We start from the raw sequence: 272,105 nt of genomic DNA, 5'->3' as shown, positions 1-272,105 counted from the left end.
ATGTTGATGCAGGGAATCCATCATTGTCGACCAGCCATATAAGACTATATTTAAAAGCACGAATGATTGGACGAAGGGTGAGCCTCAACTCAAAAGAGCCACATTAAATTGCCCCTTAGCTCGGATATAATCGTTTTTCAAGTTGAAATTCTTACTATAAACTTCTGCACCGTTTTGAACTTAGAAAGGGACAGAAAGTTGTATCGATAAACATTTTCACGGACACATGTGAAACCTCACTGGTCACAGAATGTATCACCACCTGAGAGAACTCGCCAGGGGCAATGAAATTACTCTATGGTGGGTTCCAGGTCACAAAGATATTGAGGGTAATGAAAAGGCGAAAAAGTTGATTAAAAAGGCAGCGAGCACGCTCTATATTGAACCCCAACCCGGCTGTGACTACAAAAGAGCCACTTAACACAATTAATAGATGGAAGGCCTCAAAGGTAGCCTTAACCTGGAAATAGCTTCCAATCTCTCCCCGTTTACTTGTGCATTCATGTTTTCATTTTTTCCCCTTTCTTTGTACACATAATCTTTATTTTCGTTAATTTTTTGTTGTAGTTCATTTTTCACACCTTCTATCAGTGTTATAACGTCTGTATATACTAGATCGAAGGTCTGCCTGCCAGGTTTAAACACCGGCGCTGCTTGTTCCTCATCCAATTTATCTTCTGCTTCTTGTCTTACAATTAGACGTTTGTTCTTGCATATTTTAGAGCGACTGACGAAACCCATATCCTTTTTCCAACTTATCTGTACCTTCCTTTATTTGTTCTAGTTTGCTATATTGTCTACTCCTACTGCCATTTCATTTCTCATTGCCTTTAGAAGAAGTAGAACAAGCCCTCTTCTACTTCTTCTATTTTTAAGCAAAAGTGATTGCGGACTTTAACATCATTTCAATAGCTGAATGATGACTACTACGTGTGTGTGGAAGTGTTGTCTAAGGCTAGGAAATTGATACTAATAAATGAGTATTATTTAAAGTTGAGAATAAACCTGGAAACCCGCCAACTTTCCTGGTGGGAGGTAGGACTAGATACAACTTCAAAAGGGTAAATTGCAATGGGTTAAAAACTGGGATGGCAAATCAGGGTAATTGCGAATTCTAGAGTGATCAACTCTAGAAGAAACAAGCTGAGGTTAGAGGATTAAGACGGTTTGGGTGGATAAGATACTCCATTTTGATCTTTAATGTTCGTTATCTGTTTTCTATGCCTTCATTTTATTTTGGTTGATTCCTTTCCGGAATTTCTCTTGATGCATATATCTATAATAATTCTAGAATTGATAATGATGGATGATTAGAAATTAGCAGCATTATGGCTTAAACGGTAAATAAATTAATGTATGGAATACCAGAAGATTACTGTTCACTTCGAGTATCCTGCAGACTATGTAAAAATGTGAGTAAATTAAGAAACCTTTTAATTTGTCAAGTTGAGGTGGGGATAAGTCTTTGTTCCACCTGGAGATCTCTATTTCCATTAAATCTTCTTAAAATATTGTGCTATAATAGGCTAGGTACGAAAATCATTGCGTTCTTCTTTATGCCTGAACCTGCGAGGGCTAACTGAAACAGAACAAGAAAAATCGATTTAAAGCATAACTACAAAATTCTAAATTTTCCTATTACCTTATATAATATTAATACCTAAAACGCAATAAAAATCATTTGAATCGTATTAATATTTCCTGATGATAACGAAAGCTTATACTAGCTTTCAGAAACTTGTATAAATTCGGTTTGTTTCTGGGTGACTTACGACTCTGGAGCATCGGTTCCATACGGTTTCGGGAGTAACGCAATTAAAACGTTCTCAAGGGACTACATTCTCGACGGTTTCCCCCGACCCGAACGAACCGAGGGAATCGACGTCGTGTCGCCGGGCTCTCATAGTACCCGAGAGGCCTCGTCGGCTAATTGTATTAGAGGACCGAGAGTTAGATCCCTTGAGGAACACCACCGTCAGGCGAGCCGTTTAGTTCCGGCTATTCTCACGGTCCCGCCTACAGGATAAACGGCCTGGTCCCTATCAAACCCACTGGACCACTTCCTACCGACTCCCACATCCCCTAATTTCTCCATTGGTACTAGAATACCCCTTTCTATCTTCCCATTCAAACAATATATCATACATATATTGATACATACCAAATATAAGGTCGGTCGTTTATAAAATTATACCAGGTGTTTATTAAGTATAGTACTTGTCGGATCAACATAAAATTTGAAAAGTGAATTAATAGTATATTAAAAAACTAGTTTCGTAAGACACGCTTGAAATAATATGTTAAATTTTACTAAGTATAAATTCCAATTCAAATTGTGAACTTTGAACTGGTTCCATAAAATGTTACTAAAATCTCATTACAGCATCGGATGCTGTAAGGAGTGTCATTACAGCACCCGTTTGAGTACTGCAATAGTACTGCATTACCGTCGTGAATTATAAAATAGTTATTTACGTAACCAGTTGTGAAAAGACTAATTTTGTTTGACGAACGTAATATTTTCGTAATTATTTTAGCAAATTACGTGAGTTAAACAGAATTAGCCGCTTCATAACGTGTTAAGTACAACATTTTATCCAATTCCATTGAAAAAAAAATTTTTGTTTAAATCTTGACTTATTCTATTAGTGACAGATGTCAATTTGTAGTTAGGTAATGAAATTCATTACATCATTAGTGATGTAAGGAAATCATTATATCACTAGTTATAAAAAGTGACGTTACATAACGTCAGAAAGACATGTAAAATTTAATTTTCATAATGGAATTAGGTAATAGTATATTAAAAAACAAGTTTCGTAAGACACGCTTGAAATGCACGAATTCAAGTTGAAAAACGAGTGGCGAAACCACGAGTTTTTTAATGAATGAGTGCTTTAAGTCTTATGAAACGTGTTTTTTATGCTATTTTTGGTAATTGGCGGTTCTTTCCTTTTTTTTAACAAAAATAAAATAAATTTTAACAATGTAGAGCAATAGGTATATGGCAGTTGGTAACACTTGAAAATAGAAATTTGAATTGACAATTAGAAATTGTCAAAACACAAAATGTACTCACCTGAAAAAAATTTTTCATGTACACCTCCCAAAATAAGAGAAATTGCTCAGAATTCAATGTCCTCATCATTGTGGACCTTGTATTCGATGCTAAGAACGTGTTTAAACATCCATAGACAAAAATTATCACATTGACAACTAGAAAAATTAATGACCCAATGCCACCAACTTATACTGGTTCCATAAAATGTTACTAAAATCTCATTACAGCATCGGATGGTGTAAGGAGTCTCATTACAGCACCCGTTTGAGTACTGTAATAACTTTCATTACCGTCGCGAATTACAAAAAAAAATTACACTCTCGAATGCAGAATGAAATGATCTTTCGAATAATGTCAATTTTGACCAGTGGAGCTACTTTAACAAAATCATACTTCAAATTTCATGTTGATCCGACAAGTACGATTGGAGATATTAAGCCAGGAGGTATAATAATAACCTGGTATAATACAAGTGGATCATGGATTTAATAACTTTTTCGAGTATCTATTATAACTTTGTTTTGCCTAAAAAATTAAACACCATTAAATAATATTCATAACGACATCCTTGCGGAGATTATGACTAGTATATCGATTGTGAAAGTTTCGTTTTTTTTTTCATGGTCAGGGGGGATTTTTCACGGCATGTCGATGGGCGGCGTTTCCATGACGACTCCGTTTTTCCCCCCGAATCCCCGCCTACTATTTTGTACCACACCCAGCCATGTTTTCACCACCGCCGCTTCGTAAACTTACACTCTTTTCCCCTTTTCTGTTTTCCACGGTTTAATTTTTCCTGTTTTTTATTGTGAAGTAAGATTTTCATGTATAGAAAGCTTCTTCTTTAAAAGGAAGCAACGCGTTTTCTTTTTTCAATTTAAATTAAAATTTTCTTTTTCATTTCGGATCAGTTTTCATCCTAAGATTATTTTTAAATTAATACAGACGAATATAAAGCAAAAATATGATGTTTTAAGAAACGATTCATTAATTAAATAAAAAGATAAAGATCCTATTCTGTGTTAATACAAAAATTTTTATTTAAAATTTGTTTTATCAATTCCACATCAGTTTTATTACTTCCTACGATCAGTACAGCGTCCACATATAATAATAGGTACATAAAGTTTGTTATTATTATTACATCTACTAAACTATGTCTTAAGCCATACATTGATTTATTTAATTTACATACAAAATTACTAGTTTGTTCTTTCTTTCCTGGCAAAGACATGTATACCTCTTCTTCTAAATCTCCATACAAAAATGTATTTCTCCATTTATCCACGTTTATTTGTTGTACAAGTACCTTTAGTTTTTGACTAATTCCCAACAAAACACAAAAGTTGTAAAACTACTATTTTAGTTTTACTTCTCTCAAAAAACGTAACATAACCCTATTTTGGATTTTGAATCCCTCTTCTTTGAACTTGACTTCCAGTATTTTCACTAAAAAATATTTTATGCAAGATTTATTTCAATATGATGTGCTCAATTTTTCATAAATAGATTTTATTTGACCGTCAGTTTAATAATTATAGAGTTAAGTTTTTTTATGTAAATATTTTTAACCTATATGTAGATTCGGCTGAGGATGACTGTTTAGTCGAAACCGGTACCGAGGAAATTTAATATAAAAAAAGCAAGAAAGAAGTTATTGTCTTTTATTTCTTAATTATTTAAAAATCTTGCAACATGGATTCTATCACATTCAAATTTATTACTTGTTCCTGAGTGTTGCTATTTTCCAGTTTATCTTTACTAAGTTCAATTGGTATATAAACTACATTCCTGTGTATTTCCACATTTTTGTTACTGGGAACATTATAACCTATAAATATTCTTTTCTCATCCTTTGAATCTAACTTTCTTCTCCTTTCTTTTGGTATATGGACAGACACAACAGACCCATACCCTTTTAACATTTTTATATCGTAGTTTCTGCCCGTCCATGTTTTGTATGGCGTTTCATCAAGGACATTAACTACATTGCCATTCTTGATACCTAAATTCCTAAGGTTTCTGGCATTATGCAATATAGCAGAGTTAGTATGCTGAAATTAGAATGCTATAAAAACTTATTTCGCAAATTTATTGTGTTGGACACAAATGTACTTTGGAGCAGTAAGCAAAGTAATAGAAGTTGTTGCGTTGTAAGCAAGGGAACTTACATATCATAATAATATTCCGTGCTATAGCTCTTCCAGATACAGAGGAATTCTTGAAAATTGTTAGAAAGGGGCAAGCAATAAGTTTCATTTTCTTTCTTGTTTTCCTTTACGTCCAGAAGTTTCTCCATTATTCGTTCAACAAAACCAATAGTAATTTTTGAAAATTTAGTTAATAGCATTTTTATGACAACAGCAAGAAACGCCTCAAATCACCCGGGTTTTGTCAAAACCTTGTTCGTAAGTAGGTATTTGGCGTTGCAGTTTATTTATAAAATTGATATGGACGGATTTTAGATTCGCCATTTTTTGATCCAGTCGAGTATGGCGTTGGCTGTCTGTAGTTTCTCAATAGATAACTCCTAATCTTTTTCCACTGCAAGTAACTTCCTGCATAACTGTAGTATGTCACTAGTATATAACAGATACAGGTTACGATCCAGTACACTGCCTTTTGTTTAGCTCTGAATAGTATACCGAAATGAACGATGTTAGTATCTCTACGTATAGCTTTGGATGTATTTTGGGTAATTTGTGTCAATCAAGCCTTCATGCCACAATTTGTGGTAATGATGAAATCGATTAAGTTGTCTTGTCTTTTGCTTTCTTTGGATTCAGGTTAGTTCTTAGCTCATCTGCTACTTCTTTAAGAGTAACTGGTGTGATACTTCTTTGGTTTTCAATTCTAATCGTGTTCCTTAACAGCGTTATTTTTATAGCTGTACACCAGCGTCCATTGGTGATTCTAATAGGAGGAACAAACTAACAGGTCTCTTGCTCTTCTTGATTGCCTTCTATTGTGAACAATCTCTCTTCATATGTTAAGATGTTTTCATATGCTGACTGTTGTTCTAGTACCTCCTGGATGTTGTTAAGCAATAGCATTTTTTTGAGCATCGCTACTGATTAATACTGTATGTATTAACTAACACCACACTTGTATTACGTTAAATCTTGTATTAAGATGACCCCTTGCTCCTACAAAGGTGGTTACACTTCTTTTATTGCTATCAAATCATCCCAGCTATCCACTCATCTAACATCTTTCCTTTGTATTCCTTTGAGACCTATTCATCAAAATTGCTTTTTATGGAGGTATCAAAAAAAGGAATTACCTTCTTTTTTCATTTAAAAATGCTTTTTAATGTGTTTCCATATATACATCATATCATTTCCTTGTTCTGTGAATTTCACCGTTAAGGTCGCCACAAAAGCTTTTTAAATGTACAATTCTTAATCTTATGGTCTGCTTTGTTGCTCTGTCTAATTTGCACTATTTATACTCATAAGTCGAGGTCAAAATGGATAGCGATGCGATTATAAGAGGCAGATTCTGTTAATCTCTCCTTAGCCTCTCCTACTTAATTCTCACTCTCACCTCCAAGTTGGTGAACCCTGGAAATCTGAGCATCTCTACGGAAAACAGTGTTATTATTAATAAGAGCATTAATAAGACCATAATAACGAATAGTCAGTAATATCGAAGTAAAAACCACTGGACCTAGGTTCCAAGGAAGATATGCTGACAAAGTATATGGCTGGAATAACTGCTATCCAAGAAGATAAATAGACCGAGCGGGACACAGAAGAATGATTGCTACGTTTTCTATAACTGCCTTGACAGCAGGCATGAGTTCCTATCTGTCTTCTTCATAAGCAAACGCCATAACTAAAAACTAATTTGTTTCGAACCAGAATGTGCAGTCTAAGAATTAAAGAGAAGTTCTTTAATATTAGCATTATTAATATGGGGAGCAGGAGGAGTGTGGTAGTGGTGGGCATCCTATTTGAAATAAAAGACATACATGGGGCTATCTGGGTATCCTCCGATAGATACTTCCAAACAAATAGACCATCTACTAATCGACGCTCGTTAGCAAAAATTGACGGACCATTTCAAAATTGGACAAATATAGGACAGCTTGTTAACAACCGGCATACTGGCCCACGAATACAATGGAAAACAGCGCTTATAACAAAATAACTAACAAAATAAATACAAATATATAAATAATAAATAGTAAATAACAACAAAATAATCCAGAAAAAATGTTGGGAAATGTCGAAGAATACAGAGAGGCGAGAAAGCAGTATAAACGGATTCACAAAACGAAAAAATGAAAGGACGAAAGCAGACAGATGGAAAGGCTGGAATATTTTTAGCAAACAAAACAAGAATATTCTACAGGGGATTAAATGAAAAAGGATTCATCTAGCACCACATTTTGCAAGGATTAAGATGTGAATCTTATGTCGGATCCCAACTTAATATTAAAGAGATAGAACCAGTATTTTGATCAGCTGCTGAATGCGAACGAATACGCTAAAATAGCCGTAGAGAATCGGAAGCGAATAAATATGGAGAAACAAGAAGCACCAACCCTAGCAGAGATAGAAAAAACCCTTCATAAGCTAAAAAATAATAAATTACCTGGTAACGTTCAAATCCTTGCGGAATTTCTCAAACAGGCTCCACTGACCTACCAGGCCATCATAGAAGCCAAAGTATATGATGTCATATATAGCCTCAACATCCCAAGAGAACTGGTAGACCTGGTAAAAATGACAATGAGCAACGTTAGATGCTGCATAACACTACACAATAACATCTCATACAGTTTAGTACTAAGTAACGGACTACGTCGGGTGTGCTGGTGTGTCTCTTGTTCATCATATGCCGGGAAAAGACATGAGGCACGATAACAATCATGACATGATAAAAAAACAAACTACAAGATAGTCCTAAACACAGGTGAGAGGACGGGATAACAGACGACGCGGCCAAGGTTGGATTTAAAGGCTGAAGCTCATCCCACCTCGGGTACTTTTTTCTTTCCAAATTTACAGTTCAATTGTTAATTTGGAAACTATATCCAAGACTTCTCTTATTGTGAGAATGAAATTTTTGATCTCTTGTTTTTATTATAAATAAACAAATTTTAAGGCTTTTTTATACTTACTGGAGGATGCAGTGTTAGTGTAATATTATTTATTTTCTTTTCTTCCGTTTCTATTATTATTACAAATTCTGGCAATATTTTCATTTTTTCAATCTTGTTTTCCATTATATCCTTCCTAAATTTAGAATCCATTCCTTCTTTCTTATTTGACGCATCGTCATCAAAAGATGTGCTGAAAAAGCTAGCATTCACTGTACCCTCGGTGCATCCTCTCCATTAAAGACCTCCCCTACCTTATCTTCCGAGGGCCCAGCCCCTAGTTTACCAATTCCGGAAAACACGGGCCACATCAACAGTATCAATGCATGCCTAAATAACCCATCCGAATCTTCAGCATTCCCCACTTTGTTTCTCACGTATCAGTTGTACATATTGACATTCATTTGTACATACACATACATTAATTTCGGTGTCGATTAGATTTTAGTAATAAAAACGTTTTGCTGACTATTTTATATCCCCTTACTTCCTTAGGGAGCCATGGAAACAAATTAATGATAGTGTTAAATAAGAACGTAGTTTTTAGTTTGAGGAGAGTTAGTTAACGAAGTGTTCTCGTCATTGTGATAGGCGTCCGTTACAACATTCAATCCATAATATCGATAACTTATTATGACCATTGTTGGCATCATGATGACAAATTTGGAGCCTTTCAATATATGACATATTTGAAGTGAATATCTTATTTAGTCAATTCCCATAATTCTATCCCAGTTTGAGCTTTTTTTCTTCAGTGTCTCGTCATTAATACTGCTATTGGTATAGTTGCTACTATGGTTATGACATCTTCCTGGTAACACTCGCCTAATTCGTCTAATTTCAACTTTCTTGTGTTGAATTACTTGTTTATCTTTGATAGTTATAGGTTGATGATTTTTAATTTCAATTTTCCATAAACTCTACTTCTAAAATAAAACGACTACTTCTTTTCTTTAATTGCTATAAAACCAATTTTACCAATTAAATTACACGCACTACACTCGAGTCACATCCGTATATTTAATAAACAACAGATAAATCAAACAGCGGGATGTCCCCTTTTCGTCCAAAAACATTACACGCAGGGGGGCTGAATTACTATTGCACAGTACTGCAGTGCCCCCGTTGCGATTGAATGCGTGAAAAAAATAAAAAACGAGTCAAACAATCGACACAGCACCTACAACCATAAATATTAATCCAGACTAAAAGTTTTTTATACAGATATTACATGCAGCAATGTTTGCGACTTTGTTTGACACAATCCCTTATTTAGGGTGGAACAAAATTGACCCTTGTTTGACTAGAAGGGCTACAAGAAATATTTCTTTTGCGAATGTTTAAAAACAATTTTTTTGTAACGTTGTATACACAATTTGTTTACATAAGCCATTTCTTGATTCTTTATTGTTTACGTAAAAACGCACGTGGCCGTTTGTAATTAGCTGACGTCTACCTCGAGGTATCTATTAAAATACATATTATAATGAGATCGAATAGAAAAACTACTTAAGTTATGTTGTATTCATAGTCTTGTTTGTTGTTATCTAAATCTGTCCTTGAAATAATTCTTTCATGTTATTACCTCTTTTACTCATTTGTTGTAAAAAAAATTTCAAATTAATATATAATATCAATTCATATTAAGATTTAAAATTTAAAATTCTTTTCTTTTTTAAGATCAAAGCATAGAGAAATCTCGTGGTACATAAACTATTCAAAATTGGGCAAATGAGAAAAGGGAAATATTTATGGGCGAGCACCCTCTTAATTCAATTGGTGCCGGATCTGTTCGCCGCCGTCGGTTTTTCGAAGAGAGGAGATGAAGAAGGGAACTCGGAAGAGGAGGAGATGTTTGACTGCTGGGGGAATTAGCAAACAGAGAGAGGAGTGAGCACCGAAAAGAAGGCCCAAAAGGGGAATCGGGCACGCGTCCGACGAGTTTAATAATTAAAAATTAGGGCGCTCTGGGCGACGGTTTTTCATATTAACCGGAGCCCCTCCGGGTTCGTCCGGAGTTTCACGGTGCGTTTGCGGTTCGACCGCCACACCACCAATTGAGCAAATATACTGCTCCCGTTGTAATTGCCTGAGAGGTTTGCGTATAATTAAGTGAAACCGATTTATTGTTTTATAAAAACTGTTTTCGAATCATCTCAATTTATATTTTATGTTAACATTTATTTGATTTAAGCATTTTTAATACAATTAATCTCAATTATTATCAACCACGCAAAGTCGTAACAACAAAGCTTATGGAAACTAAAAAACTCTTTATGATGTAATAAATCTAGATTAAATTTGTCTTCAAAACACTCTTTATCTCATCGTAATATCTCATTTCGAGCTTGAGATACTTTTCAAAATAGCCTCCAGAAGTATCAAATATAATAATAATAATAATAAACTTTATTGTGCTCCCAAATTATAATGTATACATACGTAAAACAAAACAAAAAAAAGAGAGTATTGGTCACAAACGGCGGGTTCCAGACTTTAGTCTGTTTCAACCAACCTTTTAAATAATATAATAATAATAATAATTCACTTTATTGCCCAACAAAGATCAATGCAGGATCAATACAGGACAATATTACAAGAAAAAGAAAATAAGAAATAACACATGCCATAAAACAAATATAATTCACATAAACACTCTTACACTATTATTGATTGTTAGTTAGTTTACACATTCATTGCATTGGATCTGCAATTCCTCAAATAAAACTGATTTGTACTACGTGTTGTATGCGTAGGCACCGCGAAAATGATCCGCGACAACAACCAACCACAATCCAATTCACCTTGCACTAACTTCAGCAAAAACTTGATGCACTGGTCATCTCTTCTTACGTCTAGTGCAGAAAAGTTGTGACGCCGCAGCAGGGATGCGTAATCCATTCCACGATCCAGGTATGATCCGTCCAGGCGTAGAGACAAATATTTAAGAAATCTCCTCTGAATTCTCTCCAATATAAGTCTATGACACACATAATGTGGCGACCAAATTACAGAGCCATATTCCAATTTGGACAATACAAAGGTCGAAAATAGAAACGAAACCAAGCATCCTCGCTGGAGAAGATGCAATATTTTTGATGTGAGGTACAAAAGACAATTTGCGGTCAAAAGTTACTCCCAGATCCTTGATTGTAGATAGTTTCTCAAGAAGAACACCTTCTATATAATAAGAAGATGGAAGAGGAGACAGCTTGCGTGTAAAACTAACCGCACCGCACTTATTGGCATTAATCTTTAGCTGATAACGGTTACACCCTTCCACCAAGACGTCCAAATCCGACTGAAGACTGACAACATCACAGTCCGCAAAAATAGGTCGGAATAGTTTCAGATCATCCGCATAAGCTAGTACGCTTGATGAAAATTTGTCTAGAAGGTCATTCAAGAAGATAACAAATAGTAGGGGGCCTAGATTTGCGCCCTGAGGAACACCAGACCTAGCCGTAAACTCCATAGACGCATAACCGTTGTAGTACACATAATTTATACGACCCGATAAGTAAGAGGCAAATAGTTTCATAAACTTAGGAGATAAGCCAAAAGCACTAAGTTTATACAAGAGGACGTCATGATGAATCATGTCGAATGCTTTAGAAAAATCAGTGTATACCACATCTACCTGACCGCCCCTATCCAAAGATTCACAAATTACCTCAGTAACCACCGCGAGGTTGGTAATGGTCGAACGACGCTTGATAAACCCATGTTGATATGGTGACACAAATGACTGAACCTGTGGATAAATCATCTTGTAAATAATCTGTTCAAATACCTTAGCGAAATTGGACAATAACGATATTGGTCGATAATCAGTAATGTTGGTACGTTCGCCATGCTTGAATAAAGGAACAATGCGTGAGCGCTTCCAAAGTTTAGGAAACGAGCAAGTGCTTAAGGATAGGTTAATTATTAAATGAAGCGGAACTGCAAAAACTGCACGGCAATCACGAATGAAAAATGCAGGAAGATCATCATCATCAGCAGTAAATTTATTAGGTAACCTTTTTAGGAAATAAAGAACCTCTTCTTCGGTGATATCGGCAACAAATACTGGAGGATACGTAGAGTGTACATCAACCATGTTATAAGCAGAGACACCAGAATATACTCCAGAGTATTGATCTGCAAAAGCATTAACTATTTTTTCAGGATCAGTGTAGGTGGACTTATCACGCATCATTTTTCCAGGAAGTCCAGAGGTCGTTGTTTTCTGTCTTATATAATTCCAAAAGTTACGGGGATCACAACTAAGCGATTGTTCAGCACTAATAGTAAAGGAAGTATACGCATCAGAGATTTTCTGTTTAGTCAAACATCTCAGTCTTTTATATTCCGCTGAATAGAAAGCACTATTGCTTCTCCTCCACTTCCTCCTATAATACTCTTTCAACTTTAATAGCCGCTTAATTTCTAGGGTGTACCAAATAGGGTATGAGGATCCACGACTCAATCTCTTAGGAACAAATAAATCTAAAATCTCATACAACTTTTTATAAAAAGCATATCCGCATTAACCTCCACACTTAGAAAAGACCAATCCGTGTAAAGTAGTTTATCATACATGCCAGGAAAGTTGGAAAGTTTAGAGAAATTAAAATAAAGTAAAATAATATAAAAATAAATAGATAATAATCATAAAGAAAAATAATAATAACAATGAAGGAAAAAGAAAACTTCGAGAAATAAATCGAGAATAATCGAGAAAATGGACGAAAGAAAAAGTTTTAAAAAAAAGTAAATATCATACATGGGCAAGATATGTATATATAGTGAAATTCCCCTAACTCGAACTTCTATACCTCGAATTATCCTCTAAGGATCGTTACTACCATCTTCTGGTTAAGCTATCTAAGGGATTATTACCACGGTGACGGCTATTTTACGCGCTCTGATTGGCTAGTAGATGGGTTTGTCTATAAGATAAATTTAACTAAAAGATGGTAGTAATGGACCTAAGTCGAATAAGTTTTGTAAGCTCAAGCGTTTGACTAGGTTTCAAATGTTTTATCTCTCTAAGTCGAAATTCCCTAACTCGAATTTCTCTGTAACTCGAACTGAATTACTATGGAATTTCTGCAACTTTTACTTCTAGAAGTCGAATTTACCAAAGAATAAAATATTCTAATCCGCTCTGTAAGTAATTTTAAGTACAGAATCAAACCACATAGACTCTGGCTCAGAAACTACAGACTCTTGAACCAAAACAAACATAATGTTCTTATTGTTTCAGAATCAGATGAGGGTGATGATAATCTTGAAAATGAAATACTTATCGCTATGCCTACATTTGATGAAGCTTATTCCTCTCTTAGAAAGCTTGAAACCTTTGTATTATCAAAAGAGAATGTTCCAGACATGTAACACGTTGTTATTTGGTCATTGCATTAAATTACATGATTGACTTTTTTGCGAAAAATTTATAAATTAGGAATTTAGTCACGTTCTTATTTGGTAAGATGTTTTAAATAAGAATTAACCTCAAAATTAATTTGTAACGCTTGTTTTTCATTGTTTTTAGTCTTGAGAATGAGCCCATTTTGGCTTGAAAGCTTGACACAACTTGAATAAAGACTTTTTGAATGAAACACTAGTCAACTTTGTTTCCCTAATTTGGAGTAATTCACCCGTCCCGAATTAGCAGACTACGTTGTAACTCCGTTACTTCTTACTCTCGTTCCAGATAATATTCATAATTCTTTACATTTAATAGAAGATTTTTTCGACAAAGAGCGGTTGTCCACTTTAAGCAAAAAGAAAATTACGGATTACTTTAAAAAACTTGATTAATTTTCTACTTACAATAGTATTAAGGTTTCTGTTTTAAATATACGTACTTATTAAAAAAGTACATTTCTATTTTTTTTCTTTAGAGCTAAAATTCTACTAATTTTTCTCTAACTCGAATTCTCCATAACTCGAAGTTTTCTTCCGCTCAAAAATGTGGAAAATCGTAAATTAAAAAACATAGTAACGGTTCATGCTCAGCATGTTTTTTATTTTACATAGTGTGCTTCTGTAGCTATATGGACATCTCCGTTATTTTGCTACAGCCTAAAACAACTCAACAAAATCAAATTTTTTTTGCATTTTTCCCATTTTTTTCAATTAATCGCACCGTAACAGAAAAGAATAATATACAGTGATACAATAAAGTCTACATACAGCCCGGAAAATGATAATATCTTAGCTCCCGAAATGTAATTCAATGACATTTTTTAACAAAACATGTAAGAAGATCATATTATTTCCATATTTTACATAAAAACAATATGTTATTATTAATCAAGGGAAACACAAAACATAATCATATCTTTAACTCAAAAAAGTCTACATACAGTCCTAAAAAAAAGTCTATCAGTGTCCGTTGTAGCTCAATAAAAATATACAACTATTACTAGACCCAGAATTAAAAACATTCCGTTTAGCCATGCGTCTCTTAAAACGGCTAAACCTGAATGTTTCTACTTTTAAGTGTAATGTTAGTTCTAGAGACAGTAGGTAAGTAGTGTCGTTAGCATAAGATATCATTACGTTACATATGTTTATTGAACTAAAACTAGAACTAACAGTAGACCTAGAACTAGATACTTTCTAGAACTAGAAAGTATCTAGTTCTAGGTCTAGTGTTAGTTCTAGTTTTACACTAGCACTATCACTAGAATTAACACAAGACCTAGAACTAGAAGAATTCGGGTTTAGCAGTCTTGAAAGACGTGCGGCTAAATCCGAATGTTTCTAGTTCTAGATCTAGTGTTAGTTCTAGTTTTGCACTATCACTAGAACTAACACAGGACCTAGAACTAGAATAATTCGGATTTAGCAGTCTTGAGAGACGTGCGACTAACAATAAGTCTACTGCTGTAGCCTTCACTTCGTAGCACAAGTCGAATTGTTTCGACTTTGTATTAAAACAATATAGACTTCTAATATCCTTCGTTTAAAAAATTCATTGAATTATATTTCAGGAACGGAGATATTATCATTTTCTGGGGTGTATGTAGACTTTATTGTATCACTGTATGTACAAAAAAGTTAGCTATTCTATCCTGTAGAACAGTTGATTCTCTAAATATCGAAGCATTGGACACCATGGTAGAACGTATTTTCCCGGAGATATCGTTAATTTACGAGAATCGTGCAAAATTTCATTTTTTGCTATTTTCACTGTATTGTTGAAACATTATTACGAACAATTTTTTTAATAAAGAGGTATTTTAACTGTTCCAGGCATTAAGTATAAACATTAAATTCACTGAAATCAATATTATTTTACCTGTTCTAAATGTTAAACATTAAGCATATCAAGTAATTAAAATTTATTGGCAGTCGTTGCTAGATAACATTTCTCCACTGTCACTTTTACTCTTATAAATTTTTTTTACTCTTTTACTGGATTGTATTCATTGGTCAGGAGCATTTGGTTTTGGCAGAGTTTCACTATGCGCACTCGGGTTTTTGGCTGATCTTACAAACGATACCAAACTTTTCTTTGTCTCTTTATTTATATTGTCTAGGTTTATATTACAAATGATATTACAGAACTTTTATAGAATTAAATTTTATGTTTAATATATACTACTTTACTTATTGTTAGTATAGTGCGGGATATGATTACTTTTCGACAATTTTTTGCATGTCTTTGGGTCGATTTCTCTGATAACACTCCAGAGATAATCTCCCATCATCCCTGCGTCCCAGTAACTTTGATAACGTCTTTCCAATGTCATTAAGTCTTGATGGAACCACTCGCCTTGCTCCTCACCTTCCACTCCAAGATTGCTCGGAAAAAAATCTAAGTTCGAATGGAGAAAATGGATTTAGCGTACGATAGATGTGGAAACAGCTGGGTGAGATATTTTAATGGTGGGCCTTCTGGATTCAACGTTTTCACAAAGTTTTTCATCAAACCCAGTTTTATGTGTAGTGGAGGCAATATTACAGATGCTGGTCTCACCAGAGGCTTATTTAAGACATTGAAAGCACCAGTATCGTAATGTTCTCTAGAAGGCCAGTCTTTGCGCATATAATGATGCTCTCTCGCTCGGCTATCCCACAACCAAAGAAAACAGCAATATTTTGTAAAACCGCCTTGTAAGCCAGTAACCACAGCAATTACATGAAAATCATAAAAATGTAAGTCAATACTTAAAAAGTAGAAGTTAGTAAATTTCTTTACTGTGGCAATTACCTTTAAATCTGCACAAACTTTTCATTCAAATGCGTTATACTGAATTAGAGTCAAAACCTCTGATATGCGCACATATGTTTCGTTAACATTGACGGCATGACCAAGTGGAATAGTTGGTAGTGTGTTATGATCTATTTTCAATTCATCAAACAGTCTCTGCACGTTATTACAGTAACAAATACCTTGATATTTCGTAAAAAAATGTACATATGCTTCGCCTCTGTTTCGATAAACAGTTACACGGGTTGTAGGGTGTAAATAATTCCATTGCTGTAAGCGGGATGCCAATACCTCACTATCAATTTTCGACAACTTCAGATGCATAGCTAAATCACTTAGTTCTTTCTGTGACAGTTTATGGTTTATTTTGGCATCATAGTCGCTGCACTTTCACTGGATTGCATTAATCGGTCAGGAGGAATTGGTCTTGGTAAAGTTTCGCTGTGCGGAATCGGCTTTTTGGCTGATCTTACATTAGGATAAACCAAACTTTTCTTTGTTTTTTTGTTTATGCCGTCTAGGTTTATGTTACAGAATGTTGTATGTTATCGGAATGATCTGATATCTGTGACCATAACATTGGAATACCAAACTGTAAATGAGATGTAGATTCACCCGCCATCCATCTATTCAAAGTTATACCGCAATTACGAAGCTGGGTGTCCAGGGCTTGTCTAAATTCGTCAAAGCAAACCCAAAATAATGAGAATACGCCTGTTTTATAACAGTTGTAATTGGTCGTCCCGTCGCGTCGTCCCAATAATGTATTGTCCGCAAATAAAATAGAACAAATCAGGATTGTTCTTGCATTCAAAACTTCTGCTGCTGCTAGCCAATATCAACAAAACTTTTACATCACTTTGCTATTTTCTTAAACGATCCTTTTATACCAAAAAATATTTCAAAAAAAGACTGTTTAGCAGAACAAGGTTCTAATATATAAAGAAATGGAGTTATTAAAAAACAATTTTTCACAGAAAGTGATTGTTTTTTAACAATGAGAATTTCTTTTGCCAAAAAAGGTCTAACAGGTAAACGCGCGAGTTCCCAAAAACTTTTTCCAAGAATGTTATAGTTTGTTGTATTTAAAAAATAGTAATATTTATTTCAATGAATTTAATGTTTATACTTAGCGGCTGGAAGAGTTAAAAAACCACTTTATTAAAAAAAAATTGTTCGTAATAATGTTTCAATAACACTGTTTTTGGGGAATAAATCCACTTTTTAGTTTCTGCTGTATTTTAATATATTCAAGTATAAACGATTAAATCTTTACATGCCATGACCGTTAACTCGCGTCTTCGCCATGACACCCGCTTCGTGTTGTGTGCAATGTGCACCGTTTTCAATACTACCAACCCAACAGTACTCAAAACTTAAAAATATTAATGTTACTAACTCAACATACCGCCGCCGTTGAAAGTACTAACTTTCAAGATAAAAATAGGTAAGTATAACGAAAATCTAAATATTACATGTTATAGTTTTTTAGGTACTTCAACGTCTATAGGAAGAACGCACACCTTTTAAACAGCCCGCTTCACAACACCACTGGTTGTTTTTACACTAATAACTCGCACAATATTATCACTGCCAGGATGAACTTCAAGAATTCTTCCCAGTCGCCATTTCAACGGTGGAGTGTTGTCTTCCTTGAGTAATATTAGCTGTCCAATCTTAACGTTTTCTCCAACAGCTTGAGACCATCTGCCTCTTTGTTGTAGGATGTTGATGTATTCCATAGACCATCTTCGCCAGAAATGTTGATACATTTGTTGAAGTTTGTTGAATTGATTCAGTCTGTTGAAGGGGATATCCATAACGTCTCGCTGAGGAATCGTATTAAGAGGTTCTCCAATGAGAAAATGTCCCGGGGTAAGAGCCAAGAAATCATCAGGATGTGTGGATAAAGGAGTAAGTGGTCTAGAATTTAGTATTGCTTCGATTTGAGTAAAAATTGTTGTTAACTCTTCAAAGGTTAAAACGTTACAGCCAATAATTCGTATAAAATGCGATTTAGCCGATTTGATAGCAGACTCCCATAAACCTCCAAAATGCGGAGAACGTGCCGGAATAAATTGCCAATCTATGTTATTTCTCAAGCAAAATCTTTCAAGTTTATCGTTGTTATAGTCGATTACTTTTTTCAACTCGTTGAGATAATTCTTAGCGCCAACGAAGTTAGTTGCATTATCCGTGTAAACTCGTTTACATAAACCTCGTCGAGATACGAATCTCTTGAATGCGTTTAAAAATGAATCGGTGCTTAGGTCTGATACCACCTCAATATGTACTGCTTTGGTTGCAAAACACACAAATAAACACACATATGATTTAATGATAGTTCTGTTTCTTAATTTCCCATCTTTGCTGTTGAATGGGCCAGCAAAATCTATACCCACTACATAAAATGGTCTTATAGCCGATGTGCGATCTCTAGGTAAATCACCCATCAAATAACTGGGACTTACTGGTTTAGTTCTAAAACATACAATACATCTCCCAATCACCCCCTTCACGACAGTTAAACCGCCAACAGGCCAAAATCTTTGTCTGATGCAAGATAAAAGTCCCTGTGGGCCAAGGTGCAAATTTCTCAAATGTTCCTCACGTATAATTAAATTAGTCAAAGGATGTCCTTTAGCCAATATGATTGGATGTTTGATGTCGTAGTCATATTCTGAATTACGCAATCTACCACCAACTCTTAACAATCCATCTTCGTACATTGGATTCAAAGACAATAATTTACTACTTTTAGGCAAATTCTTTTTAGCCATCAATAAATCAATCTCAGTTTTGAATTCCTGTCTTTGCATGACTTTCAAAAGTCGCATAAACGCGCTTTCTAACTCTAGTGTAGTTAATTTTGCCTTTATTTTATTTTCATTAGGTTCTCTCAAATTATTGTAGAAGCGCATGCAATACGCAACAACTCTTTTTAATTTATTTAATGATGAATATTTATCAAAAATGTCGCATGTAATTGTACAATGGAAAGTTAGTTTATTTTTTTTCTTTTCTGGTAACTCCTTAGGAAAGTTCATGTCAATATCAGGATAAGTTTTACTCTTTAACCATTTCGGCCCCTCCCACCAAAGGTTAGACTTTATTAATTGAGAAGTCTCGATACCTCTAGAAATCAAATCTGCAGGGTTCTCTGCACTGGTTACGTGCTTCCATTGTGCATGTGCTGTTAGTTCTTGTATTTGCGATACGCGGTTTGCAACAAATGTTTGCCATCTCGAAGGATCCGCATGTATCCAAGCAAGCGCTATGGTGGAATCAGTCCAGAGATAAACCTTAGTAATTTCTGTGTTTAATGAATCAAGCACTTTTTTCACTAGTTCTGCCAACAATAAACAACCATTGAGTTCCAATCTCGGCAATGAAATTTTCCGTAAAGGTGCTACTCTCGATTTGGCGCACAATAAACGAATCTTTGTTTTAGTTTGGTTTATGGTTTTAATGTAAATACATGCTCCGTAAGCCATTTCAGAAGCATCGCTGAAACCATGCATTTCTACCATTGCAAAATCTGTTAGCAAAATGTGTCGATCAATTTGTAGTTTTGCCAAATATTGCATTTCCTCATAAAGCCTCTTGAATGATGTGTAAAGTTCGATAGGTACAGCTTCATCCCACGTGATTCCCAGCTGCCACAAACGCTGTAAAACTACCTTTGCTTTGATCGTAGAAGGAGATACAATACCAAGTGGGTCAAATATCTGAGCAATAATTGACAGAATAATACGTTTCGTTAATTTCCCATATTCAACTATAGGTTTAATTGAATACTTAAGTGTATCGTCTTGTGAGCACCATAAAATTCCCAGCGTTTTTACATCCTTAGAGTCACCTATTAGATAATCCACGCTTGTTTCATCGCTTCCTTGCAGAATTTCTTGTGAATTCGAATTCCATTTCCGCAATTCAAATCCGCAACCATTTAAGATCTCACTTAAGTCATTTTTTAATTTCAATGCTTCTTCCAAAGTCTTTGAACCTGTAATAAGGTCATCAACATAGAAATCGTCGATTATAACTTTAGCTATGTTAGGATGTTTATTTTGAATATTTATGCCAACTTGATGCAGACTGCGAATTGCCAAAAATGATGCTGATGCGGTGCCGTACGTTACCGTGTTTAATTGAAAATGCTCCAAATCATGTTCAGGACTTTGTCGCCATACAATACGTTGTAAATTTCTCTGACTAGGTATGATGTTTACCTGTCTATACATCTTTGCAATGTCACCGGTTAATACGTAATTATGTTCTCTAAACCTACAGAGAATGGAAAATAATTCCTGTTGTATCGTAGGTCCAATCATTAGAGTATCATTCAGCGAAATGCCAGTACTTGTTTTTGTCGAAGCGTCAAATACTACTCTGAGCCTCGTAGTGCTGCTTGTATCTTTAATTACTGCGTGATGAGGTAAATAATACGCATATGTATCGTCGCGATTTACTCTTGTCATGTGTCCTAATTCTTGATATTCACTCATGAATTCAGAGTATTGTTTCCATAATTCTTGATTCTTGAATAACTTTCGTTCCAAATTTACAAATCTTGCTTCAGCAGTTTCAAACGATGTTCCTAATTCGCTAATATTATCTTTCGTTGGCAGTTGTACCACAAAATGTCCATTGTTGTCCCTTGTGGTCGTCTGTTGATACAGATTCTCACAATATTTTTCCTCCGCAGAAAAAACCATTTGTGCCGTACACTCTTCAACCTTCCAAAATTTTTCCAAGGCCCTTTGAATCTCGCTGTTATTTATACATACGTTGCTGCGCACCTTTTGTCTTAAATTTGTACTCATAGGCCCGGATACGATCCATCCCAGTGTTGATTTCTGTAGAACAGGTAAACCAATTCCGAGTTTAATTTGACCCATAGACAACAATTCAGCGAATAAGCCAGCGCCTATTAAAATATCTATTTCTCCTGGTTGATGGAATTTCGGATCAGCTAACCTAATGTGTCGCGGTATTTCTAATTCTTTGATGTTTAGTGGAACATTTGGCAAGTTATCAGTTATATCTCTTATAACCAAAAATGATAAATCAATGGTGTATGAGTTATATATAGACTTAATCTTGGAATTCGTTCCATACTTAACATTAAGGTTGCATTGACTAATACCTGTTACCGGTACGTTTAAATTGTAAGTATGTAATTGCAGTTTTTCTACAAGCTTCATTGTCATAAAATTCGACTGCGAGCCAGAATCTAAAAGTGCCCTAGCCTCACACCATTTTCCAGTCGCATCTTTGATGTGAACCTGCGCGGTTGCTAAAATTATCGAAGTATTCTCCAATGCTTTCATGGTATGTGCGGTTGTAACACGTTTTTCAGTTGTGTGTGTATTTGTTTGTGTATCATAATGCAAAAGCGTGTTATGTTTTTGCTTACAAGCCTTACATGTGGACAAAGATTTGCAATCCATCGAGAAATGTCCCGAACGAAGGCAATTTAAGCAAAGCCTGAGTTTTTTAACTTCCTCAACTCTTTTGCTTGTAGTTAATGCTTTGAATTTATTACAACCGTAAATGAAATGATCGCCCGATTCACAAAAAACGCATGTTTTGTTGTTCGTAGCTAAATTTGTAATAGTACGCTCATTCTTCTTTTGTCCTATATGTTTATTCGTTTTATTATTACCTTCTATGGTTTCCAGAATACTGCATCTATTTGTAAGAAAATCTATCATACTTTTTATGTTTGGTACATCATTATTAAATGTCTGCCCCGCGTGCTCCTCCCATTTCATTTTAGAAGCGTCATCCAATTTCTTAAAAATCAAATGTGTAAGCAACGTGCTCCAGTGCTCTACTGGTTCACCTAAGGCCTTTAAAGAACGAGTGTGCCTGTTATAACTATCAATTAAACGTCTTAAGTTTTGATGAGCTTCTTTTGTAACCATCGGTAATTCAAACAAAGCCTTAACGTGTGTTTTTACTATAACCGCCTTATTTTCGTATCTTTGACGCAACATATCCCAAGCAATTTTGTAATTTTCCTTTGTGATTTCAAGAGATTGAATGATATTCGCTGCTTCACCTATTAAGCAACTAAATAAATAATGAAATTTATTGATGTCATCTACATAGTTGTCATTGTCAACGAGCGATTTAAAAGTATCGTGAAAATATATCCATTGATCATAATCTCCGTAAAATTTAGGCAAATCCAACGTAGGAAGTTTAACATTTTTATGAAAATAACCGTCGCTCGGTGCATAAGCCGTCGCAGCCCCCGCCGAACCGGTCGTTTCATCGTTTATAGCGCTTTTACATACGGTGTCATTATCTCGCTCTTGAATAAATGTTGTCGCCTCTGCTATTAATTCATAATATTTTGTTTCAAATATTTCGTATTCGTCATTATACTCGTCGTCTTTGTTTAGTAAATCGATCGCGTTTTGTATTTTGTTAAACTCATGCAAAATCTCTTTAATGTTTTGTAATCTGATTTTCAATTCGTTTAATTTTTCCGTTGTAATTTTTTCGAGAAACGTCCCGAAACGCGTTAATTGTGCCTTGAGCAGTTTCTTTTTTGCCAACAGAGGTTTGAGTTCCTCCATTTTGTGAAGCAATACTCACGAAAAAGGATAAAAATAAAAAAGGACTTAGTTTACGTTTTGTGTTTTCTTTCAGGAACCCACCAGTGACCGCCGCCGATGAGTTGACCTCGTGTCGTTGTCGAAGAGAAGAACCAAGTTCCGATCGCCGGACCCCAGCCAAGATGATGCAATTCACGAATTTTTTTTTTATTTTTAATGTCTTCACTGTTACTAATCCATGCTCGAAGGACCAATGTTTTTGGGGAATAAATCCACTTTTTAGTTTCTGCTGTATTTTAATATATTCAAGTATAAACGATTAAATCTTTACATGCCATGACCGTTAACTCGCGTCTTCGCCATGACACCCGCTTCGTGTTGTGTGCAATGTGCACCGTTTTCAATACTACCAACCCAACAGTACTCAAAACTTAAAAATATTAATGTTACTAACTCAACAAACACAGTGAAAATGGCAAAAAATTAAATTTTGCACGATTGTCGTAAATTAACGATATCTCCGGTAAAATACATTCGACCATGGTGTCCAATGCTTCGAAATTTGGAAAATTAAATGTTCTATAGGATAGAATAGCTAACTTTTTTGTTCATATATAATTCTTTTTCGTTACGGTGCGATTAAGTGATAAAAAATGGGAAAAATGCCAAAAAATTTGATTTTTTTGAGTTGTTTTAGGCTGCAGCAACATAACGGAGAGTCCGATTTATGCCATCAATACCTCAAAATGTTCATCTGGATCTCTACTTTCATGTCTACATAGCTACAGAAGGACACTATGCAAAATAAAAAATATACTGAACATGAACCGTTACTATGTTTTTTAATTTACGATTTTCCACATTTTTGGGTATATCTCGAAAACTGGACGTGATGGAGAAAAACTAAAGACAGTTTCAGAATCAGCACAAAAAAAATATCGTAGTCTTCGAGGGAAAGATTGATTAAAATTATTAAACCGCTGAAACAATGATGTTCTATATTTAGGTGGTATGATTGTAAGACAAAACTTGGTTGGATATCTTCCGTCATTTGACGTAAATGTAATTTTGTCATAGAGGTATCGTGGGATCCGTGTCGTGATTATTTTGTGAAACAATAACAAAGTAAGCAGTTCACGTCTAGAATTCATTTTTAACCAGTTCACGCCCTTTAGCCTGTGCGATACTCGGTCGCAAATCGGTGCCATATAATTAAATTGTGACAAGACGTAAGTATCATATAATTGTTTTTTGATATTATATGACAAATAAGCTCTATGAGAATATAATTGCCTAAGATAGAAATAAGCTCTCTTTATATAATCATTAATCTTCCCACGATATCTGAAGCTATTATCAAGTGTTAGACCCACGCACTTCACATTATCCACACGCTGCAAAGGTATATTTCCCAATTTTAGATCAATATTAACCTAAACACTCTCTACAGAACTCCCAAAGCATATCCACATATTTTTTCACAGGGTTAATCTTCAATTGATGGAAATTAGCAATCTTATGGATAATTTGTAAATCTCTATTTAAATTTGTCTCCACATCATGACTCTCGCCACGACGAAATGATTGGTATATTTGAATATCATCAACATACATATTAATATTAGAAGAGGACAAGTTGGCAGCGAAACTAGAAGTATAGAGTGATAAGAGAAGCGGTCCCAGGACGGAACCCTGGGCAACACCTGAACCAACAATAACTTCTTCCGATTCCCGATCACCAACTCTTACCTTTTGTGTTCTACCTGTTAAGTAGTTTTGTATTAGTGCCACAGCACCACGACCCAGTCCCAACAACTCCATTATACGACAGTGCAATATATGACCAATGGTGTCAAATGCCTAAAACATCATCAGTGAGTCTTAGCATAGCTGTAGTGCAACTATGATCAGCACGAAAACCAGATTGCTGAACTGGTAATAAGTTGTTCTGTTCAATAATAAGGAATTCATTGATTTTTCATTACTTTTTCCAAGATTTTAGACATAGTTGACAAAATACTGATCGGACGCAAGTCCCCATCATCAATTGGATTCTTTTTCTTTGGTAACGGAAGCACAATAGCCCGTTTCCATTGATCAGGAAAAATATTTTCAACTAAACAAGAATTTAATCTTGTTTAAACTTGTTCTAACAAGAATCCTATTGAAGAAGAGCTTATCACTGAAACAACTTCCATAACCTCAGACGTGGTAACCGTACGAATTGAGAATACATTGGAAGTGAAAGCTGCAAACTCTTTATAGCAATCATCAGTCTTGCTCAACGTAATATTGTCAAGGATATCTTGACCGCTATGAACAAAAAAACGATTTATGCCATCAGGATTCTGCAACTGTATGGGTAATTGACCGTTATTATGAGTCATAGAATTAATTTGCAAATGTTTCAAACCAAGAAATGTATTTGAAATAAGCTCTCTTTTCATTTTACTAACGCTATTTAGTAGTAAAGTTTCGCAAGTCCTTGTAATAGTTCCAATGTGAGGCATTGCCTGTCCTTCTGAATTTTGACTTTGCTCTATCTCTTAGGCGCATCATAAAGTTAATATTATCCGTTAGCCAAGGACTACTAAGCTTTGTAAACTTGCATAAACGTCAAAAATATTAATTATTTGTTGAGTAAAAAAGCAAACTTTGTCATTTATATCCTGCATACAAAATATGTTTTTGAAGGCTATATTACTTAAGTCAGATTTGAACGATAATTGATCAATATACATTAGTGATCTGACCAGTTTATATGCAGGCTCTGTCATTGGGTTGCTCAGCTTACAGTCACAGTACACTACATCGTGATCAGAAAAACCACAAGGCAAACGTAAAAATAAGATTTCAAAGTGTGGGCGTATTCATTGTGACTCTGGTAGGAACATTAATCAGCTGAAAGCCACCCAAAGAGTCAAAAAAAGACAAAATATAATCTGTATCTTTACTCTGAGAATTTAGCAGATCAATATTAAAATCTCCACAGCACAATATTCTGTCTGTCGACATCAACATGCCTGACAATTTTCCAATTCATTCAAGAAATTTTTATAATGCTCAGAAGGGGGTTTATACGCACAACCCAGGCATATAATAATAGAACGTCTCTTACTCTAAATTTAACCTAGTTGATTTATTTGTATTGCTTATTTTATCCAAATCAGCGGCACTTTTTATTTGGAGAATTGACCTACCGTCTCTGCTCCAAGCCTTCCTTCTCCCCACGATTTTACCCGCTGGCTTGAGTAAGGCATATTTTACTTGAGTTAAATCATCTTCTACAACAATTTTTGTACCTTTAAGATTTTTTCATGCTTTACACACTAAGCCCCGAGATTTGTAACTCACAAACTTGACGATTATTGCTCGCGGATTTTTGTTTTTGTTGTTAAACGATTCCACTCGATCACAACGTTCAATTTGATCAGCGGTAACAGCAACCCCAAGTTTATCACTAAACATCGATATTATTTCAGATGCAACATCTTGCTGTTTAGCTTCGTGTACCCCGAAAACACGTACACTGTTTCGCGGAGTATACTGCTCCAAGTCATCTTGTTTTTCCAAAATCAACTTGTTATATGAGCTATATGAGTAGAGTGCGATTATAAAAATCGTAACAAGTTATGGACTCTAAAATACACTATAACAAGATTCGAGAAAAAAAATGTACTTCAATATCCAGCAAGATCCGAGTTATGAATTAAAAAGCTACAATCGTTAAAATCTTCATAAAATATTCAAATGTATGTATATTGTGCCAACAAATCATCCATACAAAGAGGGATTCTATTTAAAAAAATGTTACGGCCCCTGCACACGACGGTTTTTTCGCGCGCCGTTGACGCGAGTTAAACGCAACAAAAACGCGCTGCAAATAGCAAGTTACGCAGATAGGGACGCAAACAATGTGTTTCTTTTAAATTTTACAGAGCTGTTGATGCACGTTCCTCTTAACGAACGTCGACTGTTTTGTGTTTTTAATAAAAATAACATCAGTTAAACAATTTACAACACTAGTTTACTTATAACTTGGCGTCACACAGAGTTACCAACTTAAAAACTATTACATTCAACACCCTCTCTCAAATTACAATATCTTTTTTTTTGTTAACAAAGATTTAATACAACACGAAAATTGTTAAATTTATCTGTACAAAGTGATTTTGTCAAAATACTTGAACTTGTTTATTTGCAATAACGTCCTTAATAAAATGCCATTTAATATCGATGTGATTTGATCTTCTTGTATTTTCATGATTCTTAATCATGGTCACTTTGATTGTCCATACAATACCATCTTTGTTTCCGAAGTCTTTAGCCAGCCCACTTATATACAGAATTTCCGTACAACATATTCCAGCTGCTACGTATTCAGATTCGGCTGTTGATAATGCAAGCTTTGTTATTTCTTTGACCATGATACCAAATTTCCATGGTAGTATATTGCCATACCACTTACGATCAGTTGAATCCTTTCCCCAATCAGAATCAGAGTATGCTTCGATTTTTCTGTTCAAATCATGTCTTCTATATGTTAAACAGAGACTCTTCGTATTTTTGACATATTTTAACGTTCTCTTTGCTACCTTCCATGTACTCATGGTTAGTCTATCCAAAAATCTTCTTAAAAAGGATGTTGCAAATGATATATCTTGTCTAAATATTGTTGTCAAATAATTCAAACATTCAATTAATTCCCTGTATGGAACGTTTATTATATTGTTGTTCTTGTTGACTTGATATCCAACTTCCATAGGAGCCTTATTTAATTTATGTTCCATGTTGAATTTCTTTGCAATTTTATCTATAAGTCTTTATTGGAGAATTTTATTTTTGCCTCCCTCAAATATTTAGTATTAAATTCTTTAGTTAAGTTCTCGTAGATTGTTGTTCTAAGGCTTTTTTCTTCTCCAGTGATAATGATATCATCGACGAAAACTACCATCCATACATTCTTTTCAAATTGTTCCTTTGTGTGAACTTATTAAATGTATCGTTCCAACATTTTGGTGATTCTCGTAAATCTTAAATTGCTCTATTTAATTTCTATGCATAATTCCTATTTGAATCCTTCTGGTATTTTCAAACAAATTTCTGAATTCAGATAACCGTTTAGAAAGACACTTGGTATATCAAGTTGATGTACTTTGTATTATCGACAACATTTTCCTGATAGCCTTTTGCTACTAATCTCGCCTTCTTTACACCATCGTGTTTTATTTTAAATACCCATCTTGTATCAATTAATTTTGTATCATCAGGTTTTCTTATTATTGAGATGTATTAAATTTCATTCAATGAATTTAATTCGTTTTCTACGGGGTGATTCTCAACCTATACGCATAAACTTGGGGATTTATTCCTCTTGACAAATAATGAGAAAAAAATTGTAGTAAAAGATTTTTAGTTTCATAGATATCCGATATATGCGGCGATATCTAGATAAGGTGCTTCCCGGAAGATGGTCAGGTCGAGGTAGTCCATTGGCCTCGCCATCTCGATCGCCAACCTCAATCCTCTTGATTTTTATTTTTGGGGTTACTTAAAAAGTTTAGTGTACGTCACCAAAGTCACTACTGAGCAAGGATTGCAAAATCAGATACAAACTGCTGCCGAGACAATCCGCCAACACCCTTAGGTTTAGGCATCGCTATCATATCATCTCCAAAGGGTACAGTTTTTGCTTCCATAAATCATCTTACACAGCAACACCAAACTATCTCATCTGTTTAGAACTGATCCCACCATACTTATTTCATCTTCTGCAAAAAAATGTTTACATACATTTAAGTGTGTCGTTTGCTCACGTCCTTCTGATTGCAAGAGTAGCCTACACAAATGATGTATGGCAACATTTAGTAACGAGATGAAGAATGACATGTACGGATCACACAGTGTTGAGAAAATTGTTGAAAGAATCAAAAAGAAGATCAGATAGACTCCGGCGAAAAAAACGTCAGGCAGCCTTCCTCTGTTTCATTTATCTAACCAAAACGTTCGACAAAGTAAGGATAAAAGAATTAGAACAGGGCAAACACAACAAATGTAAACTGTGGTTACACTATGAATGATTACAAAATCAAGATTGAGTGCTATGCAGATGATGTCGTCCTCTTGATGATGGCATACAGTATTTAACACAGGCATTTAACATTGCAACGGAAAAAGTGAATACTGAGGAAGTTCATACTGAGCAAGCAAACTGCTGCCGAGACAATACGCCAACACCCTGGTTTAAGCCGCGCTCATCGATTCAGCGAGCCCAATTTTGTATAGAAAATATTGGAAACAACTTGGAACACTTGCTTTGATTTCATTTTAAAATCTTATAGGTATGTATTCTTGATTTGAAAGTAAATTTCATGGAAGTCTAGGAAACTAAAAAATTGCTACAATTTTCTTCACCTTTTGCTTATTATTTGTCATGAGGAATAAATCCCCAAGATTATGCGTATAGGTTGAGAATCACCCTGTATAGCTAACTTAGCCGTTATCTTCTATTGCTTCATTGCATGTTTGTTAATCATCTAAATATTTTGGCTTCTTCAACATTCTTCCTGATCTCGTTTGTTGCGCTTCTTCCCCTTGTATTTGATCTATCTTTTCGTTATCTTTCTCTTCTTCATTTGTGTCTAGTTCAATTTCATGATTACTTTTCTTCTCTTCATTATTTTCTTCATCGTTTGTAACATTTTGAATACTTCTTTATTCATTACTTTTCGGTACATATTTAATATCATTTTCATTGAATGTGACATCTCTGGATATTATTATTTCATTATTCCTTGAATTCCACAGTCGGTAGCCAGCTCCAGAATATCCTATCAATCTTATTTCCAACGCTCTTTCTTCTTTTGGTAATCTCAATACCCAAGCTTTTGCTCCAAATACCTTTAACTTACTTAAATCGGGTCTACCGTAATGTTTCCTACCAGGTGTATCTCCATTTAACGCTTTAGTAGGTGATCTATTTATTTGATACACCGCACTTCTTACAGCTTTACCCCATAAATGCTCAGGTAATATTGTAACAATAAACATGCAAGGTACCTTGTCTAAAATAGTTCTGTTCATTTTCTCGGCAACAGAGTTTTGTTGTGGTGTATTGCTACAAGTATATTCCTGTATTATTGCATATTCCTTGTTCCTTGTTTTATGATATTCAGGAACAACGCATAGATACACAGGAAAACGTATAAAATAAAAACAGTATAATTACACAAAGTATAAAAGAATAAGTACATTGGACCGATTTATAACATTTTCAGAGTTATTTTTATCTACTTAACGTTTTACGCGAAAAATATATGTATGATTGTACCGGTAATAGGTATTGTGGAAAGTCTACGATGAAAACTCATACCAGAGGGATTATCGAGGTATGTCTCAGGACTTGTAGTTTTCCTGGTCATCTTACTTACTAAGCTGGAAAGGAGAGTTTTATCAAAACTATGATCAAACTACGGAAGGCATTGCCTATAGCAAAAGACAAACTTCCTGCAAGTGTGGGAAACATTATGTACGGCAAACTGGACGGAACTTCAAATACCGCATAAAAGAAAACGAAAGGGACATGAAATTAGGAAAACCAGAGCACTCAGCAGTCGCAGAACATTGCCACATGGACCGATACCAGAAAATAAATTTCGATACAAAAGTACTTACCAAAAGCAGGAACTACCACCAGAGGATGACCAGAGAAGCCATAGAAATTTATCGCCATAATAACAATATCAATAGAGAGGTTAGTATGAAGCTGAGCTGAACCTAAAAGACCTAAGAAATAAATTAATTTAATGTTGTGTAAGTCTTCTTTTTTCTAGGTTATATATAACCTGAAATATATGTAACACAAAATTCTGTACAATAATTTAGAATTAAATATCAAATTTTATAGGTTAATCCATCAAATATCTCAATTAATTTATGGTACATAACAGAGTGTGTCGAATGTCTGGAATATAGCCAGTTTTTTTAGTTTTAAATAAAAGTTTCTTTATTTGTTTTTTGTTTCATTACTATGACAAACAACATTCTTATTTTACATGGGATGCATATGTTTTTCTTGCATATTTTGATAGAGGATAAATGCCTCTACGCGATGAACATATCAAATCATATGGTTGTGTAAGAAAAGGTTGTATAAAGCGCACTCTACATGAATTTATATACTGTTCAATAATATTTACACGAATACACAGATTACACAAAACGTGGATCACAAAAACTAAAATTCTTTAAAAAATCTAAGTCGAAATATGGAAACTACAACAAATGTTCAAATTGGGCACCATTTGCATACAAATAATTTTGAAGACGACGCGACGTGTAAAGCTATTCACACTACTCAAAAGAATATCAACTGACTCACATAACTGATTAAGATTTTAAGGTCGATTCTCGTACACTCTGTCGTTCAAGTAACCCCACAAAAAAAAAAGTCTAAAGGCGATAAATCAAGTGACCTAGCTGGCCATGCAATTGGTCCTCGTCTGCCAATCCACTTTCCAGGAAAACGTACATTTAGGTACTGTAGCACCTGAACAACATAATGCGGAGTTGCTCCATCTTGCTGGAATAGGATGTCATCATCGATTCCACCATTATCCCCTGGGAACAATGCTTCAACCGCAGGTCAAACTTCATTTTGCAGTAGTTTTAAATATCTTTCTGCATTTAATGTTGTGTTTATAAAAAAAGGTCCAATAACTTGTCCACGAAGAATGCCAGCCCAAACATTTATCTTTTGTGGATATTGAGTATGGCCTTCTTGAATCCAAAAGTTGCTTGATGTAAAAGTTGCCTCGTCGAAGAAAAGGATGTTAAATGGCAATTCTTTTCTTTCTTATCGTTTCATAAAAAAAAAACCGAAATTAAACATCTCGGTTTTTTTTTGTTTTTTATCATGCTTTAGTTTGTTTGTGGATTGTTAGGATAAGTAGAATAGGCATACAATTTTGTTTGTGTTCTAACACGATTTAAGGGTTCGGTTTAAAAGCAGGGAATGTTTTGCAGGACATTCATCTGAACCGTCCCTTAAGGTTCTCCGAGTACATAACTGTACCGTAACTCGTATTAATATGTTATGTGTTGTGTTATACGTTATATTGGGGAATAAAGGCATTTATTATTACTATTATTAATTGTTGATTTTCGTTACACCTACCAATTTATTTGATTAATGATTAATTTATATCATTTCTTGGCAAAACTACACTCTTCTGTCATAATTGGCATCCCCAAGTTCGTGAATAAGCTGAAGCTAATTGTGCGCTCTAATTATAGGCGACAATAACAGCGGAGGTGCTGGTTTCAAAAATTAGCAATAATAAAAAAAAACAAGATGATTGTAATAAAAAAATATAATTCTTAATTAAAAATAAAAATTTAAATAAAACAAATGATAATTGATTAATTACCTTCTGAAGCGGCGTGGCGATGCGGTAGAGAACTAAACTGAATTTTTGGCGGATGCGAAGCGGATGCGTAGTATTCAAAATGCGGGTTAACTGAACTGAGTCGTAATACGTATTAAAATTAAAAGCGGAGTGCGTTAAGGGTGCGCATGCGGACCAAGCGGGTGAAACTCACACTGAGCGGGGGCGAATGTCGCACATGCGCACTAAAAATATATAAGCGGAGCGAACAAACACCCGCCAAAAACGAATGTTTTTAACAACACGGAAAAGTAAATAAACATGAATTGTGCCGCGAATAACAGTAAATGTACAAGCAACTTAAAACATGATACAAAATAAAAATCAACAATGTTCAATTGGCAACGGACAAAGTTGCGAAACAGGTCGCTGTAATCGACCATGCGCGGTCTTAACCGTTACGACGCGGATGACACCATCTCGCCCAGGAAAACATTCCTCAACGCGGCCAAACTTCCATGTCAAGGGCGGAAAACATTCATTTCGAATGATTACAAGTGTTCCAGGTGAGATATTGTTGTACGTTTTATTCCATTTTGCCCTTTGCTGGATGGTATGAAGATACTCTTGACTCCACCTCATCCAGAAATGCTGGACCATTTTTTGAAGCAATTCCCAGCGCGACAATCGGTTGGACGGCGTATCCTGGAAATCTGTACAGGGAATTTCAGTATTTAGCGGTGTTAATACGAGGAAATGGCCAGGAGTGAGAGCTTGACAGTCATTCGGATCCGAACTGAGAGGACAAAGCGGACGAGAATTGAGGACGGATTCTATTTGGGTAAGTACGGTATAAAATTCTTCGAATGTTAAGATTTGGTTACCCACAACCCTTTTTAAATGGGTTTTTACTGATTTAACTCCAGCCTCCGTCAAACCATTAAAATTAGGTGCAGCCGGAGGGTTGAACAGCCACTCAATACCAAGTCGTCCACCCGCCTGTTGTGCAATCTGTAACATTTGATTGTAGGCGCCTACGAAATTAGTTCCCCTGTCGGAAAATATTCTGATACATCTTCCTCGACGTGCCACGAAGCGCCTCAATGCAGCCAAAAATGCATCGGAAGACAAATCAGTCACCAATTCCAAGTGCACCGCCTTTGTGACGGCACAAACGAAGATGCATAGGTAGGATTTAAAGGCTTTGGCTCCTCGATGTTTCCGTACTGTGGTTGTGAAAGGTCCAGCGAAATCAATGCCCACCGTAGTAAATGCCTTCATCTGATTCACTCGAAAAGCTGGCAAATCGGCCATAATTGGTGTATAGGATTTTGGATTGTTTCTAAAGCAATTAATACATCGCGATAATACTTTATAAATTGTGTTTCTGGGCGATAGAATCCAAAATTGGTTGGCAATAATGGCTGATAGTGTACGAAACCCTGGATGTAAATGTTGACGATGCAATTCTTCGACGATCAATTCACTCAATCGATGCTTGCCGGGTAAAAGAATTGGATGTTTAGTGTCGAAGCCGAGTTCCGAGTTCCGAAGACGTCCACCCACTCTTAGCAATTTCTCCCGGCTTATGAAAGGTGCGAGTTTTCTATATTGTTTTGCAGGCAGCTTATTATTTTTTATTTGTTGGTATAGTTCAGAAAAGTACTCCTTTTGGACTTCACGTGCGATTGTGTGTAAAGCCTGTTGCTTTTCGAAAATGGAAAGAGCTTGGTGATAATGTTTGTTCTGTTTCCGACACCCTGAAACAAATCTCAAAACATATGCGGTTATATTTTTAATTTTATTCAAAGATGAAAAGCGATTGAGTAAGGTAATTAGAAAGTTATCAGGTTTTTTTGTTACGTGAGTCACAGTTTGTTGTTTTTCTTCGGATAAGGCCTCATTGTTGCATGTAATGGTCCGTCTGGATGGCCAGTTCGATGATGAGAGTGACAACCAATCAGGTCCCTGCCACCACAGCCTGCACTGAACCAAATCGGCGGGAAGAAGCCCTCGCGAACCTGGATCGGCAGGGTTTTCGTGCGATGGTACATGATGCCAACAATCTCTGGGGATGATGTCCTGAATGTGGCCTATCCGATTGGCAACAAAAGTCTTCCAGCGGTGCGGAGCTGAATCAAGCCAATTCAGCACTATCATGGAATCACACCAGGCGAAGATCTTCGGTTTAAGGAATGATGGGAAGCTTGACATCAGGAATCTTGCTAAATCCGCTAACAGGACAGCACCACACAACTCCAGTCGAGGTATAGAAATAACCTTTAGCGGGGCAACCCTAGACTTAGCATAGACAAAATTCAGTTTAATAGTATTGTCAAATAAAACAGTACGCAGATACGCCACCGCACAGTAGCCCACTGAAGAGGCGTCCGAGAAGAGATGAAGTTCCACAGTTTCACTTGATGATGGTTGTATTTGTCGTGGAATCTTCAATTTTGACAGAAGTGGCAGCTGCATTTTATATTGATGCCAATAATTCTGGATTTCCTGAGATGGAAGATCATCCCAATTTAATCTCTCCAGCCAAAGCTTCTGAATAAGATGTTTAGCGGCGAGAATGCAAGGAGTAATTAGCCCCATCGGATCATAAATACGAGCTATGCTTGATAATATAGCTCTCTTGCTACATGGTGTCTCTCGAGGAATGTAGGAAAACCCAAAGGCGTCGGCCTGAGGATCCCAATGGAGACCCAACACCTTTATGAAACCATCCTCCTTTTGATCCAATGATACAGCAACCCCATCCTTGCAGCCGTTGATTGATTTGTATAATTCTGGCGAGTTACTTGCCCACTTCGCGAGCTCAAAACCTCCCAATGATAATAATTTTATAATTTGCTGCTGCAGACTTAACGCGTGTTGTACCGAGAAACTGCCGGTTACGATGTCGTCAACATACATGTCGTTCAAAACCACTCGCGATGCTTCCGGAAACTGCTCCGAGTAAATTGTAGCTAATTCTCTTACCGCCCGCAGTGCCAGGAATGGAGAAGAAGAAACCCCGTATGTGACCGTGTTCAACCGATATTCAAGTAGCTCATTAGTTTTGTAATCCTTCCAGATAATTCTTTGAAAATCGCGCTGATGAGGCACAATTAATATTTGGCGGTACATTTGTTTGATATCACAAATGAATACAATAGGAAAACAGCGAAAATTAATGAGAATGGAAACGAGATCGCGCTGCAGTTTGGGACCGGTAAGCAGAATGTCGTTTAAAGATTTCCCAGAGGAAGTCTTGGCGGAAGCATCAAAGACAACTCGGAGTTTGGAAGAGTTAGGATTCATAACATAATGATGCGGGATGTAATATGCGGTAGTATTAGAATAATCTGTCTTGGGAACAGGAGACATGTGGCCCGTTGACAGGTAATCTTCCATAAATTGCTTATATTTCTCAAATATATCAGAATCTTTGATTAATCTCTTTTCTAGAGATAAAAATCTATGAAGAGCTTGGGAATAAGATTCACCCAATTCCAAATCTGTTGCCCTGAAAGGCAACATGACCATGAATCGACCAGTCTCAGTACGTTGGTACGTGGATTTGAACCGATCTTCACATTGATTATCCTCCGGTGACCCAGCGATGATCCCCTTCACCTGATCAACCTCCCAAAACTTCTGCATACAGATGTCCAGAGACGGCTCAGTCATTAAAGACGTATTGGACGTTGACGGTGGAAAATCAGTCAGTTTACCCATCACCAACCACCCGAAAACAGATTCCAAAGCGGCTGGCTCATCCATTTTACCTATTTGACGATTTCCAGTTAAAATATATGGCACTAATTCGGACCCCAACAATAAATCAATAGATCCAGGTAATAATTGACTCTTTGTTATGTTGAGATTACGAAGATGAGGATATCTTGACAATTCAATAGGTACACTTGGTTGCTTGGAACAAATTTTGCTGGTTACGACAGCAGAAAATTTAATCGTAGATTGCATAGAATTACATGGTTTGATGGCACAAATGACACTGCCCTTCTTACATGTCGAATTCATTTGGTTTAGTCCCTCAATGGCAATGGAGTGCTTTGTTCTAGCGATTTTAAGGCGGTTCTGAAGTTCTTCGGTTATGAAATTGATCATACTGCCGGAATCAATTAATGCTCTGACCCTATGAAACACCCCAAAACAATCTTCAATTTCCACCTCAGCGACAGGCAGGACAACAGTGAGTAATGAACTCATTACAGATCCAGCCGTGGTTTCGGGGACACATGGAGGACTAGGTTTTGAAACTTCTGGCTTCGGAGATAAATTATTTGAATTTAGGTGTAACAGCGTGTGATGTCTCCGATTGCATACTCGACAAGTGTGAGTGGATTTGCAGTTATTGGTGGTATGACGGGAGCTTAAACAATTCTTACATAACTTATGACTGTTGGCGCAGGCTAATCTTTGCGATGGTGTTCTTTCATGAAATTTTGAACATTGATATAAGTAATGTGAATCTTCACATAGAATGCATGCTAAATTTGTTAATTTCTGTTTGTTCTCAGTGGCCAATGTAGCTGGGTAGGTTTTCAAAGGACGACTCGGAGAGGATTTAGCGACTTTGGAGGAGGAAATCATTTTCACGGATTCCAAGGCTTTGGAATGACTTTCCAGAAATTCAATCAGCTGATTGTATGTAGGTATTTCAACCTTACTGTATTCTGTCTCAAACTTCGTTCGAATTGACAAATCCAATTTCTGAAGCAGAATATTAAGGAGCAAAAAGTCCCAAGCGTCCACCGGGAAACCGAGCGTTTTTAAACCTCCGAGATTTTCCGTGAAGGTGTCGATCAGTAGCCGATATGCCTTTGAGGAGCCCTCATGTTTCATATGAATATTTTGTATTTCATTATAATAAATTGTGGCCAAATGCCGTTTATTTTGATAGCGGTTTTTCAATGTTTGATAAGCAATTTCGTAGTTGTCACTGGTCACCGGTAATCCCTGAAGCAGATGGTACGGTTCTCCCGATAGTGACGTCATCATATATTGGTATTTGGCGACGTTGGAAAGCGTTGTATTTTCATGGACCATTGTCCGATATAAATCATGGAAACTAGACCAGGTTTTAAAATCACCAGAAAAAATGGGTAAGGTGATTTTTTGTAGTTTAGGTGTGGTAATCGGATTAGGTGTCACAGGTGCAGGTGTCGCAGGTGCAAGTTTGGACTCAGTTATACGAGCCATACGGGCCTTTATGGAATAGTATGCGATATCAGCTTGACGACGTACATCATCGTGCGTTTCAAAATCATCATCAGCGATCAACGAAATAATTGAATTATGGATTTTTATAAACTCATCATAGGTGTGATGTGAATCAGTAGCGCGAACAATAAATAATGATTCCTGCTCAGTATTATCTATACCGTTACCAACATCTACGGTTTCAATTAATCGATTTAGAAATCCACTACGTTTCAGGATCATTTTGGGTAACTTGTCGGCCATATTTGCGAAATTTAGAAAATTCAAAGTGAACGAAAATTTTTAAATTAAAAATAATAAATGACGATCCTGTATAAAAGAAAAGAAACACCGAGTTGTTTGTTACCATAAAAGGCAACAAAAATTGGCAGATGTGCACCAGATGTTTTGCGAACACGGGCGAGAACGAAACCAAAAAGAAGTAGCGACGGTAAATGTTCGAAATCTCGTCCAAAAATGGCGTATAAAATTAAATGAAATTGAATGAAAAATGAAATTAAATTCGGAAATCCGGCTCGAAGGACCAAAAATTGTGCGCTCTAATTATAGGCGACAATAACAGCGGAGGTGCTGGTTTCAAAAATTAGCAATAATAAAAAAAAACAAGATGATTGTAATAAAAAAATATAATTCTTAATTAAAAATAAAAATTTAAATAAAACAAATGATAATTGATTAATTACCTTCTGAAGCGGCGTGGCGATGCGGTAGAGAACTAAACTGAATTTTTGGCGGATGCGAAGCGGATGCGTAGTATTCAAAATGCGGGTTAACTGAACTGAGTCGTAATACGTATTAAAATTAAAAGCGGAGTGCGTTAAGGGTGCGCATGCGGACCAAGCGGGTGAAACTCACACTGAGCGGGGGCGAATGTCGCACATGCGCACTAAAAATATATAAGCGGAGCGAACACTAATAAAACATGGAAACAAGAAGTAGTATAAAACTCCAAAAAAGTTTGTAATACCTACCTTATATGGGTGAAACTTTTCTAATTTTAAAATTCGACCAACCGACTTGACACTTTCCGTAGCTCGGCTTATATCTTTTAAAGAATTCTGGGGTTGCTCTTGAACCGCAAAAGGCACATTTAATGTAGTTTCGTCATTGGTTGCTGTCTTCGAAAGTCCACTTTTTGGAAGGTTCTTAACACGTCCGGTGTTAAAGATTTTTTTTAATATTTTGGGTACTGCTTAATATTTCGATTCTTTGTCGTTCGCTTAATTGCGCCATATTTGTTTAAACCGTCAATTTAATTGACTTTATGCCATTTATGCTTAATGATATCAATGACGTCATTTCAACGCCTACTTTTGATTCTAATTTGCTGATTTAACATTTTCAGAAAACGCATGATTTATATGATTTGAAAATATGCAATAAAGTTTACAATACGTCAAAAAAGAAACAAAAAAAATTTAATGCTATGTACCAGGTTTAAAAAAAAATTCATTTATGGTATAAAAAGCATTTTGCGTAAGATATGTTCTGAAGTATATTTACAACTGTCTAACTAACTGTGGCAGGTGATTGTAAAATTTCGTGCTCCAGTAGTCAGCGTTCTTTTATGTCTTCGCTAAGCGATGACGTGGAATACGTAGATAGTCTTTTTGTCTGGTTGGATAGTATTGATCGGAATTTTTTGTTAATTTGGACAGTTTCTTTCTGGTGGCTGTTATACAACTGAAGATAAATACAGAGGGTATGGTAAGTATCTTATATTTAGTAAAATATTCTTTACAACTTTCTATGCTTTTCAGATTGAAAAGTGCACGCACTGCTCGCTTCTGCAGTAGGAAAATTCGTTCTGCAGCCGAAGACATTCCCCAGAAAAGGATACCGTAGATTGCTCGGCTGTGAAAGCTAGCATAATATGTACGTAGTTAGTAGCTTCAAATGTACTAATAGTTCTGATTCTCCTTATGCAGTAAATTGCCCCGTTTAACTTTATGGCAGTGTTCTCTACGTGAATAGACCACTTCATTTCCTCATCTATATATAAGCCCAAAAATTTTATTGATTTACATTCTGCCTTCTCATGTCCTCTGTTAAACATTTTTTACGTCTTCTCCTCGTTTAATGTTAGGCCATTGTCTTGCAGCCCTTGTTTATCATTGTGCATCGATTCGCAAGTGTTATTTTGAAGATCTTCTGGCGATTCTCCAGTTGAAACAATGATGGTGTCATCCGCGTAGAGGCAAATGTTCCCATGCTGCAAAGCATACGGCATATCATTTACATAGATGATAAATAATAAAGGCCCAAGTAATGAACCTTATGGCACCCATAACTGAATATCGGTCGAATTCGATTTAATACCATTAAAATATTAAATACCTTCGACAGACCGACTCCTACCAATTCTACAAATTTCCTTTCGTCTATCGCTGCTAATATTTTATTGACAGCCTCGTGTACTGCTGTGTGTACGGATCTTTCCTTACGATATCTTTGTTGATATTCAGTAAAAAAATCTCTTTTCTCAAAAAACATTGAGATTCTATCCGCTATGATACATTCAAAAACCTTCGAAATTGCTGGTAAAATAGAGATTGGTCTGAAGTTTTTCGCCTTATCTGTTTCGCCTTTTTTATAAATTGGGATGATCTTAGCCACCTTGAGTTCGCTTGGAAATACTCCTTGTTTGAGGCACATATTACTGAGGTACACCAACTGAGCGGAAAGACCATCTATGGTTTTCTTTAGAAAAGCCACTGACATTCCATATATGTCCTCCGTGGTTTTTAATTTAAATAAAACTACTTCTTTCACCGTTGTAATGTCTGTCGCTCTTAGGAAATAAGAGTCCTCATTTCGTATTTGTAAGGCGTTCATTTAGTTGTTTCCCTTATAGAGATCAACTTTGCTGCACATATTTTGCAAATAGTCGCTGTATTTCTCGAGTGTTATGGATGAATTGGTCTCTGTTGTTTTGGTGAAATTTATTTCCCTATTTATTATCTGCCACACTTTGTTCTGTTTGTTTTCTGCTAGCTATACAGCAAATTCATTGTGTAGCTGCTTTTCGTGCTTTATTAGCTCTCTTAATTCATTTTTGTATTTCGTGTAAATTTCATATACCTCCTTCGTCTTTGTTTGCTGTGCAATAATCCCCAGGATTTCAACTTTGTTCATTTTGTCTTTAGTTTATGTTGATAGATTTTCTGTTTTCTTTTTACGGCAGATTGTAGGAATTTCTTTTTCAGGACAGTACTTGTTGAAGATGTTTATGAGGTGGGTGTAGTAGGCAGAGAACGTTGCAGCCGGTGTGTATCCCACATTTTCAGAAAAGAAATACTGTGACATATCTGCAGCAAAATGGTAAGCACTTAAATCACTTACGTCCCATCTTTTAATAACATCTTTTTTCGTTTCAGCTTTATTGTTTTTGTTACGCAATTTTAATAATTGGGCATAATGATCGGACACATGAAGATACAACGTTTCTCTGTCGTATTGTTCTTCGTTCCAATTGGTAATGATACACTGTATAATTTTTGTAACACACCTTAGCCTTTCTAAACATTTCGTGACAGATGATTTTACATTACACTTGAGGTTTCTAGTGACCTCGCGGTATTATAAAGATTATCAAAATTGTTTGGTCAAATATTTTTTGCGCCGTTCGGTTTAACATTTTTTTCTTAGGTTATTTATAATTAATAGAATAGTTAATAGAAATATAAAAATTGGTATGGCTATATAGAATTAAATATAACATTTTATGGTGTAAGCAATTTCGTTAATACTTCTATTGGCTTATGAGATATATTTGTTTCTCTTATTAGTAAACTCTCGTTTCTGATACTTTTTGCACAGTTAGGCTTAAGTTCTTCTCTTAGATTATCCATAATGGTAAAGAAACCAAACTTGGACAGTTTATATAGAATTAAATAACAAATTTTACATTTATTGAAACTCGTTTAGTAATTTCGAATTTGGGTTATTCGAGTACAACTCACGCTTCTTTAATTATTTATTAAATAATTTAAATGTTTGTGAAATTATACCAAAATAAGTGTTTTGATTTACGACGGCTTATGGAGCTATCTCTTCACTTAACTTGTTATTACACTCTAATGTTTTAAACTTAACTATTCTTTTGAACTTGCATTTCCTAATTTATGGTCTTATCATTCTATACCAATCAAAATTTAATCACGCGATAAAAGTGAACCAATAAAAATATATTTGGCAACAAGATCCAATATGCTGATATGAAATAATAAAGTGTACGGAAATAAATGTTTTGCTTTGTGAAATAGAAATTCTTGATAACAAAACATGACTCCTCAAATGATATTCTTTGAACTATTTTTTAAATAGAAAATAATAGATTTTACTTTACAACATGGTATAGACCGTTTTTTGATATTTCTATTAGTTTATGTGTAACATTCATACAATTTGATAAAGTTATTTATAAGAAGTGAGAAACCAATGTTTGTGATTATTTAAAATTAATTAACAAAGAAGTCTGTTGATATAATATCTGAAAGAGGCTAGTTTGTGTGTTTGTACTTTAATTGTGAATTGTAAGTTTTTATGAATAAGATTCAGGTATTGCAGGAAATGTGTTAATTCGTCTTGGTTGCCATTCCACACGTATAGAATATCATCAAGGTATCTAAACCATTTGATAGTTTTATCTTTAAAATGATTGGAGGAGTCAAGTTTTTTTTTTCTCTAGGGGGTTTATGAATATGTCTGCTATTATACCAGAAATAGGGAGGCCCATTCGTAGTCCTGTGGTGGATTTGTAATATTTATTGTTGAATTGACAATAATTAACATAAGTTTTGGTTAATAAGATGTTTTAGGATCAGGGTGAGATCCGCGACGATCCATGTTAAAAACGGTTAGTATAGGTTTCTTGTATTTCAAGTGATTTAAGATTGTTGATTAGTTCCATGTTATTTTTAACGGTATATGAAGTTTCGAAATTGATGTCTTTAAATATATCCGAACAATAAATTTATTTCCAGGATAGGATTGAGGACTATTGAAATGATAATTATTTTTTCATGCCAATATTTCGCTTTTGTATTAAAGCTTCTTTAGGGCTTGAATTTCTACAAACAAGTAACTTAATGTTAAACTAATTATAAAACATTATAAAAAACTTACTAATTGTACATGAAACAGCGAAAAATATTGAAAATCTGCCACGACGCACTTAAATCCATGTGAGAACCAGAAAGGTCGAACATCGGTCAACGAATAACCGAGAAAACAAGTTTTTAAATAAAAAACTTGAAATTAAAGTAATTAGTATTAACAAAATTGTGGCAGATAATAAATAGGGAAATAAATTCCACCAAAACAACGGAGACCAATTCATCCATAACACTCGAGAAATACAGCGACTATTTGCAAAATATGTGTAGCAAAATTGATCTTTATAAGGGAAACAACTATATGAACACCTTACAAATAAGAAATAAGGACTCTTGTTTCTTAAGACCGACAGACATTACAGAGGTGAAAGTAGTTAAAGGATTTAAATTAAAAACCACGGAGGACATATATGGAATGTCAGTGGCTTTTCTAAAGAAAATCATAGATGGCATTTCCGCTCAGTTGGTGTACCTCATTAATATGTGCCTCAAACAAGGAGTATTTCCAAACGAACTCAAGGTGGCTAAAATCATCCCAATTTATAAAAAAGGCGATACAGATAAGGCGAAAAACTTCAGACCAATCTCTATTTTACCAGTAACTTCAAAGGTTTTTGAATGTATCATAGCGGATAGAATCTCAACTTTTTTGAGAAAAGATATTTTTTTACTGAATATCAACAAAGATATCGTAAGGAAAGATCCGTAGACACAGCAGTACACGAGGCTGTCAACAAAATATTAGCAGCGATAGACGAAAAGAAATTTGTAGAATTGCTAGGAGTCGATCCGTCGAAGGCATTTGACAGCGTTAATCACACATTGCTCTTGGATAAATTGTTTTATTACTGGATACGTGGCGTAGCCTTTGATATTTTAAATTCCTACTTGGCAGCTAGTAAACAAATCAGTTTCAGTTAGAGGTGCCACAAGGTTCAGTACGTGGGCCTTTATTATTTATCATCTAAGTAAATGATATGCCGTATGCTTTGCAGCATGGGAACCTTTGCCTCTACGCGGATGACACCACCATCGTTTCAACTGGAGAATCGCCAGAAGATCTTCAAAATAACACTTGCGAATCGATGCACAATGATAAACAAGGGCTGCAAGACAATGGCCTAACATTAAACGAGGAGAAGACGTAAAAAATGTTTAATAGAGGACATGAGAAGGCAGAATGTAAATCAATAAAATTTTTGGGCTATATATAGATGAGGAAATTAAGTGGTCTATTCACGTAGAGAATACTGCCATAAAGGTAAACGGGGCAATTTACTGCATAAGGAGAATCAGAACTATTAGTACCTTTGAAGCTACTAAACTTACATATATGCTAGCTTTCACAGCCGAGCAACCTACGGTATCCTTTTCTGGGGAATGTCCTCGGCTGCAGAACGAATTTTCCTACTGCAGAAACGAGCAGTGCGTGTACTTTTCAATCTGAAAAGCATAGAAAGTTGTAAAGAATATTTTACTAAATATAAGATACTTACCATACCCTCTGTATTTATCTTCAGTTGTATAACAGCCACCAGAAAGAAACTGTCCAAATTAACAAAAAATTTCGATCAACAGGACTATCCAACCAGACAAAAAGACGATCTACTCCACGTCACCGCTTAGCGAAGATACAAAAGAATGCTGACTACTGGGGCACGAAATTTTACAATCACCTGCCACAGTTAGTTAGACAGTTGCCGCTGAAGAAAATGAAAATATACCTCAGAACATATCTTACGCAAAATGCCTTTTTTTTAAACCTGTTACATAGCATTAAATTTTTTTTGTTTCTTTTTTGACGTATTGTAAACTTTATTGCATATTTTGATTGACGATCAATCCCTCTACACGATGAACATTTCAAATCATATAAATCATGCGTTTTCTGAAAATGTTAAATCAGCAAATTAGAATCAAAAGTAGGCGTTGAAATGACGTCATTGATAGCATTAAGCATAAATTTTAATGGCATAAATTCAATTAAATTGACGGTTTAAACAAATATGGCGCAATTAAGCGAACGACAAAGAATCGAAATATTAATATAGTATCCAAAATATTAAAAAAAATCTTTAACACCGGACGTGTTAAGAACCTTCCAAAAAGTGGACTTCCGAAGACAGCAACCAATGACGAAACTACATTAAATGTGCCTTTGGCGGTTCAAGAGCAACCCCAGAATTCTTTAAAAGATATAAGCCGAGCTACGGAAAGTGTCAAGTTGGTTGGTCGAATTTTAAAACTAGAAAAGTTTCACCCATATAAGGCATTAAACTTTTTTGGAGTTTTATACTACTTCTTGTTTCCATGTTTTATTAGCTTCAGCTTATTCACGAACTTGGGGATGCCAATTATGACAGAAGCGTGTAGTTTTGCCAAGAAATGATATAAATTAATCATTAATCAAATAAATTGGTAGGTGTAACGAAAATCAACAATTAATCATAAAAAAAATTCCGATCTAAACATCGGTCAACGAATAACCGAGAAAACAAGTTTTTAATTTCAAGTTTTTTATTTAAAAACTTGTTTTCTCGGTTATTCGTTGACCGATGTTCGACCTTTGTCGTTCTCACATGGATTTAAGATGTGCGTCGTGGCTGATTTTTAATATGTTTCGCTGTTGAAGTATAATTTGTAAGTTTTTTGTAATGTTTTACAACTAGTTTAACATTAAGTTACTTGTTTGTAAAAATTCAAGCCCTGAAGTTTAATACAAAAGCGAAATATTGGCATATGAAAAAATAATTGTCGTTTCGAAATAAATTTATTGTTCCAGGTGTTAACGGGATTACAGAAAAAATCTCCTGTTTAAATATATTGTTCATAAAATTTGCTAAATGTATATTGGATGAGTTATAGAAAGCTGTGATGGGTTTAATGGGCATATTTATTTTGTGGATTTTTATCGTAGCATATAGTTGTGGGACAAAACTATTCATAGAAATCATAAAATTGGGATTTCTGTTAAAAAACTTTATAGTGTTGGTAGTAGTTTTTATATCTTTTGTTTTGGTAATCATGTTGTTAAGCGGGTTTTTTATTTCTATATAGTTGTTATTGTTGATGAAGTTCATGGTCTTTTCAATGTAAAGCATTTTATCTATAATTACGGTTCCTGCATTTTTATCTGCTTTAACAAATAGGGTATTGTTATCGATAAGTTTCTGTTCTATTGTTGTTATATTGTGGTTAAATTATATGGAAGTAAGTTATATAAGTGTTATGTGTGGATTTTTGATGTTTAATTTTATTAAAGTATTGTTTTTCATACTTTTGTTAGTATTGGAATGACTTCTTTCTTGATATTATCGTTATTAGGTGTGCTGTGTATAGCATATTCAACTTCTATTGCATTTAGTTTCATATTGATTGGTTTTTCTATGGCAAATTTATGACCTTTATTAAGTAGAGCATCTTAAGTAGTAGATCATTGTAAGTGTTATTTATGATATTATTACTGTGTGTGGTATGATTATTATAAAATAGATTATTAAGGTTTTGTTTTATTATTATTGTTGTGCTTTTCCCCACGTGTATTTGGTTTATATTGTATTCTTGTTAGTTTCTGGATTTTCTTGTTTTTGCTAGATTGATCCTGTTTGGTCTCATATTGGGCTTATGTTATTGTTGTATTTATGATTTCGTTTATTTCTGTGTAGTGGTATTTTAAAGTTAACTGTCTGTATAGATAGGTAACTTATATGTAGTGTAGATTAAGTTTATAGTAGTGTTTTCTTTTTTCTCTTCTCATGTTTGTTTTGATTCGAAGCTTTAATGTTGGGCGAATATTTTTGAGGTAATTTTAGCGAAATTGGGTATAACATTTTTTCTCACACAGATAGTAATGAAGTTCATATGATTTCGTGTCTTGTAAAGTTGTTTTTGTAATTCGCGACGGTAATGAAAGCTATTACAGTACTCAAACGGGTGCTGTAATGACACTCTTTACAGCATCCGATGCTGTAATGAGATTTTAGTAACATTTTATGGAATCAGGTCAAGTTGGTGATATTGGGTCATTAATTTTTCTAGTTGTCAATGTGACAATGTTTGTCTATGGATGTTTAAACACGTTCTTAACTTCGAATACAAGGTCCACAATGATAAAGACATTGAACTTTGAGCAATTTCTCTTATTTTGGGAGGTGTACATGAAACATTTTTATCAGGTGAATACGTTTTGTGTTTTGACAGTTTCTATTTGTCAATTCAAATTTCTATTTTCAAGTGTTACGGTATTACCAACTGCTGCATACCTCTTTCCCTACATTGTCAAAATTTATTTTGATTTTGTTAAAAAAAAAGGGATAAAAACGCGAATTACAAAAAATAGCATAAAAAACACGTTTCATAAGACTTAAAGCACTCATTCATTAAAAAACTCGTGGCTTCGCCACTCGTTTTTCAACTTGAATTCGTGCATTTCAAACGTGTCTTACGAAACTTGTTTTTTAATATAGTATTTTGTAATTCGCTACGGTAATGGAAGCTATAACAGTACTCAAACGGGTGCTGTAATGAGACTCCTTACAGCATCCGATGCTGTAATGAGATTTTAGTAACATTTTATGGAACCAGTTCAAGTTGGTGACATTGGGTCATTAATTTTTCTAGTTGTCAATGTGACAATTTTTGTCTATGGATGTTTAAACACGTTCTTAGCATCGAATACAAAGTCCAAAATGATGAGGACATTGACTCTGAGCAATTTCTCTTATTTTGGGAGGTGTACATCAAACATTTTTTTCAGGTGAATATCTTTTGTGTTTTGACAGTTTCTAATTGTCAATTCAAAGTTTCTATTTTCAAGTGTTCCGGTGTTACCAATTGCTACATACGTATTTCCCTACATTGCCAAAATTTACTTTATTTTTGTTAAAAAAAAGTATAAAAACGTGAATTACAAAAAATAGCATAAAAAACACGTTTCATGAGACTTAAAGCACTCATTCATTAAAAAACTCGTGGCTTCGCCACTCGTTTTTCAACTTGAATTCGTGCATTTTAAGCGTGTCTTACAAAACTTGTTTTTTAATATACTATTGTAGATGTGTCTGTATTTATGGACAGTAAACGAGTTTGTATCCAATTTGATTTTGAATAGGTCCATTTTCGGAAGTGGATGAATTATAAGTAAATAATAAGGTAATAATTTAAACAAAAAACTCCTTTCTTCCGGTATAAGTTAATATTTAATAGACAATACCATTTTCTGTCGTCTACAAACAATATAATATAAATTAAAATACATGATTAAAAGTATAAAATCAAATGAATGCCAGGCATTTATTAAAAATGCTATAATTGTAACAGCATTTATTTGGACAAACAGGCAGAAAACCAAATAAACGTATAACCGAACAGATAACCAAAAGCAACTCTAATGTTTTTGTTAACGGGTGGTGTTGATGTTGTCATGTCCGATGCTGCTGCTATTCCTCGTCTTAATAATACAGTTCATAACAGTGGTGGCACGGAGACTCTTTTTAATCTGTTTTATACAAACATACAGGGTCTACGTAGCAAGATTAGCAAACTTGATGCGTACTTGGTTGACATATAATGTTCTCTGTTTTACCGAGACCTGCTTAAATGAGGCGGACTCGCGATGTCTTAAATTGCTCAAATACAAACCCTGCACATCCTTTTGTAGAGTCAATTTTATTCATGGCGGAACCTTGATTTTGGTAGAGGTGGTGTTAAGTATAGGGAAATTAATTCAGTGAATCGTCTATCGCGAACGATTCATTTTGAAGTCTGCGTTGTGTAGCTGCATGAATTGGGCGTTGTTGTTGTGACTCCCTATAGATGGAGATGGTGATTGGAGGATGATTTTAATGTTCATTTTTGTTCAGGCGACAGAAGAACCGAGTTACTTATTGACACTTTCGCTACTTTTGGTTTTTTCCAGTTGCTGCTCAATACTCCAACCAGGGGTTTGAATTGTTTGGACAATATTTTTATTAATTGTAATGATGGACCAGTTGACGTGAATGTGGAGACCAAATACTCCGATCACTGCAGTATGTCCTTGCAGTGCAAACTAAGCAGTGCACACAAAGATGTTGTTTTATAACTCTGTATATGATATAAATTGAAGGATTGACTCTGTATGAAAGGTTTTCATAAATTTCATGAACTTATCCTTCATGCATTTCATAGCGCATTTCCGGAAAAAATAATTGTGCAAAGTAATAAGAAATGTACAACCTGGTTTTCTGCAAATCTCAAGGGCATGAGGAATCGCCAGCATTTCTTAAGAGATATTCACAATACCACAGGTTGTAAGAAACTAAAGCGAGAACTTAACTTTTTGACAAAAAATTATAGGCAAGATAAAGGATGCTAAAATATTTATGTAAGTATATGTGGAAAATAGTGAATAGTCATCGAATAAGCAGGAAAAGTAATACTAAAGCAATGTTTGACCCAAGTAAAGTAAATGATTACTTTATAAATGTTCCCCTAGATCTTGTTAATAAAATTCAGCTGGGTATCTTGACAACTAACTTTAATCAACTACTATCGAATATCACTGTACCACCTGGAAAATTCTGCCTGGAGCCGGTCGGTTTAATTGAGGTTCATGATATAACCTACTCTTTAAAAAACACTTCTTCTAGGAATGTATACGGATTAAGTGCTGTAATATTAAAGCTAATAAAAGATGTGTGAATCATCGCCTTTAACAAAATGAGAGAAAATACTTTTCCATATGCATTAAAGCTCTTGTAATAGAAAATTATTGACCAATCTGTATTCTCAAAAATTTTTGTAAAAATCATAAAGAATAGAATTGTAGTTTTCTTTGAACATAATAACTTGTTCACGTCATTTCAATGCGGATTTCGTCAGAATCGTAACACGGGGATGCGATTATGGATTTTGTACAACAGGCAATAGACTGTTATGAAAGAGGCGAATATATGACAACTACGTTCTGCGACCTCAGCAAGGCCTTTGATTGTGTGAACCATAATTTATTAATAAAGAAGCTGAGTAGATATAACTTTGGTAACAGTAGTATTAAGATTATTCAATCGTACCATGGTGGCAGAAGACAAATAGTCTGTTATAATGATAGCTATTCTACATCGCGACTGCTTTTCCTCATTTACATAAATGACTTACCTGTCACAATATCTAAGTCTTCAATCATATTCTACGCTGACGACACTACTTTAATCAGCAGGCATAAAGTCGCGCTCTGAGGCTGAGGACTGGTTTGCGTGCAACGGCCTAAATCTGAATTCCAACAAAACAGCTGAAGCTGTCTTTACAATGAGAGGCGTACAGCTAGATGTAATGGGTAAGCAATTCATAGATTTTTTGGGTTTTCGCTTGGACCCCGCATTGAAATGGGAGCAGCATGTAAGTATGCTATGAGGAAGGCTGAGCAGCAACATTTTTGTGTTGCGTATTGTAGGTGGCAATGTATCGGGACCAGTATTCAGAACTGCTTATTTTGCACTGTGTCAATCGCTATTATCATATTCTCTGTTGGCCTGGGAAATCTGCTCGGGTTGGTGTAGGGTTTTTCGGCTGTAGCGACGTGCCATTCGTGTCATATGTGGTCTGAAGTATCGAGACGCGTGCCGTGAATTTTTTATATATCAGAAAATCCTAACATTTCCCTTACTATTTGTATTAGAGTGTCTGCTGTACTTGCACAACAATGTAGATAAATATACTCTAAATATGCAGAACCCGTATACTCTTTAACAGCTACGGAACCCGTAACAATCATAAGCTAAAACCTAAATTTTGCAGACTCTCTAAGTCACAGAAAGGTGTAGATTTTATTGCGTTCAAGTTTTACAATAAATTACACCTTATAATTGAAGTTTTATTCACACTTATGAACCGTATAAAGTACCACTTTATCCACTGGTGGAATAATGGAAAGTACAATCTTAAATCAATCACATCCTATTTATTATTTATATTAACATTAACATTTATATTAATAGACATTTCATTCTTTGATTTGTCATATTTTACTTCATTTCCATTAATAACCAGCTGTAATTGTCATCGCTTCCAGAACGCATAGTGCCTCTCGAAGTTTTTGAAAAATCTATAGAAACAATGGACGTTTCATCTAGTAAGGAACGACTAGTATCAGTAGAACCTTGGATTTTTCTTGCGATATCAAGCTTATTACATATAGAATCCTCGATATTAGTTTCTGCTATGCCAGAACTCCTCCCCCCACCATGTCGTTTAATTATTGTAAGGTCGGCACCTTTTTGGCCGGTAAAGTTGTTGAAGTGCGCCTCATACAATGGCCGCTATAAGCTTTTGCATTTGCCAGATTCAAAAACGAAGCAACTGTTGAAGGAACTTTCGACAAAGTGTTAATTCCAACAGGTTGTGAAGTACATTTTGATTAGCGTATTTTAAAAAAAATTTCTCATTGGATAACTTCTTGGGACGTAAAGACATGTATTTTCTACACGTCTCTACAGTATTGATAGAGAATCCTTCTTCTATAATTGTAAATTTTCGTGACCTGTCTTGGTATCTGGTACCGAAACAATCTAATATGCGCCCGTATCTTCTACATCACTAATTTTCAAATTAGTCAGTTCACAGCATCGACAAGCACCAAACACCCCCATTATTAGTGCAACCTAATATATTTCAAAATTTATTATATATAATATCCAAAAGGTTAAGAGATATTACGGTGATCATCAAATATTCTTTATCGCAAGACCTTGTCAAAAACTCTTCGACGTGTGTTCTTTCCAATAGTGCAGATGTCTTCGCCTTGTATCCTCTTGACTGATTCTTCAAATAGGCCATGAGCTTACTATATTTTCCTATGTCTATGGTTTTATAGACTTTATAGCGGCTTTCAGCATCGAATACTTCGACCACATGGATGAAATTGCATACCTCTTCTTCAAATTTAAGAAATACGATAGCAAGACTTCATCATTTATTGTTATTACTCCCCGTTTTTCTTTCCATTCATTAAACTCGGATAATACTTTTTCGTAATGTTCCCTGGATTTAGCAGGCAATAATTGGACAGTTGCTTCTTCAACTTCCTCAAGAATTATCTTGGGAACATAATCACTTTCTACCATTTTTCACCAACTTTACCTTTACAACTTTCACACTTTTACAAATATGTTACAAAAATGGAGTCGATAAACAATCGAAAATAAATAGCAACAATTCAACACCTCCCAATGTTTTTTTAGTTAATTGTAATGCTTTTTGAGGTGACAGCCGCTGTCAGAGTGAAATGTCAAATCATTTTTTGACAACATCAGATGAAATTTTGGCGATTCTGATTCTAAATGAGTGTGGATAAAACGTTGTATTGCATGCGTGTCTTAGATGCATTTTATTCACTTAAGAAAATTAAACGCTCCAGCTTCGCTCTCGCGTTTAAACTTACACATCTGTCTAACCACTTACACAACAAATAACTATTATTTGTGCATCCAAAATTACATTTTTTACACTCGTCATATAGAAAAAACTTAAAAAGAAAAAAAAGGACAAAGTACACTATACATAGCAATATCACATGTAGATCATTATTCTATGAATTGATGTTGTCACGACCGATACAACAAAATCAATTTAAAAAAATGCATATTCAAGGAACTCCGAATAAGAACAGAAATCTCTCAACAGCAGAAATTTCTTTATCAATGTTGCAAACTTGCTCACAGGTAAAAGTGTAACCGTTAAAGGTAATTTATTGTTTTATTGAGCGCAATAAAATCAATAAATATTATTATTATTGTTATTATTATTATATAGTTGTTCACTTATTTCAAATTACAACCTGTATTTAGAACCAGTTTATGTTTCTTTACATTGTATCATTATTTATTTTTCACACTTTCCTTGTACATTTTAACGTGTTTCCTTGTTCGTACGTTTATTTATGTGTATTTACGATGTATGTTTTTAATAACTGAATCGTTTATTTCGGAAAGGGGCTAAGTAAAATTTTTGATAATTTTGAGATGTGTATTTTCGTATTTTCTTTTTGTAGACCTATTGTTGGGTGTAGAAAGAAAGTATGATTCATAAGACTAACATTTATTGTGGGGAGAAAATATTTCGTTTGCTGCAGAAAGGTACTAAGTATCGTTAGATAGTCCCTTTCTGCAACAAACTGTCAGTTTAACGGCTAACAATGATTGCGATTGCATCTGCCTAGTGATATTATTATTAGCCAATCATATTGCCGAATCATATTTCGTTGATACGATAGCTCATATCGCAATTGCTTATATTTATGTGTTCAAACACTTATCGATTTAACCTACAGTCAAAACGTTATTAGCTATATTAAGTAACAATACCTGCTTTAAGTGGTAATAATGGAAGAAATAGAAAGTGAATGTTCACTAAGTGATACAGAAATCAGAGTTTCTAAAAAAAGGAAAAGAGGAATTAACAATTCCTACTGTTATACTCGAAATATTATAAAACATGCTAGAGTTAAAGGAAAACGACATTTAAATTACAAGAGAAATGAAGTACAAGAAAAAAAGTGTGGAGAAGCTTGTCGGTAAGCGTTACACGAACTGACGAGTTGTATTTTTTTAACTAAATTAATACTTTAAGATGTCCAATGAAGTGTTTTCAAAAGTTGAACGATGAACAAAAACTGAAAATTTAATACTAAAGATGAACAAGATATTTACTTACAAGGCCTTTTAGAAATGCACGAAGTTCAAAGGAGATCTAAACCCAAAAACGCAATAATGCAGAGATAAAAAAGATGTTCATTTTTCCATAAAAATACTCCATAAAGATACATTTTGGTCGTCTTCAAGAACTCTACTGCTGAGTGCAAAACTCGTGACGATTTGGCGGCGTTAACTTTTGATTTCATGCAAAACGTCCACTTGCCAGAAATACCTATTAAAAAATGTTCTATTTGACTCAGTTATCAGTTAATGTATTCAGTATTCATAACTGTAAGAACGGACAAGGGTATTTTTATATATAATATAATGAAGGTATCGCTAACAAAGGCCCTGATAAAGTTGCTTCATTTTTATGGAACTATATTCAAAAAGAAATACCTAACAGTGTCAAAGAATTACGCCTGTACAGTGACAACTGCCCGGGGCAAAACAAGAACCATACACTGCTACGTATGTGTATGGCTTTGGTTGAGATCAACAGAAATCAACAGGTTAAAAGATGTCTTAAACACCACGATAGAATATATTCTCTCCATACTTACACAGAAATTATTGCTTCAAGTGCTAACCAGAAATGATAAACGAAATTTCTTCCAAAGACATTCTCGATTTCAAAAACTGGTGGCCTAAGTATTACAAAAAAACTCCAAATTCTTTTGAAAGCATGAAACCCGGAGTAGTTCGAGATAACAAAAAATCATTTACAATATCCCACTTTCATTATTTTTTTCATGAACATAAAACTCCGAGATATGTTGTTGCTTCAGGTTGTATAAATGGGTTAACATGCCACACATTTCACCTACACATGCCAACAAGATCTAGAACATTGATCAAAATGCCCACAACTAATACTTATGCTGATAAAGTTCCAAATTGGAACATCTTCGGAAAATGCTTCCTTATATTGAAGAACCATACTTGAATTTTTATCAAGATATATTAAAATGGCCATCTAAAGCGAGACCAGGAAAAAATGCAACAGAATAAAAAATAAGTTTGTTTTTGTCAATATTTTCATTTTCTAATAACAAATTTTTAAATATATTCTCGTAAATAACCCTATTGCTTTAAAAATAATATTCTTCTTGAATATCGTTTTCCATGCCCATGTGAGAATAGAATAAAAAACGAAATCAGTACACAACATACAGTTAATTGCAGAAACGTACTAAGGCTCGTTACTACCATCTTCTGGTTAAGCTATCTAAGAGATTGTTACTATGGTTACAGCTATTTCACGCGCTCTGATTGGCTAGTAGATTGGTTTATCTATAAGATAAATTTAACTAAAAGATGGTAGTAATGGACTTAAGGGCCGGTTGTACCACCTCCCGATAAACTATCTAACGGATAATTACCATGGATACAGCGGTTTTAAGCGCTCTCATTGGCTAAGTACGCCAATTTATCTATCGGATAAATTTATCGGAAGTTGGTACAACTGGCCCTAAGTGCAGTTTTTTCATTTTGTTGTTTTCTTTATGGAATTGCAAACAAAAATTAAATTCTGTTATGATAACATGTATTGGTAGTTATATATACAATTTGTAATAAAAAAAATGTCGTAAACGCTCTTTAAATTGGAACATATATCTTTTTATCAGAAACATAAAAATGTTGCTTAGTCCCTTTCTGAAATAAACGATTCAATTAGATTTTACACTTTTAATCATGTATTTTAATTTATATTATATTGTTTGAAGACGACAGCTGATGATGGATAAATAATCCGAAACTAGTACTGGCTATTAAATATTAACATACTGGAAGTAAACAGTTTTTTTTAATTATTACCTTATTTACTTATGATTGAAAGTATAAACCATTTATTAGCAAAAGATATGATTCCCTTAGGTTATGTATAATGTTAGAAAAACCAAACTTGGACAGTTTACACTTGAATGGCAGAATTGATAACAACTTTTATGGTAAAAGTTATTTTTTGATACTACTATTAGTTTATAAGATATACTTTTTAAAGTTCCTATTAAGAAAATTCTCATTTTGAATATAAACATCATCGTAAGAAATATTTCGTTTCGGTAAGTTTTTGCAAGGTCAGGTTTAATTTTTTCCCTAGGTTAAATGTATAATGATAGAGATACCAAACTTGGATAGTTTACACAGAATTAAATAACAAATTTTATGGTTTAAACCTTTTTTTGATACTCCTATTAGTTTATGAGATACATTTGTTTTAGTTTATATTAATAAAATTCTCGTTTTGAATGTAAACTTTTTGCACGTTAAAGCTCAAACATTTTTCTTAGTTCATTCACAAGAAGTAAGAAACCAATTTTTGTTTATCTAGAACAAATTAACAAATTTAAAAGTTCCAGCAATTTATCATATCTTCGATCAGTTCAAGAGATATAATTTTTTAAAAATCATCTTAAGAAATTTCTCTTTTGGGATACTTTTTAATAATTTACATTTTTCTCCGAGGTTATATATAATGGTGCAAAAACCAAACTTAGTTTGCATAGAATTCATTAACACATTTTATAGTATAAACCTTTCATTAATGCTTCTATTAGATAATGAGATTTTTTTTAAAGTTCATATTAAGAAAATTCTAATTTTAGATGTACACAAACTTTTATTTTATTGACATTTTTATTTACATAAATAATACATTTTATACACAACCTATCACTGCAATTGTAAAAACTAATCTAACAAAATAGTGCAAAACAAATATATTAATCTATTTAACAAAAAAAGTATCTCTTATTTTGTTAACTGTTATTTAGATTTCTCAACAGATTCAGCATTCGACGTGATATTAATAGCATCGAATTTCGCTTTTTCGTTTATAATCTCAACTTTCCTTACTTTCGGTCCAACCAACGCATCCGCTTCCTTACAAATCATATTCCAGGCCCAATTAATATCTTCAACTTGAGTGGACTTGGCACAAATTGCAAATCGGATTACATATTTTCCTCTGTATCGGCACGGAACTGCGTACAATTCCCGTTTAGCGGTCAATATATCCAACAATTTCTGCGTTAAACTGTCATCTCCTTTTAATCTAAACGTAACCAACCCTAAACTACAAGTGCACGCTTCAAATCTTGAATCCAACTCGACCAAATTCTTAAAATGTTCAGCCAATGCGATTTGATGACGAATATGTTTTTGAATACCTTCAACTCCATAAGATCTCAAAACAAACCAAAGCTTTAACGCTCGAAATCTTCTTCCTAACGGCACCTGCCAGTGTCTATAATCCGGCAAAGAACTCACTTTGTTGTGTTTTAAGTAAATACGATCGACGCTGAAAGCGTTGTGGAGATGACGAGAATCTTTCACCCACATTGCCGAACAATCAAAATTAACCAACATCCATTTGTGTGGGTTAAAGTTAAAAGAATCCGCATATTCAACCCCTTTCATCAAGTAACGATACTCCGGACAAATAAAAGCACTTCCAGCGTACGCAGCGTCGATATGTAACCAAAGATTTTCTTCGACGCAAACCGGACCAAGTTCTTGCATATCATCAAAGGCGCAAGTTCCGGTCGTTCCTAATGTTGCAAGAACGAAACAAGGAATCAAACCGGCTTCGCGGTCTTTTTTGACTGCTTCACGAAGCGTTTTTGCTTCTAATTGACCATCTTGGTTGCTTTCTAAAAGACGCATTCGTACCGAGCCGATTATACCGGCTTTTTCAACAGAAGAATTTGATTGATCAGATGAATAAGCGACCAATTTAGATTTAATTTCATCCTCTGATATCTCCGGGTTTGCATCCTGTATTTCGTTTACCATTCGTTGTTTAACGGCTAATAATGCAATGAATGTTGCTTCGCTTGCAGAACCCTAATTGTGATAAAAAATGTTTTATAAAAAGTTTTATTTGCTGTAATTAAGTTTAAATATAAAACAAGATGACATTGATTATTTACAAAACCTTCCGTTTTAAATGATGATGTTGTTTAATTACAATTCAATTTATATTTATTCATAAATAAAACGTAGATGTAATAGATTTGTCATTGAAAATAAATTTAAAAAAAATAGTTTTTCTTTTTTATTGATGTTGAGTCAAGCGAGAAAGTGGAAGCGAAAGTGTTTTTATAACGGTATCGTGTGCGTTACCTGAATGACCCCACCGCCGGGGCCCTCCGAGCAATTCAAAAATTCCTCTGGCAGGTGCAATAGCTTTCCAAGCCAATCCATCATTACAACCTCCAATTCGGTACAAGCTGGCCCCGCCATCTGCAAACATCCCGAATTTAAAACCAACTTTTAAGAGATGTTTTTTTAAAAAAGTGAAAGTTTACCCAACTAAATCCAACACATCCTATAGCTCCGCTTAAAATATCACCAACAATCGAAGGATAAGAGCTAGCGGTGGGATAATAAGCGTGAAAATTTGGAGATTGCCAATGAGTAACTCCGGGCATTATAACGCGTTCGACATCCATTAAAATTTCTTGCCATGATTCTGGTTTAAGTGGAGCTTCCGATGGTAATAAAGGACGTAAATATCCAGGTTCAATGGATGGTAGAACAGATCTGTAAATAAAAGTTACATATCGTTATTATGTGAGTTATTTCGATCCGGATTGAACTAAAAAAATAAGCGTTGTATGTAAAATAGTTACGTTAATGAGTCGCAATTTTCTTAACTTATATTATTTAAAAACACAAAGAACAAAAAAAAAGAAAATTGATTAAGACCTTGTATAACTACTTAACATTGCGTAATTCTCTTTTTAATTAATAGTAACTGCGGTTGTAGTTTATGGCCAAGGTGACCGCATATATTAAAACAAACCGCAATTATTGTGCATAATAAATAACCCCCTTTAAGATCCGTTCCGAGAGATCGTAATTATTGAACACTCTCTCCGTATCCCTGCATCAAGATCAACTCTAACTCTTTGAAGGTACATTGTCAAGGTGAGAGAAACAATTTATTCCTGCTCAAGTAGATTTTTTCATTTATTAAAAATGTTATATGCTAATTACATGATAATTCAAATCGTATATTAAAAATTACTTGAATAGAAATAGTGAGAAATCAATTATTAATAAAAACTCTTAAAATAAAAAAATTGTTTTATAATCTTACCTATCCCTTATATTTTCAGTGTAATCAGCAACATAATCAATAACAGCTTTACCAAATTCTCGAAATTGATTGGCATCCATGGTAAATACAAAAAAAAATCGCGATAACTTAAAAACCTCACTTTATATACTAAAATAAACCTTTATATCTTACTACATAAGAGTTAATTTAAATAATCTACTTAAAACAAAACTCGCGAATGTACTGAAAACCGACCTGAACGACTCGGATGATTTATAAGCCGATTATTTATATATGTATATACGAATCCGTGAGGGGGGCGACTTTCACTATTGATATACTACTTTGTGGAAGAGTCGGTGGAGTTCGACGAGGAGTCGTCACGTGGAGAGTCCGAAGGAAACGGAGAGCCTTTTATATGCGTGGTTCGGTTTAAAATGTCGACCTCGAGGCGGGAATCGCTTTGAAACTTGTAAAAAAAGTGTCGATTCAAATTGATACAATTTTTCGGCAGCGCTGCGGTTATTTTTTGCCGGATTTGATACGGTTTTAAATTTGCTTAAATCGCTGGGTAACGGTGCAGGAAGTATAAGGAAGAAGGTTAGAGTTTTCAGAATGAACTTGAATGGTTAGATTGTTTTCAAAAATCATTCAATAAGCCAATAACAAAAAAGAAATAAATAAATATAATTAAGTTTATCAATTTACATAATAAACTGAAAAACAAACATATGAATACAGGATGCGTAACGCTTGGAAGGTAAAGATAAAAATACATAAGAAAAAATGATGAGTGATTCTTAATATTTTTATAATTATTTAGCTTGGTGTTGTTGTAAGTTCATTTGCCATTTTTTTTAAATAGGTTCAATCCTTGTTTATCAGTTGCTATATTAAAAATTGCCTTTCGACCCATCAGCTTGACGTAATTTAAGATTATGCTGATGATATTGTCGTTATGGTCAAAGGAACCTGTTTGTCGTGGATATGCAAAGTCCTCCAGGTGACCCTTGATAATATTCGCGCTTGGTGTAAGGGACAGAATTTCTCGATAAACCCGCAAAATACAATCGTTGTGCCCTTCGCCAGGAGACGAAAGTTGGATGGACTGTTGAAGAAATTCATTTCTCAAAGGAAGTCAAATATCTAGGAGCAATCCTAAATAAAACCCTCTCATGAATCGGACATTTGCAGAGACTTTTACGCAAAGCTAGACTATCCTTGTTTATTTGTCGTAGTTTTTGTGAGAAAAATTAGTGTCTTACCCCTGATAGACTGTACTGGCTCTATGTAACTATGATTAGAGCTATGATTACATACGTAGCAGCAGCATGGTATAGGAAACTCTGACAGACTTTAGTTATCAGTAAACTTTTACGAATTCAACGAGTAGCAGGCAACCTCTGTTGCGATGAGCACAACGCCAACTGTAGCAATGGATTATCTGCGTGGCCTATCTTCTTTGCAATTGCATATAGAGAAAGTGGCTAGAGCTACCATTTACAGATTTAAGCTATATGCTCTAAACTGTTCCGACATGTCCTGCCAATGGGCTGCGGAGTATACTGCCAGACAGCTCGAATTAATCGATTGAGTGCGGGAAGCGCGATAGCGCTCCTATAGTTTTATGGTAAGAGCGGGAGAGTGACTGCGCACATTTTTGGCATATGCTACATATGCACAAAATTTGTTCCGCACTCAAACGGTTAAGCAACCTTACAGCCTGGGTACGTACTGTACTGTATTCCAGGCGGAAGTATTTGCTATTGACATGGGTGCTAAAATCCTTCTTGAGAGAGAGGTGAAGAACATGATAGTACGATTTTTCTCAGATACTCAAACTGCTCTCCAGGCGCTGCAAGCCGTGAAAACGGTCTCGGCTCTGGTTAATGACTGTAAAAGAACATTAAACACACTGAGTTGTGATAATAGAGTTTCTCTGATATGGGTCCCAGGTCACTCTGGCGCACACACGAGAAGGCAGCGCTAAAGCGTTTGTGGGGCCAGAACTAGCAGTTGGTGTATTATTTACTTATTTTTCGGCAGTTTTTGGTGGTGACTCTACCTACGAATTGATTGATTCGCACTCTATGTATCCATCTATCATTTTAAAGAGTACCAGTGTGGAACAGGTTCTTGATCTTCTTAAGAAGTTGCCGAATAAATTTACGAATGGTGATGATAACCTTCCAGCGTTTTTTATTCGTGATTTTTGTTTGCTGCTCCATTTTGCGTGATCATAAACTTGTGTCTAAAGACAGGTGAGTTTCCTAACATCTGGAAGCGATCGCGGATAATTACTGATTATCGTCCCATCTCCATAATATCTAACTTTGCAAAAGTATTTGAGCAAATCATCTATAGAGCTATTTATCCGCAAATTCAATCGTGTGTATCGCCGCACCAGCATGGGTTTATTAAGCGCCGTTACTGATCTTGCAGTGATTACAGAAGTAATATGTGAATCCCTAGATGGGGGTGGTCAAGTGTATGTAGTGTACAGGGTGTCCCAATTTCGATGTCCGCATAGGCTATCTCCGAAACTAAAAGAGATAGAAAAAAAGTAGCTTACATGTCATGATCTCGTTTTTCGAGAAAATGCTAATGCCGAAAACTCCGAACAGCTATCGTCTTTTGTTTTCGCCCTATCGGCAAAAACTGAAAATTTTGCGAAAACGACAATCGCGAATATCTCACTTATTATCAAAGATGGAGTATTATAAATAATACATTATATGGGCAACTTTTTACGAAGAATTCAGTGGCGTAGGTAGAATTTTTTTCCCACCTTTTATTTTCGAGATTTTGGAAGTAACTTTAATTTTTTAAATGGAAACCATAGTTGGCTATGGCCTAAAATAATTCGGTATTTTTTTCTGATAACAAATATATATAGTTTGTTGGGTATATTTCTTATAGTTATTGAATAATTAACAATATTTCTTTTTGGTCTTTCTAAAGCAATTGTGTGTATCTAAAAGTTAATGTTGCTATGGTGATAACCACACTATGATGCAAACTTATGTTCTTAAGTTACTTCATGTTTGGGTAGCAGGCTTAGGTCGATGTTAAATTGTTTCAAAATACGAAGTTTGAAACTCGCGTATAACAGAACCGAATAAAACTTTATAATGAAATTCGAAAATTATGAAAAATTTAACATGATGGAATGCTATATTCTATCAAATAAGAATGCGATGCAAGCCGCAGAATTATATTTCATAAGATATCCAGAAAGAAGACAACCGCACGCGAAAACCTTTAGTCGCTTAGCACAAAATTTAATGGAGTTCGGGTCCTTCACGAAACCACGTCCAAAAACGTATCAAAATGACCAGGAGGATGAAGTCAATGTGTTGGCTACAGTTACGGTAAATCCATCTACATCTTGTAGAGAAATTGAACAAGACGTCGGAGTACCCAAAAGCCGCTGTTCCCGAATTTTGAAAAAAAATAAATATAAACCATACAAAGCACGGGTCATTCATCATTTACGTGCCGGAGATGCCAATCTAAGATTAGCATTTTGTCGATGGTATTTGGAAAAATTAACTAATCCACTCTTTGCTCAAAATGTGATTTGGACTGATGAAGTTCACGTTAGTAGTGCGGGAATATTTAATCGCAATAATGAACGCTTTTGGTCCGATACAAATCCGGATTATGCAATAGCCAGGCGTTCTCAAGGAAGATTCGGGTTCAATGTGTGGTGTGCCCTTTTAAACAACAGAATTTTGGCATATAGCATCTACCACGAAAATTTAAATGCAGATAGATACCTCAGTATATTAAAGCAGCACATTGAACCTTCTGTCGACAATTTACCACTGAATATGTCCCAAATGTTATATTATCAACACGACGGAGCACCAGCACATAATGCCAGAGCTGTTTGTGAATTTTTAAACATAAACTTTGGCAATAATTGGTTGGGAAAAAATTCTATTCATAGATGGCCACCACGATCACCCGATTTATCGCCACTAGATTTTTTTCTTTGGGGACATATAAAAAATATTTTGTATAAAACAACACATGAAAATTTAAATGAATTAATAGAAAATTTTGAAGCTGCATTAAATTCTATCTCCAATGTTCATATTTACAATGCTATAAATAATTTAAGAAAGCGTTGTGTTCTTTGTATTAATAATGAAGGCGCGCAATTTGAACATTTGTAATTTGATTATAAAAATATTTACCTTTTTTGTTTGCTTTTTTTGTTATAAATGTTTGTTGTTAATGGTTTACTTGTTTTTTGTTTTTTGTTCATTGTTTTATTTATTAAATTAATAAAATTCTTATTATTGTTAACCTTACTGCGTTAAAACACATTCTTGTTATTTTGCAGAATCTGCGTAGACTGCGTAGGCAAAATAAATTATATGTAGTAACTTAAGAACATTAGTTTGCATCATAGTGTGGTTATCACCATAGCAACATTAACTTTTAGATACACACAATTGCTTTAGAAAGACCAAAAAGAAATATTGTTAATTATTCAATAACTATAAGAAATATACCCAACAAACTATATATATTTGTTATCAGAAAAAAATACCGAATTATTTTAGGCCATAGCCAACTATGGTTTCCATTTAAAAAATTAAAGTTACTTGCAAAATCTCGAAAATAAAAGGTGGGAAAAAAATTCTACCTACGCCACTGAATTCTTCGTAAAAAGTTGCCCATATAATGTATTATTTATAATACTCCATCTTTGATAATAAGTGAGATATTCGCGATTGTCGTTTTCGCAAAATTTTCAGTTTTTGCCGATAGGGCGAAAACAAAAGACGGTAGCTGTTCGGAGTTTTCGGCATTAGCATTTTCTCGAAAAACGAGATCATGACATGTAAGCTACTTTTTTTCTATCTCTTTTAGTTTCGGAGATAGCCTATGCGGACATCGAAATTGGGACACCCTGTACACTGACTTTTCCAAGGCGTTTAATGCGATCCATCACGATCTTCTCCTCCAGAAGCTCAGTATGTTTGGCTTTTCCCCCGGGCTCATGTGTCTTGTTTCATCGTATTTGTCAAATAGGACCAATTATGTATTTTATAATGGCTTTTCTTCGGTGGACTTTATTGTACGATCTGGTGTCCCACAGGGCTCTAACTTAGGTCCATGTAATATTTATTAACAACTTATTAAACAGATTTAAGTCTGGTGTATTGGCCTATGCTGATGATCTTAAGATATTTCGTCCTATGATCTCGGATGAAGACGTGGCTTCGATGCAGTCGGGTCTTGATATCTTGGTGGAATGGTGCAATCGTAATCAGCTCAGGTTTAATGTGGAGAAATGTAGTGCTGTCACATTTACGCAATCCGTTCATCCTACTGTATAGGTGGAATCTCTCTGCTTAAGTTGATTTCTATCTGAGATCTGGGAGTAACTTTTGATAACAGACTACCATTTTTACCGCACGTAGAGGATGTCGCTTCCTGTGCTGCGAGGATGCTTGGCTTTGTACTCCGACTTCACGTTTATTCACGGAGAGAATTCAAAAAAGGTTTTTAAAGTATCTTTCCTTTCGTGTGGATGGAGCTTATCCTGTTCGTGGCACTACCAATCTTTGTTGCAAAGTCATCATTTTTCGTCGCTTGACACTCGAAGGGATGATCTCGACGTTAGATTTATTATAAAACTGGTGAGTGGTGAAACGGATTGTAACTGGTTACTCTCTTGCATTAACTTCAGTGTACCCAGCCACGCTACCCGATACAGCTGTGTCTTATTTGAAGAATAGTAGAACCAACGTGCGGGCTAGCGCTCCGCTACAAAGAATGTGCAGGCTTGTAAACCTAAAAGACGATTGCAATGTTTTCTCTTAGTGTTTAATTGATTCTTGTGTTAATGTAAGTTTGTTTTTCTGTGTAGAATAATATTGTCCTGTAATTGGTACTTTGTTGGGCAATAAAGATATATATTATTATTATTATTATTATCATTTGCGATGGCTAAACATAGGTTTGGACTGTGGGCTGAGGAGAGACTTCGCCTACTGTGGACCAATTCTCCTGGAACGAGGCATGCTATGGTGTTTATTAAGATCACCGCTGGCAAACCCGGGAATATTTTGGGACTTGCTCGTAGCAGCATTAAAGTTCTAATGGGTATCTTTGCTGGGCACTGCCGATTAAAAACACACCTCAAACTTACATTTCTTACAAATCCAAGAGGTAAATTTCTACAATTGTTGTATTTATATTTATTTCTGGAATCCATAAATACTTTTCATGTCCAACACGATCATAACGTGCGTAGTTGAGGGTACGACTTGTGCACCTGACCGTGGTCTTTTGGAGTGTTCTGGGGTTTCTTCTCGTCGACTATTAGCACTTGATCTTCCTCTTTTACTTTCTGACCGACTTTGATACCGGCATAACGTCTCAGCAACCTCAGTTCTGAAGTCAGCTAACGTCATAATGTCCTTTTGAGGTTTCACTTTAATTGCACTAATAGGCACGGTGATAGAATAGCCTCGTTATACATATACATGCGGATACGATATCGACTGATGAAGCTGTCCATCAGATCAACGCCTTTCATGTGAGCATTGTATCTTTTTATGTCTGGCGGACATGTTATTTGGACATTCATTTTCAGTTTTTTGACGTAGCGGGTTACACTCTCAGCTGGTTCAAAACCAACATAAGTGGAAAGTAATAAAATTTGCTTATTGTCTTTCCAGCTTGTTTCCAAGAATTCCATACCTTGTGTTCCTCTGCGTACGTAATATTGGTATAAAAGTTCTCGAAATAAATAACATGATTTACGTCTTGGGACTGGTCGTAACAATTAAATAACTCTATTTGATACTGCTCCTAGGTTTGGTTCGCCAGGTAAACGATCAATATATTTACCTGCTGAGTAAACCTCAAAACTATAGGCATACCCCGAACGAGACCATAAAACATATAATTTAAATCCTAACTTGAAAAGCCCAATTTTTATGATCGTCCAGTGACAGTGGGTGGTCAAATGGTACAATAAATTGCTTGTTAAGGTGATCTATCACTGGGCTAATTTTGTGCAGTCTATCGTGTCGGGGAAGATCAGGTTGCAAATATTTGGTGTCGTCATTCATATGAAAAATGTGTTTGATTTTATCAAATCTGTTCCGATTCATGGTTTGTGCTAGTGGGCTAAATTTTACATTATTTGACCTGTGGCTTGACACTAAGATAATAGTAAAGACTAGTAAAAATAAGAATCTCAATAAACTTATGTAATTTCGAGACGGTAGCATCTTCGAAAAAGTATGAAAAAAAACTAAAATGGCGTTTTCAAATCAAAAATTTCAAATTGATACTCAGTGTTTCCTCCGACGAAATGCAGAACACATGTTGTTCAGTTTTCTCTGATGGTGCCACAAGCACGAACGTTTCGTTCTGCTAAATCCTTAAAAAGATTATAACTTGTAATGAAATTGTCAAAATATATAATATGGTTTCGTGGGCCTTGAATCACTGATAACATACTATTCACCACCCGTTCCCCTAGTGGACTTACAGATAGATAAACATCATCTCCACAAAACATCCATCTTTTGAATCTTCTGAAAAGCGAATGGGTTTATTTTTTATAAACATTTGATGCCCGTGGTGGGATATCATTGCTTCGTTAATGCTGAGATGCTTATGAAAAATTTCAAACTGCGGAAGATTCTTGAGTTTATCATACTGTAGTGTGCCGTGCACCACACAAAGTGTGCCATGACGAAATTGTTTCAAAAAACTTTTTATCAAATTTACCAAGAAAATAAAAATAATTGATATATGTACACAATTTGAAAACAACACACAGAAAGTTGTTGTATAAAATTATTATAAAAATTAATAAATATTGTATATGAAGAAGAAGAAGAAAACAATATTTATTTGGACTTATATAAAAATTATAACAATAAGAAATACGAAAAGAAATACATATATAAAATAAATATAAAAAAAGAGTCCAAAACTGCTGTAGACCTTAGTCTTCCTACCCGTGACTTTGAATTCGGTTTGGTTGTACTTGGGTCTTCTCAGTTGGGCCTTATTTTTTTAAGAAGTGTGAGCCGTGTTATGGGACAGTGGGTAGGGGAAAGGGGAATGATGATGAGATTTTTTAAGGCGTTTTTGGGGAAGTTCATAATTGCTTTAAGGGATAAGGATTGTAGACGGGAGTTTATAGGAGGAATCTTTGTAAGGTCGTAAAGGAGTTCGTTGGAAGGGTTGAAAAGTGGGTTGTGAGGGTGTCTAATGCGAGTGATAATTATCAGGGCTGCTCTCTCTGCTACTTCCAGATGGTACTGTGATCCTCTCGGCGCTTCAGTCATGATTAATGAGGCATATTCGATTATAGATCGGCATATTGAAGTGTATATGTGAGTAGCGCATTTGGTGGATAGTCCTCGGCCTCTATATGACAGTGAACGGAAGTGTTTGGCGCGGTTTTTGACTTTCATTTTTACTTTGATGGCGTGGGCAGAGAATTTAAGGGTTCTATCCAAGGTAATGCTGAGGTAGTTGCAAGTTGGTGAAGCTGTGATAGGAAAAGATTGAATTATTATTGTGGGAGGAGCAACGCGAATAGGGAGGAAGGGGATGAAGAATTGGGTTTTGGAAGGATTTATCAGGATACGCCATTTTCGGTACCATTCTTCTATGTTTTGGATGACCGTCTGCAGCCTTAGGATTGATGATGGAATGTACAGTGCTACATCATGTGCGACGAGAATAGTATCATCGGCATAAAGTAGGGCGTAAGACATCGGATCGAAGACGTCTGGGTTGTCGTTGTAGATGTCATGGCAGTAGACGTTGTACAGTGCTGGCGAGATGGCAGAGCCTTGAGGGAGACCTTGTTGAGCGGTGAAACTGTGAGAGTAGTAGTTTTTCACTTTAACCAATAAGGAGCGGTCTGAAAGAAATTTTTTTAGCAGGTTAAGAAGATAAGATGGGATTTTCAACATAGCTAGCTTGTACAGTGGACCTCTGTGCCATACGGAGTCGAATGCCTTCCGAACATCCAGGAAGACTGCGGCGGATTGTTGTTTTTGGTAACGTGCGACTTGGAAGTTTGAGACAAACACTGCCAAGGGATGAGATGTAGATTTACCTTATTGGAATCCAAATTGGTATGACGGAATCCTCCTTGCAACAACATCGAGCAGCTTGTTCTTCAAGTGTACCTCGAAAAGCTTCCCCATTACGGGTAGCAATGAGATAGGACGGTAGTTCGCAGGGTCGGATAGAGAAGAATCTTTCTTGGGGATGCATATGATAATAGAGGTCTTCCAATCTTGTGGGAAATGCTGGGTGGTAAGGCAATAGTTGTAAATTTTTCTTATGTAGGCGTGGATATCAAGATCCAGCTTCCTTAAGATTTCCCTTGAGATGTTGTCGTATCCAGGGGCTGTGTTGGTTCCTCTGTTAAGTAGTGTGAAGTATTCTACTTCCTGCATTAGAGCATCTTGAGGCGTTTCGGACGAATTGAGAAAGGCGTGTTGGTACCAATTGTCTACTGTGTTTTTGTTGTGGGGGCAGAACAGGGCCTCATTGCTGAAGGAAAACACTCTCTCAAGGTATTCAGCGTGGATGTTTACTATTTTTTCCGGGCTAGAGTGTGAGCAGCCATCCGTAGGGTCAATAAGCTCCTGGGTTTCTGGCGACTTTTGGTACTTCGAAAGTTTGCGGACTTTTTGCCAGTAGTTTTTACCCTTGCTTCTGTTGATTTTGTCACAGGCCTCCATGAATTTTTCGCTTCTGAATTGCTGCACTAGTTTTTGGATATTTTTATTAAGCTCGTTGAACATTCTTTTCAGAGCAGGCTCCTCATAGGATCTAAAATCGCGGTAGAGTCGTCTCTTTTCCTTAATCAACCGGAGAATAAATGGCAAAGGAAAATTGTAATGTTTCTTGATGTTGGAAGGGCTCGCTTCATCCACCAAATTAAGCAAGCGTTTATTAAAGGTTGCGATAGACTCGGGTGTAATAACAGGGTTAGATCTCACATATTCCTTTATTCCTGCGTTCACTCTTTCCATATTACAAAGTTTATAGTTTTTGATCAGAGTAGGAGCTACTTTGGGTATTCGAGTGGTTGTATTAATGCAGATCACAAGACCCAGATGGTCAGAGCACAGATCAGGAATGACATTAACAGACGTGATGAGCGGTCTTATGTTGTTTGTGCAGAAGATTAAATCAGGCTTGGAGTTGGGATTATTTGCCATGACAAACGTCGGAAGTGTTGCGATGGGCACAAACTTTGACATAATCACAAATTGATTGATGTGTCTGTTTTTGGCTGGGTTTGGGTTAAAGTCACCGATTATTAGACAATTGTCGTACCGTGCAGCCATGTTAAATATTGTTTCTTCTATGTTACTAAAAGGATGTATATAAACCAACAATATATGTACTCTTTCTGTATTGTATATGATTTTAATTCAAATAGTCGTACAATAATTTAGATGAAGAGGACATACCAAAGACAGCTATAACAATCCCTTTCGGTCTTTTAGCATGCCTTTTAGCCTTCGAAATGCAGCGCAAACGTTTCAAAGGTTCATCAATGAAGTACTTTCAGGCCTAACCTTCATTTTTGTATATTTAGATGATATCATTGTAGCAAGTCGAAATGAAGAAGAACACATACGTCATTTAAAACATTTATTTCACTGATTAAGTTCCTACAATATCAATATCCAACCCAAAAAATGCATTTTTGGTGTTAAATCATTGGACTGTCTCAGTCATCATATTTCAGCCGATGGCATTAGATCATCCCAATCAAGAATCACAGCGATAACACATTTTTCAAAACTGGCAACTCTGAAAGAGTTACAAAGATTTTTGAGAATGCTAAACTTCTACCACAGATTCTTACCTAACATTTCGAATATTCTTGATCCCTTCTACACACTTTCAAAATCAACTTCACTATCAAAAACAAAAAACGATCTCATCAACTTCTTGGACATTGCAACACGACAAACGCTTTTTCTTCAGCCAAAGATCTTCTCTCTTCACATGCTACCCTATCATTGTCAACTGATGCATCTAACACAGGTATGGGAGCTGTTTTAACACAAACAATCAATAGAAAATGTCAACCATTAGCATTCTTTTCCAAAAAATTTACTTTATGCCAAACCAAATATTCAACTTTTGATAGAAAACTAATAGCAATCTACTCTACCATCAAAATTTTCAAACATTCCTTACATGGAAATCAATTTACATTATATACAGTTTTCCAACCCATTGTCACATGACAAAACTCCTTGTCAAACCCGATTGTAATGGAAAAATATTCTCTATAAATTCTATAAATTAAACCTTATGCAATCTTACGCCAAAGAAAAGAAATATCATATATTATATATATATATATCATATATATCATATATATAGATATGGACTTGATTGGACCACTCACTCCGTCCCTACGTTGATATACTTACAGTTATCGAACGCTTCACTCGATGGCCTGAAGCTTTTCCGCTAAAAGATATCACATCTTCTACTATAGGTTGGTATGCACCACACAATGTGTGCCTTGACAAAATTGTTTCTAAAAAGTTTTTACAAAATTTCCAAGAAAAACAAAAACAATTAATAAATGTACATAATTGAAAACAACATGTATGAAGTTATAGAATAATAGTCATTTATATTACAAGTGGGCTAGAAACATAATTACTGTACGAGTGTGGAGAATTGCACGACGAGGTCGTAGACCGAGTCGTGTAATCACACGAGTACTGTAATTATGCTCTAGCCCACGTATGATATACAGCATTTTATCTACGACTGCTAAAAATTACTAAAAAATCAATTTCTTTAAAAAAGTCTATTTGACATTTATAAAAATATTTTGAAATGATTGTTGACAATTTTGAATTGTCAGTTTCAACAAGATGTTTACTCAACTGGAATAAGTGTTTAGAACTACAAAAACATAACATTAATATTTATAATAAATAGTATTGTTTCTCTGTAAGTAGATAGCACTTTTTCTTTTGTATTGTTGCTCGTTTCAATAAATTAAGTCTGTTCTGATTAGGCTAAAATGCGTTACGTAATGAAACCAGTGCGGTAATGAAATTCATTACGTAACTCAAATCACCTCAAATGAGTGCGGTAATGATGACTTATCCAAGCAGTCGTAGATAATAGAATATTATTCAACAAGCGTATAATGGCGGCTGTTACCCACGAAGATGATGTAATCTGAGTGGGTAACATCCATTATACGCAAGTTGAATAGTATACTGTATCTACAACTATTTAATTTTGAGAAAAAAAAATCAAAAACATGAAAAAAAAACTTGATAGATATTTCAGACAAAACCTCAATATAAGAAAGCTGTCATTTCTGTTAATATTTTATTTTTTTGATTAGTAGGCCGTGTCAGAACTGTGGAATAATGGCTTCATTATTCAACACTTTGTCAGTCATGAGTAATGGGTGTCATTACCCGTCAAAAATCAAATGTATAACGAATAGATAATTCAATAGTTGTAGATAAAATTATTTTTATAATTAAAAATAAGATTGGACATGATTGTAATACAAATCACCGCAATAAATGCCAAAATTGTACGGATAATCATCATTTCCACAAGACATCCATATTTTGAATCCAAAGCGAATGGGTTTATAAACATTTTGGCTGAGTGATGCCCGTGGTGGGATATCATTGCTTCATCAATGCTGAAGATTCTTGAGTTTATCATACAATACGGATCTTACTCATTTTTAAGAAGCTTTTCATTGATGTATCACACATATATCTGAGGGCTTCAGGGGGTAAACTACCCATGCCTTTTTGGAATAATTTAAAAACTACGCTGTGGATTTTAAGTACGCTAACAGTACGTTTAAAAATATTAATTACGTGTTTTTTCTCATTTGCCTCTGACCATCTCCTGCAAAGTTACGGGGTAAAATAGATAACCCTTTTCCATAGGAACAATGTGATAAAACTTATACTTTTGAACAATATTTTGCATAAAATCGTAAATTAATTGCAAATTAAGATTTATGCTGTAAAATAGACCCTATACGACATTTAGGGGTGGTTGGGGTTAACTAACTACCCTAACCACCCCCAAAATTACTTTTTTTGTGAGTATTACTTATCTATTTTGGTATAATTTAAGACGATGATTTCTTTATACGTTAAGTAGTACTTTTGAAAGGACTTGTAAGGTTTAGAAGTCTGCGGTAGGCAATATATTTTCGCTTATAGTATTCAAACTGCTATACAAAAATGTTCAGTACAAATTGAAGTTTTCTTTTTTTCAAGAAGTTTCTGATTTAGGGGTTATACCGCAGAATATGTGGTGCAGTCGATGTAATCGACAACGTATAACTACACAATGCAACCCATCATATCTGCAGATGGAAAACTACTCTTCAGTTCTGTATTTATTTTAAAAGAATCCTCTGACACGTTTGGGCGGAGGGTACTAAATACAGTATTCAAAGCAGATTCATTAGATATTCGTTGTGGCTTCAAAATCTGGTAAACCAACTTCTGCCCATATAAAAATTGGCTACAAAATATATATGTATTTCCCACACACTGGACAAAACATTACTATTACTGGATTCTTGGAGTGGTTCAGATGTTAAGTTTAAAGATCAAATTCAATGGCTGAATTTACAATGTCCATTTGCATAAGCGAGATAATATTTTAAAATTGCAAGCACTAACGTATAATTAGTTGTCTTCCCCGCGATTTATTAATGTTTTTAAGTACGCGTGGCTTACAAGTGGATATACAAGTGTCCCGTATCTTCCACATCAGGGCATTATACAGTTGAGGGATACATTATTCTGAAGCGATTTTTCTAATAAAATTCTTCCGTAATGTTTATAATAACCGCACGGAAACTGTTTAAAGTAGTCCAATAGCAATACTTTTGGATTCACGGAAAAAGTTTATTTCTTTTTCCGGGACGTAGCTGTTGTGTGGGTGCAAGTTGTGCATAAATATGTCTTAAAAAAACAAATTAAACTAAAAACGTAGAATACAAGTTATACAACCATTTCTTTGTGAATTGCTTCTTAACTCGTTAATAATAAATAAACGTTAAGTTAAAAAAAAACGTTAAAATGATAAAGTTGGTAAACTTCATTAAACATGGATAAAAAGAAAACTTAAATTTGTACTGAACATTTTTGTATAGCAATTATGTAAAATATATTTTGCTACCCCATACTTGTAATCATTATAAGTTTTTTCAAAGTACTATTTAACGTATAAAGAAAAATAAAATATATTCTTATGGAAAGGGTTGTTTATCTTACCCTGTAATTACGCAGGGGATGGTCAGAGGAAATGGGAAAAAACACGTAATTAATATTTTTAAACGTACTATTAGGGTACTTAATGCCGCCAAAGTCAACAGTATAGTTTTTAAATTATTCCAAAAAAGCAGGGGTAGTTTACCCCCTGAAGCCCTCAGATATATGTGTGATACATTAATGAAAAGCTCCTTAACCCATATCTTCCCAGTGGTCCATTATTGGAACGGTTAACTTATTAATATTTTTAACATATTTTCGAGAATGTTCATTATTTGTTCTTATACGTTGGTACTACCGGGATTGTTAGCTGTCAAATTCAATATTTGACGTTGTACGTTTCGCATCGACATTTGTAAAAAACAAGCGCCGTAAAAAGTAAGTATTTTCTATTTATATAACAAATAAATTTGATACCGTTCCGTTTTTGGAACAGTAGGATAATATGCCTGTGTAAAATATTCCAATTCGATCCTTTTATTTGGAGAATTCTGTTATTTTATTCTAGATTATCAGTAGGCGATATAATCACACTAATAGCAGAAAACGATGAACTGTTGAGTGGAGACATTTTTATAACACCACCTGATAGGGAAATAAGTGAAGAAGATAGTGGTGATGAAGAGTCAGTAAATATAAATCACTTATCCAGGTGTCAGTTGTTAGCAGAAGCCGAATATCGCGCTAGAATAGCATCAAAAGGCAGAGTACAATATGTGCATGATGTCACAAATGAAAACGAATCATTTGAATTTTCAGTTGCTTCCGCTTCTACAGCAAAACCTTCAACAAAGAGAAGGCGAATCGATGTTACCAGGAAATGGAAGTTCATAGATGTTCCGGAAAAAGAAGAAAAAGTAACTGAATATCCCTATTTTATGGAAAACATTAAATTCTGTGAACTGTTTCGAATTATTTTTTGATAGTAATGTTTATGAACTTTTGCGTTCGGAAACAGAAAGAAATGCTATTGAGAAAGGTAATCATGCATTTAGGGTTACAACGATTGAAATAATGCATTTTATTGGAATCCTATTGATGAGTGGATATAACAGTGTTGCCAGATACAAGATGTATTGGGAGAAAAGTATCGACTGCAACTATCAAGGAATTTTATCCCTTATGTCCCGAAATCGATTTGAAGAACTTTTACGTTATTTTCACGTTGCTGACAATGCTAATCTTACTCAAGGTGATAAGTTTGCGAAAGTTCGTCCACTTTGGGATTTGCTGAATAAAAGGTGGTTGAAATATTACCCTGGCGATAGAAACTTGAGTATCGACGAGTCAATGATTCCATACTATGGGAAGCATGGAGCTAAGCAACATATTCATGGAAAACCAATAAGGTTTGGTTATAAAACTTTTTCTATATGTACGCGTCTAGGTTATTTGATACACGGCGAACTTTATCAAGGAGCAAGCACCGGAAACACTCATCCAGCATTTGGTGTCGGTGGATCAGTTGTCTTAGACCTACTATCCAGACTACCTCCAGCTAACTATAGTTTATATATGGACAATTTTTTTACGTCTTTACCATTGCTGAACGAACTAAAGAAATTAGGTCATGATGCTACTGAAACAATTCAAGAAAGTAGAGTGGAAAAAGCACCACTACAAGACAAGAAAGAAATGAAAAAAATGAAAAGAGGTAGCTATCATCAATGCACAGATGTATTGTGTGAGACAACACTTGTCCGATACAACGATAATAATATTGTTATGGTTGCATCCACCGAGTCCGGTTTCAGACCTATTGGTACGGTAAAGCGATACTGCGATAAACAAAAAAAAAAGCTGTCGACCAACCCTGTTGTATCGTCAATTACAATAAGTATTTGGGTGGAGTTGATCGCTTAGATCAAAATGTGGGATGTTATCGAGTTGCGATTCGGCTGAAAAGATGGTACTGGCAGCTTCTGATGTTTCCATTGAATGTTTCAGTTAACAACGCCTTTCAGCTATACAAAATTTCTCCAGAATACAAAAATAATCGCCACGATCTTTTATCTTTTACAAGGTACATTGTGACTACATACTTTATGTTGAAAGATACAACAAACACAACATCACCCACAAAAATTCCAGGGCCTAAATCGTCTTTGGCAGTCATAAAAAGAGTTGTTGATAGTGTATGATTTGATGGCAGTAATCATTTCATTGGGAAACAAAATAAACAAAGTCGATGTGCACTGTGTCATAAGAATACCACAATGAAATGTATAAAATGTAGTGTTGCTTTGCATCATAAATGTTCAACTAATTTTCACACGAAATAAGACCCGAATAGTAATAAGTTCATATGTATCTCTTAATTTCAAGTTTAGGTGTTTATTGTTGAGTTATTAATTACTATAAAAAAAGTTACAAAAAAAGTTTTTCATTTAGTCTTACGTATCGAACCGGGTAATATTATTTAATTCTAAAAATATAAAACTAAATGTCGTATACATTTTTTTTGTTCACTATTTCTGAACGAAGTAAGATGAACGGATGTAAATTTTATAAGAACCTGGCATATTTTTGTAGATCTGGGATAATATGGGTTAAAAATGAATCTCAGTTTACATTTACTACACTTCGATAGTTGTCTTCGTCTTCAAGCTATAAGCGAATATATACCGTTCACCCTAACTTTCAGCCCTTATAACTTGCCTCAGGGGCTTTATTAATACGTATAAAAAAATACGTAAACCTTATTTTAGTGCATACTATTGCTGTACCGTTGTGATAACAGAGTTTCTCTGATCTGGGTTCCAGGTCACTCTGAGGTTGCTGGCAATGAAGCGGCAGATGAGCTAGCACGAGAGGGCGGCGCTAAAGCATTTGTGGGGCCGCAACCAGCAGTTGAGGTATCATTTGCGATGACCAAATATAGGATTGGACTGTGGGCTGAAGAGAGACTTCGTCTACTGTGAACCAGTTCTCCTGGAATGAGACATACTAAGGTGTTTATTAACATCGCCACTGTCAAACTATTAGGGTTTGCTTAGGGTTAGGACTTGCTCGTAGCAGTGTTAAAGTTCTAGTGGGTGTCTTTACTGGGCACTGCCGATTAAAAGCACACCTCAACTTGTTGGGTCTAGCAGACGATGTTGAATGCCGACTATGTGCGGAGGAAGCAGAGACGGTTGAGAATGTTTTATGCCATTGCCCTGCTGTTAATCGTATCAAATTCTCGATTTTTTGGTCGGACTTTTTACCGAGCAATGTATTAATGTTCGTTAATAGTGTTGGACTGCACGGTTGAAATTTGTAACGTTATCTATCGGGGTACAATAGATCCTTAGGGTCGCCATGCAAGGTTGGTTGGTCCGTCTACCCGATATACAGAATGTCCCGAAACTCAACGTCAAGCGGGCGCCGGGTGAGAAGCCAACCCATACCTGTTCTGGTAAAAATAAGAAAAAAATTCTTGGCAAGTTATTTTAAAAGATGGCCTGTGTAGTCAAGATTCCAAAATGGTATAACACTTACCATTTCTCTTTTCCTAAAAAATATTATTACCTGTTTTCCTGCCAAAAACGCGTTATTTAAAAAATTCATACTTTCGTATGTTATTTGTATTTGCTCCAAAATGATTTAACAACTTTGTTAGAAGATGTGCCACTTAATATCAACAGAGAAATGTGGTTTCAACAAGATGGTTACCCAGCTCATTATGCTTGTCCTGTACGGGATTGCATACAGAATACCCAGAAAGATGGATTGGGCGTCGTGGTTCGACTACGTGGCCTCCTCATTCTTTGGGTTTAAATCCTCTTGATTTTCTTATTAGGATTCTTATTAGGAATAGTGTATTAAAAACCGATTGAAAATCTTGCCGAACTGCGCCACAATATTTATACAGCAGCAGAAGAAATAAATGCAAAGAGATGCACAACTAGTAAAAAGATCTTTTCTGTGACGATGCAGAGCGTGTATTAGTGCCGACGGCAAATAATTTGAGCATTTGCCTTAGTTTTAAGAGAATAATGCTACAAAATTAATAATAAATAAATTTGTTTGTTTAATTTTGTCTTTAGGTTAACCTTATTTGAAAGAGTCTGTTTGCAAGACATACGGGCTACCATCTTGTTGAAACCACATTTTGTAGTTCGTAGATATTGACTGGCACATCTTCCAACAAAGTTAAGAGGAAATAGAAAGTAAATACAAATAACACACAAAAGTATGTTTTTTTAAATAACGTGTTTTAAGGCAATAATATTTTTTATGATAAGAAAAATGGCAAGTGTTGTACCATTTTGGAAACTTGACTAAACGGCCATCTTTTAAAATTACTTGCCAAGGGTGTTGTACTACTTCTTTTTTTAGAAATCGTGTGTAAAACTTGATAGACATAAATTCTTTCAACCTTAACTCAATCAAATTAATATATTTTTTTGCAAAACTTTTTGTTGATTGATTTGTGACTTCTACAGTAGCATGGTTCATAAGGAATACATTATTAAAAAAATCACCATTAAGTTGCGAACATTCCTGACCGTAGTACCTAAAGATATAATGTATAGGGTGTCCCGTTAAGCGTACGGAGCGGCTGTATCTCTAGAACGGTAAGGCCTAGAGGTTTGGGAAAAAAATCCTTATAAGCAAAGTGACCAAGAGAAATAGCTGGAAATTATTTTGAAGTTCGTAATTCGATCGCTAGGGGGCGCAACTGCCATTGAGAAACATAAAATTCCCGCTATCTCAGAAAGTTAGACGATGAGCTATAACTTTGACGACATCATGTAGTAGCTTGGATAATACCACATCGCTTTTGTTTTGCGATATTTCTCATATCTGTCATAATAAGGGAGGGGGAGGCCAATGCCTTTTCATATGTTTACATTTTAATATCTCCTGGACCATTCAACCGATTTGAATATTTTCTGTGTTGTTTGAAAGAGTATTTTATGCTCTTTTTAAATATATTTTCAGTAAGACTGTTTGCTTTAAAACAAATAAGCTAGAGGGCGTTATTTGCAGCGATTACATATTTTTGTGATTTTTGAAAAAAAGTTAAATGGAACAATACTGTTTACTTCACAGACCCTTAGTCACCATAAAATTTGCAAAATTTTAGTGAAAACCGCATCTTGATATCGCCACCCGTTCTCGAGTTATAGAAGAAAATGTTAAACACTCGAGTGCCATCAATCGGATCCAGTTACCTCATCGAGAAAAACAAATCACATAACCATGGTAATTTTAAACATGTCATTTACTAACGCAGAAGCGTATGATAGAGCGTATGATGATTTATTTTCAATGTTTCGAATACGATGCAACTGCATGGCAAAAATGTGCAATGCAATTACGACAAAGAAAGACATTTTTCTCTAGAAGTGTTTTTAAGATTGACTTAGCGATTACGGAAAACTGGCAACGTGTAGCCCATTCAGACATCTCTATGAATTCGTAAATCACATTGGCGCGCAATGTGATCCCACATAATCTGGGAACTCCGAAAACAGTTGTCCACAAGATTTCTCAAGAGAATAATATCTCCACCACGTTGTTTTATATCAGGCCTTAACAGATACCGGTTATGATAACAGACTGAACTATTCCCATTGACTTTTAAATATGATTTGGGCAAATCCAAACCTTTTATCACAAATGCTATGGATGCATGAAGCATCTGTCCACAAGCTGATGTAAACTTGCATAATATGCATTCTTGGTTCGAGCAAAACCCACATTGCTTTCACCCCTTTATCTATTGGGTAGACTAAACGACCTGACTTTTCACGAAAAAACAATAACCAGGGAATATATGACAAAACACTAAATACCAGTAGAAACGTGTCCAGGGCCGAGACTTAAGCAGCGCTTTTTTTTTCGTCGAAACTAGATTAAATAAATGCATCGAGGTTTATGGAAGGCATTTCGCACATTAGTGAGTTATTTTTGCCAAAAATTTAAGTTATTCTAAGTGTTTTGGTTTATTTTGTTTTATTATCATTGTTGATATTCATTGATCCGTTGGCTTTTCAACACGCCTCAAAAGTAGTTTTGAAGCAGTTCTAAGCTTGGATAAAGTGTGAAGGAAGGTTCTAGATAATAAAATTTTTGTTCTCTCTTATTTGTTTCCTAAGGTAACTTGATCCGATTAACACATATTATCCCAGATCTACAAAAATATGCCAGGTTCTTATAAGATTTACATCCGTTCATCTTACGTCGTTCAGAAATACAGTAGTGAACAAAAAAAATGTATACGACATTTAGTTTTATATTTTTAGAATTAAATAATATTACCCGGTTCGATACGTAAGACTAAATGAAAAACTTTTTTTGTAACTTTTATTATAGTAATTAATAACTCAACAATAAACACCATACTTGAAGCTAAAAGATACATATGAACTTATTACTATTCGGGTGTTATGTCGTGTGAAAACTAGTTGAACATTTATGATGCAAAGCAACACTACATTTTATACATTTCATTGTGGTGTTCTTATGATACAGTGCACATCGACTTTGTTTATTTTGTTTCCCAATGAAATGATTACTGGCATCTAATCGTACACTATCAGCAACTCTTTTTATGACTGCCAAAGACGATTTAGGCACTGGAATCTTTGTGGGTGATGTTGAGTTTGTTGTATCTTTCAACATAAAGTATGTAGTCACAATGTACCTTGTAAAAGATAAAAGATCGTGGCGATTATTTTTGTATTCTGGAGAAATTTTGTATAGCTGAAAGGCGTTGTTCACTGAAACATTCAATGGAAACATCAGAAGCTGCCAGTACCATCTTTTCAGCCGAATCGCAACACTATAACATCCCACATTTTGATCTAAGCGATCAACTCCACCCATATACTTATTATAATTGACAGGGTTGATCGACAGCTTTTTTTTGTTTATTGCAGTATCGCTTTACGGTACCAATAGGTCTGAAACCGGACTCGGTGGATGCAACCGTAACGATATTATTATCGTTGTATCGGACCAGTGTTATTCCAGATAATACATCTGTGCATTGATGGTAGCTACCTCTTTTCATTTTTTTCATTTCTTTCTTATCTTTTAGTGGTGCTTTTTCCACTCTATTTTCTCGAATTGTTCCAGTAGCATCATGACCTAATTTCTTTAGTTCGTTCAGCAATGGTAAAGAGGTAAAAAAATTATCCATATATAAACTATAGTTAGCTGGAGGTAGTCTGGATAGTAGGTCTAAGACAACTGATCCACCGACACCAAATTCTGTATGAGTGTTTCCGGTTCTTGCTCCTTGATAAAGTTCGCCGTGTATCAAATAACCTAGACGCGTACACATAGACCAAGTTTTATAACCAAACCTTATTGGTTTTCCATGAATATGTTGCTTAGCTCCATGCTTCCCATAGTATGGAATCATTGACTCGTCGATACTCAAGTTTCTATCGCCAGGGTAATATTTCAACCACCTTTTATTCAGCAAATCCCAAAGTGGACGAACTTTCGCAAACCTATCACCTTGAGTAAGATTAGCATTGTCAGCAACGTGAAAATAACGTAATAGTTCTTCAAATCGATTTCGGGACATAAGGGATGAAATTCCTTGATAGTTGCAGTCGATACTTTTCTCCTAATACATCCTGTATCTGGCAACACTGTTATATCCACTCATCAACAGGATTCCAATAAAATGCTTTATTTCAATCGTTGTAACCCTAAATGCATGATTACCTTTCTCAATAGCATTTCTTTCTGTTTCCGAACGCAAAAGTTCATAAACATTACTATCAAAAAATAATTCGAAAGAGTTTACAGGTTTTTCTATGTTTTCCAAAAAATAGGGATATTCAGTTACTTTTTCTTCTTTTTCCGGTAATATCTATGAACTTCCATTTCCTGGTAACATCGATGCGCTGCTGTAGAAGCGGAAGCGACTGAAAATTCAAATGATTCGTTTTCATTCGTGACATCATGCACATATTGTACTCCGCCTTTTGATGATATTGTAGTGCGATATTCGGCTTCTGCTAACAACTGACCCCTGGATAAGTGATTTATATTTACTGACTCTTCATCACCACTATCTTCTTCACTTATTTCCCCATCAGGTGGTGTTATAAAAATGTCTCCACTCAACAGTTCATCGTTTTCTACTATTAGTGTGATTATATCGCCTACTGATAATCTAGAATAAAATAACAGAATTCTGCAAATAAAAGGATCAAATTGGAATATTTTACACAGGCATATTATCCTACTGTTCCAAAAACGGAACGGTATCAGATTTATTTGTTATATAAATAGAAAATACTTACTTTTTACGGCGATCCATATTTTGAAAGAAACTTTCGGTTTTTATACTTGTTTTTTACAAATGTCGATGCGAAACGTACAACGTCAAATATTGAATTTGACAGCTAACAATCCCGGTAGTACCAACGTATAAGAACAAATAATGAACATTCTCGAAAATATGTTAAAAATATTAATAAGTTAACCGTTCCAATAATGGAACACTCGGAAGATATGGGTTAAGATATACGAATTTTTTACATTTTTTTTATAATTCGAGTATGGATGGAGACATCGAGATGCGGTTTTCACTAATATTTAGCAAATTTTATGGTGATCAACGGTCTGTGAATTAAATAGTACCGTTCCATTTAACTTTTTTTCAAAAATCACAAAAATATGTAACCGCTGCAGATAACGCCCTGTAGCTTATTTGTTTTAAACCAAGCGATCTTACTGAAAATATCTTTTAAAAGAGCATGAAATGCAAGACCAAACAAGACCAAAAATATTCAAATCGGTTGAATGGTCCAGGAGATATTAAAATGTAAACATTTCAAAACGCATTGGCCTCCCCCTCCCTTATTATGACAGATATGAAAAATATCGCAAAACAAAAGCGATGCGGTATTATCCAAGCTACTAAATGATGTTGTCAACGTTATAGCTCATCGTCTAACTTTCTGAGATAGCGGGAATTTTATGTTTCTCAATGGCAGTTACGCCCCCTAGCGGTCGAATTACGAACTTCAAAATAATTTCCAGCTATTTCTCTTGCCCACTTTGCTTATAAGGATTTTTTTCCCAAACCTCTAGGCCTTACCGTTGTTGAGATACAGCCGCTCCGTACGCTTAACGGGACACCTGTACAGTGTGTCCAAATTTCGATGGGTTTGCAGGGTATCTCAGTTATTATGAAAGATAGAAAGTTGCGGTTTTCACGAACCTGAGCTACTTTTTTGTGAAACTTACAATAGCGCAAACCAAGTTTTCATAGACCTCTTCGTTTTTGACATACAGGGAGTATTTCAAAATTTACGATTTTCAGACACCCACCGTATCTCGGCTATCCGGAAACTTAGTAAAAAAGTAAAAACGGGTTCTAATAGATTTTTTCACGTAGAATCCAATGATGCACGTAGAATTTTTCTAGACATCACGGTTTTTGAGTTATAAACACAACTTAGGTTTTTTTAAATGGAACCACCTATATTTTATTTTTTATTGAACTAGAATTTTTTCAAGCTTTTCAATGATATATAATACTCTATACTTACCTTTATAATTAACCTCGAAATTAAAGAAACCACATTATTTTATAAGTAGGCTATGATAAATTAAGTGATCGCGTTGCTAGGATACCAGAATAAACAAAGAATTTTGAAAATACTATAATATTAATTATTGACTTATTAAAAAAATGTATTTATTAAATTTTGTTTGCTAAAAACGAAAAATTATTAAAAACTAAACATTATGCAAATATGGCTTCAAGTTACAAGAATTGTTCAAAGTTGTTACCATTTTGATGCACACATTGTTCACAAAGTTTAGTAATGCGTTTAATTGCATTTAGAATAGTTATGGGATGTTGCTGTAAATGTGAAAAAGCATCAATTACAGCAATTTTCAATTCCAATTTTGTTCGATTCTGGGTACTATATACCCGATTCTTGATATATCCCCATAAAAAGAAGTCCAAAATAGATAAATCAGGTGATCTTGCTGGCTATCGCGTTGGACCATGTGTGCCTATCCACCTACCAGGAAATTTTGCAGTTAGGTAGAGACTCACTAACTGCGCATTATGAGCGGGAGCTCCGTCCTGCTGAAAATAAATATTATTTAGCCGAAGAAGAGGAATATCATCCAAAATCTCTGGCAAAGCCTCTTGCAAGATGGCCAAATAGCGATTAGCGCAAAGGTTTCCTTCAAATATTTTGTAAACAATTCGTGGCCCAATAATAAAACATGCCACGCTAAAACCAAATTTTCCTTGACGCTCCCGCTCAATTACAATATGTTGGTTTTCTTGATGCCAATGCCTGTTATTATGACGATTATAGATTCCTGTGCTGGTAAAATATGCCTCATCAGACCATATAATAGAGGAACTAAATTCAATATTATTTTGTGCATGGTTCAAATACCAGTTACAGAATTCCAAACGTCGTTCGGCATCTCCCGGGTGTAAATGGTGAACTATTTGTTCTTTGTAGGGTTTATATTTATACTTTTTTAGAATCGCATAGGCTGTCGATTTTTTAATTCCAACTTGACATTCAATTTCCCTACATGATGTTTTAGGCGCGGCTTCCACACATCCTAACACGGTAATTTCATTGTTATTCTGATTTTATTTATTATATTTTTTTGGCCTGGGCATCAAAAAACTTCCATAATTGATCAAATTACACTTTATTCGCAAAAAAATTTTTGAATTTGGTTGCGCTCTTTCTGGATATCTGAAGTGAAACAATCTGCTAATAAAATGTTATTGCTGATAAATGTTGCATTCTACCTATTTATGTATAATTCAGCAGCTTGATTAACATTTTCATTTGCATGAGTGTAACATGCTAGCATGTCATATTTTTCATAATTTTCATAGCGCTCCATTTCAAGAAAAAGATAATTAAGTTAAGTTAATTAAAGGTAATTAAGTAACACACGACTTATTGTTAGCACAAAATTCAAAATTAAGTTTGACAGTAATTAACTATATTTACTTTGTTTATTCCGGTATCCTAACAACGCGATCACTTAATAGACAACCTAAGCCTTGACGTAACAGAGATGGGCGGAGCTTATATCGACTCCAAACATTTTCATAGCTAAGTGTGTTGCTAACGGTAAATCACCATATATGCAATTTTTCAATTAGTGTTAAAATAAAATAAACTAAGTGACTTTTTATGACATTCCAAATGACATTTTTGTTACGGTTTATTAGCAACTGTGGTTAGCAACGAAATTGTTTGGAGTCGATATAAGCTCCGCCCATCTCTGTGACGTCAGGATAGGCAGTCTACTTATCATTGCCTACTTATAAAATAATGTATTTTATTCAATTTCGAGGTTAATTATAAAGGTAAGTATAGAGTATTATATATCATTGAAAAGCTTGAAAAAAATCCAGTTCAATAAAAAAATAAAATATAGGTGGTTCCCAAGGACTGTAGAATCTAACAGGACTGCTACATTCATTGTATTTTTGTAGTCCACTAGGGATTGGTTGCCCGCAGTCTACGTCACACTATTTACCACGCCTGGTAACTGTCTGCGTTTTTAAAGGTTATATGATAGACATTAATACGTCTAAAAACATAAAACTTCAAAAATAATATGAATACGTCTAGGATATAACCTCTAAAAATACACAGCAAACGCATAGACCATAACAACAGCTGGGCGTGGAAAATGGTGTGACGTAGTTTGCGGGCAGGTTGTCACAACAATGGATGTAGCAGTCCTGTTAGATTCTACTGTCCTTGGGTGGTTCCATTTAAAAAAACCTAAGTTGTGTTTATAACTCAAAAACCGTGATGACTAGAAAAATTCTACGTGCACCATTGGATTCTTCGTGAAAAAATCTATTAGAACCCGTTTTTACTTTTTTACTAAGTTTCCGGATAGCCGAGATACGGGGGTTGTCTGAAAATCGTAAATTTTGAAATACTCCCTGTATATCAAAAACGAAGAGGTCTATGAAAATTTGGTTTGCGGCATTATAAGTTTCACAAAAAAGTAACTCAGGTTCGCGAAAACCGCAACTTTCTATCTTTCATAATAACTGAGATATCCTGCAAACCCATCGAAATTTGGACACCCTGTACAGGCCCGATTTTAACGTTTTCAAAAATATGTCTATTATTACTTAACTAAGAGACATGGAATCTTTTTCTCATTTACCAGAACAGGTATGGGTTGGCCTCTCACCCGGTGCTTGACGTTGAGTTTCGGGACACCTGTATAATCTATGTAATGTAATTGCTGTACCAAATTGCAACGAAATCATTGAGGTACAGTACCGACACTTCCCTTGTGTTTTTCTAGAAAAGATAGAAATGGAAAACATGTAAATTGAAACAAACTAAAATGCTTCTACTTTACAACTGAATAATTAGGTACTCTTAATATGAAATCAGTTTTATACAAAAAATTACAAATGTGATGTTCCCAAAAAGGGAATGTTGGCATGTAAAAGGTTAATAATGATTAAGAAAATTATACATTTGGGATAATACTAATACTTTGTTGGCTAGCCTGGTTGCTTAACAAGAGCACTAGACACCTCGATTCCAATAGTTTAGTGGTTAATTGATTTTAGCCCATTCTGTCTTCAACGTTATTTTTAAGTCAATGTTTCAATTTCTTCTTGAATATTGATAATAAACCTCAATAGGATTAAGATGTGGGCTTTGTGGTGGTGTTTTGAGGTGTTCTGGACAGTTATACACAGTCTAAAAGTAAAAAAAAGTGTAGAATCTAGTGTGGCATGCTTCAAATTTATTTTTTTTCAAAATGTTTATATATCTTGTCAATATTCCATTTATGAAATAACGATTTCTAATTCCTGCTGCTGAAAAACATCCCCATACATACTTATGTTGAGCTAACATTTGATTTTAATGTTATTCTAGAACAATTTATTTATATAATAACACTTTCCAATAAAACTAATAGTATGAAAACAAATAAATTACATGAACTTTATTATCACCATCACTATTAATAATATAATAACTACCACTTTATTTTTAACTATTATTTAAATCACTCAAATTCATATAAATTTTGATATCGCATTTTAGAAGCTAACACATCATCTTCAGGGGCACTAATATTAGTTGGAGGTATCATAGCACCACCAACATATCTTCCTTCTGAGCTCATAAAATTAAATGTAGAGCAAGCTTGTTCTGTGGGCAATATTTCCAAATTAATCTTATGTTTGTGCATAAATGGTAAGAACCTCCTATGAAAACTAAGATCGTCTAGTTTATCTCCAACTCCTATCACTAAAATATCTAATTTTGGTTCTAGCACGGTGAATAATTGAAGAGACTCTTCCGTTATATCATCTATTCCACTAACATTCCAAGCTAAAATTGTTCTAAAACACAATAAAATAAATGTATTTAAAAACTTTATTTATAAATTTACCTTGGAAAAATTGCTATCGGACCTAACACTGTTAAATCGTTATTTAATCGAAATCCAGCCTAAAACAAATAGAATTAAAACTACATTTAAATCATTTTTTTTATAATTAACTTGACTAAATCCGTTAATCATCAAATTAGCACCTTCCTCTTGATTTAGTATATTCACAGACGTTTTTCCTTCACCATCAAAACTTTTTAACGTAGGAGATACCTTCAGAAATCTACAATTTATACAGAAATGAAGGAATTTTTGGTTGTCAACATAACCTAAAAATTAATTTTTTTAACTTTATGAATGCGTACCGTTTACTTTGTTGAAATAACGATGTTTGTTTAATTAATTTGTTACATATATTTCTTAACATAACCATTTTGTATACGAAAAATATTATTATTACGTTTTAAATTAAAATAAATTTCCTACGATCTATATTTGACATCACGTTGGAATTGTGTCAAAAAATACAAATTTCCAATTTATTAATTTCTCTTAGCCAATTTATAATTTGTAAATAAACGAATTAGTTAATAATGTATTAACAAATTATATATACCAAAATAAAAATTTAAAAAAGAAAACTTATTATGCATAATTTTTAAATTTTGTTTATCAGTCGAAACTTGATTATGGTCTCAATTAGAAAAGAAATTTAGTTTTTAATTATTATATATGCGAATTAATAGTTTTATTTTATATTGTACAATACATTCATACAAAAATTATAAATTAATTATGTGAACTTATCAATTTTAATAAATTTAATAAATTAAATAATGTGCGCCATCTCTAATTCACACTTCAAATTAATTACCAAAATATAACCTGAAAATACCAACAAATTATTAAATTAACTAGTTATATAAACAATATCATTAGTAATATAATTATTAATTTTAATTTATTTATATTCATAAATAATAACAAATATTGCGGCAATTCTGCGTTTATTAACATATATATTCTAATCTAAAATTTTGACGTTTGAGGTTAGAATTTATGAGTGACAGAACTTGTTAAAAACCCGTCTTAAACTTGAATATGTTCCATATAAACCCAACCGCAGGAAAAACCGAAATTGTAATGTCGGATTTCATAGGTAATTCACCTTATTATTAGCTATAAGAAGTAAACACGTTGTATTTTTTAGTTGATGAGGATCATCAATATCAAACTCCATCGAAATGTGTAAAAACTCAACAAGATATGCAATTATGGGAGAAGTCAGAAGCTTATTATGAGTATTTGGGGTTCATATTAGCTATTAATGAAGCTGTATGCGGTAAAAGGATAATTCAAGAACATGAGCAAGCGAAATTATCACCAACTGTAATAAAAATTCTTGAATTATTAGAAAGATTAAGTGTGATGATTGATGAAACTCCAGCATTAGTACAACCCCAACGGTTTGGAAATAAAGCGTTTCGGGATTTTTATCAAAAATTAAAAGATGTGAGTTAATTGAAATCATTTTTGAAATTTTATTAAATTATTTTTTTATAGCAAGCCGTTGATTTAATAAAACTGGTTCTTCCAGTTAACCTTCATAGATCTATACCTGAAATAATGTATTATTTTGTGGATGGTTTTGGGAATTCAACCCGAATAGATTATGGAACTGGTCATGAAATATCATTTTTAATGTTTGTATGTTGCTTATTCAAAATTGGTGCTTTAACAGAAGAAGATAAAGTGTCTGTTGCTTGTGCCATTTTTGCAAAGTATTTAATAATTGTACGCAAATTACAACAAACATATCGTATGGAACCAGCTGGAAGTCATGGAGTTTGGAGTTTGGATGATCACCAATTTGTGCCATTCATTTGGGGCAGTTCTCAATTGATTCAACATCCGACGTTAGATCCATCTTCGTTTTTGCGTGAAAACATTGTTGATAAATACGCAAATGAGTATTTGTTTATGGGTTGCATTCAATACATTAATAAAGTGAAAAAGGGCCCATTTGCTGAACACTCAAATCAATTATGGGGAATTAGTGGAGTTTCAAGTTGGTCCAAAATCAATGGGGGATTAATTAAAATGTACAAAGTTGAGGTAAAGATTTATTTATATTTTTTTATTGATATATTTAAAAAGTTGTTATGAAGAAATTTCCTTCAATTTGTAGCTATTGAACTTGACGTTATTACGTTGTATTTTTTTTTGACAAATAATATTAAATATTCAATCCAAACAATAACTAGTCAAAAAATATTGTAGTGTAATTAACAGCATAATGCTTTTAAACAACAGTGCACAATTATCTCCAGTATTGACATAAACAAATATAATTATGATCTATGATTAAAACTGTTATGATATATCATTAAAACTTTTGTGTACTTTTACTTAAAATACAAGTTCCGATAATTTAATCGTTTTGTGACAATCTCATGTAATATAGGCGATACCACAACAAACGGGAATGATTAATCGATGTCCGTTATTATTTTCCGCATACGGTACAGATATTACGCCCATAAGTTGACGTGTGTTAGAGTGAAATGGCATATCATGAATGCGCTATTTCGTACTTTTTCACGCGATGAGTCACTCTCACTTCTGGTGGTATAGAACAGCGTTCCGCAAACTTTTTTAAGTAGCGACCCAAAAATATCAATAAAATCTTAATGCGTAATAATAAATATTTATGCGACCCATTCTTCGACCGTTCGCGACCCAATATTGGATCGCGACCCAATGATTGCGATTCGTTAGTATAGAGCAGTGGTTCCCAACCGGTGGATCGCGAACTCCCAGGGGTTCGCGAGCAGCTCTGTGAACCTGGAACCCGAGTTTGCGATATTTTGGTTTTATTAGTACCATTCGATAGAGAATCGTTTGTACTTGTTTGTACCACCTTTATTTTCGTTTGTACCTCAGGACTTAAGTGACAAAAGAATTTTGAAAAATTGCCGGGACCCCACTTTTTGATTTTTTAATTTTATTAATACCTTTCGGTAGAGAATCGTTTGTACCTGTTTGTACCACTTTCGATTTCGTTTGTACCTCAACCGGTTCCAAAATACAGCGATTTTTTGGTTTTTGAGAATACCGCTGAAAGTGTGTATCTCGGTTATTAATACAGATATCGCAAAACGGTCGATGGAATTCGATAGAGAATCGTTTGTACCCGTTTGTACCACTTCTGTTTTCGTTTGTACCTCAACCGGTTCCAAAATACAGCGATTTTTTGGTTTTTGAGAATACCGCTGAAAGTGTGTATCTCCGTTATTAATACAGATATCCCAAAACTGTCGATGGAATTCGATAGAGAATCGTTTGTACCCGTTTGTACCACTTCTGTTTTCGTTTGTACCTCAACCGGTTCCAAAATACAGCGATTTTTTGGTTTTTGAGAATACCGCTGAAAGTGTGTATCTCCGTTATTAAATACAGCTTGATAAGGTGAACAATATCAATTCTAATGCAATACCGTGGACGAGATACGGTGTTGTTTCCACCGGCAATTAAAAATCATTTCAACAGAAAATTTAGCTACACGCGGCATTTTTAAACTTCTTCCGACACCCGAAACCCAAAATTAATCAACAAAGCGTTTAATCAAACAGTATAATAAAAAAGACGAGAGTAGAATAAAAAAGAATAATACCCAGATAAACAGACTTGTTTGCAAAGAAGTATTAAAAATACGACCTATCATAGCACATCTAAGAATTAACCTTAATAACGTTTCACAGTGAAGATTATCGACGAAGATCATATAATGACGAATGTGACAAAAAGTGAAAAAAAAAGCGGAAATACCTGCTAGTATGTTGACTTGTATACAACACGTGTTTGTATGGATAAGTCCAGTCGATATAAATCATCAAAACATTAAACGGTGCATACCTGGCCACACCGGCTAGAGTTGAGAACGGTTACGACCCAAACGTCAATTTAGTCTTATGTACTTGAAAAGTATGGGAACACCGAGACCCAGGGCTTCCCCTAAGATATTAAAAAATGTTGGAAACTGTTGGGTTATAAACGAAATTGAAAGCGGTACAAACGATTCTCTATCGAATTCCATCAACAGTTTTGCAATATCTGTATTATAACGGAGATACACACTTTCAGCTGTATTGTCAAAAATAAAAAAATCGCTGTATTTTGGAACTGATTGAGGTACAAACGAAAACAAAAGTGGTACAAACGGGTACAAACGATTCTCTATCGAATTCCATTGACCATTTTGCGATATTAGTATTAATAACGGAGATACAAACTTTCAGCGGTATCGTCAAAAATAAAAAAATCGCTGTATTTTAGAACTGATTGAGGTACAAACGAAAACAAAAGTGGTACAAACTGGTACAAACGATTCTCTATCGCATTCCATCGACAGTTTTGGGATATCTGTATTAATAACGGAGATACACAGTTTCAGCGGTATTCTCAAAAACCAAAAAATCGCTGTATTTTGGAACTGATTGAGGTACAAACGAAAACAAAAGTGAAACAAACGGGTACAAACGATTCTCTATCGAATTCCATCGACAGTTTTGGGATATCTGTATTAATAACGGAGATACACACTTTCAGCGGTATTCTCAAAAACAAAAAAATCGCTGTATTTTGGAACTGATTGAGGTACAAACGAAAACAAAAGTGGTACAAACTGGTACAAACGATTCTCTATCGAATTCCATCGACCATTTTGCGATATTAGTATTAATAACGGAGATACACACTTTCAGCGTTATTGTCAAAAATCAAAAAATCGCTGTATTTTAGAACTGATTGAGGTACAAACGAAAACAAAAGTGGTACAAACTGGTACAAATGATTCTCTATCGCAATCCATCAACAGTTTTGGGATATCTGTATTAATAACGGAGATACACAGTTTCAGCGGTATTCTCAAAAACCAAAAAATCGCTGTATTTTGTAACTGGTTGAGGTGCAAACGAAAACAAAAGTGGTACAAACGAATACAAATGATTCTCTATCGAATTCCATCGACCGTGTTGCGATATCTGTGTTAATAACGGAGATACACAATTTCAGCGGTATTCTGAAAAATAAAAAAATCGCTGTATTTTGGAACCGGTTGAGGAACAAACGAAATCGAAAGTGGTACAAACAGGTACAAACGATTCTCTACCGAAAGGTATTAATAAAATTAGAAAATCAAAAAGTGGGGTTCCGGCAATTTTTCCAAATTTTTTTCTCACTTTAAGTCCTGAGGTACAAACGAAAGTAAAGGTGGTATAAACGAGTACAAACGATTCTCTATCGAAGGGTACTAATAAAACCAAAATATCGTAAACTCGGGTTCCAGGTTCACAGAGCTTTCGCGAGCTGTTTCAAACGGGTTCCCAATAATAATATTATAATGACGGAATTTTATAGAAGTAGTGGTAAAGTCAAAAATGACAAAATAATAGAACTAAAAGATTTAAAACAACTTATAAGACATATATTATATATATAGCTATTAGTTTCTCCATGTTTATCTTTGATGGATTAATAGAGGAATTTAGATGTAAAGATGAAAATTTATTAAATGTTCAGGATCAGTGCTACATATGTTTCGACTCACAGCAAAGTCGTCATCAGGCACGACGTCTGATGGGTTTACAGGAGAAGGATATAGAATATTCATCTCATTACAAATATTAATCTTTAAACAATATTTAAACGATCCAACTAGATGTTACGGCATTATAAATCAACGGAAAGAAATTTTTTCTTCGACAAATTTTAGTGCTATGCTATAGCACTAAAATTTGTCAAGATGTGTTTTCCTTTTATATCTAGATATACTTTACATATCCTAAATTTCTTCCAGTCTAATTTCATTCTAAATTCCAGTATATTGCTGTTGCGATTATAGCGATTTAAGGCTCATTTGTCTTCTACGCGGCCTTTCCAAGGTTGTTGAAAAAATTGTGATAATCTTCTGGCTGATTCCCAATCGGGGTTTTTCCGGGTTTTTCGTGCGCTACTTCTCTTTTCAACCTTACGGATGACATTGTGCGCTCCTCTGATTCTGGCCTTATTACGGCCCTGGTGACGCTTGACTATTCTAAGGCATTTGACACTATCAGTCATCAGATGTTGCTTGCTGTTCTTAGGTTTATGGGTTTTGGCCATGAATCTGTCGATTTCTTTCGACATTATTTGGACTACAGGTATACTAGTGCCTTCTCGTTATAATAGCTGAAATCATCAGCTATTATATTCAGATTTAATTAATAGTATTTTTATTTTGCTATATTATTACATTTTTGTATCAGGTTTTTGTTATCAGGTCAATAAATGAATTATTATTATTATTATTAATAGACGCACTATATCTCTAACAAATAATTGGATATGTAGTCCTTTCCAAAAAGATCTAAATTTGGAGATCTCTTTAACTTTACTGCTAAAAGAAAAACTTATTGAGTTATCCTCTGATAGCTAGCGATTTTTAAAGACCACCCTTTAATACACTTTTGGCTCAGTATTGGAAATGAATACGCTATTTTGTCAGAAAAAGCTATCAAAGTTTTATTACCTTCTTGCACAACATATCTATGACAAAGGATTTTCCACATATACTTACTTGAAAGATAAATACAGAAACAGATTAAATGCAGAACCTGATTTAAGACTGAAACTGTCAGACGTTGAGCCTAACTTTGAATTTCTGTGTTCTAGCAAACAGGCGCAAGTATCTCATTAAGAGCGTTGTGTCAATTTTGTGTTTTGATTTTCTTCTATCTATTATTTTAGTCTTTATTAAGGTAAAGTTTGTGGTTAGATTTTTTACGGTTATGTTTTATTTTTTGTTATGAATGAAGAGTGTTGTATCAATTGTCTTGTATGATTTCATTTTTTCTTACCTGTAAGTAACAACTACACAAGGGGTTCGTCAATTTTTTTTAAATTTATAAGGGGTTCGCAAGATGAAAAAGGTTGGGAAACACTGGTATTGAGCATGCAGTGGATCAAAACGGCACTTATTTTCCGGACACGCTTTGTATTTATACAGTATGCCGCAATATTTATTTATTTATACATGGAGGTAGCGATAGGATAACTCTTATTAGGAGCTACCTCACAACTAAGTATAGTTGTGTAATGTGCTCCTAAAATATTTACATATGTATAGTAATACATAATATGTAGTGATGGGTAAACACATGGCAAATATTTTTTTTGTAAATACCCTGGAAACATACCCGGTATTTACCCAAAATGGGAATATACTCGGGTAAATAAATTCCAAAGACTAACTCTTAAAATAAATGCATTTTCCATGAAAAATATAACATATGTTCGGTAACAAAAACGTATTCTTATCAAAAACATTTTAACTCTGAAGTCAAGCAGATAGTCGTCGGCCTGCCGTTTGTTTTGTCTTCGGTATCGGAGGTAAAGACACCATCACTATCCTCTGTGCTTCCTTTGATGTGTTCATTTGTAGTTGCCTTTGTTTGTTCCCCAATTTCTATTAGTTCAGAATTGGTTAATTTCCAATTATGGGCAATAAAAGTAATATTTCCAGCCCTCTCTGTTTCCAGCCTTGATATGTATCCACGAAAATGTGCTGAATGTCGGAGCTGCTACACAGGCCCTCCTACAATGCAACTGGATTCGTGTTTACTACACTGATCCACAAGAATCTTTTTGCCCACAATCCATCATTTGATTTATAATTTGTTGAATCTGCCATTACATCCAAGTGCATTAACTGGGATAGGTTGTGTATAAACTCCATTGCGTCTATGTCCTCCGACAGTAACAAACAGCTTCCTTTAGAACAGTGTTTCCGAAACAGTTTTTTTACGGAACAGTAAAGCCGGATGTAAACATGAATGCCAGAAGGGTTAATAATATAACTTCGAACCAGTTTCTAAAGAAGGTTGCAACATGGCATCCGAAACGTCAAACCTTTTCTTAAAAAACGCACGGCAAAACCCGAAAGTTTCTAGTTTTAGTTCTAATTTTAGTTCAATGAATGCCAGATTTTCAATTTGGGTTCGTGGGACAAAAGTTTCCAATTACTATTTCCAAACATATTTCCCTAATTATGACTTTATTGTTTCTGTAACGACTTTTTTTTACCCGTTAACGTTTTGTAATAGAGTGTGATAACGATTCCACACTAAAACAAGGAAAAATCTATTAATATCTTGTCTGCGGGATGCCGGACAAATCGTTCTTCTGTGGGACAATGCTATCACATATATATATATGGTTAACAAAATAAACATTTGTTTTAATAAATATGTACATGTAAAACAACCATTCAATGACTTCTATGCATTTGATTTTTTGAATTACAAATTCTTTTAAAGCTAGTGATTTAAATTTTTGTTGTAAATCCGAATCACTTATCAAATCAAGTAATTTTTCATAATTAGGTGTACTCATGTCTTACGGTTTAGACGTTGTTGTAAAAGGATTCCGAATCCAAGAAATGTCTTCTACACACTTTATTTTCTAGTATTGAAGAAATCCAAAACGTCAATTTTCGTCTGAAATCCGTAATTTTATGTGCCACATGAAAGATAGATATATCTTTTCCTTGTAACGACAAATTTATTTCATTGTACTTAGTACGGATTTGTTAAAAATTCTCCAAAATTTTGCCCAAAATTTGAAGAAAAGAAACCAATAACTCGCTACGGAGTTAGAATAATCTCAACAATGTGCTTTTTCTGTGGATACCCACCTTACTTCAGAGTGTAATAAAAGTGAGGTATGTTGGCTTCCTATTTCATAACTTACAATTTTAAATAATCTGGACTGTGAATCTCAGTCTCACACTTTTTCGCGGTAAGTACCGATTGTCTGCGGAACACCGGTGTTCTAAGCAACACAGTTTGGAAATCGGTGCTTTAGAACAAGGATTTAGTAGTGCAGCGGCAAGATGAGTCAGACTTGTAGCAAATTCAGTGCGATTAAATACCTTTTGAGTTATTGCATCTTCCTCTTCCTCAGATGTGCAAAAATATGATATGCTACGTACAATTTTTAGTTCTATTTCAGAGAGTGCACTATGCACTTTGTGGATCATCGGGGTGTTTGATTCTAGGGTAGTTATTAGTGAAACAACAGGCTCCAGAATGTCACGAATTTGTTGTACTTCACATTATATTTGTTGTACTTACCAACAAAGTCAGTTCGAAGACTGACTTTGTTGGATATTAAGGTTTCCATGCAGTAGAGATGGCTTTCCCACCGCGTTTTACATGGTAGTTTCAAACTAGCTTTACTCTCCTTCGTTTTGTTTATTTCCACAAGTAGAAAAGATAAGATTAGGGATCGTTTTATTCATAATCATAATCTTTATTGTGTTACACATACAATACAATATTTAGAGGTAACAATTGTTTTTTTGCGCTTTTACTGGTTATTAAAAAATCTTGTATTAAATATAATACGTCTCTTTATTTACATGTTTCGCCTGTCCTAGCAGGCATCTTCAGAATAGAGAGTAAGGTACAAGTTGAAAATAAAATTTTGAACAGTGGAAACTATTATATTGTTGAACTAATGACAAAATTATGTTTAAAAATCACAAAAGGGGCGGATTTTAGAGATAAAGCAATTTTTACAAACTGTCATGGTAACGTGTCGAACTGGTTGTTAAGACATTCTCGACATGTAAATAACATGTAAATAAAGAGACGTATTATGTTTAATACAAGATTTTTTTTTAATTACCAGTAAAAGTGCAAAAAAACCATTGTTACCTCTAAATTAAAAAACTGGTTAAAAATGGACTACAACATCAACTTCGACTACATTAACAATACAATATGTTCACACTTGTCAAATTTTACACATATTATATAGTGTCATATTAAAGAAAAAAATAAAATAAAATAACATAAAATTACATAAGATTACAATAGATAACATTAAGTGCTAAAGGTGGAAATCATCTCAAGACTGTCACTCATATATTCGGAGGTCGAGTAGTACGCCCTTGTAACAAGAGTTTGTTTAATATACTCTTTAAAGCCCTTCAATGGCAACTGACGGACGTGTTATGGCAATTTATTAAAAAATTTCACCGCCACCGCGTTCGCACTTTTCTGGCATTTTGTTAATCGTGTATATTTGGGTATCAGATCGCTATTTTTCCTAGTATCATAGTTATGCACCTGCTTATACGTGTCAAACTTATTAATGTTCTTTTTAACATATGTAACACATTCGAGAATGTAGAGAGACGGTAGAGTTAATATTTGTAAATCAATATAGGAGCTTCTACAGTTGTCTCTATAATTTAAATTTCTTAATACCTGTATAGCCCTTCTCTGCATTCTAAATACGCGTTTAAAACCAGCAGCGGAGCCCCAGACTAACAATGCATAAGTCATTGAGGACTGACACAGCGCAAAGTATGCTGTGCGTAAAACTGGTGGAGATACGTTTGAGCACAGGTTTCGCAACAAATAGATGCTGCCACTTAATTTACTACATAATGTCAAAATATGTTCCTCCCAGCACAGCTCGGAATCAAGATAAACGCCCAAAAACTTTACAGCAGAAAGAGACTGTATGTTAGGGCACCGTCTCAATGTAAACGTAGCGAAAGCCGTTTTATCTGAATTTAACTTTAGTTTGTTACTAGCAAACCAACGCTCAGCCTCCCTTAGAGAAACAGCTCTACTCTCAAAAGCATCTTCATAACCTTTGTGATTGCTAAATAGGGTTGTGTCATCGGCATACACAATAACCGACCCATTCGTTATATTCTGAGGAATATCATTAATATAAATTAAAAACAAAAGAGGGCCCAATATTGATCCTTGGGGTACACCTGTCGAAATACCCATTCTCTTAGAAAATAAATCATTACATTTAACTATTTGTGACCTATTTGATAAGTATGATTTAATCAATACCGTTATTGTCAAAATTATATTTTTCCAACTTATAGAGCAAAAGGTCATACTGCACACAATCGAATGCCTTACTGAGGTCACAGAAAGCACCCATCATGTAGTGTCCATCCATCCTCATAGGACTGCATAACATTTTCTACAAAATCAACAATTACACCAACAGTGCTTTTTTCTTTTCTGAAACCAAACTGCGTCGGAGTAAATAATTTATTACTTTCAAAATATTCATAAACTTTATTTTTTAAAGCCTTTTCGTAAATTTTAGAGAAAACGGGTAGAAGAGAAATTGGCCTAAAATTTTCAATCTTATCCGTTAGTAGTTGATTTAGTAATTTGCATAGTGGAAGTATATCAAGTTTTTGATTTGCTTTATTAAGTTAACATTAAAACCGTATATATCCCTAGTTGGCTTTGATTTAAGGGAATTAATGATATTACGCAACTCAACGAAGGATATTTCCATGAAAGAGAAATTACATCCTTCGACGTTTATTTGTTTAAATAATTATCGAATGTTTCAGTAGTTACTTCATTACTTTCAATTGATTCTAAGATTTTATACGGAATATCAACAAAAAAGTTATTTATCTCATCTGGTGGAAAATTTGCATTTACTCTACCACTTTTTTCGACTCTACTCTTATTAATCAACCTCCACATTGCTTTACCAGAGTAACCAGAATCAGCAAGTACCTGATCATTGTAATTAATTTTTGATTGCATAATGCGTTTATTATATATCTGAAGGAGTTTATTTCTTTGCAGCTTTATATTATCATTTTTTGTGACTTCATATACAGTAGTAACACATTCAAATTTGCACGAAATTCTTTTAATTCTGTATTTATTAACATTTTATTATAACTGTATTGCATTAACTATATGTGTAGCGTCTGTTATTAACTTTGGTATAGGTGGAAAATTTAAAATATCGTTGTACAGAAGATGAAGACTATGAGCCATGCAACCCAATGGTACGAAATGAAGATGCCTTTTTCATATTAGCAGCTTTGTCTCCGATTACCACAAGGAACTTTTCGGCGCCAAATTTATTAACAATCTTATTTATTTTACTCTTAAGATATTCTACTGAGTGTTTGCTAGACCCTGTAGAAATAAAATCTACAAACACCGGTTCGAGTTTTGATATATATCACAAAATCTAATATGCTCTCATTTCGTAAATTACTCAACTTTAAATATCAGCATATTCTGTATTCAAAAAAGTTGTGGATAACTTCTTTCGGGTTGGCAAGGTATATAACAGTATAAGCATTTTAAATATTTTAAATGTCTCTCTCTTTTCTTTCTGATGAACCAACGTTTTACTTAAATGGTATGCCGTTTAAGGGCATACCATGGCATACCATTTCAGGCAGCTGAAAATCCCCATTGAAAGGTCGAAGCAAAAACTCAATATCCCCAAAAGGTCAACGTGTGAGCTGGAATAGTTGATAATCGAATTATTGGTCCGTACTATTTTATTGGACACATTTTTATTTAATTATAATAAAAACTTAATATGATAATAAATCATTATCTATAAAATATTCAGCTAGATTTCTCATTCTCTCAACATAAATATCTTGATTTTTTAAAACTGCGTTAAAAACATCCATAGGTTTTTCTTCCGAGTCTGAATTTAACAGATTTGGAACTTCATCTTTTTCAAATAATTGCGCTTTAATGATACCCAAAGCCATACACAATCCAAACAGTGAATATTTTCTCCAATGTTCTCTAAATATTTTGTAAGGATAAACTATTTCTGGATTACTTCCTAATTCGGCGATTCTTTCCGATAATGTGTTGTAATAAAGTGTTAAAAAATATTCCGCATTATCGAGTTCTTTTTTAGTTGCTAATGTGTAAAAGAAGTAAGAGAAATCTAAAAGTGGCGATGAAATCCTTTGACATTGCCAGTCGATTAATTTTACATCAATTGGTAAATCATTTTGATCCTAAAATAAAAAGAAATTAGAATTCAAACAAATAATTAAATTAAAAATTATTTACGTTATAAAGAAACATCATATTATTAGACCAACAATCTCCTTGTGCGATTACAAAATATTCGTCGTAATCACGAAAAATTTTAGTAAGATAATCAATTAATTTTTCACCCAAATTTTCCAAATGTTTTATAATGTTTTTATCCGCAACGGGATCTAAATATTCAATAAGTTGACTCACGCATCCCTTCATCATATCCCCCATTCCAAACTGCTTAAAATATTTACCAAAAACATCGTCAACACCAATAGTTAATTTCTTGTATTTTTCAGGGTGTTGGTCTTTCAAAGCATAATTAATTGCATGATATCTAGCAAATGCTTTTATCGATAAATTTAAATGAGCATCGTCAATGGGTTTCCGCCGATCTCTTAAAGTGTAGCCCGAACTTCGTAAATCTTCCAAAACAATCGGTGGAACTTGATCTTTCTTCATTTTCGTATTAAAATGTTTCGGTACGTTGTCAAACGGTTCTTGAACATTTTTGGTTTTTTGGAATTCATCAAAGGTTGGGTAAATTTCCGTATAAAACTTGTACTCTGTATTAAAAGCTTGAATTAACGCTTCTTCCCAAGATTTGATATCTTCCGGTAAATATTTAACAAAGAGGTCGGTATTTTTTCCGTTATCACCTTTAATAGAAATTGCGTAAGTTTTTGAAGCGTAACCATCACCTTCTTGAGATCCTTGTGTTATTTCGATTTCTGGTGGGGTTTTGTAATCATTACGGATTATGTCATCTAAAGCACTTTGAACACTTTCTTCTAAATTATCGTTCATTTTAATCTATTTTTGTAAGACAAAATTTATAGTCTGTCTACTTATATACTATTTTATCATCGAGAAGTGGGGGGATAATATTTATTTTTTATCTAATTTAATGCTTCTACGTTAATAATAACAGTAAGGATGACTATTACGAAAGTGGGAAATTAAAAATGTGGAGTCAAAGTAGATAATTGAGAGATAACAAATTTTTAAAATGTTTTATGAATCATGTGTGATTTAATCAAGATTGAATGTAAGGTCACAGTGACATTTGAAATGTTATGCTTTTTTATTTATAGATGCTTTGTTTTTATACTAAAATTTTAATATTTATTGTTGCATCTACTTATTATTTTGTTAGTTATAAACATAAAAGTTAATGTTTAAGGTGTTATTAGGATGAGTGTATTTATCTTAAAATACAGCTTCACAACAACACATAATATGTTATAATTATGTTAAACACGAATTTCGGGTACTTTCCAATTCTATGAACTGATAAATAATCTTTAAGATTGTGCGATGAGCTCAGTTAAGGAAAATATCCACATATGATACGGTGATTATTATATTGAATCAGTAATGTATGTTATCCTTTGATGCTATGATCAACACATTTTTTCCAATATACCAACGTTAATTAAATCATCTACCTGTGCAGTAACCTCAGGCTTTACTTTTAACTGCTTGGGACTCATAAGTTTTCCTGTATCCTTATATCCTTTACTTACACGGTAAACTGTTGGTTTTCCCAACGAACCTCTATAATCTGCCGATCAACCCCTAACATGGTTATTATAAACAGTTCGAAAAATTAGTATTAGAAAAATCGCTACAGAATAATATATTCTTAAACCGTATAATGCTCTAATCCGGAAGATACGGGACGCCTCTGTATGATACTATAAATAACATATACTGGTGTCTCACGGAACTGGTTCGTTCGAATTTTTTTAGAAAAATTTTGGTAGTAGGGATAAATCATCCGAAACTTTCGTTCTGAAATACTTTCAAAGATGGCCGCCACTTCCGGTCTACCGGAAATAAACCATAACTTCGTTATTTTACATTACATAGATTACATACCGGGTATGCGGAGCAACCAACCTTACACCGGACCCTAAGAATCTATTGTACTCCGATACATAACGTTATCAAATTTTACCATGCAGTCCAATGCTCTTAACAAACATTAATACCTTGGTCGGTGAAAAGTCATTCAGATCCTTTGAGCAGAGCAACAGAGCAGAGGCATAAAACATGCTCAACCGTCTCCTCGTCCTCCGCACATAGTCGGCATTCAACATTGTCGGCTAAACCCAACAAGTTGAGGTGTGTTTTTAATCGGTAGTGCCCAGTACAAACACCCATTAGAACTTTAATACGAGCAAGTCCTAAAATATTCCCGGGTTTGACAGTGGCGATGTTAACCCTAGGATACTTAACCAATAAAATAACTATAGTAACTAAATACTCGCCGGGCCGGAGAGGCCCAGTTTATGCATTCTAGGGTTAATAAACACCTTAGCATGTCTCATTCCAGGATAACTGGTCCACAGTAGGAGAACTCTCTTCAGCCCACAGTCCAATTCTATGTTTGGCAAAATGATACACCAACTACTGGTTCTGGTCCCACAAACACTTTAGCGCTACCCTGTCGTGCTAGCTCATCTGCCGTTTCATTGCCAGCAACCCCAAAGTGACCTGAGACCCAGATCTCTTATCACAATTCAGTGTGTTTAATGTTCTTTCACAGTCATTAACCAGAGCCAACACTGTTTTCACGGCCTGCAGCGCCTGGAGAGCGGCTTGACTGTCTGAGAAAAATCGTACTGTTATGTTCTTCACCTCTTTCTCAAGAGGGATGTTAGCACCCATGTCAATAGTAAATATTTTTTGATCCATATGTGAACATGCAAATATCTGCCTGAACCAGAAAATTTTCGTTTTCGATCCAGGACTGCCGTTAGGGCAGTATAATCTGGTATCGAGTATTAATCATTGATAGTGATCCGTCAAATCTGACGGCATTGATAGCACAATATCAGTGCTTATCGTGTCTTCCGCAGCCCATTGGTAGGACATGTCGGAACAGTATTCAGCATATTGCTTAAATCTGTAAATGGTAGTTCTAGCCACCTTCTCTATACCGGGTGTCCCTCAGAAATGGCTTACCCCCATATTTTTATTTATTATTAATGATATAAGAAAACCATTTGGACATGAAATCATTCTCTTTGTACTTCCGGTTATACCGGATGTGAGTACTAATTTCGCTATTTTTTTAAATCTATAATTTTTTCTTCTTCAGTTGGATAGGCAGCATAATTTCACATAACTTTTACTTGAAAAAAATTTCACGATCGCTTATAATTTTTGAAAACAAAATTGTATTACAACTTTTGACGCATAATAGTTAGGTTAATAGTATAAACTACGCTATGTCCCTATAATATATGTTAATAGTCTTGATTTGCTATTTTTCGAGCAGTGATCACTGCTATACTTTAGTCAGTGGTTCTTTTTTAATAATGGTGTAAATTAACAGTTGTATTAAATTAGTTTTAAAAGAAAAACGCGATCAAACAATTAAATTTAAACCCAACCCAATCCAACCCAATTTTTTCCACAAAGACTAGAAGTCCATAAGAATAGTTTAGCTTTGTGTAAAACTCCCTGCAAATGTCTTCATTGTCTTTTGCGGGTTTATCGAAAGATTCTCTCACTTACACCAAGCGCAAATGATATCTAGGGTCACCTGGAGGACTTTGGATATTCTCGACAAGTAGGTTCTTTTGACTATAACGACAATGTCGTCAGCATCCACCCCGCTATAGTTGCTTCCACTCCCCTGTCAAGAGCAACTCTTTCAAGAGAGATTGTGGTATTACGTTATTGAACGCACCTTCTATATCCAGAAACGCACAAACCAAGATCTTGTACCAACCAAGTTGTGTAGAGTCAATTTTGCTGATTTTTCCGTTTCATAAGCATAGCGACTCAATGGACCAGATACCAGTGGCACCGTACGGATGTATTCCCGTTCCAGAACTTTTTCAAGGGTTTTCTACAGAAATGACGTCAAGCTGATGGACCGAAAGGCATTAAGAGTAGGGACCGTACGGCCCGCTTTAGGTATATAAGATATTCTTACCTTATTAAGAGTCCATTCTGCCGGTACATACTTCCAGGCGGCACTCGCTCTAAAAATTTTTACTAAAATAGGCAACAATAGTGATCTTCCTTGGTGTAACAAAGCAGCAAAGATATTGTCTTCTCCGGGTGATTAACTACTACAAAAAGGTCCAGGCAGGGTGGTCTGATTTAGCTGACGAGCTAAGTCTATCTGTCTCTGCAACCTTAGTGTAAGCTTTTGCGATTCTTTTGTATCCACCGTCTCAATCTTACCTTACCTCAGGTGTCTCTGAGCGTAAAGAAATCTTATTTCTAATTGAGGTACCCTTTTTTCCTTAGGGCAAGTGCAGTTGCCTATTACTGGATTGGGACAAATACACTTGTCAAAGTTTGTTTCGCAAAAGCAATGAAGTATCATCTCACATTTGCACGATGATATATCAAATAATGTGTTTAAACATTTTTCAATAAAATCCTTGTACTTCATTTGTTTCTTACCTTCTTAGCATTTTTTCTGGTAATGTACGTAGCATGTACAAAAAATTAGCTCAATCGGATATCATTTACGCCGCCTACGATTTTTCGTATATCTGTTCAATTTCTATTCAAATTCCTAATCTTTGAATGCGATGCGCGAACGGAAGATATTGTCCGATTTAAACAATTTTCTCTCTGAGTTCGTATTAACGAGTAACAAGTTTTCCGCACTATTACGATTCGATTCGGAATCTTTTCTGTTTTTCAGTCCGGTCTAATATGCAAGTGACGACTTTTCTAGCCACACTTCAATCCATATTTGAGGGGCGCTTAACCGTGCAGGAATAGCCCGCTGTGACATTATTAGCCCCCATCATCAAGCTTCCTGGGGGGCAGGTCACAGCAACATTGAGGGCAATGAGAAGGCCGACAAGCTGGCCAAAGAGGCAGTAAACACGCCCTTCATTAGACCCCAACCTGGTTGTGGACTACAAAAAAGCCACCTAAAACAAATAATCAACAACTGGGAGGTTTCAAAGATAGCCTTACGCTGGAAAAAACTTCCAGGTCACAGACAAGCGGATGTCGGGAACTTTGGACCGGTTTTAGGGCGATGGGCATTGTTAATAGTAAACAGCGTTCTATTCCGGACTTTTTAGCGAGTGTTGATGCTATTAACGACTACTTCCAAACTTCTCAAATAGTTGCTACGGGTGATATGGACACTATTAATTATTATAACTTAAACATAGTACCTGGTGTTACTGAGAAGCTGACATTAACGCTTGCAACTAAAGAAGAGATTTATGACGTACTACTCAATCTCAAATCAAATGCTATTGGTACTGATGGTATTGGTATAAAGATGTTGTTGCTGTGTTGCCCGTTGATTTTGCCTTATATTTGTCATATAATTAACTATTGCATTCAGGGCTCTGTGTTTCCTGACTGTTGGAAAACTGCTCTGATTACGCCAATTCCAAAATCTAGCAATCCCAGCCAATTAAAAGATTTGAGACCGATTAGTATTTTGCCGGTTATATCTAACATTCTGGAAAAAATTATTGCTGACAGGTTGCGAGAGCACTTAGATAAGTTCAATATTCTACCTATGCGGCAATCTGGCTTTCGTAAAGGATACAGCTGTACTGCTGCCCTATTGGATGTGACCGACGACATTGTTCGTGAGATTGATCAGAAAAATGTCACTATTTTAACTTTACTGGATTATTCAAAGGCTTTTGATACCGTTCATCATAAAACTCTTTTATCTATGCTTCATTACACTGGACTTTCTGATGATTCCATTTTGTTTTTCTGTAACTATTTAACTGGTCGTAAGCAAATGGTAGCTCTAATTGGCAACTTCTCTACTGAATGTGCTGTATCGTCTGGAGTTCCTCAGGGATCAGTTCTTGGTCCAATTCTCTATTTAATTTACACTTGCAATTTATATAATGTACTGAGAAGTTGTAAGGCTCACATGTGTGCTGACGATACGCAACTTTACTATTCTTTTAACATCAATGACCTTGCTGATGCACAAAATTGTATAAATTCTGATTTGACAAGATTGGTTGAGGAATCTTCAAAACTTTGCCTTCAATTAAACCCGGATAAATCGTCGGTTATGGTCTTTGGGGGGCGGCGAGCCGTTGGGGAAGTCAAGGCATCTGTGGATCTAAAATTGAATGGCGTTAAGCTAAATATTACTGATGAGCCGCGAAACCTGGGAATCACTATTGATTCTACTCTTAGATTTCGTAAACATGTCGCTTCTCTTCTCCAGCGTGCTTATGCCACGTTAAAGCTACTATATGGCAATAGACAACTGCTTAATCAGCGTCTGAGAGCGCAGCTTTGTGATGCACTGGTGTTAAGCATTTTTAATTATGGGGATGTTCTATATGGCTCCTGTTTAGATGTTGCCGAGTCGTTGCGTGTTCAACGTGTGCAAAATGCATGCTTACGCTTTATATTTGGCATTCGAAAGCGAGAAAAAATATCCCATACCTTAAACTGGGTTGGGTGGTTAAATATGTCTCGGCGTCGTAAATTGCACTCTGCTTGTTTTTATCGAAGAATTATTTTCAATCAAAAGCCTCCCTACTTGTTAAATAAATTGAGATACCGCTCTGACGTGCATAACATCAACATCCGTCGTTGTTCTTCCTTGTCTATACTCCAACATAGATTGCAAATTTTTGAACGATGTTTTTCATATAGTATACCTAATTTGATCAATAGCATTCCTACTGATATTAACAATAAATCTAAGAGTAGTTTTAAATTTTTTTACAAAGCATATCTTCTTCGACAGCAGGGTGATTTAAGATAAACAAGCTTTTGCTTGACGGGATATATATATAGTATGTATAAAACTATCCCTTCTTTCTTATCCTTCCTCTTCTATTTATTTTTCTTTTTCTATTTCTTTTTTTTTCCCTTCTCTATTTCTTTTTCGGCTCCTTCCTTTATTCTTCTTTTACTTTTACTTTTTTCTTACGTTATTGTGTTACTGCATGATCGGATTCTGTTTATATATATTTTCTATATTGATCAAGGGACCGATAAAAAACAATAACACCTGAGTCCATCAGGTGCATTGACTCGGTTTCCTTTGGTAAACCGCTTATTATTTATGATTTAGTACTTCATTTTTTTTTATATAGTAATTCATTTTTTTTTTACTTTTTTTTTACCTGATATTTTCTTTTGTAATTGTAAATTGTACTCTTTTTTTTTTGGTTTCACCAATAAATATATTATTATTATTATTATTACGCTATGAAAACCACGCTAATTTTTTGATTTTCCAATAAGTAGTCAATTTGTCTTTTCCGATCTAGTCTTACTGCCGACCATAACAGTAGTTTTTTGTTTGCTCTTTTTGCCACTAAAGAATGGTTCATTTTTAAATGCTAACGTTCGGTTAGGTAAACATCGGCCAATTCTCACAGCGTTCAAAATATATAGACGCTCTTTTACCGCATACTGACTTATTTAAGTAATAACCCATTTAAGTATAACTTTGTTAATATCATCATGAATATAAGTTTGAAGGGCTTTTCGTTTATTGCCTACGTCAAAATCACTAAGTTTTTTTACAAATTTCTTTTTTTTTTCTCTATTTTCTACCATATGAATTAACGATAGTTTTTCCGTTTCTGCTTCCCATAGTTGTAAATAAATAAGTGAATTCAGAGAACAGGAATCATTAAATCACTGCACTTTGACTCATTTCTAAGTCGATGTAAAGCAGGCACCAACGTTTTTTGTGAATTTTTCTATTATCAGGGTTGATAGTAATGCTCAATCTGATAAATTTGTATAGTAACGTATATTGATCATGTTTAAATTTAAATCTTAACAAACTCATATTTTTATAGGTTTTAGGTAAATTTCCTGTTGCCCAACATATTGTATTCGGTTCGCTGCTTCCAATAAACCCGGCCGAAGCTAACAGTGCCCTCCGAAAAACACGGATGAGTTCAACACCACCGATTTCTCCTGTTAGTTCATTAACAGAGGTTCAAACGGATTCAATGCAAGTTGGTGAAGATTCGGAAACCAAACTTAGAATGGAAGAAGAACATCTTAATTATGAAGAAGAAGAGCAAAGCAAACAAAGTCTATCAGGGGCACAATCCGAAGAAGTTCAGGCAACTACTACTATGTAAAGAAAATAAAAAATTGCGATGTATTATTAATTGCAATGTATGCATGTTTATTTGGTAAAAATGTGCTGCATCTATAATTAACTAATTAGTAATATATAAAAGAAATATTACCAAAAGTACATTGTACTTATAATAAAAAAATGTATAAAGAAACAAAAACAAAAATAAATTAAATCAGTGTTTGTTTAAAGAAAAATTTACTAAAAAAAGAATTGCTGTTATTTCTAAATTATTCGTAAATCCTTCCTTTACATTTACAAGTTGATTTGCATTGATTTCCTAGAGTATGGCAAACAAAATGCGTGTGATTTTTGTAAAGATCATCACAGTTGGAGTAAACATTCGAAAATGGACATCCGTTTGTACATAATTTTTCTTTGCACGAATTTGGACAAATTCCACATGATTTACCGGATTTGTAAGGTAATCCTATTTTTCCTTGTTTGTTCCCGCTGAAAATTATAAAAACATTTTTATAGCATTATGTATTATCTCAAACAGTAAACGAAATGTAAATTAATTATTGTATATATCTTAATTCTTTAGTTACCACGCAATGTTGTTAGTAAGTATTGTAAAATACAACCAATAAAAGTGATGAATTAGAAAACAAAATGTTAATTGTTGGCTAATACATTTTTACATTTGTTGGAGATCTGTTCCTAATGATGTTGAAAATTGACGTTAAAATTTGGGATACTTTATCAAACATTTTTAATTCAGCTATAAATGCAGGAATGTATTAATTTAATGAGCCATTGGAAAAAGAGTAGAAATTCCACTAGAAAGTTCCAGCCAAAAGAGTAGCAGAAAAAACAAAAAACCTTTCATCTCGCCGCATTTTCGCAAATTTTAAACTAATGTTGTAGAGATTCAAATTTGTTTGCGGTTATATCGCTTTAACTGTTGGATACAGATTTAAAAATCCTGTTCAACCGTAGCTGAGTAAGAGGTGACAATTGTACAATGTTCTTTTTTTTTCTATATTGCGCGATTTCCTTACTTTTTTGTCTTTCTTGGAAGTAATGTGCTGTGTAAGTATTTTTGTTTTTAGTAATTCCAGTTGTTATTAACAGCACTCTTAATTTCATGAAAATAACTAATATAATTCTTTTGCTTTCAAATTCGTTACTATACCAGAATAATGACGAATCCGGAATTGCTGTTAAACGCACGTCTTGCTATCTTAATTTTACTTAATTACCGATCAATTTTCTTAATTTACAATGTGTAACACTTATGCAATAAAAAATAGCCTTAAAGTATAAATCGACTCCGTTTGAACAGGTTCGAACACGAACGTTGCGTAGCCGTCTTAACGATGCTAAAAACTAGTTTCTACGAGGAACTATAGAGGAACTATAGCCGTTCCTCGTCGAAACTAGTTTTGCAAAAGGAAGCCAAAGAAGTAAATAAATCAGTCGTAATTTAATATTTACCCATTTTTAATAATTGTGTTATATTTTGATAAAACATTTACGTAATAATAGCAAACTATAGTTTGTTAGAGATGAGTTATGAAAAAGATCAGGAACGATTTGGGAATAATTGGAAGAGGAGGAAAAAGAAAATAGTGTTCAAGATGATTCTAGAGAGGAAGGTGATGTAGTGGAGCGCAAAGAAGGTTCTGAGTCGGACCAAGAACTTCAATCAGAATTGAATACCAGAATTAAAATGCCAATTCAAATGCATATACACGTTCAAATTGATACACGTGGAACAATTCGGCTTGGTATATTTGACCGCGAATCTCCAAATGTCTCTGGTTGTTAATAGCTTTTTATTTTACAACCCTCTACAATGTGAACATTATAAATATTCCAGAATCTTAGGTAAAAGCGAATTCTAAGCATTTTGATACATTGGTCATTTGTGTTATCATTTCGAATGTTATAATTTTATATTATAAGTGTATTTTATTTCAAAAGTATTTTCTGTTACTCATAACATTTATATCACATTGTTATTGCTGTCATTTAAGAATTTTATAATCGGGTAAAGTTATGTTGGTAATTGTGTTGACAGAAGAACGAAAACTGGAAAGTCATAATACCTCGTGTGTTATAATAGTCAGTAATATAATAGTGAGTGATAATAAGAATCATGTAAGTAAGAATCAATTTTATTTTAATTTTATATACAATAAAATATATGTATGTATATAATTATATACATATATGTATATATTATATATATATTAAAAACAACTTTTTTTTGAATAATCCTGACAATATCAGGAAGACAAAAAAAATATTATGGGAAGAAGAAAGTGTTAGCAAAAAAGAAGATTTTGGAAATGAAAGCGATACGGATACACCTGACACTGTAGAAGCTGTGGAGGAGAATTCTGATACGGAACAAGAAGATTCTGAAGACGAAGTTGATTGTTTGTCAATAGAAAGCAATCAGTATTTTTTCTGAAAGGACAAAAAAACGAAATGGAGTATCAATCAACCAGCAAAAAGAATTCGAACAAAGAAGAATAATCTGCTTTGAGAGCCTACATTAGTACATTAGTGGGCGTAGCAACATCGGCACGTACTCTTTTAGAATGTTGGAGCTTTTAGTAACTGATGATATTTTGGAAACAATTGTGAAGTATACGAACCAGTATATTGAGGATATAAAATCGAAATTCCAACGCGATAGAGATGCCAAAATTGTCGATTGGGTTGAATTGAAAGCGTTTATTGGTCTCTTGTTCTTAGCTGGTGTTTTCAAGGCTAATAAACAAAGTTTAGAAGATTTGTGGGATTCTGAAGATGGCGTTGAAAAATTTAGACTGGTGATGCATGAGCTTAACATGATTCAAATTTATCATGAAATGTTTAAGATTCGACGATAAACGTACTTGGGAAAAAAGAAAAAGTACAGACAAGTTAGCTGCAATTCGTGACGTGTTTACAAAGATTGTTCACAACTGCCAAAAATACTACAGTCTGGGAGAAAATGTTACTGTGAATGAGAAGTTAGAAGCATTCAGAGGTAGGTGTGGTTTCAAACAGTGCATAACCAAATAAGCCGAACAAGTACGGAATTAAACTGTATGCTTTGATAGATGCTCAAAAAAATTTGGTTGTATAATCTTGAAATTTATGCTGGTTTGCATCCTGATGGCCCATACCGTGTATCTAACAAACCAACCGATGTCGTTCTTAGATTAGTTCAGCCTATTTTTAATACAGGTAGAAATATTACTGCTGACAACTGGTTCAGTAATTTCGATCTTATCGACAAATTAAAAAATAAAGTCATGTTGGAACTTTAAAAAAAAATAAGCGCGAGATTCCACCACAATTTGTTACCACTAAAGGAAGAGATGTCTGTAGTAGTATGTTTGCGTTCAATAATAACTGTACATTAGTTTGTACTTCTTGCTTCAACGCTTCATGAAGACAATTCAATCGATGCTGCCACAGGTAGTCAACAAAAACCATCAATAATAACGTTCTACAACAGTACAAAAGGAGGTGTGGATACTGCCGATAAATTGTGCGCCTCATATAATGTTGCAAGGAATATAAGACGATGGCCAGCTGTAGTATTCTTTGCCATCCTGAACGTTACGGGCATAAATGCACTGGTAATTTGTTTTGAGAATAATCAAAAATCTATTCGCAGAAAAATGTTCCTCAAAAGGTTTGCACAGGGGTCAGTTTTGCCCCAATTGAAGCGAAGAAGTCAGCAAACTCCGGGAATGCCTAAAGATATGCAAGAAAGATTGAAACGTTTTCAATCTACCGATGGTAACGAGGAAGATACTCAAAACAGAGAACAACATGATGGTGGTGCTGTCAAAAGGAAATGGTGCGAGGACTGTAATTTTCCAGCGAGTAAACGACGATTGACAAAATACGATTGCAAAAATTGTTATAAATTAATATGTTTATCACATATTCAGACAATTTGTCATAGTTGTGCTCAAAGCTTATTACTAAGCCAGCAAATATCTCAAGCATCATCAAATGAGTGATAAACGTTTTCGCTTTCATAGATTCATTTTTGTTTGCTGATCTTTCTGTTTATTGTTATTGTTTTGTTACGATTATCTAAGTTATACTATTAATAAATTATTAATAATGTTTCAATAAATAATAAGAGTAAAAATTTTGATTTATTGAAATAATATTTAGTCAACTTCATTACATAGTAAACACATTGTGATCATTTTGATACATTGCGCCCGATATGATTCTTTTTTGCATTGCGCCCGACGAAAGGTTAAAAAATGCCTGTAAAGTGTTTGTTCATTGTATGACATGATGAAAAAAAAATGTACTACTCGCGTAGCGACATCTAAACAATTCCGAAGTAATCACGGTTTGTCACAATCATAGATGTATACTAATTCTTTATGCAGCCCATAGATGGCAATTGAAGTATGTGCCGTATTTCAATCTGTGGTATGGGGAATCCCCATATAAACACAAATAATCAGATTAGAGGTTATTTGTCTATGGTGTTGGTTAGTGTTGTGTAGGTACGGTGTTTCAATCGGTTAACGACACAATTGTTAGTTTATTGTTGTGAACTGAAGATTGATTTTGCGATGGATATACGGACTTTCTTTAGCAAAAAGCGAAGAGTTGAAGAGGAAATTGACCTCGATGAACCACATTCCTCAAAACAGATGCAAGCACAAGATACAATTGCTACTTCTAATCCTATGGAGTCAGTACAGGTTTGGTGAAACATGTTGGTAGTATTAGCCTTGGTATTCCTTTTAATATTGCACAAATCGGAGAACCGATAAAGCAAGTTATTTTAGACATATATCCCAAACAAAATAATAGGGTTTTTGTAGCGGACTGGTTCAAGCGATATAAATGGTTTTTGTTGCAGTATTCTGTGGAGAAAGATGCTGCGTTTTGCTATCCTTGCCAGCAATTTTTGCCTCATGGTAGCAAACAAACTTCTTACACTTCGACAGGTTTCAAAAACTGGAAAAACGCTACTGATGCAAAAACTGGTTTCCCAAAACTACTTTCGACGAACAAGCATTGGGTTGTAATATGTCACTCAAAATACACTTTCTACTTCGACATCTTTCATCTCGAGTGCTCGTGTGTTGGCAGTATTTTGTTGGATGCTTGCAAGAAACCAGCTTCAAGTCAAATATTCCAGAAAATTTAAACTTTTAGTTTTAAGAAACTCATTTTTAAGTTTAACTGTAAATAAACTCTGAATGAAGTTCTTGCCACAAAAGATATATGACTGCAAAATTTTTTCTACAACTTAGGGAGTCAAAATAAAATAAGAAGTACTAAAAAAGTGCATGTGACAAATTAAAAGTTCATATTTGTCGATCAGTGTAATCTAAGGATTAAAATAAACAGATCTCTATAAGTATAAATTAATTTAAAACGATTACTTACGATGGACAATAATTACACACATAGTTGTAATAGGTAGATTTTCCTGGGAATCCAGAATTTTTGTCGCATTTTGCAAATCCACATCCTACAAATTGACTCGTTGCCCAAACCATTTGCGTGTAATGACCGACCAATTTTAAATTGTTCTTAGTGCTCCCGTAAGTAAAATATTTCTTTTCAGCAAACCATGTTCTCATTGCGAATAACCTAATTATAAAATAAAATTATTTTATTACATATAATTACAAAATTTTATGTTTAATTATGTCATCACAATTATTTTTTTATTGGTGAATATGTTGTCAGTAATTACTATTTAAAGAAGATACAATGCGTGCGGAGCTGGAATTCGAACCAACAAATTGTTTGCCATTTAAAGTTTTTCATTGACATATCAATTGATAATCGGAAATCAATTCAATTTATTTTTAAAATTGATACCCACATATTAATGTTAATTCTGTTAATATATATTTATTTTACCATTGAACTGGATGAGTTGAAACGAAGATATTTTGTCCACAAGCTCCATAATTTTTATCATTTCTTCCTTTAGAATCATCATGAGTTAAAAACATACATTGATTAGCCCAGTTTTGTGCTGATTTTGCGGCTCCTACATGCCATCTCTTAAGAAAAGAATTAAATTAATAATTGAAATTAACTTAATATTTTAGTTAAATTTTATTTACCATTCTTAACATATTCGATGCGGCTGGTTTTACGACAGATCGAAATTTGTTGTGTTTTCTAACGATGTATCTTTGAACGTTTCTTATAACACCTCTTAATATGGTTTGATTATGAAATTTCATGTATTTTATTTCTTAAATAAATAATATTATTTAATAATATCTACAAAAGATGGTAATAATAAGTCGAAAATAAAAGATAAATTTAAATATTTTGTTTTAAAGAATAAAAACTATGCCATTTTGAACTGTGGTGTTTTGACAATAAATTGTTGGTATACATTTTTCTGATATAGTCAAAGAAATAGCAAATCGTTTCATTATTACTTTATAAGTACTTTCTCATTATTACATTCTAAAGTAGTGATTCTGCTTTATTCTTTCTCTACTTAATATAACATTAATGCTGTACGTCTACTACTGTTTATACAGTCCAAATTAAAAAGGCGGTTTTGCTGAAAATTGGATAATAACAATATTCACTTGATTGAGTGTTATTGTTATTGCTATAAAACAGATATTAGTTAAAACGAGTGCGGAACGAAATAAAAGAGACTAGGTAGAGAGGCTGGTAAGAGACTGGAAGGAGAATGTAAAGACTAGAAAGGAAGTAAACAGAAAAAGATTGCTGAAAAGAGACTGGTAATAATAGAAGGAAGACTGAATAGAGATTGAAATGACAAGAAGTAGACTGGGCAGACAGAAATGATACTGGAAAGAGAGCAAGCACTGAAAGACTGGCAATAGAAGAAGAAGGTTGAACGTACACTGGTGAGAAATATAGTTATTGTGCAGAGAGGATGGAAACTGGAAAAGGACTGTAAAAGACAACAAAGGGATTATACATAAAAGAGAAAGACTGAAAAGAGATTAGTAATAGCAGAAAGAGATCGAAAGGAGAATGGAAAGGCAAGAACGAAACTCCTAATAAGAGAATGAGATTGAACAAAAATAAGAAAAAAAAATAAAAGGTCGGAGAGGATTGAAAATAGATCGCTAATAAGTGATAGAGTTTGAACAAAGGATAGAAAGAAACTGAACACAAGCTGGAAAAATAAGAAGTATACTCGGCAGGGAGAAAGCTTAGAGAGAGAAGAGAAAAGCTAGAATCTGCTATTAGAAAAAGAAAGGTAATAGAAGACGATACTGAGAGAGATCGGAAATACTGTGATAGAGATTATAAAGAGAAGAGGAAAATTTACCAGACTAGAGAGGGGTCTGGAAAGTGACTGGCAGTGAAAGAAATAAATTGAACAGATACTTGACGAAAAGGAATAAGACTGCTATAGAAAGAGACTGAATAGAAGCTGGAAAGATAAAAAGAATGCTGAAAAACGAGAAAATGCTTAGAGAAAGAAAAGGAAAGCTGGAAGCTGGAGATTGATTTTAGAAGAGACTAGATACACAACAATGATACAGCCACATGATAAAAATAACTGGTCAACGAAAGTGTTTAACAAAGGATGGAAAGACAAGAAGATGATTGGTAACAGAAGAAGTAGAATGGAAACTGAAGGAAACAAAAAAAAAATAAGTGGCCGGAGAGGACTGAAAAAACTGGTAACAGAAGAAACAGACCGAACAGTGACTATGAAAGAGAGAAAGAAACTGGACAGAGAATATGAAGTGTGGAAAAAGGACCAGGCGCAAAAGACTGGAAGAAGTCTCGAATGTGACTGGTGGTGGAAAGAACAAAATAAACAGATAAGAAGAATGCTAAACAGAAAGGACAACCTTTAAACAACCTCAAAACAAAGGTACACCTTTAGTTCTAAATTCATTAATTTTTTGTACTTAACAACAAACATGGTCGGTAATTATAAATTCTTATATTTTAAGAATTTGTTTCCAATGTTGGCTTCCAAATTCCCGTCAAATATTTCGATGCCCAGGTATTTAAGTTTCATTTTTTGATGTATGATTTTATCATCAGCTATAAGCTTGCCTCAGAACGAGATTGTCATAGATTTTGTTTATGACCTCTTCTATAGCGGTGTAGAAAATGACAAAAGGGCGCGGCAAGATGTATCCATCCAAATACGTAAGGAGCTTAGAAGATATATGTGGAGATATGAAGATATATATAGATATATGAAGATATATAGATATATACAATACTAGAAACATAATATATAAATGACGATGCCATAGTTGCCAAAAAAGTCCAATTCTATGAAAACTACATAGTCAGATAATAAGAGTGGAAAAATCACACGAAGCGGAAACGGTGAACGACAATGGCAGTAGACCGATTATAATATGACAAGGGGAAGGACACTGAAAAAAGGAGGGAGAGAACAGAGAAAAGATACAACTTGGATAGCTTAATTGATGAAAGCACCCAATAACTATACATATAAATCTAGATAAGATGAAAAAGCCGAAAACATGCAATGTAAAAACTATGGACAACACAACTACTTTGGAAAGATGTGGATATACTCAGCAGCCAAAAAAGCTTTGGGTACAAAGAATACCGACAAATTAAGGTACCATATTTGTAGAACGAAGAAATAGAAGATGCAATAAGAGACAAGAGAGAATAATAGAAAATATTCTTGGCATCAAAATCAAAGGAGCATAAACTACTGTACAAACAAGCGCACAGACACAGATTGGGAAGGTTAGAGAAAAAATGTGGGCAAAAAAGTGGTGAATCTTGAAATCCCCAAGATCGAGCAAGACAAGACACCTAAGACCGAAAATGAGACACCTACCTTAAACAGTTACTAACAAAAGATTAACCGAATTTCTTGAAGGAACAAGATAAATAAGAAAGTGTACGTAAAACAATATCTCCAATCAGAATAATCATAAAAAATGTAACGAAAGCCTTACAAAGATACGAAAGCACCGAATTCGGGTAGAGCGTATAAAATGTGGAACAACAAAACTATACCAACAACCGGAAACACTATTCCAGAACTGTGTTAATGGTAAATCAATTGCAAAGGAATGGAATACAGCCGTTATATCCACCATATATAAATGGGGGACAGACAAAACTGTTATAATTGCAGAGGTATAGCAGTGATGGGCACTATATAACGTATATGGTAAGATCCAGGTCAACAAAATAGACCTAGTATACAGAGATATGAAAGCAGAGGAGTAGGAAGGGTTCGGGCTAGAAAATCAACAATAGACAACCTCTTTTGTGTCTCTCACCTTGTGTTTATATACCTAAAACAAGCGTTTAGCAGCACAAACCAAGATAGAGAAGCATCAGTAGAACGAACATCAGTGTGATCATAGTAATGGCAGTAAGAAATTGTTACCAACAAGCAACAGTTAAAATCAAAATTGGACAAGGAGTATAGAATAGATTCCACATCACTAAAGGACTCCAGTAGGAAATGTATCTGAAATAATCGCTAAAACAGTTTCACCAACGTTTGACAGTTTCACACTACGTTTTGCTGACGACCAAATAACTACCGACGGAACACTAGAGTGCACCATAAAGGATAAAAACATAGAAGGCAGAAAAGCGTATAAAACATAATGTTCCATTTAAAAAAACAAAGTTGACAAAAATAAAAATCGATGTGTTTTGGGCTCATGACGATTTCATTAACCGTTATTAAATTAGACAGGGGAGGGGTTACATATGACACGTACTGTATATATAAATCTGGTACTGTAACATCTGGAGATCACCCTCGTTCACTGTTACCAGCATCACATCGTCTGCATAATATTGAATATTTTCTGAATATGTGTCTTCTATTGTTTCATCATGATTTCGATAAGTTGTAAATCTAGTACAGACACCACTCGTTAGACTCAACGGGTTCTATTTAAAACTTTCCATTTCCGTGTAGTAGGATGTCCCGGAATCGTTTTGTATGACTGTCAGCAAACTTACATTTTCCAAATAATGAAACGATAGAGAGTAACAGACTTGGAAAAGTTTACCACTCCTAAATATATTGATAGATAATTATTAAAAAAATCTTTTCATCAGACAATGGTCCCTTGGAGAGGTATCAAACTGTTACCAGCGGCGGAAAGCAATTTAACATAGCCGAAAACTTGCTTTACTTGTTTGTATTGAACTTGTACATAAATTGCTGATGAAAGACGAACTTTGCTTGTCGACAATTTTTACACAGATTATGAATTAACAATCAAATTTTTAAAATTGAAGATGTACAATAAAGGAACTGTACAATACAGCAAAAAAATTATGCCACGTGTTGTAATGTAGTTTTCATTGAATAGAGGTGAAATGATAGCACGAGAAGATGACATGGTATTGTAGCGCTAAAATGAAATAGTATGGAATGATATTAAATAATTGTTCGTGAGACGATCTATTTTTTAAAAAGAAACTATTTTATTTCATACTAATATTTCGATCGTTTATTTCGATCTCCATCAGAGTATAACTAAAATACAAAAGCAACTAAAAATAACAATCTTACAATAAAAGTTAATTACTTACAAATTATGTTTCTTAAGGAAATAACATAAATGAAACCATAAAACGTTTATAAAAATAATTGGAGATGTAAAAAGTTTATGAAAAATAAAACGTGAAAAGTGACAATCATATATTACTTCACAAATAAAATTAATTTACTTTTATTTTTATCTATTTGAAAAAGAAATATTACTCAAATCTTCTGTATCTAACTTGAAATTTACAATATTATTTTCAGCGTTAATATGAAACATTTCAAGGAATAATCTATTGTAATAATTTGATTCCTTGTCCAAAATTATTGTGTTTTCAAAATCAAAAATATGGTTAAAAAGGGAGTCACCCATATTTGGAAGCATACCCGTCACTCACATATAGGTGACGTGGCGACGAACCGAATACGTATAGTTAACACATATTCGGTTGAAAGCGTTATGCAGATGGATAAAACAAAAGACATTAAGTTACGCAAATGACCAAATACAGGCTAGTCGATTATATTCTAAAGATATTTCCACACTATTAGTATCTACTGCGACAACAGAAATGAAGATTTCTATTATGAAACAAATCAAAACGTATTTGCGGAAGTGAACAGATCAAGTTCGATTGAATAGATTAGCTATTTTGTCGATACACACAGATCAACATGTTTGTATAGAAGAGATAGTGCATAATTTTATAAAGAAATCGAGGCGATTAGCTCTTATTTTATAAATTGCTAAAATTATTTAATAGGTTTTTTAGAACTTATAAACAGGGTGGAAAAAAATCATGATTTCTTTATTTTAATCAAAAATTTTTTTCCAATATCTCTCAATTTAGTTTTCGTACTTAACCTTTATTCTTTAACCTTTAACTTTGATCTTTTCACGTAAATACAAACGCATCATTCAGGGTTATTCATGAGGAAGAAAAAATAAAGTGTTTTGGAAGTCTTTCTCTGGTAACCCTATGGAATAATTTCATCTTGTAAAGCGAAATATAATTGTAATGTAACATCATCTGTGACGGATATACTGCGAATATGACAAGTATGAGAAGACATAGACCAGAAGTTTAAGCTTTAGTGGTTCTGTTATAATTTATAGATGCTCAGCTCAGTTTCTAAATTTGCTTTGCAAAGACCTTCAAGTAACTAAAGTCAAAGAGCATGTGATTCAAATTGTGAAATATTTTAGAAACAATCACCTGGCTAAATCTATATGGCTTGTATATGATACCGGCAATCTGTATAATTCAGGTACTCTGTACAATGCCTAGGTAATATTTAAAATACCTGGGGTGTCTAGGCAATGTATGAAATATTATGAAGATTATTGTCTCTTAGATACTTTACCTAGGTAATGTATACAATTCTTAGGGATTACATAGAGTACCTGTTGGTCGACCGGCAATGTATAAAATAAATAGATTTTGGTCTGTATTTATCAATTTTTACTCATAATAAACTTTTGTATAATCTATAAGTTATTGTAGAAAAAAAGGCACCTAGTACATTTCTGTAACTATAGTAAAATCACAATTAAAATACATTAAACTTAAAGTTTTTCTGGGTTAACTAACATACTGTCATTTGCTTATAAGTAATCAAGTAATAAGTATTAAAAACTTAGGAAACAAAATAATTCGGTAAAAACAAGACGTAGATCTACTGCCTTCTCAGAATTGAGTAAGTACAAAAATTCTCTCTCGTCTGTTCTCGCGTTTTACATACATTACCAGCTTCGATATTTTATAGAATACCTAGGCAAAGTATAAAATTAATAATATTTCATATATATTATCTAAACGTTTTAGGTATACTATAAATTACCTAGGTATTGTATAGAATACCGGATTATACAGATTGTCGGTAACATATATACTGATGGAAAAGTTTTAAACAATGTGAGGTGGTACAGTATGGGGGATTGTGTGCAAATACATATAAGTCGAAACTGACCCTACAATATATACCAAATAATATACCAAAAAGTATCTAATATTAATCCCAAACGATCTGCAGAAGATTACTTAAATATCTTAACTCCAATATCCCACGGACTTGACACTTTACAAAAAAGGTGCTTCTCTATGTGATGCTGAAGAAGAGTGAAAGAAATTAGAAAGTTCATTTGATGAAAAATTGGAATAATCATTGTTTCAAATACAAGTTTATCAGAAATTTTAAAACAGGGCTTACCATTTAATTGTTTTTAGTTTAGATATAACTAAAACAAAATATAATTTGACGATGGAAGAGGAAGACTGGATTACTACCACTAATAGTTAAGCTAGAGGCGAAAATAGAACCATTTTCTACAAGGAAGTTGCTACCGCTTTGCAGTGGTGGATTTCACAAAAAAACCAAACTTTAAAACATTTTTTATGTATTGTTTGTTTTTCAGCTTCAATAGAGAGGGGTCTTCACAATATTTGGGCTCTTCCACTCCAATATGTGCAACAAATGAGGAGTGGAAAAAGCCAGAAAATTACACATAAAATGCAACATGTCAATATAATTTGATATAGTGAAACCTCGATATAACGGATCAATACGGGGGACGCAGTGTCCGTTATAGTTCAATAAAATATACAACAACCTAGCGCTGAATAACAAATAAAACTAGACAAACTCTAGCACTAGAACTAACAGTAGACCTAGAAAGTTTCAGGTTTAGCCGTGCGTAGGGTTTGCAATACCGGACCAAAATCTCAATACCGGTATTCGGTATTCAAAATTTTTAAAACCGGAATACCGGTATTACTATAAAAAAGTTTACTCACTAAATTACTATCACTAGATATATCTAATTGTAAGATTTTTTTCCCCTCTGTGGCGTCACCTCTACTAACAACAGGTTAATTCCTACTATATTTTTAGATTAGCAACAAAGCATAAGATACAGAATCTGAGAAGATAATCAAAAAATGGAAAGATATTAGGAATCTGTACAAAGTACCAATAGACTTAAAGGTCTGGATACCATTATTGTTTTGTTGTCTTTCACTTGGTCCAAAGGTTCAACTTCACTGCCGCGTCAAAAAATGAAATTACACCTCATCATCTGAAGCTCTGTGAAATTCTTTCAAATCCCTGCTTTGGAATTTTCTTGAAAGGTGCAGATTCAAAAAAGAAACTTTAACATAATGGCTATTGGTAGTTTCTCAGACTTATCATACTACTGTTATACTTGGTGGTACACTACACGAATCAAACTGACCTGAAACACCATTATGGAGTAAAAACTCCAAAAATAGTTGTATGCAAAGTATTTTATTGTTGGCTAGGTATGACAAATTTATTGAATACGAACATTAAGTTGTCGTCATCAAAGGTAGAGTCTTCGTAGATGGTATTTACACTGATCAAAAAATGTCACTTGAAAAAATAAAGTTAGTACGGATATAATATAGATAACAAATATCTGTTTGGTCAACATCATTTTCCAGCACAGCTTTAAACAAACACGGCCGTTTTCGATCGGTCGCCTCCGGCTAGCACTTTCTTTATGAAACGTCAAAAAATGTCACTTGAAAATGTACACTTAAAACGGACAGAAGATAGATAACAAGCAAGAATCATCTACGTCATTTTCTAGCACAACTTCAAACTAGCACAGCCGTTTTCGAAGACCTCGGCCGTCCCCGGCCATCGAGGGCGCTAAATAAAAATAATACTGAAATACCGGTATTTTGCCATCAATACCGGTTTTTAATACCGGACCAAAATTGTCCGGGATCCCGGTATTGCAAGCTCTAGCCGTGCGTCTGTAGACTCAAGCCTTCTAAATCAAACTAGAATGATTCGGGTTTAGCCGTCTTAACAGTCGTACTTCTAAAGCCAAATGTTTCTAGTTCTAGGTCTAGGGGCACGTCTTCAATTTAGGCGCGTACATATGAATTGGGGAATGGAACAATGGGGTAAGGTGCTCTTCACTGACGAGTCCCGATTTTGTTTCCGATCACCTGATGGTCGAGAACGAGTGTGGAGACGTCGTAATGAAAGGTTTGCGACCTGCACAATTTCGGAAAGGGTACCATGGGTTTCATGGAGGTTCGGTCATGGTATGGCCGGGTATTTCGACGAAAACGCGTACAGCGCTCATCTTTGTTGAAAATGGCACGATAAATGCCCACCGTTATATCCAAGATATTCTGCAAGAAGCTGTCGTGCCCCATTCCCATTTTATTGGTGACGAATTCATGCTAATGCATGACAATGCGCGACCGCACGTAGCTCGTGTGGTTAGCGAATATGTTGATGAGGTGGATATTGAAAGGATGGAGTGGCCAGCGTGTAGCCCGGACCTTAACCCTATCGAACATCTTTGGGGCCAACTTCAGAGACGCATTCATCGTCGTTCTGTCCTACTGGACAACCTTCAGGAGTTACGAATTGCTCTTGAAGAAGAGTTTGCCGCAATTCTTCAGGAATCAATTACGAACCTAATCAGTTCGATGCCGCACGTTATTAATTTTCGATTTGTCTTTGTTTTTGCCGTATACCAGAACTGAGAACAGATGTTTACAATAATTAAGGACGTACGTAATTATGTAAGAATTATCATTTCTAAGAAAATGTAAGTGCTTCTGCAAAACTGTTTCGGGTGCCCAGTTTTTGTTTTCAAGGTCGCCACTTTTAACAAGATTAAAAATTTGTATAGGCTTCTTTGGAAATTTCTGGCCACACCATCACAGAACCACCATCGAAACATTCGCGTTTCATAATTGTATAGTCCACAAATCTTTCATTTCAACGTCTTTACATTCGCTCCCGACCATGATAGTAGACAAAACCAGTACTCATCCCTAAAAAGGACTTTCCTCCATTTGGCAGCCTTCTTGCAGCCAGACCTGCTGCAAGAGACTTGCCTTCCAGCAACTTTTCAGCGAATGGTTCTATGACTTACATCAACAACATGCACCATTTGAAGACGACGCCGAGCTTTTGCAGCTGTCGTTCTACGGTTGCTAAGAACAATAAAACGGTCATCAGCTACTATTGTCACACGTCTTGTTTTCACAGGCGATAGCTTTAATATACTGCATCCTCTTTAATAACAGAGATAATAGAGTGAATAAAAAAACAAAATGCTCAGAAAAGACTGTACTACTGTTTGATTCCATGTAATACCCTCTGCTGTAGCAGCTGCACCCCACAGGGTGTTAAAAATTTCGAGAAAAAAAGTTTTTCTCAATTTTTTCACCCCGTATATGCTCAAATTAAAATCTGAATGAAAATTACTATCGCAGGATTATTACAGAAGAATCAACCTTTCCATCAAAAAAAGAATCATCAAAAGCGAATGCGCGGTTCGCGAGAAAGCCAGCTTTGAAGTTGTAGCTAATTTATAGTGGCCGGTTTTTTTTGCCGGTCATTTTATATTGTTATTGTTCGTCTTAGTCTTTAGTTGCCTGATTTATCGGTTTTTATATAGAGAATATATTTATTTTCATTTTACTTTTGATTCAAATTATTGATTAATATAAAAAAAATACTTGATTTAAATCATTGAATAAAATCGTGTTTTAAATCAAGTGATTTAAATCGGGCGAATCCTGCTTATAAATAAATCGTCTTTCAATTCGTTAAAGTAAGTATTTCAAGAATATAAAACATACAGACACTTTTAGCGACGGTTTACTGTTCAAAATCACGATAGTCTAGTGAACGATAACATAAAAGATAAATTAATGTACAAACCCTTATTTTTGCGATTTCTTGATTTGATACAATATAATATTTGTATTGACTCAAACAGTTGGAAAACGTTTAATTGTAAATATACAGTATGATTCATACAGCCGTGCAGTATATGTATATTAACCACCTTTTTAAATATACTGTATACAATATTTTTTTCATTAATCGCAGTAGACAATATATGTATATACACATATGGCTTAAAAAACTACTCTTAGTAAAGTCATCTTAAACACACAAACTTTGCTTATAATGTAGTATTTAATCGACAATTAAATACCGCCATACCACATAGCATGCAAAATTATCTGTGGTTATGGTACATTCATGTTAAATACTTAACTAATGAATCATTTAAATTGATAAAAATAACTTCATTATTTTCAAAATCAAATTTTAATACGATCCTATTTTTAGTGATTCATCTAAATCCCTAAAACTTTTGAACAGAATCTTTTAATCCTAGAACAATTATCTTTGTATTTCCTGAAATAAGATTTAGGCTTTATTTTGGGACAAGAATTATAGTTTAGTTCTCGAGAATATATATTTTTATAATTTCAACATTTTCTCTCTATTAAAAATGCATTTGTCGTTGCATTGATAGTCAGATTTTCTTAAAATCTTAAATAAAGTTTAAGCTCTAATTTGTTATAAAAGTTTTGTATAAGTTTCAAAATTAAGACCATCATAATTTTTTTAAATTTATTATTACTTTGTGAATCAACTCAACATCTTCAAGAACGCAACATTTTTTTACAGAATCTTTTTAATCCTAAACCATTTATTGTTATATTTCCTGAAATAAGAAAATTAGGCTTTTCTTAGGTGCAAGAATTATTGCTTAGCCCTCGTAAATATGACAGACAATTTTTTAAAATTTAACACTTTTTCTCTATTAAAAACGTATCGTTTATTTTCGACATAAAATTAATGCAAATAAAATTGATTTAAAACTTACTTGATTGATTTGATTCGGATTTCATAAAAGACATTAAAACTAAAATAAAAAATCCAACGCATAAAACTCTTTTAAAAATGTTCATTTTACAGCAAATTTTCGCTCTGCAATACTGTTTCAATTTCCGCTGATACAATCTCCTCCTTTACAGATATTTAACACATGTGACTTTTATAATGCAAATTAAGCGGAACGTTTCGTCATAAACGACCACCTAAGAAGATAAAAAAATGGTAAACTCATTATTTTTTTTCTTATCATCTAAAATTCATCTGAATTTGCATTATGTTTGTATACATACAGTTATTATACCTATTAAGCTAAATTAAATTTACGCACCTGCAACACTTATTTAGAGTAACAAAAAGTGGATTTGTTTTTGGTCACTGCACTTTCAAAAATTTTTTTTTCAAAAATTCTACGAAAGGCCTGACCCGAACTAAACGCGTTCAAGAACGGAACTGAAAACAAGACGCGTGTACGACGCTGATGAAAATATATTTGCTTACAGCCATCCAGTGTCAAGGATTCTTTTATAACTATAAAGTGATTTACTTCCTCGAAATTGTTTTTACAACGGCGTCGTCGTTTTACAAGGCGACGATTTCAATCTATAACCCTGTGTGTGTGAATTTTCAAAATTATTACTCCTTATATGGAGTTCAGGGTTTTTATTTTACAATCACACTTCCGCTATCGTAAAAATATAAAGGTAAATATAAATACTTTTGTAAAATTTGTTATATTTATTAAGTGTAATTTACTTTCAATAAACTACCGTAAGCATTTACTCACAAAACAAATAGTAAATTTAATAAATAAAAAATTATTAGAAATAAAAAATAATACGAAATCTAAAATGAAATTAAAAGTTAACAAAATCGAATTCTCTATCTAAAAATAAAGTTAGAATTAATTTTTCCGATTCAGAATCGAATTGGGCATTCCCTTTTTGTGGATCAACAGGATGCGGTAGCGGAATGTCCAATTTAAAATTGGGTGAAATTAAATTTAATCGTTCCTTTGTAATTTTAACATCAACATTTTGTCTTTTTTCGCCTGGAAGATGTACGCTTAAAATCATCTCTTCGCAACTTGAAGTCGCTGGTGTTTTTCCACCCATCTATAATTTTTCTTTTAAAAAAATAACATAAAGAACCAATTTTTACCTGCAAAAAAACATCTGTAGGTGTTACTTGTTGTCGATAAGATACGTCCCATTGAGGAGATTTTTTCCAATCGATTGTGGCTTGAGGGCATTCCTTTTCCATATATTTCCTAGCCATCTCCTCGGGATCACTGTCTTCTTCGCTTTCGGCATTATTTTCATTGTCGGTTTTTGTAGTTTTATCAGATTCAAGTTCGTTTAAGTTTGTGGCATCGATTGCTGGGTCATAAGATCAAAATTAAAGTGGTTTGAAGGAAATAATATCAAACGATCAAATAATCTTTCGACTTACTTTGTACGGATGGTTTTGGAATTTGATCCTCATCATCGGAATTATCATCTTTTGGTGGCCGGAGAAGATCGGCTAATTTTAATATGTCAAAGGAGCTAAACTCTGACATTTTTGTAGTTTATTGATCAAACTTTTCCAAATCGATTTCAAAACAAATCTTGTAACCACGGCGTTGAGAATGATAGTTGGCTACATATTTTTAAAACGACATTACTATTTATATGTGTAAAAAATTTCAGGATGATTGGTCGAGTAGTTTTTAGTTTAAACTTTGGAATAATAAAAACTAATTTTTTTCAATAGTACCATACAATAAAGGTGTAAACTTTTCTTTCGATGGATTTTTAAACATTCTCGAGGATGTTTTGGGGTTTCCAACTATATTTAGCGATTTAGTAACATTCTCCAAGAATTTTTAAAGCTAACCAAGAAGTGGTATCAATTTCAAAGGAATAAAAACATTTTTAAAAATTTTACAGAATATCAGAGTATATTCCTAAAATAATAAAAGTCTTATTATGTTTAAAAATTAATATCTCAAGAATTAAAACGTGTTTTGAAAAATCGCTTCATTCGTTAGAAAGCTTATAATTCGAATCAGATATACTAATAATTTTATAATGATTTATTGAAATTTTGAGATAATTGTTCACGCTAGAAAATAAAATAAACTTTTTCATTCTGATTTATTGAAATCTTGATGTATTATGATTTTTTTAAAATGGTTCAAAATGATTGTTGATCCCGAAAAATAAGAAAATGCCTCATTACGTTTAAAAATTAATATCTCAAAAATTAAAGATTATTTTGAAAAATCATTTTTATGGAGCATCACCTATGCTGAAGTCCTGGAATTAAAGGAGGAATGTTGCACCACCGGGGATCCCATTAGAGAAGGATGTTAGGATTAAGGAATTAGATAACCGATTATTACAAAAGCTTCTCAATGTCGTTGTAAGATTAAGTTAGTTTTGTCTGCCGCATTTGTAACAATCGTTAGAATAAAAAATCAATTAGTTTAAAGTTTATTCCTAAAAACTTTGGTTTTACTGAAATTCGCGATTAAACCAATATCGTTAATAAAATTCCTAACGTTTTATCACATAACAGTCCTTTGCAAATATTGTAAAAGACGAACACTTCGAATTTTCGGATATACAGTGGGTCCGTAAAGTAAGGTTTATGGAAAAATCCCTGAAACGGGTTTGAAGATTTAAATTTTTTGCGACATTTCGATGTAGATTTTAAATTTTTAATTAGTTCATATTTGAATGATATGATAAAAATAGCAGTAGCCATAAGTAACTATGGTAACCACTTATTTTAAACAATTTCCTAAGTAAATAAAACCATGTAAAAACTTCTAACGTGCATTTATTTATATAAAGTCGTACTAGTTTCGGGTTACCCCATCATCAGCGACATTTTTAAACGAAATCTAGATTTTAAGGCAAGAAACACTCGATAAGAACATCATATAAAAAGATCTAACCACGAGGAAGACGAGGAAAAGTGAAAAACTCATAAATCATAAATAATTTGAAAAATACTTACAGTCAATGAAGCTATAATAGATGTAGACTGGAAATCGGAAAAGAATAAAGCATTTTGTTATCTGATGGATACACAAAATGAAGATAAAAGATGAAAAATGGCGACGTTAAAAAGTGTGGAATCTAAAGAAAATGAAAATATAAAAATTTAAAAATATAAAAATCAGAGAAATAATAAACCAATGTAAGGAGACTCTGATCGAATACACACCTTTTCTACAGAACCAAAAATTTTTCAACAGTTCATTTTTTATTCACATGAACCCTACTATACCTAGGTTGTATTCGCTTCCCAAACTTCATAAGGAAAACATGCCCATTCGACCCATTACTTCATTTAATAACTCGCCTACAGAAAAAATTTTAAGTTTTTTATTAAAGATTTTCAAAACTATAGATTTCAAACCTAAATTTTCGATTAATAACTCCATTAAATTCATTGAACAAACTCATAATTTAAATTACAAAAATAAAACCTTAATATCTTTTGATGTAACAAATTTGTATTCCAATATTCCAATAGATTTTACTTTGAATCTCGTTTCTGATATTTTTAAAGAATTTTTCAATAATAATAATACTATAGAACAGTTAAATAAATTACTTAAACATGTCGTTTCTCAAAACTATTGTTCTTTTAACAACGAATTTTATCATATTAGTGAAGGGCTTCCGATGGGCATGCCTTTATCCGGTCTTCTTTCAGACATCTTCCTTGATCACATTGAAAATAAATATACAGGGTGTTCATTTCAAAACTTTCCACCTCAATTTCTGTAAATCCGGAAGTTTAAAAAGAAAATCGCTGAAATAGGTAAAGAATAAAACCAAGGGGGACAACTTTTTATGCAAAAATTGACTCACTCACTTCCACCCCCCGCCGCCAGAAACCAACCCCTTAAAAATCTTAAATGGAAAGGGGTATCAAGTGATACCTCATTTTAAAGGTCTTTTAAGGTACTAAATGTTAGTATTTATTTTTTTTTAAATTGATCGATTCGTTTTCGAAATGTTTGCGAAAATCTTTGTTTTGTATTTCCCGCTTTAATTAATATTAAAAACTTTAATCACCTTCTTAAAAGCAAGAATAATTAATCTTTTATTATTAATTTACAAAATTAAATTACCATGTTCGTTTTTACAACGACCATTAAACCTTTATGATTTCGGAGCAATCCGAAATCTTTGATATTTAGGTTATTTTGACAATGATATATCTACGTTCGCTAGCTTGCCTGGCGTCTGTCAGAGATATTTAGAAAAAAGATTTCTGTTTCATTTTTCTTTTCTTTTAGGTTTATTTAGTTATTACTTAAACAACTTTTAACTGCTTGAAACGTTCTATTTTATTTTCAGTTATTTAATTATGTACAAAAACTTTTTGCAGAGAAAATCAACTTAATAATTGTTCAAAGTGTTGTCCGTTATTAGCTAAACAATGGTACAACCGTTGTTCAAAACTACGGCGCACATTTTCAAAAACTTCCCTTTGAATTCCACGGCAAGCTGCAGTAATTCTCTGACGAAGTTCTTCTAAATTTTGAGGTTGAGGGGTAAATACAACAGACTTTAAATGACCCCATAAAAAAAGTCTAATGGCGTCAAATCTGGTGATCCATCTGTTTGGAAACGTATTATCTAACCACTGTCGTACTGGGAGAACATAGTGAGGAGGAGCTCCGTCTTGTTGAAAATGTAATTCATTCTCATCAAGTAATTTTCTTCTCTATCCAACTGATTCTCGAGAGCTTCCGTAATTAGTGGATTGATAGTATTTTCTAACATATCCAAGTACACTTCGCCGTTTAAATTTCCATCGATAAACACTGGACATTAACTTTTTCAGGATATTGTGTATGCCCTTCTACAGTCAGATGAGGGTTTTCATTACTCCAATATCTGCAGTTATGTTTATTTACAAATCCATTTAAAGAAAAAGTGCATTCATCACTAAAGCAGATATTTTTCACAAAAACGTTGTTATTAATAATAGTGGTCACTTCTTCACAAAACTGTATTCTCCTGTCAAAATCGTCTTCAGTTAGCTCTTGATGTATATTCAATTTATAAGGATGAAATTTGTGAAGTTTTATAACTTTATGAACAGAACCCAAGGATATACCAGTTGCACGAGATACCTGACGCAATGAAGTATTGGGGTTGATACCGAAATGACCCAACACTTCCAGTGGAGCGGTTTCATTCAAAACTCTCGACTCATTATGTTTTATGTTGGCAACGGACCCAGTCTGAGTGAATTTCTTCGTGATCTGGATGCCTTTCATTAAAAACTGCGGCAGTCCGTCGAGCACATTCATTTTGGGATCCATACATTAATACTCCTGCAAACTGTAAACCATTATTGCTGTTTTATTTAAAAAACTTTGTTAAGTGGATAACACAAAGTTGTTTAAGTAATAACCAAATAAAGTTATGTTTAGAATTGCACTTTTATTTTATTCTTTTCTCGCACTGTGAGCCTGCCTATAACTCGTTTATAGAAAGAGAACAATTTCGTCTCTTTTTTTCCTTTTATTGGCCATTCGAGTCAACAGTAATTTTCATACAGGTTTAATGTAAAATACTTTCAATAAAATTTAGTTTAATTCATCTAGTTTTCTTAAATATTTCCGATTGCTCCGAAATAATAAAGGTTTAATGGTCGTTGTAAAAACGAACATGGTAATTTAATTTTATAAATTAATAATAAAAGATTACTTATTCTTGCTTTTAAGAAGGTGATTAAAGTTTTTAATATTAATTAAAGCGGGAAATTTCGAAAACGAATCGATCAATTTAAAAAAAATAAATACTAACATGTAGTACCTTAAAAGACCTTTAAAATGAGGTGTCACTTGACACCCCTTTCCATTTAAGATTTTTAAGGGGTTGGTTTCTGGCGGCGGGGGGTTGAAGTGAGTGAGTCAATTTTTGCATAAAAAGTTGTCCCCCTTGGTTTTATTCTTTACCTATTTCAGCGATTTTCTTTTTAATCTTCCGGATTTACAGAAATTGAGGTGCAGAGTTTTGAAATGAACACCCTGTATAATTAACAACAATAATTTCTTTAAAAACCATATTCATAAATGGATAAGATACGTTGATGATGTCTTCTGTGTTTGGGAAGGGAGTACTGCCGAGTTGAATGATTTTCACAATTATTTGAATGACTTATTTCCTAAACTTAACTTCACACTTGAAATTGAAAAAAATAAAACTCTCAACTTTCTTGATCTTACAATTACCAGAGATAACTCCGAATCTGTTACTTATGACATTTTTAGGAAGCCAACAGTTATTCCAACCACAATTCCTTACGATTCTTCCCACCCTATGTCACATAAATTAGCTAATTTCAGATTTTTGATTAATAGAGCTCTTAATTACCTTTATCTGAGAGCAACAGAATAAAAGAATTTAACTACATCCATAACTTAGCTTTTCATTTTGGTTTTCCTCCTAATGTCATAAATAAACTTCATAACAGAATACAACAACAAAAAGATCCCTTATTCACTAAAACTCATAACATTTCTATTTATAAACCTATCTCTTTTAATCATATTACTATGGAGTCTAAACATATTTTTAAAAAGTTTAATATAACCTTAGCTTTTTCCAACAATAATTCTTTACTTAAACTTTTATCTAATTATCATTGCAGACAATATGATATTCTTAAAGAAAATAGGGTGTATTCGATTGGATGCTCTAATTGTAACGGTATTTATATTGGTCAAACAGGCCGTAGACTGGAAAACAGAATTAATGAACACAAAACTAAAATTCAATCTAATATTTACAAACATAGAGTTGAAACGGGGCATAACATTAATTTTGATAATAGTTCACTTATTCATAAATGCCAAAAAGGTTATAGACTTGATCTATTGGAATTGTCTGAAATCCATAAACATAATAACAATAATAACTTTGCTTCGCTTAATGATCAAATTCAAAATTTATACAAACCTATTTTCAAATACCTTAAATTTACGAATTTTTTTTCCCTTTTTTAAAAATTAAATTTATCTTCATATTTTCCTTTTATCTTTTTCAAATTTAATTTCTTTCATGAACCGATTTTTCCCTTTCTCTCTAATTGTATTTATATCTCTCTTATCCAGTTTAACAATTGTTCTGACCTGATTTATTCAGTCTCGCCTCATCTCATCCCACCAACGCATCCTCTTAAATTTTCGTAAGTTCATTTTCATTAATTACTTTTTAATTTCTTATATTATTGCCCTTTTAATACTTTTTGCATGGTTTTTTTTTAAAATTTTTATATTTTCATTTTTCTTTAGATTCCATACTTTTTAACGTCGCCATTTTTCATCTTTTATCTTCATTTTGTGTATCCATCAGATAACAAAATGCTTTATTCTTTTCCGATTTCCAGTCTACACCTATTATAGCTTCATTGGCTGTAAGTATTTTTCAAATTATTTTTGATTTATGGATTTTTCACTTTTCCTCGTTTTCCTCGTGGTTAGATTTTTTTATATGATGTTCTTATCGAGTATTTCTTGCCTTAAAATCTAGATTTCGTTTAAAAAATATAAAAATAAAAATAAAATTCGTTTATATTTTTTTATAAATTTTTTTATTATAAAGTTAATTTAAGGCTCATTTAAGATTTTTTGTTTTTATTGTTAACATATTTTTGAACTTCTAGTTTTGCACTTTAACACAACTTCTAATTTCTAATTTTTACACTTTAAATAATAAATCTATTACATTAATCCTTTTAAATTTTTTCGAGTTAACTTTACTCTGTTATATTTACCACCTTACATATTTGTTATCTTATGATTTGTAATCTTTATAGTTGTCGCTGATGATGGGGTAATCCGAAACTAGTACGACTTTATATAAATAAATGCAAGTTAGAAGTTTTTACATGGTTTTATTTGATTATTAATCTTGCAACATGGATAACTCTTTCAATTTTCTAAGTGTCAAACAGTGATTTAGTAATGCTTGTTGAAGTATTGTGGCGCGCCATCTTGTTGGAATTGAGTAACATTATTATGGTTCGGTCTACGAACCAAACTAGATACTTTGTATAATAACCTCTTAAACTCTCACTATAATGTTATTTGTTTGACTGACAATGAGACGTGGCTGCATTCTTTTCGAAGTTTTTCCCAGTAATTTCAATGTTTACGGATGCGATAGCCAACAATGATCGGAATGAATTTCATCGATGTTTCTTCTAATATACCCGCAACCAGTCATTCCGATTGGTTTGTCGAGACTGATCCGGCGAGCTTGACACTTCGTTTTGATAATTCGTCTCTTCACATTTGCAGCATTTACATTCGACCCCAAGATAGCTCTGCACTATACTCGTTTATCGATCAACTCCTTATCTTACTTCAAAGATTTCCTAACGTTAAGTTTCTTATATGCGGAGATTTCAATCTACCTGAGCTAAAATGGGTGTGAGATGTCGGTGCGTGTCATTCTGTTCAGAAAACGACAGTATTCGCTCACTGGACTTCTTGATGCTCAATCCCTAATTCAATTATCATACCAATGCTTTTCGAAATACTTTGGATCTAGTTCTTACAAATTTTCATACCGTAACCGATATAATGTTAAGTAATTGCCCTTTAGTTACTGAGGACATAGCTCACACAACTATTGAATTTTCGTCTTCTACAATTATCATAGAACTAATTTTGATTTACTTAATACTCACCTTCCGATGATAGACTGGAGGAAGGCGCTGAGCAATAATGACGCCATTGAACAATTTGTTTCTATGTTTCGGAAATATGAAAGAGAATACCCTTTATGGTTTCATCATCTACCATAAAAATAATCAATGAAAAGAGGAGGACGCATAGGAGATGGAAACGTTACCGTTATCATGTTGATTACCTTACCTTTTCCATGCTGAGAGGTAGGGCAAAGTTTCTAATCGATCGCGATTACAAGCGTTATGTTCAGCGTTCTGAATCTAATATTTCTTCCAACCCTAGATTTTTTTGCCCATTTGTTAAGTAGAGGAAACGTGGTTGCGATGTTTCGTATAACAGTACGGTTGCCTCCAGATCTCATGGTGTATGTTCACTGTTTGCAACTTACTTCAACTCAGTTTTCAATACTGTACAGCCTGGAACTGCTGCTCTGTCCTTTTCTAATAGTTTTTCTACCGGTGCGGTGTATTTTGAGCAGTCAGAGGTTCAGGAAGCATTGAGTGCTAAGAAGGCGCCTGGGGCAGATGGAATACCCGCAATTATTATTAAGAACTCTTTTATCTCATTATCACTTCCGCTAATGCTGCTCTATAATTAATCACTTTAGTCTGGAATTTTTCCGCGTATCTGGAAGTAGGCACACGTTCTTCCAATATCTAAGTCCGGCGATCATATAGACCTAAATCATTATTATCGATGTTTAGCAAATTATTTGAAAAACTTATATACAAAAGAGTAGTTTTCATGGTCAAAAACCAAATCGACTTCAGACAACATGGTTTCTCGCGGGTCGCTCGGTCGAGAGCAACTTGTACATATTACATATTACGTTCTATTTTACGAATCTATCGAAGTAGACACTATTTACACAGACTTCGGCAAGGCGTCCGACCGAGTTTACCATAATCTGTTAATTTCAAAACTTCAACAGTTTGGTATCAATGGCTACTTGGTCAGATGGTTAGCCTCCTATATACGCGAAAAAACTCAGATAGTGTTAATCAAAGGACATAAATCTAGTTCTTTTTCAGTGTCTTCGAGTGTACCGCAGGTGGGACCCCTTTTGTTTAATATTTACATTAACGATATATTTGCTGTTTTGAAACATTCTCACTGCTTAATGTATGCTGATGTATGCTCTGGATTGCTCGGGGTTGCAACGTGACGTTGACGCTTTGCAACAGTACTACGACTCGAACCTCGTTACGCTCAATTTGAACAAATGTTATATAATTTCTTTCACAAGACAGCTGCACTTAATTAAATACGACTATGGTCTTGGGAGCGCAACCATGTCGAGAGTATCTCATATTAGAGATCTTGGTGTGACATTTGACCAAAAACTTATGGATTTTTTGGTGGTTTCCAAAGCTTGGCGTATGCTTGGCTTTGTGCTTAGAACAACAGATAATTTTATAGACATCAAAGTAATTAAAGTATTATATTTTGCATATGTTCAAAGCGCCAGCGTCTAAATTTTTGTAGCTCAGTTTGGAACTCCCAATATTAACTTTATATAAGTAGAATAGAAGGAATTCAAAAAAAATTTTTGAAGCTCCTCAGCTACAGGACTAACATGGAATATGGTGATTACGAGTCTGCATGTCGTAGCTTCAATCTTTTGTTGTTGCGTCAACGTCGTTCTTGTAGTGATGCGTTAAAGTGTCACTATGTGACATTAAGTGTGATGCAATGCGATATTGGGTGCGCAACTTTATGCCCGAATGTGGATTTTGGGTAGCCCAATACTGTATAATGTATAAATGTTAACAGAAAATGGATTCAACTTTATTATTAAAAGAACGGTATTTTAGTTTAAATAAACATTTCCTTTACTTAATTTGTTTCGTTTTTTTAACCCAAATAAGTGTCCTTTTATTTTAAAGTAAAAATTGGTCATTATAACATGTTTTTACTATTAAAAATAAAAATTATATTGTTATTTTAATAACCTGCAACTTTTACTTACCTTGTTATTAGTAACAAATATAGGTAAATAATGGAAATAATAATAAACAATGTGTTCTCCTTCTGTCGGTAGACTGGAGAAGAAAGATCTTGGTGAAACGTCTGCCCCTTTCCAAAGGGAACCAAAAGGAAGAACGGATGAAATCTCGAATCGACCACAACAGCTCACACTTCTCCATCCGTGTTGCACTACGCACTACCAATAATAAACAATATTTAAAGTTTCACAAAAATATTTATTATAATATTTAAAAAACTATTAATAGTATTACAAAAAAAAACATTTGCATACAAAACAACCCAACGTTGTTATGAAAGTAAAAAAATAATTGGTAGTTTGAATGTTATGTTGACCAACTAATCAACAATATTAATACTTTCATCCGAAATCCCAAAAAAATATTGTGATAAAAACAACCAACTAATTTGCTAATTTGTGAAAATTCTAAGTTAAACTTATGTATTAATTTTATAGTACCGTCAACAAACTCTCTAAATGAATTGAATTTGTATCTTATAGAGTCGCTATACACATAAATATCTTCAAGTTTAATTTTATCGACCACTACTACAAGAATTCGTGGTTTTACTTTGTTTTCCTTGTCTCTGCAATTAGCTCTTACCGCTTCTATCTTTGGCAAGACATCGTTTGTAGTTTTTACATGCAACACAAAATCGTCTTGCGAGTCCAAAATTATTGGTTTGTGAGTCCTGTTTGTCTGACTTGGGTGCAGTATCGCATACAACAATAAAATTATTAAGTAGTCTCTTGAATCTGAAAAAGAAAATAGTGCAGATCTTGGCACATAAATATGTACACAATATTTACCTTTTAAAAGCTAAAATAATATTTCGGGATGTCTCTGAAATATATAGGTAATATCAATTACACAAAATTTTTGAAATTGTCTAGAGGAAGTGATCCTTTCCCTTTGTAAATGTTGTCGAAATCAATTTTAATGTGTTAAACAAAGATAAACCAAACTGTCAAAAATATTTGGAAGTAACTATGCAATTATCAATTCATATCCATTCGAGTCATTGTATTTTAGTTTATTTATTTATTTATTTCGGTCTAGCTAGACCATTGCACTGGAGTATCTGTGTGTTTCGTAGAATCAGACGGAATTGTCCGCTTTCTGTTATTATAGGATACACATATTATAGGATAATTAGATTTAATAAAATGTTTTATTTTCATGTTATTAATAATAAATTATATGTATCTACGACTTGGATAAGTCATCATTACCACACTCATTTGAGGTGATTGGAGTTACGTAATGAAGTTCATTACCGCACTGGTTTCATTACGTAACGCATTTTTAGCCCAATCAGAACAGACTTAATTTATTGAAACGAGCAACAATACAAAAGAAAAAGTGCTATATTTAAAGAGAAACAATACTACTTATTATAAACATTAATTGTTATGTTTTTACACTTCGAAACACTTATTCAAGATGAGTAAACATGTTATTGAAACTGACATTAATAATTAATTCAAAATAGACTTTTTTAAAGAAATTGATTTTTAAGTAATTTTTAGTAGTCGTAGATAAAATGTTGTATATCATACGTGGGCTAGAATATAATAGTTATTTATATAATTATATATTTTATAATAGTTATTTATATTACAAGTGGGCTAGAAACATAATTACAGTACGAGTGTGGAGAATTGCACGACGAAGTCGTAGACCGAGTCGTGTAATCACACGAGTACTGTAATTATGCTCTAGCCCACGTGTGATATACAGCATTTTATCTACGACTGCTAAAAATTACTAAAAATTCAATTTCTTTAAAAAAGTCTATTTGACTTTTATAAAAATATTTTGAAATGATTGTTGACAATTTTGAATTGTCAGTTCAACAACATGTTTACTCATCTGGAATAAGTGTTTTGAAATGTAAAAACATAACAATTAATATTTATAATAAATAGTATTGTTTCTCTGTAAGTAGATAGCACTTTTTCTTTTGTATTGTTGCTCATTTCAATAAATTAAGTCTGTTCTGATTAGGCTAAAAATGCGTTACGTAATGAAACCAGTGCGGTAATGAACTTCATTACGTAACTCAAATCACCTCCAATGAGTGCGGTAATGATGACTTATCCAAGCAGTCGTAGATAAATAACTATTATTTTTAGATCGTCGTGGACATACGCCTGATGGATAAATGTGCCTGTTGTAATCGCCAGTGCGAACAACATCGCACTGTGAGGTGCTGCATCTGTAAGAAGATATTTAATATTAGTTGTGTCGATGTCTCTGCGGCTGAGGCGCGCAAGGTTCATGCGGGGAAGGGTTTCTCTTTCTCATGCGTCTCGTGCGTTTCATTGGGGAATGACTTAAACAGTCTGACAGCCGTTGTACCCTCTCTCCAGAAGGATATTGCTGCTCTGAAATCAAATGTTACTCCGCCATCTTCACATTCTTTAACTGATTTTGATTCCGAAAAAATTATACACGATGGAACGCGAGCGTAGAAAGAATAATCTGATGATTTATAATATTCCAGAATCCCACGGTTTATCACGAAAAGAACAAGGTGATGCGGATGTTGCCTTTCTAAGCAAACTATTTACGCATTTGGGGGTTACTGAACCTATTATTCAGCCTTTTCGCTGTGGTAAATTTGACGCTTCTAACACCGCGAGATCTAGGCCTATACGAGTAAAATTATCAGATCTTAATTCTTTTAAGCTTATTTTTCGTAATATGCGGAATTTGAAATCCCATAATGAATTTAAGAACATCTCTGTCTCGAATGATCGTACTCCTTTCCAGGTTGATCTTTATAGGAGGGCGAGGACTGAATTAAAAACAAGAACTGAGTCTGGTGAAAAGGATTTGATACTAAAGTACATCCGTGGCATTCCCTCAATTGTCAAGGCTTCGGAAAACTGATTTTGCCCAACAAAATGTATCTGTTAATGTATACTATCAAAATGTTAATGGTCTTCGTACAAAAACGCGTGAATTTTATGTTAATTGTTCTGATTGTACCTATGATTTGATTGCTCTATCAGAAACTAATTTAAATTCGGATCTTGGATCTAATGAATTATTCGTGGATAAGTACAGAGTCGTACGAGCTGATCGTAAGTTTGATTTGGTTGGACATAACAGAGGTGGTGGAGTTCTGCTTGCTGTAGCTAGTCATCATGATGTTGAGCTGGTTGATTCTATAGACATTCAGGCTATAGTACCACTTGTCTATGTGTTGATTTGCAAGTACTCTTTATGGTCTGTGACCTTATATATCGTGGTGTTGTACATACCTCCTGATAATCCGCAACCTGATTTACTATGTTTCTTGGACGCCCTAGAACATAAAGTTTTGAATTATCCTGTCCTTATCCTTGGTGATTTTAATTTGCCTGAATATATTAAGGCACCTGGTATGTCAACCAAATGTGGAAAAGATAGATATTACAATGAATTTACTGACGAAATGATGGTTTGCCGAACTTTCCGTCTTTGGGTGGTCGATATAATTTTCGAAGGGCCAACTTTCCTGGCATGTATGATAAACTACTTTACACGGATTGGTCTTTTCTAAATGTGGAGGTTATTGCGGATGATGCTTTGCGAGCTTTTTATAAAAAGTTGTATGAGATTTTGGATTTATTTGTTCCTAAGAGATTGAGTCGTGGATCCTCATACCCTATTTGGTACACCCCAGAAATTAAGCGGCTATTAAAGTTGAAAGAGTATTATAGGAGGAAGTGGAGGAGAAGCAATAGTGCTTTCTATTCAGCTGAATATAAAAGACTGAGATGTTTGACTAAACAGAAAATCTCTGATGCGTATACATCCTTTACTATTAGTGCTGAACAATCGCTTAGTTCTGATCCCAGTAACTTTTGGAATTATATAAGACAGAAAACAACGACCTCTCGACTTCCTGGAAAATGATGCGTGGTAAGTCCACCTACACTGATCCTGAAAAAATAGTTAATGCTTTTGCAGATCAATTCTCTGGAGTATATTCTGGTGTCTCTGCTTATAACATGGTTGATGTACACTCTACGTATCCTCCAGTATTTGTTGCCGATGTCACCGAAGAAGAGGTTCTTCATTTCCTAAAAAGGTTACCTAATAAATTTACTGCTGGTGATGATGATCTTCCTGCATTTTTCATTCGTGATTGCTGTGCAGTTTTTGCAGTTCCGCTTCATTTAATAATTAACCTATCCTTAAGCACTTGCTCGTTTCCTAAACTTTGGAAGCGCTCACGCATTGTTCCTGTATTCAAGCATGGCGAACGTACCAACATTACTGATTATCGACCAATATCATTATTGTCCAATTTCGCTAAGGTATTTGAACAGATTATTTACAAGATGATTTATCCACAGGTTCAGTCATTTGTGTCACCATATCAACATGGGTTTATCAAGCGTCGTTCGACCATTGCCAACCTCGCGGTGGTTACTGAGGTAATTTGTGAATCTTTGGATAGGGGCGGTCAGGTAGATGTGGTATACACTGATTTTTCTAAAGCATTCGACATGATTCATCATGACGTCCTCTTGTATAAACTTAGTGCTTTGCCTCTTACCTATCGGATCGTATAAATTATGTGTACTACAACGGTTATGCGTCTATGGAGTTTACGGCTAGGTCTGGTGTTCCTCAGGGCTCAAATCTAGGCCCCCTACTATTTGTTATCTTTTTGATTGACCTTCTAGACAAATTTTCATCAAGCGTACTAGCTTATGCGGATGATCTGAAACTATTCCGACCTATTTTTGCGGACCGTGATGTTGTCAGTCTTCAGTCGGATTTGGACGTCTTGGTGGAATGGTGTAACCGTTATCAGCTAAAGATTAATGCCAATAAGTGCGGTGCGGTTAGTTTTACACGCAAGCTGTCTCCTCTTCCATCTTCTTATTATATAGAAGGTGTTCTTCTTGAGAAACTATCTACAATCAAGGATCTGGGAGTAACTTTTGACCGCAAATTGTCTTTTGTACCTCACATCGAAAATATTGCATCTTCTGCAGCGAGGATGCTTGGTTTCGTTTTGCGCACCTCGCGTGCCTTTTCTGATATCGGTGTGTACAAGACCCTATTTTCGACCTTTGTATTGTCCAAATTGGAATATGGCTCTGTAATTTGGTCGCCACATTATGTGTGTCATAGACTTATATTGGAGAGAATTCAGAGGAGATTTCTCAAATATTTGTCTCTACGCTTGGACGGATCATACCCGGATCGTGGAATGGATTACGCATCCCTGCTGCGGCGTCACAACTTTTCTGCACTAGACGTAAGAAGAGATGACCAGTGCATCAAGTTTTTGCAGAAGTTAGTGCAAGGTGAATTGGATTGTGGTTGGTTGTTGTCGCGGATCATTTTCGCGGTGCCTACTCGTACAACACGTAGTACAAATCAGTTTTATTTGAGGAATTGCAGATCCAATGTTTTAGCCAACTCCCCGGTACAGAGGATGTGTAAACTAACTAACAATCAATAATAGTGTAAGAGTGTTTATGTGAATTATATTTGTTTTATGGCATGTGTTATTTCTTATTTTCTTTTTCTTGTAATATTGTCCTGTAATTGATCTTTGTTGGGCAATAAAGTGAATTATTATTATTATTATTATGTTTTCCGAACTTCGAGGGTCTTCCGGGATTGTCTGCTGTCTTTGTGGGTGCAGAATTAGGTATATTGTCATCTTGTTCCATACAATTAGTTTCATCATCTTGCATCCACGAAACTGCCACCTTGTGCAAGAAATTTTTGTAGGTAATATTTTTTCCGTTTAAAACTGTGTATGCTTTAAATGAATTAAACAGCGCACAGTTTATAAAAAATATTGCAACCCTTTTAGTCAATTTTTTTGTTTTTCTGAAAATGGAATAGTATGCTAGATATTGATCTGCGCGATCTAAGCCCTTCATATATCTGTTATAATCTATGATGTAATTAAGCTTTTGTATTGGAGCATTTGATCTTTTACTTCTAATTGTGGATTCCGTCAATTGTGCAGATATAATATTTACATCTCTTTTGCATACTTTATGATTATAGATACTTGACAATTCCTACGAAATCCGTGTTGACGTCTTGAAAGTCGTAATGTTTGTAGAGATGGAGGAAGACCACTATTTTTTTGAATGGTTCCGCACACTCGCACTTTATTTCGCAGTTGAATTCTTCACTGTCTCCGTCGCCTCCAACCATGCCTCATTCTGGATCTCATCCTCTCCTGGCGCCCTTCTCGTCTTTAGTCCCCTCAACACTGCTTGCATTTCTTCCAGTGTTATCTCTTCTCCTCCTTGCACCCCTCGCTCTCCCTCTCACAGTCTTCTCTCTTCCACCCCTCCCAACAATCCTATGAAGTAGGTTGTCCATTCAGTCATTTATATATCTCTGCTGATTTCCTCTCTTCCCTTCCTCATCCTCTTTAAGTATCTCTATACCTCATTTTCCTCTTTTACCTCCTTAATCTTGTCAGCCTCCCTTTCCTTCAGCTCCCTCTTATTTTGCTTGCATTCTTCTTTGTATTTTCTGCTGGCCTCTATATATCTATCTATCTCTACCTCCCCTCTCTGGCACTGTCTCAATTTCGTTCTATCCTCTCTCTTGGCTTCTCTGCATTCCCTATCCCACCATTCGCTCTGTCCCAGTCTGTTAAGTAATCAAACATTCAAATGCTATAGCGTTTGACACCACAACAATCTTAAATGCACCTTCCACACATAAGATGCCATCACTAATGGGGGAGTGAATTGATTATTTGCCGTCAGTTCATATACATATGTATATCCATGTCATGATAGATATAATAATAAGCTCAGTTCCATTTGAGACTTGTTATTTTTGTGATGGTAGTGACTGCTTCATTTCGTCAATTCTGTGTTTGCCCTCCCTGTCCCCTATCGGTATGATCATCCAAAGGCTGTCCAGGTTAACCGTATTCTTTTACCTTTCGTAGGATCGGTTGTCTCTCCCCAGACGAATTTCAAGGTTTAGACTTCAATTGATAACCAAATTAGTCATGTTCCTTATATTTCCGAGATTGATCCACCTTTGAGATTAATTCCGAGTAACATTTCTATTGCTTCATTAAAGTTATCCGCAATTAAAACCATCATCATCGGCAAAGCGGAAGTAAGCAATTTTCTCAATATTAGTTCGTTTGAACATGTATTTTAATAAGTTACACTTCGCTTAAAGTTGGTGGTGTCCTCATGGAGTTTAATGGCAGCATTCGCGTTCTTCTATAGATTCTTGATAATACCAACGTAGCGGTAGTCAATTCTACAATCAGCGAGGGCTTAAACATACTGAGATGGCAAACCATGTCCACAAAGACGAGAACTAGGGGCTTGTTGTATTCCATACATTTTTCGATGAGAATTTTCGTTGTATGGAGATTAGTACCATACACTTTACGGAATTCCGCTTGCTCGACTGGTCGATAGAGATCAAATTTCACTATCATATCTTAATGATGATTCTCATAAATAGCTTGTATATTTGAGAGAGCGAGCTTTTTGATTGGTGTATAATTTTGTATTTGCGTTATATCGCCTTTCTTATGAAGAAGTTTTATGGTTGCCTTATTCAACTGTTCGGATGTTGCGGCTTTCCTCACACTTCCTTGTGAGTGTGAGATAAGCTACTCTGGGGCTTATATTATTTCATAAATAGTTTCATTAAAATTAAGTTACAATTTTGAATTGTGATTACTTCACGAACGTAAATGTAAACACACTGGAGTTTGCAAATATTGAATTGTCAAACAAACGTGTTTTAATGGACCAGTGAAGCCAAATTCAAAGAAAAGCGAGACGAGCAACGTTGCGAGATGGTTGGTTAAAATACTGCCAAATTTTACTCTTTGAAAAGACCATGATACTCAATGCCAGTACCATGAAAACAATAGTAAATATATCGCTGAGCGAAACTCTTACATGGATGAACCACGTGAACCATATGACATTCTTGTAATTGTCTGTGGGAAACCCAAGGAAACCATATTCCATATAATTGCAGTTTTCTACACAAGTTACAAATGCCTAACTCAAATTCCAAGTTAGTACTACTTCTACTAGATGGCGACAAAACTTGACAAATAAATTATAACTATGTCGATGTTCTTATGAAATACACTGATATTCTCGAAATGTCGATTTATATTTGCCATCCCTGCTTGTAAATTTTTAATTGTTGGACATCTTTTGCATTTATTATATTTTACTAAGGGTTAATGGTAACACATGTGAGATCGACATATGTTACCAATAACCAAGGTGGTTGTAGAGAAGGATTTTCAAATGAGACAGCAACAATAAGATAGATTAATTTTTCAATTGAAATTCAAAATCGGTTGCTAATTTCAGAATAATCACTTTCTATTTCTCAATAAAGTTGTTTTATAGGTGTCACATTATTATTGTATTCTTATATTTAGTGTTTTTGTGGGTTCTTTTTTCTGCTTCTTCTCTTGTTAACCTTTTTTTTTCTATTTTAATCCGTACGTGATCAGCCTCTGAACCAAACTCACCAGAGCGTGTATTGTCACGGCATTGTCACTCCGTGACACCGGTTCTTCGTACATTCTCTAACCGTATCCGCACACTAGAATTACAATACCTTATTGTGATCATTTCTGAATTGACAGTGTTAACGTAAACAACTAAAATAACCTTTTAGGATTTCCTATTTTTTATGCAATCAATATTGCTTACAAGAAACAAACATTTTTTTTAAACATTAAAGTGATTTTTGCATAATATTCTAGTAAACGTGTTCAATAGCGAAAAGAAAAAGTGAAATTTTTTAAAAAGTCTTTATTGAATATTTTATTAGCGATGTGTTCTTCGTCTGTGATGTTACTGAGCGGTACACCAAAGAAAACGATGAGGATTTTTACGAATTTCGTCGATTTAAATTCGGATTCGGATAACAACATGGAAATGGATTCATTGGAAACTTATCAAGAAACGAAGAACAGAATCCCAGATAACGTAAGTTTAAATTCTTTTTAACTTAACTTTTTCTTTTTGGTATTCACGTAACAATGATAGTGAGATAACAATCAAGATTTAAAAAAACAGAGAACAATAAAGCTCTCTACGTATACGATCTTTCTAAACACTTCTTCTAAGAGAACTTTCATTTTTATTCTTTTAAAAATTAAGTGAAAGTTGTTTATTCATTTAAATCTTTTATAATTTTCAAGAAAATTGTATTTTGAAAATTAAACGTAGTTCTGTTTCTATTGGTGTTGTATTTCAGAACATTGACCTTTTCAAATTAAATCAATCGAAAGATGTAACATCGAAGCGATTAAACCTGAACGCGATACATCAACAGCAACAACCGAAGAATAATTTAATAATCAATTGTGATGATGATAAAATTGAAACGTTTTGCCTTGAAGATGTTATTTTATCTGATAGTTCAATAGAAACCCTAATGGATTTGGAAAATTTGAGTCTTCGATCGAATGGGATGCAAATGTTTCCGAGTATGGTTTTGAAATTAACGTCTTTGACTATGTTGGATTTATCCGATAATAATATTCGTGTTTTGCCGCCAGAAATTAACAGATTGATAAAGTAAGTTTATTTATTTTTAATAATATCTACAATTTTTCTTCTTAGTTAAAGAGAAAACTTTTTTGAGTTGGAAGCAATAGGTTAGTGGAGTAACCGTTTTAAATTGCGACTTAAAGTTTTTATTTCGAGTAGGTTCTTGAAGTATGTTACGTAATTTGGGTTTTTCGTTCACGATTATATAGGTAAAGAATTTTTTTAGATATATGTTTTGTTAGTTCTCTTATTTTTTCCTAAATATTAATATAAAAGTTAATCTGTATTTAGATTCGAATCATTATTTCTTTATATACGTCTCTTTATTTTCATAACACATTTAATGGCTATCATTATTCATCGGCGTGTTCCATCTTTATTACACGTCTTCACTTCATTCATAATTACTTCATTCAAATTGTAATTTACCGCTTAAATATATACTTGATTTAATAAAGGGAAAAGGAGCAATCGGACGAGGAACGAACTCGAAATTTTCTTTTAAAACTGAAACTTTAGAAATAGCTCACATCACTCAGCTCACTCACATTTGGGAAAGTATTTGAAAAAATGGTTCAAACACGTCCATTCTTTACCCTGAAGTCTAAAATCAATTGTAGACAACATGGTTTTTTTGCTGGTCCCTCGGTTGAGAGTAACTTGCTTAAATATACCCAGTATATCTTATCTTCTGATGATTCTTATCAAGTTGATTCAGTTTATACGGATTTTAACAAAGCTTTCGACCGGGTGAATCACAACTTACTTCTGTTTAAACTAATTAATTTTGATGTTCAGGGGAAACTTTTGTTGGAAACAGATTGTTTCGGTTAATGGTTTTTTTTTTTCTAATCCTGTATCGGTTCCTTCTGGTGTTCCCCAGGGTAGCCATCTGGATCCTCTACTGTTTAATATTTATGTAAAGATATATTTGACGTCGTTAATTATGCCCAATGTTTAATGTATACTGACGATTTAAACCTCTTTCTCCGTATCACCTCACCTCTTGATTGTTCTAGACTCCAATCTGACTTAAACACTCTACATGCTTTTTGCTTTAAATAATTGCCATTCATTAAACAGCACACTTAACTTTTGCAGCGTCGTTTTAATCCTCAGCATTACTCGCATAAATCTAGAATTGAGCGTATTCAATCTAAATTCCACAAATACCTTTGTTTTAAATTTTCCGTTCAATACATTGATTACGAATCAACTTGCACTTCTTTTCGTATGTTAACCCTCGGCCAACGTCGCTTTTGCAGTCTGATTTGTAGGGATCGTGAGAGGCAGTGTACATAAGAAACTCAATACGATTTCAGCTTCTAAACAGTTCCTGCTCTATTGAGCAACTATTTTTTACTGTTGATGCAGGAAAAAAAGTCGGTATTACTTTTGGAGTGGTTTATAGGTCCCCTAATTTTAATCTTCTTGTTTTTATCGAAACACTGGAGAATACCCTTTGTGAGAGTATTGTTACATCTCATTCGACAATTATCGTGGGCAACAACACTTCTTTACTGATTTGCACTTCTATTGGCTTACATCAGTTAGTCACCGAACCCACAATAATAATTAATAACATTAAAACTGCAGTGGTGGGTTCTGATGGTATCTCAGCCTGGATGATTGACGTGTGTTTTCTCATTCCTTATATTACTCACGTAATAAACGCTACTATTCATCAATCAGTTTTTCCGGATGCCTGGAAGAGGGCTGAAGTAATTGCGTTACCTAAAGTGTCGACCTTTAGGTATCCTGCCTAAAGGATTTTCTAAGGGATTTTAGACCGATCAGTATCCTGCAAGTAATGTCAAAAATTTTAAAGAGAGTCTTGGAAAGGCAACTTAGAGCAGAGAGGGTTTCGTTAGGGTTTCAGCTGCGCAACAGCATTATTGAACCTTACAGACGAGGTATTTGCTTCTAGAGAGGTCGGGAAAGCCGCACTTTGTTATCGTTGGACTTCACCAAAACGTTTAATACAATCAATCATGTTGTTACTTAAACTGTTACTCGTGGAGTCCCTCAGGGGTCCATTTTGGGGCCACTATTGTTCTCTATTTATACATCTGATTTTAACCAAATTCTTGAGCATTCGCCGACTCATTTGTAAGCAGATGATACACAGCTTCTGCTAAATTTTAATCCAAATAATTGGGATAATGCCTGCATAACATTTAACTCAGATGTACCATTATTTTCTGATGTTGCGAAACGCCATGAGCTTGTGCTTAATCCATCCTCTGTTCTACTGTTTTGCGGTAGTGTCACAAGGAGAGCAATTAAACCTTTTATTTCCGGTCAATTAGTGGTGGATGGCGAACCTCTTACTGTTTCTGATGATATACAAATTTTAGGAGTTACATTGGATCATCAGTTGAGGTTTGAAGAGCATGTGGCCAGGTATTTGAGGGGTGGGTATGGCACCCTCCATCTCTTGTCTTAAATAAGAAATTAAAAATTATGTTTTGTGATAGCTTGGTTGTAAGCAAATTAAATTACTGCGACGTTGTTTATGGTCCAAATTTAACAGGGGCGAGTGGGCGTTGTATCCAGAACCTCCAGAACGGTTGTCTAAGGTTTATTTACGGAATTCGTAAATATGACCAGATTAGTCATAAGTTGGCAGAGACTGCGTGGTTGAACATGAAGAACAGACGTAAACTGCATGCAACTTGCGTTTATTTGTCTTCTTAACATCGTGTGATATTGGATATGAAGGTTAAATTATTTTTTTGTACTATATCGATGTTATTTATTTATTTATTTTCTTCTACATGTTTCGAGGAAACTGGGCCCTCATCATCAGGAAGAGATCGTCAAATTTATGAATAAAAACTTCACCATGTTCTGTTTTCGTTATTTGATATTATTGATGATTATTGATTATTTATATAACTTTTGATATCTTCTCGTTGTTGTGGCGTGTTTATTTTTGATAATGGAGGATTGTGTGAAGGCCCAGTTTTCTCGAAACATGTAGAAGAAAATAAATAAATAAATAACATCGATATAGTACAAAAAAATAATTTAACCTTCACATCCAATATTATAAAATTATTAAAAGTCAACGGCCTCCTTACTTGCTGCAACGCCTTCTTTCAAAAGCGATGCCCATAATATTAATGTAAGAAGGAAATATGTATTGACGGTACCACGTCGCGCCTCGCATCCTTTTCCTAGCAGATAGCCAAAACGTACAATGATCTACCAGTGCACCTTATGAGATTGAGGTGTAAAATCCTCCCTCTTGCTTAAGTCATCATAATTTTTTTTTTATATTCTGAGATACTAATGCACCGCTTCATACTGGCATGTCGTCGTATTTTGTTATTTTGTTTTTTTCTTCATTTTACATTTGTTGGTATTATTATAAATATTTTCATTTTTATTTCATATATATATTTTCTATATATTCTGGATTAAGTGGAAGAGTAGTTGATTAATAACCAAACTGAACTTCGTCCAGAAAATAAGTCTATTTTCTAAGAATGTATTATTGTTTTTTTTTTCGTTTTTGCGACTTATTAGTAAAGGCATTTTTTATTATTGTTATTATATGTTATATTTGTATAAACTTTTGAACAACAAGTGTGATTCTCCAATTCTTGTCGGTTCTATATGTGTTCATGTTCCTCCGAGATTAGTTCGCTTTGACTTTCTATTTATGACAGCTACTCGTAGAACCAATGCTTATCAAAACTCTTTGAGAATGGCAAGATCCGCAAATCGTGTTAACATAGATCTGTTTCAGTACTCTTTCTATGGATTTAAAAAATTGCTCTTTGCTGCAGTTGGTGTTTTGCCTCGAGCGTTCATTTGATATGTGATATATTTATATCACCTAGACTTAGTCTTAAGTTTTTTCCTTTCGATTCACTTTTGTACCATTAATATTATTTCATTATTATTATTGTGAACTGTAATTTTATTTGTACACAATTGGTTGTTTGTGGTAGAGTGTTATTTGGTTCGACCTGTTTATGTACTCACATAAGATAAATAAATAAATCGCCACAAGAGCTGTGGAATCCCATCAAATTGTGGGTAACTACCAAGAAAATATTGCAAAAATACGAAGAGATCTGATGAAGAAAAAACCCTAGCCTTTGCTTATTACCTCGAGTCAACTTTCGCCCCACATATACCTTCCGAAACTGTGAATGTTAACACAGCAACAACGCAATTTGGATTTCAACCAGGTCATTTAAGGACTTATCAGTTAGATTAGAAAATAAGCAACACACAACAGATGTTGCCAAAACTTTTGATTCCATGTGGTTAGAAGGCTTGAAATCTAAACTATTACATCTATCTCTATTACATCTCATATCTTCAAGAACGTACCGTTTGCTTAAAAATTATTAAGTCAGTTTTAAGTAATAGAGTTATAAGGGCTGAAGTCTCTCAAGGAGATATATTCTTACCAACTTTGTTTTATACACGATATACCACGAAGGGGTTCAATTTCCACCATTCTGTCCACAGGTTGACTCCATTCCCGCTTCCTTTTCTTGGAACATCTGCCTTGTTTATTCATCTCTACCATTCTTATTTTCTGCTTTGTTCTCTGTGTTTCTACAGTGGTCTCCGTTTCTTAGGTTCGTACTGGTCAAACTATCGCCTTGTATATTTTGACTTTACTCTACTTGCATATATTTGTTTCTTTAAAATGGTTGTCTAAGACACCCTGTGATTTTTAATGCTTGTGTTTACAGCTCTAGCGTGCATCTTTGAGACTCTCTAAACATTACTAATGTTTTGATATTTTCCGTGGAAATCCTCGTATTGTATTTTTTGTCGTTTTTTTTTAAATATCGCCCCTATTGGTCATGGTTAGGGCTATGTGCATCAATATGCATTTTGCCAAGATTAAATTTTACTTTAACTAAATATAATAGTTTTGACGATATAATTGTTCGTCAGGTTTTGTTGACTTCAAACTGCTGAGTTCCTGGATATTGCTTAGGAGTTGAATGGCTACAACATTGGGATGTCATAGCAGTCTTATTTCATACTTCGCTACTAAATTTTGGATTATTTCGTATATTATCCATTTGATTTTGAGGTTATCATGAAGTTCTTGATTGTCTTAGTACAACCCATCTGTATTCCGTGAGTTTAGGTAGGCTTAATTATGAATTGATAAACAAGTCTTTTTGATTTGTCTACTTTTGAGTCTTAATCGGGTTTCTGTCTACCATGATGTTTTCAGTTTAGTCTGTCATCAAAGTGAAAATCGAGATATTTTTCTGATTCTGTTTAAAGAATCTGTTAGAGAATCTCCAGAGACTCTGTTAGGTTGCTGATTATTTGCCGCAACGCAAAAATGGCGCGGACAGATTTTAAAGCTGTTAAGATGTATGATTAAAGCTTTTCAATAGCCTTCATTTGAGATAATTTTTGTAGCATATTAACATTATCATCGGCGAATGTTCCAAGTTTAGCATCTTTTGAAACTGAAATATCTGAAGTATACAGTAGATAAAGGATCGGTCCTAACACCGCTTCATGGAACTTCAGCCAAGATCGGTTTCAATGTTGGGGCATGCTCAACATTCATGTGACATTTTAAACTCCCTGTTCAACGCCTGTAAAGCATCTACAAAAACTTCAGGACAACATTTTTGCTCATCAAATGCATGCTCAATAGTGGTTGTCATTCTATGCACTTGATTTATGACCACGTGTGATTTTGAAATCTAAACTGGAAATCTAGTGTGTTGATGAGTGGTTTAAGACATTTTAACAGTAATTTTTCAAATAATATGGAGATTGCAGGTAACGACGAGATAGACCTGTATAATCATCATTATCAGTGTCGTCTTAAAACATTGCGGGAAATGCTTTCAGTCTCAAGGAGGAATTAAACAACATGATCAACATGGTGATGGTTTTTCTTTGCAGTTCTTTTAATAAGCCAGGTGAAATTACATCAATTTGAGGACCCTTGTTAAGGTTACTGTTGTTATCGATTTCCAGGGCCAGCATATTAATTAGTGAAATCAACTTCATAGTTATGTCTGGCTATTAATCAAGTGTTATACCCACTACAAACTGTGTATTGTTCCGATTAAATATATTAATTTAGATCTTGGGCAAATAATTCAGTTTTTTCATCGGTACATCTGACCCATTGGTTTTGTGTAATCGTCGTTGCACAGACGTCAGTTGGTCATTTGAATCTACGAGTTGCTTTTCATAGTGAATAGTCTTCACCTGCTTTTTGACTTAAATTACAAAGATGTTTATCGAACCATCTCTGATTAAATTCTTTAATATATTTTTATATTTCTTCTATGATATCCCTAATTTCAAGGAGATAATTAACTTCATGTTGTGACTTTTCTTTGGCTACAGAAGGAGCCTCCATTCGAGCGTTCGAATTTGTTCCACAAGATTTCGAGCCTGAACCTCAGATGATCTTTATTTTTAGTGTTGCGTTTAAACTAACAGTATATATACTATCAGTATATTTATCAGTAAGATTTTGTTTCATTGCATTTTTGATGATTTTGAGATGTTAATTCACGTAGGCTCTCAGTTTTGATTTGACTTGTCGAAACGTTCTTGAAAATAAAGCACCCGATACGACCTGAATGATAATTACAGTTTACATTTTATGTTATCAACAGCGAACCCCACGCTGGGTGCCTGACATTGAAATCTACTTCAATGATGAACCTTGGATCTAATTTTACAAACAATTCTTTGTATTGTTGTTGTATGAGACAAGCAATCTTTTATTTTACTCACTTGATAGTATGCTTGATTACATGCTTTTTGATCTCCTCTTCTTGGAAGTGTAGTATATTATGTTTTATGATCACGGCTGTACCTCCTCGTGGTTGTTTACTCGTGTGAGTAGTCTACTAGACATCATATCCTTGTAATTTGATATAATTCTTATTGGAAAAGTGCTACTCTGAAATGACCGCTATGTCTATATGGCTAGCTAATAGGAATACCTCTAGTTCTCAGATTGGTTTAGTCCACTTGCGTTCAATGTAATGATTCGTATTAATTTTTTATTTTTGGAAATTTTGGATTTTTCACACCTTCTTTGTTAATTTAAAGTTACTTGTAATAGTGAAAAAAAGCCAATTTTCATTGACGAACCAATGAAGTGGCGTGAATCTTTTCTTAATCTTTAATATTATATTCTTTCTTATTGTTTCTCATAACCATGCGAAAGGTCGTTAAATATTTATGTTTAAGGTTTAAATACTGTTAAATCGTAATCTTCCATTTACTGACAAAATTAAATATAAATTAGTAAACACACTATATTTTTGGTAATTCCGTTTTAGTACCGTTTTTGAAATAGATCTTTGTTTCTTGGTACTTTCATAAAACATTTAAAAACGGAAAAGGCATCACTTCATTTTCTTCACGGTTTCCTGCTCATTCGAGACGAGAATACATTAAACGGTTCCAAACAACGAACTAAAAGCAGTTCATCCAATACCCACGGCACGGCGCAATGTACTACGTCACACCTTCAGCTATAATCCTCATTTGAACATAAAAAAACTTTTCCTCGCTAAATATCCTTATAATTCACAAAAATTAAAACCGTTGGATTACTTGAAATCGATAAATTTTTTGAAGTGATAAAAGAAAACTTATCGATGATGGCCTTCGCACGTCCTATTTGTTCATCCGCCGTTACTTTCGGTTTCTACAGAAATCTTTGAAGCGTATTCTTCTTCCTTTTCTTCTCTTCGTCTAACTGTAGCTTAATTTGTAGTACTAAGTTGTGTTACGTGGTACGGTTAAAGTTTCTTATTCATTGCTTTTGAAATTACAGTTTGAAAGAATTGGTTTTGGATCATAATGTGATAAGTGTCTTGCCAGAAACTCTTTGGGATTTGAGATTGTTAAAAATTTTGAAATGCGCCAATAATAGATTGGCTTTACCGCCGGATAAATTTGCAGATATGAGGGCGATCATTTTAAACGTAAGTACATATAACAATATTATATCAATTTGTTTAACATTTCTTAAACAAACTAAATAATTTGAAGAATTTCGAAACTACAATTATCCATTTTACCCAATCACAACATAGTATCTTCACTCTCATGGATCTCTTTGTGGTATTACCCAATGAAAACTATTTTTCAATATATTTGTTTAGTTTTCTTACGAATTTTAATGACTTGATTTTAATTTAAAGGAAACAGATCACATCAAACCGGATAATTCACTTCAGTCAAAAACAAATATTTTAACAACTTTAAATTTAAGAGGAAATCGTTTAAAAGGAAATATAATTTTAGGAAATTATGGGGTATGTAATTTTTTATCTATTGTATGATGTATAATCTTCAAAATTTAACGTAATAACTTTTTTAATATTAGTGATATAAGAAAGTTGCTCATAATATTAATTTATCAAGGCGGACAACCCAACGCGAATTAACAATTTTGAGGGTGTCGAAAATTGGCATCATATTGACCAATAAGATTATAATAATTTTCTCATATCATTAGTAATAAAAAATTCAAATAAGAACCATTTTTTTCATATTTTTCTATATGTTATTAACAAAGTGTAGAAACTAAAATAGATTATGTACATATTCTAAAAAAAAATTTCAAATAGGTTAAATGCTTAAAATTGTACGCGAATACGTATAAAGAAATAAACTTTTATCAATGTTTTAGTAAATTTGTCATGTGCACTCCATTCTCGAGGTAAGGACTCCTCAAATATATTGCCAATGCTTTCAGATATATTCTTCTGCATGTATGTGATTGTTTTAATAATTCATCCGGTTTCCTTTTCCAGAAAATGTTTCTCCAAAAATATGCATATTTCTTCTCTGATGTGTGAGCATCATTTTCTGGTATATTGCGTCTTGGGTACCTTATATTATAAACAAAGTGTACATTTAGTATGGAACCGGCTTAATATCTCCAAAAGTACTTGCCGGATCAACATTTTTTTTTTCTATATTATGCATAGCACAATTGTATAACACCTAGTAAATACATACTAATTAGTTACTTATTTTTAACACTAAATTAAACTAGATAATGTTTTGCAGCTTTTCCCAGTGGTCCAGTCTGCTTTACCCATAATATAGATAAATATTGTCATATTTTTACCGTTTTAAGACCAAAACACAAAAACGCGCACACTGCGATACGCGGAACACACGTATTGGGTATTATTGTTTTTGTTATAATTCCGCACTATTGCTCGCGTTTGAATAGACTAGGGCACTAGTCTATCTAAATCGAACGGCTTCATCCTCTGAAGACGACGTAGGACATCCTCGTTGTCGAGAAGCTGGATGGCCTTGATGTTGGGATGATCGTGCATTTTCTTCTCATGTTTAGATGCGAATGATGCAATTTCTGATGACACCGATGCTACTCTCAAGTCGCGATGGAGGTCGGTGTTTCTTATATACCAGGGTGCATTCATTATGCACCTTAGTACTTTGTTCTGGAACCTTTGAATCAGACTTGCATTTGTCTTGCAGGTACAACCCCACAGTTGGATTCCGTATGTCCATTTTGGTTTTAATACTTGCTTGTATATTAACAACTTGTTTCTTAGTGATAGCGTTGATTTTCTGCCAATAAGCCAATATAGGTGTCTAAATTTGATATCAAGTTCCTCACGTTTTTTTTTTTGACGTGAGCTTTCCATTTGAGTTTGGCATCCAGCGTCATACCAAGATATTTTGCGGTGTCGGCGTAAGGAACTGCATTATCATTTATGTGTACTGGAACATAGTTTACTTTCTTTTAAGTAATGTTTATGTATGTCGATTTATTTGTATTTAGTTTTATTAGCCATCGTTTGGTCCAGTTTTCTATTAAATTTAATGCCAATTGTAACTTATTTGCTGCAACTACTTCATTTTCTGCAACAGCCAAGATCGCTGTGTCGTCTGCGAATGTAGCTGTTAAAGTTTCTGGTACCTGAGGAAGGTCGAATGTGTAGAGTAAGTACAATGTTGGGCCAAGCACACTTCCTTGAGGAACTCCGGCTCGTATTTCATGTATTGGTGAATAAGCGTTTTCGTATTTTACTCTAAAATATCGATCAGAAAGATACGATTTTAATAGTTGACTATACGTTGATGGTAGTATTTGGTCTAGTTTGTAATTTAAACCATCTAACCAGACTTTGTCGAAAGCTTGTGCAACATCCAAACATACGGCGGAGCAGACTTTATTTTCTTCCATTGGTATTTCGATAGTATTCGTTATTCTATGCACTTGATCTATTGTTGCATGTTTATTCCGAAACCCAAATTGATGTGTTGGTATTAGGGCTTTTTCTTCTATGTCAGGTTTTAGTCTTTTTAATAGTAATTTTTCAAGCAGTTTTAATAGTAAGGGTAGTAATGAGATGTAACATCTGTGGGAGGTTTACCAGGTTTTGGTATCATTATTATTTCAGCAACTTTCCATATGCTTGGGAAGTATTTCTGTTTAAAAGCAGCATTAATTATGTGTAATAGTTTTGTAATTGCCCGTTTTGGTAGATGTTTCAATGTTCTCCATTAATTAGGTCATAGCCCACTGATTTCTTTATATTTAGTTTATGTATTTCCTAATACAGTGCTTTCCTTCTTACACATGGTGTATTACTCTGCTGATCACTTTGAAATACGCTAGGGACATTATTTAGCATAGTTGTTGGACTGTTTGATGTAAAAGTTTCTTTCAGATGTTCAGTTAACTTAGCCCAATTTCCATTATTATTTCGAATTGGAGGTGTATGTGTTTTTGGAACTTTAAGCTTTCTTGTTGCCTTCCACAGAGAATAATCACTACTGGCATCGTCAGTACATCGAAGGTCTTTTAAGTAATTTTGAATATTATTTTCTTTGTGTCTATCTGTTAATGCTCTTAATTCGGCTGTTATTTTATTTAATTTAGTTTTATCACTAGGAATTCTATTGGTTTGCCATTTCTTTCTTGCTTTCCGTTTTTCTGCAATTTTGTCTCTAATGAATTTAGGATAAATATTAGAATTAGTTTTGGTGTTAAAATTGGTGTTGAGGCCCAAGCTGCGTTTTTTAAGTATGTCTTTTAAGAACTTTTCTACTTCATTGTCCATGTCTTCGTTTGTTTTCATAAGAGCATTAAAATGAATTTTATTATCTAATGTTGCCGGATCAATATGAAATTTGAAACTTGACTAAACAAAATCTTTTGTTAACAAAATTTTCAACTGTTTATCTGTCAAACTTTTCAAGGTGCAGCGCCAACTTGATTTTTTTTAAATAAGATCGCTAGTCAAAATTGACATCATTCGATGACTATACAGTAAGCTGCATTTGAGAGTGTATTATTACTTTTACAAAACATTGTCTAATTAACGGTAAATAAGGTAAAAATGAAAATGTCCACTTAAACCTATCATAAACGTCAACAAGATAAATTCAAAAATGTTCATCAAAATGGTAATGTAAAATTAAGTGAAAAAGGAAGAATAGAACTTCTTATGACGGTCGGCTGCTTCTGCAGAGTTTCGGTTTGCAAATCCATAAACAAAATGAATATCCCCTAACTCTTGGTTAGGAAAAATAAACGGCATTTTATAAAGTTTTTATGCAACAACAAACAAAATTTAAAAATAAAAAAAAATAATTTAACATGTTAAGGAGTAATGAATTTAACACATTAATGAACAAGAAAAATGAATTTAACACGTTAACAAATAAGAAAAATTAATTTAACACTTTAACACTATTATTACTATTTAACACTATCTTAATATATATTCTCTAAAAAAATTGGTAAAAAATACCAATGCCGATTATCTTGAAAATGATGCACATTTTGATAAGAATGCCTTTTTGCTAAAAAATGTACAGAAAATTTTTATTCAAAAAGTCAAAAAGTATACTTACTGTCAGAAAGATTATTGTTATTTTAATCCGTAAAGAAATGGACTCCACAATCGTCTTTCTTATGTCAATAAACCCCGGTATACCAAATTTGAAGTACACGTGCAATATTAAAAAAAAATCAATTTAAAAATTTAATTTGAACACCCTATATCTCCAAAACAAAGTGTTTGTCAACCTATTACTTCTTTATAGGAAGCTTTTGTGGTAATTTTAAAAGATCTATCGACTGTTAAAGTCCTGCTTCAAAAACCTGAAACATCCTGTACAGGGTCTATCACGACGAGCTGAGTCTATATGTATGTGACAAACTACTGACACTATTTATCTGAAAATATGCATACAGCATTTATCCGAGGTGCTCGTTTCAGCTAAAATATTTTTAGTTTTCTCCAACTTCCGGTTATATCGGAAATGGACCCCAACTTCGTTATTTTAAATGGAATGTACCAATTTTTTGCAGAAAAAGCAGGCAATAATATTTTTTAAGAAAAGAAAAATGGCAAGTGTTATACCATTTTGGAACCTTGACCAAACAGGCCATCTTTTAAAATTACTTGCCAAGGGTGTTGTACTACTCCTTTTTTTAGAAATCCTGTATCAAACTTAATAGACATAAATTCTTTCAACTTTAACTCAATCAAACTAATTCTTTTTTTTGCAAATCTAACGACTTTTGTTGTATGATTTGCGATTCCTATAGTAGAATGATATAGAATGGTTAATAAGGAATACATTATTAAAAAAATCACTATAAATCAATTGGGAACTGGGCAGCAAGACTGAGGTCTATAGCCCTTTTGGACTCTTTTTTTATATTTGTTTTATATATGTATTTCTTTTTGTATTTGTTATTCTTATAATTTTTATATAAGTCCAAATCAATATTGTTTCTACTTCTTCAAGTGCGAACATTTCTAACCGTAGTACCTAAAGATATGATGTGCGGGAACGATTTTTAACATTTTCAAATATATATCTATCACCACTTAACTAAGAAACATAGAATATTTTTCTCATTTTTACCAGAACAGGTATGGGTTGGCCTCTCACCCGGTGCCCACTTGACGTTGAATTTCAGGACACCTGTATATATAATAAATGCAAGTTAGAAGTTATTTTCTGGTTTTATATCCCTACCTGTTTGCATTATCTGCATATACCTGTATAAGTCCTACTTTCTTTTCCAGTTGTAGCTCTAGTGTTATGATTATCATTATTATTGCTGCCGGGCTGAAGAGAGCAGTGTAGGGAAAATGTAGGTCCTTAATGAACCTTAGTATTGCTCCAAGGTTTTGTTCCTTTATGTCGGTAGGTGTCAAAAGAGTTTTACCGAAAATTGTGTGTCTTAGGCGGCCTCTGGAAACGCAATTACATGGTATATGTTCAGCCGTTTCTGACTCGTCGTTGCAAAGTCGATAAGTTTAATCCTCAGCTTGTCCAATGTGGAAGAGGTGGTATTTTAGGGGCGCATGGGCAGTTAGAAAACATGAGAGCGTCTTTAGATCCCCTTTGCTGAGGCATAAAACCTCTTTGATTTTGTTTTGCGACGCAGTTGTCATGCTTTTCACTTGTTTGTGACCTGCAAGTTCTTTCCAACGTACGGCTACCTTTGAGGGCTCCCAAGTGTTGATTACTTGTTTTAAGTGGCTTTTTTGTAGTCCACAATCGGGTTGGGATCCAATGAAGGGCGTTTTCGCTGCCTCTTTGGCCAGCTTGTCCGCCTTCTTATTCCCCTGAATGTCTCTGTGACCTGGAACCCACCATAGCGTAACATCATTGCCCCTAATGAGGTCTCTCAGGTTGCTGCTACACTCTCTGATCAGTGAAAAGTGGCCCGACTGTCTGTGAAAATGTTTATGAATGCACCTTTCTGTCCCTTTTGTAGGTTCAAAGTGGTGCAGAAGTTTATAGCAAGTACTTCTGCTTGAAAAATGGTAATGTCCAAGCTGCGGCTATTTGGTCCACTAATGCCCATGCCTACTCCGGATCCAACTGTCTTTGAAGCATCCGTGTACCAGGCAAGTACAAGGTTCTTGTTAGTTGAGGACCACCCTTCGTCCAATCATCCCTGTTTCTAAATATGACCTTATACGGCTGATCGAAATTGTATTCAGTCGGAATAACGTCAGTTTTAATTTCAATCAAGTGATTTAAATATAAGTTCTTGAGGATTCGAGCTGTCCACTTAGGTTACTCTGCATCAGCTTGAGCGAATAGCATGTTTTCAGTGATAATGCACTTAGAACTACATCCTTTTTTCTATATAAATGAAGTGGTGTGTCGCCATTGTTACATTAAGACATACTAACCCCTGGATTTGTGTCAGTTGTTGTTGTGCTGTCATGATTTATTTTTGGCCGCCAAACCAGTGAGGCATAGGAGACCATGGGTCTGATTATTGCTACGTAGGCCCAATGAGCCATTCATGGTTTAAGACTTCACTTCCCTCCGAGGAGCCAGCGGCAGATCTGGTTAACCATAATGGCCTTTTGCCTTAGTGTTATGATTCTCTAATTTATGAGTTCTCATCCTGTCATACTTCTTTCGTCTAGTATTATGTCTACTTTTTCTGTTGCCCTATTATCTGCCGAGATTTCTGAGAATCTTAGCGTATATCCTTTGTCTAAATGTTTTGTTCCGTTTCTTTTCTTCTTGGTTTCCGATATTCTCAAAAGCTGTACCTTATATTTCTCCATCTCTTCCCCTTTGCCCGTTAGGGATGTTATGCCATTAGTACAAAAGCTTTCACGGCCGGTGTTAATTAAGCTAAAACTAGAACTAACTGTAGCACTGTCACTAAAACTAACACTAGACCTAGAAACTTTCGGGTTAAGGCGTGCGTCTTTTGAAAAAGTGTTTAACGTTTCGGATGCCATGTTGCAATCTTCTTCAGAAACAAGTTCCAACTTAACACATGGCTTAACCCGATAGTTTCTAGCTCTAGTTCTAGTTTTAGCTTTTTGTTATTCCATGTTCCAAATCTTTTTTTCTTTCTCGCCTTTTGTTCCGTTCTGTTCCGAGGCTGATTTGATTGCTCTGAATTTATACACTCTGTGTGAGTGATTAGCTCAATGACTTCCCGTTACCTTGAGATAACTCGGCCGTACCCTGGCAGAGAACTAGCCAGCTGAACCTCGCTTATTCTTAGGAGGTGACAGTCCTTCACCCCATTTATCCTGACTTGTGGGAGAGTCTGCATACAATGTTGGCCTCAGGATAGCTAAGTTAGCTTTCCTAGAGGTGATTCTAAATTACGGCAGAGCGCATTAATAACTTTTCAGTAACTTTCTCCTTGATGAAAATATACGGAATACTAATTTTTGATTTTACACTTTGTTAGATTTTATATTATATTGGTTAATTTATATTAGATTTGATAGGTTTATATTATATTAGTTCATTTATATTGGATTTATTTGTATCGCCTCATTTGTTTAGTCTTCGATTTAACACCCACCGAAACAGTACCCCTTCAATACACGCGGAGCAAGGCTCCCTATATAACAATCGCAATTTATATGTATAGTTTAAGTGTAATTAATAATAAAGTTTATGGAAACGTAAAACCAAGATTTTGTTGTTAACCAGCGCCCACCAGATAAAAATAAATAATCATAAATGGTCCTTCGAGCCGGATAGGGAAAATATAAGAAGATTTAAGTGTCTTCGGTTCCTTGATGCGGCGTGTAAAATTAAATTAAATTCGACAACGTTGGCCCGCCAGTTACGCAGCTTTTTGGAGAACATTCGCCAGGAGTGTTCGAAGACCGAATTTCTACTTCATGCAGCTCCCAACAAATTCGACATAGAAGAAATTCGTCCATCACGTACTGGAAGCGACCAACGCCATTGAAACAAGTACCGTAAGTCCCTTTGCTTTCTCCTTTATCGTTCTCAATCTGAAACTTGTCAATCGCGATCATGAGTCAGTCAGAAAATTTAACTAAAAAACGAGGTATTGTCAAGGGCAAACTCACGAATTTTGCGAAATTTGTAATAAAATTTGAATCAAATATCAGAGAAAGCGGTATTAATCAGGAACTTTCGTTAGAGTTAGAACAAAGATACAATCGGGCAATTAATCTTATCGATGAGTTCGAGGAAATTCAGGGTGAAATAGATTTGTTAAGCGTTGATGGCGAGTCACAAAACGCGGAGAGGGAGACATTCGAGGCGAGTTTTTACGCAAATACGGCTAAAGCTAAGCGAATTTTGACAAATAGAAATATATGCGCCGATTCGTCGTTCATTGTAGGACCTTCCCCGGATCAACATGTAAAGCTACCGGTTATAGATTTACCAAAGTTTGACGGTGGTTACGACGCATGGCTAGGGTTTAGAGACATTTTCGAATCGTTAATTCATAACAACCCAATGATCAACGACATTCAAAAATTTCATTACTTACTGTCGGCACTGACCGGTAATGCTCGTCAGGTTATAGCAAGCTTAGAATTGACAAATTCTAACTATGAAGTCGCTTGGGGGTTGATTCGCGAGCGTTATGATAACCCGCGGATATTAATTCATAATCACGTTAAGGCATTGTTCGAAATTGAAGGGGTTTCGGGTGATAATCCACAGCCGATTCGAAGTTTTATTGACGACTTTCGTAAACATCTGCGCGCGTTAGCTGCATTAAATGAACCTACGAATAATTGGGACACGCTACTTATTTATTTAGCCGTGTCGAAATTGAACGCTGATTCCAATCGGGAGTGGGAAAGGAAAAAGTCCGGTTTAAACAAAGCGAATTTAGAAAATTTGTTAGGGTTTTTGAAAGAACGCGCTGATTTATTGGAAACTTTGGAAAACGGTTCGGGTAAGCGGATAATCGATAAATCAAAACCGAAATCAAAAACGGTTTTGGTTGCTAATTCGGGTGTTAAGCGTTGTGTAAACTGCAATGGGGAACATTACATACAGGAATGTTCAAATTTCACTAAACTTACGGTTCAGGGCCGTATAGACAGGGTCAAACAATTAAAGGTGTGTATGAATTGTCTTCGGTCGGGACATTTTGTTAAACAATGCCGTTCGAGCTCTTGTAAACGGTGTAATTCTCGTCATCATACCTTACTTCATTTGACGCACGATCGCTCAGATTCACCACCACAACCAACGACATCCACCCAAGCACACAGTCTAAATTTCGCACAGCATGCAAATCATTCAAACATCTTACTCTCCACCGTAACTGTTCACGCATTCGACAGACATAACAAAAAACATTCATTACGCGCACTCTTGGATCCGGGCAGTCAAAGTAGTTTTCTTTCGGTAGAAGCTTGCAAGCGGTTAAGATTGTCTAGAACAGCAACAAACGTTAATGTAGCAACCATAAATCAAACACAGTCAACAATAACGAGTTCTTGTTCATTGCGAATACATTCACACTGCACGGATTTTTCACTTAAGGTTAATTGTTTGGTTATAACAACAATCGCGAATGATTTACCCAATTTTAAAATAAACGCAAACACTTTAAAAATACCTACACACATTCGCTTGGCGGATCCATTGTTCAATAAATCTGATAAAATAGATATGCTTATCGGGGCTGATTATTTTTGGAATTTGTTGTGCGTCGGGCAAATCAAACTTGCAAAAGGGCCTATCATGCAGAATACCCGTTTGGGGTGGATCGTTTCGGGGCCGATACAAGCGAGCGCGGCACATTCGGTGCAGTGCAATTTAATTTGTAAGGATGACAATTCCGTAATAAACAAGCAGTTGGCGCGATTTTGGGAAATCGAGGAGATTGAAGGGTTAGTTCACTCATCCAAAAATGAAACATTTTGCGAAAATCATTTTAACAAAACCACTAAACGTGCAGAAGACGGACGATTCATTGTTTCGATACCGCTAAAGGAAAGTTTAGATCGGTTGGGCGAATCGTATAAAACCGCGGAAAATCGTTTAATGGGTATCGAGCGAAAATGCAAACGAAATCGTGAATTCGGTGAGCGATACCATGCATTTATGCGAGAGTATTTGGAGTTAGGTCATATGAAAAAGGTTGTCGACACGCGCGAGGGTTATTATATACCACACCACGGAGTATTAAATGAAAATAGTGCCACTACAAAGTTAAGGGTCGTCTTCGATGCATCATGTCCCACATCAACGGGATATTCACTTAATGATTGTCAGGTGGTGGGACCCATATTACAGCCTGACCTGTTTAGCGCCTTAATACGTTTTCGGAAGTACGCGTACGTGGTTACCGCGGATATTCAAAAAATGTACCGTGCCTGTCTAATCAATCCTGAGCAGACGAAATTTCAGCGCATATTATGGCGCGATTCGGAAGATTCACCCGTCGATACGTACGAGTTATTAACGATAACATATGGAACGTCTTCGGCTAGTTATCTAGCGACTCGGTGTTTAAAACAATTAAGTTCAGAATGCGCGGACCCGGTCATCGCGGATGTTATTAATTCACATTTTTACGTAGATGATTTGTTGACGGGAGCAAATTCGTTGACCGAAGTTACTCGTTTGGCGAAAAATGTAAAAATTGTGTTGAACGGCGGAGGATTTAACTTACACAAGTGGATTTCGAACGATCCAGAGATATTACGCGATGTTCAGGGTACTCAGTCTACAGAGCTTTCAGAAGTGCTTGATTTGGGAAAAAATGAAAACACTCGGACGTTAGGTTTATTATGGGACCCCACTAAAGATTGTTTTCGTTATAAAATGAAGGAAAATTCAATCAGTCACATTACTAAGCGCACGGTTCTTTCGAAAATAGCCCAAATATTCGATCCGCTCGGTTTATTAAGCCCTGTGATTATTACGGCGAAAATAATCTTACAGGAAATTTGGGAGTCCGGATTGGGGTGGGACGAAGCACTTCCCAATCACATTTACACAAGTTGGCTTCGGTTTAGCAACAGTTTGAAGGATTTACATTTAATCAATTGTCCGCGCCATATATCGCTGAAAAATCCCTCCACATTCGAAATGCACGGTTTCTCAGATTCGTCAACAAAGGCTTATGGAGCGTGCGTGTACCTTCGGACTATCGGAAACGACGGAGAGGTTTTGATAAGATTGACTTGTGCCAAATTCAGAGTGGCGCCGCTAAAACGGGTTACGGTTCCGCGTTTGGAATTGATGGGTGCATTGCTACTTACCGAATTGGTAGCTAAGGTAAAGACGGCATTGGGTATTGATATTACGCGAACAGTTTATTGGACCGACTCCAGTGTGGTCCTGGGGTGGTTGTCGACCGATTTAACCAAATTACAAATGTTCGTGGGTAACCGAATTTCGCGAATATTGGAGAAATCGCGAATTGGTGATTGGAGGTATGTACCCACACGTGATAATCCCGCTGATCCGGTCTCGAGAGGGGTGAACGTCTCGGAATTGTCCGGTTTAGAATTGTATTGGACTGGGCCCCAATGGCTAAGAGAAACAGACAACGCGTGGCCTGTTAGAAATTTTCGTAACGAGTCGCTACCAGAAATGAGAAAACTGTTCTCAGTGGTTACGACGACGGATGATCATCTTTTATCCTTTTCTCGATTTTCATCGTTAATCCGTTTGCAGCGTGTGATCGCGTATGTATTTCGATTTGGTCATAATTGTTATAGGAAAGCAATACGTAAGAAGGGACCGCTGGATAAAACCGAATTGGAACAATCGCTTAAATTTATTGTTAAGATCAGTCAAAGAGACTCCTTCGCTGAGGAGATAAGAGCGTTAAAGAGTAATAAAGATATTCAAAAAAATAGTAAATTAGCGAAATTAAACGTATTTCTAGATAAAAATGAGATTATGCGTGTTGGCGGTAGATTGGGAAATTCGGATTACGAATTCGATAAGAAATTTCCCATGGTGATTTCTTGTAAACATGCGTTCGCAAGATTGCTATTTGAGATGGAACATAGACAGCTACTACATGTTGGTCCGCAGCATTTGTTGGCTTGCATTCGCGATCGGTTTTGGCCAATTGGGGGGCGTAATTTAGCCAAGTCGATAGTCCATAACTGTATACGTTGCTACAGGGCAAATCCGCGCGCCAAGCAACCGGTAATGGGGAACTTGCCACGTGAGCGAGTAACACCGGCGCCGCCCTTTTATACTACAGGCGTAGATTACGCGGGACCGTTCCTGTTAAAGGACAAAAAAGGGCGAGGAGCAAAATTATGCAAGGCGTATGTTTGTCTATTTGTTTGCTTTACCACGCGCGCTATACACCTAGAATTGGTAACCGACCTTACTACAGAGTGTTTTATTGCCGCTCTTCGGCGGTTTTCAGCTAGGCGCGGGAAACCGAATCGAATGTTCTCCGATAACGGAACTAATTTCGTTGGTGGTAACCGCGAATTACAGGAGCTAAGTCAGTTTTTGATTGATAACTCTAGCGAACTCAAAACTCTGATTGAAAACGCTTCGATTGGTTGGTCGTTTATTCCACCTAACTCGCCACACTTTGGCGGATTATGGGAAGCCGGTGTTAAGTCGGTCAAATTTCATTTGCGGCGAGTTGCCGGCAATGCCTCGTTTACGTACGAAAATTTTTATACCTTGCTTGTTCAGATTGAGGCCATCCTAAATTCCCGGCCATTAACCCAATTATCCACCGATCCCAACGATACGACTCCTTTAACCCCGGCACACTTCCTAATTGGTAGAAAACTTACGTCGCCACCAGATCCGAGCTTGAGTCACATCAGTGAAAACCGCTTATCCCAATTCCAACGTGTACAGCAAATTCAACAACATTTTTGGACCAGGTGGTCCAAAGAATATTTGTCTGAACTGCAGAGTCGCCACAAGTGGTCAACGGGTGACGCTAACCTAAAGGTGGGCCAATTGGCGTTAATAAAGGAAGATAATTTGCCTGTCTTAAAGTGGCTTACTGGCCGAATTATAGAATTGCACTGCGGTAAGGATGGAGTCGCACGAGTGGCCACGCTACGCACACAAAATGGGATCGTCAAAAGGGCCACGGTCAGACTGTGTCCACTACCAATGGAATAGCAGTCTTGTGTTTCATTAATGTGATTGCTTGTGATTGCGTGAATTGTGTGTGCGCGATTGATCACTCACGATCAGTCGTGTAAATTTAATTTTTCCATTTGTTTTTTCATACATTTTGATGTTGAGTCCTTATTGTGAATTTGTGTTATTATTTGTTGAAAGGTAGTTCTTTCAAGGCGGGGAGCATGTTAGATTTTATATTATATTGGTTAATTTATATTAGATTTGATAGGTTTATATTATATTAGTTCATTTATATTGGATTTATTTGTATCGCCTCATTTGTTTAGTCTTCGATTTAACACCCACCGAAACAGTACCCCTTCAATACACGCGGAGCAAGGCTCCCTATATAACAATCGCAATTTATATGTATAGTTTAAGTGTAATTAATAATAAAGTTTATGGAAACGTAAAACCAAGATTTTGTTGTTAACCAGCGCCCACCAGATAAAAATAAATAATCACACTTTGCTAATAATATATACAATGACTAATTTTATGATTGCCTGTTAAATAATATAGTAATAATCTTTTGTACCCAAACACAGAATTTAACAGAACTGGATTTAAGCGAAAATATTATAGAAAACTTGGATCTAACAGCAGTTGAACAACTACAAATTTTACAATGCTCAAGAAATAATCTAACGCAACTAATTTTATTTGGAAAGCACTTAACATCTTTAATAGCAGGAAATAACAGTAAGCTTTTTTAAATAATAATTAAATTTAAATAATTTTTTTTTCATTTTTAGGTTTAATAAATCTCTCGGTAAAACATCCCGCATTAAACCTAAAACATATCGACGTCAGTTACAACGAATTAGAAGTATTACCAGATTGGTTATCAAATTGCCAAGATCTTCGATCTTTATTCGCTAGTAATAATAATATAAAGTTCTTACCGGAAGAATTGTTTAGCAACAACATGCCGTTTTTACACACCATTCAATTGGCTTACAATCAAATCCAATATTTGCCGTTAATACAAAGAAAATTTGCGATACAAGAATTTTTTTTACAAAATAATAGTTTATCGATGTTGCCAGAGAATTTTTTTAAAACCATTTATAATTTAAAAGTTTTAAATGTCTCGAATAACCGATTATGCGATTTACCAAAACCGGATAAAGATTTAGCTTTGGAAAAGTTGTTTCTCACAGCTAATTGTTTAAGCGATCGATCGTTGGAGAAAATAACACCGTTTTTGAAGATTTTAAAAATATTTCATGGTGCCTACAACAATTTTACGACAATCCCAGAAATTTCATCTATTTATTGGTGTGAAATAGAAGAACTGGTTTTCTCTGGTAATAAGTTATTAAAATTACCAGAAGATATCGGAAATTTACATCATTTATCTGTATTAAGAGTCCATTCAAATTTATTACAGAACATTCCGAAATTATCTAATTTACTCACATTAAGAGTTTTAGATTTAGCTCATAATCAATTAGATCGGGTCGATTTAACACATTTAATTCCCCCGAATTTAAAATTTTTGGATTTATCGTGCAATACGAAGCTTCACGTTGATTCTCAACAATTTTATATGTACCGATCTCAAAGACCGATGAGTTTAGTTGATGTTTCTGGAAAAAATCGATCTACACTTCCTTTATCGCCATCACCATTCTGCGAAAATAATTTAACCGAATCAAATTGGACGGTGGGATTTTCAGAAACTTCGGGTTCAAAGCATCGATTATACATTTCTCAAATTCGTTTACCAGCTTTTTGCAACACCGAAGCATTATTTGGAATGTTCGACGGTGAAAATCAAAACGAAATTCCCGTTTCCGTCGATAAAGTAGTACCTAGGATATTATTAGAAGAACGAACTGTTAAAGAAACTTGTAATGATTACATGAAATTTACTTTATTATCGACTTTTCGTGAATTAAAAACTACTCAACGAATAAACGCCGTTCTTGTGCATATTTTAAAATCGAAAGTTCCCGCTGATTATTCATTTTGTGGCGGTGTTAAAAAATATTTAATGAAAATCTCAACGGTTGGGGATTTAAAAGTGGTTTTGGGGCGAAATAATGGCCCGATTCGGATTTTACCGCAAAAATCGAGAAAGACTAACAAAAACATTCGAACAAATCCACAAATACATTACCTAAACACGGTTCCCGACCCGGAAATTACCGAAATTTATTTAAACGAGCAAGATGAATATTTAATAATAGCGAATAAAAACATTTGGAATGTAATCACACCAGAAAATGCAATTAAAGAAGTTTCATTACAAAGAAATGTTATTTTAGCGGCGAAAAGACTCCAAGATTTATCACAAAGTTACGGGGCCGAAGAAAATTTAAGTATAATAGTTGTTAAATTTAATTTAATCGGGACCGATGTTGATTTGTTAATGAAAGAATTAAGACAGACTATAAATAAAACGAATTGTCATCAAAGCGAATCTGGGTTATCTTCAACTTCTTGTCAACCCGGCTGTTGTTGCGAAATTCTCCACAACGAATGTATAAATTGTTTGGAAGAACAAAAAAATAATAATAACATCATCGATGATCGATCGTCTCCAAGCGGCCAAAGCGAACAATTCGATTCTAATTCATCCGCAAAAAACTATATTAACCAATTAAACCGACAATTTCAAAAATTATCGCCGGACAGAAGAAGTTATAGTGGAGGAGTTGCAAAAGCTTTGCGTTCAAGAAAATCGGAAGATGAAAAATCGTCTCGATCCGAAGATACCGATTCCGCGTTATCCGAAGAACAATTCAAATGTTGGGAATACATGTTAGAACAAAACACTCAATTATTATTTGATAAGGAGTTAAATACGCTTACTAGTACAAGAAGTAATAGATCAAGACCGAATTTTTTAGCGACGAAAGGTGGTACTTTATCGAGAAGTAATCCAATGATTGCATCGGATGGTGGCGGAAATAATTTATCTTTTTTATCAAAACAATTTGGGAGTACGAGAAGTTTTAATCCTGGTTTATCAAGACCCGCATCGAGACTTTCGCTGGATAAGAAGTTGATTGGGGGACCGCATGCTGCTTATTTTGGTAGTTTGCAAAGGTTGATGCCGTATAATTTAGAGTACGATTTTAGTGTTATGCAAGAAAGGGGATTAGCTGATTCTTTGGATTTGGATAGGATGCAACAATATTGGGGGGTTACTACTACCGAATTATAATTATATTGATAACTTATAATGTACAATAAAATGCAGAAAAAGTATATATACATTCTTATTTAATAAATTTTGTTTTTAGTTCTCTCATTTTTTTAAATTTTTCACACTCGATTTCGCTCAATTGGGACACATCGTAATCGAGGCATTTTGTCCCAATAAAATGAAGTACGCATAAATTAAAATAAAGTATGCAGCATACGAAACAAACTATAAAAAAATGTATATTTTAAATTAAAATAATAATAATAATAGAATATAAGCACTAAAAAACAATTAAGTATAACACTTGTACGAAATTCACACATATATTAAGTTCATCACGTTCTTGCGTAATACAGGCTGATTCTCAACCTATACGCATAAACTTGGTGATGTATTCCTCATGACAAATAATGGCTAATACGTGAAAAAATTTGTAGTAAAAGATTTTTGGTTTCCTAGATATCTCATATATGCGGCGACATCTAAATAATGTGTTTCCCGGATTGATAGGTTAAGGTGGTCCAATGGTCTGGTCACCTCGATAGCCCGACACGATCCCCTTGATTTTTACTTTTGGGATCATTTAAAAAGCATAGTGTACGTCACCGAAATTAATACTGAGCAAGGATTGCGAAATCAGATACAAACTTCTGCCGAGACAATCTGCCAACACCCTAGTTTAGGCAGCGGTAGTTGACCATCGTGGATTCAGCAAACCCAATTGTGTAAGTATAGAAAATATTGGAAACAACTTGGAACACTTGCTTTGATATCATTTTAAAATCTTAATTCTTGATTTGAAAGTAAATTTCATGGATATCTAACAAACTAAAAAACTTTTGATACAATTTTTTCCACCTATTACTCATTATTTGTCATGAGGAATAAATCCCCAAGTTTAAGCGTATAGTTTAGGAGTAGTAACGGTCGTTACTGTTAGGCATTAAAGTAAGTTATCGGGATACACGACCAACACGACAAGGCTAGATAATTGAAAAAGGCTTCCTTTTATCTTTACCAAGCTTTCGGAAATTTTATTTTTCCTTCCTCATGTATAACGCTGTACTCAACTATATAATCTTTTGCTCGCTTGTTGCAATAATAACAATAACATTGACTGAAACTTCATGTTTGTGGTAACATGGTAAAAATTTATTTATATTTTTCGCCATTTGTAACAGACTTTTGTAACGCATCACCATTCTTATCAACGGTAAAGGTTTCCGGTATCCCCAAAGCCTTAAAACCCCATACTGCAAAGCAGTTTTGTATGGTGCTGGTTCTGCGGTGCCTGAAGAATGGAAATTTTCGCACTTATCTCTCTAACCGTTGAGGAACTTGTGAATAAGCCCTTAAAATACCGAGGTTTATCACTTTTTCCTATAACGACCAATTTTTGTACGTCAGTTCCAGACATATTGGCGTTGCATAGAATAGTAATCTGGCTTTCAGTGCCTTCTTTGTATCTAGACCGTACAATATGCGAATATCCGTTTGGTGTACCTCGATAATAAAGACGACAGATAAAAGAGAAATTTTTAAAAAATTATTGTGCCATCTATTTGTTGCTTTAAATTCGTTGTGTTCTAGTTTTTTCCAATCACTTCCAATCACGAAAATCGGATTTATGGAATCCGCTGTCATTCCTCAATATAACTTTTTTATTTGATTTTATTTGGTAAGGCAAAAAGCTAAAGCAGCATCAATCATTAAGAAAGTTTTCTGCTCTTTTTATTAGAGGATAACAAAAATCGATTACGAGATTTTTTCTGACCTTTAAGTCCCAAAAGATACTTACAATTCCTACTATACAATTTCTGATTGTACCGAATTCGTCATACATGATGTTGCTTCACCAGTCCGAGGATTCGTCGTAGCACCTTTCTCTTGAAGACCTCAGGATTCACGTTTCACTGCCATAGCAGAGCACGGATCTGATTATAGTCTTGAGGATTTGCACCTTCCTATAGCCAGATAAGTTGTAGCGTTTCTTGCTGTTGGTTTGTAAGCTGTGTCCTTGAGCAAGTCCGTGATCTTGTTCTTATAGTCCACTAAATCCATAACCACTGTAGCGTTGCCTTTGTCCGCCGGTAGTATGACGATGTCCTGCTTATTTTTAAGACGGTTTCGAGCCTGGAGTTCACTTGGAACTACGTTGAGCTTGGGTGGTTTGGTTAAACGTGGGATCCTGAGATGTCCATTTTCGGCTTGTCCATTGTGGTTAAGCTGGATTCGCCGATGAGATGTTGGCGAAACGTCTGCCCTTTCCAAAGGGAACCAACACGAAGAACGGATGAAATTTCGGATCGACCACTACATAATTTTAGTTATGTAAAAACATTTCGTATAAAAAATATTTCTAGAAATAATAGATATTATTGTTACATATACACATGACGTAAAACTTTTCTTAAAACAATAAAAAATAAAGACAACAACTTAAAGGTAACTAAAGCTGATAAAAATGCAGGTATTCTTTTTATGCATAAAAAAGATTACCTTCAAAAAACTTACGATTTCTTTAATAATAATAATTTTATGAAAATCACACAAAATCCTCTCAACACGTCCTACCAAAACTAAAAAGTTAATTAAAGAATGTAGCTCTTTTATAAAAGTACAAGACCTTAAAGAATTTAACATTATACCAATGATTCCTGCAATTATTATATTACTTATGTAGATGTGGTCTAGTCTCAAAAGGGCTATAGATGAAAAGACCGTTAATATTCCGGAACATTTTGTCATTGTAGGAGATGACGCAATTCCTCTAAAAAATTATCTCATAAAACCGTACTCAAGATGACCTGGACACATTGTCGAAGATGCATTCGGCATTCTGATGACAAAATTTAGGATATTTGAGAAGCCTATATCTTTAGTACCACAAAAGGTCGATAAAGTAGTGATGGCATGTTGTGTATTACATAACTGGTTAAGAAAAACTTCATTTTCGTATTTAACGTCGGGATTAACAGACTTTGAAAATGACAAGTCATCTGATCTACGTCAGATTCAGAACATTGGTAGTAATAATCGCTCAAGAGAAGCAACACTAATACGAGATAGATACGCTGAATATTTCACAAATTCCGGAAAAGTACCGCGGCAAAATGATATGATTTGAATAATGCTAAGATAATTAAACATTTAAATATATGTTTGTATATAAAATTATACGCAATTAATAATTAATAAATACTTATCAAAGTATCCTGCGTTTCTCTTATTTCCACAACTGAGTGTAGAAATCGATTAGCCACAGAATACCATAGTACAGTGGGTTTATACACATCGTCAGCTGATGATGTCCTCCACTTCTGGAGTTCAATTGTATACGCATTGTGTATACTTCGTATTTTTGCTTTTGCCGAGGTTTCATCAAAATTAGGAACTGTTTTCTTTTTAATTTCAGCTATCTTTCTGACAGCTTCATTTCGTGCTAGTCGGTCCTTATACCGCGTGTTTCATTTAAAATGACATATGCTTATATCTCAAAAACAAAAACTCGAATCGAAAAAAGTTTCAAGTAAACATTTTTTGGTGAGAAGGGGGACACATTGTATACATTAACAGATTTTTTTTCAGGGTTGCCTAAAGTTTATAAATCGAGTAAATCCTGTTCTAAACCTTGTTTCGATGTGCGCTAACTTGCACGTGGGATAAAAATTTCTGGAACGTGCAAGATCGGTTACGAATGAACAGAAGATTAATCCTCATGTAAGTTGCCGGCAATTGTCAAAAGATTCAGGCATTTCGTTATCGAGTGTACATCGGATTTTGAAACTTAATAAGTTTCATCCGTATCATGTCTTCCTACACCAACAATTACAAGACGATGATTTCGAAAATCGTGTGCTATGGAAAAATTAAGATTGAATGAAAATTTTTTCTTCAATGTACTATTTTCCGACGAATAACATGCACTACTGGTCACATGAAAATCCTCGTTGGCTAAGACAAGTTGATCATCAAAAACCTTGGTCAGTTAATGTTTGGTGCGGCATTGTTGGCAATAAAATAATTGGGCCTTTTTTTATTGATGGCAATTTGAATGGCATAAAGTATCGGAATTTTTTGTTGAACGATTTACCGGTTTTGTTGGAAGACCTTACTCTGGAGCGAAGACTTGCGCTATGGTATCAGCATGATGGATGTCCATCTCATTATGCTCTAGCCGCAAGAGAAAGTTTAGACGAAATGTTTCCTGAAAAATAGATAGGACGTAATGGACCGGTGAATTGGCCAGCTAGATCACCCGACTTAACTTCTCCCGATTTCTTTCTTTGGGGTTACCTCAAAGAGAAAGTTTACAACCAAGGTCCAACAACACCAAACGATATGAAAAACCGTATTAGAGCAGCTTGCGAATCAATAACTGAAGAAATGCTTGGCAATGTGCAGAGAACGTTTTCAATGAGAATTCAGAAAAGTTTAGAAGTGAATGGTCATCATTTTGAGCATTTAATCGATGTAACTTTATAAATTTTAACTAAAAGTAGGAAATGAAATAAAAACTACGAAAGTTGTGCAAACATGTATTAAAGTCAAATAAAAAAACAACAAAAACTTCACTCACATAAATAAAAATTAATACAAAAATTCATATAACAAAAAATCACAAATTTCGCCTGAATTTGTTTTCAACGAAAATTTTGATTACATCATCACATAATATCGAATTTGCAGTTTCCGATTGAATTGATAAAATTGCTACATCGTTTAATCTATTTTCGGTCATAGTTGAACGTAAGTATGTTTTTATTCGTTTTAAGCATGAGAACGACCGTTCAGAAGAGCAATTGCTTACTGCCATTGATTTGTAAATTCTTAAAATTATATCAATATTAGGAAAAATATCAAGCAGATTCTGATTCCTGATCCAGTTGCACATGTTGTTGATATTTATATGTTTTTTGTCTTCTTGTGTCAAATACTCTTTAACATGTAACATCTCTTCAATAAAATCATCTGAAATATCCTGTGAATAAATTTTACATAATTTTAATGCTTCATTCTTTATTTCTTCAACTGCTAGTTCGCGAAATTTAAACAGAACGTAAAAATTTCTAATACTTTATAGTACATACATTTTCGACGGTCTAATTCCGAAATTAATCGATCCACAATTATAAGAAATACGTTTATTTTGAAATCATCCCTAGCAGCGAACAGAACTTCTTCATTACCGTCGTCTTCATAGATTTTAAAGTTTTCGCGGCAAGATGAAATAAATGAAATCAGGGATTTATACAAAACGATGACCAATCCAATATCTGCGTCTTCCTGCTGTAGTTTTTTACTTACTATATTCATATGATTGAGAACAGTGCTCCAAAAAACAGTCATGAACGCAGTTTCTAATCTGGCCATCTTTTTAATTAGTCCCGCTGCTTCTGCCTTCGAAATCCCCTTCTCTAAACTGTCATTGGAAATAGTTTCCAGAGTATTGTAAATACATTTCCAAGACATTAAGCCTTGCAGGCATGATCTCTGCATGACCATCTCGTGGACGACAGACTTTTTGGTGTTGTTTTTACATTATTCTTCTTCAATTTCTCCCAACGTAACATAGATGCCGAAAAGGAATTGTAGATATCTTGTAGAAACGTAAAATAATTTGTTGATTCATTACAACAATTAGTTGCCGACGTACCAACTAGGTTTAGAGAATGAGCTGAACAGGGTATAAATTCCGCATATTTGTTTATATTCTTAATTCTTGCTTAGAGGCCGGTATAAAGTCCCGACATGTTCGCAGCATTATCGTACGACTGACCTCTACAATCATCCAAAATAATTTGAAAAGATGCTAAAGTTTCCGATATTATATTGTACAGTTGCTCGGATTTATGACCACTAGTCGGTACTAATTTTAGGAATACTTCTGTCGGTGATCCACATTCTTGGAAATATCTTATGACAATCGACAACTGATCGACGTGGGATATGTCAGGTGTTGAATCCACAATTATAGAAAAGTATTTAGCTATCCTTACATTGGCAGATATAACTTCTCTACACCTCTGAGCCATTATATATACAATTTCTTCGTACGTTGTGGACGAAAGATAATTTGTTTTTCCGCTACCTGGTCTTCCATAATTCTTTATATGTTCCTTCAAGAACGGATCAAATTCGGCTAATAGTTCCACTGCCATTAAAAAATTTCCATTATGACTTGATCCAAGAACTTCATCAGAACCTCTTAATGGAAGACCACGACTTGTTAATTTTTTTACGATAACGACAATGCGACGTAAAACTTCAGTCCAATATTGTTTCTCTTGATCAATCTCTGCATTTAGCATATTATTTAAATTTTTATTCGAAGTCCTTGTCCTGAGAGCAACCACAGAATTTTTGTGATTTATAGAACGTTCGTGCGATTCGACGCAGTGTTTAAGGTTTTTCCAATCATTGAATCCTTTATTTGCGCAAAAGGATGTGGCTGCTTTGGATAATAAACGACAAGGCCCACAGTAAATACTACCATTTTTTTCAGAATATATTATCCATTGTCGATTTGAAACTTCACCATTTTGAAGCTCTATTTTAAAAATTGATGAACTCATAAGACGTGTTTGGTCATTGTAGACTCTTTTAGAATTTTGATAATCAGACTCTGCATTTTGAGAATAGCTATTACGTGCAACAAAGTCTATGAGTTCATCATTAATAATCCACTTTGCAGGATCTTTCTCAAATTGAAAAGTTGGAGGCAGAAATAGCGGTTGATCCTTCTTCTCCTGTCGTTCATCACTGTTTTCTGAAACATCTTCATCTGTGGACGAGGTCAACAGAACACTAGTCTCCTTTGATGCACAAGGTACATTATCTGCGAATGTTTCAATTGGTGGTTCCGGAATACTCTTGCTGAAGAAATAATCAATTTTTGTAGTTCTTTTCAAGATTTCGGTTTGTTTTTTTTGCTTCTCCTCTGTCCTTTTTTTTGTATTCCCATCCGCCTAAATACTTTCTACCATTTGCCATTTGTACGTAATCTATAACACTATTGTTATTTAAAATAAAAATGCGTTAAATTTTAATATACTTACAAGTGCGATCTCAAAAAATCAATAAAATAAAAGGCCTGTAGTAATCGAGACTATTCTATTATTTCTAATATGGTTCACTAACTTTAAAGATCACTTTAAATAGCTCAATTATGCATTAAATTATTTTAAATTAACTTTTATATAAAAATCTGCAGAATAAAGTCGCTAAGTGTATCATGTATGATTCTGCTTTGCGATAAAACAAGGACTGAAGGAGAAGCAATATTGTATCGATGATTTTTAAGAGAAAAATAACCGGCCGACACGGCTCTACGTCGCCACATTCTGCCACAAAGCCGACGCGTCGTAACCGAATATGTTGACCGTCTAAAAGTAAAATTTTACTGGCTGCGTAAAAATTTTCGCATTCGAAAATTTGCCGCCGTAGGCTACAGCCTACCTAGCCTATTTAGAAATCCGCCCCTGGCGCTATGATTACTAACACCAATTTATGGGTGCTAGTGGTTTTTCCTATTTCCACATGCAAATGAACTGGCGCCAGTAATCCGTGCATGTGGAAACTTAGCTGTAAGGTGAGTTTAGACATGCTTAGATTTAGTGGCGCCAGTTCTATTTGCACGCCAATAAAGGTTTACACTACATATGCGAAAACAAAAATAAGTGACACGCCAGTTTCATTATTAAAGTGTATTGCACAACTATATACACAAATTAGGACCTCAACGGAAACGAAAATAGATATATTCTAGGTTTAATGTGGATAATTAAACGTTATCGTTGAATGTGTTAACGTAATTGGGATTTAATTTGAATGCAATGAAACATAACCTAAATTTGACATTAAAAAACTCATCAGTTAGACTCATCACTGGCGCCAGTGATTTCAGAAGGGTGCAGACTTTTCCGATCCATGCATGCATGATTTCAACTTGCATGCCAGTTGATGTTTACACATGCAATTTAATTTTACTGGATGACGCGCCAGTTTTTATTGTCGCCACTAAATCCATGCATGTCTAAACTTCCTATTTAATGCTACGAAAGCGAGTTTGTCTTCCGATTGTGATATTCTGTGGTTAAGGCTCGGTGCGTGCTGTAAACTGGAAGAAGAATTTAAAAAAAAAAGATTTTTTTGAGTTACGTATTTATTAGACATTATAACAATAAAAAAATTAGCAATTTTTGGCAATGTTAAATAAAAGTTATTCAGCTGTTAAATAATTTCATTCAATGAAATTAAAACTAAAACAAGAAGTAAATTAATAAAACATTTTGATTGATTAGCTTTCGATTTCCCATTTTTATTATCACCATCTTGTAATGGTTTTAAATTAGGCTCGTTCGAACACCTTTTGTTACAATCATTCTCGCAAATATCACAAACACCCATTTTGGTTCTTCTGCTACTATAAAAAATCCTTGCTCGTCGTGCTAAAACAATAAAATCACTTATTTATTAAAAAAAAACAATAATAATCATAATTACAGCTATCGTAATAGTCATAAACCAACACCGCCGCTGGTTTTTCTTTAGCAACGCGATACGTTCTAAACGCCGAAATGGTCGGACAATAACCCGCGTGGGTTATGTTATTGAAATACAAGAAAATTTTTCTGTTATTGTCCCCCGTTTCAACTTTTTGCACGTTTTGACTCGCTTCTAAACTTGGTAATGAATCGGTATCGGCAGTAAATCCACTTGGAAGGTTTACTTCGATTATAGCCATGTTAGAAGTTAAGGTTGTATCTGATAGATTTCTGCTAACGAATCTAAAAGATAAATTAAGATTTAGGATTCAAGATATTCAAGAATTTTAATATAATTACCCTGTACAAACTGTAAGTTGCATACGATACTGATTAGAGTTTTTATGTACCTGCGGGTCTAAAGTAAACATGGGCCAAGCTCCCGTTACGTTTTTATTGTATTGATAGGAAATACGTATTAAGGACAATCCGTTTCCTTCGGCGGTTATATTAACAACTTTAGCGTCATTGGAAATTTTTGTTCGTTGAACGATCATTGCGTTATTTTGGTTAACGTAAAAATCATTGCTCTTCTTTTTCAGTCCATCATTGTATTCATATTGAATTTTCATATTCGATTGTGTACTAAACCGTAACACCATGCGATAAAGAGCCATCAAAGCCGCTTTGGTGTCATGACTCGACGTAAATCCACCTAAACTATTTCCTTGATTCATCAACCAATTTACTACAGGAATTGTATCAGTGATTAAATCGGCTTCTAACATTGATAATAAAGCGTAAGAAGTAATTTCTATGTCCGCCGTTTTCGGTAATTTCACCCAAGGATTCGCCGAATCATTTTTTAAAACTCCATCTGTCCACCATTTAATATCGTTTCCCGTTATTGCTTTCGAATTTAAGAGATTTAAAAGATTTTCTTTTGCGGGATGTTTTGCTAAATGCATAACATAAGTTGCAATAGCTAGAGAATAAGTATCTACGTCGTTGTGTATTTCACTTTGAATATAAGCTAAACTTTTTTGTATTAAATTTGCGTAAAGAGACGTTTGAAAACGATTTTCTATAAATGCCATTAAAACGAAAGATGTTAAAGCGATCGAGTTTTGTGGATTGTCATAAATTATCGTTCCCGACTCTGCAAATCCCCCGTTTTGATTTTGCCGTTCTGATAACCAATTTAAACCGTTCCTAATTAAATTATCGTCGATAAAAATATAAGGTTTTGCTTGAATAAATGCTAAAATTGTATAAGAAGTAATCCAAATATTTCCGAGTTCGTTCGCTTTTCCGAAAACACCGAATGAATTATCGGCAAGTTTATAGAAAAGTTGTTGTTGATAAGAAATTTCTAAATTTTTAATTGCGTCTTGTTCTATCGTCGGGGATAATTGACCGGTATTTCGTAAATAATTTAAAAGGATCGTGTTTGAAACAAAATTTAGGAGGTTTTGTTCGCCACAGCTTGTTGGTAATCGTATGAGATTTCCTAAGTTTATTATTAATGGACCGAGAAGATCGGAAACGGTTGATATCTCGATGTTTGTGGAACCTTCCACGACGTTTTCGGGGAGATTTATCGTTAAGTTTCCTTTAAAACTTTGTTTTCCCCGTAAATCAATCAAAATCGATTTTGTATAAAATTCAGTTTCACCTTCTGGTTTCACAATAAGGATTTTTTCGATTGTATCTTGCATATTTTGTGAATTGGCTTCGATTCTTATTGGGGTTTCACCTAATTTATTCGGAATTATCATAAAAGATACTTCGCCTTTACTTTGTTTTTTGATTGCGAGCTTTTTCTTGCGATATAACTCAATTTCTAAAACATAAATAAATTAATAGATCGTCAACTAAAAATAATTTCTTACTTTTATTAGAGGCTCCTTCAAAATCAAATTTTTGATCCGGATTATGCATTAAAACTTCAGCAGTTATGTCTTGATCTAAATTGTTAAAAACGACAACTGGTATCAATAAAACTTCTCCTCTTTGAATTGATTTCGGTAAATTTACGTTAACCGAAAATTGTTTGCTAACTTCTATTTTCAGTGGTTGTGTTATTAAGCCTAAACCATGAGCGAAATTTAATGAAAATGCGGTTATTTTCCAGTTTGTTATTGAAGAAGGGAGTTTTTTTCTTATCATCGTTTGACCATCATAACTAAAAAATAATAATTAAAATAAAACACTAAAATACATTGATGTTGTAATTACCTTGAAGAAAAATTAGTAAATAGCCACGTTTCTTGGATAATGTCCGAAAGATAAATTTTCGGTTTGTCGGAAACTGGTCGCGGAATCCTGCTGAAAGCATAAGGTCCGGCTAAAGGAGGACGAGTAGCTCCCGAAGCTGGCGAACCCGCACTTCTCTCAGGTTTTAATGTAGTACTTCCAAAAGAAGCTGGCCAAGAAAAAATATTTCCAGCTAAAACGATAAATATTTACGTATTAACGGTGTAATTATGGGATTTAAGGTAGGAAAAATGAAAGTAATTTATAAAAATATTTTATTTTTCTTAACAACTTTGCGTTTAATGAATTATAGTAGTAGCTTTATTATTTGTGTCAAATTCCAAGTAGAATATCTGGTGTGTCACCACAAAATTAGCTTGTATCATTCTTGACGCTCATTTTACTCATCGCTAATCGAAGAGTAAAATGAGCGTCAAAATACATTTGACTGAATGTGGAATTTAATGTTATATTAATTAGCTAATTATAGACATCTAGACCAAAAGTGTGATCCACTATAAATGCGAAGGTGAAAATACCCAATTTTAAAATTGACTAATTAACTGCGTAGGGTTGTTTAAACGACTCGGTAAGTGTCCCCTGAAAGTCTAATCCCCAGTTACAAAAATGAATGCATCTGAAAGCGGCACTGCTAAGAATAAAATTTGCTATAACTTTTATACCAAAAGTATTTTCTAAAACGTTCCGAAACCCATGCTCTCCAACAATATAAAAACCACGATTTCAACGAATTTTTACCTTTTCGAACATTTCTCGATTTTTATGCATCTAAAAGCAAAACTGTAAAAGAGAAACATTTTTAAGAATAAAATTTACTACAATTGTAGTGTTCTACCAACGACAATATACAGGGCGATTCAAAAAACCACTGACAGACTTCTAGAGTAGATAATACAAGAAAAATTAAGTTGAATAGTCTTAATATACATGGGGTCGGAAATACCTCGTTGGCGAGATATAGCGGATCAAAGTTTTTTTAAAATTAAACATTATCTGCAATAAAAAGCACTTTTTTAAAAATATTGTCTACGCCATTGCTCTCTACGCGTGTAAAGTGATCAATTATCTATCAATTGGTCTCTTACACAACTTTGATCAAAGCAATAGTTTTTAAGAAAAACACGTTTGTTGCAAATTTGTTAATTCAACGAAAAACTATTGCTTTAATCAAAGTTTTGTAAGAGACCAATTGATAGATAATTGATCACTTTACACGAAAATACTGCCCGTTTGACAAAATTAGCAGTGGAGTTGAAAATATTTTAAAAAAGGGCTTTTTGTTGCAGATAATGTTTAATTTTAAAGAAACTTTGACCCGCTATATCTCGTTAAGGAGGCATTTGCGACCCCGAATTTTATTAAGACTTTTCATCTTAATTTTTGATGTATTACCTGCCCTAGAAGTCTGTCAGCGGTTTTTTGAATCACCCTGTATTAAAATCCCGATTTTATTGAATTTTCATCTTTTCGAACTTTTCTCGAAATTACAAGATCGTTTGGTCACTTTACTATGGCACGTTAACTTTTCGAAATTTGGAGGTACCATAACTTAATTTTTTTAAATGGGAGGTGCCATATTTTATTACTTAGTCATCCTCGACGTCTCATTTTACATCTTTTATATCCTATATGTTCTATACCTAACATTAATAGTTTGGGAGATAATATTACATACCTAGTGTTAAATTTGTTTTAAATTTTATGGCGACACGAAAATTAAAATATTAGGCTACATTATTTTAAGCTGTGAACATAAATTTAAGAAATACAAAATTAACTTCATTGTTGTAGACGTTAAAGTTCAACCACTATTAGGACTAAACACATGTATGGGGCTAGAGTTAGTAAAAACAGTAGACAATATAATTAAAGATAGCAACGTAAAAAATGATTTTATTCAAAAGAATATTGATTTATTTACGGAAGTAGGTAAAATTCCGTATAAATATAAAATAATACTAACAAGGGAAGTGTCAGAACTGTCCCTCACCGATTTTGTTGAAATTTGGTACAGCGATAGTATGGCCAAAAATAAGGTTTACGTATTTTTTTATACGTGCTAATAAAGCCGAGTTATAAGGGTTAGAAATCGGGGCGAAATATATATATTCGCTTATAGGCTGAAAACGAAAATAGCTATCAAAATGTGGTAAATGTAAACTGATATTCATTTTCAAAGAGCTTTCCATTGATATATCACACATATATCTGAGGGCTTCAGGGGATGAACTACCCCTAGTTTTTTGGAATATTTTAAAAACTACCCTGTCGATTTTGGCGATATTATGTATCCTTATAGTACGTTTAAAAATATTAACGACGTGTTTTTTCATATCTGCCTCTGACCATCCCCTGCAAAGTTACGGGGTATGATAGATAATCCCGTTCCTTAAGAATAATGTGATAAACTGTTACAGTTTTGAACAATATTTGGAAGAAAACCATTAATTAGATTACCACGCTCATTTTTTTATACGTTAGTACTATTGTAAGAACAAGGGTTAGAAGTTTGGGGTAGAAAATATATTTTCGCTAATAACTTTCATACTCCTACAGAAAAAGCTTTTTTATCCTTATTCTATTTAAATAACACAAAAGCTAGGATAATTATATAAAGATTTATTAATAATGAGTTAAAAAGCAACTGAAAAAAATGGTTAAATATCACAACTTGTATTCTACATTGTTAGAATCCTCTGGTACGTTTGGACCGAGGGTAATAAATACAATGTTCAAAGCAGATAACATATTCGTTTTGGCATCAAAGTCTGGTAAACTGACTTCTGCTCATATGAAAAATTGGCTACAAAATGTCTATTTCCCAAACACCGGACCTAAATTATTACTATTACTGGATTCTTGGAGTGGCCACTGCCCTGAAATTATTAGTAAAGTAACTCCATCGGATGTTAAGTTTAAATATTTGTCTATACCTGCAGGAACAACAGGTCAAATCAAATTCAACCCCTTAACTCATTATTAATAAATATTTATATAATTATCTTAACTTTTGTGTTATTTAAATAGAATAAGGATAAATAAGCTTTTAGTGTAGGAGTATGAAAGTTATTAGCGAAAATATATTATCTACCTCAAACTTCTAACCCTTGTAAGTTCTTACAATAATACTACCTAACGTTTAAAAAAAACATCGTGGTAAATCGCACCAATATCCACAAACAATTTTCGCAAAAAAAAAAAAATTTTGGGGTGGTTAGGGTAGTTAACCTCAGCCACCCCTTAATGTCGTATAGGGTTTATTTTACTGCGTAAATCTTAATTTACATCTAATTAATGGTTTTCTTCAAAATATTGTTCAAAAGTGTAACAGTTTATCACATTATTCTTAAGGAAAGGGGTTATCTATCATACCCCATAACATTGCAGGGGATGGTCAGAGGCATATAAGAAAAAACACGTAATTAATATTTTTAAAGGATACTCTATATCGCCAAAATCGACACGGTAGTTTTTAAAATATTCCAAAAAACTAGGGATAGTTTACCCCCTGAAGCCCTTAGATATATGTCTGATATATCAATGGAAAGCTCTTTGAAAATGAATATCAGTACATTTACCACATTTCGATAGCTATTTTCGTTTTCAGCCTATAAGCCAATATATACAGGATGTATCTGAATGACTGCAACAAACTTCAAGGGGTGATTCTTTAGTGAATTTTAAGGGTACTTTCATATATGAACCATGGGCGACTTCGGCCCCCCTGGGGAGCTACGCCCCTCCAAATATGGCGGAAAATTTTGGTTTAATTTTTTTTTCTTAAAAACCATAAACGCTAGGAAAATGAAATTTGGGGAATATGTTTAACTCATAATAGGGCACGTTTTGACCCTATTTGTACTTTCATCCTACCCTTTTAAACTGCTAAACTTAACCACCTCTTTTACATTTTTGCTAAAATTTTTTGTGTGCAGATGATAAATACATTAGAAAAATGTTACATAGCTAGATGAAAGTATCCTAAAACTTTTTTATCTCTCTAAAATTTTCCCAAAAACGACTAATTTTTAAGAAAAAAAATAATAAAGCAAACACTGCCCCTTAAACAACGGGGTTGTCGATCAAAAGTTGGAATGAATTTTTAATGAAAAAATCTTAGTGGGCTTTCCAATCTTTATTAGAAATATTTTTGACGTTTAAATGTCAGTGTTTTTCTTACTATTATTATTGTTTTTCAAATTTATTTTTGAATAAAGTTCTATCGCATTTACGCTCAAAATTTTAAATAAAATAATAATAATAGTAAGAAAACCACTGACATTTAAACGTCAAAAATATTTCTGACAAAGATTGCAAAGCCTACTAAGGTTTTTTCATTAAAAAATCATTTCAACTTTCGATTAACAACCCTACAGCTTAACAGTTAGTGTTTGCTTAATTATTTTTTTCTCAGAAATTATTAAATTTTCGAAGAACTTCAGAGAGATAAAAAAGTTTTAGAATAGTTTTGCCTATCTAACTGAAATTTTTCCAATGCATTTATCATCTTCATAAAAAAAATCTAGGCATAAATTGAACGGGGGTGGTTACGTTTAGTAGTTTAGAAGGGTAGGTTGAATGTACAAATAGCATCAAAACGTGCCCTATTATGAGTTAAACATATTCCCTAAATTTCATTATCCTAGCGTTTATGGTTTTCGAGAAAAAAAGGTAAACCAAAATTTTCCGCCATTTTTGGAGGGGTGTAGCTCCTTAGGGGAGCCGAAGTCGCCCATGGTTCATATATGAAAGTACCCTTAAAATTCACCAAAGAATCACCCCTTGAAGTTTGTTGCAGTCATTCAGATACACCTGTATATTTCGCTCCGATTTCCAACCCTTATAACTCGCCCCAGGGGCTTTATTAGCACGTATAAAAAAATACGTAAACCTTATTTTTGGACATATATATATCGCTGTACCAAATTTCAACACAAAGTAAGTGAAAATGCAGGACCATAGAAGTACACATAGAAAAATGCCCTATACAGTAAAAAATAAAATAAAAGTTTAGTTGAAAAGTTTAGAAGAAAATGAAATAATAGAGAAAGTTGATGAACCAACTGAATAGATTAACAATATTGTCATAGTAGAAAAGGCAAACGGGAATATTAGGGTATGTTGGGATCCATCACATATACATTCAAGGAAATTGTTCTGAAATTAAAAGGAAAACATATTTTTACAGTATTGGATATGAAAGAAGGATTTTTTATATTGAACTAGAAGAGGATAGTACTAAGATCTGTACATTTACTACGCCTTTTGGTAAACACAACTTCAAAAGGCTTCCATTTGGTTTAAAAACAAGTCCAGATGTCCTTCAAAAGCTAAATGAGAAAATGTTTGGTGATCTGGGAATAGAAATATATTTTGATGAAATAATGAAAAAGTTTCTAGAAAGAGCAAGAAAATATAATGTGAGATTTAATCCTAATAAAATTCAATACAAAATAAATAGTGTTAATTATTTGGAACAAATTATTTCGGTTGAAGGTATTAGACCTGATCCGGAACAGATTTGATCAATTTTGGAGCTAGAGGTTCCTAAGAATAAAAAAGAATTGCTTAGATTCTTGGTATGTTTAATTACTTAATCAAATATATACCAAATCTGTCGGAATAAAGAGCACTGTTAACAATGCTGATCAAAAATAACATAGAGTTTGTCTGGGGACACCATCATACAGAAACGTTCAACAAATTAATAAAGTTGATCACAGAAGTAGCTATACACCTATCCCCCGATTTACACGGTACTTGTTTTACACGTTTTCGCTTTTACACGGTTTTCCAAATAAGTTTTTTTTTTGTTTTTATCGCACTCTACTAAATGCTACTGTGATTGAACACGTGCGCTGTGTACACATCTCACGGGGAATCCCGAGCTTATGTGCTGACTTGCTGCACACGCACACTGTGTCTGTATTTCTTCGCATAAAATTAAAGTTTTATCTACGGAAAATTGTATTTGAGTGAAAGTGAAAATCACAACTGTTAAATAGCAAAATTATGCATTTTCTGCAAGCTTTTCGATTTACACGGTTTTGACTTGAAAATTTTTAATTTTCGATTTACACGTTTTTCTCAGGAACGTATCTACCGTGTAAATCGGGGGATAGGTGTATTTGATCCGAGAAAGCAGATAATTATTCAAACAGACGCAAGTCAATATGGACTTGGCGCGTGTCTTCTACAGGATAACAGACCTGTTAGTTTTTATTCAAAAAGCTTAAGAGATTATGAAACGCGGTAGGCACAAATTGAGAAAGAAATGTTAGCAATATGTTTTTCTTTAGAGAAATTTCATCAATTTGTTTACGGACGCAAGGTTAGAATAAATAGCGATCATAAACCGTTAACATCCATAGCTGAAAAGGATATTAGAAAAGTAACTTCTCGATTGCAAAGAATGAAATTGAAGCTACTAAAATACGATTTCTACATAGAATACTTGCCTGGGAAAGAAATGTATATTGCAGACCTTTTGTCAAGAATTTTTTTGAAGGATAGGGTTTAAGATGATCATACGATGAAAGAAATAGTTCACACTTTAGAATTGGATAGTTTCAGATAAATGCCTAAACGAATTAAAAGAAATAGCAGACATGGATGAAACATCAAAAATACTGATTCAGGAAATAGAAAATAACTGATCTACCGATAAATCAAAATTGCATGAGTCTCTTTAATCTTATTTTAAGATTACACATGACCTATACCGTAGGAATGAACTTATTTTCTTCAACAACAAAGTCGTACTGTTCAAGACAAACAATTTTAACAAAATTGCACAAAGTTGATTTTGGCATGGAAAAGACCAAATCTAGAGCTAGGAAAGTAATTTATTGGCCAGGTTTAGCAAGAGATATTGAAAGCTATGTTTCACGATGTAGAGTTTGTGAAAAGTGGTCAAGAAAGAATTGCCTTTTCAAATCATTGCTGCAGATATTTTGAATTTTTCACAAAGAGACTATTTAGTGGTAATTGATTACTATAGTAGATGGATTGAACTTAATTCAGTTCAAAATAAAACTTCAAAATTCAGTTATAAAAGTATTGAAAAAGATATTCTCTACGCATGGCATACAAAATAATTTTATTTCGGACAACATGCCTTTTAACTCGTTTAGATTTAGGGATTTTGCAGATCAGTGGAACTTTAATGCAATAACTTCAAATCCACTTTACCCAAAGTCGAATGGTCTCGCGGATTTGTGAGATGATGCTAAGAAAATGTACGGAAGAAAGCGAAGACGTAACAGAATACTTATTGGAATATAGAGTAACACCGCTGGTTGGCCTTAATGTTGCTCCATGTGAGTTACTGTGTAACAGACTATTAAGATCTTCCATACCAACGACTAAAATGGAGTTAACAGCTAAAATTATAAAACATATTGGAGAAAAGATGAAACTGAAAATGGAAACGGCAGAAACTTATTATAACAGAGATTGAAACCGAGTGACAATGTTCTAATAAGGGAACGAAAAACATGGACCCCAGGACAAATTATAAAAAATATGACAAAACACCAAGATCATACATAGCAATGCATGAGATTAATAATGTATATAGAAGGAAGTCGATCTGTATAAGAAATCTTTGAATAAGACTAATTTCAAAAATGTAAATGAAGATGACATTGAGTTAAATACGAGCAAGGAGACACATCAGGAAAAATCATTGATGGTTCCTGAAAATGATTCTGAGTAACCTGAGAATGTTTCTAAACAAAATCATAATTTTTCGGAAAGTTTAGTAACTAGTAATAATTTTATAACTAGTAGATCGGGTTGTACAATAAAAAATCCATCCGATTTCGAGATTAGTTGTTAATTTAGATTAAATCTGTTATTTAAATTTTTACACACTCTTCGGGACATTAAAAGCGAATGATAACCAATAAATGATTCGATGGTTATTTTTCAAAAATAGAAAATGGAAATTCCTGGTGAAAATGGGATACTTTGAAGTCAGTTGCGGGGAACCTTGTGCCTGCTGTCGTCGCTAACCCTCGTGCGACTGAGTTACTTCTTACTATTTCTTATTGTAATTTGTCTCAATTTAATAATATTGCTAACAATAACTCCAGATACCTAGATTTAATTTTGTGCAACTCGGGCGGAGTTGATTCGGTGCGCTCCTGTAACGATCCGCTAGTTGACTTGGATGGGCATCACCCTGCTTTAGAATTTTTGTTTAAGTTTGATAAACGTCATGTCTTGCGTGAGAGCCCATCGGTCACCTGGAGGTTTGATCGTGCGGATTTTGACGGTCTCAGGGGTGGGCTGGTAAGTGTTGATTGGCGCAGTTTATTTAGTGGGTTAGATGTTGATCTCTGTGTTGATACTTTTTATTCTGTCTTATATGGGTATATGAATGAATTCGTTCCCCAGAGCTTCTCCCGTAATAATCGTTTTCCTCACTGGTATACGCCTTCTACTATTAAATCTGTTAAAGAAAAATTGAAATACCATAAAAAGTGGAAAAGATGGGGTAATCGAAACGACTATCTTTCCTTTAGCTTCCAGCGCAAGCGTGCCAAAGCTTTAATTGCTGCTGATTATCGCACTTATCTGAATCGCGTTCAGAGTAACTTGATTGATTGCCCATCTAGTTTGTGGTCTTTTGTTAAAAGTAAAAGACGCGGTGGCGGCTGTATTCCGTCTCGAATGGAGCTGAACGGTGAGGTGGCGGATGACGGGAAGCGTATAACTGAACTTTTCTCTCAGTTTTTTAGCTCTGTTTATATCGACGGTTGCCTGAATATTTAGTTATTTACCAATCGCAGCCGTGGTTCTCTGAACGTGATGTCTCTCACCTTCTGACACAAGTCGACCATAAATTGGGCCCTGGCCCCGATGACTTGCCGGGACACTTTATTGCTAAATGTGCAGGGGAGTTGGCAACTCCTCTATTCATTATCTTCAGCCGCTCCATTGAAAATTCAGTCTTTCCCTCTGAATGGAAAAAAGCCTTCATAACTCCAGTCTTTAAATCGGGTAGCAGACATTTTGTGTGCAATTATCGTCCAATTTCCCTATTATCCATTGTTTCGAAAGTCTTTGAAAAATTAATTTATGACAACTTATATAGCTATCTTCGACCTGCTATTATCCCTCAACAACACGGTTTTTTGCGTGGGCGATCAGTTGAGACGAATCTGGTTGCGTTTGTTCAATACATTCAGGATTCTATGAATGATAACTCTCAGGTGGATGCTATCTACACCGATCTGACAAAAGCTTTTGACAAGCTTCACCATAACATTCTTATGGATAAGCTGAACAAGTTTAACCTATCTAACGGGCTGTCTCTATGGATTTCGTCCTATATATCTAAGAGATTTCAAGCAGTGAAAGTAAATAATTTCATATCTAGTTTTACTCCTGTTACATCTGGTGTACCTCAAGATAGCCATCTTGGACCTATTTTACTTCTAGCCTATATAAATGATGTTTCTGAGTGCTTTCATTATTCGAATTTTTCTCTTTTCGCTGATGACTGTAAAATTGTTGCTAGCATCAGGTCTGCTTCTGACTGTATTCGGTTGCAAGATGACATTGACAGATTTGATTCCTATTGCTCACAAAATTACTTATTTCTAAATCCTGATAAGTGTTGTCAGATCACGTTCAGTAGAAAGAGATATAATGTTAAATTCAAGTATATGATAGGTCCGCATTATCTTACTCAATCCTCTTCAGTTAAAGATCTTGGCGTTGTTCTGGATTCTAGACTTCTCTATCGCGATCATATTACTTCTATCGTTTCTGAAGCTACTAAGCGCCTAGGATTTATCATTAGGATTTCTCGTCCATTTACTGACGTCCGCTGCATTACTTCTTTATATATGGCATACGTTCGCTTCAGTAGTATGGATGGTCCTGCCTATAATATTTACATCGACTTTATTGAGGGCCTACAGAGAAGATTTATCCGTTATCTTGCTCACAAATTTTATCTTCCGTATTGCCCTTATTCCCAAAGATGCCAGGTGTTTGGTCTAAGATCTCTCTGTGGCCGTCGACACAGTACGGACCTATTGTTCCTGTTCAAACTAGTTAATGGAGTTCTCGACGCTCCGGTTCTTTTAGAGCAGATTCACTTTAATGTTCCTTCTTATGCTACTCGATCACCATTTTTGTTCAGACTACCTGCTTCTGGATCTAGTGCGCATGCCGGTTCACCTCTGTTGAGACTGATGCACACTTGCAATGTTTATTGTTTCAATGTTGATTTCTTTGAATTCATTGATTTACAACAATGATGTCGTTTAAAAAATCCGTTTTAAGTTTAAGTATTTGTCATTAGCTTTTTTTCTTTGTAAAATTAATTTACTCAATCGAAACACATTCGTTTATCATATTTATATTGATTTCTTGCGGGTGGTGGGGCAGAAAAGAAAAGCAACAAAAATTTGTTCTTTCTTGTGGTCCTTATTATTCTGTTTTTCTATCCGTGTAATATCGATGATTATGTGGACCAATCTAGTCTCTGTGTTTATTTTCTTTTCTGCTTCGTGCTTGCTGATTTAATTCCATTTTTTTTTTATTGTTTCATGCTTTTGATAAATTTTTCAGTTTTTTTTTTGTTCTTTCTTATGTAGTCTGTTTTCTTTTCTTTTATATTACTTATTGTAGTGGACACTTTTTTGGGATTTTTTCCTGTACGTGTCCCGAATATGAATAAAATAAAATAAAACACCAAATCATAGAATTGTAACATTCATTTGCATTTTGGATGTGGCCACCTAAAGATCATATAAATAAATGAGAGGAAAAGGATGATTATAATTCAAGCATCTCTTTCGACTGTTGTTGATTCTCAGTGGTACTTGATACTCCCCCGGTACTTCTGAAATCACAGCATTATCCATCTTTGCAGATAGAATTGGACACTTAATCTTTTCATCTTGAAAATCTTTCCAAATGTCTTCTTTGTCTTCAAGCTTGATCGTACACCTGGTGATACCAACGGTGTCGGTGCTCTTGAATAAGCGGATTTTTTTTCATAATAAATCACCAATCTATAGCACAAAGGGAAGTCTCCAACAACAGTCGAAATGATTACCACGCACAAAGAACAATAAATACAGATGTGCAATAAAAACGATAAGATATCAACAAGTTTGTAGGCGCGGATATAAAAAATGTATGTTGTAATAAAGTTACAAATCAAACAGCCTACGGAAATTTTGTAGGAACTAAGTTAGAATAAGTATCCAGATAAAGTAACGATAATTTTGAAAAAAGTCTTAATATTAAAATTAAAATATCATCATATTATAAACATATAAGTATAAAAAAGTGTTATTGTAAAATAAAAGTTAAAAAATTTCTTACCTTCATACATCGGAGCTTTTCCATTTGTTATTAATATAACCCCAGAGTCTTCAAACATACTTCTTGTATTACCTGAACCCGGTTTCCAAATAAAATGATTCTGAGTTGATTTTAATGAATACGGCGAAATTGTTCCCGCATCATATTTCTCCAACTCATCAATTACAGAATTTCTGTCGATCTCATAATTCGTTCCAATTTTATCCAATTTCTCATCAACCGCCGTCAATCCAACGTAAGAATGCGGTTGCGTTTTTATGGTAAAATCTACGTCAAACGAAGGTCCTACATTTGATGTCGTTTCAACTTGTACAAAATTTTGCAAAAGACCGTCGATTTCTATGTTTACTGAATCAGAAACAATTTCACCATCATCTCTAATATAACTTACTAATAAACGAACGATTGGAACCATTGTGTGTGTTGTTGAAAATGCAAATTTAAAAACCTAAAATAACATTTCTCTTTTTTTTTTTAGATACATTTTCGTTAATATTTACTCTTCGATTATCAACTTGTTGAGTTTTTGTTAATAAAATATCGCCTCTTCCTAATACTTCATAAGTTATGTAACTCATCGGTTCTGTACAATTCACTAAAACAATCACGTCTTTATTAACAGCATGTTTTTCAGATTCTAAATATAATTGCATAAACGTTTTGCTTGGTGATATAGCTGGAAGTACAGGTGACATTATTTCTTTTAAATCCAAATATTCAGCCTAAAACAAAGATGACATAACGTTGTAGGTACTTCCTGCTTAAAAAACCATGAAATTACCTCAATTCTCAACATTGTATCTTCAGTTACATTAACCGGCATGTACAACTCTAAAGTAGCCACTCCAAATTGATTAATTTTCTTTTCAACGTTTGTAAAATTTTCATTATTTCGTGAAAACCCATAGTTTACCTTAATAGTTTTACGACTATCTTCTAAAGGATATCCATTATAATTGCTAACCTTTATATAAACCGTATACAACATTCCCGGTTTAAAATAATCGGCCGTTTTGATGATTTCCACCTTATAATCATATTTTCGTAATTGTATTTCAATACTGTTGTTTTGTTTAAGGCCAGTTAATGCTTCTTGGACGGTAACATCAACAACAACGGTTCTTTCGTATTCATTATTTAAACCTAATTCTCTAGCTATATCGATATTTACGGTTGTTTTTCCATCTATTGGAACCACTTTCCGTATAGGATTTTCATAAATTGGTTGGATAACTCCGGAAATTATCGTAGGGTAAACCGTTACAGTTGCATCACCTTGAACTTTTTTACCGTAGTCGTAACTGAAATTAATTTCGGTTACTCCTGTTCGCAGTTTTCGGCATTAACAGTTTCTCAAAGTGAGATAGGATAAGGAATGAAGAAATAAGACTGGGAGTAGATTTAATTAGCAAAAAGGAGATAATCAGCAAAGTAGAGAAAGAGCAACTAAACTGGTACGCCCACATAACTAGAATGGTACATAACACAATTGTAAAAAAGGTATTTGATGCAAAGAATAAGGATAAGATAAAGACGGGAAGACCTAGGAAGAAGTGGCAGGAAAGAATAGCAGAAGTTGGAAAGAAGAGAGGGAAGACTCTAGCATCAGTTATAAAGGAATTAGCTATTAAATGAAAGGAGTGGAAGAAGTGGATGGAGGAATAGGAAAAGATTTATCCGACGCCATCAGGCATAAGGATCAGGAGAAGAAGATGTTATTGTGTAAAAACTTACTTTGCTTCTATATCGGTAACTATAATATTTTCTTGAAAACTAACGTGATTTGGAGCATCAATTTTGAGTAGGAATTTAGGTAAAACATATTCAGCAATTAAAATTCGTTTCGTGTAGGTTTGTCCTTGAACAACAACAGTAATATTCCAATTTCCAAGAACCGGGGAGTTGCTTAAGCGTACTTCTGCATTAAAAACTCCTCGGGGGGCATAAACATCCATCCATTCCTTTACTTTATTACCTCTTCCATCCTACAACAATAATTTGATTTAATTTTTGTAATTTTTTTAATCATCTTACTTTTACCGTTATATGAACACGAACTGGTTTATTTCTAACAACTTCGCTTGGTCGTAAAGATGGTCCTAAAATAATGGTTCGAAATTGTATAAGATCTCCCGGTTTATACACTGGTTTATCAGTTTGGATTAAAACAGAAAAACTTTTTCTGAGGAATCGTAATTTTGGAATGGATTCCTCAAAGGTAACACCACCGCTTCCGGATATTAATAAGCTGTATACTCCATCTTCAATATCAGCGATCTATCAATCAAAAATAAATTAAAAATATATAAAATTGTTAAAACCAGAAAAAAATTGCTAAAAACACAATCGAAATGCATCGGAAACAGGATGTATTTAATAGACTATTTCAGCTACGAAAAAGGATGATGAAAGAGGAGGATGAAATGAGGTGAACGAGTGCCTAAATAAAATGAAAATAACAATAAAGTTATGTAAATTATCCATATTGCAAGTAAATGAAATTTTGAATATAGAAATAAAACACAGATGCGACCTTTACACTTACATAAAATTTAATTTATATCAGTACCGGTTTCGAAGTTTTCACTCCATCATCAGCTGAAAACTATACAGAGAGCGTAACTATTATTAAAATATGTAATGGATATAAAAAAATATGTGAAAATATGAAAATATAAAAACCCACATCATTCCATACACATCATCACACCCTAATCAACAAATTTGCTAATTTTCGGTTTCTCATTAACAGGATTTATGATTACCCTCTTTCTGAATATAACAGGATTAAAGAAACTAACATCATTTTTGATTTAGCTCGTGATAATGGTTTCCCTGTTGGTAAGATTACTCATCTGCTTAATAAGATACGTATACAAAAGGACCCTTTATATACAAAACATAATAATGATGCTATAATTTATAAACCTCTACAATTTTATACTTTAACTACTAAATTTCATAAAATATTTTCTAATTACAATATTAAGGGGGGAAACCACATTAGGAGGCTCATTTTCATTGATTTTTCAGGATTTTTTTTGGGTGGGAAGAATTAATTAGAATTTAATCAAGTTTTGACACTATTTTGTTTATATTTCGAACAACTTTTGAGAAATTTTTTGAATAATTTTATCGAAAAATAACAAAGTTATGCACTGATGTCCGCTGGACGTCGTACCTAGAGTTCTCCAATTGCGGGACGTGTAGCCATTTCAATTTTCATCTGGTATCAAAAAGCTTTTCATTTTAGATTAATAACTTATTTTCTAAGAATATAAACCTCAATGCAGGTAAATGTAACGAAAATTAAAAATTTTGCAGGTATTGGAAAAATTTACCTAAAATTTCACTTTTTTTTTTTACTAATTATGCAAAAGAAAACTCCGTCCAGAGAGTGTTTTTCTTGTTTGTTTTGCGGTATTTGACTATTAACTTTAATATTTGCTTGAATTAGATGGTGTACTCTCGTGTGATTAATGTGTCTTAGTGTGTCTAATGGGCTAGTGGAAGAACGGCATCAGTCGAAGTAGTCCATATTGAGCGCACTGTATTCTTTTTTTTTATATATTTGTTTTTATATATTTTTTATATCTTTTATTATTATTTTCTACATTATTTCTTTTTAGTTTAATCATTATATATTTTGTTTTAAAATTCTTTGTATTGGTGCGCTCAATAAAGATTATTATTATTATTATTATATAGATTACGGAGGAGTTGAACTTTTACATTCATGCAATAAAAGTTCAAAGTTAGATTTTCTTGAAATTTTAGAAATTACTAAACACAAAAACAATAATAAATATAACCTATAAACCTATCTTTTCATATTTGAATAATTTCAACTTATAAATTTAAATTTTTTGTGTGTTTTTCCGGTTTTATTATGTTCAATATTTTCTCGGTCTGGTTTCCAGTCTCTTCTTCTCGTTCCGCTGAGATGGTCACCTTTAATCGTTAATACGTCATTTGCTTTAATTTTCATAATTTCATGTGTAACCATCAGATTTTTTCTCGTATGTTTAGTCTATATTCGATTGATTGTTTTCTAACTTGTTTTTACATTAATTTTTAGATCCCATTGTAATGTTTTTATTACTTCGTCCATTTTAAATTTAATAACGACGCAATTTTATATTCAGAATTTCTTTCAAAATTTAAATTTTCAACATTTCAAACCTTCTTTAATGTTGCAATCTGTGGTCTTCACTTTCTGACAGTGAGTATTTCGTTATATTTTTTTATATTTTCTGTATTTTCATATTTTCACATATTTTTTTATATCCATTATATATTTTAATAGTTTTCAGCTGATGATGGAGTGAAAACTTTGAAACCGGTACTGATATAAATTAAATTTTATGCAAGTGTAAAGGTTACATTTCTGTTTTATTTCTATATTCAAAAAGACAGAGACAAATAAATAAAGGAGAAGGCTCCAAAATTATTGGTAACTATTTATTGTTGAGGCTCACTGTTTAGAGTATCCGGGGGAGTCTGTAACTCCAAGGCATCGTGTCCCCGGGTAAAGGAGAATGCACACCAGGCTTGCCTAGAGGGTAAAGGCGAAATTAAATATTCTCCGTGAACCAACAGGTAGTCACCAATTGATGTGGTGACCAAGGGCCGTGGTGACTTAATTGCCAACTCCTTCCACACATGAAATGTCGAGAATCTCGCGCTGATTCACCAGTCACGCTTAAGGATTCCAGGGGAGGGAAAAATTTGATGACATGAAAAGTAACTAACGACCCAAAATAAGAATAAACTTTTATTTGCGACACATAATATTCGCACCATGCGATTGGATGAATAATTGACGATTGGAGACCAGTATAAGAGCTTCATCAAATTAAATGGAATATTCTAGGGATCATCGAGACACGTTTAAAAAGAGAAACCACAACGGTGCTCAGATCAGGACATCTGCTATTCCAGAACAACACAAACACTAACTCACATATCGGCGGAGTAGCAATTATGGTGCACAAGGATCCAAAGCACCTGGTCAGCAAAACATAAGAGTGATCAATATTATGGTCAAATTAAGTGACCGTAATATACCCTGTAAGTGATTCAAGCCTACGCACCGACGACAAGCACCGCTGAAGACGTATACCACTTCTCCGAAGATGTAACCACCGTGAGTAGTGCGAAAAGGGTTAGGATTGTTGTCGTGATAGGAAACTTTAACGCAAAGAGTCATTTGGCCGAGGAAATAGGAGCGAGCGGAGTGAAATGTTACTGGACTATTTGAGCCCAGAAGGTATATTCTGCATGAACACTCACTATAACAGGGTGAAAATGAGATCGACTAGCAGCGACCACAGCATATCCAACTTTGGTAAAACTAGAGCAAAGGCAATGACAAATTAGGAAATCATCGAGACGGTGGTGCAATCAATGAAAGCTCTGTGTCGACGAAATATCTGCGAAGATCACCAACAGCATTCGAGAGGCGACGAAAGTTTATACGCCCGTACCAAACTGAGGACCACTAAATTGAGTGCAATACGATTTCTCTGAAACAAAGTATATGTGTGTGGCAGGAAACAGCGAGGATCCTGTAGTAGACAGGACAACGGGAATGTTGTACAATCATGTGAAGCTGAGCATGATTATCTGGGTGTATCAACAAGAAATAAATGATACATATATAACACCATCTTTAAAACCATAGTTACCTACGCTGTGAAGTGTGACCGATGAATATAATTGATGAAAGAAGGGTACCTACTGATGATGGAAATGGTTTATTGAAGAAGAGCGGTAAGAAAATCTAAAATGGAAAAAGTCACCAACCAGAAAATACGAAAACTTATAAACATGTTAACTACAATTCAAGATGAAATAAAGTCAAAACAAATGATTGCAACAACATATTGATATCTGTAAAGTAGAGGAATTAACTGCACAAAGAATAAAAAATCTGGAATCAGATCAGAATAGTAAATAAGATCAGTAAATAAGATAATAAATAAAAGTAAAAAAAAAACTTGCTTGTTTTGTGGAAAGATACACAAATTTGAGAAAGGTGTTTGTACTGCGTATGACAAAACCTGTAACGAATGTGATGGAAGTAATCATTTTGCAATAGTTTGCAAGAAAAAGAAGGAAAATCAGAAAGAAGAGAACTGTAGCAGCAGTGAAGAAGAAGAGGTATGAACACGATTGACGACATGGCATGATTCGAGATGGTTCGAGGTCATGTGTTGTCATGAAAAGTAACTTATTGTAATAAAGTTTTATAACTGTTTATTATGGTTTATACTGTGAATAAAGAATAAACAACACATTGAAACCGAAACCCCCCGGGAGAAAGAAGAGAAGGAAGCCGCCCATCACATGATTAAGCAGAATAAAGGAAACGATATCAGAGTTGAACCTAGCCGATAGCAACTGGTAGAGCCGAAAGGCATGAAGGATTGAAGGCGACAAACGCTATTAAAAAAAACGGCATATATACAGTATGCGTCATAACTCATAACTTACCCTTCCCCTGTATAATTTGAAAACGGTTCCAGGTATTATGAGTCGATTTTTATTTCTTGTTAACCTAAATAATTTAGCATAAAATCGCATTTTTTCCTAATTTTATTAATTAATATCATATAAACTACTTAACCAATACTCTTATTTGATTGCGAGGTATTATTGGATTCGTATTTTTAGCTCTATCAGAAAATGTTGTTGATCCATTTTCCTGAAAAACTAAACGTGATAAACAATTTTTTATGCTAAATTATTTGGGTTAACGAAAATAAAAATCAACGTGTTTCGGATGACTCTATACTTATGACACTTACTGTATATTAATATATCGGGTGAGACATTTAAATTGAGACAACTTTATAACTCATAAACTATCAGTTTTATCGAAAAAAGTTTCAGATAAAGCTTTTATGATATGAAGGAATATGAAGAAACGCCATCAATGTCTTTCAATTGTTAAGTAATTTTTTTTAATGGATACATTTTTTTATTTAGCACGTATTTATGGATAAGAACGTCAAATAAGTAATTCAAACAAGCACAACAACACAAATGAACTACGCTTAAAAATTACCGTTTGCTTCGATGAACATAACTGAATGATACATAAAATATGGAGCGGCTTGTTGTAACATTTTTGGCCTTAATGGGGCTATTACACTTTTCTTTTGGCTTATTCGTTAGTTTAGCAAAATTGAAGACTTCTATAATTTTTTATTTTTCAAACTGTCCTTTAGTTTTTCAAAAAAAAATAATGAAAATTTGAAAAAACTTTGGAGACGTCACCGTCGTTTCGCACGCGGTTGGTTGAAATAAAAATCAATAAAAGGTGCTTGAGCGAGATGCCACGAGAATCGTATGCGCTAGAAGAAGAGGTCTGAACGATGCACGTTTGCGTCTTGATGATTTTACGCGAAAACATCGTAAACGTCTTTTAATAGATGGGATTTTGAATTTTAATATTAATTAATGCAAAAATTAAACAATTTTAGGATCTGAAAATGTTACCCATCCTATTTTTACATAGTTTATTGATTTTTTAAAAGACGGTCGGTTTCTATTCGATTGAGGGTAACGACCCCATAGCCTCCATACATCATATATTATTTGCCTCATATTTTCTGGTGTTGTTGGCATTTCTTGGTAGAATCTGTCTTTAATATAACCCCACAGAAAAAAATTAAGAGATGTTAGCTTGAGGGACCTAGCGGGCCAATTAATAGGATCACCGGTACCCATCCATTTATTTCGATAATGCCTACTTGGCGCTTACTTTATTGGTAGTTTGTGAATCAGAGAATTTGTAAATTTTGCTCCATTCAATGTACAATCATTAAAGGAAGGGCTAATTAAAGTGTCTCCTGCAACAATGGCTGTTTCTCCATAAACAAAAATCATTTAAATTATTGATTGATTTATTTGTATTATTATTTCTACAACAAGATGTCTTTCGATGCTTAATTAATGAAACGCAACTAATGAATTTGTTGCTAAGGGAAATTTGAAACTTTTTTGACAGATATATGTACTAAAACAACTGCCACCTGTTATGGCGACCTTAATATTTCCGACCCTACTTGATATTGTCTTGTTCCCCATGTTCCCTGGTTGCACTTTGAATTTTTATTATGCGTAGTATTTATTAAATAAAAATGTTTTTCAAATAACAGTTATTTATTTTGTCATGTATGCATTTGAAAAAATTTACTCAACATTTCAAAGACATTGATGGGACTTTTAAAAGGCAATGAATACCATACCAACCAAACCATAGTATAATTATCCCCTTTTATATGTTGAAAGCTTTATTTCAAACTTTTTTCAATGAAATTGATGCTTTATGAGTTGAAAATTGTTGGTGATTAATTCAATTTTTACCTGTAATGTAGCTAATTTACTTGAATTAGGCGAAACTTTAATGGTATCTTTAGCAGAAAATACTTTTCCTTTAAAAGAATTTCCAGTTATTGTTGTTTCCACAATAATCGGTAGTGAAGCAGTTCCCAAAGATATTGAAACATGGAATTCACTATTTGGTCTCAATATTTTTGAACAGCTGATTTTATAGATTCTGTAATAAAAAATAAAAATTAATGTACCTAAAAGTAATAGTATAAAATTGCTGTTTTAAAGCTTTTAATTAATATATTATTATAGAATTTTTTTTTTACAAAATTAATTCCTTTAATTACTTACGAATTAATAGAAGTATCCCAGAATCTTACATAATAAATTGATAAAATTGTTAAACACGTTAAAACTCCTCTTTGGAGATATTTATTTCTTAAAAAAGAAAAGTTCATCATTGAAGAGATTGTTTTTTATATTTAATTTTGATAAGAAGTCAAAATAAGTGATTATTGTTAGAGTTCAATTCACGAAGTAATAATACAAAATTTGAAACCAAAAGTGAAATTAAATAACTTATAGATAATCAAGTAAGATAACAATAGGCACGTATGTAATAACATCAACAAAGAACAGTAAGTTACAGTCGTCACAATAAAGAATGATAAAGAAGACTGACCGGATTGAAAAGAACTAGGTAACAGATTGGGGGTTGCCCCTGTTTTTGCTATACTTCATTCCGTTCCTATTGTACACGACTGCCATCTGATATACGTTACTTAAACAACAGAGTAAGAAGAAGTGGGAGTGTCAAGCAGCCGTCGAAGGAACCTACACATATACAATGTGTAAATCTTTTGTTACGTCTTTTGCTCACTGGGTGACACAAGAATATTTAAAATATTTTTCTGAAATCAACACTAAAACCACTAAAACACTATTTTTGTTCATAACATGCGAAAATAATAGAGGAGAACATGAAACATTTGCAAACTATTTTCCTCACAGTTGGTTATAAATGTATCCAGATACATCTCTTAATGTATTGGTGATCTATTTAGATTGGCCAAATTGAATTATTTCAAATGAATGTAGGATCAGATTGCCTAAAATATAGGTTGAGATTCAAAGAAGTCAAAAGGTTCCACCATAAATAAAAGTTTTCGGAAAATGTATGAAAAATTTAAGTCGTGATAGCGGCCGGCACAATCGGTATACAAGAGACGGTGTGCTTACACTTTGTGACTGACTTGTCTACAATAAAGAAGCATTTACTTCCAAAGTGTATATCATAAATATCATACCTTCAAAATCAAAGATAATATTTTAAAAGAAACATAAATTAAATAAGATACTTCTACAAAGTAAATAGAAATAATACTATGTGCTCTACTAAATTTTATGTAAGTTCGAGATATGCGATAATAAAAGAGACGCGGTAGAAGTTTTTAATAATTTACTAAACTACGAAATAAACAATATTCAAATAAGTTAATCGCCCTCGTTGCGCACCACTCATAAGAATAACAGTCTTATGAGACTGATTAGGTGACCAGTATCACTGATATTGTAAGGCATATAAACTACCGTGCATATAAACCAAAACTTACTGCATATTATAAAATTTACCAATAGATTTGTGTTAAAGATAGGAGGGGATAGCAACGTATATTTATTTTTTTTTTAGATTAAATATCATAACGCCAATAATCAAACGTTAATTTGTTTTTAACTTAATCTACTACGGTTATATAAGAAAGTACTTATCCTATGATATTAGCTTTGGTTTGAGGTTTCTATCACTTTCACTACTACTTGTAGCGAATTGCGGGTTCTTTCGATCATTGACAATCAAATTAATGATTAACAATTAATATTGTATTTATTATTTTCTTTTTCTTTTGCTAAATTTAATAACTGCGTGACAAATTTCTATTTCTTGAATACGCAATTTTCACTACACCAGTCTTAATAAGTCTTATAATCTTCTAACTAAGCGATCGTTATTCAGTAGCTGGAGAGGCTCGACGGTGATGTGCAGGTTTGAGATGTGCTCCTGTATATTCTTTAATTACAATTCCTCTGGAAATTTTGTAGGAATTGGGTATGCAGCATTTTGCAAAACTGAGTTGACTGTAGTCTTGTAATCAATGTGTTTCCATCAATCTACGGGATACATACCGGTGTGTTTGTTTTTTTAAGTATTCTTAGTTTTTCCATTAGATCTAATAATCCTTCGTCTACTTTCGATATGGTATTGGGAGAGGTTGTAAATATACATAGGCGATTAATATACAAAGTAAATAATATAGATCTACCAAACTGCCTGTATTTGGTAGATAGCACCTTTACTGTACGTATTAATAGCCACAACACCTCAACAACCAGAGAAGTAAAAGCTGGAGTTTCTCAAGGAAGCTTTCTATCGGTACGACATATCCATCGACATATCTATATGGTTATTGTATCACACAATACAAATCTAAAAGCAACAACTGAGTAATCATACTATGTTATCAATAAATATAGTAAGTTAAGCTACGTGGTGTTATTGGTTCGATGCACACGTGCTTTCCGCTGGGATTGAAATCGGATTTACGGTAACACACAGCCTATTTATGCAAGTGTGCCAAAGAATATTAATTGAACTTACCATACCGTGAAAGAAGTAAAATAATGAAACAATTAAAGACAATGTTGTCTTGAATTAGTGTAGACCGCCTTAACGATCTGAAAAAACGTTTATTGATTCTTTTCTAAACAGATTTTAGCGCCACTGTTAATGGATTGTCTTTAGAATAAAGTCGCTTATTTAACGTGTCACGGACATTAAATTTTTCTGTATGTTTAGGAATAGATATATAAAACAGCCTGTTCGTTGATTTATGTCGAGCTTATGGTCCAGTATACAGAATGAGTTGTTAGTATTCCGGAAATCGATAGTTAAGTCATTTGAAATAGAAAAAAATACTTTAAACAAAAGTTGTTTGACTCACCACTTTCTATAACCTAAGATTATGTAAAAACGACATTTGTTCCTGATTTTGCCTTCAAACTGTGCCAAATAATAGTCAAAGCCAGTAGGTAGATGATAATATCCAAAGATATTAGATACCCTATACATCGTGTTCATAAAACTTTGTAAATTTGAATGTTCTTCAAATGGCTTTTCTATAACTTTTTTAAATGGAATAACCTGTATATTATGTGCTGATTGAATTGCCCATCAAGTTTCCTTTAATTAATGTTAAGTATGTCATATATCTAACTTTAGTAGTTTTCTTGATATTTACAGTTTAAAGAAAAATGTGTAATAAAATATGCCATTATTGTACTTAATATTGCATTCTGTCTATTTTGTCAGTTTATTTTACAACATTTACAAAGTTGTATGAAGATGCTGTATAGTGTATCTAATATCCTTGGATACTATCATCTACCTACTGGCTGTGACTATTATCTGACATAGTTTAAAGGAAAATCGGCAAAAATAACATTTTTACATCGTTTTTAAAAAGCAATAGAATATCTCAGGAACTATTAGCACTGTGAGTTTGCAACATATACGGTTGGATAAACAAATTTAGTTGTATTCATAATATTATAAAATATAGAGGGCCTAAATGCAACACCCTGTATAAATGAAAATAATTTTACGTTATAGAAAGTGGTGAGTTTTGATATGATCTTATTAGTATGACTTTTGTATAAAACATTTTCTTCTTTCTCAAACGATTTATAAGCTATCGACCGCCGGGATACTAATAACTCACCCTGTACATCGTTACTTGTATCGTAAGTGTTTTACCCAGCTCAAACTGTAGATATATGAGGAAACAAGATTTAGCCTGAAATTACTGGTAGCCTAAAATTTTCCTTTACCAAGTGTTGCTTCCTATGTCATCATATAGCTGACCACACTCGCGTATATAGAGTCAGTGAATTCCATCAAGAATTAATCGGCAATTTTTTAGGGCCATGAACTCAAATCTCGCTTATAAAGAAATTAAATGGAAGCTGGTCTAGCAGCAACAAAGAAACATAGAAGAATTTATTTTATTTATGCTAATTATTAGCAACAAGAAGATATAGAACTTGTTGATCTAAAACTCTGAAACTAGTGTAGTTGTAAGTTTAGGAAACTTTGGTAAAAGAAAAAGTTATCATTGTCACTGTTTTAGTAAGTAGTGACCCTCTTTAATACAACATATCCTGATCGCCAATTCATTATCCAAAGTATGGTGAGCCTAGCTGTGACTAAATTTGAAAAGCATGGGCATTTCTCGAAGTCTGGCCTACCAAATGTTTCAGTGGAGGTTCAATAAATCGTGGTTTTGGCTGGGCAAGCAAGCCCTCATGTTATTGTGAGGGGATTGGATCGAATTTGGACATTAGCAAATCAACGGTTCACAAAATTTTAAAACCCGCAAAATATCATTCCTATAAACTAAACCTCATTCACGAGCAATAAATTGTAGTTTTTGCAACGACGTTGAAGACTTTGTCTAAAGAATAATTTTTGCGACGAGGGAACATTTGAATCGCTTATGGCTGAAACAACCTAAGTCACTTTTTGGCCATTTTGGGTTACCGATGTAAACATACAGTTTAGACCTTTCCCCGTTGTTTGGTGCTGAAAGAACTTATGTGCTGATAACTGCTACCGAATTACAGCCATGTCACCATAGTTGAAACAACATAAGTCGCCGATTTAGGTTGTATCTGTTACACATGATGGCTAGGCGTGTCATGCCGTGCTCAAACTTAGCCTTCCAAAATAAGTTCGCGCTGTTTATCGTTTGTCAAAGTTAATTATTATGGACGATAATAAAGCAAGTTGTTCTCGTGACAAAGACAATATACCTATACCGATTGGTAACTTTAATTTTAGGAGATACACCCAATACGGACGTACGTATAAGTATACGTGTGTGTGTATATTCGGTGTCGTTAAGTGGGGGATAAACAAGCGTAGGGGTAATGCACAAATTGAATCGTTCATAGATTGTTGAGAGGCGAAGTTGGTCGCATCGCTTTGCAGTTAACCCTAGCAAAAAAAACTAAGATGTTGTTTACTGTAGCGGAAAAGGTACAGATTATAAAATGGTTTTATGGTGGCAATTCTGTAGCCCAAATAATTAGTTTGTTTCCTGTGGCCTATGAAAACAGATCAATTCCTAGTCGCGGAACAATTTCAAATATTATTAAAAACTTTGAGCGACATGGATGTGTGTCTCCACAGAAACACAAATTACGAAGGTATGTGCTGATGTTGAACGCAATAAAAATCAGTCAAGCAGACAAGTTGCGGAGACGTTTGCTATCAGCCATGTTGCCGTCCTAAAAACATTAAAGAAACACGGGTACAGGTCGTACAACGTACAAAAAAGTCAGGAACTCTGCGAGAACGATAATATTACAAGGGCGGAATTTTGCTTTACTATGATGGAAATGGCCAAAGGAAATGTTGATTTTATAAAAAACATTTTATTTACCGATGAATCTACATTTCCTTTGCATGGTCGGCATAATCCCAGCGTTGCTCGATATTGGAGTCGTGACAATGAACACAAAGTTTATGCGGCTTGTACACAATATCCCCAAAAATTAAATGTTTGGGCTGGCTTAGTAGGTGACCATATTATCGGTCCTTTTTTCATAGAAGGAAATTTAAATGGTCATAAGTATTTAAACATTTTGCAAAATGACGTAATCCCATCGCTTCAACAATTAGACAATGTTCAATTTGGAAGTATCTGGTTCCAACAAGATGGTTGCCCGGCTCACAACAGCCGGCAAGTTAAAGAGTATCTTAACGCACAATTTCCAAATCGTGTAATATCTATTTGCGGAACGTTAACTTGGCCGCCTAGATCACCAGATTTAGCCCCCAATGATTTTTTCTATGGGGATATTTAAAATCGAAAATTTATGGTTTTGATGAAGAAAGGACAACCAATCTGGATGACTTACAAACAAAAATTCGCAATTGTATACAGGATATTAGTCCCGATATACTAGCGAATGTAAGGCGAACTTTTTACGATAGATTGGGCTATTGTTTAGCACAGAATGGTGGTTTATTTGAACACCTAATATAAAAAATATTTTATTTTTATAGTTTTTGTTTTATTTGTTGTTTTACAAAGTTTATTTCAGTTACTTACGAATTGTTTTTATTTTTAGAATTAAGAAGGTGTTAGAAATTGTAGTAATTACAAAGAAATTTTATAAGGAATGCTCGTGTCTCCGGAATAGAATAATTAATTACAAGAAGTAAGTTGTGAAGGCAAAGTGTATTGGAGCTAGATGCTAGTGAGTATTATTTGAGAGATATTTGGATTATTATTTTAGTGTTAACACATTCGCTACATTCTTATTATTTTTAGTTGTCCAATGAAATGCATTGACGTTATAAGTGATGCACAGAAGAAGTTAATTTTTACAAAATTTTATAGTATGATATCAATAACTGAGCCAGACATTTATCTGCAAGGGCTGCTGCAAGCTATAACTGTAGCTAAAAGATGAAAACGTAAGGAAAATGGGATGAATAGAAAGAGATCGTTTCTACATTTTGTTAATATCGAAGAAAAAAAAAAAAGAAAGGTTTGTCAAGGAGCATTTGCAAGTATTCATTGTATTAGCTTGGAACGAATTAAAAGAATTAAACGTTTACTTGTGAATTATGAAATTCCTCGTGATAAACGGGGTACAAATATGAAATGAAATGCCTTGAAGTGAAAGAGAGCTTGTTAGAACTCATATCTTGTCATTTTCAGTTAATAAAGAATCTCATTATTCTGGAAAGGAGTTCAAGTATCTAGATGCACGGCTTAATGTAAAAACTTCCAGGCACAAAAATTAAATAAAGTTACTACATTAAGTTCTTTCGTGACAATTTTAATTTGCATTTCGGTCATCCCCAAGTAGACCCATGCAACGAGTGTGAAGAATTAGCCTTTAAAATTAAGAGTCCATCTCTAGGAGATAATGCAAAAAGAGCCACTGTTGCTGAAAAGCTTATTCATGAAAGACGAGTGAGCAAGTTCCACAATGCTTTAAAAACGAGTGCACAAGAAAGTAAAGAACGACGAGATCTTGCAGCTATTGCATTTGATTACATGCAGAATCTACAACTGCCACAGATCCCTGTATGTTTCTTTTGATATAAAGGAACTCTGATTGTTGTCTGAAAATGTCCAGGGCAAAACAAGAATCACTGCATAATAAGAGCATGCATGGCCTTAACTGAAAGTGGAAGATTTCAAAAGGTGCAGTGGTATTACCCCTTGCGAGACATTCTTTTTTGTCCTGTGACAGAGATTTTGGGTTTATTAAGAGAAGGTTACGGAAAGTTGACCGAGTTTATGATGTCCATACATTTACAGAACTTATTATAACTTTTAGTGCCAATAATGCCTTTACTGTATGGGAAGTTGCAATTGAAGATATAGATTATAAAAACTGCTGGCCAAAATACTACAAGGCTACATGTGTTTCAGATGAAATTGAAAAGCATTCTAGAGATGAAAGAATTCCATTTTTAGTGTTAAAATTTCACCACTTTGTTCATGAAGCAACAAATCCTGGCGTTGTTATGGTCAGTGATTATATTAATGAATTCATTTGGAACACCTTTAAGCTGACTCATCCTAAAAAATAATAGATATAATTGCTAAAACAAAAAACTTACAATAATAATTTACCAATCTTAGAAACGAAACTAAAAAATATCAAAACATTGCTTGCATTATAAACAATTTTAGGAAGAAATTTTTGAAAATACCAAGATCAAGGAGCCCAAACAGACCACAACTAAGCAATTGTGTCTTATGTTAATGTAAACTTTTGTTCCTTCGTGTGATTTAAAATTTTGAATTCATAAATATATTTGAAAAACAATTTAAGTCAATTTTTTTTTTGACCAAGAATTTTGAGTTGTATATTACCTAAAGTACAAACCTAGGTTTGTAAAGTATTAAAATTTTCTAAAAAGTACTAGTTTTCATATGAAATGTTTTTTTCGTTTCATGAAAAGTTATAAAAAGTGACTTTAGTTGTTTCAGTAATAAGCGATTCATTTATATTGAGTGGACAAATAAATAGATAAAATCGTCGGTATTGGGCTACCCAAAATCCAAATTAGCCAAGAAAGGCGCACACCCAATATTCGCAAAAAATTTGAGGAAACCTTAATTGGACACAGATGTTTAGATTTTTTCAAAACGATATCATTCCTTCCATAACGGCCTTTTCCTGATAATATTGACATAACTCAATTCCGACGGCAGTTATTCTAATAACTTCAATTACACTTCAAGAAGCTTTACTAAATCAGGAATTGTTTAAAATAATTGGTTACCATACTTACTGATGGCTACTCAAATGGCTTACTCATGGAAGTTTTATCATTTAAACAACTTTGAAGTAAACTTTAAAATAATTTTTCTTGGAAATTTTCTTATGTAACCAATATTAATGTTGACTGTACTAGATTCAGAAAAAAATCCTCTTTCATATTCCGTAATAAAAATGGGGGATTGCCATTTGAAAAAAAAAGTGTCTTAAAGCATCATCTAATGTTATTTTTAAATTATCCATATGAACTTATTACGTTCATTCTTCCTTCTTTCTACGAAATAGTTTTCATCATGTAATTGATTCCTAATTGATTACGTAATTTTATCAATCATGTATTTTTTTAACAATATCTGCATTGCTTTTCAAAACTACTTAGTTTATATTCCATTATACTTTCTCTTTTTTTTGTACAACTTTCACCATATAAGTAACTGTTCAAATACGTAAATCTTAAAAGTATGGTATAACTGCATGTAGGTTGATAAACCAGATGACATTCATGTCTAAATAAGTCCTGTAGACTCAACTCACCTTTTAAAAATAATCAATGACATCATTATTCTAAAGAAACATTGTTACAAACATTCAAAGAGTAAATAAATCGGTGTTTACTTTATGACCATAATTTAATTTTATTAAAAATTATTTTTTATAAAACTAAACTAAAATTACCCTTGAGATTTCACAGTTGAACAAACACAAAGCACCAACAATAAAACGGTAATTGCACTAGTAGTTAACGAACATTTCTGAAAATTCTTAAGCTTCCACATGGTTCCTTTTAATTTTTTGCTTTAAATTAAAAAAATCCATTTAATATTTATAGTTTTGCGGCATTTTATCAAAGATTTTCAATTAAAAAACAACAGTCTGCGTCTATATTTTCCGTCACGGTCTTATTTGGTCGTGGTATTTCTCGCATCGCGATCTGTTTGGTACTGGATGGGAGTTGAGGTCGACCACATAGAACAACCAACTACAACGTTCTCTTTCCTCCTACTTTCGTTTTACACCTAGCCAGCCTTTCTTACCTACAGAATATTTAATTTTAGCATGAAAATAAATAAAAACTTTTAATATTCTTTAATAAAATAACGCACAATTTGTATGTCAAAAATTTTCTATTATAGTTCGATAAGTTATTACATAATTTTTGGTTTAAATCTGTGGATAAATGTTATTTTACGTTTTTGTTGCAATTTAGATATTTTATTATCGTGCATGCGAACCGTGCACGGTTTTAAACTTCCTAGTTAATAAACGTCGGCATTTTTGAGATCTCTAAAAAACAAAAAAAAATTAATCGAGCAAAAGAAAGATTTAGTAATCTTACCTCATGTTTGAGTGCTTGTTTTGATTCATAATTCCTTTTCGCTAAAGCAACTCGAACCCAGAGGGGTTTATCCGGAATCGTAATATGCAAAATGTACCTAAGAGCCAGCAAAAAGTGTTCTAAAAGTACAAAGATCAAAACCCATTCCACTTGACCAAAATTTGATCCTTTCCTTCGCATTTGCGGACTTAAAAACAACAATCCACAATTGGTTAGTATCGAAATCGCACCTAAAATACTAAACCAACGTTGCCAAGCACCGATATCTTTAACTCTTCTAGCCATCGGTCTTTGATAGACCATGCAAAGTTTAAAAGCATCCGCTCGAATTTCCAAAACGTTATTGAAAATTGCCCAAAATCCCGCGATCGGATAAACCGACGAAAACAAAATCACATATCCAAATTGGATAAACATTTCGAGGTAATCGTCGTAAGTTCCTTCGTATTCTTCCATGTCTCCTTCGCGGATTGCAATATTCACCCTTGGATCATCGATTTCCAATTGAGGTATATTTTTTAAAGGTTCTTCTTTAAAATCATTTGTTGACATGTAGCGGTTATCGACATTTTTTGAATGTAGTTTGCTGAGAAACGAGAAAAGTTTTCTCAGTTGAGTTACTTTTGTAACATAAAATTTCCAAATAAATGGAAGGACGGCTTCTTGAAGATTATTAATCGCTTGTAAAATAATTAACATTGTCGCCAATTGAGTTCTTAACATATCCATATCTTGGATGATAAAAGCGATGTAAAAAAGCGACATAAAATTGTTGACGAATTCGAAAAGTACTAATTTGGTTACTCGATGTCGATCGTATTGAGATTGAGTTCGATGATTCTCTGGAATAATTTGATTAAATTATTTTTTTAATTGATTTAATTTTTTAATTACCCCATTCAGTAAGAAAAGTTGCTAATTTCCTATAATATACATTCATAACGTACACGACTCCGGTGTAAACGATGCTTGGTATATGAATGGTATGAGCAGCCCATCTTGAATCGATGTTCTTTAAGCCGTCTTCAATCCAAAAAGATACCAACATTATCACAAAGGAACCGAGGGTGCATAAAAATGATATTGGAAGTGAAACGCAATACATCTAAAAATAAATTAATATTTAATAAACAACAATAAATTAAATTGTTACGAAAAAAATACCTTTACGTTAGTTTTCCATCTGGGGTATTGAGGTTGCAACTTTCCCGTCACCTCATCCGAAGACATGGGACCACGAAAATTTACTCTGGGTAAATCCAAACTGGTCATACCGATTGTGCCCCATTGGAAAGCTAACTCGTTACTTTTCCTTTTCCATACTTCCAAAAATACGGTTACCCAAACTACATTAAATATGCAGAAAAAGGGAACTGTTTCGATCGAGAGAAGCAGCTGAAGAAATCCCAAAATAACAGGAACAATAAGCGCCATGGTGTAATATCCCAGGAAGGTAAAGTATAACGCGATCGATTCGCCAAAATATAATCGAATTTCCTCTAAAAAAATAAATATGTTACTTAAAAAATTGTTGATTGCAATAAATTTAAAAAGTTGAAAGTTATCAAATATTGTGATTGGAGTGAAGTTAGCGACGACTTTTCAGCGACGGATTTAGACAATGGATTGAAGCGGATTGAACATAGAAAATATGATCATGTTGTGTTAAATGAATGTTACGAAGGTCACTACCTGCTGTTTATCCCAGAATTCCAGAATAAATTTTGAAACTGCTAATAAAATAGGGTAAAAACGTCTCGGCTTTAAAAAGAAATAAAACCATCCTCTTAGCCGTGAGTTGCAGGGTTGAAATTTGGTGTGAATATAGCTTCGACATCCCTAAGTTGATTTTCGTTAAAATTAGTGTACTACACATGAAGGGGTGTCAACACCTAATAAAAATAGGTGAAATTCGCTGTTAGGTGAAAAAAAAAAAATTCACCCCTTAGCCGTGAGTTGCTGAGTTGAAATTTGGTGTGGATATGGCTTCGATATCCCTAAGTTGATTTTCGTTAGAATTAGAGTGCTACAAATGGAGTGGTGTCAACTCCTAATAAAAATAGTTGAAATTCGCTATGTTAGGTAAAAAAAAAATAAAATCCACCCCTTAGTCGTGAGTTGCTGAGTTGAAATTTGGTGTGAATATAGCTTCGACATCCCTAAGTTGATTTTCGTTAAAATTAGAGTGCTACACATGAAGGGGTGAAAACCCCTACTAAAAATATGTGAAATTCGATATGTTAGGTAAAAAAAAAAATTAAATTCACCCTTAGCCGTGAGTTGCTGAGTTGAAATTTGGTGTGAATATAGCTTCGCCATCCCTAAGTTGATTTTCGTTAAAATTAGAGTGCTACACATGAAGGGGTGCCAACCCCTAATAAAAATAGTTGAAATTCGCTATGTTAGGTAAAAAAATAATAAAAATCCACTCCTTAGCCGTGAGTTGCTGAGTAGAAATTTGGTGTGAATATAGCTTCGACATCCCTAAGTTGATTTTCGTTAAAATTAGAGTGCTACACATGAAGGGGTGCCAACCCCTAATAAAAATAGTTGAAATTCGCTATGTTAGGTAAAAAAATAATAAAAATCCACTCCTTAGCCGTGAGTTGCTGTGTAGAAATTTGGTGTGAATATAGCTTCGACATCCCTAAGTTGATTTTCGTTAAAATTAGAGTGCTACACATGAAGGGGTGCCAACCCCTAATAAAAATAGTTGAAATTCGCTGTTAGGTAAAAAAATAATAAAAATCCACTCCTTAGCCGTGAGTTGCTGTGTAGAAATTTGGTGTGAATATAGCTTCGTCATCCCTAAGTTGATTTTCGTTAAAATTAGAATGCTACACATGAAGGGGTGTCAACATCTAATAAAAATAGGTGAAATTCGCTATGTTAGGTGAAAAAAAAAAAAAAAATCCACCCCTTAGCCGTGAGTGGCTGAGTTGAAATTTGGTGTGGATATGGCTTCGACATCTCTAAGTTAATTTTCGTTACAATTAGAATGCTACACATGAAGGGGTGTCAACCTAAATAAAAATAGGTGAAATTCGCTATGTTATATGGAAAAAAATATAATATATATTATGTATAAAACACATGTATGAAAATTTTTTTATATGAAAGTAAGTATCTATGATAACAGTCAAAAATTTAATATAATACAAAGAAACAAATATGAAAATAAATTAAAAAATTCAGTTCGAACACAATAAATAATTGTGTTAGTACTGTTATCACTGAAATATGAAAGGTAAAAAAAATAAAGACTAAGAAATTATACCTTTACCTAAAAGTTGGTAGATTATACAGAATTTTGATTGTGTTTGTTGATAAATTTTACACAAAGATAACAAGTTTGGTCGCTTTTGTAAAAATCTTCGACGCTCTAGGCACATTTGATGTGATACATTCTATTACAACTATAACAGGTGGAGCTACTGTATTCGTTGTTTTGCCCACAAACAAGAAAACAATATTTGTTCATGTCCACAGAATATTGTAAAATTGTTTCCTGAAGTACATCTATAATTTTTAAAATCTATTTTTTCAATACATGACTTTTCTTTGACAAACTGATTAAAGTAATAGATTATGAATGCCCCTCAGTCATAACCATTGCTTTGGTGATAATGATCTGGTATTGTCATTCTTCATTCATCTTCACAGTATGTTATAAGAATTTGCAGAGTCGTATAGTGCGTAATACATATTATATAGTAGTGAATTTACATGTATTTTTTTTTATTTCAGGATAGTAAATAAGCTAAGTTCATTTTCTTGCACATCGCTTTTGTGTTTTTCAAGTGATAGCCTATAATCTAAGAGCAGGCCAAGAAACTGTGTGTGGTGCGCCAATTCAAATTCTTCCGCAAATTTAGCTGGCAATGTTCGACGCATATAAATATTGTGACAAACCGTTTTATCAATATTTATCATAATCCCATTATGCTCACAGGAAATAGACAATTTATCCATAATATAATCAATCTTTAATTTTAATTGAAAAGCCAATCCAATACACGATTGGAGCTAGTATGCCCATACACTATAAATTATTACACAAAAAATTGGGTTGAGAGAAGCAAACGTCGAATGACGTTTTTAAGGTCAAAAACTATTCAATCACGCAATTACCATGATCAATGTTGTCGTAAATATACTGGAAAACTTTATTCAGATTGTCTCAGTAGACAACTTACGTCTAAAACCATGCTGACAACTACTGATAACTGCCAAATTGTCAAGAAAATTGAGAATCCTGTTATTAATATGTTTTTTTGAAATACCTTAGAGAACATACTGCAAATAGCTATAGGTTTGTAGCTCTTAATGTAGGCCGTGTACCTTTCTTGAAAACTAATGTACATACTCTAATGTACATTTATAAGCGCCCATAAACATTTAGTTCTATTGAAAACACTACAAATCTGATTAGCAATAAAAAATCGTTTTGGATTATTCAAATTTTCAATGAGTACCAAGATCTATACTAAGATTTCATTTTGTTATATTTTTCACGTTGATAAGTAAAGCCACTCCTTATCAATCAATGTATGTTTTTTAGATTATCCCCTGCCTCACCCACTTCAGGAATGACGCGGCTACCACTTCCAATGCTCACAGTACTTTGCTATAACCTCGGATAGCATAAATCAAAACAATAAGTAAAAATACTATGAAAGCATTCAAAAATACTATCAATATTTATATCTGATAACACAGAATAAGTGAAAGCTGGTCGGTACTAACGCATAAGTGAACGTGTCAGTTCATGTAAATATGAATTACTCAGTTTCCTAACAGTTAAGCCCATGCGCAATTCAAGATTTGCTTGAGGAACAAAATCATCAGTATAAAACTCGTTGGTACACGTTTCGACAACCACTATGCGGGTCGATTCCGCTTTTCTTCCACTAAGTTGAAAAGACTCAAATACATCTCGCAACATTTTTGATACTTGACAGTTTTCATTAATATTTATATAAAAATTACCGCACAAGACAATATTTTGAGAATTAAGGTAATACCATGTAAATGATAATCTATCTATGTATAAAGCACTCGACAAAATAGAAACCGATAAACAAAAATGCATACAATTTTTAACTGTTTAAATTTAAAATAACACAGCAAGCCTCGAAATCCATATCTAACACAAAATTACTAACATCAATACTTGATATCAACAATAAAATTCATCTTTTGCAAGGATTAGTATATCTCTTGTTGGTCTAAAATACACAGATGCTACTTTGTACCCAGGCAAATTCAAGAGTACGTGGGGCATTTATATTATTCTAATGCTCAAGAATTGATCGCGAATAAATCAAATTTGACTAAATATGTTGGAACAGATAAGAAATACTTGATTGCTAAGACCAAAAATGCATGTAATATAGGAGAAGTACTAATAAAACCATATTTCAAACAAGTTTGTCGAGAAATGTTTGGATGAGAATATGCTGTGCAAATTAATAATATTCCTATGTCTGCTGAAACAGTAAGCAGACGAATACTTAGCATTTCAAATAACCTAGAATTACAACTAATTGATAAGAATTGGAAGATTCACCATATTATGCCTTTCAGTTATTGATAACATACGTGAGATGTATTGATTTTGAGTTGGAGGACATGAAAGAAGAATTATTATGCACCTTAAAACTACAATCCTACACTACATCTTACGGAGTTTTTGATGCCAAAAATTCATACATTGAGTCTAAAGTCATTCCTTTGACGGATGGAGTAGTGGCTATGGTAGGAGAAAACACAGGTGTTACACACATTGGGCAATTGCAACCCACTGCATTCATCACCGGGAACAGTTGGTATCCAAAAATATAAACAAAAAATTAGACACTCTTTTAGATCACTGTGTGAAAATTGTAAACCATATTCGTAATAGCGCAGTTCAGACTGGAGTTTTCGCTTTATTGTGAGAAGAGATAAGTTTATAGATAAGGCTTTCGAGGGGGAAGGTACTGAAAACATTTTTTGATTTTTTTACCAAAATTTACTACTAGCAGAACACTTGAAAACAACATATGGCTTGCAAAGGTTGCTTACCTTACTGATATTTTTTCATCATTCAATGGAATGTTTACTACCATTTGCAATGACATATTTAGCGAAAAGTAACTTTTCAGTTCTCGTTGCAATTAGGAATAGAAAGCCTTGATGCCACAATGAGAATAGCATTAAATCAATCGATTGAACCTAGGACGCATACTGATCTTAGAGGAAATGCTTATCTCAAAATTAATATTGTTATTGTTTGTACTGTTTAACTGAAATGCATAAATATTATATTTAATAATAGATTTAGGTTTCATTTTCAATAATAGTAATTATGTCCTCTTTTAACTTCTTATGGGTCACATTAAGATTTTATTGATATTTTTGGGCCGCCACTTAAAAAAGTTTGCGGAACGCCGCCCTAGTGTTTTACATAAAGAAGGTGCTCTTTGTTAAAAGTTGTATGAGTAACTGTTCTTGAGATAAAAAAGATTTTGTGTTAACAAACACCAAAAACCGTTAAAATAAAGAATTTTTTTATTCTGTTGCGTGTATCATTTATACATCTGAATATATTGGATTTTCGAAAACATTTTTGAATTCCTCGAAGTATTTTACGTAAAAAACACTAATTATTAAAAGTTGTATCACGCATAGTTTCCAATATATCAAAGATATTGTAGTAAAAATACAAAAATTGAAGAAATAATAATCCTGCACCTTATAACATCTACGCTACTGATTAAATTATAATGCTGAGTACTCATTTGAACTCTTTGATGTATTTTACATAAAAAAGGTAGTCTGTGTTCAAAGTTGTATGAGGAACCGTTCTTGAGATAAAACTGATTTTGTGTTGGAACACACTAAAAATCGTTAAAATAAGGGATATTTTCATTCTGTAGCCTGTATCATTTATACATCTGAATATATTGGACTTTCGAATACATTTTTGAATTCTTCGAAGTATTTTACGTAAAAAACACTAATTATTAAAAGTTGTATCACGCATAGTTTCCAATATATCAAGGATTTTGTAGTAAAAATACAAAAATTGAAGAAATAATAATTCTGTACCCTATAACATCTGCGCTACTGATTAAACTATAATGCTGAGTACTCTTTTGAACTCTTTGATGTATTTTAGATAAAAAAGGTAGTCTGTGTTCAAAGTTGTATGAGGAACCGTTCTTGAGATAGAACTGATTTTGTGTTGGAACACACTAAAAATTGTTAAAATAAGGGATATTTTCATTCTGTAGCCTGTATCATTTATACATCTGAATATATTGGACTTTCGAATACATTTTTAATTCCTCGCAGTATTTTACGTAAAAATACTTGTAATTAAAAGTTGTATCACAAACAGTTTCCATGATATCATGGATTTTGTAGTAAAAATACAAAAATTGAAGAAATAATAATTCTGCACCCCATAACATCTACGCTACAGATTAAATTATAATGCTGACTACTTTTTTGAATTCTTTGGTGTATTTTACATAAAAAGGGTAATCTGTGTTCAAAGTTGTATGAGAAACCGTTCTTGAGATAAACAAGATTTTATGTTCGAAAAACACTAAAAATCGTTAAAATAGGGGATATTTTCATTCTAGACCCTATATTATTTATACAATAAATTATATTAGAATTTCGAACACATTTTTGATTTCCTCGAAGTATTTTAGGCACGTTTAATTATAAATTGTATACGAAACAGTTGTTATGATATCAACGATTGTAGTAACAACACAAACATTCAAGGTATCGTAATTCATATCACATCTACGCCACTGATTGAAACATTATGTACATAAATAAATTCTTTGATGTGTTTTACACAAAAAAGTGCTCTTTGTTAAAAGTTCTTATGTGTAACCGTTCATGAGATAAATAAGATTTTGTGCTAACTTAAAGTGCCAAATTGAATCGATGTTTTTTTTAAAATTAGGTTAAAGTAACAAATCGTTATCTACGAAACGGATCGAAATTAAGAAATGGGACTCTTTGAGGTTATAAAGAAACGTTTTATATTTAATTTTACCAAAATTTTTGCTTTTGTCCAGAGTTTATTTCATAATAACACATTTTTTAAAATCGCCGATTTAAGCTGACATTTTTGAAAAGAAAATAAATAAAATAAAAGAATAGAATAAGAAATAAAAGAGAAATAAATCAGAAATGAATGATACCTAATAATAAAAAATTAATAATAAAAAAGTTATTACCAAATGGTTGTTTTCTAAAAACAGACAAATACCATTTCCTTCCGAGTTTCTTTAAAGTTTCCGCTTCGTGTAATGGATACATTTTTAATACGATATTGGCTTCCATACAAACTTGTAAAATCGATTGTCCTTCATAGAGAGTAACCATGTTGAAACCGGGGACGTGGTGATCTTCGAGTAAAGCCCTAATATTTTCCAATTCGTTTCTTACGATTGTTTGTTTTTCAGCCGTGGTGAGTAAATCATCAACGTGCATTCCCTCCGAAAGAAAATCGTCTAATTCGCCAACGGTAAATTCCCTCATTTGACCGTGAATATCCATTTTTACTAATTCCATTTCTTCGGCACATTCCAAAAATTTTATTTTCGACGCAGAAACATGAAGATAAATTGGCTAAAAAATAATTGTATTTAATACAATTTTATTATAAATTGATTACAAACACATATAATTAACTTACTTCCTCTTTAATATATGGTTGCCTAAATACTATAAGTTCTCCTCCACCATTTCTTCTTCGCCCTTTAATTTTTTCAATAATCCATTGAAGTGTTTTTGCAGAAATTTCCGGATTTAGTTGGATAACGATATAGGTTTGTGGAAGCACAGATGGATCTTCGCTTAGTATTTCTTCGCTAACTTCCGGGATATCCATGTGTATTTCTTGTTTTGTCATAACACCTTCAACAAATGTGTTTTTTATGTTATGAAATTGTTTTTTTAAAGAATTTGCAGTTGTGACTCATTTTTATCGGTACAAATATTTTAATTTCGATAATAAGTTGTTTTGAAATAACAGTATTTGATATTTAGAAACGAAATAGGAACTTATACCACGTGTACTAGTAAAAATAGACTACGTTGACCGACACAACGACGTATTCTTTGGTTCACTTCTTTTAATATTTAGTGGGTCGCATACTGAATACGAACGAGTAATGTATTAGTACTGCAACTGTAATTACTCGTGTGTTAAATGCTTTACATAACTAGGCCATTTATTATTATTTTAATTACTGTTTTCTTACCCCGAAGTTGTGCCAAAGTCTGGTGAATTCCCCATAGCTTAGTAATGTGTGGAGTTTCAAAATCACTTTCACCATTAAGCCCTATTGGCAATGATTCGACTCTTCGCACGTTATCAAGACGGGACATTTGAAACATTTATGATTGGGACAGGATCTGGAAGGAAAGGGAATTTCAGGCTATAGATTATTTTTAGTTTTTTATTTAATTTGATACAAAGATTATTTTCATTACTTTGATAAATAAGTATATGCAGGTATTTTGACCTTGTTGTACAAAAAATTTAAAAAAACATAAAATATCATTTTTCAAAAACGCTATTGAAGAAAAAATGGAAGTGGACTCCATCGTAGAGATGTTTCAACGATCCGAAGAAAAACATAATTTGAAGTACTGTTTTTACCTAAGAGACGGAGACAGCAAAACCTTCAAAGGTATTATGGGTGCTCAGCCCTATGACAGTGTAATAGTAACCAAAAAAGAATGCGTCGATCACGTTCAGAAACGAATGGGCACACGATTACGAAATCTAAAAAGAAACACCCGCGGATTGGAAGGGAAAGGAAAATTAACAGAAAAATTAATTGATGAACTTTCCTTATATTATGGATTGGCTATTTGCAGAAATTGCGATTCCGTGAAGGACATGAAAAAAGAGATCTGGGCTACTTTGTATCATAAAATTTCAACAGATGAAACTCCAAAGCATGACAATTGTCCAGTTGACTCGTGGTGTTCCTAGCAAAAAGCGTACGCTTTGTCAGAAATCGATGAGTACACTCACAAACTAGCAATCGGCAATGTTTTATAATGCAGTGAAACCTGTGTACGAAGAACTATCAAGGGAAGATCTTTTGACAAGATGTTTAGGGAGATATACGCAAAACAGCAATGAAAGTTACAACGGCGCGTTATGGTCTATCGCACCAAAATTATTCATACTGGCAAGAAAGTGATTGACATTGCGTCTGATATAGCTGCTTGCAATTTTAATGACGGTCTTACAAGCATTATGGAAATAATGCAAACACTGAAATTAACAACTGGAAGATCGTGCTTCGACTTTTGTCATGAAACGGATTGAAATCGCATTGCTCGCGCTGAGAGCTCCATGACTGCTGAGGCTGAAGAAGCTCGTATAAGCCTACTGTCAGACAGAAAAGCTGCAGAAGATGAAAATAAGCTTCATGAAGGACAGCTGTATGGTGCAGGAATCGCTGATTAGATGTATCTAGAAAAAATATACAATTTTTGACATTCGAAAACTTTAAACGCGTTTTTCTGGAAACTACATTTTTCAAATCTGTGCACACGATAACTTCCACATTTTTCAACAGATTTTCGAGATTTTTTTTTCAAAAGTTTGTATTATCGTATTCTAGTCTCAGATTCTCTGTTTTACACCAATTTTTTGTACGTTTTTTATCGATAAATACGACATTTTTTGTAAAATCGTCATCATTTCGTCAAAAATGAATATTTTTTAAAAATCCTACGTAGTGCCCTAGTTTTTGAGTTTACTAAAGTAATCGTATTCAAGTTTTAATAATTTGACTTACGCGTTAGGAGAAATCCTGCGCACAGTTTGATCCTGCACGATTTGCAATCCTAACATTACCGACATCTAGCGGGTGCAATTTTAATAACTGTTAATAAATAAAATATGTATTTAAAACTAGAAAAGTGGCTTATTCACACCCTGCAACCCGTTTTTAGAAAACTTCTTTCGTCTGACATTCTGTTAAATGTTTCGTCTGACATATTAAAGAGGCAAACAGATTTCAGAAAGAACCTAGCAAATATAAAGAAATAGCTTGGCTGTCTTTTGCTATCTTTCTGGTTCCTTTATACATAGACATAATGTTAAAAATTATCATATATTATACAACAAGACGATCGAAAATACTCGATAATACGAGGCGTATTGCCTGAAACACCACGAGACCGAAGGTCGAGTGGTGTTTTTTAAGGCAATACGTCGAGATTCGAGTATTTTCGATTGTCGTGTTGTATATGGCTAGACTATTTCATGAATAAAAAATATACATATTTTTAGAATTTTTATATTTTTTTAATAAATTACATTGACTGTTATGGAAACATGTATGGATGTCTCGAAATTAATTAAATGTCAAACAAGCGATAATACAAAGGTTCGTATTATCGTTCTCCATGGTTACGGCCAAATAACCGCTGAAATACTCGCAATTGACGGAAAACCGCGAATTCTTATTGGCTGTTAACGATATGAATGAAATAGTCAAAATAATATTGCTTGTTTTACAAGTAATAATATTTAATATTAATATAAATAAATAATATTTCAACGCTGTGCTTTATCGAAGGTCCACATGCATCCTTACGCAAAATTGCTCAAGTACATGTACCTCAAACAGGAATTATGTTCTACTTACAAACAGGAATCGAAATGTTTGGTTTGCGAGATGCCAGCTGCATAGAAGAATAGAAGTACAAAAATGAGTTGGATTGGATTCCTTCGATCTGGTGTACTACGGAAGTGGTAAAGAGTCCTGCACCTAAATCCGACAAAAAGGTGGCTCGAGTAAGTGTGACAATTTTAGAAAGATCGTACAAGTCCTAGAGAGATACAGAATTTGCAACTATTTGACCAGTATAATTAAATCATATCTCTCGAAGAAAACGACCGTGCCTCCTCTTGGAAAGAGGAGTGCTCTGAAATAACATGTGAATAATCTTAGAACATAGTCTAACATAATCTTTTTGTCTAAAGAGACAAAAACAAAGGTGAACACATAAGTTGAAGGTCAACTTTACTATAGAATTGAGGACGTGATTTGGTTACTTGACCATGGGGTACAAGTACTTTGTTACTTGTTTAAGACCTGTTGATCTCTTAAATTCTGAATACGTAGCCTAAGTGTATTGGGATGAGAACTTCCAGCTGTCCTTCCAATTTTTGTGAGGTGTTCAAGTACCTCCTGATTTTTGCTCTAATAATATAGCACATCCTTCACTGATGTCTATACAGGGTGATTTCCAACTTATACGCAAAAACTTGGGGAATTATTCCTCAACGGGAATAATGACTAATAGGCGAAAAACTTTGAAGTAAAAGTTTTTCTGTTTCCCAGATATCCGTGATATTTACTTTCAAATCAAGAATGCATAGCACATTTTAAAATGTTTACTACCTATTAATATTGATCAAATTTTAAAATAACATCACAGCAAGTTTTCCAAGTTATTTCCGATATCTTTTATACACAATTGGGGTCTCTGAATCTACGGTCTCCCACTACCGCGGCCTAAACCACCCTGGTTTGGGTGGTTAGGGTGTTGGTGAATTATCTCAGAGGCAGCATGTATTCGATTTTGCAATGTTACTCAGTATAAACTTCCGTGGCGTACACTATGCTTTTCAAGTGACCCCAAAAATAAAAATCAAAAGGATTGAGGTTGGGCAATCGCGGTGACCAGGTCATTGGTCCATCACGGCCTATACATCTTCGAGGAAACACATTATCTAGATATCGCCGATTATATTGGATATCTAGGAAACTAAAAACTTTTACTGCAATTTTTTTCACCTATTAGTCATTATTTGTTATAAGGAATGAATCCTCCAGGTTTATGCGTATAGATTGAGAATCACCCTGTGTCAATTCTTGTACGGCCTATTCTAGTCATATCCAGAATAGTCTACAACGTTTTCATTTTGGCAACCTTTAGCATTCTCTTAGTTTTGCTCGTATTTTCGCGTGTCTATATTCCGTATGTAATGTGGGCCAAACCATCTCGTTCAAAAATCCTGAATATCCTGTTGCTTTATTGGTCTCTTTTTTTTACGTCTGCTTGGTTAAAACTGCTAGAGATATTAAGTCCAACATATTTGAACTGACTTACTTGTTCGGTGAGCTTCTATCATAAGTTTGCATGTAATTGAATCTTTGCATCTTTTTAAGTTTGCATCTTTGGCACTTATCATCAGGACTTTTCTTTTATAGATGGATATAGTAATTCAATTTAAATAAAACAAAATTTTCCTCTTTCTTGCTATTTATTATTTATAGAAATTTTGGATTTATTTCATATTGTTTTTAAAAATTTTTTTATATAAGATTCTACTGAAGATGAGGATTGTTTCCTCGAAATCGATTTAGAAACATAATAAAATAAATAGCAAGAAAGAGGAAAATTTTGTTTTATTTAAATTGACTTAAACAAAGCTTGCTAATGGATAATTTAATCAATGGATATAGTAATGTTCAGTTGTTGACTTAAGGGGCCTATCCACAGTTATGCATGCATGTCGAGCATTGCAAGCTGTCATTGCATGAGACGGTTTCCTCGGCATGACAATCTGACATGAGACAATTCAAACCGTTTTGAATTGCTGTGGGTGGAGTATCTGGCTTGCACGCAATGTGGCCTGCTGTGGATGGCAATGCTGTCATGCATTTCGTCATTCCATCTGTAACCTTTGTGAGGTAAACATCACTTTCAACATGGCCTGTGGGAGCGAGAAGTCCTTTTGGATGGAATTTTTTGAAATATTTAGAGAGCATGAGGATAAAAACGAACGGTTGAAGGGATATGATGTTTTATTAAAAAAATATCAGGAAAAAGATAAAAATGCAACTGTAGACACTTTACCATCCGAACCAACTATCGATGTGAGTTAAAAAAAGGTGAAGATGAGCGAAAAATCAGGGGCCGCATCGAAAGATATTTACACTTTAATGATCAAAAAGTTTATTTTATAAATACCAAATTCAAGTGCTAATTATAATTATTATTATACTGTTTGTTGAAATGGAACTGCACCAACGGTATTAAAATATGTACGAAATTTATCTCTTACTTCTTTTGCAAAAATGTGTTGAGTTTCGCGCATTTGTGTTGTTATTTATGGGTAATAACTCCACCCCAGAATGAGTGTTCTCATTACGTATATTTCCTTCCCTATATGTTTGCCCCCGGTTCTTACTCAGATAATTATATAAGTAACAACAAGCCAGAACAATGGTAGCACTTTTTTCGGGGGATAAATTTATAGTAGTTAATAAAACTCGAAATCTTGAGGCCAAAATTCCGAAAACATTTTCAAAACCTGTAAGTACAAATGTCCTTTTCCAATGTTAAAGCCCTTCGGCTATATGGCTTCATTATATTTTCTTTCAAAGGAATATATAATATTTCTGCTATAAATATTTATGGCACCTTTTCTGGAAAATTTGGTAGTTCTATTGGATCTGGGAGTTTTAATCTGTTTTCTTGAAGTCTTTCATAAAATTTGGTGCGGTAAAGACTTCACCATCTGAAATTCTACCATTTGATCCAATATCCGCCATTACAATTTCATCACCACTATGCGAGTCTATTTGTGGCTACCTGAATTTGCTGGTTTTTTAATCGCTACATGTTTTCCATCTATTGCACCTAAGCAATTTGGGGAATTCCATCGGCTATTAAAATTTGATGCTATTTCTTTCCAGGCCTCTTCATTTCTTGGCATCTAGAAATTGTAAAGTATATTTAAATTTACTTTTAAAATTGTATCTTTTGGCATAGTTTAGGTGAAAAATACAAACTAATGTAATTTTAAAATGGTATTTTTAGGCACCAGAAGATTCATTCGAAGCCGAATCAACTCCATCGCGCCCAAAAAAACAAATATTGTCCAATGAAAGAAATGAATTTCTAAAAAAAGGCTGTTAAACATTTAGACACAATAAGTGACGAGGATTTCTGCCCGGCACAGTTTGGGCGTCGCAATACAGAAAACTTTCCGTTGAGCAGCAACTGTATGCCAAGAAGCATATTGATGACATTCTGTATCATGGTCGCCTTTCAAAACTAGGTCCTTCGCCTACCCTATCAATCACACCATTGCCTTTCGTGAGCCCATCATCGTACGACTCAAGTTCAATCACTACGTCGTATATGTATCAAATTTCGTTCCTTTGTAAATTAGTAATCTTAGAATATCTTCTAGGCGTACTCTATCGAAAGAAATCTTCGTTACTCTTCTTTATTTTCAATCTGCGCTTATAATTTCTCTTTCAGAATGCTTGTAAATAATTTCATTGTTGTGCTTAGAAGAACTTGTTCTTTGTTATGCTTGTTGGCCCGTTGTAGTTTTCTGGGTAGGTTTGTTATCCCTTTTTGAAAATACGTATTGTAAATCTTCTGTGCCAATCATCTGATATTATTCTGGATTAGCTCAAGAAATGGTTAAATAAAATCAACAATTTACTTTTACATTGAGTATTTTTGTAAACATTTTTAAAATTTTTTTTATGGAATTCACTTTACGCTAGTTGTTCAAAGTGATGACCATCTCGATTAAAACACTTTATCCAAATATTGGTGAATTAAACCATTAATGTCGACGCACATTTAAAGGAACTATACAGGGTGTCTCACGTAACTGGTTCGTTAGAACGGTTACTCATATTGGGAAATTCATCAAAACATGCACGGAATGCAGGTTTTTTTATTAGAAAGCCATGGAATTTTGAGAGTACACAAACGCGCGGTTTCCGGCATTTCCTGCATGTTTTGATAAATTTCCCAATATGAGTGAAACTACAATAAATAGGTATAGGAATGTTTATAAATAATTTGTAGAAAATTAAATTCCCTTTCGGGTAGGCTAAATAAATTTAGAAAACCTAAATTTAGATTACAAATATGACGAAAATAGCCATTATACAAGGACAACGACAGAAAAAGCGAAAGGATGGTAAGAGTCAACATTTCAAGAGATATTTCAGAGACAGATCTCATCAATAACAGTAAATCAAACAATCTGGAGAAAGAAAGAAGGAGACGTAATGTAATTAAACAATGATTATAACTAAGTTTAAATTGGTTAAATAATTTGTTATTGACTTCGATTTCAGTTTGAAGTCAATTTTTCATATTGTAGTACTGATTAGATAAGCATTAAAGAAATATTATGTCATATTGATGTCAGTAAACTTTTAGTTTATAAATAGTTTATAAATTCTTTTCAGTAGTACTAAATCTCTATTAATAAGGTATTTTTAATTATTAATCATTTTATTCTTAGTCAATAAAGAGGTAATTATTATTGATTCCTATTTCAAAGTTAATTCAATAAAATTAATAATGCGGTTTATCACAAACCAAAAATTTGTTTTGTTAGTCCTTGATCAATCAAACTTAATAAAATATTTGAAATCAATCAAATTAATTTTAAATTCAAGTAGCAACCTTACTCTGTAATAGGGAACATAGTGTAAGATTCCAAAGCAAAAACATTTAAAGCATAGAGTTCGCATTACGTATTCATATATGTGTTCATATGGAAAAAATTTAGTCAATAAGACCAACGAATACCGTTTGGAAGTGAGCCAAGCGTACGTTTAGATTGTAATGTAATTAACAAATTTTCAGCAAAACATACAATAACACTTCAGTTAAAAAACATGCAGATTGATTTTTTGTGTTACGTCATTTATTCTTTACCTTAATTGTCGGAGTTTCACGATTATTTTTAAAATGAAACGTGATTGTTTCGCGCAATTGCGCTACTTACTGATGACCACGCGTTTCTGTAGGTATAGAGAACTGAAGCTTATTTTCAGGAGTCCAAATTAATACAGATTTTTAATTTTTAAAGTAGTATGAATGTGAATATTTAAACTTGTGGTTAAGAGATGGCGCTTTCAGTCTTTTTACTGAGCAGTAAATAAAGTGTTAAGAAAATGTTATATTTATATAAATATTTGGTTTGTTATAGATACATGTAGTATGTGTAATAAAGCAGATGGTAAATAAGGTTGAAAATATAAAAAAAAACATATTTTATCTGTTTGCCCCGTAATTTTATCGTTGATTTTATCTATGATTTTATCCGTGACTGTTGGCTATTATAATATTTAATATCCCAACTTCAATGTTTCGAATTCTGCCAATTTATAGCAGGAAAATTGTTTAGAAACGCGAATAAATCATGTTTCAATTTCAAGTCTCGAGGCGAACATCGTTGTTGATTAAACATCGAAAAAACTTCTTGCTCGGGAGTTTCTGTTTGGTGAGACCGGAATCGGAATGGGAAATTCATCGCGCTCGAGCAAAAAGCGGAGGTCGTGCCATGGCTAAGAATCACGTAGAGACCATTTATAAAAAAATCGACGTCTATCGATGTTAAACTCACCTCCTTTTCGCTGTATAAATTTCGATTCACGTCGCGTAACATTTACCTTTTGGTTGGAGAATTGCTAATAAAAAACGAAGCTGTTTTTCTAGCTGGACCAAAAGAAAATAATTTCAAATAAGAAAAGCTATGTGTCTTTCAGTAAGTGGCCGATTGAGCGAATCTGCGAATTGGGAAGATGAGTTTCATTTGCATAGTAAATAGGATATTCATTAAAATTGCGCCGATCCTTTTGCTATTCTTTCAGTTTTGTTCTCCAAACAAAATCCATTAACCTAGTTTGGGAGTTTTCTAGCAGAACTTTCCTAATTCCACGCACAAATAGAGAAAAACGGAGCGGCCCATGACGGGACGGTTTCACTTCGTCGACTTTGAATTACTTATGAAATTCAGATGGACGAAATCTGAATAATACGAATGTTTTATTAAAATATTTATGAAGTCTAAAGATAATATTGCTCAGCGATTTTCGACTCAGACAAGTTCAAAATGTAACAGGTAGATACACATATTTCTTGTAAGCACTCTATCTTGTGCGTGCCTTCTTTTCAATTGGACTAATCTCATCCCTTTCTCTCTCTCTTCATAGTGTAACTATCGAGAACATTTAAGGATATACAAGAATCGAGGTGGAAATCGAAACGGGGTTTGAAACCCGCAAATTTACCACGTTTCTATAGATTGATTATATGAAAACCTTAAAGGATCGCGAAATTCTCTTAATGACGTTCGTTTTATCCGCGAACCACACGAATCATCTTCGTGAATTATTGAGTTTAAAATTGATGGTCTTCTTGCAATTACTCCCTGCCTGCGGTGTTCTTTCTCTTTCTATGAGTTCTGACGGAGCATTTTTCTATGCCTGTAATAACAATTTGTACCCTTCAACGTAAGCTATAAATCGACAGACGAAATCGTTAAGGGAATTGACACTTACAATTTATAATTCTTAGAATAATGCAACATACCTAAAGAACTAAGATTTATAAATCTTTTATAATTAATCATAAATTCTAGCCTGGTTTCTTTGATAAATGGGGAAAAATCGTATATTGAGATGTACAAGAAAACCGAAATTGATATATAAAATCGTTAGTAAATAAGTTTGTGCCACATAAATAAAGGCAACGACGAATCCAATTAGTACAATTGAAGAAAACTAACATAAAATCTTTGAGAATGATTGAAGTGCCAACAAAGAAGCTCTTTAAAGATTTACACTTAAAATAATAAGCAGGAGATTTTTGTTCAATCCCGTCAACACCTCGAACGTTAAATTTAATTTCCAGGGTTGAGGACTATTGAAACAGCAATTCTTTTTTCACTGCCAATATTTCGCTTATAAATTTATGCTTCTTCAGGGCTTGAATTTCTACAAGTCAAGTAACTACTACTTAACTAGCAATTAGTAAACAACTTACAAATTGTACTAGAAACAACGAAAAAATCTTAAAAATCGGCCATAACGCACATCTGAATACCATGTGAGAACCACAAAGGTCGAGCAGCATCTGTCGATGAATGAATCGAACAAGGTTATAAAAAACACGTGTTCCACGTGAAGCGTAATTAACAAGCTTTAAATTTAAATAAAACAAAAAACTTGTTCCAAAAGGGAAAATTACAAACAACATATAAAAATAAAATTAATAGTCAATTAATTAATAATAATCAGTCACGGGGCTGAGAGTCCGATATATTTTTGTTATAAATTTCGAAAATCAAAGACGTTGCTCAAGAAGTTGACATCAGTCCTAAAATTGATGGTAAACTATTTATTAACAATATGAAACATTTCAGCAATAAGCGTTTATGATAATTATCTTCTCTATCCAAATCTTTAGTCTCATCAAAGTTAAATAGGTGACCAGTATCTAACCAATGTCGTGCTAAAGCACAACCTCTTTTTAAATTTCTAACATCACCCTTCTGTTGGTTTAAACGTTTTTTTAACCATTGGCCTGTTTGACCAACGTAACATTGGTTACAAGAACCGCATGGTACATAATAAACGACATTAGATCGATATTCAAGGGGAATTTTATCTTTCAACTTTAAAAAAACTCTATGAGTTTGAAATGTTTTAAAATGATTTGTTATACCCACTAATAATAGAGAATTACCTCACATCAGATGTATTTCCGTCGTTGCTAGAAGCTTTTTTGATCAACACGGAAAAAGAAACGTCAAGATTCTTAAAAGAAAATTCAAATTTATTAATAATAAACGCAGACAAGGGTTCTATCACCGTTATTCTAGATAATGGAGATTACTTGATCAAGGCAGAAGATATGCTTAAGGACCTGTTCCACAGAGCCCTGACTTTCATTGTGAATCTACCTATTTTAATTTTAATGGTAACACTTACCAACAGATTTTCGCTCGATTAGTCCTATGGGGTCTCCGATATTTCCCATTTTAGCACAAATAGTGATAGATCACAGCCTTAACAAAATAATACCTAATTTAAATTTCCATTTACTGTTCATTAAAAGGTATGTTGATGACATAATTTTCTCTATTCCTGCGTTCTCTGAGTTGGAGGTCTTAGAGATGTTTAATAGCTTTAAATGTCCACGTACAGTTTACTATTAAAGTGGAGAAAGATAATTACGTTGATTTTTTTGACATTAAAATGATTAGAGACAATAATAACATTGTCACGTTTGATTGGTATAATAAACCCACTTTTTCCGGTAGATACATTCACTTCAGTTCATTATTCATTGTGCTTTAATACAACACAGCATAAATACTGGTCACTTATTTAACTTTGAGGAGACTAAAGTTTTGGATAGGAAAGATAATTATCATAAACTTATTTCTTGAAATGTTTCATATTGTTAATAAAAAGGACACAGTCAACTTTAGGACTGATGCCAACTCCTTGAACAACGTTTATTCTATGATTTTCGAAATTTGCAACAAAAATATATCGGACTCTGACCCTCAACTCTCTAACCGATTAACTATTAATTTTATTTTTATTTGTTGCTTGTAATTTTCCAAAATACCATCAAAATATGGAGGCTAGAAATGATGATGTGTTAGCAGTAGAACCGACATTTGAAGAAATTATACAAAAAATAAAATTGTTAAAGAATTACAGAGCCATTGAAATCTGCTGAAATGTTGAAAGTATCAGGAGAGAACATGTTGAGATGTATACAGCGTGTCCCGAAACTTAACGTCAAGCGGGTATCGGGCGAGAGGTCAACCTGTTCTGGTAAAAATAAGAAAAAATTCCGGCATATATTAAGATTAGCTGTCCCTCTTAAAAATCGATGAATTTTTTTTTAATCGGTAGGAAATGACTCAAAAGATGTGTTAATGATAAAAAAAAGTGCGGAAAAGTGTAGTACCGAAAAATCACTTTAAAGTGATTTTAAAAAAAAACCTTGTTTCTGAGGCTATCGATGCAGAACGACAATTAAATGGCGTTAGATAGAATTGTTTCTACCAAATGTGTATTAATAGACTTTGTGTTAATGGATTGTGTATCAATTGATCTGTCTAATGACTGAAAGCTCTTTGCAATCTTTATGTTATAAATATAAATGATAAATAAGTATAGTAGCACCAATACATGTATACATGTATAGCTTATTTTATAGTAGTTTAGTTAAATTAAAATAGTTATTAAAAAAGACATGGTTACAAAATAAAAATAAATAAATAGCCCGTGTGACGATAGCAACAAACTGTGTATTTAACCAAATGACAATTACAACTGACAACACAAGCAATGTTAACCATGTATTTTCTCGTATTAAATCCTAACCTCAAATTGTTTAATTTATACCCACGCACTAAATAAATAGTATATTGTTTTATATGGAAGAGAAGCAGTGCTTTTTATGGCGTGGTCTGTCGCTTAGCGACGAACGCAGTGAGTCGCTAATGACAGATGAGCCGTTAAAATTGTGGCGTGTCCGACAGTTTGCCGGACGAACGAAGTGAGTCCGGCAATGACGGACCAGCCACAAACGAATCTGCTTCTCTTCCGAATAAAACATAGTATTTTTTCTTCAAACGTTGCAAATAATTGCAATATAAATTTTAATAAATTTAATAAAATGACAATTAACTTATTTTCCAATACGGCGCTAAAGTGACATGTGCTTCAGCGCGATGGCGCTAAAGTGAAATTTACTTTAGCGCCATAACGCTGAAGTACTTTTTTGCTATGTTGATCTTACCAACCGTCGTTATGCAACAATGACTTACTTCTACCGCGAGTAAACACGACAACAAAGTTGTCATTTAATGACGTTTGAAGAAAAATAACTTTTTTACACTAAACTTGTTGAGATTACAACATAATTATTTATAATGACACCTATGTGAAGTTAGCCCCCAATTAAACAGAATTTTACATGTATAGTATTTTAATTATAACATGAGAACCAGTGAACCGATTTCGATAAACAATCTCTCATTCGTAAGCTTAATCCTTGGCCAATACGAAAGTGGAAATGCCCGATTGCCGATGTGACGATAGCAACGATAGCAACAAACCTTCCAACAACAAATTTTTATCCGCAATTTCCTATCTATTTTATTAGCTGATATTTTTCTTATTATTAGATATAGCAGAACACTAAATGCACCATATGAAAGCTTGATTCTTTCTTTATGAAATCGTCGGTCCTCGTTTGCCGATATGTTAATATTAAGATCAATAAAAGATGAAGAACACCGCTCTGTACGTAAAATAGCTTAATATTACCAAACTTCAAGCCCTTGTGCAATTGTTATCAAACCGAATTTTAAAAAACTGTGTTCACAATCAGAAAGAACGCTCCTTCAAATATCTTAATCCGGGTTTTTGTTGGTCAATATCAATTAGCATCATGGTTAAATCACCTTTAATATACATCTCTATATACAGAAACGTTTAATTGCTCTACCTCTAAACAACTTTCTTACATATTTGATATGAGGAAAACTATAGAAGTATATCATGAAGTTATAGACTTACACAAGGACGTTTTTAGTCAAAATTACCAAATTCACACGTTTTAGCTACTTTTAAACATTGTTGGGATCAATAACTTTCTTATATCACCAGGAAAGAACTCTATAACCAAGCAGCGATAGCCGCGTGTTATACACCATTAGAAAGAGCAGCAAATTGTAGATAAGATAGATCTATACTTCTATAGTTTTCCCAATATCAAATAAGAAACTTGTTTAAAGGAATAGCAATTAAGCGTTTTTGCGTGTAGGGATGTATATTAAGGGTGATTTAAGCATGACGCCGATAGACCCATTTACCAACGAAAACCCGGGTTAAGATATAATAAATTTAAAAAGCGCTCTTTCCGAGTGTGATAATAGTTTTTTAAAAATCGGTTTGATAACCATTGCACAAAGGCTTGAAGTTTGGTAAGTTTAAGCTATTTAATCTAAGTACAGAGCCACCGCTTTGTAGTTTAAGTATAGATTGATCTTAGTATTAACTTATCGACAGACAAAGACCGGTTTTAGATAGAGAAAGAATCTCTAATTATTATCTCGAATTATCTCTAATAATAAGAAAGATATCAGCTAAGAAAGTAGATAAAAAATTACGGATACAAGTTTGTTGCTATCGGACAAATGTGGAGGAGGCTGAAAACTAGAATTCGTAAACATAAAACTAAAGAAAATTCCAATATTTTTAAGCACCACATAAAGGCTGAACATAATATAAATTATGGAGGACTTGAGCTTTTTCATTCGTGTAACAAATTTTAAAGATAATGATAACTATCTACTTATGAATGAACAAGTTCAACTTTCTCATAAACCCATCCTCGTATAATTTTACAATATACATGTTGCTTAAAAATCGTCAATCTTGCTTTTATCGATGTAATATCGCCCAAATAAGAATTTTGTGTAGAAATTAGATTTTGAGTTAGGTTAATTTACGTTTAAACTAGCGAAAATTTCAAAATTTTTGGATTAGATATGGAGAAGGGTGTGGGTCAAATATAAACACCAGCAATAAAAATAAGAATAACTATTTATAGGAACTCGAACTCAATCTGTTTTTACAATTGATGACTATTGTTTATTCTGTTCTTAAGGTGGTCCCACACGACTGGTGTAATTGGCAAGTACGCAAATATTTGTGTAAAGATTGGCCTTACATTGTTAATTCACGTGTAACATAAAAAATACCTATAACGATGTGAGCTCCCAGACGCTACGCAAGTGTATCCGAGTAGACGAATATATATAGACGGTTCGTTATCGGATGGATACTCATTTGCGATTTCCTCCAGGCCCCGTTGCTCAGCTGGCTTCATAGGGTCGTACGTACATAATCGCAGCTATTCGATAAAATTCCGCCGCCTTATCAAGCTTCTTCGCTGTGCACGATTTGTGGAAAATATACATATCTGGCAAGATTCCCTGGGAGATGACTTTTAGTACGGCCAGATGTTGACATACTACTCTTTGCATGACGCCAGGTGGATTCGATGGATTTGTAACTTTAAATATGCAAAAAAGTTGCCTTTTCGAAACGATACAACCTTACAGCACTTTCCATCTTTTTTGTTTCCGGGTGGAAACGTGCCCATTACACCCACAAGTACCCATCAATTGCATTTCTACCTTAATCCTTTGAATTTTTCCAAAATAAGGTTTATTATTCTTCTCTTTCAGATTTGACCAAAGGATTTGACGAGTATTTCACCCTACGTTATGAACTTTTGATGTTAAAACTTTGTAACTACGAAAGGGATTTTCATCAATAATATGTGTTATTAAGTTCCAAAATAACGTTAAACTAACTAATAATTATCCTAATTATAATATTTAAGTGGTTTGAAGTCTTTTAATAACAAATTTTTATTTAACTCTCATGCTCTCTATTTAAATGCGATAACAGATTATAAACATATCAAATAGATTTTTAGAATCTATTTGTATCATATATTCTATTCAATTTCTTTTTTCGAATCTATCTTTGCTCCTATCTGGCGACGCTCTTGTACACAGTTAATAGACACACAGTCTATGTAACGACAGGCACTTAGTCATTATGACCTATGCGAGGATAGCTCCAAATTTTCCTAGTCCCCAATTAGATTTTACATGTATAGTATTTTGATTATAACAAGAAAACCAGTCAACCGATTTCGATAATCAAAATCTCATTCGTGAACTTAATCTTTGGCCAATACGAAAGTGGAAATGCCCAACTCGAAATCTCTCGCGGGGTCATTTCAATGGCTGTACGCACATAATTAGTAAATTTTGAAATCGGGCATTTCCACCTTCGCATTCATTGCAGATCATACTTTCTACCGAGATTTTGATGACTAAAATTGGTCAATTAGTTACGGAGATAATTGATGTGTTTAATTAATTCGTTTGTTATGTTTTAATCAAAATCCTTAAATATTTCGAATCGGGCATTTCGACAACAGCATTCAGCCAGACACAAACTTTCGATTGAGATATAAAACATTAAAATCCGTCAAACTGTTCTCTAATTATAGTCGATTTAGTTTAAATTAAAAATTAATTAATAGCACGAGCGTTCACACGTGCATAAACAACGAGCCGAAGACGGTGTCATTCCGAGGGCTGTATAAACTTAGCGGGAGAGAATTGAAATCGAGCATTTTGTGATTTCGATAGAAGACACTTTGACGAATCGAGTGACGTATAGATTTTGATCATCGGGTACATCGTTTACGAGTTATCACCACTTAAAGAAGGTCAATTTTGTGTTATTTTCGTGTATCTTCGCATTATTTTGACGTTTTAACGAAATTCGAAAGAGTTTTCAAATCGGGCATTTCCACTTTTGTATTGGCCAAGGATTAAGCTTTCGAATGAGACATTATTTATCGAAAATCGGTTCACTGGTTTTCATGTTATAATCAAAATACTATACATGTAAAATGCTATTTAATTGGGGGCTAACTTCACATAGGTGTCATTATGAATAATTATGTTGTAATCTCAACAAGTTTAGTGAAAATAACTTTTTATTTAGTGCGTGGGTATAAATTAAACAATTTCAGGTTAGGATTTAATACGAAAATACATGGTTAACATTGCTTGTGTTGTCAGTTGTAATTGTCATTTGGTTAAATGCACAGTTTGTTGCTATCGTCACACGGGTTATTTATTTATTTTTATTTTGTAACCATGTATACACATGTCTTTTTTAATAACTATTTTAATTTAAGCAAACTATTATTAAATAAGCTACTGTACTTATTTATCATTGATATTTACAATTTAAAGATATTTTAGTCGTTTGACAGATCAATTGATACACAATCTATTAACATAAAGTCTATTAACACACATTTGGTAGAAACAATTCTATCTAACAACAGGTAATTGTCGTTATGCATTGATAGCCTAAGAAATAAGGTTTTCATCCGTAAATATATTGTAATCTCAATAAGTTTAGTGAAAATAATTTTTTATTTTGTGCGCGGGTATAAATTAAACAATTTCAGGTTAGGATTTAATACGAAAATGCATATTTAACATTGCTTTGAACTTCCAAAAAGAAACGTCAAATCGCAACTTTAAAGTGATTTTTCGGTAAGTACTACACTTTTCCGCACTTTTTTTTATCATTAACACATCTTTTGAGTCATTTCCTACCGATTAAAAAAAAAAATCATCGATTTTTAAGTGGGACAGGTATTCTTTAATTATTCCAAAATTCCATGTGTCTTAGTTAAGTGGTAATAGACATATTTTTAAAAATGTTAAAAATCGTTCCCGTACATCATATCTTTAGATACTAGGGTCGGATATGTTCGCGATTGAATAGTGATTTTTTTCAATAGTGGAATCCTTATTAACCATGCTACTATAAGTCACCAATCAAACAACAGAAGTCGCTAGTTTTCCGAAAAAAAATATTAGCTTTATCGAGTTAAGGTTAAAAGAATTTATATTATTAAGTTTGGCACACGATTTCTAAAAAAAAAAGTAGTACGGTACCCTTGGCAAGTAATTTTAAAAGATAGCCTGTTTAGTCAAGTTTCCACAATGGTACAACACTTGCCACTTTTCTTTTCATAAAAAATATTATTACCTGTTTCTCTGCAAAAAACACGTTATTTAAAAAATGTATACTTTCGTATGGTATTAAATATATAAATATTATTTAATATTAAATATATATTTAAAAATATATATACAGAAATTAACAAATTTCAGAGTGTGTAAGGTAGGTGTCATCGAGCCCATTTATATGGAGGGAGACAGACTAAACTATGACAACTATGGAGATATGACACTGCTAAACACCGCCTACAAAGTGCTATTATGGTTAATATACCAACATTCTGAACCTTACTCCGAACAAATTGTGGGAGAATGTCTAAGTGGATTTAAGCCAGGTCAGACGTATCCACACTCTGCGGCACATATATGAAATTTTTTATTGAAAACATAACATAGACCTGTACAGTATTTACGTCGATTTCAACCTTTTGGGTACAATAAACAGAAAAAAGCTACAACACCTAGCAAAACTGGATATAACATAGAACCTAATAAACTTAAATAATATCATGCTAGCTAGATCGAAGTATTACCACTTACTAAAAGTATTCCTGAAAATTATTCATTGAAAGTATTTTAGATCGAAAGTTTCGGATGATTAACCCTTACTACCAAAATTTCAAAACTGTACGAACAGTGGAATCTAAATAAGTTCTAACGAACCAGTTAGACACCTGTATATTCAGAAAGCCTCTCAAAGATGTCAATTATTATGATTCAATTATTATGGCAGATAGTCTGATAGGATTGTATCAACGAGTTGATGTCTCGAGTGAAAGAAGAGGTGCGGCCTCGATATAAATGTCGACGAAACAAAATATCCATATATTTTGTTTTGCCATGATGGTCTAAGACAAGAGAAAGATTCTATATGAAACCCTCACGCTATATCAACCATAAATTCACAGCGTCAACAAATACATATCTGTGGGAACTACACTTAACGACCAATGGTACCACTCACAAGAGATTCGTTGTAGGATAGAGAAAGCAAGAGGCGTATTTGTTAAAACGCATCAGTTTGGTCAAAATGCGTGTTATTGGAAGAGGTGTACTTATGAAGTTTGAAACACGTAGCGACTGTCGTCTTATCAACGTCTTTTATACGAAGTAAATTATAAAACGCTTTAATTGAGGCGCATGTGTTACATGCAGGAGATTTAAACCCCACCTTGAATTCAGAAAAAAAGCGTATAAATATCAACCACGAAACTTTGTGTTTGGGAGAAGCTGTTTTTTATAAATCTTCCAAAAGTTGTTTTGATTTAATTCACTATGCAAGTAGATTCTAGAAGACTTGTTTCTACTTATTGTGACTTATTGCCTTTTAGATTGTCAATGGATTCTCTCTCTTATTTCTCTGCTGACTTGTTACTGATTCATTAAAACAACAATTCACGAATATATAGAGCATTTGGAGGACGAAGTTTACACTATGAAAGCCGTTTATTGTTTGTAGCCCACAAACACATTACAACCTACAGGTGTACTATGGCATTTCATTTTTAACGTTTCTCTTACACTTTCACAATTGTTTATTCCTACTTACTTTGGAACCTTCCTTACCAATTATAAAGCCTTCAACATAGCATAGAATATTTATGACTGTTTGTTTCTGCTTGAATTGGAGAAGATCACATGTTTGCTTTTGTACAGGTTTGTGATTTTGTCAATATGAAATCAATAGGAAATATTCTTTTTGGTCGGGTTAAACGTTTTAAATAGATTCTTTTTTAGTATCTTAGTAACAACAATGTTTGTTTGAATTTTTTGTGTTTAATTGATTTTATGACAGTGTTCTTAAATACCACCGATACTTCATCACTGATACTGGAAATAAACCGAATCAGGAAATTATTGTTGCTATTAGAAAATACACAATAATAAAGATCGCTAACGAGATTGCAGTCAACAAACATTTCCAATAACATTGCTGGTGGAAAACAATGAAGAAATTAAATATTAAAATATAAACGACATGCGATATACTGAAGTTACCTTATTGTAAATCATAGCAAGTCCTTAAAGCACTTTTTACTTATTTTTCATACTATGGTATTCCAAATGAAATACGAAAGCAATTGAAGAACAGAGTTCAATAATAAACTCTTAAACGCACGGAATTTCAATCAAACGTAGAAAGGCTCTATTCGACTCTTATCGAACATTTAAGTTACCTAGGAAATATCAAAGAGAACATAAAACCTCTGTATTTCTCGTTGGAATTATTATATGGTTTAGTAACGTATCAATAGACAATAGAAAATGACAAAATAAAAACAAGAGTCGAAACAACAAAACACTCAAAGGACACAGAATAAACACAGAAAGCTAAAAAGGTAGTTGTAGAAAAAATATAGTATGTATAGAGTATTACACTATTGATGTACGTACCAAAAAAGTTAATCAAACTTATCGCCAACGACACCTTAAATATGGAGTTGTTCCAAATACGCTGCTTTGAGAACAGCTTTAAGCGGAAGTTAAATTACTGCAAATAAAAGAATCTCTTTTCCCGTTATATCTAGGGTCAGTCGAAAACAAAATCTCGAGTTGGACGGTAATCACCCAATATGACCTTAACCCACTATCTGAGCGAATCCAATTTATGAATTATCGCTGTGACGAGCTGCAAGAAGCATTGAATAACAAAGACGAAGTGAAAAGTCATTAAAAAAGATAAAAAAACAATCCGATGCTGATAAACAAATAAACTGATTGGAATAGTTTCAAGATATGCGTTGGGAGAAAATTAACGTAGTAGTTTCATTAAATAACGAAATGCAATTAGAACAAGAAGTAGAAATATTAGTTAAGGATATTCAAACCGCGGAATGCGAAAACACTAAACGCTATAGTAACAGAAAATAGTTACCCTAAACAAGTAGACTATTAATTATAGTAAATAGAAAGCTTAGAAGGAAATAGCAACACTCAAGAAATCCCGTTTATGAGACTGTAATAAACAACGCTATTTAGCATTTAAAAAGGGAGATCACAGATAAATCTATGAATACTGATTTGAGAAATATATCAGTGATATTGTATCAGGGATAATATTTAGTAATGATTACTTTCTTTAGAAAGCTACTAAAGAGCTTAAAAAACGTATAATGGCTAGAAGAACATTCACAAAGTAGAAGTTTTTGGGAATAATCTAGAATAAACATTTAAACCAAATGAAGATTAGGAAAAAGAACTAGAATGGAATAAATCATGGGATATAATATAGGGTGTTTTTCTAAGTCGTGGCATAATTTTAATCACAAATATTAGAGTGAAAATGATGATTCATGTACAAATTTTTGATGTAAACCCATAAATGGCTGAGATAAATGACCTTCCAAGTTAAGAAATTTTTAAACATTTTCTTAAATGTTTTCAATATGGTTTGTCTTAGAATTACTAAATTTGGCATAAGAAATCGTTTAAGGTTACTATTGAAAATATGGAACCACGGGATCAATGCTATACAGGATGTTCACAAAGGTTATTTCTTCAAAACTTTTTTTATTATGTCATACCCCTTTGTCATAAACCCTTAAATTTTCGAACAGATTCTGAAAGGCCATTTCGTTTTAAAATCATTTTCAGTCTTAAGCCAACGTTACACGTAGCAGTCGACTGCTATGGCAGCAACTACGGAGGATCGTGGTTTGACTGTTCCCGTCCAAATTTGCATGTAACATGTCTATTACCATAGTAATGACTGCGAGCAAAGCTACTGCGAGGGCTAGAAAATTTTCTACTTTCGGTATAGCACGTAAATTTGATGATTTAAGCCGACGTTACACGTCGCAATTGACTGCTATGGCGGCAACTACGGAGGAGCGTGGTTTGACTGTTCCCGTCAAAATTTGTGTGTAACATGTCTAATACCATAGTAATGACTGCGAGCAAAGCTACTGCGAAGGCTAGAAAATTGTCTACTTTCGGTATATCACGGAAATTTGACGATTAAACACGCCAATTTGACGCTAGCAGTCAAACCACGCCCAACCACACCCCTCCGTAGTTACCGCCATAACAGTCGATTGCGACGTATAACGTCGGCTTAAGACAAAAGTGACCTTGTGGCAGATCGTAGTACAGCTAATACTGTTGATAGCAACAGTTTAGAGATTTCAGAGTATCATGCTGTGTTAATTCCGTATGAGCATGCGTTAACCATAAATTTAGTTCAAACTACCGCCACTTTACGCACACATACGTACAAATACTCACACATACGCATCAAATACGTCATCATAGGAAGTATAAAATCAATAAATTTTGACATTCAACAGTCAAATTGTTTTTGACTTAACAACATTTCGTTTTAAAACTGTGTATGTTGAAATTTTGCAGAAACAAATTCTCTATAAACAAAATTAACAGTTTTTGCTTATAGTGAATGTGTTTCTGTAAAATTTTATCATGCATGGCTTTAAAACAAAAACCAAAAACCTAATTCTAAAGATTTTTCAAATTCCCGGGTAGAATGCTACCGGGCTACTAGCGCTAAATGAGGGTAGTCTGAACTAAAAACAGCGTTTCGTTTGAAGGTGGGGAACCCACCATCTATATTAGTATATTTATATATTTAATCTATGCAGAATATCCAACGGTACGTCTTAGCATATCCATGAACAGCTGAATTGCATCCATCCTTTTGTCGAAGGTATAAGAATTAAAAAGTGCTGATCATCCGTTGCAAGTAGCGTGTTGCCATACTATGATGGAAAAATGTACTATTGATATTGCGTTTTTAGAAAAAAGTACTTTTTACAGATAACCATTAATTGGAGGAAAGCTGAAAAATAATTATACCGAAGAACATTCACATTTCATGCTACGTTGTGTAGTAATTTGACAGATTTCTTTTAAACAAACTTTTTTGTGAAATCTTTTTGTGAATAATTCGAAAACTATGCGTCTAATCAAAAATTTCTAACGCTAAAAATAATTTCAAAATGAAATAGGTTTTTAGAAACAGTTGGGAAATTTAATAGTTTACGACATAATAAAAAAGTTTTCAGGAAATAACCTTTGTGAACAACCTGTAAAGCATTGATCCTGTGTTTGCATATTTTCAAAAGTGATCTTAAACGATTTCTCGTGATAACATTGCACTGTTTACCAAATTTTATCTTTCTGAAACAAACCATATTGAAAATATTTATAAATTTCTTAACTTTGATATCCTATATCTTAGCTATTTATGGGTTTAGACCAAAAATTTTTACACGAATCATTTTGGCTCTAATATTTGTGATTAAAATTATGCCACGACTTACAGAACTTTTATAATTGGTAACAAAATTACACAATTTCTACAGATTTGACTGTAAGCATTAAGGACCACCGACCCCACATCAAGAAATCAATATATATAGAACAAAATAAGAAGATAGATTTGCACAGAATCATTTTTAAAGGCTTAAGTAATAATTATATAATAGAGTATAATATGATAATAAGTTAATAATCCTTGTAAAACACATGAATAAGTTGAAAAGTTGAAATGATTGACGAATAAGCAATACTTGAATTCGTTGTCTTTTAGTATACTATTAAATAACACTTAATACTCCAAGTCATTTTCCAAAACTTTATAGGATTAAAGTTTCATCAGTCCCGGTTCCAATTTTAGGATTCTTTAGGACGGGTAGTTACGCGGGCGGCAGACGGCAACCATTAACTAACACGTGCACGTAGCAGTTTAAAGTTAGATTAGCGAAGTTTGCGGTGAAAATATCGCAATATCGAACACCATTATTATGCGGACGCTCCCACACACCCCATGAATGAAATTGATTGATGTGCGCGTTTCATGGCCCATTCGTGCTATAATATAATATTCATGCACTGAAACTGATGGTTCGTTATTTCCATTGTGGGTATTCCATGGATTATGAACATAATTCATAATTTGATATTTTAACAATAATTCTACTGAAACAAAATATATATACCTATAATTACTTTAAGAGTTAATCTAGCTGATGGAGTAAAAACGTTCGCATTTATCTATAAATTTATCCTTTGAGCTTCGATCTTAGTTGCACTAGTAGCGAATTTTAACTTGATTAACATTCGGTAAAGCTCGGTGTAGCAAAGGGAGGTCAGGGGTCATCGGTCAGTCTCGGTTAATTTAATTACACCGATTGATCAGTCAATCAGTACTAGAAACGAAGCGTATTATTAGTTTCGTCTCGTATTTAGTTTGCAACGGCGCCTGGAATATTTACTTACGTATAGAAGAGGAGTTCGTTGCAACGAAGATGTTCCTTCAACCGAACGGAAACGACAAGTATCGCGACGCGAATGAAGCTGCCAACTGCACCGTAAACAATTAAATTTGGGCTGATGACGATGACGAGCGTAGCGCCAGTTCGAATATCCGTTTGAGCAGTATTCTAGAGAGCCCTTCATGCCCCCTTGTTATCAGTAATTGTGCAATTTGTGTGTACCCAATTCCAACCGGTTGGGGTTATAATAAACTACTCATTTTACTTACTATCGCTGTTCCTTAATAAGTTGGAAATGAGTACATCTCACTGAAGATTATTATTTGATGTTTCGTTATTCAAATGCGCTTTTAGTAAAAGGGTATTTTCTTTGTAGTAAGAAATAAAGATACTTACGGAAATGACCGGTTCCGCCGTTGAAATCCGGTAATTTTGTCCCGGAAAAGTTCCTCCCGTCGAGGAAAAAGTAGCAGCGACTAATTTTGGCACTAATGGAATTTTTAACTTGGTTAACGCACTGCAGTGACGGCCCTTTTTGAAGTTTTTTCTTGTCACAGCGCTGTTGTGCGAAATATCGACGTTTCGTTTCTAAGTAACGTCGAAAATTTTACGATAAAATACGTTTACTTCTTAAAATAACGTACAGTGTTAGTAAATGTTTACGGCGAAGTCTTAATAATCCCAAGCAAACTCGACCTGGCGTGACTCGTAAAATCGAAAATCTCGAATTATATGAAAAAATCCAAATCCACGTTGTCGGTGTGTTTATAGTTTTATTTTCGCATAAATCGAGCGAAAATTTATTTATACCTAATGTGCTTATGTAACTCGGATGAATTTATACATTCGAGTTATTAGGAATTTATACAAGATATACAGGGTGTCACACAAAAAACGCCCCAAGCAGTAACTCTGTTATTTACATTCCGATTTTCATAACACACGTATCAAATAAAATGGTTTTATAAATACTATAATTCATGCTACAAATAAATAAAGTCCCTAGATTTACATAGTACCGCGGTTCATGAAGCCTGTTTTCGAGCCAAAATGGCGGTTTGACAGCTTGTCACTGCATCTCACCACTTATTTACAAAAATATTGCCGTCTTGTTGCCTTTGGAGTTGCAAAAATGGCAGTAAGAAGGACTTTCGACTCTTCAGAGTATCACGAGAAAAAAAAGAAAGGAAATTTGGCGTAATGTTTTGGTTTGTAGTTTTAAATTTCCCGCTTGACTTTCGAGCCAAAATGGCGTCAAACCGCGGTACTTTGTAAATCTAGGGACTTTACAAATAAATTTTTTCCAACGCCATCTTCAATTTCAAGCGATTATTAACTTTTGTTTTTCAAATTTCTGCGTATATTTTTTTTTACGTCATTGGATAGACATTTTTTTCTGAATCCATTGATGTACAATCCATTTTAAATGTAATTTTAGCAGAGAAAAGACATCTGTATATACAGGTTGTCACATAAGAATGCCGCAAGCTGTAACTCTGTCATGTACCTTTCGATTTTCATGAGCGAGGTATCAAATGAAAAGGTTTGATGAATACTATGATTCATGCTACAAATAAACTTTTTCCAACGCCACCTTCAATTTCTAGCGATTATCAACTTTTGATTTTCAAATTGCTCGTTATGTTTTTCTTCACGCTATGGGATAGAGATCTTTTTTCTGAATCCATTAATGTACAATACATCAACATTAATTGTAATTGTAGCATAGAAAAACATTAAAATACTTTCCGAACATTCTCTTAGTCACTTGTGTTATACTGTAGTGTGCCGTACTGATGTTTACAGTTTAAGATGAGTGTTTAAAACTACCGGCACTTTAAATTTGGCAAGCAAGCCAAAATATACGCCGATGAAATGAATCCACACCGAATGATTCGGCAAGAGCGACTTAATGAATAAGTTTAGAGTATAGATCCATGTTGCAAGTGAATTATTTAAAAAATAAAACGAAAAAACTTCTTATCTTGCTATATTTAATAAATTTGAAGTCAAACTAGTTTCGGGGCTAGCCCCATCCTCAGCGACAACTGAATTTAGAAGGAGAAAACACAAAGTTAAAATCATTCGAGAAAATATTAAATAAATTTTGGACAATATTGAAGTTAAACTTATAAAATATACAGGGTGTCTTACGTAACTGGTTCGTTAGAACTTTTTCAGGTTCCACTATTCGTAGAGATTTGAAATTTTGGTAGCATGGGTTGCTTATTCGGAACTTTCGATCTAAAATATTTTCAAGATGGCCGCCACTTCCGGTATACCGGAAGTAGGCCATAACTTCGCTATTTTAAATGGAATGCTATACTTATTACACCGTTTAATTGTATGTAAAAAAATAGGTTGACTTTGATAAAAGTTATTGGTACCTAGCGTTTTTCGTTTTCGAGTTATTTTGGTTTTAAGCTTTCTTTTGGAAAATTTCAACATGCTCTTTAAAACTCCATATCTCAGCCAACGTTCATTTAAAAAATATCTACGTTGGCACGAACGGCAAACGGAAAAATTAAAAAAAAATGAGAAAGAATTTTTTAGTTCTGGATATATCGAGCCTAAAAGAAATCGCATATTTCCGGTCACCAGTGATGAAGACAACGAAATAAATATTTTATCGTATTTTATTGCATTTCCAAATTCTATTTAATAACAAATTTATATTTTTATTCAAATCTAATTTTTGTCATTAACTTTTTGTTTTAATAGTTTCATTTATTTGATCTTCTGTTTATTATTTTTGGTAAGTAAAAGCTAGTAAACTAAAAGATTATCAATCGTAATTAATAGTACAAATAATAATAGAAATAAATTAAACAAAAAACTGTCAAAATGTCATGGCCTTCTAATAAAAATACAAACGGTTTCCTGCATTTCCTGCATGTTTTGATAAATTTACGAATATGAGAGAAACTACAATAGATAGGTATAGTAATGTTTATAGATAAATTGTAGAGAATTAAATTTCCTTTCATCTAGGTTAATAAAATATAGGGCGTTCTAGTTAACATTTTAAAAGGTGTAATAAAAACTGGAGCATTCCATTTAAAATAACGAAGTTATGGCCATCTTGAAAATATTTTAGATCGAAAGTTCAGACTGAACAACCCATACTACCAAAATTTCAAAACTGTACAAATACTCGAACCTAAAAAAGTTCTAACGAACCAGTTACGTGAGACACCCTGTATAAAAATGTAAATGACGAACAGGAGCAAAAACGAAAAAACTTATAAAAACTATTTAAAAAACTCATTAAAACATGTTAAAAATATAAAATCCCAAAAAACTACTTACTGTCAATAGAAGACTAATATTGTAAACTGAAGATCATCAAAAAGACAATTGAATGCATGTATAAAGCTGAAGGCGATATAATGGTATAACGTGTAAAAAAAAATAATTTAATATTTTCTCGAATGATTTTAACTTTGTGTTTTCTCCTTCTAAATTCACTTGTTACCGAGGATGGGGCTAGCCCCGAAACTAGTTTGACTTCAAATTTATTAAATATAGCAAGTTAAGACGTTTTTTCGTTTTATTTTTTAATGAATAAGTGTCCACAGAAACTTGGAAAAGAGGGAAAAGACAGCTAGCGATGGAAAGTTCATTATACAGGTTGTATCGGAATGACTGCAACAAATTTCAAGGGGTGATTCTTTAGTGAATTTTAAGGGTACTTTGATATATGAACCATGGGCGACTTCGGCTCCCACAAGGAGCTACACCCCTTCAAAAATGGCGGAAAATTTTGGTTTAATTTTTTTTTCTCAAAAACTATAAACGCTAGGAAAATGAAATTTTGGAATATGTTTAACTCATAATAGGGCACGTTTTAACCCTATTTGTACTTTCAACCTACCCTTCTAAACTACTAAACGTAACCAACCCTGTTCAATTTATGCCTAGATTTTTTTTATGAAGATGATAAATACATAGACTCCATGATAAATACATGGAGTCCGTTTTACTATAGCCGGTAGAGGGCGCTCTGTAACGTATTCTTCACGGATTAAAATAACAATGACTTTTCTGACTAACTTTTCAAGAGTTAGCGGATATTCGTTTTGTTTACGGGTTTCCAAACGGAAATTCTGCAGAAGTAGCCCTAGAGTATAGGAGAAGATATCCAAATAGAAAACATCCGTATCCTTCTGTGTTTGTGAAAGTTCATAGACAAATGTAGTAAGTAGACAAATCGTAGTAATGATAATGTTAGACTTTAGAAGAAACTTTAGAAGAAGAATTTTGCGTGAGTTCGACAGAGACCCCACTACGAGTGTTAGAAGAGTTTCGAATGCCTTAGGATTTTCTAGGGCGCATGTTTATCGCCTTTTAAAACATGATCATAGACATGCTTATCAGTTACAACCCTTGCAAGGATTGCAACCAGGCGATAAAGAATGGCGTGTAACGTTTTGTCGGTGGATTGCTAAAGCATCACCCAATAATCGAGATTTTTTAAATAATGCAATGTGGGGGGATGCATCGTGTTTCACAAGACAAGGAATTGTAAACTTTCACATTTTACATGTTTTGGTATCCCTACGCAATTCGGCCACGAAACTTCCAACATGAATTTAGTGTCAACGTCGTTTATAATAATCACCTTTTCGGGCCATACTTGCTGCCACAACAACTAACCGCTGCGGCGTTCTTGTAACTTTGGATAGCTGTACATGCCAATATGTGGGATGACATTGAGTTAGCTTTAAGAAGAAAGGCCTGGTTTCAACTTGATGATTGTGCAGCTTTATCATGGTAGGGTGGTTAGAAATTGGGTAGACAACCATTTTCCTGCAAGATGGATTGGTCATGATGGACCAGTCGCATGACCCCACGATCTGCAGATCTTAATGCTTTAGACTTTTTTGTGTGGAGATATTTGAAAAGATTGGTTATTATAAGACACCTGTTCCCACAAGGGATGAACTTTTAACAGGATTAGGAGTGCTTCTAATGACATAAGGCCGTTCTTAAATACCATTACTCAATCAGAATTATGCAAGCAAAATTTTTTACATTTTTAACAATTTCTTTAATTCTTTTCTTTTATTATTTAGATTAAAAAAACATTAATAAACATTAGTTAATTTACCTGCTTTGTTTCCAGGGCACATATTATTTTAACTATCTTTAATTATCCTCTAAAAACATTGGTCTGTATCGAATAATAAAAAGCGGATTATCTTGAAAACGATCAACTTTAGCGCATTTTGATAAGAGTACCGTTTTTGCTTAAAAAGTACCGAGAATAAGAATTTTTATTCAAAAAGCCAAAAAGTGTACTGTCAGAAAAGTTATTGTCATTTTAATCCGTAAAGAATACGTTACAGAGCGCCCTCTACCGGCTATAGTAAAACGAACTCCATAATCGTCTTTCTCATGCCAAAAAACCTCCGTATACCAAATTTGAATAGAATCGGTTGAAATACACGTGTAATGTTAAATAAAAATCAAATTAGAAATTTAATTTGAACACCCTGTATCTTTAAAACAAAGCGTTTGTCGATCTATGTTTATATGAAGTTTTTGTGTTAATTTTAAAAGATCTATCGACTGTTAAAGTCCTGCTACAAAAATCTGAAACACCTGTATAAATTATTTTGAAAAAGTGCTTTTCAAAATCAAAATTTTCTTCAAAATAAACACTTTTTTTAAAAAACATTTAAAAATTCTTTTAATTGTTAATTTTTATCAAATTGTTCACATAGAAGATAGGAATGTTAGGAACAATTTAAATATGTTCCCAAGTAATTCCAACAACTGTAACGAATCCTAAAATGCCCAACGCGAGCAACTCGCGCCGTAACCTTCGTTAAGACGATTGCTATTTGCCGGCCAATTTGGAAAGTTTTAGAAATTGTGAATATACAGGATGAGTTATTATACCGGCGGCCTATAGTTATTAATACCTGTGAGAAAGAAAAAAAGTATTCTAAAGAAAAGTTGTATGACTCACCACTTTCTATACACTGAGGGAAATATATTCTTGAACGAAGATTATTACTCTTGGCTCAAGCCTGTCATATCATACTTCATCAAACCATTTTATTTAATGCCTTGGTCATGAAAATCGGAATATAAATGACAGAGTTCCAGCTTGGGGCGTTTTTTGTGTGACACCCTGTATATTAATAGGATATGTTTAAAAAATACTTTCGAATGTAAATAAAAAAAAATTTAATATAATTATAAAAATGTAGAAAATAACAAGATAGAAACAAATAATTTAAAATAAATAATACTCCACTAATATAAATAAATAGGTACTCCAACAAAAAAAATAAAATATTGATTCAATATTCATAATAGGGCTGTTAATTTTTTTTTTTATTTGCTTATTCGAAAGTTTTTTAAAATTGATTGGCCCTATATTTTTTAATTTTTGATTCTGAAGCTTAGTTTTTCCAAAAAAAAAATAATAAAGTTTGAAATTACAGGGCGCGAACTCCAAAGTATGTCACTCAGATTTGAGCGTAGAAAGATGAAAGGAGTGTATAAAAATCAATAAAATTTCTGGAGAGAGACAATGCTACGAATCTTATGCGCTAGAAGAAAACAGAAGAAAACGGGAGCGAGCGTAACGTCTGTGATTTCTTTCTTCTTACATAAAACGTCATCTGGAGTCGTAGGTGGGGAATTTTAAACTTTTACATTAATTATTACAAAAATTAAACAATTTTCGAACGTGAAAACGTTACTAATCCGTTTAATTTAATTTAGATTATCGATTTTTTGAAAGACGGTCTTTCTAATCAATTGATCTTAACGGCCCTATTAAACAACCTTATGTTGAATGTAATTTGGCCTACTGCACTGAATAACTGATCACTAGAAACTTCACTATAAACGATAATTAATTCACGATCATAAACATTCGTTTCAAATTGAACATTCAGTAATGTAAAAAAAATTGAAAGACAACATTTTTTAAGGTAATAATTTAGTTCTTGAATTTTCATTATTCATGTTGTAACAACTAACAAATGTAATTATAAAAACGTATGTCATCATTAGATTAGACAAAACTTATTATATTTTCAACAATCAATAGCACTGGACTTGCACGTAACGAGGGCAAGACAAAATATATGCCTATGACAAGAAACAGAAACCCCAACAGGGTGTTGAATCCAATTAAAATCGGCCGTTGCACGTTTGAAAATACGCGTTTAGAAATACGTTCAAATATCTTTGCTTATTTGTAACCAAAAATAACGAAAAGCAGTAGAGGTCAAGAAAAGACTGAAAGCTGGAAATAAAGCATATTTCAGCACTCAGCACTGACTGAAGTCACGACTGCTGTAGCGGAGAACCAAAGCCCAAGTATATCGTACCAGAGAGTGAGATATGGGTGATGACTAGAGTCGAGCAACTCATTAACTCGTAGGAGCGAAAGGTAAGTATATCGTCACATATAGCTTTCGCATTATTTATATTACTTTATTTTTATATACAAAAAAGAACACATAACAGATAAACAACAACAGTTAACTACTTAGATATTTATGATTTAATTATTATTTACCCTCATGTGAAGTTAACATGGCGAAAACCTGAAATTTGTGAAACAAAGTGGTCTTACAAATTAAAATTTTACGCACTTTACATGATGAGAGGTCTAGTCATACGTCGCTGAAGATCTATTCTATACTTTAATCCTTTGTGTCCCAAAAAGTCAAAAATTTTGAAACTTTGTGACAGAATTAAAACGCTATCAAAATACGCTCAGTGATGGCCTTTGAAATCAATTTTAGCAAAATATGACAATTCAGGGGGGTAATGGTACTTGAGAGTACCGTTAGGCATTAAAATATATTTTAGTGATGTTGTAGTATACAAAAACTTTTATTGCTAATATAAAAATAATGCATTTTTTTTTACGTCAGAAAATAAGTAATACTTGCTTTAGCTAAATCACATTATGACATTCAGAAAAACAGTTCTTTATTTCATTACAATATAAATAAAGATTGCATGCGGTACATTTTGAGTGGGGTCTGGACTGAATAGATTTGGCAGAACAATTTTCACACCTTCATCTTTCTTTTTCAAAAGTCTTACGTCGTCAATTACAGAATAGCCGTACTTTCGTCTTTTGGGTAACTGGGCTGATGAACTTGCGCTATAACATTTTCCTGGATGCAGTAAATTTGTATATTTATTTACCAGACCTGTAGCTATAGAACGACGAAAATCTAATAGAGTGATTATTTAATCTTCTCATTCAGAATATACAACAAAAGAATTGACGAAGCATATATCTGTAAAACCAAAGAAAAGCCTGTGTCACCACTTCTTAGAACGGCGGTCTAAGTCACTTGCCGAAGTTGATCTACCGAATCCATGTTTTTATTATAATCATCAACGACTGAAGGACAGCGCACATCAATTTTCGTTTCATTCTTTTGCTTCATTTTTACGGTGGTCTCTTCTGTTCTATAAAAATTAGAGCAAAATTTCACGCACTTACTGTCCTTCTATTTATCATAATCTCCTCTTTTCATTTGTTTATCATCTACCAAATTTGTTGGTGCACCTTTTTTGTGAGACCTTATTGTACTACAAGCTAAGGTTTTCCCAATTTTCAGTTTTTCCAAAAGACGGATACTTGTAACAAAGTTATCGAAATAAATTATGCTATTTTTATTCCACTCATCTTCAGTAACTTAAAGCATAATCCTTTCACCTAATCCATAATCTTCAAATTTTTCTACAGTTTCAGGAGATTTTCCCTGATACAATTCCTTGTATGCTTGATGATTCCTTATCTGCTAAGCACCAGAGTTTATAACCCCTTTTTTTCATGGGATTGAATTGTTTCATACTTGACCTCCCTTTGAAAATTATCATGGATTCATCCACAGTTAATTGCCTGGTGCCATGATACTAACTTTAGAACTGACGGTTAAGTGTTTCAAAATACGGCCGTATCTTGTATAGTTTATCCGTATTGTTCTTAGGAATAATGCTGTTATCGTTGACATGCAGATATGATAAAATATCCTGAACCTGTTGCGAGTCATTGCTCGTATGACAAGTGGTACACCCAAGTCTTCAGCATTACTCTAAAAGAGCTTATAGCTTGAAAAACTGTGATAACTCATTAAGAAATTCATGCCAAGGAAACACAGCAATTCTTCTTCTTTCAAGTTTAGCGTTTTATTCCTTTGGGTGACGTACAAATTACTTTGAAAGGTAATATCTTTCACACAGTGTCTTTACCCATGAGTGTTAGAAAATAATCTGTAGGATTATTGCAAGTTGCAAAAGCATCACCAATTATTCCCTCTGGATAATCGTATCCTGGAATTTCAGTATGTTTTTCCCATTTTCTATCAATTTCTGCCTTGTTCTTCTTCTTGGACCCTTTGCCACGTATTTCTACTTCTTCAGTGTCACTTTCCTCAATTTGATTAATTAGTTGTTCTACTTCTTCATCTTCCAGCATAGGTACCTCACTAGCACTATGTCTGTCTGTTCACAATTATCCAACGGGAGATTTTCTAATTCAACACAAATTTTGTTTAAGTACCAAAATGTATTTGGATTCGCTTGCCTCATTTTTACATCAATCAATAAAAATAAGAAATGTTTGAAAATTGTAATTGCAATACGTAAACAATACAAAAAGCAGCTTGCAAATTACGCCTAATAACCATTCATCAAAGAAATACCTTTTTGAACAACAAAATTCAGCGACACCACTTTTCATTAAACTTTTAACCTGACATTTGGATGAATAAGCTTAAATATACCTAAAAACCCTATAGTGCGGATTGCGTAATTTTTTATACAGGTTCTTTCTTGTATAGTAGAAAGTATCGATAGCTTTAAATGCGCCCCAAATAGATGACTACAGTTTAAGATGAGTGTTTAAAACTACCGGTACTTTAAATTTACCGTCGGGGCACAAAGGGTTAAGAGGAGAAATACATTTAGAACTTCAAAAAACTCAAAAAATGTTTTTTCATAAAAAGATTCTTAAACATCATAAGAATGTAATACTAAAATATTAAAAGCGAAATTCCAAGTATTCTTTGCTAGTTCTTTAAAAAAAGGTTTCCCTCAAAATATTCCTAGAACATCTAGGTCAATATGGTTATGAACCGAAACATAAGAAATACACACAGGCTTGGAGGGAAAGGAAAATTGACCGCTGCTCGAATAAGAAAACTGATTACATATTATGGCCTGTCTATGCAGAAATATAGACAGTACAGAGAATATGAAAAAAGCGATAACTAATAATAATAATAAGCTAATGCTACTCGATCGGATCACTTAGTGAAGACATCCTCTACCACTTCATCCAGATGTACAAAAACATATACAGATTATGAAGATCTATCTCATCATAATTTCATAGTGTAATGTAGTATCATAATTTTCTAGTGAGATGTTTGGGAGGTCACACTCAGAATGTGGTCGTTAAGGATTCGTTAAGACGATTGCTATTTGCCGGCCAATTTGGAAAGTTTTAGAAATTGTGAATGTACAGGATGAGTTATTACTATCCCGGCGGTCTATAGTTACTAATGCGCATGAGAAAGAAAAAGAATGTTCTAAAGAAAAGTTGTTTGACTCACCACTTTCTATAACGTAAAATTATTTTCATTTATACAAAGTGCTGCATTTAGCCGTGACGGAGAGTATGTAAACGTTTTTAAATGGAACGCCGTGTATATTTTATCATATTATGAATACAACTAAATTTGTTCATCCAACCGTGTATGTTGCAAACTCACAGCGTTCCTGAAATATTCAATTGTTTTTCCAAAATATGCTCGTTACAGGATCTTTTTAAAATGATGTGAAAATGACATTTTCGATTTTTCCTTTAAACTATGTCAGATAATAGTCAGAGCTAGTAGGTACATGATATTATCCAACGATATTAGATACACTATACAGCATGATCATAAAACTTTGTAAATTTTCAAATGGTCATGTTTTTCAAATGGCTTTTACATAAGTTTTTTAGATGGAACACCCTGTATATTATGTGCTGATTGAATTGATCACCAAGTTTCCTTTAATTAATGTTAAGTATGGCATATGTCTAACATCAGTAGTTTTCGTGATATTTACAATTTAAAGAAAAATATGTAACAAAATATAAGCCATTATTGTACTTAATATTGCATTCTGTCTATTTTGTCAGTTTTTTTTGTTCTTTATTTTTTTAGTAACAGTTAGCAACATATACAGATGGATATCTAAATTTAGTTGTATTCATAATATGATAAATACCAGGAAAACAGGGCATTCCATTTACAAAAATTTACATACTCTCCATCACGTCTAAATTGCAACACCCTGTATAAACGAAACTAATTTTACGTTATAGAAACTGGTGAGCCAAACAACTTTTGTTTAAAAAATTTTGTTTTATCTCAAATGATTTAGTAATTATCGACTCTTGAAACTGGGATGGCTTTCCCCATTAATAACAATCGCAAAAATCCTAATGCAAGAATTGTGGGTACGACACCTTGATTGGGATGAAACTTTGCCTCAAGACCTTGAAAATAAATGGAAAACTTTCATAAACAATTTTAATCAAATTCCTACTATACGAGTACCTAAGTGGCTCGGAATTTCAAATACCACTGTAATAAACACTCTATCAGCGTTTATGGTGCGGTCGTGTATCTGCGCCCTTTTACAAAAGGTTGTGTTCGCGTTTCTATTTTATCCATCGCGTTGGAAGGACTACGTGAGGAATCGAGTCACTGAAATCCATGAACTAGTCAACGTACAATGGCATTACGGCCCTAGCGATTAGAATTCAGCCGACCTCGTCTCTCGTAGAGTTTCAATGTCATGACTTCAAGAAAAGTTTTGGTGGTTTGGTCCTTCCTGGCTTCCCTCATCGTCTTCTCAATGACCAAACATTAAACCAACTCCTCCTGATGAGTCCAATCGTGAACAACAAACTCCAAGTTCACATACGTCTGCCCGAATGGATGACGATGGTTGGGACTTAAAACAAGGGGGCTCTTAGCTACTCTTAAAGAGCAAAATGGCCACCTGTTTATGTACGCCGTAATGTCTTTTTCTATGTTATATTTCTCAACCACATGAGTAGCACAATCAACAGCATCTTATGGTTGTGGAGGAGGAGCCGGCAGAGAGGATGGAAACAGAGGTGCTTTCACCAGAAGAGTTAGACGATGGTGAATGGATGGTACTCATTGATGGTTTAGTATCATGAAAGGAGGTATGGTGTTGCTTTTGACAGATTCGGCATCTTTTAATAATTCTACAGTTTTTTCGAAAGTGTGGTCCAAGACAATTGATGCCCGAGTGATGAAACGGTCGAGATTGATTTACTCGGGTAGGAGGAACTTGTCCCATGCCTAGAATGGATGCCGATGGTTGGAACTTAAAACATCGTTATTCTTCCCTGACAAGGCTGCTTCGTATCACCGCGTGGTGTTTGAGAGTTTTTAAAAGAAATAATCTTGATTCTCATGTTTCAGATGTTCTATCTCCTGCTGCTATTGATAATGCTTTAATGTTTTGGGTTCGAGTAAGTCAACAGCTTCAGTTTTCCGAAGAAATTGCATTATTATCGTCAAGAAAGGTTATTCCAAAATCAAGTTCCATCTTCCGACCGGCTCCATTCATTGATGGCAATGGATTTCTCCGAATAGCTGGTCGTCTCAGATTTGCCAACTTAGAATATGATGAAAAACATCCGATTATCATCCCCAAGCTTTCAGTTATCACAAATCTCATCATGGATCATCACCATAAAGCTACATTACGTGGAGGTACTCAACTTACCTTGTCTTCAATCCGACGACGGTTCTGGGTGGTCGGTGGCCGGGTACTTGTTCGTTCCTACATCCATGGATGCATGGTGTGTGCTAGGCTGAGGGTGATAACCAGCCAGCAAGTCATGAGACAACTTCCTCCTGCCCGAGTAAATCAATCTCGACCGTTTCTTCACTTTTCTTTCTTCAATTGTAAACATTCAGAGGGCGAGGTGGTAAACTCTATAAGGGTTATATGATAATTTTTATTTGTTTAAGTACATCAGCTGTTCACCTAGATATCGTCACCGATTATACCACTGCTGGATTTCTTGCCGCCTATAAAAGATTCACTGGCCGTAGAGGAATATGTCATTGCCTCTACAGTAATTGTGGTACAAACCTGATTGGTGCCGATAGAGAACTTCGAATTCTTTTCAACGAAGCTTAAAACGAATGGAGATTGAACTGGAAGTTCAATCCACACTTTGGCGGAAAATGGGAGGGAAATATTAAAATCGTTAAAAACCATTTAAAGAAAATCATCAGTACTGCTACAGACTTTTTTAGCAACAGTTAGCAACATATACGGATGGATATCTAAATTTAGTTGTATTCATAATATGATAAAATATACAGGACATTCCATTTAAAAAATGTACATACTCTCCATCACGTCTAAATTGCAACACCCTGTATAAACGAAACTAAACCGTAAAATTACGTTATAGAAAGTGAAGAGTCAAACAACTTTTGTTTAAAATATTTTTTTCTATCTCAAATGATTTAGTAATTATCGACTAATTGCATCTGAAACAAGAAAGGAAACACCACACTAAACAAGAGAGTTTCAAAATAACATTGCGTGGCGCTGTCAAGTAGCTGTTATTACAAGTATTACGTATGATACCCTGGTTTTTAGGAGGCTATATTTTATTTTGTATAAAATTTTAATTCTGGTTTATTTTAAGATCTCTAGGATAGTTTGCTGTTTATTATTTTATAATGTATAATTCTTTTCAAAGCTCAAACTCGTACCATATTATGCCAACAAAAGCAATGTTGTGAACTCAACTCATTATCAAAATGTGGGATAATGTTGGCAGCCAATACAGTAATGTTATCCGAGTGGGTTTGCAATATTGGTGTAGGAATTACTCTCCATTGAGGCGAAACTCGGTGAAAGCCGTTTGACTCTGTTCCAAATACCGACTACAGTAAAAAAGCTGCAGCCCTAAATTATCGTGACGTCGGTCACGATTATTTGAGACTGATTTCAATAGATTTACTACTTTTTTGAACTGAAGTCCCTCCACTGGGAGTGGAGATGTAAACAAAGGGAGCGAACGCATTAGGAATGGTATTCCTGAATGGTATCGAATGTTTAAACACCATAATTGTTAACATTTATTTTCTAAAAAAACATTGACGTGCTGTACTTATATAATTATTACTACTTTATTGCTGAATTATTTATTGTGTTTTGTAACGTATTTTTATACCAATTTCCCGCTGAAATTTTGTAGTAAAATAATGTGGAAATATTGGGCCGTAAGAAATGCTTAAATTAGAGGTCGAGGGTGGCGCTCGGTCATCGTGCGGTCAACGACGATATTGCGCCTTTTAACCCTTCCTATACTTCTGTCCTTTTTAGAAGGTTAACGAAAAGCATTGTGTCCAAGTATGGGATTAACGATTTCATAAAGGGCTCAAACACACAATTGTTATTTTGCTTTTTAATGAGCTACAAATCAACGCTTTATAAATTATAAATTAGTCATTTATGAATTCGTTTGCTCAACAACTAAATCGATTCATATGAAATCTAAATAAAAAAAAACTAAAACTTAATTAATACTTTGGATAAATTAATATATTTTCATATCTAATATCTTAGTCCTTAAATGCATAATTCTTTATTTTTTAGTAAAATTATACATATAAAATCCACATAATATATCATATGAATGCCCAGAAATATATTTACAAAATTTGTACTGTTTTTTGCTTTATTTATTACAAAAAAGAAAAGAGGTCACATCGTCTGCATATGCAGCCAGATGTACTGTGTTGTTGGTCAGAAAATGGGGCCGTTACCCTCCACCGAATAGAAAGACCGTTTTTCAAAAAATCGATCAACTATGTAAAACTAGAAGAATTGGTAACATTTTCAGATCCTAAAATTGTTTAATTTTTGCAATAATTAATATTAAAATTAAAAAAAAACTTTTGGTGACGTGCATTGTTCGGATCTCTTCTTCAAGCACATAAAATTCTCGTGGCATCTCGCTCATGCAACTTTTATTGATTTTTATTTCAACTAACCGCGTGCGAAACGACGGTGACGTCTCCAAAGTTTTTTCAAATTATCATTATTTTTTTTTGGGAAAAACTAAAGCCCAGTTTGAAAAATAAAAAATTATAGCAGTCTTCAATTTTGCTAAACTATCAAATAAGCCAATAAAAAAAAAATGTATAACGGCCCCATTTTCTGTTTGGATGTCCATTTGCCTTATGATGAATTTAAGCATGATTAGATTGAATAGAGTTGGAATTTTCGTTCCTCTTTTTCAATCCACCTATTATTCTGAAGGAATCTGTTACTTCATTATTTATTAGCACCCTTGGTTCGGTATTCTTCATTGCAGCTTTTATGCTGCACTCACACGGGCGTGCTTCACACGTGGTAACCGACCACGCCCGAACTAAGATACGAAGCGTGAAAGTATTCACACAACAGTTTAGCTACAGTCAGAATGTATCAGTTTGTTGTGGAAGGTTGTGCTCTTGTTGCTGATTTAATGGTTAATAATGAAAAATCGAAGAAGAGCAAAAAGAAGAGACGTTGGTGAACACACGATTGGATTTTAAAACGTAATATGAATGGCGCATCAATGTTCATCAAACATGATAACAATATTTCCAGATGACTTCAAAAATATGTTGAGAATATCAGAAGCGCATTGTAATGATTTATTAACCACAATAGGTCCTCGTATTGCAAAACAAGATACAAATATGAGACAAGCTGGCATCTGGACATTCTTTCAAAAGTCTAAAATTCTTGTTTAGGATTCCAAAAAACACAATTAGTGCATTTTTACAACAAGTTCTAACCTCTATATATGAAATGCTCGAAGAATTTATACAGGTAAACACTTATTAGCATTATTTATTCCCATTTTTACCAATATCCTGTTTACTGCTGGTTTATTACCATGTTTAGTGGTCAAGTAATCACATGAATTGAAACAGGAGAAACCATGCTACTAAACCAGTAGATAAATTAACAGGAGATCGGTAAAAATGAGCCGTAATACTTAAGTTTATTAGCATATAGTTAAGATAAGGTATGGTTTTAAGATAAGATGGAATTTCCCTGAATGTATTGGTGCAATAGTAGTTATTAGAGCACCACCCAGCAGTGGCTCTGACTTCTTCAATTACAAATCGAATTGCACCATCATACTATTAGCGTTAGTAGACGATAGTAATTACTGTTTTTCCTACATAGATATAGGTGCAAAGTATAGTTATAGTGTTTAGCAGAAGCTCTATATTTTGGGCTCTTGAAAACGAAAGATTGGGCAGTCTGGAATATGCAGTAACTGTTGGTGACGATGTGTTCCCATTGAAACCGTACTTAATGAAGCCTTTTGCTCGGCACGATTTAACCCGACAAGAAAAAAATCTTTAACTATAGATTATCCAGAGCTAGAAGAATATCTGAGAATGCTTTTGGTATTTTAACAAGCAGGTTTAAGGTGTTTGAAAAATAAATTGCACTAAAAGCAGAAACAGCTGAGAAAATTGTTCATGGTTATTGTGAAATACATAATTGGTTAATGAAGACCAATTCTAGTTATATAATTCCTGAGGCTGTAGATTTTGAAGATGACAATGGCGTACTACACCCAGGCTCTTGGAGAGAATTGAATTCCAGTGCATTACAAACATTACGTCAACCTGTGAACATTCGAGACAAATAGTGTCAATACTTTAATGGCGAAGGATCTGTTAGTTGGCTAGACATACATACTTAAATGTATGTATGTGTATTTAAAAATAAAAATGTACTTATTTTATTATAAAAGATCCTTATTGTAACAAGTGAATTTTGGTTAAATAAAACAAGTGTTTTAGAAGTAAATACTAATTTATTAAAAGATATGAATATGCATTACTGTCGTTATCTGAAATAATTGATGAAATGGTGGTGCTCACCGTTTCTGCCGGTGAAGGTTCTGATGGTTGGGTCGTCCAATTATTATGACCGGGTACATTTTGGTGGATCTGCCAAGTATTTTGATAACAATCCTGTTGAAGAGATGCGTTTCTACTCTGTTCATATGTGATTCTTTCCTGTGATAAAACGGTCTGAATTTGTAGTTGTAGATTCAGAGCTCTAGTTAATTCTATGCTGTTCAATTGAACAGCAAAGTTTTTGGCCCATATGTCAAATTCAGTTTAAGTTTGTGAAACTGCTATGGCTGTTGTTAGTCGAAAATCATCGAAAAAGTTAAATCATCGATTTTTAAGAGAGACTCCTAATCTTGATATATGCCTTAAATATGTATATAAAATTGTACCCAAAATAAAAAATAAATATTTTTGTATAATAATGTTAATAATAATCCGAATTACCAAGGTTTCTATTGATATGATCTGTCAGTTATCAAAATGTCGAACTGACCTGCCACTAAAATGGAAGAAGGCCTCTTTACAATAAAAAACTGGATAGTATTCCTGTTAGCATACTTATTAACATTATCAACGCTTTTTTTCCTGTCATGCGTGTACGGTAAGCAATTCAATGAATAATTTGATTTATTATGTAAGTCAAATAATCTAAATTTTGTAGATGTCGTGAAATTCGTTTCCCCACACTTCAGATCGGTGGTTGGAATGTTAAGCAAACGTCACTCAAATACGCGTCAGAAGCCTAAAAAAGAAGAAGAAGTTTTAACTACCAGAAGTCAATGCTCAAGTATTAAACCTCCTCAAGTTCCTCAATCTGTAAAGAAGACTATTAATAAAAACCAAATTCATCTTGTACACAAAAACTCAAGAGTGTCGTTAATGTAACATAAACTGGGCATATTTAAATAAAAATATAAATTCTCGTTGTGTTGCATTGCTTGTGATGGTAATGAAATGTTATGTTTTTAATATTCGTTTCTTTTCTGATACAACTTAACTACAAAATTTGTATATAAGTTGACCTTATATGTATAGAGATATATGATTAATCAAATCGCATAATCGGTAGTGGTTACACTTTAAATTGAGATTAATTACTCAAATGTTATATATGCTCGTAATAAACATTTAGACAAAGGTTGAACGAAATTGTATTGAAATTACTCTGCTTTTTATAATTATGTCGCAATTTTGTCGATATTAATTCAAATTTCAGTTCATCGATGTTGAAAATTGAAAACATTGAAACTTTCATTATGTTCGCTGGAATGATTCCTTTTATAAAATAAATCTTGGCATGTGGATATAATTAATAATATAAATAATAAACTTGTAATACTTCTTTGGTAAAAATTTGCATATGAGTATCTGATTATTTATTGTTTCGGAAATATATAACATCGTTCAAATTTAAGAGTTTGTTACCTCGTGAAACTGATATTATTGTTTTTGGTTGCGATATATTTATGGTTAATTACCCGAACTAATGAAAACATTGTAATTTTCGACTTTTGTTAAACCTAATTTATAATACGCTTGCTAAATTTGCCAACATCACTATCACGATGAACCAAAACTACGAGCCTCAAGAACTGTAGATGCTCAAGATCTAATAATATGTCCGGTTAAAGTAACAATAAATTGTAGCGTAAAGAATTTCTCACGTCATACTCGATGTTTAAGTTCTATTAGTTGACTTGATGCGAAAATCAAGCGCATCAAACTTAAAGCTGCTTGAAACTTTAAGTTATTTAGCTAGGGAGATTCATTTTCAACCCTTCATTCTGTATATCACGTACTTAAAAACATGATTTGAAATTTTTTTGGAGAACTTTGTACAGGAATATGCGATGGTTTCCAAGATTTTATTGAAGTAAATATAAATTATTTTTATTGACAAAAATAATAGAAAATGTAGTCAAATACAGTTTTTAGAGCTATATTAAGTATATTAGATGAGTCCTGCGTATACTCGACACGTTGATGTCTATCGCATGATTGATTTGACACCAACCACGACCAATATTCTCCGTCTATGTTACTTGAAAGTGATAGCGATGGAGATGAATGATACTGAGAAGGTGAAACCTCTAGTGATGGAGTATTCTGATATTGACAAAGTGGATATCCGAATTCATCATCAGCATTATTTTTATTACTTTGCACTACTTTATAAAGTTTATCAATTGCTCCACATATAGTTGAAATTAATAGTTGAAAGTTTAATAATGATGAAATTGACATACTTAATATGGCCCATGGGAAGGCCATCCGTCATTTGATAGTATTGATTATTAAATAGGAAAAAATGTTGGTTACAAATTAACTCTAAGAGGTTGGAAAGGGCTATTATGCTTTCGAATCTTAGTTGCAACTCAGTGTGTTCTTCTATTAAGTGATTCTTTATGATTAAAATAGTCTTTTTAATAGGGATATTATCGTAAAGATTAGGGATATCGAATGATATAAGTTTAGTATTCTTGGAAATAATTAAATCTTTGGTCCTTTTTATAAGATCCTGCGAATTTTTAATATTGTAATGAAGTTTATCCTTAAGGGTGGTATAAAGGAATTTCTGCATGATAGCAGCAACTCGACTTGTTGGGGTATTATTATTGCCAATAATAGGTCTAATACTTTTGTCCTCTTTGTGTAATTTGATTAAGCTTTTCATTGTGGGTATTAGTGGTTCATAACTGATGTATTGAAAGTGTCAATGTTAAATGGTTTCAGCGTTTCGGAATTATTTTTAATAAAGTTTTTTAGTGCATTGTTATATTTTGTCGTGGGATCTGAGTTAATTTTAAATATATTGTTGGCTTTAAAGAATTCTAATGTCTTTTCAATGTAGGTATTTTTGTTGAGCGCAACTAAACCTGCGTTTTTGTCTCCCAATGTTATAATAAGGTTTTGTTCCTTAATTTTATCTTTCAAAGTCCCTATCTGCATATTGTTGAAGTTGGAGTGGGTTTTATAATTTGATTTCAAGTTTCTTATAGTGTTAAAATTATCTTTATAAATTTGCTTTTTGTGGGGGTTGAACATTAGTTGTGCCTCCATTTTTATAGCAATATCCGTAGAGTTAACTTTAGCTGCCCAGTAAACAAATTTGCGTTTCAGAAACATTTCTGATACATATTATTGAAACATGAAATGTTTCTTCGACATATTTCTGAAACATAGTTGAAACGTGTCTGAAACTGCTAATGTCCGGCCCTTTTTATGTTTCAATGAAACGTTTCTATTGAAATGTTTCTGCAACATACAGTTGACAATTACGGTACATTACTAAAATGTTTCATTAACGGTTTTGAATTTTTTCTGAAATGTTTTGTTTACGTTTACATTACATTACTAGTATGTATCATAAACATTTAAAAATAATTTCTGAAAGGTTTCGTTGACGTTTCAGAAAACCTGAAGATATAGTTTTGTTGGCGTTTAGCATCTGCATCCCAGACAACATGCTCATACATGCTCATACAGCATATGCATATCTTCTGAGGAAGCATTTCTTATCATACCACCCGGGACGCACACGGTAGATGCTGCAACAAAATCATACCTTAAGGTAGGAAAAGTAATAATAGAAGTACTATACTTGTTACTTACGCCTACTGTGCTAAATTTCAAAATTATCAATAATTTCTACGATTCTGTTTTCTCATTGATTAGGATAAATAAAGTAAGCATAAGAGTAGGATGCATTAAATATATTTAGTAAATATTTATACAAAATATATTAAATTGGTAACTAAAATAAAATTCTTATTTGTAAACAAATTAAACATAAACACAATTTAAACAAAAAATAAAATAATTTATTCCCTGCTCAAATCTACAAGTCACGTTGGTAAGACGTCATCTAAAAAATTTCGGTACTTCTCTCCATTCAGCATACCATCAATAAAGTATAGACCGATCAATTTATTACCAATTATACCACGCCAAACATTAATCGACCAAGGTTAATCGCAACCATCTCGGATTTTCAACGCTCCAATAATGCATGTTATGTCTATTGTATTGTCCTTTGTTTGTAAAAGTAGTTACCTAAGAAATTTACGTCCATCCGCATTCGTTCTTGTACCCATTGACAAAATATTAATCGATTTTCAAAATCAGCTCCATAAAGCCGTTGATGCAATGAAATGTGGTATGGGTGATACTTGTTGCGCTTTAATATTCTTAAAATACTGGTCTTCGATATTCCGCGTCAATTGTAAGTCGTCGAGTGATAACTTGAGGATTTACCTCAACGATAGCCAATACCGCAATTTCCTTTTCTTCCGTAGTTACAGTTGCTCGCCGAGTTCTTTTTCTTGATTCCACATTTCCAGTGTTAGTAAAATCATTCACAACTCTGTGAAAGGTACTTCTCGAAGGCGTATTTCGATCAGGAAAACGTTCTCGGTACAAAGCTATACTATCAGCAACTTTTCTGCCACTTTCTCCATAAATAAAAATCACTTCGACTTTTTCTGCTACATTTAGAGTATCCATGATTCAATGACTTAGTTTAAACACTTTGCCTTAATGTAAAACGATGGAATGAATTTAGAATTTGTTGCCAAGCAGTTTTTATGCAAATTTAGTGTTACCTGTTACATTTTAAAACAATTCAACCAATGAAGTTTCTGAAAGCAGTAATCTGAAAATGCCGACATAAACAGTTCCACGAACTCTTGTTTTTATGCGTTAATCTATTATCAAATTGACAAAGGCGGAGAAATGTCGGAACCTTTTAGACCTCTTTTTTTTTAATTTCTTTACTTTTATCCACAGATTCAGATTGTACAATAAAATATATAGGGTGTCATTTAAAAACTTGGTCGGGACCTTCATATAACCTTGAAAATAAGGTCAGGGTCAAAAAATGTTATAGTCATATGGTTTACCCCTTCGCACAGAACAACTTTCATTTGGTTCATATTTGACCTGCGATTCTTGCACTACGTTTTCAGTATTGCGACGAGTAGACGAAAAAAAGAATACTAAAAGAAAACAATATTCTTTATTATTATCGTGTCTCATCTGCGGTTTCCTTATTTCGCCTATTGTAACGTAAATTCGCTTGTCGTAACAACTGCTTACTACTAGATCATATTCATTATCAGTTAAATGGAAGCTCTTCCTAACTGCCACTAAAATATATGAAAACGTAAAATTCTTTACATACATATTTTCATTAACTAAATCTAGTGGTGATATATATAAGAACTTATATAAAACTTACCTGCGCCATTCCAAACCAATATTCGAACGATTCGAACTGAGAACAGAACACTAGAACAAGACCTGACAAGACGCTAACGCGTCACCGTGGCTTGGCACATGCGCATACGTTCACAGGCGCTGATGAAGATATTCCAGACATGTTTCAGATACATTTGTAGCGAAATGTTTCAAATGAAATGTTTCTGCTACATATTTTAATGATATTTCATAAATATTTCTACTGAAATGTATTTGATACATATATTTAGATACGTTTCGTAAAAATCGTATCTGTCACGTATATGAAACGTAATTCTACGATGTTCCATTTAATTCACTGTACGTTAAAATTGAAATGCATTTCACAGATGTTTCTTGTTTACTGGGTGGTAGGTTTAGTTTATGCCCTGATTTAGGATACTAGTCTCTACTCTGTTAAATTGAACGTCACTTAAATTAGTAAATATAGGAGCAAATGAAATATTACCGAGATCCCCTACACTAGCTTTTAAAATAAAATTATGGTTGTGATTATCTATTCCTTTAATATGAAAATATTCCTTGTTGTCTGTAGTAGAGTTATAATTATTAGACCTGTTAGATGAGATATTGTTATTATTATTTGACTTATTAATGTTATTATTTTTCTTTGCATTGGTAGTGTTATTTTTATTTTTACAGTGTGAATTTTACACCTTTCTTTACTTTTTCTAATCGTACAAGTTTTTTATTCTTAGCTTCTTTATTTTCTAAGGTTTTATAAAATGCTTCATCTTGAAACCTTTCGTATATTTCTTCATATTCTAAACTATGTAGATGTTCTTGTAGTTTTCGGTGAAGCAATTTCAATATTGAGTCGGCCACGAAGTTTTTTCTTCATTAACCTCTTCTCAAGTTGAGCTTTATGTTGTGAGAAAGGTTTAGGTACTTTTATTATGAAGGATTTGGGTGTTAGATCTTTTGTTAATGCTGTATGTAGGAAATTTATGTTGTCTCTAGTCTTCTCACGTTTCACTAAAGTACTCCTTAGTTTTTGGATTAGGACAGATACCTCTGCTGTGAGAAATGAAGTTAACTCAAAATCCATCTTCATTCGCGTCAAGAATAAAAAAATTTCGAAAAAGATAGCGATGAAATTTTTTATTATATGTTATAGGTGCTACATATGTTTTGTAACATGCGTCTCGTCTTCAGGCACGACTAAAATGAAACATGAGATAAAATGAGTATCACAATAAATATCAATATAAAAAATTACCCTCAATAGTTTTAGGTTAAGTTTTAGATGTCTCATAATGATCGGTTATCAAAATATGTAACTACAGGGGGAAATAACTTAAAATTTCCTATGTTGGAGGTGTTCGAATATATATCTCATTTCTTGTTTGTTTTTCAACTCTTTTAAAACCAAACTACCTAAACTAGATGCCTTTGTGCGTCCACATTTGATTTTTTTTGTTATTTTTTCTGTGTTAATGCATTACGCCATGATACACCAGTACTAATTCTAATATAGTGACACGCACATCTTCCGCTGTTTCCTTACTTACAAAATATGTGGTTATTAGTTGTGAACTACTTTTTGCTGTGATTATATTTGTGCATGGCGAACAGAATTTTGGTGTGATTTTACTGCCTTTTCTCCATCGTGTTTAATAACGAATGCAGTTCGACATAATTTGCTACTCCCAGTTAGTTTATTTTCCTATTGTAACAAATTTTTGTATTCATTGTACGTTAACCATTCGTCATTGAAGGAAACAAAATACTTATTTACAGAAAGGGATAAAGGCTACACGCTGCAGTATCAAAAGTAACAGTGATTACTATTTACAATGTAAAAGTATTGTATAAAAATTAACAGAATTATAAGTAAACCGGGATTTCCTCGAAATTAAATAAAATTTCGTAATACCCCTCGTTCAAAGGCGTAAGATGTAAATAGAACAAGTCTATTTGTTCATAGATAGAGTTTTACAAGCCCGAAAAATTTTATTGAAATTGTTAGATATCCAGCCGACAGGATGTTGTCCTAATCAAGGCTAACACTTTTCCGCCCCAGCAGGCTGTTTTGACTACGAAGTGAAACGATAATAGAAAACAAACAGGATGTGTCTACGACTGAGGCCTTTAGATTATTTCTTTCCCACCATTAGGTTCATCAAAAACAGCGACAAAGAGTTTTCTTAAAACCTCTCGTTTCAACGAAAGGGCAGTTAATAGCTAACCTCTAGACAAGAAAGGTCTCCAACTCGTGTCGTCAAACATCCTATTTTATCACTGGGTCAAAGAAGCTTCGCTCCACCCCAAAAGAATCTGTAGAAGTTCGAATAAATAAAGATAGGTTAAGTTTACTTCTTGCACTTTCATTGAATCCTGACAATACATCGTATTACCAAACACGTACCAAAAAACTGGATGGTGTCACGACAAAATATGCGAGCGCGTAGATTTAGTTAAAAACTCGGAGTCTCCGGGTGAAAATAACCATGTTGGCAACCCTAATTTAATTCTTTTAATTCTAATTTAATTAATCATGATTCAGAATTCTGCAAACTCTTTAGAATTATGGCAAAACTTTATAGAAATAAAAAAAACCTATTTAACTTGCTTATGAATCAATGAAAAGGCTATTATCTAAGTGAAAATGACGAGGGGTTTAAAACGATAACGTCAAAAGCACACGCTACGTTCACGTTCTCAATTTGTATTTCATTAAAAAGTGACATCAGCAACGAATGCCTAATTGGTTTATGTAAACAGCAAAACTCGGTTAATTAACATGGGGCCTCGTCGGCTCGGGACGACCCGTTGAGAATCGTGTTCACTTCACAGTCGGCGTCCGAATTGGCAGCGTCTGCAGAGACGTGTTTTTCTCACTTGTGTAAATTCGTTTCGTTCGTTTTGTAGCTACAGCGCAACGGTGACGATGATGACCCGTTGGGCTAAAGGGGGAGGACGACGATGTAAAACGCGCAAATGGAAAACGTTGATTTATTTAAAACCTTGTTTAGAGTGTGCGGAACCGTAAATAATCTCGGGATTTAAACAAATTTCCGTAAATTTAATAATGCAAGGAATCCACCCATGTTGTGTTTTTAAAGATTCTAATTATAATGAGTCTATTTTATTATAATATTTACTTACGTCAACTACATATTAATCATTTTTATCTACGACTGCTTGGATAAGTCATCATTACCGCACTCATTTGAGGTGATTTGAGTTACGTAATGAAGTTCATTACCGCACTGGTTTCATTACGTAACGCATTTTTAGCCTAATCAGAACAGACATAATTTATTGAAACGAGCAACAATACAAAAGAAAAAGTGCCACCTACTTACGGAGAAACAATACTATTTATTATAAACATTAATTGTTATGTTTTTATATTTCGAAACACTTATTCCAGATGAGTAAACATGTTGTTGAAACTGACAATTCAAAATTGTCAACAATCATTTCAAAATATTTTTATAAATGTCAAATAGACCTTTTTAAAGAAATAGATTTTTTAGTAATTTTTAGCAGTCGTAGATAAAATGCTGTATATCACACGTGGGCTAGAGCATAATTACAGTACTCGTGTGATCACACGACTCGGTCTACGACCTCGTCGTGCAATTCTCTACACTCGTACTGTAATTATGTTTGTAGCCCACTTGTAATATAAATAACTATTATATTTAAATCTTTTTAAGCCCTACTGTATAAAAACTTTGCCCCATTTTTCAATGAATATTTACTATTTCTAATTTGTTTTCATTAAAGAAAAGCTTCCAATACATTACAAGGATAACCTTATGAAATGGTTTCATTCTACAGAAAGAACTAAAAGAAAAGTAGTACGACCGAATAGGAGTGGAACTGGAAAAGCGCTTTACGATGCTATTATCGGACGTAAATAAAAAAATACGAGCAGAAACGGATACCGTTGGTTGATAAAGAGAATATAAAATACGTTATAGATATAAAGATATAGTGGATAGTGGGGTAAGCATATACATATATCTTGAGGAAAACGGTTACTTTTCGGAAATAACTTTTCGTAAATCTACTGATCGTATCTGTCGATTTTAGTTTTTGAAGTGTAATCGATTTTAATAACAAAAGTTGTTTATTTCGTGCTTTTGGAGATTTCTGTATTAATGTCATCAAGGACCGGTTGAACGATAAGTTTCCCGGACGATATATAGGATGAGGTGTAGACTCCGCCATGTCTTTGCCGACTCCATCATCATATCTTACCCTCTTTTATTTATGATTTATATTTGTGAGGGTGTTTCAAAACTTGGCTATCATTTGGAGATAGAGAATCTACAGCAACTTCTCTAAAAAATTTATGGGGCATTTGTAAAAATAGAGAAACATGCGATAAATTGATTAAATTTTGATATTTACTAATTGATCTTGTTAAGTTCTTAATAATACCCTAACTGTAGGCGTGAGGTTGTTTAAAAAAGAAAACATCAGCCTTATATGAAAATCTGAAAACAAATTTTCTATTCCAAATAATAACAAATGGATCAACTAAAACCAACAGATGATTTTAGTTTACTAGGAGATGTTGCTGGTAACTTCAGAAGATGGAAAAACAAATTGATTGTGTACATATCGGCGTCTGGAATCGATGAAAGTACTACTATAACGGGGCGAAGAAAAGTTGCTATATTCCTATACACGATTGGAGAAGAAGTTCAAGAAATTTATGATACATTAGAAATCAATGAAGACGTTCATGTGAACGCCATAAAACAAGCAGTATGAAACGAACACTTTGAGAATTTTTATATACGTGTGGGTATACTTAATGAGGATCCAGCCGACGACCATGAACAACGTCAAAGTATATTACACCACCAATAACAAGATATCGAAGATATATCAGGAGAAAAGTTAAAAACTGCAGTAAAGTCTTTGACAAATCGAAAGTTACAGACAATATTCCAAACGAACTGATTAAACATGGCGGGTTAACGATAGGAACACAAATAACAAAATTGTTACAGAAGATCATAAAAAGTAGTGAAACTAGAAGATTGGTAGACAAATGTCATATGTATCACAGATATGGCGCGGTAGTAGTAAGACGCAGTTGGAGATGGCAAGCATAAATAAAATAAGATATAGAGATCATTATCATACTCATTTGAGCTAATTTGAGTTACCGAATGAAGTTCATTACCGCACTGGTTTCATTACGTAACGCATTTTTAGCCCAATCAGAACAGACTTAATTCATTGAAACGAGCAATACAAAAGAAAAAGTGCTACCTGTTCAAAGAGAAACAATACTATTTATTATAAACATTAACTGTTATGTTTTTACATTTTGAAACAGTAATTCCAGATGAGTAAACATGTTATTGAAACTGACATTAATTCAAAATTGTCAACAATCATTTCAAAATATTTTTATAACTGTCAAAATAGACCTTTTTAAAGAAATTGATTTTTAAGTAATTTTTAGCAGTCGTAGATAAAATGTTGTATATCACACGTGGGCTAAAACATAATTACAGTACTCGTGTGATTACAATTCTCCACACTCGTACAGTAATCATGTTTCTAGCCTACTTGTAATATAAATAACTATTAAAAGAAAAAGATATATAGAAAAAATAAAGAAATCTAACCCAAAATGGATAACATACGTCAACCTCCGAAGTTGTGTATGGTTGCTGATAGTTTAAAACAATGGAGACAACAATTTGAATTATATATGGTTGCCTCAAGAATAGCAGCAGATAAGAAGATTGAAGGAGAAGTGAAAGTTGCCCTTTTATTACATACAATCGGAGCGGAAGCAGTGGATGTATACAATACGTTAGAGATATCGGATGAGGATAAGTGTGATTATAAGAAAATACTTTATATATTTCATAATCATTTCATACCAGCAACAAACGAGTCAGTAAATAGACACTTGTTTTTTACAAAGGACCAAAAAGATGGGGAAAATATAGACAATTATGTAACGGACTTAAGAAAATTAAGTAAAACATGTAATTTTGGTGATTTACGAGATAGCCTCATAAAAGACAGCATTGTATGTGGTATAAATGAAAAGAAAATGACTGAAAGGTTGTTAAGAGAACCACATTTAGACCTAAATAAATGTATAAGTATTTGTAAAGCAGCTGAAATTGCAGAGAAACATATAAAATAAATCACGGAAGATGTAAATGTACATGCTGTAAAAGAAAATAAAGATTTTAAGAAAAAAACATTTCAATAAAAGGCAAAAGCGAAATGAAAGAAAAAACAATAAATAAAAAGAAAAACCGTCGTAACTGCCCAGCATTTAATAAAATATGCAATACATGTAAAAAATACAATCACTTTTCAAAAGTAAATACGATAGATACTAAAGAAAATGAAAATGATGTCGAAAAACAAAATTTATTTGTTGGAGAAATTTATTATGTAGATAATATAAAAAATATAGAGGAGTGGTATAAAACAGACAAAATAAAAGGAAATGAGATTAGATGCAAGGTAGACACTGGTGCTCAGGTAAATGTTCTAAATTAAAAAAAAAATAAGTTTTTAGCCAAACGAATAAACGTAAACATTGAAAAGTCGAAAATAAAATTAAGAAACTATAATGGATCGGAAATAAAAATTTATGGCAAAACTCGAGTCCAGTGTAAAATTGATGAAATAGAAGATACGGTACAATTTCAAATTGTAAACTTCCAAGCACCTTGTATATTGGGATATCCTACTAGTAAAGCATACGGTCTAATTAAAAATATTGATGAGATACATAATCAACAAACAGAAATTTGATTTTAAGTAAATATTAAGATTTGTTTGAAGGACTTGGTAAATTGGAATATAACTATGATATTGAGATAAAACAAAACGCTGTACTTATTGTGGAATCCTAGAAAAATATCATTAGCTTTGTAGGAAAAAATTAAAGAGGAATTAGATAAAATAGAAAGAATGGATGTTATCAGACGAGTAGAAGAACCAACTGAATGGGTGAGTTCAATGGTAGTTGTAAGGAAACCAAATCAGTCTATCAGAATTTGCTTGCACCCGAGGAATTTAAATAGGGAAATTGTAAGAGAACGGTATCAATTGCCAACATTTGTATATTTTCTATTCTTGATGGTACCACCGAACTTTTGAGGATGTATTTAAAGATATTCCAGGAGTTAAAGTTTATATGTATAGAACTGATCATAAACAATTGGAGCAGATTTTCAAAAAACCATTATGTGAAACTCTATTGCGGTTACAGAGACTTCGAATACGTTTACAATCATATGATTTTACAATAAAATATACACCTGAAAAAGAACTCTTGGTGGCAGATGGATTATCAACAAATTACTTAGATGAAAAAAATGATTGTACTGACATTGATCGAGCAGTTCCAGTTTATTTATGTATGATAGAAGAAAATTTATCATTTTCAAATGAAAAAATAAAATTATTCAAACAGGAAACGCTAAATGACCCTGAATTGAAAATTATAGCAGATTTTGTACAGAATGAACTCGATACCTCGTGTTGCTTTAAAAATTCCTTGATGTCGTCTGCAATTTTATTTCCAGACACTTGTTTACCTCTCTGATCTGATATGCGCATGTTTGTTTCTGGCTCTCTCTTTTTTATAAGAGCATAATCTAACCTTATTAGATATGTGGAGAACTTTAAGAAAAAAGGACTTACAAACCTTATTCTCACCGAAAAAGAAACTTCGAGTATGATGTTGCTTATGACTAGGTCCTCTAGAGATGCGTTTTTTTCGTCTCATAGGCAAACTTATTTTAACAGTAGTGCATAGCCATGGAGTTTGTCCATTCCAATCCATGGAATAGTATTTAGAGTAAATAATCTTTTGCACTCTTGTAGGAACATGATCACTACACTCCCTTTTGCATGTACATAAAATAGAAGTAAAAGGTTTCACTGGTACTGTTTTTCCAGAATAATTGACATACTGTTCACCTTTGTTTCGTTTTTGCTTGATAACATTTCTCTTCCACATATTCTCATTTCTCCGTTTTCGAGTTCTCACTACTTCTTCTGATTGCCCCATATTTTGTAAACTTGATAAAGATCCTGCTTGACTTGTGGTCGATGTGTTATTAATATACTTAGATATATTTTTAATATTTTCTTCTTTGGATTCAGATTCTTGTGATGGACGATATGGTTTACTACTGTCACTATAAGGATCTGGTTGTGATTTCGAAAATTGATATTCAAGTATTGCAATTTCAGTATCAGGAACAACATCCATGAGACTTACTAAAAAGTATTACATAATATTATCAGAATGTAGTTCGTTATGGATGCAGAATTGCAACATAAATTTAAGAAAAGGTTTAAATCATGACACTAAAGAGGTTTCTTTATCGAGCATACGATAATTAAAGGTAAATTCACCAATTGTTGAGGCACCATTACTCGTAGTAGGCCGATCTGAGTTTTCAACGAAAGCAGCTTGTTTTGCTAAAGCTAAACTAACTAATTTTTTAGACCGACTAAACATTTTCACAATTAACAACACGATGGTAACAACACGAAATAATGAAA

General features: G+C 33.8%; 14 protein-coding genes and 3 long non-coding RNA genes across 20 annotated transcripts; 5 read left to right on the top strand and 12 right to left on the bottom strand.

The window, feature by feature from the left end:
* Positions 1–17,903: 17,903 nt before the first annotated feature.
* On the bottom strand, positions 17,904–22,379 carry LOC139430191 (uncharacterized). The gene has a single exon (XM_071196856.1). The coding sequence runs from the start codon at positions 22,377–22,379 to the stop codon at positions 17,904–17,906; it is 4,476 nt and encodes a 1,491-aa protein (XP_071052957.1).
* A 77-nt stretch (positions 22,380–22,456) lies between these two features.
* Positions 22,457–23,231, top strand: LOC139430050 (uncharacterized). Its single transcript, XR_011640619.1, has 2 exons — positions 22,457–22,578; positions 23,041–23,231. It is a non-coding gene; the product is annotated as an uncharacterized lncRNA (long non-coding RNA).
* Positions 23,232–32,716: 9,485 nt separating this feature from the next.
* On the bottom strand, positions 32,717–37,810 carry LOC139430190 (uncharacterized). The gene has a single exon (XM_071196855.1). It carries the CDS (start codon positions 37,808–37,810, stop codon positions 32,717–32,719), a length of 5,094 nt encoding a protein of 1,697 aa, XP_071052956.1.
* An 18,147-nt stretch (positions 37,811–55,957) lies between these two features.
* Positions 55,958–58,706, bottom strand: LOC111413954 (aromatic-L-amino-acid decarboxylase-like). The gene is made up of 4 exons (XM_023045101.2): positions 58,462–58,706; positions 57,668–57,902; positions 57,483–57,602; positions 55,958–57,203 (listed from the first exon to the last, which is right to left on the bottom strand). The coding sequence occupies exons 1-4, from the start codon at positions 58,539–58,541 to the stop codon at positions 56,124–56,126; spliced, it is 1,515 nt and encodes a 504-aa protein (XP_022900869.2). The 5' UTR covers positions 58,542–58,706; the 3' UTR covers positions 55,958–56,123.
* Positions 58,707–73,182: 14,476 nt separating this feature from the next.
* LOC111422263 (piggyBac transposable element-derived protein 3-like) lies at positions 73,183–76,770 on the top strand. The gene is made up of 4 exons (XM_071196854.1): positions 73,183–73,190; positions 73,246–73,563; positions 73,664–74,391; positions 76,766–76,770. Exons 1-4 carry the CDS (start codon positions 73,183–73,185, stop codon positions 76,768–76,770), a joined length of 1,059 nt encoding a protein of 352 aa, XP_071052955.1.
* Positions 76,771–79,560: 2,790 nt separating this feature from the next.
* Positions 79,561–80,262, bottom strand: LOC139430189 (piggyBac transposable element-derived protein 3-like). Its single transcript, XM_071196853.1, has one exon. It carries the CDS (start codon positions 80,260–80,262, stop codon positions 79,561–79,563), a length of 702 nt encoding a protein of 233 aa, XP_071052954.1.
* Positions 80,263–85,664: 5,402 nt separating this feature from the next.
* On the bottom strand, positions 85,665–86,600 carry LOC111413951 (NADH dehydrogenase [ubiquinone] 1 alpha subcomplex assembly factor 3). Its single transcript, XM_023045098.2, has 4 exons — positions 86,438–86,600; positions 86,244–86,355; positions 86,133–86,191; positions 85,665–86,082 (listed from the first exon to the last, which is right to left on the bottom strand). Exons 1-4 carry the CDS (start codon positions 86,503–86,505, stop codon positions 85,743–85,745), a joined length of 579 nt encoding a protein of 192 aa, XP_022900866.1. The 5' UTR covers positions 86,506–86,600; the 3' UTR covers positions 85,665–85,742.
* A 371-nt stretch (positions 86,601–86,971) lies between these two features.
* On the top strand, positions 86,972–107,676 carry LOC111413952 (serine/threonine-protein phosphatase 2A activator-like). Its single transcript, XM_071196515.1, has 4 exons — positions 86,972–87,231; positions 87,283–87,584; positions 87,636–88,187; positions 106,771–107,676. The coding sequence occupies exons 1-4, from the start codon at positions 87,174–87,176 to the stop codon at positions 107,059–107,061; spliced, it is 1,203 nt and encodes a 400-aa protein (XP_071052616.1). The 5' UTR covers positions 86,972–87,173; the 3' UTR covers positions 107,062–107,676.
* On the bottom strand, positions 98,454–99,854 carry LOC139430237 (uncharacterized). The gene is made up of 2 exons (XM_071196924.1): positions 99,005–99,854; positions 98,454–98,949 (listed from the first exon to the last, which is right to left on the bottom strand). Exons 1-2 carry the CDS (start codon positions 99,779–99,781, stop codon positions 98,506–98,508), a joined length of 1,221 nt encoding a protein of 406 aa, XP_071053025.1. The 5' UTR covers positions 99,782–99,854; the 3' UTR covers positions 98,454–98,505.
* On the bottom strand, positions 107,083–124,681 carry LOC111413953 (serotriflin-like). Of its 2 annotated transcripts, none has more exons than XM_071196516.1 (6): positions 124,506–124,681; positions 124,205–124,418; positions 113,129–113,262; positions 112,920–113,065; positions 112,437–112,643; positions 107,083–107,513 (listed from the first exon to the last, which is right to left on the bottom strand). In XM_071196516.1, exons 2-6 carry the CDS (start codon positions 124,287–124,289, stop codon positions 107,291–107,293), a joined length of 795 nt encoding a protein of 264 aa, XP_071052617.1. In that variant the 5' UTR covers positions 124,290–124,418; positions 124,506–124,681; the 3' UTR covers positions 107,083–107,290. The 2 variants fall into 2 exon arrangements, with proteins under 2 accessions (XP_071052617.1, XP_022900868.1); XM_023045100.2 differs by having other exon boundaries at positions 124,544–124,681.
* Positions 124,682–124,927: 246 nt separating this feature from the next.
* LOC111413960 (Dynein axonemal assembly factor 6) lies at positions 124,928–125,835 on the bottom strand. The gene is made up of 3 exons (XM_023045107.2): positions 125,665–125,835; positions 125,374–125,591; positions 124,928–125,327 (listed from the first exon to the last, which is right to left on the bottom strand). Exons 1-3 carry the CDS (start codon positions 125,771–125,773, stop codon positions 125,070–125,072), a joined length of 585 nt encoding a protein of 194 aa, XP_022900875.2. The 5' UTR covers positions 125,774–125,835; the 3' UTR covers positions 124,928–125,069.
* Positions 125,836–136,515: 10,680 nt separating this feature from the next.
* Positions 136,516–168,598, top strand: LOC111413957 (PH domain leucine-rich repeat protein phosphatase). The gene is made up of 6 exons (XM_023045103.2): positions 136,516–143,888; positions 144,160–144,482; positions 152,266–152,416; positions 152,636–152,749; positions 165,890–166,043; positions 166,097–168,598. Exons 1-6 carry the CDS (start codon positions 143,733–143,735, stop codon positions 168,514–168,516), a joined length of 3,318 nt encoding a protein of 1,105 aa, XP_022900871.1. The 5' UTR covers positions 136,516–143,732; the 3' UTR covers positions 168,517–168,598.
* Positions 168,599–174,224: 5,626 nt separating this feature from the next.
* LOC111413950 (zinc finger MYM-type protein 1-like) lies at positions 174,225–174,809 on the bottom strand. Its single transcript, XM_023045097.1, has one exon. It carries the CDS (start codon positions 174,807–174,809, stop codon positions 174,225–174,227), a length of 585 nt encoding a protein of 194 aa, XP_022900865.1.
* A 1,822-nt stretch (positions 174,810–176,631) lies between these two features.
* Positions 176,632–208,265, bottom strand: LOC111413958 (thioester-containing protein 1 allele R1-like). The gene is made up of 12 exons (XM_023045104.2): positions 207,990–208,265; positions 198,984–199,176; positions 192,651–192,887; positions 192,345–192,595; positions 191,392–191,911; positions 191,111–191,332; positions 190,611–191,058; positions 179,223–179,433; positions 178,877–179,169; positions 177,345–178,827; positions 177,004–177,287; positions 176,632–176,948 (listed from the first exon to the last, which is right to left on the bottom strand). The coding sequence occupies exons 1-12, from the start codon at positions 208,088–208,090 to the stop codon at positions 176,731–176,733; spliced, it is 4,461 nt and encodes a 1,486-aa protein (XP_022900872.2). The 5' UTR covers positions 208,091–208,265; the 3' UTR covers positions 176,632–176,730.
* A 154-nt stretch (positions 208,266–208,419) lies between these two features.
* On the bottom strand, positions 208,420–241,919 carry LOC111413959 (Abnormal X segregation). 3 transcript variants are annotated; one of them, XM_071196945.1, is made up of 8 exons: positions 241,750–241,919; positions 217,923–218,076; positions 217,355–217,575; positions 216,894–217,287; positions 209,815–210,149; positions 209,545–209,755; positions 208,651–209,492; positions 208,420–208,598 (listed from the first exon to the last, which is right to left on the bottom strand). In XM_071196945.1, exons 2-8 carry the CDS (start codon positions 218,056–218,058, stop codon positions 208,530–208,532), a joined length of 2,208 nt encoding a protein of 735 aa, XP_071053046.1. In that variant the 5' UTR covers positions 218,059–218,076; positions 241,750–241,919; the 3' UTR covers positions 208,420–208,529. The 3 variants fall into 3 exon arrangements, with proteins under 3 accessions (XP_071053046.1, XP_071053047.1, XP_071053048.1); XM_071196946.1 differs by lacking the exon at positions 241,750–241,919 and adding an exon at positions 228,456–228,546; XM_071196947.1 differs by lacking the exons at positions 217,923–218,076; positions 241,750–241,919 and adding an exon at positions 225,397–225,495.
* Positions 241,920–258,799: 16,880 nt separating this feature from the next.
* Positions 258,800–259,252, top strand: LOC111420335 (uncharacterized). The gene is made up of 2 exons (XR_002707078.2): positions 258,800–258,930; positions 258,991–259,252. It is a non-coding gene; the product is annotated as an uncharacterized lncRNA (long non-coding RNA).
* Positions 259,253–264,467: 5,215 nt separating this feature from the next.
* LOC139430278 (uncharacterized) lies at positions 264,468–265,037 on the bottom strand. The gene is made up of 2 exons (XR_011640738.1): positions 264,805–265,037; positions 264,468–264,746 (listed from the first exon to the last, which is right to left on the bottom strand). It is a non-coding gene; the product is annotated as an uncharacterized lncRNA (long non-coding RNA).
* Between the last annotated feature and the right edge of the window lie 7,068 nt (positions 265,038–272,105).

The sequence above is a fragment of the Onthophagus taurus genome, chromosome 6, assembly GCF_036711975.1.
Source record: "Onthophagus taurus isolate NC chromosome 6, IU_Otau_3.0, whole genome shotgun sequence".
Classification (NCBI taxonomy): Eukaryota; Metazoa; Arthropoda; class Insecta; order Coleoptera; family Scarabaeidae; genus Onthophagus; species Onthophagus taurus.
This window is presented reverse-complemented; position numbering and strand designations above follow the sequence as displayed.

Coding starts and splice junctions, on each gene's coding strand:
- LOC139430191 (XM_071196856.1), bottom strand. CDS start 22,379: ATGTTGCGTCAAAGATACGAAAATAAGGCGGTTATAGTAAAAACACAC.
- LOC139430190 (XM_071196855.1), bottom strand. CDS start 37,810: ATGGCCGACAAGTTACCCAAAATGATCCTGAAACGTAGTGGATTTCTA.
- LOC111413954 (XM_023045101.2), bottom strand. CDS start 58,541: ATGGATGCCAATCAATTTCGAGAATTTGGTAAAGCTGTTATTGATTAT. Junction 57,903..58,461: donor ACTGAAAATATAAGGGATAG/GTAAGATTATAA, acceptor TTTTATTTACAG/ATCTGTTCTACCATCCATTG. Junction 57,603..57,667: donor GATGTGTTGGATTTAGTTGG/GTAAACTTTCAC, acceptor GGATGTTTGCAG/ATGGCGGGGCCAGCTTGTAC.
- LOC111422263 (XM_071196854.1), top strand. Junction 73,564..73,663: donor GATGTTACCAGGAAATGGAA/GTTCATAGATGT, acceptor ATTTTTTGATAG/TAATGTTTATGAACTTTTGC.
- LOC139430189 (XM_071196853.1), bottom strand. CDS start 80,262: ATGTCCCGAAATCGATTTGAAGAACTATTACGTTATTTTCACGTTGCT.
- LOC111413951 (XM_023045098.2), bottom strand. CDS start 86,505: ATGGTTATGTTAAGAAATATATGTAACAAATTAATTAAACAAACATCG. Junction 86,192..86,243: donor TGATTAACGGATTTAGTCAA/GTTAATTATAAA, acceptor TATTTGTTTTAG/GCTGGATTTCGATTAAATAA. Junction 86,083..86,132: donor CCGATAGCAATTTTTCCAAG/GTAAATTTATAA, acceptor ATTGTGTTTTAG/AACAATTTTAGCTTGGAATG.
- LOC111413952 (XM_071196515.1), top strand. CDS start 87,174: ATGTTCCATATAAACCCAACCGCAGGAAAAACCGAAATTGTAATGTCG. Junction 87,232..87,282: donor TGTAATGTCGGATTTCATAG/GTAATTCACCTT, acceptor TGTATTTTTTAG/TTGATGAGGATCATCAATAT. Junction 87,585..87,635: donor TTTATCAAAAATTAAAAGAT/GTGAGTTAATTG, acceptor ATTTTTTTATAG/CAAGCCGTTGATTTAATAAA.
- LOC139430237 (XM_071196924.1), bottom strand. CDS start 99,781: ATGAACGATAATTTAGAAGAAAGTGTTCAAAGTGCTTTAGATGACATA. Junction 98,950..99,004: donor ATATGATGTTTCTTTATAAC/GTAAATAATTTT, acceptor TTTTTATTTTAG/GATCAAAATGATTTACCAAT.
- LOC111413953 (XM_071196516.1), bottom strand. CDS start 124,289: ATGAACATTTTTAAAAGAGTTTTATGCGTTGGATTTTTTATTTTAGTT. Junction 113,066..113,128: donor CATCGAATATGTTAAGAATG/GTAAATAAAATT, acceptor TCTTTTCTTAAG/AGATGGCATGTAGGAGCCGC. Junction 112,644..112,919: donor TCAACTCATCCAGTTCAATG/GTAAAATAAATA, acceptor TTTTATAATTAG/GTTATTCGCAATGAGAACAT.
- LOC111413960 (XM_023045107.2), bottom strand. CDS start 125,773: ATGTCAGAGTTTAGCTCCTTTGACATATTAAAATTAGCCGATCTTCTC. Junction 125,592..125,664: donor TCCAAAACCATCCGTACAAA/GTAAGTCGAAAG, acceptor CTTATGACCCAG/CAATCGATGCCACAAACTTA. Junction 125,328..125,373: donor CTACAGATGTTTTTTTGCAG/GTAAAAATTGGT, acceptor GAAAAATTATAG/ATGGGTGGAAAAACACCAGC.
- LOC111413957 (XM_023045103.2), top strand. CDS start 143,733: ATGTGTTCTTCGTCTGTGATGTTACTGAGCGGTACACCAAAGAAAACG. Junction 143,889..144,159: donor AGAACAGAATCCCAGATAAC/GTAAGTTTAAAT, acceptor GTTGTATTTCAG/AACATTGACCTTTTCAAATT. Junction 166,044..166,096: donor TTTAATAGCAGGAAATAACA/GTAAGCTTTTTT, acceptor TTTCATTTTTAG/GTTTAATAAATCTCTCGGTA.
- LOC111413950 (XM_023045097.1), bottom strand. CDS start 174,809: ATGCTAAATGCAGAGATTGATCAAGAGAAACAATATTGGACTGAAGTT.
- LOC111413958 (XM_023045104.2), bottom strand. CDS start 208,090: ATGTGGAAGCTTAAGAATTTTCAGAAATGTTCGTTAACTACTAGTGCA. Junction 191,912..192,344: donor GTTACCGATATAGAAGCAAA/GTAAGTTTTTAC, acceptor AATTAATTTCAG/TTACGACTACGGTAAAAAAG. Junction 191,059..191,110: donor AACAAGTTGATAATCGAAGA/GTAAATATTAAC, acceptor ATGTTATTTTAG/GTTTTTAAATTTGCATTTTC.
- LOC111413959 (XM_071196945.1), bottom strand. CDS start 218,058: ATGTTTCAAATGTCCCGTCTTGATAACGTGCGAAGAGTCGAATCATTG. Junction 210,150..216,893: donor TTTTAGAAAACAACCATTTG/GTAATAACTTTT, acceptor TTATTTTTTTAG/AGGAAATTCGATTATATTTT. Junction 208,599..208,650: donor AACAAGCACTCAAACATGAG/GTAAGATTACTA, acceptor TTTGTTTTTTAG/AGATCTCAAAAATGCCGACG.